The sequence below is a fragment of the Sus scrofa genome, chromosome 10 (genome assembly GCF_000003025.6).
Source record: "Sus scrofa isolate TJ Tabasco breed Duroc chromosome 10, Sscrofa11.1, whole genome shotgun sequence".
Classification (NCBI taxonomy): domain Eukaryota; kingdom Metazoa; phylum Chordata; class Mammalia; order Artiodactyla; family Suidae; genus Sus; species Sus scrofa.
In genome coordinates this window covers 62,528,024-62,816,381 of record NC_010452.4, presented here as the reverse complement: position 1 = coordinate 62,816,381, position 288,358 = coordinate 62,528,024, and positions in this window count along the sequence as shown.

Here is a 288,358-nt window from a genome sequence, read left to right as displayed (position 1 = left end):
AGAAAAATTTGGAAGCAACATCAGTGTTGAATGAAAGAAAACCATTCAATAAATTACAGTATCTTTACAGACCAGAATACGAAATCTCATTTTCCAATGAAACAGCACATGTATACAATAAAAGGTTAAGAGAAAAGAATTAGGTCCAAAATATGCAAGTACCTTGGATACTAATGACAAATATATATCAATATTTTAAGCGTCCCTCTCCTAAAGATGAGATCATGAGTGATTTTTGTTTTCCTGATTTCCGTTTTAATATATTCCAAATTTTTCACAATAATAAAAAACCCAAGTCTCTATAAATTATCTCACAAAGGCTTATTCTCAAAGGTCTCTAAGGAAAAGTACTTGATTATCTTCCTCAGAGCTCATTCCAAATGGCTTATGTTACTTTCAGTCCAACGGCGAGGAGGCAACAGGAAATTCCAGACTATCTTCAAATGCAAGATGAAGTGTCAAAGGGAGATCACACAGAAGATGAAATGGGCCTAAAATTGTTACTCTCTGAGCATCTAGTCCAAGTGCGGTTCAGGACCAGCATCGCTGGGCTCACCGAGGAGGCTGTTAGAAATGCTGGGACTCTGGTCCCGCCTTAAACCTACCAAATTAGAACCTGCGTTTTCACATGATCCCCAGGTGATTTGTGAAACACCAAGAATTACAGTCTGAGGCCACTGACGCAGTGAGAACGCTGGGTTATGGGACTTTTAGTTGGCCTGTTTTACACTGCCCTTGGGGGCAGGCACTGTAAGCCATGGTCATTTCGTTTTTCTATATCCGTCAACGAAGATTTAAAGAAAAAAAGTGTTGGTGATTATTTCTCAGCTCTTTTCTATGTTGAGAGCTATTCCCAATCAAATGTTCATAATTTTGGATTATACAGGTTAGGATGTCACTGGAGAAGAATCTTATTTGTCATTTAAAGTCTTCATTCCAAAGATGTCTTTTCTCTTCGTAATGCTACTACACTAAATTAAAAACTTAAGCAAAACGAAGCAACAAAATGGACTGCAAGATTTGTTTGCTTCTAAGCTACTGTGCTGGCTAGTTCCAGAGGCTGAAATTCCTGCACTGCTATCTTCATGATTTTGTTTGTACAGAAGCATGCCTTTCTTGTTTTTTTGTTTTGTTTTGTTTTTGCCTCAACCTGAACACAAGGTCAGATTATCCTGGCAGTTGGCATAATAGCTAATTATACCCCTGTTTGGCCAAGGATGTGGGTTGAAGAATAAATCAGGGTCTTGATGGTTCAGTTCATGCCACTCCTGGTTATTAGATGTGTGTCACTGAGCAAAATTCTGATCAAAGCCGGTGGCGAGGCAGCGAGGGGTCACGGAGCATGCCCAAGCCTAATTGCTGGGCTGCGTGCTAAAGGAAGTTTGTAATAAAAGGCCATTAACTACTAGCCTTTCCGATCAGTGAAGCAAAAATACAGAGAAATTATGTTTATCAACTGACAATTTCAAGGAAAAGCCTCAATGTAAATGTTTTTTCCCTCTCTCTACTCCTCACCTCAAAAAGAAAAAGAAAACCACAGGATATGCAATCCATCTATCATAAGTTAGACAGTATAGAACTCACAAAATTTACATTTTAGAGGGTAAGGAGAAGGGTATTATTTTCTCTGAATAGTTAAGATTTTCTTCCGTAAAGGATCTTATATGACTCATCTAATTTCTTTTACATATGAATTTCTGCAGGAAAAAAAAAATGTTGCTGTATAAAATGCATTTACTTTAGAAGAAATTAATTCTGTAAGTCAACTCCCACAAACCATTTATAACATGTAAAATGTCTCTAAAACAGCTCTCCCTGGCTCTCTCTCATCAACATTCTTTCCTCTTCTGATACACTTTCTATTTTGAAACCTCCCTCACCTGCAAACTGTTGGGAGGCAAAGGAGATAGAACCTTCGCTTCAGACAGTCTTGTATTAAATGTGAGGTCATTTTCTGTCTTCAGCTGCTGGGCTGCGGATGGAGCAATTCCAGATCTTGCAGCAGCCTATGAAATACTGGCTACCGTTTCGCCCTTAGACATCACTGAATAGTGGTCCAAGTCCTAACTGACTCATGGGCTAACCTTATTAAATAAATTACCCAAATTATAGTTGTTATTTTCCTCTCAATGCTTATTAGTGAATTATAATGGTGTTTGGGCAGTGGATTAAAATTACAGGTCCTCCACCTGAAACAGAAAAATTCAAAAGCACATATATATGACATTTTATTCTCAATTTTAGGGTTTCCTGGCCTGACCTCCAAAGGCTCTGCTATGACCTTCTAAAGGTTCACGAGCTACAGGTAAATGACCTCTCCACTAAAGGAAAGGAGAACCAGGGCTTGGGATCCTGGCACAAGTACCGGCAGACATGCTTTCCTGTTCATAGAGCTCCATTTTCAATGACCTAGTTTTTGAAACTACTATCATTTAAAAACAAATACTTAATTTACCCTGGTTTTTAAAATCTAGCTTAACATGGAGCCCCTATCCCCAGAGCAACATGCATCTTGGACACAGATACAATTACTAGCACCTAACGAAGCTGCCAATTTTGTTTTGACTGCAAACTTCATGTGATGTCACGGAGATGACTTATTATAGGGCATTTAACCAATGACAGCCATGTCCAAAAAGATAAGCACTGTTCAGTAGTGAAAGTAGTTTGATACAAATACATACACACACACTCTGTTGTAGAGCTGAAAATGCTTCTTAATTCCTTTCTGCATTTGTGTGTGTGTGTGTGTGTGTGTGTGTGTGTTATTAGTTTGAGGTACTTATGTGGCAATACCTACTGGTGGATGCACTGAAAGGTTATTTTCAAATTCAGAAAGAAGCTTGCATTCCTATCATGTGAGACTCTGCTGAAGGTAAGGCGCTTTCTAATGGATATATTGACTGGGTATTACTAAACTCACATATAAAAGGCACAGTAATTACATATAAAATGTAATTGCTTCAAAATAAGGGATGAATCAAACTAACCTTGCTGGTACTCCTCCTGCCCAGCCTTCAACTTTCTCTACGTTACTTCTTAGGACCACGCCTGTGGCATATGGAAATTCCTAGGCTAGAGGTCAAATCAGAGCTGCAACTGCTGGCCTATGCCATGGCCACAGCGACGCCAGATCTGAGCTGTCTGTGACCTACACCACAGCTCATGAAATGCTGGATCCTTAACCCACTGAGTGAAGTCAGGAATTGAACCTGCATCCTCCTGGATACTAGTCGGGTTCTTAACCTGCTGAGCCACCATGGGAACTCCCTTTCTACTCTTCTTTCCCAGTCTCAAATTTGAGAGAAAAAAAAGCATGAAAAAAAAAAGAAATAAGAAAATGATCTTATCTTTGGTCTTTGTCAAGTGTTTTACTCATCTCTATTAAGAATGTTATGTATATTTAAAATCTGTATAAACGAATGAGTCTCTTACTTTGATCCAGAAGGAATTTCCAGTGACTGTTTATAGAAGAAAGTAACAATATATTTTACAATTTAAGAGAAGACTTATCATGGATGCTTGTTAGACAATAATTTAAAAACCATTTTAAACATAACAACAAGAAGAATAACCCTTAGAGAGCTCTTCCTAAGAGCCACACACTCTTTTACTTTGTGTCTAGAGTACAACATGAAAAACTGTAACACAGACCAAAGATGGCACATTAGGATAGAAAGAGAGATTTGGGGGGTGAGAAGACCAGATCTGGCAGGGCTTTGTGAATCATGTCAAAGATGCAGAACTCCATCTGGAAAACTCTGCAAGTATTTTTAGCAGGGATGTGACTGGACAATGCAGGAGAAAAGAGCCACATACAAGGAAATGCGAAGCGACGCAGGTGCAAGGGCCATGGTTTGATGGTTTGAACTAAGACTGCAAACACAAAACAGAGCGATACACTGTGTGACTGCAGATTAGATGTGTATGTGGTTTTTTTTTTTTAAGTGGAATTTTTAAAAGGTGAAAAAGAAACACCTTAGAGAGAAGTAAGCACTGCCTCCTGATGAAGTTCATGTTTTTCCATTTATTTAGAAATGGTGCCTGACTACAAGAGTCTGTAACTCTGTTCAACATGAAAGGATATAAAACATAAGACTGATTTTAACAAATTAAAAATGGAAACCATTTTGGAAAAAAAAAGGAAAAAAATTGTCTAGGAACATAAAGCTTGAGACCGTAATTCCAACTGAAAACTACACTTAAGTTCAAATTGTCCAAAGGAAAAAAAATATATACTAATGGAGCAAGTTTTCCAAAAAATAACTACTCATTATGGTTATTCTGTGAAGCAGTGAGAAAATTTCTCTTTGAAATATTTTCACTATTGTGTTTAGATCTGGCTGCAAACCTCATTCTGCTCTTCTTCTGTAATAATATCAAATAGCATTTAGCCCCGCGTGCATGGGTGCCATGCGTGTGCAGGCTAGAGAACAAGGTTGGCTTAGATGATTTTCTCCTGTGACTAAGATAAGCAGCCCTAAGAAGGTTAACCCATCGTAATCCTCTTCTCTGTTTCTAACCAGGAGCTGAGAAGAGCTTTGGGAATGGCCATCCAACTCCACTTCTCTGAGCAACTGAGCAACTTCTCCTGCTCACAGCTGCTTGCTACAGGGCCCGCAAGACAGCAGATGGCCAAGAAAAAAAAAAAAAAAAAAAGGGTTGAGGTGAACTGAAAATGTATGAAAATACTTGAGGAAAATAATCCAATCCTTACAAATATTTACATTGCTTTGGCCTCAGGAATTGCAGGCTCTCTTCACAATAACTCAAGTTTTCCTATGATAGCTCAAACTCTGGTGTAACTGAAGTAAGTTTGCATTTTGCCTCTGCTGGCTACAAGCTGTGTGACCTCAGGCAAGTTCCTTAAACTGGTTAAATTCCACTTCCTCATCTATGAAACCTGAAAAATAGTATTAACTACCTCACAGAGTTACTGTTGGGATCAAATGCAAGCTGTTTAACTTAGCACTTCTCATTCAAGAAACAATCAATAGACACAACTTCAGTTATGGCTAATTGGAGGTTTGAGAGGTTTGATAAGTAAATGCTCAGGTCTATCACTGAGTCATCGTTGCTAGAGTGGACGAGCCATTTAAGAATGGAGACCAAAAATATTACAAAAATGCAAAATGTGAAAGATTATAATGAAATAAATCTCCATATAGAAGCAGACTCACTTTTTTATCTGTATAAGCATCAGAGGAGACAGAATAGGGAGTGAACTGATTCCCATATGATGGTGCCTCTTCTCTCTGACATTAAGAGGAAAGTTATCTTCTGAGACTAGTACGGAATTAGGCTCTAGAAGACTGGTGAAGACTCTTTAGGAAATATTTATGCTTTTAAAATTTCCTAATGGAGTATTTTTTCCCCCCTTATTCATAGGTTTCTCTTAGAAGGCAGAAGACTGAAGCTGTTGAAATGAAATGTAATGAGTTGACTTAATCTCTGAAAAGACTCTACCAAGGGTGCAAACTCGGAATGAATGTTCGGGTCAGGAGCACATGACCACTTTCAGGATTCTGTGTTGGGGTTTTTGGGCCCCCTGGGAGCAGCCTGTGACCCTGACTGAAGCAGTCTTGCAGCGGGGAGCACGACACAGTGTCTCCCAAAGATGAACAGAGTAAAAGTGCACAACTGCACAATTCCAGTAATGAACAAAGCACCAGTAAATCATTCAATGTTACTCCTAAATTTAAACCTGAATTTAAGTGTGATATGATGGGAATTATGCAACTTTTGTATAATTTACAAACACCATCCCACCCTCTAGTTTGGAAATAATTATTTGAAATGATGAAGTTGGTCAGAGACCATGTTCGCAAATGGACACACACTCAGTACTTTAAGTGCACACCTACATGGACTTGCCAGCAACCTGCTTTTTTTGGGAAACAAGACAAAAATGAAAAGGAACAGAATTTCTCTCCATATTCAATTCAAATCATTGACAGGAGGCTAAAATGGTTCATATTTTTCTGAAAACCACCAAAGTTTATCAGATTAAATTCTAGATACTCAGTTAAATTTGAATTTCAGATAAATAAAATAAGTATTTTAGTGTAAGAATGACCCATATATTTCATGGGACATACTTATACTAAAATACATGTTTGTTTTTTTAATCATAAATTCATATTCAAATGGGCATCCTATATCTTTATTTGCTAAATATGGTTATCCTAAAATCACCATTGCTCAGAGACAGAGTTTCATGAATACAGAACCAAAGCACCAGTACTAATACCTAACTGAATATTCTTCCGAAAGAAAAGTGCAACAGTTCGATCATCTCACTAATACAGGAAGCATCACAGTGATTTTCCATTCAAGAGATCCCACTCTGAGTAAAACACTGAATCAGAAAATTTTGAATTCCTAGTTTATTTCTGAAATTATTGCCAGTATCTATCTATCTATCGATACATCTCTCTATCTCTAACCTAAGACACCTGAGGAAATAGATTCTATCAAAGAGAGAATCACAGCATGCACAGCAGCAAACAGGATTATCTATTCAGATATTACATTGCGTTACAACTCAAGTCACCGTGATTAATTATGAGGAAGATTAGTTCTTTCTGTTTACCTGCCTTTCCACATGGTATATACTTGTTTTAAAGGGAGATTGATCTAGGAGTTTGTGTTTTTCTTTCTCTGCCTTGCCTCTCCTCATCAATACACACACACACATATACACACACACACACACACACAGTCACAGAGCTGGGAAACTTTGACTTGTTGGAAGATAGTGAGATGGATAGATAGATAGATAAATACACACATAGACAATAGGTTTGAAAGACTATGGCCTCAAGAGGTTGCAAATGCAGGGAATCCTATTTACAATCAGAGTCCTCATGGCTTGTCTGTGTCTTCTCTGCTCGCACCATGTGATGACAAGCGAAGTTTGTTTTTCTGCACTCTTTATTCTCATCATTCACGTCCTCTTTCTTTCCATCTGATGGAAATTATATTCCTTCTCTTAACACCTACCTCCCCTAAACCAAAGCATTCACCTTCCTCCCCAACTCAACACAAGCTCTCAGAAAAGGACACAAAACAGCACCTTCGCTCAAAGGTGTGAGTCGTTGACAAAGCTTAAAATGACCACTGATGTTCATACGTTCCCCCAACAGGCCTAACGAGAGAAAGGGACTAATTCAGAGAGAAGGCTTCTGGTAGAGGTGGAGGGGCGGGAAGGATGATGAGAAGGAAAAGTCTTCTAAGACTCTAGTCTCTCTCCTTACAACACCGATTCAGACCAAAGAGATGTCTGAGTAAAGACTTATGTCTAGATGCTTCTATTTTTGACCTGATTTATTGCTAATTACCATGGCAGAGGAATGAAGTGCCTGGTGACCAGGAAGTTACTTCTGATCCTCAACCTCCACATGCACCTGATGATGACAGAAGGTACCAGAGGGGCTTGAGACAGCCAGGCGCCCATGCATGCAGGGCATGCTGGGATGCACACAATTACTATGAGGGCCACAGAACTGGAAAAAAAAGAAACCTTTGATTTACAAAGGAGGAAATCTAGATTCAGAAACAATAAGTGACTTGTCTGAAGTCATACAACTAGTTAATGAAAGAAACACAAATAACATACAGATGTCCTCATTTTCACGTTTAGGTCTCGTTTTAAAGACTATCTCACACCTAACCTAAAAGTTTATTAAAAAGTACAGCTTCTTAAAAAATGACTTCTAAGAGAGTAAGGATAAGTAAAACTAAAAAAATATTTTTCGAGGAAATGAAATCCTTTTGAAGAATATTTTAAGTTGGTCAGAAATATAACTACTTTAACTGCTGCATTTAATTACAGATAATTTTACAATTGAAAGTTATCTTTGCTCTGAATAAATAATGACCAAACTTTGCTAATATAGATTAGGGCCCAGGCAATTGGACCTGTGTTTAAAGTAATGTCCAGATTTGTCATTAATTAAGCTGACATTATTACAAACACTTTTTTCTTTAATTTACTAATGATTAAGTACGGCATGTCGCTCAGAGCTCAGGAATGAAGAGCAGGTATGCTGCCTTATGATTACAGACCACAACTAGGAGCTAGCACGTGTGAGCCTAATTAGAAAATTTTGTAAAACACTTTGAAGATGAAAAGAGCTGTAAAATCCCAAAGAATATTGATATTTCCAGGCTCCATCCCAGTTCTGTCATCAACTTGCTGTGTGGTCTTAAGAAAAAAAAAAAAAGAAAAAAAAGCAATCACTAGTCACTGACTTTGAACACAAGGATGCAAAGAAAAGGATCTATTTTGCTTCAGTTGGCTTGTTTTTCATTTTTTATTTTCAAGATGAATTGAATAAGAACACCAAATAGAGGTGGAACAAGTTTGGTGCCTTAAAAAAATGTATGGTAGTTGGTTTCTTATTACATAATCATCTCTTTCTGAAAAATTCCGGTTAAGTTTCACCACAGTAGGAGAAATAATGTGTTGAAAACACACCTGAAAGTCAATTTCCAAAGCACTCGTGTGGCCTTTATTGTAATCCACAAGTGCTTGTTGGCATCTGGTTTAAGGGCACTTGAGGTTTTAATGTTTGAACAAAGACAGTGTGCTGATTACTACTGGTTTTAGTCAAAAGGTAAAATAGGGAGTTTCTCGGTGGTCTGGCTGTTACAGGATTTGGCTTTGTCATTGCTGCGGCTTGGGTCACTGCTATGGCTTGGGTTTGATCCCTGACCCAGGAACTTCTGTATGCTTACTCAAGGGAAAAAAAGGTAAAATTAAAAGGTTTTAAAAATGAGAATTGTTTCAGAGAAAGATGTTTTTTATTCTTAGACTTCCCAGTGACTGAAAAGAATTTAAATTCCTTAATATTGTTTAGACATCTCAAACATGTGAAGGGATTTTTGGTATTTTCTTTCTTTCTTTCTTTCTTCTTCTTCTTTTTTTTTTTTTTTGTCTTTTGTCCTTTTAGGGCCATACCCATGGCATATGGAGGTTCCCAGGCTAGGGATCTAATTGGAGCTGTAGCTGCCAGTCTACATCAGAGCCACAGCAATGCCAGATCTGAGCCGCATCTGCGACCTACACCACAGCTCACAGCAACGCCGGATTACCCTGACCCACTGAGAGAGGCCAGAGATCAAACCGTCAACCTCATGGTTTCCAGTCGGATTCGTTTCCACTGTGCCACGATGGGAACTCCTGATATTTTCTTAAATTACTTTTTTCTTATATTACTTGACTTTTTCTAATCCCCTAAGTTAGAGGGTCCGATATCCATATACAACAGAGAAAACTCACCTGCAACTCTTTTGTAGGTGACTTCCATTTTTTCAAGGAGACAATTCAGAAATCGATGTCAAGGGAACAAGTTACATAGATGCTTCTTTGGGAAATCAATGTCTCAAAGGTCATATCCTGTTGGTGGCAGGTCAACAGCATCAATGTATCAGCATCGTAACTCCTCAGCAAGTTGCAACACACACTCCAGACATTTATCCTCCAGGGCTAAAAACCTTCTTTAAAACTACAAGTGAAGAGCAATATTTCAGAGACAAGCATACTCCTGGGTTACAGTGAACCTAACACAGGAATTAAGAGATATGCAGTTTACAGGCTGCTCAGAAAGCAATTTTGCTTTCAGACCTGGTGTTCTTGAACACGCTGACTAGAAGAATCTCGGTGCACAAGTTGTAATCTTTCCAAGAGCAGTAGGTTCATATCAAAGACTCTTCAGTGAAGCAGGGAATTGTGGCAGTACTTCAAGGAGTGGGACTACAATTAGCTCTTACCTACAGATTGAAGCAATGCCCTGCGTGGTTGCTGCAGGCTTTGCTTGTGCTTCAGAGGTGACTGAATCTAAAGCACAGAACATGCAGAGATTATTACCTGCCAGGCTGCAAAGAGTGTGGGCAGAGAGAATTATGGAGTTGATGATAATAGGTATATGTGGCAATGGTTTTGGAAATATTTTATACAATATGATAAACCAAGGACTTTGCTCTCTATTAACAGAAATAAGGTCAGGACACCATCCTGGTGTTATTTTGGTGTGTGTGGTATTTTTGTGGTGTGTGCATGGGAGAGAGAGTCAGAGAGGCATGGTTCCGGCCACAAGGTGACTTTGTTATGAGTGGGTAGGAGGATGTCAATAAACATGACCCACTAGAGAATTCTCTTAGAGACTTTCCTTAGTACAAAGTGGTAACAGTGGCAGAAGATTTGGAGAGGGGTGGGGCAGGGGGGATTACAGAGCAATAAGATTCAGAACTTAAGCTGAGGATACTATTATCTAATACGAAATCTATTCCCACAGCTCTTAACTTCTTGGGGACAGGTGATAACAACAACAATGACAAAAATAGCATTGTTCTTCCACGAAGAGATTCCAATTTGATAAAGAGAGCTTTCCCAAACTCAGGCTAGGGACCGAACCTATTCTGAAAGGGACTAAACCTATTCGGAAAGCAAATCTGACTGCATATGATCAACTCACATTACTTTCTTGCTTGGTAAGAAATTAAAAATGCGAGCTGTTAGATATAAACAACTCTGTAACGTCACTTTTTCTATCTTCCATCGTATAGTTTTCAAGCCCCCAAACATCATCCAGTTCATTGCATGTGTCTCTTATTCCCTTTTCTTCCGATGCCTGGTCAGGAGTGAAAGGCAAATACGATGTAAAAGTTCTGAGGGCAGTCCATCCTGGTGACCAGTGGTTTTTGGTCATCCTTCTGTGTCCAAGCTTCTGTTTCTGGTCTTACAATTAGGAATTCCAGGTAAGGACATTCTCTACGTGAAAACATATGGATTTGCACATGTAGTTGAGAGCAAGTCGCTCGATGTAGTCATCTTGCTAGCATGTTTAGGAAAGTGGAAACAAAAATAAATACTATCTCAAAGAAGAAAAGAAAATGTAACCAAAAAGCCATCTTGCATTCTGAATGCTGTGTAGAGATAGTACATGTCTTCTGAACCAAAAATTCGGTGGCATGGACAGTCAGAATAGATCAAATGACTTAGAGACAACATGTTTTGAAAATCTTTTAAATTTGGAATCTGGGGTCACTGAATATTTAAAAAAGGGGAGCATTTTCTAGTGTCCTATTGAGTTTCTTTTTGCTGCAAACTTATGGGCTAATTTTACAAAAAACATTGAATGCCAAAGCTGGGAAAACTATTTCTTTTTCACTGTCATCTGGCTGCTTTTTGCAGTTCAACAACTGGCTGAAGCACCTGTCTTCATAGGGAACTCACTCTGCCTCCTACCACAAATTCATCACGAGACTGTCCATTCCCTTGGAAGGGTATTCTGACCCTAGCTGTGTCCATTGGGATTGGGCTTGGCTTCACAGTAACAGAAACCCAGCAATAGTGGGTTAAATTATATCAAAGCTTATTTATCTCTCACTCAAAAAAAAGGCCAGAAGAGGTAATGGTGAAAATACTTGCAGAGGAGTAAGCATTCTATAAGATAGCACTTAAAACACTTAAAAAAATAAAAAGAAGAAAAACAACCCATTTGAAGGTATCAGAAGGAGACCAAAGGCAGGCAGAAACTGGAAGGGATTCAGTCCTTAAAAGAGGGAAACCACATAGTGACAGCATCATGTTTACAGAATTTTTTCCATGAAGGTGCTCTCCAGTCCCTAAGCTGTAGAATCTAAAACTCAACCAGAAAGTGCAGTTGATTTGAGATGTTTAGAGGACAGAGCTCAGGACATTCATAATATCTGGAAATGAAGGGAGAGAGTCTTAGATAGAAGGAAACACAGAGGAGAGAAACTCCAAAATCTGCATTTAAATACTCAACAAATTTTTGGCTGGCACTCTACATTTGTAAGGGGAGTACAATGAGACCAATAGAGCACCAGTGGAAGGTTAAAAGAGCTAAGTAAAAATTTCAGCTCTTGCCCACATAGGGAAGATTGAGTTTAGAATTTAAGCCCTGCCAAGTTAGAATAGCTTGGTAACATCTCAAGAATTCATTGGAAGTCCAGAAGGGCTATGCCTAGGAATAAAGACTGTCTCTGTGCTAAGGGATTCATGTTGGAAGATGAGAGAAACCAATAGAGCTGCAACGGCAAAGTAAAATCACCCTTCAAAAGTCCATAATGATAAAGCAGAAATTTAATTGCCTGGTACATCAAAAATCAACACGCTTCTGAGGAATGTACAGTCTCTACAATTTAGAATTCTTAAAAAGTATAATCTACTATTTCCAAAATAAATTAAAATGATCAGGCATTTAAACAAACAGGAAAATACAAACAGAAAAAAAATCAGACTAAAAAGAAATAGACTCAAGACTGAGATGTTGGTTTTAGCATATAGGACTTAACAAGGAATTAAAGGAAAAATGGTGATAATGAATGAACAGATGGGGATTCCCACAGAAATAAACAGTGTGAAAAAGAATAGGGAGTTCCCGTCATGGCGCAGTGGTTAACGAATCCGACTAGGAACCATGAGGTTGCAGGTTCGCTCCCTGGCCTTGCTCAGTGGGTTAAGGATCCGGCATTGCCGTGAGCTGTGGTGTAGGTTGCAGACACGGCTCGGATCCCGCGTTGCACGGTGGCTACAGCTCCGATTGGACCCCTAGACTGGGAATCTCCATATGCCACGGGAGCAGCCCAAGAAATAGCAAAAAGACCAAAAAAAAAAAAAAAAAAAAAAAAAAAAAGAATAGGAGTTCCTGTTATGGCTCAGTGGAAATGAATCTGACTAGCATCCATGAGGATGCAGGTTCAATCCCTGGCCTTGCTCAGTGGGTTAAGAATCTGGTGTTGCTGTGAGCTGTGATATAGGCTGCAGACACAGCTTGGATCCCACATTGCTGTGGTTGTGGTGTAGGCCAGCACCTTCAGCTCCGATTCAACCCCTAGCCTGGGAACCTCCATATGCCATGGGCGCGGCCCCAAAAAAACAAAAAATAAAAACAAAAAAGGATAAAGTGAAAGTTCTAAAAGTGAAAGAGTACAGAATTTGGAAGGAAAAATTCATGGGCCCTAGGGAATTAATACAATCATCTCTACATTTGCTTCCATAGTCAAGATTCTAGGACTAAATGCGAACTGTGGCTTAGAAAGCTATGGTCACTCTATTGCTGAAATGCTTTAGTTTTCTAATGCTAGCCAAACTGACTATTTATTTATTAGGTCTAGATGGTTTGATACAACTTTCCTCACTAGACAAGTTTCTGAACAATCATATATAATATAAAATTGTATATTAACTTATGCATTAAAAAGCCCTTTGTTGACACTTTGTAACATTAGAACGTGACTACTTTGCTTGTCAGTAAACATCAAATTTTGCAAAATTTTGTCATCATACTCACAAGGAAATTTAAGGATATCTTCATATTTAGTAGTTCAGTATATTCATAAATAGAGTGTGAAATCAACCTATATTGAAGTTTTTATGTTTTGACAGGGCAATTAAAACTTTAGCACAAGCTGAATTTAAGAATGAGAATTTGCACATTTGAGTCAAATATTTAAAATCAGGCAGGATAGACATGGTGGGCAAAGGGAGGAGTTTTGTAAGCATTTACAGTAGGGAAATTAAAACCATTTTTGGTTTGGAAGTTTACACGTCATGTTTGTAAGCAGAAGTAGTATGGCCTTGCTTTTTTTCAGAGATGTACAAACTGAAATCTAATCATTAAGCAGCAGAGTACTCCTCAGTTTTGAAAATGTTATAGATGTAACTCTTTGCTTGTGGATATTGGTCATAGAGCAGGATCAAAAAAATAGAAGAAAACAGGTTGAGGCCTTAATCATAGCACCAATTATGCACTGAAATTAAAAAACCAGGATAACCATCACGTCGTTTAAACTAGAAATGAAACACTGCACTCCAAAGGATGATTGGAGGGGGTGTAAAAATCAAATAAATTAATATTTTCATCGTCTCTAAAAACAGGGGAATTAATAACAAGAGTCCAGATATTCTGACACTTTTAATTTTAATTCCAGTTTTGTTAATAACTAACTACATGACCCTGAGCAAGAACCTTAAGGTTTTTGCCCTTTTTTCTTTTCACCTACAAAAAGAGGCAAGCAGATTCATTAGATTATTTCATGGTTCTTTCAAGGTTCTATGGTTCCATGAATTTTCACTCCAAATAATACGTTTTCAAGGTTGTATTCTGGGTAAAGTTTAGGGCACACTTTCTTTTTGATGTATCTAAAAAAAAATGCAGTCAAGGAAGTTTCTAGTCACCATTCAAAGCAAAGAGGGCAGACTGGGTTCATTTTCCCCTCATGTTGCTTGCTGCCTGTAAACTCACAAAGCCTGAAGTGACTTCGCACAAATAAGAGAGTAGGTACTTAAAGTGAAGGCTCAAGATCCTTAGGCCACACAGAATTCAGGAGGTTAAGTTGATGCAAAAGAGTTCTGACTTGCATGCCGTTTTGCAGGGGGTGGGCCTGTGCCCAGGGCATGCAGAATTTCCCAGGCTAGGAATCAAACCTGCACCACAGCTGCAGTCCACGCCTCTGCAGCGACAACGCCAGATCTTTAACCCAGTGAGTCACCAGGGGATTCCCTCACCCTTTACTTTTAGGCTTCTCTTTCCTCTGTTTCTTTGCGGGAAAACCTTCAATCAGAAGCACAGGTAAAACTGACACCTAGGAGGTTTTAAAGGATGAAATTTTGAGTAAGTGATGATATGACATGTTTTATGAAATGCTGAGTCCCAACTACACAAGTAGGTTCTAACTCCAGCTATTACAGACACTGCAACCTTGGACTTTATTTACTTATCTATAAAACGAGGGACATGAATTAAATCTTTAGGTGTTTTCAACATTACAAAAGCTTTGCAGTTGTCAGTTTGGCAAATGTTTCTCTGTCATCATTTGAAGTTACAAAATCTGATCCAACTATCTAGTATTTTGTGAGCACCAAATAAAAGCATTCAATCATAAAGGCAACCAAAGTAAGAAAGACAACATTCTGCAAGGTTTGGGATAGTTCCCCTTAGATACAAATTTACCAAGCAAAGTGAGTATAATGTAGAATTTACTTTCTAATTAGCAATAACTAAGATATTAGCATTAATGTTTTATGGAAAGTACTTGATTCCTACTTTGGTGAGATAATTTTTATCACGTCAATGACATTTCTTTTCAAGGTGGGTACATTATGACAAAATAGACTGATTAATCTGGGAAACTAGGCTACCCACTGAGGTACAGTAAATTTTATGACAGTAAAACTATTAACATGACATTTTACACATCACCTTTTTTTTTGGAAGGCTCACGTTTTCATGGAGAGTTATTTTTTAAAAAAGAACTTATTAGGAGTTAATAGGTTATATTGGGTACTTTTGCAATATCTTTTTTGTTAAGCATTGGGTATGGATTGCCATCTCAAATAAGTTTGCTACCTTTCATAGGTATGGATACATAGAAAATAAACCTCATTTCCTTTAAAGACATTGGGACAGGATCTCTAGAGTAAACAACTGCATTCTTGCAATTAAATCCATTTTGAGCTGTTGTTGGTCATGGTGTTTTAACTTGAAGCCTTTTGCCTACCTTATGAGGAGTGACTCACTTGGATGCAATGCAGGAATCAACTGTGCCACTGCAAAATTAGGTTGTGGTAGTTCGTTCATGGGAAATCATTATGCAAGTTGAGAAAATGTAATTTTCAAGTGAGCAATTGTTTCTTGTTGGGTGGATATGAGTGTGTCTGGAGGTTGACTGGGATTTTCCATTTCATTACTTGGGCTTTTTCCAATATATGTATATATATATATTTAAATTCATCTTTAAAAAATAACTTGCCCTCTTCAAGCTCCGTTGCTCTACCTTGAGTCAAGAAAAAAAAAATTTTTTTCTAAGGATTGCAGTAACCTAAATGGACTAGACATTGCTCTTGCAGAACCTGAAAGATCTCCTTTCTCTAATGCTTAAAATGGTATAACCTCACCAAATATAGACAGAAGGCACAGTGTTTACTGGTTAGTTCATTGCCTTTATGACAGCAAATACGCTATTTTGAAGTAAGGTTGATTTCCAATTCGTGGGATGACGTATTTTAGGAGCCCTGACTTGCTTACTTTCTGGCCGAAAACAACTAAACATGCTCAAGAAATATTAAAAAAATTTTCAGTGTCTCAGTAACTTGGGGAGAAAGTGCACAATACTCCCTTCAAAAGATGAACACCGAAGATGGCATATGGCCTGCGGGCATAAGTAAATTTAAACTTTGGTTCTTATGGTTGTTTAGGGGCTTGAGGGACATCAGACAAAACCAAGGTCTCTTTCAATGAAGAAAACTTAAAGGGAGCACTCCTAAAACTGGCACTTAAAATACCTACTCTCAACTTAATGAACTATAGATACGCCTAATGATAAGCTTAACAGTCCTCTCACTGTGGATCTGAAGTGAAAAGTGGTATAACAAACCTTGGACTAGGAAAAAAAAAAATTCCTTAAGAATTAAGTGCTACAAGCCATCACTCACCACAGGTTTGCAACAGAAATCCATATTAATTAATTGGTCCAACAAAACAAAGTAAACAAACAAAAAATATCTTAAGTGGTTCTGGGCTTACAGTGTCCCGGGTCCCTTGAAGAAATAAGTGACCCACAACTTCATATCAAGCCTCAAAGAATTTCACAGATAAATTCCAAGAAGCATGAGCTCTATTTATAACATTTCTTTTTTAAACCCCCAAAGCAAGGTATGTGAGTGAGAGGCAACAGCAAAAACAAAGAGAAAAATATATACAGAAACATGCCAGAAGTTGTAATTATGAGTGGTAAGTATGAAACTTTTATACTGCCATAATGTAAACTAAACATATATAATAACAATTAAATAATAAAAATTGGCATTAGTAAAAAAAAAATTGAGTAAATAAAAAATGACCAAGCAGATTTTATAAAGATGTAAATAGAACTTTGAGAAATAAAAATATAATAATAGTTATAAAAATTGAATATAAATACTTGAATAAAGTCATTTGGGATGATTTTAGGAAAGAGAAAAATTAGTGTACAGGGAGTTAGAATTGAGGAAATTATTCAGAATGCAACCCTGAGAAAAAGTGGAAAATTTGAAAGAGATATGCTAATACAAGCTTTAATTGGTTTTCCAAAGGAGAGAGGGAGAGAGACACAGACGGAGACATAGAACAAGCAAACCCGGTAAAGGTAACAGTTGAGATAATAATGGTAGGGAATTTTCCAGAACTAATGGATGACACTGCCTATGGTAGAACTCCACGAACTCCAGTTGTGGAAAGAACTTTTTGCGTGTTTGTTTGTTTGGCTTCATTTTCAGCATGTGGATGTTTCCAGGCCAGGGACTGAACCTGTGCCAGAGCAGTGACCAGAGCTGCTGCAGTGACCACACTAGATCCTGAACCCACTGAACCACCAGCAGTATTTGTCAGAAACATTTTGGTGCATTTCCCTGGACAGTCTCAGCCTTGTGTACCTCCCTTCGCTCTTCACCCACTGCTGCAGCTGATAAGACACTGGGTGGACTCAGGTCAAGTTACTGACTGGAGAGCCAGTTACTCGCTTGGAAATACCAGCCCCTCAGCTTTTGGCTGTCATGGCATAGCCAGACTGCTCATGAAACCTCTGGCTCTCTCTGTGGCTTCTGACCTGTATGAGCCACTGTACTGTAGCAGGATGAGTGCTCTGGCCTCTTAAGCTCATTTCAAAGCAGTTGGATGATTTAAACTGTAAGTAGCGCAAACTTTGACCAATGAGATATAAGAAATAGGAGCTATCTGTACAGTTTGCTTCCTCCTCTCTAAGGCACTGCTCCAAGGCACTATTTTCCCCTCTAGCCAGTCTGGAGATGTCCTGAGTGCCTGAGCAGACATACCTGCTGAACTACTGGCTGTCTCACATTGCAACGTCGTGGGAATCTGATGCCAGAACGATGATGCATCATCTTGCATTGTTTGCTATCCTCTCCTGCCTCACTTTGTTTTTCCCTCACTCTTTTCATTCCAGGGTATTGTTTTCCAACTAAATTATGACTACTTAATATTTGTTTTAGGCTCAAGGCTCTTTAAAGAGTGCACTGGGGCAAAATACCATTATTCCTAAGTAAGAATACAAAATAAAAATGCATCCAGACACATCAAAGTTAAAACTCCAGACACCAAGACAAAGAAAAAATATTTTAAAAACAGCCAGAGAAAAAGGACAGATTAACTTGAGAAAACTGACAATTGCAGTAACAACGGCCTTCTCAAAAAAATTCAAGACAGAAGAAAGCAAATTCAATGTACAATGTTCTTAAAGGAAATAATTGAAAACTGAGGATATATTTCAAGAGAAAGAGCAAACTAATGCTTTTAAACAAATAAAAATTGAGAGCGATTGTCACAAACAAACCTACTACAGAAAATTCTAGTTTATTTCTGGCAGAAGGAAAGTGATCGCAAATAGGAGGTCTATGATAAAAACAGGAATAGAAAGCGAATTAGTTGAGAAATATACAGGTGAGTCTAGATAAACACTTTCTAAAACAACAATACTAATGTCATAAGGAGTAAAAATAAGTACATAAAACAGTACTGAAATACACAACAGCACAAGGAACATAAAGAATTAGAAAGGGTGTGGGTATTCAAAATTTTGGAAAGAAGGTAAAGATACTGATTAAAATTCTGCTTGGACACATTATGAACAGAGGAATATGGGTAAAAATGACTATACCTTTCTTGTCCAAAGTCCATGAGTAAGAAAGCAATACAATGACTTCTTTAAAATGCTGAAACAAAAGAAACAGTCAAGCAAGAATTATTTATCAAATGATTTAAAAATAATTGTAATTAAGGTTGAACATACCTGAAGCTGAGTAGTTTCATAAGCCTGTTTCCTGTATATAGGGTTTGGAGAATCTGATGATCTTGTTTTCATTTTGTCTTCTCTCTGTCCCTTTCAACACATGCTGGCAGAGTGTCTCTAGATGTATATATATACATATATAGAAGCCATATATTGAAGATTAAAGGGTCACTGTCAGAGTGTCTCTAGATGGCTCTGTGGAGGAGAGAAGAAGATCTTGTAACCTAATTACCAGCCCCCGATTGGAACTTTTGTGTTTCAACTATTAGATGTTTGGCTAATCAGGAATTAACTTAGTACAGTTTGCCACATGTACAGATTAAAGGGAAAAATCAAATGCATAGATAAAATTTCATAAAGTCTAATATTCAGTAGGATAAAACAAAACCAAAAGCATTGATATACAAAAAAGGAAAGCCATTTCCCACTTTCATAAATGGTATGTATACTCCCTCCTCCAAAAAAAGCAAAACAAAACTAGAACAAATATAATCATACTTCATGATAATAATGACCTAGAGAATGTAGTAATAAAAGAAAAGTAAGTAACAGATATAGGGTCTGAAAAGGATAAAATAAAAATGGCATTGTTTTCCAAATTGTAAAAAAAGTTAGAAGATTGATCACTGGAATTTGTAAAAGTCTTTGTGGTGACTAGATACAAAATTAATATACAAAAATCAATTACATTTCTACATGCCAAAAATAAGCAGAAAATATATTTGGTACTGTTCCTAAATACTTCAGATATTAAAATAATCTAGGAATAAATCTATCAGAATATTTTTGAAATACTTTTAAGATTTTACTGATAGAAATTGTGAAAAATCAAGTCTTAGAAGTCTGTTTTTCACAAAAGTTATAAGGTGGAAGTAATTTACCCTATGTATATCAAAACTTATTACAAAGCTCTTATAATTAAGACAGTATGGGAGCTCCCCTCGTGGCACAGTGGTTGACGAATCTGGGTAGGAACCATGAGGTTGCGGGTTCAATCCCCACCCTTGCTCAGTGGGTTAAGGATCTGGCGTTGCCATGAGCTGTGGTGTAGGTTGCAGACGTGGCTCGGATCCCGCGTTGCTGCGGCTCTGGCGTAGGCTGGCGGCTATAGCTCCGATTGGACCCCTAGCCTGGGAACCTCCATATGCCGTGGGAGCAGCCCAAGAAATGGCAAAAAGACCAAAAAAAAAAAAAAAAAAGACAGTATGATAATAAAATATAGATTAATTTAGCAAAATAACAAAATACAGGGCTCAGGTACACACTCATTTAAATGGAAACTTGATTTATGACAAAGCTGCCTTACAGATCAGTGTAGACCAAAAGCTATTTCATTAAACATGACTGGGACAATTGGTTATTGATACAAAACTAACAAATGAACAAACAAAACCAATGGATCCTACCTGGCACTTGATAAAAATTAATTTTAGAGAATAACAGAACAACACGTGAAAGGCAAAACTATAAAACTTTTATAAGAAAATATATTTGGATATATTTATGACTCTGAGGTAGGAAAAGATTTCTTACACAAGATGCAAAAGTGCAATTAATAAAAGAAAACAATGATAAATTTTAGCATGTACAAAGATAGTCTATATCAAAAGTTAATATAGAGTTAAAAAACAAGCCACCACATTGAAGACAATGTTTGCAACACCTAAATCAAAGGATTCGAATTTACAGATTGCAAATTAACTAGGCTGAGTGATACAGTCATTACAAAAATTGGACAAAAACTCCATCGGGCACTTCACTCATGCACAAAAAGGATAACTTCAAGAATGGCTAATTAATATAAAGGAAAAATTCAACCTACTTAGTCATCCAAGCAATGAAAATTAAAATAAAATGAATTAAAAAATTTAAAAGTCAATGTCAAATCCTCATGAAGATGTAGATCACTAGAACACTTCTGACCTAGGGATGAGCATGCAAACTGGGACAATCCTTTTGGAAAATCTTCTGACATTGTTAATAAACTTGAATATACTTATGATTTAGGACCTAGCAACGCTACTCTGAAGTTCACACCCAAGAAAAAAATTTTTTCATAAGTGTGCTAAAAGACACAAACAAAAAGGTTTGTGGTAGAATTTTTTGAACAGGAAAAAACTGAGGAATTCCCCGGTGGTCTAGGGGTTAAGGATTCTGCATTGCCACTGCTGTGGCTTGGGTTTGATTTCAGGCCTGGGAACTTCTGCATGCTGTGGGTGTACCAAAAGGAAAACTAGAAACAACTCAAACATCACATCAGTGGGAGAGAAACATAAACTGGAGTATAGTCACACAATGCAATACTTTATAGCAATGAAATTTGAAAAAATACACACACATATAACAACATGGGTGAATCTCAGAAACACAAAAAAAGAATGTCAAAGAAAAACATCAGAAAAGCCTGTTAAGAGAAACCCTTTCAGTTTAACAAAAGTTGGATCATATGCAAACCTACTAATACAGCTTTAGGGGATGTTGTCTGAAATGGCCCCGAAAGGACTGACAATCCCAGAGCCATATGGACTCATGGCATTTTGCCTTCACATTTTCCTTTTGATTTTGTAACTTCTTCCTGGAAAACAGATGCATTTCAATCTCTGTGCCTCATCTTGCTCTATCTACAACCAGTTATAACTGCAGTAGAAACCCTCTATAAATTCCCAACATAGCTCAGATGCAGGAGAACACAGAATTATGGAAGGGAGTCCAAGCAATGACTTTAGGGTCAAGTTCACAGTTCTGGGCTCCAAGATCAGACTTTCTCAAACTTGGCACCACTGACATTTGTGTCGGGATAATTCTTTGCTTTGGGGGACTGTTCTGTGCAAGTAGGACATGTAACAGCAGTATTTCTGGCCTCTACTCAACATACTAGACTCTAGACACTGTGAAATGTCCCCTGGCAGGTGGGGGATGGCAAAATTGCCCATGGCCGAGAACCACTGTTTTAGATGATACCTCTCAGCGCTACCCCTAGTGGAATACTATAGAAAAAAGGGCATTCTTTGAAACTTCTAGAACCGTGTACGGTGCAAGAAACACTGGTGTGGGGGAGACCTGTGCTAGCAAAGGTGTAACTTCTGCAGGATTCCAGGCCCTGGAGGGAGTCCAAGACACTGGACAGTCTTGAAGTACCGCACAGACGTTCACTTTGGTAAAGCCATCGCCTGAGAAGAAAAGTTTCTTGCGTGCACCTTTGAGACATTCAGAGCTCCCCTGTTTTCCTAGGATATCATACAGATCACCAAAACTGCATGGAACAGGATTCAGTATTAGGAATACTTTATCCTGCTCTCAGACTTATTTTTTTTATGTTTTTTATAAGGACCTAAGGATTGATGCTTCCTGATTCCAAATTCAAATGTCTCAACACCCTCATGGTATGTCTATTAGTTTTTCTTTCTCCCTCCCTTCCTTCTTTTCCATGAAATCCTCTTATAAACTGATATACATAAACCTCAATATAGAAAAGCTGAAACATACCTCATCTCCCCTAGTCATCCCCTCACAACTGACCTTGCAAAGCAGTCCCTAAAGTACCTTTGAAAAACATGTAGATCTCTCTGGTATCCCCTTTGAAAACACGACATGGGAAAATGAAACCTCAGGAGAAAATAATACATAGTAAGACACATATACACATTTTGAGAAATCTCAAGAATATTAAAAATGAGTGAGAGACATAGGGTTCTACTCAATCAGGAACCTGGAGAAGAGACACAGAGAGATAAATTTACTTATATACAAACCTAAGAAATCAGTGGAAGTAGAATTTTCAGTATTCTAGTATTTGATTTACATAACCTCTTATTCTTGGAATTAATTAGGGTGAGCTATTTAGTAGAGAAAGTCAATGTTGAGGGAAGAGTTTAGCACCAACATATCTGGTGTGGCTTGAGTCAGCCTCAGTTCTACGCCCTAAGAGAACCAACCACCTGTCTCAACTTCCTTGTCTCCAAACAGGGTCCAAAAGACATGTCCACCTTTGAGCTCGGTTTAGAAAATGACATGAGGTGACACATTTGAAAGTCACTTGGAAATTACTGTGCCAGAGAGGATAGACTAGAATAGGTGTGGTCTAATTCTCATTTTATCCACGCTAGAAACTCTTAGGGAAGGCAGTGGTTGAGTCTCTTTGCCTACATATTAAAAAGGGAGGTTCAGAGTTGCAGTGTCTTTAACAAGTACGAACACCTCTCTCAACATAAAGCACCAACTGAAGGTGAAAGCAGAGAGTATATTTTGCCATGACAGTAGCCCAGGTGTGAGCTGAGCTGTTATCGTTTCAGCTATGGCACTGATCTGCAATATCGTGACATGCCTGGGGTCTCTCTTTCTTTAGCTGGTGGAAACCAGCAGGGTTCTCTGAAAATAATTTATAAACCAATTGTGGCTGCTTTGAAACTAGGGCAACTGGTATCTTGGGCTCCATCTGTTTAGCACTTTAGACCTGGTCCTGATGTTACTGTTCAGGTATTAAAAATTGGCTCCCGGCCTTCCGGGCCTTCTGAATGTCAATGAATGCACACGGATGGCCTTGGGTCCTTAACCATAAATGTTAATGCTAAAAATGATGATTTTTTTTGGGGGGGTGACTAGATGCACTGAAATTGAAAACAGCAGGAAGGTATAAACAAGATACATTTACTTTTTTTTTCCCCTTTGAGACTGAGAAGTTTTGAAATGCAAATGAAAAAGATTAAGGCAATGTTACAGGTTGAAATGATAGAAACTTTCCTGAGTCTTGGAATAGTGCTTTAGTAAGATGAATCTGATCTTTTCTTAAAATAAGGCTCAAGGGAATTTAGAACTATATAAATACGCTTTAAAGAAAATTGCCTCTCAGATAGAAACTTCGATTTCAAATGGTTTCAGATGAAGCTGTTGAAAGATCACATTCTCCTTTTTTTAAAAACTTTGAAATTCAATGAATACTTCATTAAAGATTAGTAAATAGAGTGTTGATTTTTTTCTGTGGAATTCGAATATTGTTTGTACTGCCACTCTAAACATGTGAGAATATTGCTGGGAAATTTATGAACCTCCAGATGCAACAGACGTTATTGTACAGAAGACAATTTTTACTTCTCTATGTACCAAATACATCAAATAATACCTGCCATTCTGTTATCCATGCTCTGACAAACCGTTGATGGCTAAGAATTACACCACCATGACAATTCTTTAAAAAAGTAAGTGAAAAAAACCTATTTTATATGTTCACTTAATTTTTAATCTACTTTAAATAATTCTTTAATGTAGAAAAGCATAAGGAATTCTCTTATGGTCTGAGGTTCAACTACCAACTTTTATTTGAATTTAGGCAATAAGTCAATTTATTATTTTTTTAAGCTAGGGCTCTATCTTCATAAGATAATGCTGCTACACTTCAAACTGACAAAAAGAGCATGAAAAAGAGGATGAAAACTGAAAAGAGTATCTGATTTTTTCCAGTGTAACATTTCAAAGGATTTCAATTGCCCCTGAATATAATATCTGGTTTTTATTAATCCAAGCTAACAAAAAATAAATAAATGAAGTGGGGATGGCACCATAAACATGTAAGATTTAAGTCCCTTTTAGTTTGCTTTAACCATTTAACTGTGAGGTCATCTTGGGGCCAAAGTCAGGAAATTCCTCGCTAAATGCCTGCACAACATGCCTTCATTTGATGCAATTTTGAAGGTATTTTGTCAACAGTCACTGAAGATGAATTATTTTGCTTTTCAAACAAGTACATCCTACCACTCACCTTCCCCATTTGCTATAAAATTAACACGAATAATTTTCTTTTTCTTTTTTCCACTATATTATTGTCTCACTCAAATTTCTCTTCGTAATTTATTCATTGAAAGGCATTTTTTTTTTTCTGAAATGAGGTTCAATGTATTGTAAGTTGCAATGGAATAACTTGGTTACCTCCTCTTTAGAGGCTGAAATCAGTCATAATCATAATTTTTCCTGTCACTGACAGCATTCTCTTTTGGACTAAGCTTACCACACAGGTTTGTTTTCCCTTTAAAGTCAGATATATTTGCAGAAATTTGCAAATGCTTTCTATTTCTCAAACTAGTGAATAGATTTATCGCCAAAGAAAGCCTTAACTTTTTAGCAATTACATGTTAGCAATAATTCCCACCTTTATATAGAGTTCTTTGCTTTCCTAATCTTGGGTACACATTTTTTTAAGTCTCTTAAGTACATGTCCTCAGCCTGTATAGATGTTTTCCTCACATAATTCTGTACGATAAGATTCTAGCTTGGAAATTAGCATGGTGAATTAAAAATCCTGGGCTGCCAGCGCTGGCGAGGTCCTTAAACAGCATCTGGTACAGAGGCGGCAAAGTGAACACCAGATTAGGCAACTGTACACGTATGGAGTGTCTGGGAATAAGACAACAGGGAGGTCTCTGGGAATTCAGATGCAGTGGGCACTGTTCAAATTCAACCAAACAGCACATCTTTGTTGGCCAGTTCAGTCCACCAGCCACCAATCTAACACATTAGATTCCCGTCCAAGCTGATCATTCATCATGTGAGGAAATTTGGGTTGGAGGAGAAAAATGACATGTCCAAGGTCATACCATTACTGAGTGCCCAATGCTCAGATGTGTCTTTGTGCTCATACTGATGTGTGTCAGGCAGAGTAAAGTGCTGAAGTCTTTGGCCACATGCACTCATTGCATACTCATTCTTTCCTGTAGCACTGTGTGGGTGCTAGAGGAGACGGACCATTTCATTGTCTGAAATATAAAAAGGAATGAGGTAGAAAGCATCAGTCAATGAACGAAGCAGTCCTATACGTCTACTGGGATCTCTCTTCTGAGGGATGTAGACATATTCTTAGTTTTCCCATTTTCAAATGTAGTCATACATATAACCCTTTTACCCATTTAAATAAAAATCATTAAAGCATAAATGTTTCCAAATGGTTTCAGAGAGGATGAGGCTATTTTCCCATATAAATCAGGTGTGACGCATTGCACTAGGTAACATTTAGGAAATTTGAATTAATATACTATTTTCAGTGAAAAAAAATTGCATACACTTTTAGAAGCTCACAAAAATATGTAAAATAGGCTAACTCAATTGATTTTAAGTTATGTCAGTGAAGGTAACACCTTATGTCACTGAAGTCATTATATCTTAGACCATGCCTCAAGGATTAAACTAAAAATCTAAAGTCTTCACAAAATAGTGCTTATATATAATTTTATGTTATGATACACATCCTCTATATACATACTCATACAAATTTTGAAGCTGGGGGCACTGCTTTGCTTTTTTAAAACCTCCCAAATTCTTAATGTTGGAAAAATAAAATATCTAAAGGAAATGTCACAACTGTTAAATTTCTACGGAGGTTAGGAAAAAAAAAAAAAAAAAAAAAAAAGCTGTGATCACCTGGCAAGAAACTACTTAGAACATTCACTTTGATGAAACTTTATGAACCTGAAAGACTGGCTTCCTTACCTCAGTTTGCCTGTAAGTAAATCTCCGGGAATAAGACCAGAGATGAGGTTTTGTTGTAATGGATCCTAAGCTCTGATATGTTGTGAAACACAATCTATAATCAAATTTGCATACATAGCATAAGAGAAAAAAGACCAAGTTTTAAGTTGACACCATCCTTTACACGTTTGCACAGGCTAGAATGTGAAATATTCATAAGTTCACAATTAAATTAAGTTAAAAAAGCATGATTTCCAGAATGCACATTGCGAAACTCAGGTAGAGAATTCAGTATGTCAACATCAAACGGAAGTTGTTCTGGGTACACCTATATGTTTTATATTGTCACATAACTCTACATTCTAAGGTTGACTCCACCCCCCATCAACTCACTAAACAAAACACTTTAGCATAAAGTTGATTTATGGGAGCCCATATATCAGCTTGTACACGGGAGGTTCCTGAATTGAAGAAGAATCTCCAAGAGGCTGGATGTCAGCACATCTACACAGTTCTTATGGTAAGAATGTCACCACCCAACTGCCACGATCAATTGGTGCTTCACTTTTCTACACATTCCAAGGTCATTCCACCAAGCAGATTTTTCTCAGCATTGTGAATAAGCTTGGACAAACCTTGCGGCTGTTTCTCGTTACTTCTAAAATTTTAGACAAAATTGTGTGTGTGTGTGAGGGAGAGAGAGAGAGGGAGGGAGAGAGAGAGAAGGAGAGAGGCAGGCGCTTTACCTTCGAAATAGGAGGTAAAGCATCAGCATGGTGCCTGGTTTATAGCCAGAGCTCCATATTTTACAGTTAATACCACTACTGCTATTTCGGTATTGTCTTATTTCTAACAGTTGTGGATGATGGAAAAAAAGAGGCGCAGAGGGAACACACAGTGAAGGTCAAAATTGAAAATGCTCTTTTTGCTTATATAGTTCCATTTTCATAGAGTTTTCTTAAAGAGTATTTTGACCTGTTTTTTAAAGTTATCTTGCACATATAATGCAATAGCTGATATTCATATTCCTAAAACTTCTTATGCTAACTTTACAAATGAGTACAGTCTCACAATATCAGAATTGGAATAAGGCTTCCTACACTGAAATGAAAGTACGTTGTGGACAAGTACCAAACAGTATTTCATATTCTAACTTGGCTGTACTTTGCTACAAAATTTTCATACTCCTAGTAAAGTAGGGTTGGTAAACACAATGTAAACTAGTAAACAAATTTACAATTGTCAACATTTTTTTTTCTGCCAGTAAATAAACTACACTTAATTTGTAATAGATAAATGTAAAAGATACATTTACATAAACATGAAACATAAAACCCAGTATTCAGGTATAAATGTTGATGTATATTACCAAAATAATATAGGTTGTTAGCATTTTCTGTTTCACAACTGCCTGTTTTGTATTCTACTACCTTTCTAAATTAAAAGATATTTTTCAGTGTTGTTGTTTCCAATAGCCACACACCCAGTAGAAGTGTTTCTTAGTTGAAAGAAAAACAAAGTATATTTTTAGAAAAAAAATTTGTCTTTGTTTTATCAGAGTGGCCCAAATATATGTTCAGCACTAAATCCCAAAGTGATCAAATAAATCTCTCATTTACTAAAAATAGAAAGTTAAATCTTGCAAAATAACAAATGTATCACATAAAAGAAGATACAATTTGGTTTAACCATATAAAATACAAGGTGTACCTAGTACTTATCCTTCTCATACCCAATGTGTTAAATAAATAAGCATATATTTTGACCCCAGCCAGCTGACACTATGTGTCTGTAAATAAGTGTGTTGCAAAATCAGAGTGTTTACAAAGTTGCTCCTTCTTTACTTATCTGTTAGGAATCAAATTTAATGTTCTTGCTTCCCTAGATAACCGTGGAAACAACAAAGCCACTGAAAGGAATTTTAACTTCCTTTGCTGGTTGGAGGTGGTAGTGACCCCATCACTCCAGCAAGGGAAACTGGATGGCTCTCAAAACAGCTGTTTCCAGGAGGGGAAAAAAAAAAAAAGTCAGTTACTGCTGGGTAATTTCTCTTTTTGTATTTCTCATGTGTACTTTTTGAAAACTAAAGCATAGGCCTTAAAAGGGCTACGGGGATTTCTGCAGTCAGTGGCACGTCTATTTTGCAAAAAAAGTATAAGCCACAGGAAAACACAATGATTAATATTTATGAATAAGAACTGTGCTCACCTTTACCAGGTTTTATGTTGCAACCAAAGGTACATACCACGGAAAGTAGGTCTTTTTTTTATCTGTGAAATCCTTTATGTCGGTCTTAACATATTCAGAACTTCTCATAATCTGAGTAAAAATAGACTCTATCTATTCAAAGGAAGGGAATTTGCGATTTTTGCACAAATGCACTATATACCAGTGGGCCACATTGGAGTGGATGAATAGGAGGGAACAGAAACTCACAATGTACAAAAGAAGAAACAGAAGCAACAACAAAATCACCATGGATCTTTTCACAACATAGAAATGTTCCTTCTCTCCCGTGCCTTCCAGAATCATCCCTTAGTAGAAATTCTATTCCAAGCGTTAATTTAATATCTGACATTGGAAATAAAGCATTACTTATTGCCTTACGGAAATTGCTTTATTTGAAATTACAAGGTAAAATAGAAATTAAATTCTGTCTTGCTAAATTCTTAGTTCACGATATCACTGAAGGGTTTTTTTTTTTTTTTTTTTTTTAAACACTTTTGCAACCTGATCAGTTTGGGACCAAATTGTTGAAGCTGTTACAAATGAAACTTGATTTTTACATAACCTGTATCTTCATCAGCATATGATAATATGATGCATATGATGAAGAGATGAATAAATAAAGAGATAATACTGAATTTCACTTCTTTACTAGCAGTGAATAAATGAGGAGTGGATTGCCACATCTTGAAGATGGAAATTTGTTCCTAAACCTTCAGCTCCTGAACAATGGAAGCAGCCTATTTCCCAGGTATTTGGGCTTGAAAACTATTCCAGGCCCATCTACCTCTCAGCAGTCATGGGGAGGCAGGGTTCCCGTTCTCTCTGCCTCACTCCTGCGGGAAGAGATTGTGGAGCACTTCTTTGCTCAAGTGAATTTTTATTTCCAAGATAATGTGACTTCTGCCACAAGCAAACAGCTTGGGGATGACAAAACACATCCTCAGTATTTAGTGGACACTCAGAGCAGCCCTGACATTGAAGTTGAGAGTGAAAAATAGGAGAATGGTGAGTTCTGAATGATTCTGAATCCCTGCCTGTGGAAAATCCTCTTAGTTTGCTTCCTAGATGGTCTCAGATAGAGGAAACTCGGGCAAAAGAGGAGTTAACATTCTGTGTTCTCTGAGCAGCCCCGGGAAGTAGACTTAGGGAGAGTAACTTCTGTTTATTTTTGTGTGTCGGCATCATGAGTGTGACTGTGGATAATAACCCTGTTTGAATATCACTTTGAAAACTCACGTGTAAGTATGAAGTAGGATCGCATTAGTATGATGGAGGTTTTGGCAAATGTGCTGTAAACTATTATAAATAAGCGATCCTGCACAGGTAAACAAATAAATCTGCTTCCACAGGAAACTGCTCTATACATTTATTAAAGTGCCAACCCCTTATTACATTAAATTTCACTTCGGGAAGGTTTAAACTCTGAAACTTTGTTAGACCAGTCGCCCTTTGTGTCTTAGAAGGCCCCTCATTTACTTTCATGTCTTGCCTGTGAAAAACATCCCAGGCATATTAAAATCAGTTCTACATATTATACGTGATGTAATAATTATAATTTAGACATCAAAACCAACAAAAATTAAAAGGTATTAATCTTTTAAATTCCTATCTTTTTTTCCTATAGAGAAGTTATGTTTATTAGATTTGTTCCACAACCTTTTTTCTGAGAAATTTTATAATTGAACAGAAAGTAAATAAATGTATTTCTGTGTAGCTGCATATGTTTAGAGGAATTTCTCATAGTTAAATGGTGAAAGTATAAGGGAAGGCTATTTTCTTTTGTATTATGGATTCATGGTTTATACAAGTATATTTTAATTAAATATTAAGTAAACTATTACAATGTAGATTTCATATGCAATAATGTTTTGGAAAATACAATTGAGGGCAATTTTCCAATTGTTTTGGAAAATATAAATGATTGAATTGCTTTATTCTTACTACTTGTTAGAGATATTGGAGATGTTTATATTCCTTGATTAAAAGTTCTGATTCTCCTTTCATGAATAACATGAATTCCAACATTATTATCTTTTGAGTTTGATGTCTTTTTTTTCTTCCTACAATGAAATTTCATCAAAGGTAAAACTTGTAGGAAGCCAGTCTCAGGTAAGATTTCAAATTTTCTTTCTTCGTTTTTTCTTTTTTATCTTTTTAGGGCCACACCTATGGCATATGGAAGTTCCCAGGCTAGGGGTTGAATCAAAGCTGCAGCTGCCGGCCTACACCACAGCCACAGCAACACAGGATCCAAGCAGCGTCTTTGACCTACACCACAGCTCACGGCAACACTGGATCCTTAACCCACTAAGCGAGGCCAGGGATCAAACCCACAACCTCATGAATACTAGTTGGATTCATTACTACTGAGCCACAATGGGAACTCCTCTAATTTTTCTCTAAGCCAATTTTTTTTTTTTTTTTAAATGGGCACTGATGCTTGTTCTATTCCTTGCTGTGGGACTACAGCTTTAAAAATTTTTTTAATGATTTTTTTTAAAAGCAAAATTTAATCCTCCAACTAATAAAACCTCAGATTTTCTTACTGAGTGCTCACTATGTGACAGCTACTAAGCACCTTACACGGGCTGTCTCATTGAATCCTTATGCAAACTCAATTAGGCATTTGTTATGTTTATTTTCGTGATGAGGAAACTGAGGCACTGACAGTTTAAATAATGTGCCCAAAGTTAATGAATAGAATAATAATGCACAGGTAATGCATAGAAAAATATTTTAACCCATCTGTCTGACTCCAAAGTAAAAAGTTAAAGGAATGGTTCTATGTAGAATCATCTTAGAGACGTTCCTGGCTGCAGTTCTCCAATGAGATTATTTTAACAACCTTAAGTAATTAAGGATGAAATTATGAAATGATTTGGCATTTGTAGAACATCTGAAGGTAAAACAATGGATATTCATTAGCAAGGAAGAAAGTCTGTAAATTAATCTTTCCAAAAGATTTTTCTTCCAGTTATTAGTTCCTAGAAATAAGTATGATAATTAAAATTTCCCCCAAATGTATTTTAAATGAACACTGTTAACCCTTGGACAGCATGGGTTTGCACTGTCCACCCATATGCTATTTTTTAAAAAATTATAAACTAACTGTACGGTGCAGTTGGCCTCAGCCCTCTGCACAGAATGGAATCCGCATAAAACTTAGAGTTGGCCTTCTGTACCATGCAGCGCCCCTGTATCTGTGTAATACTGTAGTATTTACTATTGAAAATGCCATTGTATCTTTGCAGCTCAAATTGGTGTGGTTCAAAGGTCAACTGTACTCCATTGTCTGCTGTTGGTAGAATCTGCTGATGCAGAACCATGGATACAGAGAAACTGGGTATAATCGAGGGCCAACTCCACAGTTATACGTGGATTTTGAACTAAAGGAAGGGTCAGTGCCCTAATCCCCAAGTTGTTCAAGGGTCAACGGTCTCCTTTGTGATTACAGTAGAGATAGGAGCATAGTCCAGACTCTGGGGTATTTACAGACACAATAAACCTATACAAATATACTCAAGCCAGCCCAGGACATAAGCTAGTAAATAGCTAAAGTTAAACTCTGGTTCCTGAATTTGTTCGACTTTCTTGTAAGCATTACGTACCACTAAAAAGAAATAGCTGTAAGTTATAAAAATCCTTCAGAGGAAGATAGACTCATTTTAGCTGGTCTCCTTGCCCCAGTCGAGCTTCCCTTCAATTCATTCTCAAATTGTTTTCAGCCAAACTTCCTAACAACCTTTTACATCTTCATTTTGGATCTGTGATTTATTCTTAATTAATCAGAACCAAAAGTTTAAACTTACAAGGGGTATTAACATTCATTCTGCTGTCAGCACACTTTCCTAACCAAATCGTGCACCACATTACTACAAACTATCTAGTCCGACCCTTCTGTTTAGAGTTTCAAGTGCCATGTTCACTGTGCGTTCCATTCACCTGGGATAAACTCACTTCCTCGGTGCCTCCTGCAGGATTTATTTCAAGAGTTATCTCCCTTTGGAGGTTCTTGAACTGAATTAAGTGCCCTCTTCTGAACTTCCTTACTATTTAGAGCATATTTGTTATACAATGTAGTTTGCAGTATAACGAGTATTACTTCTGTGGCTCCTCTAGAATATTCTGTGATTTTTGAGAGCCAGGACTCTGTTCTGAGACTGACTGACTTATGAAAAATGTGCTCAACTACATGATTTTTCAAATACTTTATGTATGCCAAAGAAGTCCAGTAGCCACAAGATAGATTCTACTGAATTTAATATATGCTTTAAAGCAATTCTGATCACTTTACTTTTTGCCCTACCTTATATAATTTTATTTTTTCCTCCTACATTATCAACTATATTCATCATGTCATCATAATTAGATCCTCCGACCTTATTCACCTTATGACTGAAGGTTTAGACCCTTTCACGAAACCTCTCCCTATTTCCTCTCAACTAAAATAATGTAGCAATTGCTCACTGATTGGGTGAGAAATGGTTTTTGTAGGAATAGACAAAAATGCGAGAATTAAATTAATCCCTTGAAGGGATACAACTTAAATTTCTAAATTATTTATTATCTGTTCCTTTAAAAATATTTTTTACAAGTACAAAATAGTTTAAACAGTATACCATAAAAGTCTACATGATTCTGGAACAAAACCTAAAAATATATGACAGAAGTGATTGCATCTCATCTGTCACTTATTCTCTTCTCTTTTTAGGGGTAATGATTCGGGTTTAATTGAAAGGCAGAGTCCACTCAACTATGACCCAACTCCTCCATGTAAAAGCATTGCTTTCAGAGGCTGTTACAAACGGTCTTCATCTAAAATGAAGTGATTCATATTTTATTATGAAATTGAGGGATGCTTTGTTCTCTTGGTAAACACTGTGTTTTGGGGGGAATAACTCAAAAATTTTAGTGGTTAATGTTTAATCTATTAATTCTCTCAGCATGACAGCAGCACACAAGTTTTCAAGGGCTTCCTGAGTAGAAAATCTGGACCAATCTCTAGCTATATAATTTCATCAGCAGGAAGTGCCTTTCTGCAGACCTTACTGCTGGTCTGATAAAACCACTGATTCTGCTGCTGTTGATAAACTCCCTACATTAAAGTCTTCAACCTTCAACAATTTTCAATTCCAAGCAAAACCTAACAATTTTATTTTCTGTCTGCTTCTCATTTACCCAGAGTAATATGCTGTCCTTTCCCACAGCGTATCAGGTTAGCTCAGCTCACAGTGGTAAAAAAAGTCCCCCAAGTTCATTTTCCAGAACACTAGCTGCTTCACATCGACTGGATTGAAAGTCTTCTTCCCCCAAACTAATAATGAAGGTGCCTTTACATTTTCATCCAGGGTGTAAAGGAAAAACTCAGGCCGATGGCTAACTTATGGTTAAACTTTCTCTCTAGTCTGTGGATTTTTTAGAAAAAGCTACTCTGCAAAGCGCTCCTCCGACCTTTGAGCACAAGGGGCTGAAAACAAGAGAGAGAGGCACCCTAAACTTAGTATTCAGTGTTTTTGGTAGTAGGAGAGATCTAGAAGATAGATTCAGGTTTTGGGTAAAAGTCCTTAGTGATTTCTGTGTTAGTTTTGGGGTGGTTTTTTTTTTTTTTTTTTGAGCAGAAATTGTGGCCAGACTTTGCCAAGGAACGTATAAGTCAGTCAAGGCTTTCCAGTACAGATCTGCGAGCAGGCTGTGCTAGAAACCTGTCCACAGGCACGCCAAGCTAAGCCATCAGTCACCCCCGGGGACAGTGGGATACTAACATCAAGTGAGATCTGGGCTGGGATGCAGGAGGAAATTTTGACTTCTGAAATCAGATTCAGCTGGCGGCAGACCGCCAGCGCAAGCACGCTTCAAATGCAACACAAAACTGAGGCAGGGTGCACCCTTCAGAGGCACGGGAAATCCAGGACAACTGTGGGCGGCACAGGAGGGGATGAGGGTGAGCTTCCCTGGTTCCCCGTGGCCGTTTCTGTGGAGTAACGCAGCACAGGTAAGGACAACATGCAGTTCATTTAGCTTAGGTCGGAGTGTGCCTGGAGAGAAAATTTTGACATGGGTGAACATGGGAGGGGTAGTGATGGGGGTGAGAAAGTCCAGGACGTTTGTCCGAGACTCAGTGTCACAGGCTCATTGACACGCTGTGTGGTTCCCAGGGAACCCTGCTCTTCACTTAGAATGACTCTGGGCGGGGACATGCGCCTGTGTGACAACACAGCTGTTTGCCTCTACCTCCAAACCGAAAGCTCCTTTTGCAGTGGAGAACGTGGAAGAGGATATTTGGAACAGCATATGCTAGCTTTGTTTCTTGCATTTCAAGATGCGTGCTTTCAATACCACAGACAGGGCAGCTCCCCTTTACTTCAGAGTGAGAAAGGCTGATCAGCTCAGTCATCGGCTTAGATGCTCATAACAGCAGCATACATAAGCGGACTTTCTTAACGGTGTTCTTTCAAAGTCCCCTTCATAGTAAAGGTGGTTCTTCCAGCGAAGGCTGGGTGGGTGCAGAGAAGTCAGCACTTAGCTTGGTGAAGTTGTCAACCACCACTGGCCTTTCTTTATCAGCCTGGTGACTAATGCAGGACTCTACATGGCTTTCCATACACAGAAGGCACTTCCGCTGGAGTCAAAGCAATTTGCTAGAGCTTTCTTACTGCTGCAGATCATTCATTTTTAAAATTTTTTTCTATTTCAATATTCCTTTAGACTCTCAAGCCTTGTCAAGGTGCCAAGAAGAAGGAACAGGCAAGGATGGAAACAGTGTTTTAATAAATTACATAGAGAAAAATGATGTTATAATGACCAGAGTTGAAGAATTAAAACTGTATTACAATACAGTTGGTTAAACACAAACATGAGTGGTTTATTTTAGGGACTGATGTTTTATCCCCAAAACAATGTTTCATACCTGGGAAGCCCTAGAGATAAAAGCAATCAGGTGTCTAATAGTGGGGGTCTAAGCAACCTTTTATATATTCACTCATATCTTTTAGAAAATTGTCTTAGATTTAATTTTTTTGTTTATTAAATAAGGCTAATCATAGATGACTAGCTAATAAGGCTAATAATAGGGTCCCAGATTTTTACAAGGGAAAAGAGGTAAATGTATAAACTTTTATATCTTCAGAGAAAGTCTTTAAGACAATTAAAAAGAGGAGTTCCCTTCATAGCTCAGCAGTTAACGATCCTGACTAGGATCCATGAAGATGTGGGTTCGACCCCTGGCCTTGCTCGGTGGGTTAGGGATCTGACATTGCTGTGAGCTGTGGTGCAGGTCACAGACATGGCTTGGATCCCATGTTGCTATTGCTGTGGCTGGGGTATAGGCCAGCAGTTACAGGTCCGATTTGACCCCTAGCCTGGGAACCTCCATATGCCTTGGATGCGGCCCTAAAAAGACAAAAGATGAAAGACAAAAAAAAAAAAAAAAGTAAATTAAAAAGCTATTCTTTCTTTTAGTTGACTTATTGCACACAGGTAGCAGTAAAGGAAAAATATGGAAGAAGTATAAACTGTTACTCTTTCACCACTCCAACATACAAACTAGCTTCTTATCTTCACATCCCCTTCTTGTTCTTTGCCAATAAAAAAAAAAAATTCACTGCAGTGATTTTCCAAGTAACCTCGCACCTCCTATGGCAACTCGTCCATCGTCTCACCTAAAAGGTGACGTGGCAGAGCCACTCCTCACATGAGCTCCTGTAACTTCCGAAACATTAACTAGATGGCTCCTTCTTCGACACATCACCCCTCAATTTGTTTTTATTTGTTTACCCATATGCTTTACTACTATTAGGTAGCAAACAAATAAAGGCCAGAAACCTGAATCATTTAGGTATGCATAGTTCCTTCCAGGAGAATAAGACACAATTTTACTTTTCACAAAAAACCAACCTCCAAAGCAGAATGCTACACAGTGGACCCCCGAACCACAAGGGTTGGAACTCTGTGGGTCCACTTACATGGAGATTTTTTTCAAGAGACATAGAGCTGGTCCTCTGTATTTGCACATTTGTTTCAAAGCCAACTGTGCTTTGAAACGCTCAGATGTGGAACTGTGGATACAGAACACCAACTCTGGGCCTTGAGCACCCATGGATTTTGGTACACACGGGGGCTCCTGGGATCAATTCTCTATAGATACTCAGGGATGACTGTATTTTGAAAAAGTTACAGGATGGAGTGTACAGTGAATTTCCATTTTAGGGTCTATTCCTAAATTTCTCAAGGCATATTTATTACTTTTGAAGAATCTACCATTGTTTCCTGAAGACAAATTGTACTAACAGCCTCACCAAAATTCAGCAGCAAAACGTGATCAACTGCAAACTCATAATATGCGTTTGCTGGGTCCCAAAGAAAAAGAATGTAGCTAAGCCACCAGACCTAAAAATAAAAAGTGCAGTTCTCGTGAGACAATCCACACAGCAGCACCATGGTTCTCTTCTAGACAAGGAGGCCGCAGCAGTGAAGGAACCCAGCAAGGTATGCTCTCTTGTGGACAATAAACACATCCACAGAGAAACAGCTCCTCATTCCAGAGACAAAGAAATCGAGGACCAGAGGACTATATACATATATAACATGCCTAAAGAACTATATATATATATATAACATGCCTAAAGAAACACTTCTGAGGTGAGGTAGAGTGGAAAAAAGAAGTCAAATATCGGGATCATACATCACTGTTTTTCCAAACAATTCTATTTAAAATACATGTACATGATTTTATTAAAACAACTGGGACTTTACAAACTATATATATAACTATAACTATATATATAACTATAACTATATATATATATATATACACACACACACATATACACATAGCATTAATTTTCAAAAGTATAACAATAGACTTAAAACTTGGGTCACTCTCTTTCAAGAAGAAATGAGTATAAAAATGTAAAAATGCCAGGAAGGATTCAAGTTAGACATAGAAAGATTACTGGGAGGGAAAATTGGACTCCCGCTCAGAGAATTGGCTGAGTTCTTTAAAGAAAAGATGATTTTAAAATGTCTTTCTGGGTTAGTTTAAATGATTAAAGATGTGAAGCGTGGTGAAGGTGACAAATGGAGAAGATGACTTTTCAAGGCCTTTCCTGGGCAGATAAATTTAATCGTGAATATTTATATCAAATCATTTCATTGAAACGTAGATGACAGCCTCAGTGTCTATGTCTCCACCCAAGGACTGTTGTGTCTTTGAAACAAATGTCGCAACGATAATTTTTCAGAAATATTTATAACGAAAGGGTGAGTTCTTACATTCTGCACGGTATAGCATGCAAACAGAAACGATGCATTTTTCTTGTTTAAGGCCTGGGTAAAACAAATAATTCACAGCAATTATTTCAAACTATAAGCAATATAAATACAAGAAGCCTTACTAGCGTCATCAGAGGGTTTTACAATGCATCGAATGAAAATCATAATTTGACTGTTAGGAAGTCAGTTGCCCTTGCATTTTTTTTTCAAGTTCAGTTATTGTTGAGCTTACTCCAGTTATCTCCTTTTGCCAAGTACAGACAGCAAAATTTAAAGCCACAGCATATAGAAAAACAGATTTGAAGCTTAGCCAGGCCACTTTGGATATTTCCAGAAAAATAAATACAAACTTTATTTTAGTTGGTGGGGCAGGGGAGGCATGCATAAAACATAAGTAAACGCATTTTCATGACAAATATAACAGGCTGGCATAGAAACAGTCTCATGGATTTCAGAAGTTAGAAAGATGTGCCTCTGTCCCCCTTCCTTTTAGCTACTATGTTTTCTTTTAAAAGGAAGGGGTAAAATGAATGAAGAACACATTTCCTTAGAGTTCAAATGATGAACATCTAGAAAAATTAATGTAACTCTCATGTTTTCCTCAGGAATCACTTTGAGGCTAGAGTGGCAGCTTTGATGAACCTGAAATCTTAAGGTTCTTGGTCTAGTTAGAACCCTCTTCACACTGGACACTTTCGTCTACAGTGCTCGGGTCTGGACTAAAGGTGTCTGGGGAAGAATGGAGGAGCAGACAGACAAACCTAGAACACTGTCCCAATTTTCGGATAGAATTTCACTTAATACAATGGTGGTGCCAGTGCTGTGAAAAGGATGGCACAGTTCAAAATATGTTTACATAACATGGCTGCAAACCTTGGAGAGCTTGTAAATTCTTTCTCAAGAGAAGAGCTTCAGTCACTGAAAGCTCATTCATCCCAAGCCCTTCAAATTCTCAAATATCTCAGTTGCATCTTAAAAGCCAAGCACTGAGTAGGAGAAAATAAAATAGATGTAGATATTTCAAAGCTTTTATTTTCCCCTTGATTCTTAAAGACTGAAGTGGAGAGCTATTTAACAGAATATTTCGGATACTCTAAAATACATAGCTTTCAACTGCAAGCTATGACCCAATGCCATAGAGTTTGACTAAAGCCTTGCAAATGATATTTCTTTTCTTTTTCTTTTTTTCTTTCTTTCTTTTTTTTCTCCCTAGCTTTAGGAAAGACTTTGACTTCATCTGCATTTTGCCATTGAAGAAATTAAGACACACAGCCCTCAGGCTATTTAATTTACCCATAACCACGTAAAATAAGAATCCAGTCGTTGCTTTTTTCAAGTTCAGTGCTCTTCCTGCTACATAATACTACCTCCCTGTTTCACGAGAAGTTCAGATCTGGCCCAGAGTCATAAATATGAACATTTCTTGTTACCTAGATGTTCAACAAGCAATGTCAAATGAATTCTATTCTTCCTAGGTATTGATTGCATTCTGAAAATCATTCAATTGATAACAATTAGCAGTTTTAGATGAGTGGATGAGTATCCTAGAGTGAGGATGGAAGCTAATTAATGAGGAATTCTGGGAAGTCGTGTTCTTCCTTTCCTGTTGGATGGTTAGACACTAAACCTTGGGGTTGTCAAATGAGTAGCACCTTCGCATCAGTATTAAATTCACACACAAAGAAAATTAATTACAGGAAAGCTGTTTCAAACCCACTTTGTCAACTCTCTCGACAGGAAATTCTCACTTAGGCAGGAAAAGTCAAGAACCACGGTCTTAAAATATCCTTGTTTTTATAAGCTTGCTCTCATTCTTTTTTTTTTTTTTGCTTCTAAAAGAGAGATGGTGGTGTAGAGAAGAATTTATATATACATAAATTTATATTTAAATATATACATATATATTTTGGATGAAAGACATATATTTAAATATGTATATATATTTCGGATGAAAGACAAATACATCTGTCTTAAAGATTAAGGTTTAGTGAAACCACAGATCAGATCTTGAGCTAATTCCCAATATATCATCATCAAGTAATGTTCCCACTAACGCCAACTGTAAAAACTTGAAATGTGGAATTCGTACCCACATGATTGCTGGGCCCTGGAAAGAGTCATATGTTTCTTACTGTAGCAAATGGCCAGCAAAGCAGTACCAATGTCCTGAGAAGATGAAACATAATCATTAACTGAAGTCACCCTGGCTCATCTAACTTTCATTCGGAAGCTTCCACTATAAAATAATTCCACGTAACTCTTCCTTTTCAGATAAATATGTTGAGGCATTCTATTCTTAAACTCTAGGCACTAGAAAAAAGTTCCCCAGCTTGAGTAAATTATGGATTGTGAGAATTAAGTCAGTCTCCTGCATCTGGGCACTTTGGCAACTGTGGACAGGGTATCTGTGGCAGTAATTCCCAAGTCCCTTGCTTTGGATCCTCATCATTTTCTGGGAATAATGCCTTCGGGAGCCTCTACAATGACTCAATAATGCTTTTGGTGTTACACAGCTTACCCGACGTTGCGAGGAGGAAAGGAAATTCTCTTGCTCTTGCTCCTGGGAGTAAAGACATCATTCCTAGTTCTGTATGTGTCTGAGAAAAAGGGTATGCCATTATAAATTACTCTCAGATTTCAGAAACCCACCATCCACTCAGAATTTTGTCTAAGATGTGGTTGGAAAGATACCTCATTGGAAAATGTCCATGCACATTAGGTCTTAGCAGAACTGAATTGGCAATGCATGGACTTGACTGAGCATAAATCACATTTATTAATATCATAAGCTGTTACAGATAGCAAATGTTGTTTTTGACCTGAGATTAATAGTGTTAAGTCAGTGTATCACAGTATTCAACTATTTATGCCCCTCCAAACCTATTTAGATTTTGAAAGCAGTTCTTATTTAAAGTCACAATATTATCTAATAACTATGTTGATAAAGGGGAGGACTAGGAAGATTATAACAAATTAAGGGAGCCAGATTATATTTATAATTTTTGTAAGTTAAATTTTAAGGTCATACATGCATTCATGTTAACACGCATAAAAGAACAGATGTACAACTATAACTCATAGAACTAATGACATACTGGCTATATTTGCAGATGAATAATATTCATGTATATATAAAGTTAAAAATTAAAAATTGGTCAAAGAAGGTATTTTTCATATACTAATCTTTTGCTGATAAAGTATTATTCATTTGTAAAAGGAATTAACACATTTTCTTTTACCACCCAGCAATAAGCTACTTCACCAAACATTTACTGAGGGTGGAATCTGTGTAAGAACGGATTGGGACATAAAAATGAGTATTGAGGAAGGTCAGGCAGTGTGAAAGAAGGTAATTAGGAGAGTTTTAAAAGGGTGCAATGAGTTCCATTTTCCAGAATATGTCTCACTGGTGTGTAGAGAAATATCTTCCAGCATAGCACATATAAAAATGAAAGATAAAATATAGGAAACATCTTTTTTCATAGCATGAATGAAGACTAAGGAAGTAAGGGAGATAATTAGAGATAAGAAGAGAAAATAATTCTTCAGAGATAAAGTAGTGTTGGGGTTGTCTCTGAAAGATGTGCCAATTCAGAAGTTGGCTTGTGGTTAAGTTTTGATGGGTCATGTGTGTGGAGAACAGGAAAGAGAGCTTGTGTCCCAGTTAGGTGAGAGTCCAAATTCACCTTTCCATTAAGTAAGAACGTGAAGCATGTGAGAAGCTCACAGGTTGAGAAGCTCAATTTTCTGAAGAAAAAAGACTCTATTAAAGAAGAGCTACATGTGTTGACTGCTGCCCTGGCAAGAGCAGAAATATATTTTCCCTGACCACACTTATAGCTGTGGATGGAATTCACAATATTTGCATGACCCACAAAATAAGAAGCTGAAATTTTAATTTGGTCATGCCAGGTTGAAAACATCCCAAAGGGCCTGGAAGAAGTAAACACAAATGCTTTCCAACTGGGCCTTGAATAACTTCTACTGATAAAGTTCCAAGGAAATTATCTCCTATTGGAAAATTATAAAAATAAGATTTATGAGTGTCTGTAGGAACAATCTAGCTGTCAGATTTGCAAGTATTTCAAGTATTGAAATGGTAAAGTATGTAAATATTTTGTGTAGCTTGCTAAATTTAAATAAAAGAAGAGTTTGAAAACAAAGCATCATAAATGAGAAACCTAAACATTTTCCAAACATATTTGAAAAGTATCAAATTGAATAAATGGATATGAAAAATACAGTAAAATACATTTAAAAACTGTGAATGGATTTCTGTTTCCTAGAATAAGGAAGACTAGGTTGTTTGGAGAAACTCTGTCCTGAAAATAATTTAAAATGCCCAGATGAAAACATTTAAAAAATCTTAAAATCTATGTAGTAATAAATTACCAGGTGAAAATCTAGGGGAATCTAGGGAGATAGAATACTCAAGCTGCCTTACTCCTTAAATCACCTGATAATTTTGGAAAAGACAAATTTCACTTCAGATAGACATTATAGATGATGAATGAATAAGGTAAAGCCCAAAGCAAGTAAGAGATTCTTGTCATATTAAGCAGGAACTTCTAAGACACTAGGGAAGAATTTTTTTTTTCTTAGATAATGGCTAATAATTTTCTATAAACAGAGCAACAAGCCACAATTAAAAAGTCAAACAAATCCATATATGCATATGTATACACATGTATACACAAATAGTTACATAAATAAAAAATATATGACAAATATGTACCATTAAGTAAATAAAAGAAATTCTCACCTAGACATAGCATTGTGAAACTGCATCCAGGATCATGGGTAGGAAACAAATTACCTTCAAAGAATAACAGTCAAAGGAGCAGCTTACTTCTCATGGCAATATTAAGGCCAAAAGATAATGGAATAGTACACCCAAAGTCCTGAAAGAAAATAAATTTAGCTTAGATTTCTATACCCAGCTGAACTATCTTTCAAGAACAAGCATGAAATAAAGGCAAGAGGGAAAGTGGAAGCTGCCAAGCCTCTTGAAGCCTAGACCTGGGACTGGCACAGTATTATTTCTGCTATATGCTGTTGACCAAAACACAAGGCCAGCCCAGACTCTAGCAGAGGGAAAACACCCAATATGATTGCAGCATATTTGAAAACAGGTAAAGACACCATTGGTGATAGCCATTTTCAGAGACTATCTTCCACAATACAAAGATTGTTTTGTATCAGGATCATTATACCATTTACAAATAACACAAGAAAAAGATGAGGAAAATACATAAAAAAACTAAACCTAAGCCAAATACCAATTAACAGTAGAGTAACAAAATATTGCCTGTATTCTATGAATGAAATACTACAGAGTAGTAAAAATAAACAAAGTAAAGCTATACCCAATAGTATGAATTCATTTAAAATACAATATTTAACAACGAAGCCAAATATAAAGGAACACATGATGTTATCTGCCATTTATATGCAGTTCAAAAATGATCTAATTAAACTATATATTTGTTTATAAAAATGCTGAAACTATTAAAAATTCATGAGAATGACCAAATAAAATTACAGAATAGTGCAGGAGAAGCGGGGGAAGAGAGAAAGAGGGGGGTGGATTTCTATTCCTTAATTCGCATTGTGGGCATATTTCATGTATTATTATTATTATTCAAAATTGCATGTATGTTTAATCTGTTCTATTGTATATATCACATATTTCACAGTGAAGGAAAAAGGTAAAAGTAAATATGAAACCACCATGTTTTGGGTGGACATGGGGAATAAAGAAACAGTTTTGGTGAGAGTGGAACTATGTATCATCACATTTCAGAACAATTTGTCAATATTTAGTATAGTTGACCTTGCAAATTGACTATGACTCCAAAGTTTATCAGAAAAATCTCTCACTCAGGTGCCAAAGGGGGCATATGCAATGGTGTTTATTGCAGTATTGTTTATTAAGCTAAGATCTTAATTATAAGGGAAATGAATTTTTAAAATTGATAGTCATACAATTATGTATCATAGTAAAAATTATTACCCTAGAGTTAATACCACAATATAGATAAAAATGGGGAACCAAAATTTAAGTAGTAAAAAATTCCAGAATGCTATGGAGAGTATGCTATCAATTTAGTAATTTTTAAAACACATGAAACAGTTCTACATAATGCTTACAGATAGGTATTAATTAAAATACAAAATAATACACACCAACTTTATAATGATGGTTAGTTCTTTGAAAACTCCTGTCTCAGAGATATCAAATTGCATTCTCCAGGTTACATAGAATTTTTATTTCAATGTCAGCCATCTTTAAACTAGAATAGCTGTAAAATCAGGGGATGAAGTATTAAGAAGATACAGATAACTAAGGAGTTGGGAAGCACTGTTTATAGGATGTGGGAGATATTCAAGAAAGGGGAGCAAAAGCACATATTGCAAAGCTTACTATATTTTTGTATAATGTTTTATTCCTTCCCAAGCAGTTGAACATATACTATTTACTAGTGTGTAAAGATGGTCAGGCAGGAAGTATTTCTCTCATGTTACCTTTGGGAACCTGACGTCCCCCAAAGTTATATGACTTACCCAAGGTAACACAACTAGTTAGCCATATAGTTCAGGGTAGAATTCCTTTCTCCTTAGAACTGCAGTGGTATCTGATGACCTTCTCTCTCCCCCTTGGCTGGCCTATCTTTCAACTCAAAGAGAAGATCACATATGTTTTATCTACCACAGTTTATTTTTATGTTCAGGAAAACTTTGAATAGAAAGAAAATAGGGTCATACATTCCAGTGATATCAGCATGTAGCGAAGGAAGTTCATAAATCAAGTTGACAGCTTGGGAAGGAGTAAAACAGGGCTGCATTTCCTGGGATGGTGATAATACCCATGAAGAATGCTGTGGAGTGGTGGGGACAACATTACAGCACACCTGTAAAGTGCCACGTAAAAAAGCAGAAGCTGTCTGATCTTCCTTATTCCAGGGGAAAGCCCACTCTACATACCTTTGCTTAAAGCCTAGGTGTCCTGAGACGATAATCCTCTCTTAAAATGCAACCCCCGTCCATCTCTCTCTCAGAGATGAAGCACTTGGTCTCATGTGGCTGAAGTTTTATAATTATATTCATTGTGATTTAATAACTACCCTAGTAGTGCTTATGGTTATGGGGGAGATATGTTCTTTGAAAATCCTATTGAGTTTAAGGCTAGTCTGAGAAGTAAACAGGTTATATGGGTTTTTAACTTTGTGAGATACATGTTCTGCATTCAACTAGACAGTTGAAGATGCCAAAGGGACTGTTGTTATAGGAGGCTTTATAGAATGGATGCTAGCATAAAAGTAATCAGAGGAGAAGAGGATGATCCACATAATATCAGCAATCTTAAAAATCCCACTGCAGATAGCCTTTGTCATCAAACATATACAGAGTATGAAGAGAACTAGGTAACAACTCAAGGAAGCTCCTCTTCTACTTCAGTGGTTCCTCCTCCGAAGCCTGGGTCTCATTTTTATCAAGAAGTCATTCAAGAATGAGGGAAAGGAATGATGAAGTGGGTGGGCAGGGTGAGAAAATAAGTAGGATGTTTTGGGAATTCTCAATTGGTCTGAGAGTAGCAGTTTTTCAGTTAAGAGTTATATTTTAAAATTCAATATACTAGAGTCAGATCTTAACTTTTCTGTATATATGTTATCTGGCATTTTATGATTTGATCTTCCTGGGTCTCTACAAATTCATCTGTAAAATGGGAACAGTAAGAGTATTTACCTTGTAGAGCTTCTGCAAAATTTAAGAGCATGATACAGGTATCAAATGGCAAGGTGCCTGGTACTTAGGAAGTATCAAATCATTATTAACTATTCATTCATCTTTTAAAGAAAATATGTCATTATAAAGCCTGATTTTATGGGGAGACCCACTCACTTCATTACAAAATGACTCCTCTTTGTCCTTCCTCTCCCATTCGTAGGATACTTATCCACCATTAATCCTTAAAGAGACCCTGCCTGGTTGTGTGAATGATCTCTATTGAGTGCAAGAATAATTTGAATCTTAAACAAAAGTGCAAAACATCAGTTAATGTTGAAAACATTTCTTTCTTTAGGTCCTCTGGCCATCTGAGGAAATGTTTTACGATCAAATGAAGAGAGGGGCGTGAACCAGTAGCAACCGTAGAACTTTGAAGCTCAATACTTCTGAGACTTGGCCTATTCCCACAATGCCTGATCACACCCTTACACCCTAATGGGACCACACCTTTCTTTGCCACATGGAAAATTTTCATTGTGAAATGTCCCCATTGCTTAAACATAAGGGCTTTCTTCTTGAGAAACTCACATATTTAATTGCATCTTGTGCACCAACAATTTTGAGAAGATGATCTAGATGCCTTTTACTTTAGTTTCTCCTCACCATCTACTCATCCTAGTACTTCTCCAGTTTGTGGTGGTTAATAAAGCTTGATAAGATTATTTAAGGAATCAAGAATATTGCTATTTGAAGAAAAGAAGTGATGAATATATGTATATACACACACAGATACATACACATACATACACACACATATATGTATATACATACACAAACACGCACACGCACACACACACACACACACACATGAAAAGGTATTAACCAGAGTTGACCACTCTGGCCATGGATCAGAAGATTCTTTGAAAGTCTGAAAGACTCACAAAATAGGAATTTTGAGGGGGTTGTTCAGCTTGTGTGACAGACATGCTCTTTTAAAACTGGGGTTAACTATTCTTTCTGTAAAGACTACTCATTTATTCAGGAGTGACTGCTTGAATGACAGGTTAAAGATGCCATCAGTTCTTTGGCATTCCCCTCAGGAGGAGTTCGTTTTAACTCTTCTCTTGAATCTGTGACACCTGTTGTGATTCTCTTGTAATCAATAGACTGAGGTGGGAGAGATGCTGTGTGACTTCAGGCTGGGTTAGAAGATGCCACATGGCTTATGCTATGGCCCCTGGGCTATTCCCCCTCAGAAGCTGGCTGCCATGCTTCAGGAAGCCAAAGCTGTATGGAGAACTCAGGCTTGTGGCTCTAGGTGAGCTCCTAGTCAGTGACTAGCTTCAGCTGCCAGACAAGTGAGTACAGGTAATCCTTGAACAATAAGGATTTGAACTGTGTGGGTCTACTTATACATAGATTTTTTTCAATAGTAAATACCATAGCACTACATGACCTGTGGTTGGTTAAATCCATGGATGTAGAATCGTGGATATGGAGGACCAGCATTTATGGTGGGCCACCTGTAAATTACATGTGGATTTTCAACTGCAAAGAGGGCCAGCACCCCTAACTTCCCCCAATCTCGTTTTTGTTTTTGTTGTTCATATTGATTTTAAGCACACTTACTACATGCTAGGGACTACTGTAGGAACTGGGTTCCAGTGAATAAGACACACATATTAGATAGGTCTGTGGCAGGAAAGAGAGCCCTCTGCAGATTGTTCAATGACAGAGACTTAAAGGACAGTTTAGAGAGGTGAGCAGGTTTAAGAGAGGACACTGAGGGCCCTGGACTGGCAACAAAGGGAAGTGTTACTGCCCAAGGTTTAAAGGGGGAGAGGGAGGGAAGAGTGGTCAGAGAGCCTTGAAAATGGAATTGAGGAGGATGTGCTGCCTTGAAGAAGCAGTGGTTGACAGGACCAAGGCCAAAAGTGTGGTGGGAATGGAGCTGAAATGTATTTCAGGGACTCAGGTGAGCCAGCTGGGCACACAGCAGAGCTGAAAGGAGTGGAGAATGGGTGTGGTGCACCAATGGAGAATTAAAGGGCATGATGGGAGACACAACGAGGTAAATGGGTCATTACTATAGAATATAGTACTTGCAAGATAAAGAATATCTCAGAATGATGTGTAGCAGCACAGAAAAGACATCTCAAAATGGGCATGCAAAAAGGCTTCACTGAAGAAATAGTGCTTGGTATAGTATCTGTACTGTGACTGATACTCAGGCAGATAAAGGTAGGGAATTAGGGTATTCTGGGCAGTGAGAAATCTGTGGTCTTTCATAGGAATTATATACCTATCCACCCAAAAAATGTCATTAAAAATATATTCAGTGTAAAACCCTGTGGTGGGCACTAGGGATTTAAGACATGGTTTCTTTTCTCAAAGAATTTGCATCATTCTTATATTCAAGAGTGAAAGAAATAGAAAATGGAATTAATGACATTTATTTTTATTACAGTTTAATACTTGTTCGACCCACCATGTTTTACACCAGGATTTCCCAAATACGTTCTAGAACATTAGTTCTTAGACTAGTAACGTTTCTCAAAAAACAGGTTTTATAATTAGATACATTTTAAAGAGGTTGGGTTAAATACAGTTAAACAGCATATTTATCATTGGATTTCTCCGAGTCTTTATGATGTATTTGTGCATCTAAGAGAATACATATATCTTAGAGAATTCCACAGAATTCACTTTCCCAAACTCAGCTGAACACAGAATTATTTACTAAGAAGCATCTTTAGGGCTTAGCATTCTGAAGAATGTACTTATTAAGATGTGGCAGATATCTTTTAAAACTAATAAAGTTATCCAATTACAAAATGATTTAAATAAATATAAAAACCTCAATATTTAAAGGATGTGAATAAAAGGGCTTAATCTCTCAATTCATATTTTCTGCTTATGTGACATACGAGTCATTCATTTTTACTTCTGGGCATCTTGCCATTTTCAATTTTATTTTAAAAGGTTTTACATTCTAAACTTCAAGAATTGGGAGATCAGAAGTTCCTCTTGTGGCTTAGTGGTAACGAGCCTGACTAGTATCCATGAGGATGTGGGTTTGATCCCCGGCCTCACTCAGTGGGTTAAGTATCTGGCGTTGCTGTGAGCTGTGGCGTAGGTCGCAGACGAGGCTCAGATTCTGCGTTGCTGTGGCTGTGCTGCAGGCTGGCAGCTGCAGCTCCCATTCGACCGCTAGCCTGGGAACCTCCATATGCTGCAGGTGGGGCCCTAAAAAGCAAAAAAATAAAAGTGAAAAATAAATTTAAAAAAAGAACTGCGAGATAGACCCAAAATACGAAGCATAGTATTTTTTCCATCTGTATTTTCTGTATCTTTCTTAATAGCAGTTACCATCCTAACAGAAAGAAGTGTTAAAAAGTTCTAAGATTTAACTTTTTCTTCTCCTACTGCTGTGTATATATTTTCAAGTTTTAAGATAACCAGGAGTGTCAACCATTGTTTCTTGTTTCGCAGAATCATAAAAATTCAGCATGTGTTGAGCTCAACTCTAATGTCTTGTAAAAGAGCACAAGGATCAGAATGCAATGAGCAGAAATACCAACACTAGAAGATCAAGCCTATTTGGTAAATTTAACAAACTCTCAAAATAGGTCTTACTCTGTAATGTGTAGATTTTGCATTTGATAAAGTGCAATATTTAAAGTAAAACACTTTAAATATTTGATGCCGTTTTCTGTTTGATACACTGAGCTATCTGCTGCTCTTAATTTCCTTGACACTGGGGAATGGCTCAGGCATTGAAATAATAAACATATTTCTGCTGTTAAGATTCAGCACAAATAGCCTGATGGACCAAGACATACTAAATTTTATATGAAATTTTGTGTTTGTCCCCACAATGATTGGGATACAAATGTTTATGGATTTATACAAATAGTATATTGAAAGAAACACAGAGAGGGATGTATGAAGACACAGTCACATAAATTGCCACCCTGCGCTGTTTGTGTTGTCTTTTTAAATGAGATCACAAGACGACAAAAAAAAAAAAAAAAAAAATGCCATCAACTCAAGAAAGAGCTCAGGAAAAATGACCCCGGTCCTAGGCTTGGCTCTATCAGCAACTTGCTATTCAAGTTTTATCTATGTCATTTGGATTTAGTGTCTTTTATACAAAAAAAAGAAAAAAAAAAAAAAAGGCAGTGGTGGTGGTGGTGGAGGAGGAGGACTAATTTTCCTTACACAGAGTCTCAGGAGGCAAATTCCTAGCTTATTATAAAATCTTTCAAATGGCAAGTGCTTCTCCACAAATGTGCATCTTCATTCATTTTTATGTAAAACAGATCACATCAAAAGAGACAATTATTCCTTGAAACTAGATGTTGCTTTCCTGATCACCTCTAAATTGAAATCCCCGTGTGTGTGTGTGTGTGTGTGTGTGTGTGTGTGTGTGTGTGTGTGTAGACGGTGGAGGGAAGATTAAAGAATCATAGTTCTATTGGGGGTGCTAATTTAATCAAGAGAATTATCACTGAATCTGTGCTTCAAAACCATTCTAGAGCACCAAAAACTCATGCAGCAAACCTTATGAAACAATGAATTTGCATTCTGTTGGCCTCCCATGCACAGCTTAATTTTGTCAGCTATTGATTGGTGTGAAGAGCTCTGATAAAGTACATGATTTGATTACAACGCTGGAAAAGAGCAATGAGATCTGCAAAAGATCAGAAGAATGGGAAATCCCTCAATGATGCTGTGACTTCATCGCCATACACATCTCGTCAGCAGTGCAAAACGACCTTTAACGAACGAGAGTAGTGTAGGATGGATTCTAGTTTCTTTGATTATTTTCTTCTTGTTTGAATTATGAGAGCACAATAGCCACGGTGTAAAAGTTGGATCAGTGAAGTTCCCCCATAGGATCTTGGTCCCTCTCTAAATGATGATCTGTACGATTATTCAGAGTCTGAAGCCCCTTTGTAAAGCGCTCTATGAAACAGTGTAGTTAAGTCAGAACTCCAATTTGTTTCAAGGGAAACATGAAACCTCAGTCAAAATCAGTCTTTTAGGGCAATTTCAAACCGATGCTATAAGAGGTAGACATGCTATTTTTTTCTGATAATTCATCGAGTTTTAGTTCCTGAATTGCAAGTAAGCTGATAACGTGGGGGAATATTCATTCTTCTAGAAAATCTGAATTGCTTGCTTTTGGACTTTTTTTAAGTTTTGTTTTTAAAACTTGTTATTTAAAATGTGACATACACACAGAAAAATGGGCAAATCATAAGGGTACATAAGCTCAATTCATTTTCATAGAGTGAATGTGCCTGTGTGACTTGCACTCAGATAAGGAAATAGAACATTATATGAATTCCAGAAGGCTCCAAGGCTACCCCTGCTCCTTCTGAGTAACTATTCCCATCAAAGAATAATCATTATCTAATTTTTGCTACTGTATATTCATGTTTAACTCTGTGTACATGAGTTATGTAGTGCACATCTTTTATCTCTAGCTTCTTGGCTTAATACTGTGTGATTAATCCCTGCTGCATTCATTCTCACTGTTGGACCAACCAGTCAGCTCTCTGTATCAACAGGTTCCATGTCTACAGATTCAACCAAACACTGATCAAAAATGCTTGAAAACAGAGCGTTCTCTTGTGCCGCAGCAGGTTAAGGATCTGGCGTTGTCACTTGCAGAAGCTCTGATTGCTGCTGTGGTACTGGTTCAATCCCTGGCCCAGGAACTTCCACATGCCACAGGCACAGCCAAAAACCAAAACCAAAACAAAACAACAATAAAAATATTTGAGAACAAAGATTCCATCAAGTTTCAAAAAGTGAAACGTAAATTTGCCACACAGGTCAGCAACTATGTATTTACATTGTCTTTACTGCTGTGAACATAGCGTTTACATTGTAGTAGGTATTGTAAGTAACCTAGAGATGATTTAAAGTATAGGAGAGGATGTGCATAGATTACATGCAAATGCTATGCCATTACATAAGAGACTTGAGCATCTGTGGAATTTAGTGTCCGTGGAAGGTCCTGGAACCAACCCCTATGAATATCAAAGAATGGCGGTACCACAATTCATTTATTCATTCTATTGATAATGGACATTGGTTTGTTTCTGATTATTGGCTACTACTACTAATACCACTACAAACATTCTTGAACTTGTCTTTTGGTGAATATGTATGTATTATGTTTGGGCACATCCTTGGGATGGGAATTTCTGGAACAGGGTCTAGTGAATGTTCTACTGTAGTAGCAACGTAAATGTCCATTTAGAGAGGGATGGAGAAAGACGACATGGAACATATAAACAATGGGATATTACTCAGCCATAAAAAGAATGAAATAATGCCATTTTCAGAACATGGATGGACCTAGAAATTATTATACTAAGTGAAGTTAGATAGTAAAAGACAAGTATCGTAAGATATCACTTATATGTGGGATTTAAAAAAGGATACAAATGAACTTATTTGCAGAACAGAAACATACTCACAGACTTTGAAAAACTTATGATTACCAAAGGGGATAGGTGGTGGGGTTGGGGGGGATGGACTGGGGGTTTGGGACTGGTGTAGGCACACTGAGGTCTAGGGAATGACTGGCCAGTGGGAACCTGCTATATAGCACAGAGAACTCTATCCAATGTTCTGGAATAATTTATGTGGGAAAAGCATCTGAAAAAGAATGGATGTGTGTATACATGTAACTGAATCACTTCATTGTACAGCAGAAATTATCACAGCTTTGTAAATCAACTATACTTCAATAAAACTTGAAAAAATGAAAAAAAAAACATTAAAAAAAGAAAACTGACACACACACACACACACACACACACACACACACACACACACACACACAACAGGCTGATTTTTCTTCTTGGAACCTAGAAAGATGACAGATATATCTTGTGTAGACTCAAGCGCAGGAGCTAAACAGATATAAAGCAAAGAGCAGGTCTTGCTTTATTGCAGGCTTGAGTCTATGCTTTCCCTTCCTCCAACCTGAGGAGCGTGGCATTCTCCTCAGCATCATAGACCAGCATTTATCACACTGTTCTAAAAACAGGGTGCTTTTCTGCAGTCACTGAGTGTTCTGCCTTATAGCACAATTCAGGGCTGCTGGAAGATAGCTTTTGGCTGTACCTAAATTTGATATTTGAAACCCCCACTGCTCCTATTTATATATTTTCACTGTTGAAAGTTAAGCTTGACAAATATCAAGGGGTCTCTTGCTGGAAGCCCCGCCCAGCTTTGTGGACAGAGCAAGAGTACAGGGTGGACCTCAATGAACCCAGTTTCCTTGAAATGTTCCCAAAGAATCGTAATAGGAGTGCCATCAAAAATTGAAATTGCAACTCCTCATTTCATACTAGACACAGAAGAAGAATTTCAATTTACATGAGAAAAACAAAGTGCGGAGGGTAAACTTCTGCCATCCAATATATAAACGTATGTGATGAAGTCTAGGGCTTGATCAGAAAAGAATACAAAGCAAAAGGATTTCTATACACTGATCCTTTCCAAAATGAAGATTACGTGCTGCTAGAAGGCAGATTTTGATGTAACTGAATTTGGTCCAATCTAAAGTCTATATGGATGTAAATTAAATTGCTAGAAAACATAACATTTTATAATCACCTGGAAAGATGTCAAAACATAACAATATGTGAAACCACTTTCTCTGTATGAGGCATATAGCTCATGTCTGGTCTCTTTGTGAACCCATGCTTGTAAGATACAGCTTGCATAATTTATTGTATCTTATTTATGAACTATAAAGCTCTGTTCCACGGCCTCAGGTAAGAAATAATTTATCAATCTTTGAAAGCTCTTCTGGCGACTTTTTTTTTTTTTCTCTTTTTAGGGCCACACCTGCAGCATATGGAGGTTCCCAGGCTAGGGGTCGAATCAGAGCTGTAGCTTCCGGCCTACACCACAGCCACAGCAACACTGGATCCTGAACCCAGCGAATGAGGCCAGGGATAGAACCCATCCTCATGGATAATAGTCGGGTTCGTTAACCACTGAGCCATGACAGGAACTCCATTCTGGTGACTTTCTAAAGTCAGATGGTAGAATGTGCAGTGTACCATACATAGTTTCTCGATAACAATGGTGTACTATCAAATGATCATGAGGAAAATACAGACATGCGATTGTAAGACTTTACAGTGTGATGGAAAGACAGCCTTCTCTATTTGGTAAAAAGGATTTTTATTGGTTATAAAAATACCCTCTGCACGTAGAGGGATTTCTTTAGCAGAGAGGTACAACGATGTTATTTGTATTCCTCCTTCAATAATACTGGATTTAACCGACTTAACATTTACTTGATTTATATTCCTACCTAACTCTTCTAAGGGCATATGCTGCAACTTGACTTATATTGATTTCTTAATTTATTGCCTTGTTTAAATTGCCTGGAAAAAAGAAAAAGATCATTTTTTTACATTTGAAAATTTCAGAGAAGAAAATATTAAAAAAAAAACCCAAAACCAGGGGGACGATTTATCATTTGATATCCCCATGGTTATGAACAATTGAGTGCACGGTCACATTTAATTTGACCGCATGAGAGAAAACATTTCTTCTAAGATAAAATCCATTTGATTTTCTAAATCAAAGGCAGGGAAGATTCTACATACAGAGCAGTAGTACAAGTAGCTTGTGGGTATTACTGCACAGAGCTTTTAAAATCTGAACCTATTTAATTTATGGGTAGGTATTTTTAAATTTGCTATTATTTAAAGACAATTACAGTCCTTAAACACAGCACATGTATTTTGTTTCTATAAATAAGACCATGTTTATCAAAAACAGGTTAAATAACTCAAGATTGGCAATTGAGGCCTGTTGAATAATTCACTGTTATTTGAAATCCATAAAAATTAAATATGAGACAAGCCACTATTCCTTGTGCTTTAAAAAAGTGACAAAAAGTAAATCTACTGTCATCAGCATATTAAACTGGTTAAAATCTCATAGTTCCTGGACATAAAAGGTGGTAAATATTCAGTTAATGGAAGCCCTTGGTTTACTCATTAACCCATAAAATTCGCAGTGCGAGTAATATTCACATTTACTGCCATAATGCTAAAATTTTCTAAATTCACCTAAAGAAATGATTATAATAAGAATCTTTCATTGAGCATCTATTAAATAGCAAATTCTGTGAGAATATATATATATATACACACACATATATGTATTTGTGTATGTGTGGGTGTGGACATATACATACACACACAATCCATGAAAATGCTGTTGATTTTCAGGAAGAATTTGAGAGTTATACTAATTGCTTTTTCTTTGGCCATGCCCCTGGCATGCAGCAGCTCCCAGGCCAGGGATCAAACCCATGCCACAGCAGTGACAAAGCCGGATCCTTTAACCAACAGGTCAGCAGGGAACTCTGAGAGTTATATTAACCCCTACTCATAGCATAAGTAAGAACTAAACCATATGCATGTTCTAAGATATTCTTTCGTTCTTATCTTTAGTTTTACATATACTAATACTGATAGTTACCACTTATTTAATATCTTTATGTTAAGCACTGTACTTGGCATCCTATATACTTGATTAATAATACTCACATTACGCTTATCTCTCTAACAGTATTTCAAACCAGGTGCCTATTCTGTGCCGAGATGTTTGTTAATTTGGTTACGGATTATATGCTGGCCATAGAGAATAAAACGCGCCAACACAAACCAGGGAAGGCTTCTCTGAGGAGCTGACACTGGAGCACAGAACTGAAGGCACTGAGACAATGCGTTGTGAGACGATCTGGGGAATGTCATTCTGTGCAAAGCCTGGGAATGGCAAGGAGCTGGGGGCACTTTTAAACCAATATCAAGAAGGCTGGGCTACAGATGACCCAAGGGAATGGCACGCGCCATACCTAGCTAGGCTGCTGGAGCCCTGGGAAGGCATCTGACTTACTCTGAATGTGATGGTGGTCCATCGGAGAGCTTTAACCTGAAAGAGTGACCTGATCCAGTCAGCAGTTAAAAGCCCCTCTGCGTGGCTCTGTGGAAACCCGCATGTAGAGAGCAGGGAGCAGGGCGGTCAGGGCATGTGCCCAGGTGAGTGAGGGATGACTGTGATTCGGACCAGGGAGGTCGGTCTCCAAGAAGGTGAGAAATGATTGCATTCTGCATATATGTGTGCACCCATCGAGTTGCAACAGCAAACTGATGGAGCATCCAACCTGGATAATTCAAGGGAGAGCTGTTAACGATGAGCTCATTTACAGAGGTGCAGGTTTGGGGGCACCCCAACCCCCCTGTGATGTACCTTCACCTTCTGCACACCTTTGTAAGGTACCATGTATATTAAGTTCTTTCCAGATTACACAATTTGAGTAAAATTCTCTTTTCTGCCAGACTCCAGCAAAAGCCTGGTACCTTACACGTTCACTAACTATTTGATGAATAAATGACTGACTGACTGAAGAACGAATGAATCTGTAGAAGAGCTGTGGTAAGGATAAAACATATATAATTCGCCCAGTATTTGCAGTTGCTCGAAGTCTTTTATTTTGTTATTGTCAAAATAACTTTCCCAGAGTTGTCATTCATTGCCTCCTAAAATTGATCAAGCACCATGGAATCCCTGGGACAGTTAAATACACAATCCTGCCCTCAGGTAACTTCCACTCCTCAAGGGTCTCGTGAGACACGATTACTATATTTATTCTCATAGGATTTTGTGTCAAAGGGTCTGGGTACAGAGGGTGAGAATTTCCCACAGCTTTGGGCAGCTGTTGGGGGTATTCTCAGGAAGGATTTGAAGAGGTGAGATCCATGGTGGTCCTGAAACACAAGAGTTTAACTGTTCCGTCAGAGGAGTACATTGCCAGGCTGCTAGGAGACAGGTGGGGAGCCAGACAGAGAGACCTCCGGGGGCGAACGGCATGTGCAGAAGTAGGGAGGTGAGATGATGCGCTCTTCCTGGGAGGCTAGTTCGTTGGTTTTGGCTGGGGCTTTTGGCTAGAGCGATGGGGATAGGCTGAGAAACATGGTCACCTGGTTAAGGACCCCGTGGTCTTCATGAAACATCTGCACTTGATCTGTCTGTATTAAGCAGCCATTACAAGATCGTAAGCAGAGAAACAGCAAGTGAACATACGCTGCTAGGACAAAATCATATTGGGGTGAAGTAAGATGTTAGGCAATTGTTGTAGTTGCCCAGATGAGAAATGATGAAGCTCTAAACTGAGCCTTTGTGATGGGAAGGGAGCCAAAAAGAAAGAAAAAGTTCACGAACGGGATCAACGGGCCTTCCTTGCTGACTAGTTGAGGGAAATGGAGATACCTCTGAATCTAATTAAAGTAACTGAGCGCGAACCCTGAATCATTCCCCAGTCCTTAGCACAGTCAGTAAATACTTCACCCTTAAAATACCACTGTATTTGTGAATGAACATGGCTTTGAAATTGGCGGATTGTAGGAAGTTATATGAATAGCTTGTGAAGAATTTGTTAAGAGTGGTTGGTTCTATGCGATTGCTCTTAAATCACACTGAGTCCTCTCAGCTCATCCTAAGATTAGCCCTGGGAAGGCCTCGGCTAGATTAAAATAATGACAGTTGGAAGACAATTCCATTTGTGTTACGTCTGAGAAGGCTTCGGCTCCATTCTCACTTGGTGGTTTTAAAAACTAATTTGTATAGAGCTATTGAAATGAATGGCTCCTTTTGCCATCTGCACCAAGCAACCTTTGCGTGGAAACAGTGGGATGCGGAGCAGGTGCTGGACAGTCAGGTTCTCCTGGTGAGACTTCTGTGCTTACCAGTCATCCATCTGCTGGATGATGTGTTCCTGCAAGGAGCCTTACTGAGAGCTCCGTTTCTCTCACAAATGTGTTCCTTTAGGTTGAAGTATGCAAAACATCCGTTTTTCATTTTCCGGAGTGGTGGTGGGGAAACTGGACAGTTGTTCCCTCCAAATCCCCCCAAAGTTTCTGAGGTGTAAAATAGCTTTTCAGTTCGGAGAATTCGATAGATGAAATCTACCATTCTAGGTATGTTTCTCAGATGACTTCACCGAGTGTCTTTTCAGTCCTCCAGAACCTGGAGGGGCTTGAGGACACCACGGAGGTGCAAGGTGCCTTTGTCTCTGACTTTGCTGTTGCTGCTCTAATTCTTAGGCGGGGAAAATCATCTAGATAATGCTCACCTAGATCTTCGTTTTGTGGTTTGGTGACTGCATGGATGTGACATAGAGATAAAAATATTAGACTGAATTTTAAGGATGCTTGTGAACAATAATTACCCACTTCCTTGTGACTTTTAAAAAAAAAATGACTGCTTTTTCAAGATCGAGGGTTTTTACACCATCATTTCAACAGGTTCTTGAAAGTATCTCGTCTGCAGTGGATTTTAAAACAAGCTATGAATAACTATAAACATATATTTACAACTTGCAAGCACACATTTATATTCTAATCCTTCAGAGCTGAGCAGATCCTCCAGTTCGCTGGAGGATTTTGGTGATCTTCTGGAAAAAACGAACTGTGACAGTGATCTCTACCCATGCGAAGACATTCAAAGTTGATTCACTCTTCTGATTCTATTGTTCTCATAGGTTTTCATAGTGATACTATGTAGGCGGGGTTTTAGTTTTTAGTGGATTTTTTTTTTTTCATTTTTCAACTCTGCTTTCTTCCCATGCCCCACCCTGCTTCCATATGCCACCTCCCAATACTGGCTCTCTCAAATTCTGCCTACACCACAACCACAGCAACGTGGGATCCAAGCCGCGTCTGCAACTTACACCACAGCTCATGGCAATGCTGGATCCTAAACCCACTGAGTGAGGCCAGGGATCAAACCCTCAACATGGTTCCTAGTTGGATTCATTTCCGCTGCACCATGATGGGAACCTCAACAAGAAGATATTTTTAAAAGAAGCATGTTTAACATCTAAGGATGAAAAATAAAATACGTTAAATGCAAAGAAAACTGGATGGGATTACTAGCAGTTAGACACTGCTGAAGAAATTAGCTTCCACACAAAACATGTTATCCAAAATGTTCACACCATTCACAATAGCCAAGAAATGAAAACAACCTAAATGTCCATCAATAGATGAATGGTTTAAGAAAATGTGGTACATATACACAATGGAATACTACTCAGCCATAAAAAAGAACAAAATCATGCCATTTGCAGCAACATGGATGGAACTAGAGATTCTCATACTAAGTCAAGTAAGTCAGAAAGAGAAGGACAAATACCCATATGATAGCACTTATATGTTGAATCTAGTATATGGCAGAAATTAACCTAGCTACAGAAAACAAACAAACTCATGGGCATGGAGAACAGACTTGTGGTTGCCAAAGAAGGGAGAGGGAGTGGTGTGGACTGGGAATTCAAGGTTGGTAGATGCAAACCATTGCATTTTGAGTAGATAAGCAATGAGGTCCTACTGTATAGCACAGTGAACTCTATCCCATCACTTTTGATGGAATGTGGTGAAGAATAATGTGAGAAAAAGAAGGTAGCTATATGTGTAAATGGGTCATTTTGCTGTAAAGCAGAAATTATCAGAACATTGTAAGTGAATTATAACAAAAATTTTAAAAAGAAATATTAAAAAAAGTGCTCACACCAGTCAGAACGGCCATCATTAACAAGTCAACAAATAACAAATGCTGGAGAGGGTGTGGAGAAAAGGGAACCCTCCTACACTGTTGGTGGGAATGTAAATTGGTACAACCACTATGGAGAATAGTATGGAGGTTCCTTAAACAACTAAATATAGAATTACCATATGACCCGGCAATCCCACTCCTGGGCACATATCTGTATGATATATTCATTCAAAAAGATACCTGCACCCATATGTTCATTGCAGCACTATTCACAATAGCCAAGACATGGAAACAACCTAACTGTCCATCTACAGATGAGTGGATAAAAAGTTGTGGTACATATACACAATGGAATGTTACTTAGCCATAAAAAAAGGACAAAATAATGCCATTTTCAGTAATGTGGATGGGACAGAGATTCTCATACTAAGTGAAGTAAGTCAGAAAGAGAAAGACAAATACCATATGATATCACTTATATGTGGAATCTAAAATATGGCACAGGTGATCCTATTTACAAAACAGAAACAGGTCAGAAACAGGTCTGGAGAGCAGACTTGTGGTTGTTGGGGGAGGGGGAAGGGAGTGGGATGACAGGGAGTTTGGGGTTGGTGGATGCAGACTGTAACATCTGTAATAGCTAGGCAATGGGCTCCTAGTGTATTGCACAGGGAACTTTGCTGTACAACAGAAATTGAAGAAACATTGTAAATCAAGTATACTTTAATAAACAAAGAACCCCCCCCCCCGAAAAAAAAGGAAAAACATGCACTATAGGAAGACAAAAAGACTGACCAATAAAGACTGAAAAAGAACTCAACAGTGTCTTGGAGCAGCATCAAGTAGCTCAAACATACATAACTGGAGTCTTAAAAGAAGAGGAAAGATACACGGGGAGAGAAAAACTATTTGAAGAATTTTTTTTCAAAATTAAAAAAACCTCTACATCCAAACACAAAGGAAGCTCAATGAACTCTAAGCAGAATTAAAATAAACTGTACCAAGATATATTATGACCAAATTGTTCGAAACCAGTGATAAAGAGAATATTTTAAATTAGAAGGGGAAGAAATGCTGCCCTGTTAGTTTTCCACTGCTGTGTGACAAGTCACCACAAACTAAGAGCCTAGAACAACCCCAGTGATTATATCTTAGGGGCCAACTTCATTCTTTCTCAGCCTAAAATCTCTTTGGCTTCCTCTGCCAATACTCACTTGGGAAAACGCGTCACTTTCGAAGGCCTCCCATGACTACATTAGATCTACCCAGGTCATTTCCTTCCTCATCAACTCAAAGTCAACTGATTGGTAACTCCAAGTACACCTGAAAAATCGCTTTTGCGACATCGTGTAATGTACGCATTAGAGTGACATATCTATGTGTTGTTCACAGCTCTGGAGATGAAGGCAGGAAATCTTGGGGAACTGTCTTAGAGTTACAAAAAGTAAAACACATATTGAGATGGTTAGGCGACAAAAAAGGGATTGAGTGCCTGACGCATGGGGACTGTGGAGCCTCTGGTTCCTCGCATGGGCTGCAGTGAGTAGGACATACAGACAAGGCCACCAGTTAAAACCAGACATGCCACTTAAGCTAAAAGAGGCTCTGGGTGGAAGGAGAGATAGGGTGGAGTAAGATGTGGTTTGGCAGATGTCAGATAGATAAGCGCCGGGAGAGGCGGAACAGGAGAGCTAAAGAAATGGCAATACAAATAGAAGTTTCTATGGCGGTTTCCAGCACCACCAGATGAAAAATTCCGCAAGAATTATCCATCTCTTTGCCTAGTGCAGAACCTGGTGCACGGAAGGCATGTCATAAATACTTTTGTAATAAAATCAAGTAATGGATCTGGATTGGCAGCAAGATGGAACACACAACGATGAGAATCATGATAAGCAGTCAGGAAGGCAGGCAGGTCAGACCCATCTGAAGATCCATTATCCAGTTCAGGACTGCTTCTTCGGAGGGCAATGGTCAGAGGAGATGGCAGGGAAGGAATCAAAGCAATGTCTCACTGGGCACTGTGCCAGTAAGTTTTAGATTCCTCAACTCATTCGATCTTCACATCAACTGGGACACAGAAACATTATTTTACACTCATTTTGTAGTTGAGGACACTAAGTTTCGAGCGGCATCAGTAAGTAAATTGTCCAAGGGCTCATATTTATCAGTCAAAGGAGCTGGGATTCATGCTGCCTAAACTCCAAACTGCCTTCCACCCCACGACCGTGAGCTGGCTCCAGGCAAGGCAAGCCCCAGCCCCAGGCAGCCATCAGCTGGTGAGCGGCTAACCATCTAATGATATCAGACTTCTCATTTGGTCAAAAAATGTTTACTGCACATTTGCGTCAGGCACTTTTCTGAGGGCTGCTGGTTAACATTTTCCCATCAGGGGCAAATCAAAGGGCAGTGAGAGAGAACAATCTTCTTTCCTAGTAAGGGCATTCGAATTATGTGTTGTTAGGGAGAGACTTCTTTTCCCTTCATGCGCATTCATTTTATCCTGGTTTCTTCTGGATCACAGCTGCTGGGAACACCGAGTATTATTAGCATTTGAAGCAGTCCTTCTCACCATATGAGGGGCACTAGCTCATTCTGCAGACATGCTGCTCTCCAAAAGCACCTGGGGGAGGCTGAGAGGTGGAGAATGCTGGCAGGATGGGGGGCGGGGGGCCTGGGTCACACAGAGACACTCACGCTGGCCTTGGAGTTCAGGGGGGCGGGCAGATATGCCTTCTCCCAATGGACAGAGAACCTGCTTTGCCACAGCGAGATGGTCGCACTGTGAACACCTCAGCTGGAACCATTCCGCTGGGGAAAGGGAGGCAAGACTGAGACTTTAATGACCAGAGAAAGGTCACAACTACTGAGTCTTCTGCATTTCACAAAACTGTCTAGATTTTGGTAGTTGTAGGGGGACACATTTCACAAAGAGGAAGCTCATGCTGAGGAGACCTGAAATGGAAAGGTGGTTGCCCAGGGGGAGGCCGTCAGAGGGAGAAGTGAGAAAAGAGGATGGTTGGGCTGTGACACAAAGGACATCTGGAGCAGGACCTCAGAATAGCCAGGAGAGACCCTCAAAATATAGTCCTTTCATGTACTTTGATGGTTAGAAATTCTCTCAGAAATGAATGGGAATCTTGATACACACTCCGGATCACTGCCATGGCCGCTGGACATTGTCCCCACACATTCTCGCATGTTCATGGAAAAATGGAAAGAGAGTCCACAAAAATGAAGGGTTTTGAGTACATCAGTCTACCTACTAGGTGTTTACTGAGGTTAGGCACCATCCTTCCCCTTGGCTTTCCATCAGACCCAGCCACACACTGGAGGCTGAGGTTGGTGGGGACGTTGCTGCGTTTCTCTTTCAGCAAGACTATCTCTAATGAAATGCACTTTTATGAGTTGGCATGAGCATCGACTAACCCCAAATATATACAACAGGTGGAAGCCACAGCAGTCAGAACTGACTTATGGCGCAGAACATCCGCTTAGCTCTTTTCACTGTTGACTTATGATGGATGGCAACAGACTGATAGGGTTCTGGATGGGACAAGCAGCTGCTTGCAACATGGAACCTGCATCCATCATACACATATTAATTGACTTATTAATATGACTTACACAGTTTTTTTCCCTTCTGCTTGCTGTGTTGAGGCTTGCTGTGACTAACAGAAATTAAAATGTTTTGTTTTAGAAAGCTGGGAAGAAATGGCTTTAAGCACAAAAGAGCCATCTGGAAAACTTTAAGCAAATGGTGATTCCTATCTCTTTAGTTTTTAAATAAGTAAGGCCCGGTATTTCTTCCCTTGTCTCCCAAATGTAGTTTAAAACACGAGATACAAAGGCTGGCATCATCTGGATTGACATAGTTTTCTTTCTCACTGTTTCTAAGCAAAACAGGGTGTTGGGCTCTCGTAAGTTATGTAATAAATATGCTATCGTTCTTACAGAATTCCCTCCTAAGCGATACAGGTTCCTGCTTATTCAGCCCATGTGATATATTTAGCTTGTGGTAGGCCATCTGAGTCACACAGGCATAGCACAAGACAGGGTTCTTACCCTGAAATTCTTATGACGTAGTTAGAGAGCGAGAGAAACGCAAGAAACAAGCACAAAGCCAGTGAAAGAACAGAGTGATAAATTGTGCAAAGGGATGAAGGAGGGCAATTACATGGGAGCCCTGTGAACAGGACAGTGTATTCTCTGTGAAGAGATTTGACAAGAACGTGAGACCGTCACACTGTGGCAATAATAATGAGACCCTTGAACTTAAGCTAAATATGGGAATAAGTGAGCTGTGAAAAGTTAAATACAAGGCAAAAAAACCCCCACAAGCCCTTTCCGTGCTTTTTGAAAAATAGTTATTTAGCATCCTTTGGATGCAAAAGAACAAAAGAGAAAAGTGGAGTAAACAGACATTGTCTGTGAAAACTTGAGTTTCTTCACATATCAGGGTGGTGGTTATCCCGGCATTACTAATCATATGCTAGCCTAGATACTTGAAGACATGTTCAGTTTTATCGAAATGGTGTGCATTTTATAAGTTGGTTTTAGAATTTTTTTAGTGATGGGAGACTAAAAATAGCATTAAACTTTAGACTCTCTAAAATCACCCAAACGTGTAACACTTTTGCTTTGCTTGAATAAGAGTGAGATATGGATTTGTGTTTCATATCCACATTTGTGACTCTTCTCCATCAACGCTAAGGTCTTTATCAGTATAAAATAATAATCACACAACTCCCTATATGTTTTGTCTGTCGACCCCAAATTCATCTGTCCATCTACCCACCCCTTTGACAGCTATTTACCCCTTGAGTCATTATGCAGTGAGGATATACTCAGATTAACTGAATTCTGATTAACTGGTTAAATGCCTTGGTTTGGGCTGGAACTAGAACAGGGAAGCAAGACTGAGGTTCTGCTGCTCTTCTAGGGTCACTTGGAAGGTTCCCTGTAAAGGAAATGGATACTCATTTCACATGTATCTCTAGTACACACATCTCATAGTAAGTCCACTTTGATGTGAGTGGCTGTTAGGCATTTTCCATCCTATTAAAATTTGGAGGAATAAACCAAACACATTTTGTGTTAAGGTGAGAATGTATATTCCATTAATCCATAGAAGAGTGACTCACGAGAAATGGGTTGGGAGGATTGTATTTATTTCAATATGTAACTTGAATTAGTATACTAGGAAGGTAGAATTTAGATGACAACAAAACCAATAAGAATCTAAACCAGCTAAGAGGAAAAAATCCATCCCCATCCCTCCTGACTTAGCTGTAACCTGGGTCCATGTGTTGAGCCTGGGCACAGTCTAGCTTAAGAAAGGTCTTTTCAGCTCAGAAATGATTGCAAGGGTATATGAATGGGCTATAACTGATTTGTTGCAACTTAATTTAAGAAATTGGGGGAAATTATGTATATTGGATGCAAAACAGCATTTGATTTGACAAAAATGCACTTGCTTAAGGTTATTTTAATAGTTATCTTCATTTTTTAGTAATTATTATGAGGACAAGGCTAATTAGCTGTTTTGGATATTCAAGCAAAACTTGGATTGGGACAGACACAAAATAAAACACAATCTTTTGTTAGGCCTAAGGTATAACCACTTGGCTTCCGTGATACAGTGGCATGAGTTGTGACGAAGAACAGTGAGAAAACATTGCATAATCTTCTCTACAATTCCCTTGGAATAGTTTACATACAGACCAAATGCCTAGTCAACTTTTTTTCAATATCCATTAATGTAAAAAAATTAGTTAGGATGAGTCCAGTTATTGAACTATATGGAAACCAAGGGCTGCTGCCATTGCCGTATTCCAACCTAGAATGTTAAGAAGACTTTAATAGGATGTCCAGCCTAAATCTCACACTTTGCATTAATAACAGTTTCTGGGCTTAAGAATTTAAATCATTCCAAAGACATGACAGTAAAAGGTTCATCATGAGTGTGAGGGCTTTTCTTTTCAGGGGCAATTATTCACCCTGTGTGGTGTGGGGTTATGAAGGAAAGATGCATCAGCCACTGCGGGGGAGAAACCTGAATACTGGGCAGTCTGAGTTGTTACAATTTGTAGTGAAATTCGGGAGACAGTTTTCACTTTTTGACAATTTTCCTAGGTATTTTGTAACATCTGACCATATCAATCTCATCTTAAAAAATAAAAAAGCATGTCAAATCCAGTCTTAAATTTGATAGAAAAACTATGTTAGAGCATCAAGCGAATATCAAGCATGTGCATTCTAAACCTAAGTATGATTCCTTGTCTTTGTATTGTACTGTACATTCAGGTAAAGAAAATATCTTTCATATTGTTTGTCTATATATTTATTCATTCATTGTCTACATATCAGGTCTCCCATCATTTATAATATAGGTGATAATATGTCCCTTATAAGGTACATAATCTACAGGAATTAAGAAAAATGAGAAGTTCTGGGCTGGAAAAGTAATGGTTACTCTCAAAATGTTCAGGGCAGAGGTGTTATTTGAGCTTGTATCTGAGAGCTCTAATGAGAATGGAAATAAATATGACAGATGGAATTCTTGGATCCTTGAATATCCCGCATTCTTGTCCTAGTCCTACCACTTAGCTGGGTGATTTTATGCACGTCACCTTAATTCTCTGTATTTAAAACTCTTCATCCAATAAATGTTAACAATTATAGTTTTTATTTCTTGACACCAGTGGCCATAGCAACTCTACAAGAAGGTATTATTGAGTTGCAGTTTAAATGTTAGGACATGGGAATTTACAAAGGTTAAATAATTTCTCCAAATTTACAAAGATGATTTATGGATTCAAGGCCTGCTCTGATGGATTTTAACTCTGCTTTGTTTCTCTTTCCACCACACTTTGCTTGTTCTCCTAATAGTACCATGGGGATTAAAGACAACTATAAAATGCTACGGAAATGTGATGTGTGCACATATTGCTGTGAAGATGACTATGAAGACAATTATTTTGTAGCAGCATAGCAGGGAAGGGTGCATTTCAGCCAGTGTAAGTCAAATTGCAGAGACCTAACTTAATTTAGCATCTATTAATTATTATTATAGTGTTCTTCCAGTAAAGCCATTAAATAACTAAACTACGTTTAATTTCCATCTTTTTTTGGCATGGACTTTATAATTTAGCAACTTGTTTACTGTCAACTTGTTTACTGTCAACTGTCTTGCGTCTCAAGGAATTTCTGGAATTAATCCTTTTGTTTATCAACAATGTTCATGCATCTTCTTGGAAAACCTTATTTCATGTACCCTGACTCCCACCACCAAATTCCTTCTAGTTAGTTATTTCTTTAGCTAATGAAGTTCCAGTTAACTTTGAAAGATGCTCTGTCCCCTGAGCTGTGCAGAGGCTGGTGTGTGTCTGAATGCAGAGCAGGCTGCTAATAGCACAATGTTTACCTACTCTGCTGAATCTCAAATCAATCACGAAAGAGTCCAGAAGGAAAGCCAAGTGTAAACATTTCTGAAAGGTACTGGTTGCTACCATTTGTTTTTGAAAAGGTATTCAAAATTCTAGTTTAGTTTCTGCTAGAGTTTGGGAGAAAAACACTGATTTGTTATTCTGGGGTATTATGCATAGTATTCTTAAATATGAATGTTCTTCTTGAACTATAAGATTTCAGAAATACCAGAATTGTGATTTTTATGTTTCCATAACTTTTCCAGGGTTTGTTTGGCTTAATTCTAAATGGCCCATTGAAAATAGGTAAAATGATTGCTTTGGTCAGTGGCCTAAATATACCATGCTTTTTTGTACAAGTAGGTTGCATTGCTGGGGGAAAAAAAATGCATTTAGTGATGTCTGCTTAGGGTGGAAACAGCCTTTTGTCACTTTAAGTGAATTCCATTAATGATCTAGTCGGTGGATTGGTTGAAGGCAGGGACAATGTTTATTGCAAGTTCAACTCTCCTTGATCGATTGTAGATGTAGGACAAACCTAGGAACTATCAAATCAGGGAACCGAGTGGTAGGTTCTCTAAACCTGCATTCCATACCTGGCCTACAGTTGGCCTTGCCTTGAATTATGACAAAGATGTACCACATGCTCAGGAATGAATTTGATTCCTATTTAACAACAATTACCCAGACACCTTTTCGTCTAAACATTCCCTTGAAAATGGACTTCTGGGTTAGTTTCCCCGTTGGTAGGAGCATGGAGACCACCTAGGAAGCTCTTTCACTAGGACCTGACTCATAATGCTGATTAATGGAGACCCTGCATATTTTCTAGTAATACAAATAGCATGGAGCATTTTTATAGCAAAATTATATTTCTGTCATCATTGAATTCAGAAAAAACAATTGCTTTCAAATAAAGAAATTCTGCTATTTCCTTAAAGCAATCTGAAAAATTGCATTGAAGTGTTTTTTTTTAACCCTATGTTCTTAGCTAGTAGTTGTGGTAGAAAATTTCTGTTTTTAAGGAAACAAAAATTGCCTTTTCTAAAGAAAGGATCAGTCTTTTTCTGTGTTTCTCATAATCTATGCTATAAATTCATCCAGAACTTACATAAAATAGTGATACTTAAAGAGGGTCAATGTTCTGGATTTTTCTTCCTTACAGCTTTCTCTGTCTCTCTCTCATTTTTTTTTTTTTTTTTGTCTTTTTAGGGCTGCACCTGCGGCATATGGAAGTTCCCAGGCTAGAGTTCTAATCAGAGCTGTTGCCACCGGCCTACACCACAGCCACAGCAATGCCAGGTCCGAGCCGTGTCTGTGACCTACACCACAGTTCATGGCAACGCTGGATCCTTATCCCACTGAGTGAGGAACCTCATGGTTCCTAGTCAGATTTGCGTCTGCTGCACCACGATGGGAACTCCTCTCTCTCTCATTTTAAAGACCAAAAGTTATAAATAAAATTAAGGCCAAGTATAAAATAAATCAGGTTATTAGCAGTTTGTTTTTAAGGATAGGATATTAACAACTAGTTGTATTCTTTGTAAAAGATGAACAAAATATTTAATGAATAATAATTTCTTTTATTATATAATATTTAAAAGATAGTTTTACTCTTTGTAGAATTTGGTATTGTTTATTAATCTACACTGTTAATATACAGAATGATCTTCCTAACGATTTAAGGGAATCATCTGGCATAACCTTGTAATTTTTAAAATAATTTCATTAGGGATAGTTGATTTACAACATGGTGTTATTTTCAGGTGTACAGCAATATGAATCAATTATAGCTATACATGTATCCATTCCTTTGGAGATTCCTTTTCCCATATAGGTCACTATACAGCACTGAGTAGACTCCCCTGTGCTACAGAGTAGGTCCTCTTACCCATCTTTTCCATATATAGTAGTGTGTATATATCCATCTGGAACTCCCATTTTATACCTCCCAAGGTTTTCCCTTTGGTAAGCAGACATTTGGTTTTGAAATCTTTGAGTCCGACTCTGTTTTGTTAACTAGTTGCCCTGTATCATTCTTCATTAGATTCCACATATGAGCGATCTCATGATATTTGCCTTTCTCTATCTGACTTATTTCAGTTAGTATGATAATTTCTAGGTCCATTCATGGTTGCTGCAAATGGCATCATTTCACTCCTTTTTACGGCCAAGTAATAAATATTCCATTGTCTGTGTATATATATCTTTATCCATTCATCTGTCAATGGACATTCAGATTGTTTCCAAGTCTTAGATGTTGTAAATACTGCTACAATGAGCCCTGGGGTGCATATATCTTTTCAAATTATGGTTTTCTCCAGATGTATGCCCATGAGTGGGATTGCTGGATCATATGGTTACTCTATATTTTGCTTTGTTTTTGCTTTGTTTTGTTTTTTACGGCCACACTGGTGGCTTACGCAAATTCCTGGGCCAAAGACTGAATCTGAGCTGCAATTGTGACCTATGCTGTTGCAGCTGCAGCAACACCAGATCCTTTAACCCACTGAGCCAGGCCAGGGATCGAACTTGCACCTCTGCGGCAACCCAAACGACTGCAGTCAGATTCTTAACCTGCTGCACCTAGGTTCCTAGGGAAACGCCTAGGTTTAACTTTTTATGAAATCTCCTTACTATTTTCCACAGTGGCTGCACCAATGTACATTCCTTCCAACGGGTAGGAGGGTTCCCTTTTCTCCACAACCTTTCCAGCATTTATTGTTTGTAGATGTTTTGATGATGGCCATTCTGACTGGTGTGCGAGGATACCTCATTATTGCTGTGATTTTCATTTCTCTAATCCTAGTGATATTGAGCATCTTTTCCTGTGCTTCTTAGCCATGTGTCTGTCTTCTCTGGAGAAATGTCGACGTAGATTTCAACTTTATTGAGGAGAAACCCCTCAAAGTTGTTGTCTGCCCAGTGTGACCTGGGAACAGAGAAGATACTGTGGCTCATTACCTCGGACATCCCATGTATAATTTCTGGGTGGTTATTAGTCTGCCTTCTCTTGTATTTGAAGAATCCTATGGCTTTGTTATATTACTAATAAGTAATACAAATTACCTCTTAAGAAGAGTAGATCCTTTGCCCTTTACCCTTCAATTATTTTAATTAAACAGAGGCTCATCATTTAGCTATTTGGATGTAGCTTTTGTTCATAAACACCCAGTTCTAAAGAATTATGGTGTAAAACAGCTAACGTGAGAGATGTAGGCTGACTCTCTGCCATACATTGAATAATCTTTCCTCTAACCCTTTACTATTAAGTTTGCATTACTGAGTTTGCTGGGGAAAGTATATTCAAGGAGAAAAATCTGACTTCTGGATTTCATATAAATTTTCCCTTTTCCAACTGCTCTTGAAGCACAATGATATTTTTGATTAAGTTTCTTAATTTTCAGCGAATAAATTCGTCACTGGGCAATTTATAACATTACTACTTCCTCAGGTGACTGAACTTTGGGATACAGATGCACCATTGTTCTGGCCAAGGTAATTGTTTGAAAAGCTGGGGAAAACATTTGCAGATGAGTACATTTTGGGAAACTCTGTGTAACATGCAAGTATAAATAAGCTTCCTATGCATGACTCACTGCCATATCTTTGCAGACAGACCGAGGAGAGGAAATAAAAACTCTGCATTTTGGTAATTCTTTTCCTGCAGAACAACTTGTTAATACACAGAAAGGCATTTCAAATTTTGATTTAAATGGGAATAGGTTAAATCAAATGAATAATTGGAGTGCCATGTTCACATATTAACAGGTATAGACTATTTGATACTCTACAAAATAGTTCCTAATATTTAAGCTGGTGAAGCCAATGTTAGTTGTCTGTCAGTCAGGTATGTGCTATTAAATGGAATTGACTAGAGCATAAACTGAGGTGGCGAAAGCTCAAGATTTGATTGACAGACACATTTATCATGATGCTGGTCAAAGATAATGATCAATCCACTCTGTTTGCTGAGGTCCACATCTTACTTCTTGTGCAAATGAAGGAGAGTGCTTTCTTTGTAGTTATCCTTTAATTCTCACACAGATATGTTTATTCATGTCATTCATAGATTTAATATGAAATTAAATTTTTTTTTCTGGACTTCATGTTCCTATCATTATTTTTTAAAATACCTGAGGGCTAAATCAATCTATCCTCCAACATCTAATTTGCTAGACAAATATGCAGAATATAAGGTACATATATTTAGTGCTTTTAACTTTAGTTATTCCGTCATAGGTATTAATTCATATAAGGGTCCAATAAAATTTCACTGAAGGGTATGAAAGATATTTCAGTACTCAAGGCCCACTTGTTTAAGGCAATATTTAATTCATGCTGTTTACCAGATTGTATAATATCTGCTAATTATCGACCACTCTACATAATTAAGTGCAAGGCAATTTAAAAAGAAGAGCAAACCTAAGAAAGATACTTTTCCTACTGCCGCATCTCTATAATGTGCTGAAGCTAATGCATGAAAACGAGCAATATTTCTGTATCTATTGAACACGACTGTGGGAAAATGCCCTTTCCCTTCTCTTTAAACTAGAAGACAAAATTTAAAGAGATGCCAATCCAGAAGATCACATTCTCTCTTTGAAAAAAAAAAAAAAGAAAGAAAGGAAGAAAGGTTGATGAGGCTGTTGCTTGCGTCCACAATTCAAAGAACTGAATATGCAGAAAAGAGCTGAGAAGGAGGTTTCATATCTAGGAAGACAGCAATTGCAAGTCTAGGTAAATAGTTTGTTTTGCAATACCTAAACAGTTTTCTAATATTTTCTTCACAAAATTGTTTGACTCAGTCATTGCAAAGTATCTTGAAATTAATTACTATGGGACTCCTTCCCAGCTTGACTCAGTTGAAACCTGCAGGTGTATCGCTCAGCAAAGATCTTGCTCTCTCGTCCCTTTTTTCCTCCGTTCTTGTTATTCGAGTCCCCAATTTGAAATGCACCATTACCACCCAATAACTATTTAGCAGTATACAATCACACAATTGTGTGAAGAGACAAACATGATGAAGGACACCAGGGAAATAGGATCCTTTATCCAGGGCACCTACCCTGCAGTGGAATGATTGAGAGTTCTGTAGCTTTTGTAACAGAGTATCCTCTCAACAATTACCTTCAACTAATGGTATGCTAACCTGAACAGGAAATCAAGTCTTGGGATGAATAGACCCATTGGTCCAAGCGACAGAGAACCCAGCACAGTTTTCAAATAGTTTCAAAAGAGCCAATGTTCTCGTTATATAATTATAGCTTCACTAAATTAAGGAATATTGATATGCTCTCCGATTTGACATGACTGCTTTTTCACTTCAGGGTCCATGATGTATCTGATTGCTCACATACACGAAGTGAGGTATCTAGCATTTACTGTCTCATTCCGGGACTCTCCTGTTTCCTGGCTCGCACTGTGTTTATAAGCTAATATAAAACTTAGGGCGACTATTTATGAAACACTGCCGTATAAAAATTATTTTAAGATCTTTGAAATCACCTTCTGTGGCTGCTTCTAGAAGCACTGTTTTAGCTAACTCTTAGAAAGGGATTCAAGGAAATGGCAGTGTTAAGTTATGAAGGTTAAGGGCTCAAGGAATTCATACCTAAGACATTATTTTTTGGTTAGTATTTTGTCACATTTAGCCTTCAGAAGGATGTTCCTTCTTGGCTCTTCAGGTGAGACAATTTCCTTTTCTTTAGATCAGTAGTTCAGATCTTCTGCTCACCCTGCCTGCAGAGCATGTATTGCTATGCTTTGTGAAGCAAAATGGGATTGCTGGACCGAATGACCCAGACAGAGAACTCTCACAGCATTTTCCCAATAAATTAGGATGCTCAAATTGGAAAAGCCCTGAAAAACAGTCATTCTTAGAAAACGCCCCTGTCTTGAAACACAATTCATAATACAACTGAAAAAAATTCTCTCAAAAATTAGAATTCAGAAAGCTTTTTCAATTCTAGTAGATATATTTTGAAGAAAATTCAAAAGTTGTTTTGAGGCCTTGTTGTTTTAGTATTTTTCTCCAGTCACTTGAGCTTTCATGTGGGAATGTCACTAACTCAAAGGCAGATACATGAGATGAGAGACACTCTATTATGAAGAGTGGAAACAGCATGAAATCTGAGCAATTGTGGATCATGTTATAGGCAGTGAGCTGGTTGAATCTTATGCTACTAAACATAATTTCCTAAAACCTGCTAACATCTCACATATCCAAAAATAAAATAGATAGTAATATTTCATATAAACATTCTGTGGAATGCCATTGCAGCTATTAAAAGAGAAGTGAGTCAAGAGCAATGTACACCGAAGAATATTCATAATGTATTATGGAAAGTGAGTTATGATATACTACATAAATTATCATTCATGTGAAAAATAAGCACTATCTATGTACTTTTGTATCTGTTTACTCAGGCCTAGGAGAAGGTGTGGGGGGACAGAAGGAGATTTTTAACCTTAGTATTTCATTGGCTGTGCCAAGATAGCATTTCAGCATTTTGAAAAGTAATTAAAAAAAAAGAATTTTAAAAAACTGTTACATTTTTAAATTTTCTTTGAAACATTTATGTGAAAATGTTTTATTGAGAGACTGCCTCTTATTTTATGGGACTATTAAGTCTGACTGCAGGTTTCTCCCTCACATCTTTACCACTGTTCCTCCATCTATCTAAAGGAATGCTAACACATAACTCAGGTGCCTGATGTAGTGATGACTATTATCATGACTGCCAGCCAGTATCCTAGAGTAAATTCATGAGTTGGTGTGCCTGTTTAAACTCTAAATAACTAATGATTGCAGTTAAAATATTTTTAATGAAGAAATAGGAAATGCCATAACCTGGTGATTAAAATGTTAAATATTTTCCTGGACTACAAGTGGAAATGAAATACAAAACAATGAGTGTGGCTGGAGCCAAGGCTTACCAGACTGGTTCTCTGTACTCTAGTGTTCTGTACCTCTTTTAGGTACCACTGCCATGGGATGATGAAAACTAAGAGGACTATGAAAGAAAGAGGATACTTATTTTCTGGATTTAAAGCTAGTGTTAAGGGCTGTTACTTGCTTAAAGGAAACTGAGAAATCTTGCAGCCAGTTTATGTAGATAATGTGGGTTGTAGGTCTAGGAAGACAGAAGAACACAAATAGATGCCTCCCACAAGAAACTCAACTTAGTTACTTGATTGTGATGAAAATAAATTTGAAAATAACAATTAAAAGAGATGAAAAATCTGATATTGTGGGGGAGCTAAACAATGCATGACTCTGTTACCCATGAGTTTTAAAGGAAACCTCAACAAAATTTATAGAAATATTTTTTAAATAAATGATTAGGAATGTACCATTTAACAAAGCTTATTAAATGTAGTTAAAGTTAGCCTTAGAGGTAATTAAATCATAAGCTGATTTTTAAAATTGAAAATAAATTTGACTAAGTAGAACAATTTGCCAGATTAAATATTCAAAAAAAACTATAAAAATTAAAAAATAAGGGTAGAAGTAAAGTGGTAAGAAAAGTCATGCCAGAGTGCATCAAGCAAATCAAACTTTTTTGAATTAAATATACGTTAGAAATAAATATATATACTATGTTCATAGCGAGAAAACAAAAATCACAAAGATGGATATTCCAATTGAATTAACCTGTGGTTCTAATGAAAATGCTGACAGAGTTTCATGACATTTAATAAGGTATATAAAATTCATATAATGAATGGTTAGGACATCCTGAAAGGAAAAGAAAAAAAATTAAGTATAACTTATCCTCCTGAATATCAAGACCTGCTCTAATACTGTGATAAATAAAAGGAGTTAATGTTGAAATAGGAACAGGCAAACAAGTAGAAACACCTAGAAATAAACCTAGGTCTATGTAGAAAATTCACATAGAATTAATGCAGAATTACCAATGGATTACTGATGTCTATTTATACTCTTGTTTGTTCTGAGGACTCCTTAATGAGGTGGGAAAAATTATGGACGACCACCCATGGTATCTTCCATATTTTGAAAAGATGTGACTGGAAAGAATGACCAGGATGGAAAAACCTCTGGAAAGAATGACCAGGATGGAAATTTCCCTTTAGACCAAGAACACATCTTGGAGGATGTGAACATGCTTTCTTATCTCTGGAAAGCCTAGTTGTTATTTGCAAATAGTGCAACGTAAAAGAAAGACAAGGGAGCCAAGATGCATTGCTCTCTTCACAATGCATTTCCTCTAAAGAACAGCAACTTTTTTCCCATGCTGATGTTTGGCTGAAATTCCTTTTCCTATTCATTGAAATCAGTGGTCCTACAGCTTAGAAAGTCTCCCTTTTCCTAACTCTCCCTTTTCCTATTCATTGAAATCAGTGGTCCTATATCTTAGAAAGAATTCACTCTGGGTCAAAAGACTAAGAGTGACTGAATAATGTTCTCCCAAATGATGTCCTTTCTTTTCAGTGGGAGATTCTGGGACTTGTTAGAAATGATGAGATTGAGAAAACCAGAACTAGAGCTAATATTTCTAACTCCTCGTTGGCACTCTCTTTCTTTACTTTAGCCCAAATACCTAATAAATTACAAGTGTTGCCTGAATAGAAATTAATCTTGAATTGGTTGAGGAATTGAAATATATGAAAACATCTTTCTAAAGCAGTGAAACTAGACAAAAATAACAATAAAAAGTAAAATAAATGCTGCTTCAAAAAACAGAAAACTTGTTTCTGAAACTAAATGATGTTTAATTAATTTTTTTAATGTCTCGCTCAGTCCATGGGACTTATGATCAATAAATTTTATATAATTTCTACCCCCATAGGCTTCCCTTGTTTAAACTAGAGATTACACTTTCAAGGCCCTTTTAATAAAGCTCTTAAAAATACAGTTTAGTGACTAAGATCTTTTTTGGGCTGCTGTGAAGAGAGAAGATCCTTCAGTACTAAGAGACTCTCAAGACAGCTAAGCCTGGGAACTGATGGATTAGATCATTAGGTAAAATGCCTCTATAAGTAAGATTTGCCAAGTTTCTAATGTTACTAATCTTTAGTGTACCATAAAAATCGCTGTGGATTTACGTGGAGCAATTATTTTGAGTACAAGGAAGAAAACCTCATTACTCAGAGTTATTACTAATAATCACCATCATTAAGATTACTGGCAAGAGGGCAGTTATATGGCAAGTTATACTAGGTTAGTACCAGAGGCAGAAGACAGAAAAACCCTACCCTGTGGGCCTACTTGCAGAGACAGTCTGTAGTAATGAGCTGTCTGTTAAGACGGTCCAGAGAGCTGTTATAAGTCTCTTCAAAGAGGTGGATCTCCCATGAACTACAGTTTCTCTATTTAAGCACCTCTCAAGTTCAACTAACTGTAAATGCAATTGCTGCCTTTCTTGTTGTTTTTCAGTGATGTGAAATTTCAACCAAACATCAGCATGGGAAAAAGTTGCTAGTTCTTTATAGGAAATGCATTGTGAAGACAGCAAATACAACTCTGAAAATAGCTTCACTCACAAGCACATGGACTAGTCTGTTTTCCAGAAAACTGGGTTCCAAGTAAATTTTGTTGCTTACAAACATATGAATCCAAAGTTCTTCTTGAGAAAGGGCAATGACTCAAAAACAGTGTAGTTGAATTGCGCTTAAATTGAGATAGGATTATACTGTGAAGTGACAGGACAATGTCTGTCTCTATCCTGCCTCTTGGTAATTGGTGGAGTCGATTCCCACTATAATTTTTTTGAAAAGTATATTTTGCTATGGATTCAACTATAAGTTTCATGCATTAGAGATTCAAAATTCTGTTTTATCATTACGGTGAATTTTAAAAAGTCCTTGTTTAAACTGGATTTTAAAATGTAGGATTTGAAACACTGGCTTGAACCTTATGACTGACATGTCAGAAGACTTCAGTTTTAACATCTTAGAATGTACATGATCAGATGAAAGAAAAGAAATGTACTTACAAACACGAAGATGTTCAAGTGAGATTAAAACCACCAAAGGCTAGAGTGTACTCTGTGCACGATAACCATCTTTGTAAGAATCCCAAGAAAAGAAATGCCTACGTCAGAAAGATGGGTTTGATAAAATATAAATATGAGGCAAAACCAATTTGTGGGTTAATTTCAAAGAATTGTACTGTGAACTGAAAATTATCTAAAATCTCTCACTTATTTGGTAATACATTTAGAAATATCGATGACATAGAATTTCTTATTAAAATCATATGCAACCCAGGCTTATATATGTATTTTTTTAATTAAAATTTTTTTTTGGTTTTGCTAAGGGCTAAGATGCTTAGGTTCCCTTCTGTTTAGATTGACATTCTTAGAAAACTAACCAGATAACTACCAATAAAAGATGTCTGCCACGTAAAAGCGTTTTTTTTTTTTTTTCTTCTAGAAAGACATTTAACGAGACTAGTATCACAGAATTTGAGATGAGAAATGCTTATTACATTTTCCTCCCCTGATAAAATACTCAGAGATTCTCACTGGCTTTTTAAAAACTTTTAACCCGTGGACTTCAATTAGTCTAATGTATTTCTCATGATTTACAGACTGGTTTATCAGATGCTTTACTGACTTTTACTGGTTCATCAGAGTGTTTTTTGGTTATTGTACAATTTATATTATTTGAAAATACTCATTTAGAATTCTGTCTCAAAAGAGACACAGTATATAGTATTTTAGAAGCTGCACTGTTGGAGATCTGTGATTGAATTCCAGTTCTGTAATTTTACTAGTCAAATAATTGGTTTAATACTACTATTCTCATAAGTTTGGTTAAAGGATGAGTTGAGATCATGCACATAAGGTCCTTGACAGGTAATACCCACAATTATTTCCATCAATTACTAGAATCAATAGAAGAATGACTTTCCTCATTGCAACAGTCTAAGGGGGGACCAGGGAGGCTTTCCAGCTATGTGTCAGGATTTACCTGTTTGCAGGTGTGCCATGATGTTGATCTGCTCAGCTTCCTCTGCACTTGGATTGGGGCATCTGGAGCCTTGGATGAACTCTGCTTTCCACAAGGTGGGAAGACAAAAGTTTAAGAATCATGATATTTAGGGTCAATTTTACCGTAAATATTATGATTCTTAAACTTTTATCTTTGTCTCAAAGTGAATGGAAGTTACTGGCTAAGGAACCACAGAAGATAAGATTCTACATTTAAAAAGAAGGGAGAAAATAGGGAGAGAAATAGCCACTACTTGAGAATTATTCATGGATTCAGATGAGTTCAGTATGAACTCCTAGGTGTTTTGATTTCCCTTACTACATTAGTCAGCTCCTAGTTTTCTGGTTTAATAGTCCGTTTTAGTAAAACGTGAAACAAGACCTAAATGAACACCCTTATTTGGGTAAGTCTCTGTTACACACTGCTTCACTCGCGTCTTTTCATATTTATTTCATGAGATGGCTTCAAAATCTTAGGAATGGCAAGCTGAGATTTTCAATATTTTGGATGGTAAAATGGAAGCATTATTTAATCTAACTCCTACTTTGACCTATGGAGTGTTTTTCATCAAGAATCTTAGAAATATTGTGAAAATTTTCCTTTGAGTATTTCAAAAATTTTACTAAGGCATGTAGACCTCAAAGTTCTAGGAAAGGAGAAAATATCTAGAGTTCTAACGTCTGCTCTGCATTCCACGCGGATCACAACCACCTAGACCTGGGCGGTTTGGGGAGAGGAGACGGAAACAGCGACACAGTGCATTTAAAACACTTCAGCGTAAAGCTCCTGCTAAGCTCGGTTCCCTTGCACAGGCGTCTAGGGCAGATACACACCAAAGGCCGAAGGAAAAACCTCTGAGAAAAGAAAATCTGAAAATTTGAAAATTCTATATGTTACCTTTTTTTAAAAAAATAATGGTGAGGTGCTGTCACTTTTGGCAGATTGTCAATGAGTAAAATGGATGTTCCTGTGAAGGAGCATTAGAAAAATACCTGAACTATAAATTTATTAGAGGACATGGATCAGAAAAGCAATTTACCATTGCTTTTTTTTTTAAATAATGTTAGAGATTTTGAAAATATGGATCATTTACATAATTTCTTTTATCATTATTTCATTCGATAGGTCTTTCCATAGTCTCAATATATTCTCTTTCTTCAGCCCCACTTTAATTTTTGATTGTTTTTTAGTAAAACATATATTAAAAACATTGGAATTAAAACTTTTCCACGGGAACAGCAGGGCACAGCCTTTAGCACTCGGAGGTCCATAAAATGATGTCTCTGGAGTTAAGATGAACTTCTCTATTCTTTGAGGTTATTTTATTTATCTTATGTCACTATCAGGTATGAAATATATAGTTGCTAAAGATACAAATTAGAAAGCAAATTATAATTGTATTCACAATAGTGTGGGACGTTTAAATTATGCAGAAACATAATTCTAGAAAATTATGCTAGAAGGAATTTGCACTGTTGTTGTTCCTGTCACCCGAATAAAACTTCACATTGGAATAGGTTGTATCACCTATTTTCATTCTGTTCAGCTTATGTTTATACTCTAATTGGGAATTTTAGGGATAAAGAGGTTTTTCAGGTCTGTGGTCTGTGCTAATACTCAATGCTCTTTACATATGACCAAAGCAAATCATTTTAAGATAATTAAGGCATTTTTAAAAGTGGAAATGGAAAATCGCCAGCCTCTCCCTTACAATACATAAGAATTGATTGGAAGACCTTTCTCAGTCATTTGCTTTCTCTTCTTTTGCCAAAATAGTTGCAACTATTACCCTCTCCTCACTGTCCTTGTTTCTAACCCTTCATTTTTCACTTCAGTGATCCTTTAGATCTTCTCAAATTTCCCTACATCTAGAAATTGCTTCCTCATGAAAAAGGACTAAAGGCATTACCTTGGCATAGCAACTCTCATAATTATTGTTTACTTTTATATTTTACTACTTGACTATTAAAAAAATAATTATCTCATTTACAGATTCAGAAAAAATATAGATCTTTCTGCTCTTGCCTTAATATTCCTTAAATTCCTTAATAGTCCTTAAATCACCTTGGACTCATTTCTCGTTCCTAATGGTTTTGCTGCCCATATCTTCAATTATTTAAATATCCATCTATGTTTCTGAAAATTCATAGGAAGGACAAGAGGGAGGAATAAAACTGGGTATTTCCCCCCGTTAGTTCCTCTTATTAAGAATGACTAAAGTATTTAAGTTGATACTTGCTGTGTTCAGAATAAATGATAGTTGCTTCAAATTCCTGTACTATAGTTAAAGCAGACACGTTTAGTTTCTCATTAGGAGATTATTTAAGATTGTTTATCTTGTATGTAGAGTTGTTAAAATAAAGTCACTCAGTGATTAAATTGTGCAATAGCTTAAGGATTAAGGATCTAATAGCTTTTTTAGGTAATGATGGATGCTTCATTACGGTGTACTTGCTTAATACATGCCAGTTTATAATGTTCTATCTAAACCGCTCCTGTTTGTGACCTGTGCATTATGTAACAAACTTCTAAATAATTCCCATTTGTCCATTAATATCCTAGGTTAACAACTTCCATAATATCCTATTTCATCACTGGAAAGTTGTTTACCTCCTGAAGGCAAGTTTCCTCATTTATAAAATGAAGATAATAATACAGACCTGAGAGTTGTTGTGAAGCTTAATTTAAGCAGGAGGCATTTGTAAAATTCTCACTAGATGAAAAGCAGACATAGGCAATAATAAAAGTTGGCTGTTAGGTTGCTAAAGGAGACAAAAGAGGAGAACACGGAGAGGGAGGGAGGGAGGGAGGGAGAGAGAGAGAGAGGATTGCAAGTGCTTAGCTGTGCCTTTGGTCTTTACCAGGCTTTCTCTTTAGGAGGGTACCCCTCATTCAGATCCCAATTCTTTTCCCCAAACTGTGCTCTCTCTTCTTATTATCTGGCCTTGGATGAGAGGAAGCGGTCTGGGATAGAGGAGGAGGTTTATTAGAGGACAATTCAGAATGAGTACAGTTTCAAACGAGACTTGGCAGTGATATAATTTTTAAAAGATGTGATAAGACAGGCAGCACTTAGCACATGTCCAGGGCAGGGTGATGGCGGATAAGACGTGTGATGGTGATATATTCCATGAGATTGGTCCTTCATAGCCCTTTCAGTTGTTTGTTTGTTTTTTTTTTTTTCCTGTATTGTGGGTCAAGACCCATTAGTGGGACATGAAATCAGTTTAGTGGATATAATCAGAACTTTTTCTTTTCAGCAAAGGTAAGCAGAACAGAAAACATCTCATGGTTAATTTTTTGTTCTAGTTATGTGTGTGTATGTTTCATTTACCGCAGGTTGTAAAAAAAAAAAAAAATCAAAAGAAAAATAGCAGAACATTCTTAGTTTCACTACTTTGGGCAATACCAGGCCTTAAAAATATAAAACTACAGAACAACATTTTGGTTGAAATACAACTCTTGAAGCTTTTAAAAATTCAGTTTGTATAAACCACACTCCAACACTGACTAGTATTTGTTTAAATGTCTCCTTGTGGTCCTATTTAGGTTTCCACTGACTGCCTCTGAAAGCAGGGATGTTATATTCTTATGAAAGTAGGACCTCTAATAATTCAATTAAATGTGAAATAAAACACTGTGATTCTTCCTCCAGTCCCATGCTCCAAAAATAAAAAGACTTCCCCCCCCACAATATAACATGTAGGACCAGAAAATTAGGTAGATTAAGCTTGGTAAGCTGACAGCTACGGTCCAAGATGAGCACCTTGGATAGCTCCATAATAAGCTCATGGCTTTGGCCAAACGAAACTAATGCTATTTTTCCTAAAGTTAACCTAGACCCACTGGATCTAGGAAGTTCGCAAAGTAGACAGCAGAAGAGACATTGTGCTATTTAGCCTTTAACTCTCTTTTCTCCAATTGGAGATTTCTCTCATCTCTTTGCCATAGGCCAGATAATTTTAGGTTCTTTCTGTGTAGGAAAGTTACTTTTGTTTCATTCTGTAGTCGCTTCACATTGTGGTTTATGATATAGACTTTATGACCTGAGTCTTCCAGCACTTAGTATTTCAAATGATGAAAAGGGCTTTTGGAATGCAAACGTGTCTTTTTCCCCCTTGAGTCAATGTTTTCCTGATCTATCCCTCACCTGATCTATCCCTCCACCAGGTGGATTAGTTACTAAGAATTGTAACCTTCTGGAAACAGGAACAGCAATACCTCAACCATCAAGTTATTTTGCAGATTAAAACCAAGGTAACATGCGTGAAGTTCTTAGCAGAATTCCTGACCACAGTAAACTCTCCATAAAGATTGGTAATGAACTTTGACACAATCAGCACTTCTGAGGAGCATCCACAAGCAAGAGGACAACTGGACTAGTTTGGAAACAATATGAAGCTCAAAGTTTGCATCCCAGAAAAATGCAGTAAATTCTTGGCATTTGAAATTATACATTTTGAATTTCTGAAAAGTAAGTGTGGCATGTAATGAGCTGCAGTTTTGCATAGCTGTGAATCGGGAAGTACTAGTTATGGGACTCTGCAAGAGAGAATCATTAGGTACCTAATTAGATTCGCACTGAGTGATGTTCAACATCAGTGCCTCAACACTGCTTTCTGTCTTTGAAGCTCTATCACCTTTGGTACTTTGGAGACTCATCAAAGCTCTCCAGGTATAGCCTTCAGGTCACTGGTCTAGTATAGTCATGTTAGTTGTTCATTTTTTAACCTCTGCTCTACTTTGTGAAACAGACAATTTTCTCCTCTTTGACTCAGTTTAGCAAGATCATAATAGAAACAAAGGGAGGTACTTGCTTTATTACAGAGCTAATTGGTAACAGAAAAAATGCATTAAGATACCTGGATATAATGTTTAAAATAATTTAAAAGAAATTATTATTATATTAATATATTGCTATAACAATGTTCTTTGATTATGCTTAACTTAATTAGTACTCTTGAGGGTATCTTAAATATACATTTATAAGACATGGTTATAGTCTGCCAAAGTCTGTTTCCTTTATCTTCTTATCCATTGCATTTTTGCTAATTAAACTTGTATGGAATATTCATTACCTACATATAAAAATAATCATCATACCAAATATTCAATTATAATATAAGGGTTCTTGAATTATGACAGATTTAAAACATCTTTGCACCTATCCTTACGACCTGTAATTACTTAATCCTATCTGTGACTATAGGCTGATTTCAATACAGAAGCCATAAATATTAATTTCTTTATTCTCCAAAATTTAATTTTCCTCCATATTCCATGCTATCAAATCAAAAGGAAGAGATGCTACTTATACTTTTTTTTGTCTTTTTAGGGCTGCACCTGCATCATATGGAAGTTTCCAGGCTGGGGGTCAAATTGGAGCTGTAGCTGCCGGCCTACGCCATGACCACAGAAACAAGGGATCTGAGCTGAGTCTGTGACCTACACCACAGGTCACGGCAACAGTGGACCTTTAACCCACTGACTGAGGCCAGGGATCAAACCCAAATCCCCACGGATACTAGTCGGGTTCGTTACCACTGAGTCCATGATGGGAGCTCCATTATACTCTAGATTCTAGTCACCAAATTGGAATTTCCCATATCGCATATTAGTGCATCATCAATACAGCTGGTCACTAAAAAAGAAATTGGATAATAATTTACAAAAGGAAGGTGGCATGAGTCAAGATGTAAGAATGAAATCTGAGCATGGGGGGGGGGTAACCTGATTTTGTGTCACCTACCATTCTTGGAAACTGTCCAGTTATTCGGGATTGTGGAAATATTCCCAGCTTGCTTTGCTTAGGGAGTTTGGTGTTTTGACAATCTTACTCGAATTCCATGTTTTAAAATTTTAATTGAGAAATGTAGCATAGGAGGTCCCACTGTGGCTCAGCGGGTTAAGAACCCGACATAGTGTCCATGAGGATGTGGATTCGATCGCTGGCCTTGCTCAGTGGGTTAAGGATCCAACACTGCTGCAAGCTGTGGCACAGGTCATAGGTTGCAGATGAGGCTCAAATCCCAGCGTTGCTAAGGCTGTGGCGTAGGTCTCAGCTGCAGCTCTGATTTGATTCCTACCCTGGGAACTTCCATATGCCACAGGTAAAGCTGTAAAAAAAAAAAATGTAGCACAATACGGAAAGGTATATAACATTTATGTGTAGAGTTTAAAGAAGACTGTAAAACAAACCTATGCATGCACCATCCAGACTGAGAACTGGAACACTGCCGATGCCTTAGAAATCTCTGCTTTTCCACCTTGGCGAACTCCCAGTGTCCAAAGTACCACCTGCCTGCATGGTGTGCTGGCTATTCCCTTGATTTTCTTTAAAAATTTACTATCTACTTTTATAGACTCAAAATATATCTTTATTTTTGAAAAAAGTGAGTAGTAGTACAAATCTCGGTGTATCTTTAAAGATAATATTAACTTTATTAGATGACAACTCTCAGAATAAAACTCCATACAATTTGGTTTCAGCTGTTTTTGTTTGTTTGTTTGTTTGCTTTTAGGGCCGCACCTGCAGCATATGGAGGTTACCAGGCTAGGGGTCTAATTGGAGCTACAGTTGCCGGCCTACACCACAGCCACAGCACGTGTCCATCATGTGTCCACCTCGTGTCCAGCACATGTACACCTTGTGCCTACCGCGTGTACACTACACATCCCACTATATGCCCGTCATGTGTCCATCATGTGTCCAACTCGTGTCTATTGGTGTCACCTCATGTCCACCATGTGTCTATCACATGTCCACCATGCGCCCATTACATTTCCACATCATGTCCAGATCTGAGCCACATCTGCTACCTACACCACAGCTCATGGCAACACTGGATCGTTAACCCACTGAGTGAGCCCAGGGATTGAACCCTCAACCTCATGGATACTAGTCAGGTTTATGAATGGATTTCAACATCCTATCTCATTTTGAACCAATGGCTGCAGTTCCAAAAGCTTTAGCCTCACTGTCTCGGCCCCACCACAGGCCACAAAACTTGAGCTCCTATTTACTGAAACATCTCCTTTCCATTTCTGACTCCTGGAAATTTCCTTTCTTGCTTTCAAACCAATTTATTTATTTTAAATATCACTGTATATATTTATATTTATTCCAAGTAATATTTTTTCATAAAACTTTATTGTGCATGCATTTGGAACAGGAAAAGGGTTTCTACGTGTGCGTGATTTATCACTTTGTCTAAGAACTGATGACATTACTTTTTCAAGCTACATACCTCCTCTGAGAAAGAGCTCAAACCAGAATCCTGTTCATTTATCTCTACTTCTCTATATTCCATTGCCTCATGACTTTGAAAAACACTGACCAAAATTTTGCTAAAACTGAAGTTCAAGAAAGTCATGGCATTCCCCTGATAAGCCATTCTAGCAATGTCATCTAAAAATGAGATCAGTATAATTTGTTTTCAGTGAATTTATGCAAGTTCCTAATGGTCACAGTTTGGGGCTGTCTTTAGGTATTTAGTTCTCCCTAGAGAACTTTTAGATAAACTTAGATCATGTCTACATTGGCAAAGCAGAGTTATCTAATAAATTCAGTACAAAATGTGGTTGTAGAATTGTCCAAATTGACTTTCTAGGCTGTCCAGATGATTGCTCAAGCCTCTGAATTATTGACAGTTTAGATGAGAGTTTATGATAATGGCATATTTTATTGCCTATTTCTGAGAGATTAAAGTACTGACTTTACTGCATAGATACGCATCAGATATTATCTCTTTTGATGACCTTAGAGGCCAGTTCTGACCAACATGAATTGATCACAAGTTTCAAGGAATAAAGGAAAGATTAGGAAAAGGAAATATTTTCTATTATTTCCTAAAATAGTGCAGAAATACTTATGAACATGATTTTCTCAGTATGTTTTTCTAAGGGATTGCAATATTGCAATATCAACCTCTTTTTATACTGTAAACTAGTGGGAAACTTGCAATGCTAACAATAAAAAATACATTTTCAATAAAAACTATCCTTACAATAGAAAACGTGCTTTTTATACTTATAATAAAAAATATACTTTCTCTCGTGGGCTATGTCATCCCCATTCAATAGTCATTGTTCATGGGTCCTGTATCTCTTTGATTACATAGGATTTTGCAAGTCTGGGAGAAACAGAATACTTAATGCAAGTAGAAATGACTGGTGTATTTCATTCATATTTCTAATATAGACATATAATTAGATTTGTGCAGATAGAGTCCGTGTAGCTTTAACAAGGACAGAAATGCAGAAGCCCTTTATCTGCTCCTGCACGTTCCTACAAATATCCCCTCCACTCAAGATTCCTGGGTAACCAAATAGCATTATCAACCATGTCAGTTTCTTTCCATGGACACGTAACATTGCAAGTTCCTGCAAAATGTCTTCCAGTCCATCTCCCTTTGTACATTGCTGAAGGATCATTTTTAAGTGCTGTGAGGTTTTGATTTCGAAAAGCCATTTGCCAAGACGAAATCTGTTTTGATCTTCAACCAAGCAATGGAGGAGCCAGCCTCCACCTACGGTTCCTCACCTCCAGGTGGGTGCCAACCCCTTCCAGAACTCGCTGTGGAGGCTCTTGGAGAGAACCTGCCTCTGCCTGCTTGTGCGCCCTGGGTCCCACCAGCCAGGAGGATGCCAAGAAAGAAGACAGTAATCTCCCGTCCAAAAGAGGTTCTGGGCCATTCACACAGCGGCAATGCAATTCCAGCTATTTTAGCTTTACTTCCAATTCTCCAATTTTCAAAAGTTGCTTTGCTTAAGACTTCATAATGTGTGTCTGAATGTAAGAGTTCCTAAGGCAGTTCCTCTAAGGAGACTTCTAATACAAAAGTTTGGTTGAACTCAGACAAGGTGAAGCAAGGATACAAATGAACATGCCTCTCTTTTATTTCCAAATACCATCAGAATGTGATTCTGCCCAGTTCAACTATGTTAAAGGTTCAACTTATTTTCTAAGCTAAAATAAGCATTCTTCCCAAAATATTTATCTCTACTTCATTCTGGGAAACATGTATTTCTGTTTTGGCTAAAAGATCTTGTGTTATAATTTCTTGCACAGTTCAAAAAGATTTCCATCCTCTTACCATACAGCTCAAGCAGAAGCAAATTTGTTTCTTCTAAGTCTTATGGTCTTTGATAAAGCCAAGGTGCCTAACATTTTCCCCTGCTCCTGACATGTTTACTGTTTTGTTTGCCTGCTTACCATGTACTATCCTCTTCTCTAGAGAGACTGGTACCAAACTGGTTTGGTTTGGGAATAATATCATTTGTTAATAATGTGTTTAAGTTTTTCTCACATGATTTAAGAACGTAATTATAACATATCATCTAGGGGTAATAAAAATGTACAATACACATTAAGTAAAGTTTTATTCAAGCCTTTAGCAGCCTTGAATTCCTTCCAGGTCTTTTTAGGGGAAATTTTCACCCCCAGGGGTTGGGGAACTTGGCATGGAACATCCATTAAGTGTAACAAGGGCTTGATTCCCAGTGAACAGCAATGAGAGCTTGCCTTTCAAAAATTCCCTTTGATTTCACTTCAACAGATGGAAAAAAAAAATCTCTGCTTTGTGATTTAGTCTTCAGTTTACGATTGAACAGGAAATAGACTCCATGCCCCATAAGGTACCTGGTATTCATCAATTATTTCGTCCTTATACGACAATGTTGTTTTCCCCACACTTCGTATTCCCCATAGAAAAAGCCCATTGGTGTCATAGGTATTTTATGGATTAAACAAAAAGGTGACAAATGTTTCTTTTTAGCAAATGATGGACAAGTCTTCCGAGTCCTCAGTGCTCCTGCCCTCTGACTGGATGTTCATTTCCCTCCGCAGAGGTTAAAGGGTGCAGTGATGGGGACTGCAGGTTACAACAAGGGAATTCCTGGTTTTTACCAAAGCACGCTAAGTTCATTTGGGGCAGGAACATTGTGCTGTCAGGCCTGTTCTTCGCATTTCTGCCACAAGCCTAAATGCCTATGAAGCGATCCTTCTGATACAAATATTTTCATCTAATTTTACAAAAAGAAAGGGTTAAAGTGGTTGCTGGAAACATCACTGATCGTAATGAAATCTGGAAGCAACTTTATCCAAAGGGAACGTTCAGGGAAGGACCTTCCTTGGTTCTTTTATGGTGTCCTCAAAACATCCTACCTTTCTACAGGCAATTTTAAGAGTTTTAATTTTATCTGATTGAGCTCTCAAACAAAACTAAGTGATCTCAGGATTAGGGATATGATATAACTGATGCCTAGGAACTTTGAAAATGAGTAACATTTTTTTTTTACGTACAAAGCATAATAGTCTTTTTTGACTGGGGTAGTTTGAGAGTTTGCCAAAAGTGCTGCATCTATCTGGAAATGGAAAAATCTAGAAGAGAAAGCCTTAACAAAGAAAAGGAGCCAAATAGAGTCTTTCTTTTCCTTCCCTTCATATCATTTCTTGTCAAGCTTCCATTTTTTTTTCTTGAGGAAAGAATACTTACCCAGTTGAAAGTTTAAGAAAATGAATTCACATAGTAATACTTATTTATTTATTTATTTTTTTACAGGAAGAGGACATTAAGAAATCTTTTGCCGGTAATGAAGATGTTTACCTTGAGAGCATGCATATGTCAGCTCATCAAAATGTATGCGCTAAATCTGTGCAACTTTTGCATATTAACTATATGGCAAATGTACTACATCCTTTGCTGCATCGTTACAAGGGACAAGGGAGGAGCTCATGGAAGTGCTTTATAAAGCCTGAACACACGGCTATCAGCTAGTGCCTAAGTCTTCACAGGCTGTGGATCATAAGGCTTCAGAGAATTCCTAAATCTAGTCCAATTCACATAAATTACAGACACAGCGATGGGCCCCAACAGATGAGTGTCCTGCCCGAATTCACAGAGCTATGCAAAGATATCGATATTGGATTACATATCTCAGCCATGCTATAATTCCTCTTCACAACATGCTGAGGTTAAGTTACATAAAGTCCCTCAGTCAGAAAAGGCAGAACTGGGGTTCTAGCTCAGGATCATTTAAATCCAAAGTGCTTCTTCCTGCTTTAAGGGGCCTGCTATTGAGGGCACTGCAATCAGGTAAGGTGGGGCCAAATTTTATGCTCAAAAGTTCCGGAGCCTTGGAAAGATTTTAAGCAGGGAGCAGCACAATACATTAGCTCTCCTTGGTGACACAAAGGAGGATGGTTTTGAGGGCAACCAGGATAAAGATTTGGAGACCGGTGAGGAGTTTGTCATTGTAATGAAGGCAGGAGGTTATAAGGGTTGTTAGTTGTCTGAATGGGGAAGGTGAGATTTGAAAACTATATGAAAGCAAACATCTCTGTAAATATGACCAATTTGGTGTAGGTGGCAAGGGAGAAGGAATGATAAGATTTTCATTAGATGGGAAGGGGGTTTATCAAGGTGCAGTCAAATGCAAGAGGGGAGCAAGAAACAATTTAGGAGGAATGGTGTGGATTTCCAAGGAACAATGTGGATTTTGAAAATGTGATGGTGAAATTTCAGGGCTACTCAAGTGAAACTGGATATTCACTTGGATTTTCAAGAGCATTTGGCAGTTGTGTGTGAATCTAGAACCAAGCAAGGGGTCTAGAACGGAAAGATGAACTTGGAAATCACCAGCTATCTATGGGCAGTTGAAACCAGGAGAGTGGAGGACACAGGATGATGGTGCCCTGGAAACATTATCTATTCAAAACAAAGAAGCATGAGACAGTGGCCAGGAGAGGTAAGGGGATGCTCCCATGTGGTCTTTCAGGGTCTCTGCTTCATTTCAGCCCAGCCCAGGGGAGTTTAAAATGTCGATGTGGAGTCTTAAACTCAGGTTTAATAAATTGGAATCTCTCTTAAGAGAGTGTTCCAGGTCCTGAATTTTAAACGAACACTCCAGGTGGGAACTAGTGTCCTGGCAGTTGTAAACCAGATTTTTATTTGTGAACAGAGCATTTTAGCTGGCTCTATGTACAGAACTTCTGGACATGGAAGGAAGAGGTGATGTCTATAGAGTTGTAGGCTCTGAGGGATCCTTTTCTCAGATTTAGGAGCCTTATCAGATTCAACACAGGCCACTAGGGTAGCAGTGCTCTTTGTTCTCCACCATCAGCTAAAAGCTACTACCCTCATTCTGAGCTCACTCTTAAGTTGTGGTCAGCAGGAGATGGAATTCACTTATGACAAAGCAAGGAGTTAGAGAGTGGATTTTATAGCCACTACAGCAAAAGGGATAAAGAAGATTCAGGGTGTCATGGCAGCGCTGTGGGATCCGGTTCCCTCAATCAGCATCATATCCTTGCTCTGTGACCTGGGCAATCACTTAATCTCTATGAGCCTCTCTTTCCTCATCTGTAAGTGGGGATAATGGTACTTGCCTCATTGTCTTCTTGTGAGGACTAAATGAAATTGTGTATCTAAGGCATCTAGTCTGCAAGAAGCTCTAATAATAAAAGGTAAACTATTATTACTTCTTCTACAGTAGGTCCAGAGGCTCATAAACTCCCCGTGGGTACTTCACTGAGGTAGTGCCAAGGGCTCTGAAATCTTTTCAGGACCTCAGCTCCCAGTGAAGGATTATGATCTGGGCAAAGATGATTGCACTATTTCTCTTTCTTACACTTATTTTCCTAGAAGATATTTCTCAAGGAAGATGAGAGCCTTTGTAATTTTCAACCTTTAAAAATCAATTATACCTGAGTTATTTTTGCATTTATGAAGAGCTCCAAATTAATTTCTACTGAATTTTCTTTTCTGTGATCAATGGGGAGGTCAGCTAGTAGAAAATATGATATTCTAACAATGTTGTGTATGGCCTCTCAGAGTTCTAATTGCCTTAATTCTCTATAATTCTATTCTGATAACTAGCATCTTTTCATACAGTCTTGAACAATTCAGCTTCTTAATATATGCATGAATGACAAAATGTTAATATGCATTTCATGTCACAGGGTTTACAGGTTATAATTTGGCACAGAGAAAAGCCTTAAAATCCAGAAGCTCTGGACCCGAATCTTCTCCGTTCCCACAAGACATAAAGAGATAAAACCTCACAACAGAGGTAGGATCATGATTTTCCTCTCTCATTCATTATAAATAGTATCTCTGCCCTGGCCTTTAGATTTCCCTGTACACCTTAGGAAAGAGTCGGGAGATAGGTTTGAACCAGCATCTAGAGGCAAATGATGCCACATTCCATTACCTGAGTCGCTATCTCCCCAATAGCTTTTTTTTCCCTTCACTCTCTCTCTCTCTTTTTTTTTCCCCAAAAGAGTACATCTTTGGAAATTGAGAATATTCAGTGAACAGAACTCATAAATCAAATCATTATCATTAATAATCAAAGAGAGACGTTGTAAGAAATAGCAAATTAATCACAACTGGCAGGTGAAGCTACTTCCAGCATGTGCTTTCTGCATACTAAAGGGAATAGAATTTTCCTCAGTGGGTTTTTATTTTTTTTATTATTTTCTTAGTGAGCACTGAACTTTTTGGCTGACTAGGAACTACATCTGAACCCAAGTTTTCATACTATCAATGTGACTGATTCTGTTTAACAGAACTTCATTTTTAGAACCACTTGGATCCATAATAAGATATGTGATGATTTAATGTACTTAGTAAATACTGACATTGTGTATGTCAAATTGAAGGTGTTTTTCTAGAGAAGAAAACCAACCCATTGTATTACAAGTTTGGATTCAGACTTACTTTTGATGTCCTGCTTCTTGAGTGTTAATTCTTTTCTTTCTTTTTTTGGGGGTAGGTGGGTCTTTATTACCTGATAGGCTATAATCTTAGTTTAAATGCCTTTTGGAGGAAAAAGGAAGAAAATGTAGAATATCTTCTACTATTGTAATAGCTTCCATAATCATGAATAGTGATTATGACTTGAATTTTGAGAACACCTTATTTCTTCCCCCCCCCCCCGGGGGGGGGGGCGGGCGCTTAACCCTTATCATGTTTGCCTTTTTGGCTTTCCTGCGAAGGGAAGAGATACTTCCTTTTATAGGGAGAAAATGAGTCAAGAAGAGTGTGCCCATGCCACATGGCAATTGTGGGTTCCAATTTAGGGTAGAACTCATATTTCCTGACCCAGAACTAGGCAGTGCCGTCAGAAATTTCAGTTTTGACTAACATCTGAAAAGCTTTGTAATATTTTAAAAAATAGTAGAAAATAAATACTAATTTCTGCATTATATTTTTACTTCTATGTTTAATTAAAATGCACAGAGTGGATAACAATGCATTCAAGATTTTAGAAGGTACAGAAATATACTAAACTCTAGAGAGGAAAGCAAACAAAATCTGTGGGGATTAGGAGGAAATAGAAATAAAAGGCAAAGTATATTTGAAGATTGAGAAACATAATATTTCAGAAAAGCCCATGTGGTTACGAGACTCTGTGCTTTCACCAGGCATAACTTAACTAAGAAATGAAGGGGCAAACAGAAAGACTGTCATTTTCTTTTACCCAGAATCATCTTTCCATTCCAGACTGTTACCAATTACCTTAGCTCAATTCAATAATCCTCATCAGTACTCTAGGAGTTTAACTAGAAAGCAACATTAAGGACCTAAGTGCTGGGGGTTTGTGCAAGTAGAATTCTCAAAATCTTTTCAGCAGATTCCTGAATTATTCAAGAGTGTCAGTATCTATTTCTTTCATATCACCTATATACAGATATTTTCTTCCATTTGAAAGCATCTCTATTTGGTAAAAAAGCAAACTTAAAATGCTTCTGTGATGTCTGTTATATTGAAGGCAGACTGGGAAAGAGGTTTAGAAATGGATACATTCATTCACTTTCTTTAACATTATACATTATACATGTTGGTTACTACTTCCTGACTATTTTCTGGATTTTTTTTTTTTTTTTTAGTTTCTTTCAGTGGCACAATTTGTTCTTGACATTCTTTCTCTATTAACCTTTTACAGGGAAGTCATTCAACATGATAACGTTGTTTCTTAGGCCTGATGGCCCTTCACTGGGGATGGAGCCTTCTCTGGAGAATGTTGACACCCCGGAAGTTCCAAAGGTAGTTTGAAGGGATAAAAGCTCAAGTCTCTAATGATGTAGGGAATAGGTTTCTCAAAAATGTAATCACTTTTTTAATCTGAATAGAATATTATATCAATTTAGTGTGAGAAAGACATTTGCTCCTTTAGGGAAGAACCGTGCTACTATAACAATTCAAAACAAACAAATTCAGAACTTTAAGAAGAGAAGTTGCATAGGAAGTATGGTGCAAATTTGTCCTTTTTGTTTGTGTTGCAGTATCTGAGACAACCTGTTAGATACAGCAATGTCCCTCTCGTGTTGGGTCCAGAACGTGCGAGAAACGAGAGGGGAATACACTTGGTTCTCCACAGTCTTCCCACTGGATCCTCCAAAGCGTTCCATTTAAACTTGTTTAACCCTGAAGAATTGCTTATGTGGTTTGAAACCAGGGGGAAATCATTTCCAGATTCTTGATACAGGGGCAAATAGTTGTAACTTCCAATGATCACATAGGAAGCTTTCTTGACTGTTGATATGTTTATTTTCATCATTCCTGATGTGTGATTAAGGAAACGGGTTATTAAGAAATCACTAAATGGAGTTCCTGTTGTGGCTCAGTGGGTTACAAACCTGATGAGTAACCCTGAGGATGCGGGTTCAATTCCTGGCCTCACTCAGTGGGTTAAGGATTGGCGCTGCTATGGCTGTGGTGTAGGCTGGCAGCTGTAGCTCCAATTTGACTCCTAGCCTGGAAACTTCCATAATGCTGCAGGTGTGGCCAAAGAAAGAAAGAAAGAAAGAAAAAAGAAAGAAAGAAAAAAGCAAGCAAGCAAGCACTAAATAAGATTGCAAATCATGGATAAGCAAGAAGTAAAACAGATTCTCTGGCACTATTAATACAAATTATCCTTCCTCCTTCTTTTCCTTTCTTTTCTTTCCCATTCAGGCATATCCTAAAGTTTTGTTTTCTGTTGCTCACACAGGGCTTCAGCAGAAAGTTAGGCTTTTGCAGCTTATTACTTGGGATTTGACTGCATGGATGTTAAAAGTGCCCGAGCAATAATGCACATTAGGTTATTCAATAACGCAAGGAATGTAAAGTGATTTCATATCTCCTTGAATCAGGAACATTAATTAAGCATATGATGAGAATGCAACATTCTATTTACCAGTGCAAGAGGCTGCCAAGATCTTTCTGACTTTAATAATTGCACATGCTGTTGCAGGAGGAAAAAATTAATTTAGTTATTAAATTGGAGGGTGCTTTTTTCCTATCATGGATAAGCTGGAAAGCAGCCAGGCCATAACATTAATGTTATGAGGGTTACGATCTGGAATACTTTTCCAAAAGCTTGCTCCACCTTTAGCTAAAGAAAAGCATACAAATATGTTATTCCCATCCACCCCCCAGTTCCTCAGTATCTACTCAATAGTTTGTGATATCCTATATGGGAAGAAAGAATGGATATAGTTATATGTATAACTGACTCACTTTGCTGTGAACTGGAAATGAATACAACATTCATTGTAAGTCAACTATATCCCAATATATTAAAAAAATTATAAAGTGTGCAACCTACCTGCAAAAAAGAAAAGCCTAAAAATAAAGGTGTTGGAATGGTACATAAAGCATGTTTCTCATGAATGCTGATCACAAAACAATTAGGTTTTTTTTGTTTTTTGTTTTTCCTCTCATCACAATGAGTAGCAGTGGCATGGTGCATGACCTTCCCTCAAGGCACAGATATTGACTAGAGATAGTGCCTGGTGCATCAGTCACCTATCAAGTACTATCAGTCACCTATTTCATGTACCTGTCATGTGTTGATCATGTGTTTATCATATCTCTCAGCTACATATGTATCTGTCATCTATCTTATCTATCACCTATCATTTAATTCAGTTTTCTATAATCTGTTATTTTTATCAATCATCTATTTCACGTATCTGTCAAGTATCATCACTCATCTATCACCTGTTGATCATGTATCAGTCCTGTGTCAATCACATGTCTATCATGTGCCTATCAGTGTCTATCACCTATTTAAGCTACCTTTGTACCTGTCATCTACCTTGTGTCATCCATCATTTAACTCATCAATTTATCATCTATTATCCATCACATGTCCATCACTTGTCCATTTTCTGTCCACCATATGTCTACTATGTGTTGATCACATGTCCAGTATGTGTCCATATCATGTCCAGTATGGGTTCATCATTTGTCCATGACACGTCCATCTCATGCCCAGCATGTGTCCATCACGTGTCCATAATGTGTCCATCTTGTGTCTAGCACTTACCCACCATGTGTCCACTACCTGTCCACCACGTGTCCACCTCGTATTCATCATGTGTCCAGCTCATTTCCAGCACATGTCCACCTTGTGTCCATAATGTGTCCAATTCACGTCCATCTTGTTTAGATCACGTGTCCAGTATATGTCCATATCATGTCCAGAATATGTCCATCAGTTTTCCATCTCATGTCCATCTCATTTAGGTCATGTGTCCTCCACGTGTCCACCTCATGTTCACCATGTGTCAATCACATATCCACCAATGTCTATCTTGTGTCCACGACTTGTTGATCACATGTGCACAAGAGTCCAGTAATTGTCCATCTCATGTCCAGCATGTGTCCATCATGTGTTCCACCTCATGTCCACCTTGTGTTGGTCACATGTACATAATGTGCCCATTACATGTCCATATTATGTCCAGTGTGTGTCCATCACTTGTCTATCTCGTGTCCACTACATATCCATCATGTGTCCACCACGTGTACATGTCGCATCCATCACATGTCCAGCACATGTCTACCTCTTGTCCACTGAGTGTACACTACATGTCCAGCACCTGTCCACCTCATGTTCACTATATGTTGATCACATGTCCATCTCGTGTCCAGCATGTGTCCACCTCGTGTCCACTATGTGTTGATCACATGTCCACCATGTGTACATTACATGTCCAAGTTGTGTCCATCAATTGCCCATCTTGTGTCCACTGTATGTCCAGCATGGGTCCATCATGTGTCCACCTCATGTCCAGCACATGTACACCTCGTGTCCAGCACATGTACACCTCATGTCTATTGCATGTACACTACATATGCACTGTATCTCCATCATATGTCCATCATGTGTCCAACTCGTGTGCATCATGTGTCACCTCATGTCCACTATGTGTCTATCACATGTCCACCATGTGCCCATTATGTTTCCACATCATGTCCAGTGTGTGTCCATCACTTGTCCATCTCATTTAGATCACATGTCCATCTTATGTCCACCATGTGTTGATCACATGTCCGCCACATGTCCATATCACGTCCACATGTCTATCATCTATCTCATCTATGTGTACATCTATCATCTATTATAGCATGTCATCCATCATTTAACTTATCAATTCATCTGTCATCTTTATCTATTATCAATAGATGAAATACATCTATTTCATGTGTCTGTCACATGCCCATCACCTGTCGATCACATTTTGATCATGTGTCCATCATGTGTCGATCATGTATCCATTTCCTATTGATCTTATGTCCACTATGTGTCCATCAAGTGTCCACCACGTGTCTATTACCTATCTCATCTATGTATGTATCTATCATACATATCTTATCATCATCCATAACTTAACTCATCATCTATTTCATCTATCATCAATCACCTATTTCATTTTTTGATCATGTGTCTATCACATTTATCACATGTCTATTATGTCTATTTCCTACCTCAGCTACCTATGTATCTGTCATCTATCTTATCTGTCGTCCATCATTTAACTCATCAATTTCTCTATCATCTATTTTTATCTATCATCAATCATCTGTTTCAAGTATCTGTCACATGTCAATCACAAGTCTATCACATGTATCTATCACATGTTTCTTAGATTTAAGTTTGAAATGTTGATACAGTGTCCAGTCAGCTGTCTAGAACTCAGAAGAAAGATAGGAGCTGTGGACACCAAACTGAAGCTCCAGGAACAGATAAGATTATCTCCTTCTCCAGAAGGACTGCAACTGAAAAGGAACAAAGGCTCAAGATGGAGCACTAGGATGTGCCAACCTTCAGAGACTTGATAGGGGAGTAACTGGCAGAGAACGCTGAGAAAGAGTGGTCAGGAAGAGACCTGGGAAAGCGTGACATCTGGGAAGGGATGGAGAGAGAGGGTTTTGGGAGGAGGGGCATGGTGGGGAGCTCTGGAGAGGTGAAACAAGATGAACGCTGAAAAGGTCCCATCATAATCTACTTTGGCCTTCAGAAATCTCGTCTTACCTGTCTGCATCCCCAGCATCTAACCCTTAGCATATAGCAAGAGGCATAACATGATAGGCACTAGGTAAATGCTTGCTAAATGATTAAATGAAAGAGGTAGTATCAAAAGAGGGCAGCATCACGAGTCTATCAATAATTAAAATCCATTGTGGCTCTTTGAAGTGAATTTCTATAGAAGTTGAAGATGACTTTTGCCTCAATTACTAATAAACTGATAGAATGCTTTGCGAATTTCAGCTATGACTTCAAGAGTGCAACTGTGTAGTTTTTGACCAGCAGGTGTATTACCTCAGTCTTACAAAAGAATGGTTTTGAAGGAGAAGGAGAATTTGCGTGCGTGTGTCGTATTAGTTTCATTTAGCGAAAAACGGCATCCAAATAACTAACTTAGTTCTACTTAAGTTTGAAATTGTAGAAATTCAGTGGGAACAGAGCAGGTCTTCATAAACGTGTAACATTTTGGGGGGCGCAGGTCTGTGTGCGGAGGAATGAAGGTGGAAAAGACTGAGGGGATGTCTTCCCGTGAGACCTGCTGGCCTCCTCTTCTTCACATGTTTTTCTCTCTGGCCGAAATATTTTTCCTGTTCTGCTCCTTTCCTTCTCTACCCTCAGTGTTCAAATTCCACTTGCAAGGATTACCCCAAGGGCCTCTCCTGATCGGCTCCACCTGAAAAGATTTTTCTTTTTATTGCTTGCCATCCTTTTCCTCCTCCTCATTCTCATCCTTTCCTTATCCTCTCATTGGCTGAACTCAGTTCAATTTGTGGCCCTTTGCAGGCCTCAAATTCTATACATATATGCTCTATGTTTATGTGTACCTCACCTTTTATCGCCTGCTAAACTCCTTGAGGGTGAAGTTTCTAATCCTCTCCAATCTCTGCAACCCTAACTGTTAATTACAGTCATTTTGTCACATTGATTTTTAACCATTGCTCATTGTCTTCATTTGGAAGGGCGAGAAAAGTGGGGTGGAAGCCTAACTACCAGGCCCAGCAATTTACTAGCTATATGGATCTTTTGGCAAGTCACTTAATGATCCTGGGCCTCAGTGCTTTCACTGTAAAGAGTATTTGTCCTTACCTTTATGTTACCAATACTGCATTGTTTGATATGGTATGCTTGTTTTTATTTGGTTCATTCAAAGTACAGTGTTTTCCCTGAGATGTCTAGAAGTTTTAATAGAAATGGAACAGAAAATATTTTAATAGAAAAATAGTTTAATAGAACCAGAAGACAAGAACTGTAATTTGGGGAGAAGAGGGTATATTCTTTGTATATTCTTTGTTACAAAAATTTTGTTTTATATTCAATATTGAGTGTGATTTTTCTCGATTTTCTTTGTATTAAGCAAATTTGAACACAACTAATTAAGTATATATGATAATGCATGCTGAATTAATAGGTATGCAATAAGCAGTAATATATGCACACATTAATATCCATGAAATATTATGTATGGAATCTAATTGGCTTTTTTAAAGAAAATATGGTGTTCAGAGCTTCATTGCAAATGATTTTCCAGAGCCAATGCATCTGACATTGTCCATGGTCTATTAAATGTTAAACAACATTATCTCAGATGGAAGTATCTCCAGGGCCTCCATTATCTCCAGGTCCTCAACTTCACTGGAATATCCGTCTCTACCTTCTGCTGAATTTCAAAGGAACTAAAAACCAAACAAAACAAAACCAGAAGCAAAAGCAAAACCAAAACCAAACCTGAAGCTAAAATTTCCACATTGCCTTCTCTCAACATACATCTCCATACCTGCATCTAAAGAACTGGATAGAAAGAAGGTTCACAGTGCTTTCGAGGGGAACCCTGAGTGTCAGTAATACTAAGCACTTAATACATACACAACTTTAAAAAATCCAGACCCTGGGGCCAATAATTGAAGGTAGCAATTCCAAATAAGTTTGTTGGGATTACGTGTATGAGAAGAGAATCACTGCTTTGAGCTCGAGGGGGATACTGTTGTATTCAATAAAAATGGACTACCACCATTCTGATATCTTGGCTAGTCATGGAACAGAGCAGAGAGTCAAGAAATTGATTCATCCAAATAGGGACAACTGATTTTTGGCAATGGTGTAAGGTCAATTTAGTGAAGGAAGAATAGGCTTTCAATAAATGGCACTGGAAAAATGGATATCCATGTGCAAATAAATAAATAAAAGGAGTGAACTTCAATCCATACCTTGTACCATATATAACATGTCAACTATGAGTCTATAATTCCTCCAAACAAAAACCCCATTCCATCAGCCCTTTACCAGAGATGAGGAAATGTTTACACAGAGAGTAGCAATCGTACCATCTTGGAGCAAAATGGAGAGAGATTATTGGATGAAGGAAATTGAGAAGTTGGAGAGCTTGGGAGAAGTGAAGAAATACATGTTGTCAGAAACTGGATAGTGTTGATGGGCAGTTTTGTAAAGATGGTACATACTTGGGCTGGTGAGTTGCTGGCATTGCTTGCAATCAGACAAGACCCAGAGAATATGTACACCCAATACTTGAGAAGGAGTAGGGATCAAATTAGTAAGTCTCTATTAACGAATATAGCCAGCATCAGAATACAATACACAGAGTGACTCTTACCATGCAGTAGAAACACACAATTTATCAGGCAGGTAAAATTTACTTAAAACACTGAAGATCAGATAGACTTACAGTTCAGCTGTCCTAAAAGCTGATGATAATTCATCAACTTCTTATAACTGGGACAGAAAAGAATGACAAATTTTGTTAAAACTGGTCATTGAGAAGCCAAATCCAACTCACAAAATCCAATAATTAAAATTCATTTGCTGTTTTAAAAAGCCCTCTGGTTTCAGAGTCTGTTTATACACACTTTACACACAATTCTCATCAACATGGCAAACCATCTGCATCTTAGAATCAAGAAATTAAAGCTCAGAAATATACTTCTAAGGGTATTTACATTGACAAAAGCAAGTGATAGCTGACATCTTAGTTCAAGGGAAGGGAAATAATTATTTTAAAAAACAACAGCAGAAACAGTCACTAAGAATGAAAGTCTTTTGGGTCTTTTAGTGAAAATGTTAAATTCTATTTAGAAGTCTTTAATTTTAGAATATCAAGAAATACATTATCTATTTTAAAATCAAAAATGTTTTCTTAAACATTGCTTATAAGGGGCAAACTATTATTTGAGAAAACTCTTTATTCTGAAAAATAATTCTCAAAGCTCTAGACAGCTAGGATTTTATTTTATACCATTTATTTTCTTATGCGATCCATTGTTTCCTTTTGTGAAGATAAATGTTAATCTAAAATACTTAAACTTATACAAGAAATAGCTTCAAGCACAGGAGGGAATTTTTTTTTTTTCCTTTGCTAGTGATTTTAAGTTGATTTTTGTTTAATTCCTTATCACTGTTTTAGCATTTTTAGCATTTTCAAATGGGTACTAAATCTAAATATTTTGAGGATTGAATATTATTCTAAATTCAGTATCTTACGTACTTACTTTAATCAATTCCCTAATCAATAAGATCCATGTTAAGCATTTTTTATGTACGAAGTATCATGTCAGTCACTGGACATAATTAAAGTTGACTTAATTCTGTTCTTAGACCAAAAGACCTACACTGAAAGACAAGACAAAGCCGTAAAATCCATGGAGCGATAACTAAGGAAAAATAGGTGGTTCAGGAATGGAATAGACAATATAGGCTGGAGGAATCACAAAGAAATAACTATATTCAGACACAGAACTCAAAATACATCAACCCACCCATCTCTAGCCAATCACTACCCTTCTCCCATATAAATCCCATTTCAAATGTACATGTGGAAATCAAGGAATTCCGCATGCTGTAAGGTCCTTTTCAGGTTGAGGACCTGTGGGTCTATGAGATCATTAACGCTATGATCATGGGCAAGAGCTTTGTTTAGATGTATGGCATGGAAAATACATTTCAAATTTTTTAAAAAGGCTGCTACTCCACTGTTGATAATAGAGTCTGTTTCTTGAGGTTGGAAACAAAACACCAAAATATTGACAAAGTGCTGGAAAGAAGTTTGGCTTATAATAAATTTAGGGGCAACATATCAAGTATGTTGCAAAATCCCATATCTAAAAATATTTCTCTTCTTCCCTCCCCTCCCCTGCCCTCTCTGCTCCTCTCCCATTGAGGTGCTCAATCAATATCTCTTAAATTACGTTAAGAGGATCTTTATGCCAACAGAGAGAACATTAACAGATGAGAAAATGCAACAGAATATCAACTGTGGTCGAAGATAAAAAAAAATTTTAAGTAACTATTGTCAAGAAAAGTACAGTTGCACTTTGATTTATGGGAGACACATAAAATGAAATGTGGAAGGTTGTTTGTAAAATCAAAGGCCATTTAAAATTTAGTAGTGTTCTGGAAAAATAAATTAATCCTTTTGGAAATGCTGTTTAAAATTGCTTAAAATGAAGTAATAACTGCCTTCTTTACCTTTAAATTTTTTTAAGGAAAATCTGGATTTCAAAATATCAGATTTATTTAGAGAACTAATTTGAAAAGTTAAAACCAGTTATTACCCCCATACATCAAGTCTGGAACATGTCGTTCTAGTCAACAGGCTTCCAGAAAAGTAGCAGGGCTGAAAAAAAATCCCAAACTGCACAATTTAAGTGGTCACAGGACTGTAAGTTTCCCCCATCTATAAACTGCATGGTAATAATAAACACATGTGACAGAGCATCATCTGAATGGTGTGGAAGAAAAAGGAAGGTACAAGGTGACAGGTACGAGGTATCTTTTATGATTGATCGGGGTCTTAGTATAGATCTGATTTTAATCAAGGCAGTAGATATTTAACTCAAAATTAATTTTTTAACATATTTATGACATTATTCTTAAAACCTAAAAGATACCACCAGAGGGGCTGCCTTCTTTGGGGGCATGCTGGTTTTGTAAAGAGAATATGAAAAGTCGTGGAATGGATCACGGAATTCTTCCCCCACTAAAATCCCAACTACCCAAGTAACCATGATGCTTCCTGATTCCCTCATCTGTAAAATGAGATGTCTAAGAAGGACTATTGGAAGGATTCAAAGCTATGAGACATGACCCTTAAAGACATCCTTGAAATCTCTTTACCACCCAATTGAAAAGCTCCCACTAAAGGGACAAAGTTATCCAGTCTCATGCTAACTTCTATAATCTCAGAGATAGTGATGGAGAAACTGCCTCTTATATTTCCACACATATTTTTTTCCCCCTCATCGACCAGGGGTTGAAGAAAAATTACAAAATGCTCCATTTCCTATCTTCTTACTTGCCTTTTGTTTTGCCACCTATGCCCCGGAAAATTACTGGCTTGAAGGGCTATTCAATTCTTATTATCACAGGGACCAGTCCAGTGTTATAATGGAGTTTTGGTTTGGTCCAGTTTGATTTTGGCAAGAATTTCTTGACTGGCCATAAACTTTTATGAGTTCTATGAATCTAGTATGTCAGCCCAATATTTTGACAAATGATCCCTAAGTTATAAACTTGGAAATGTGTGTGAAATAACCTAATGATAAGACAATTTGATAACTGCCAGAAAAAATGCGGTTTTAGTCTCAGTTCTGTCTGAGCAAGTCTCAGTGATTCTGGTTGTATTGTCCTCAATAGAAATCCTGGATGAATTGGTAACTGAATAGTTTAAAGGATCTGTAGTTTTAAAAGGCTAGGAGCATATAAGAAACACTGTAGAAGGGACTTATTTAATTAATAAAACAAAAAAGTATTTGGAAAGTTATGGCTTGCTCAAATTACCAGTATGAACCCAGAACTTTCCTTTTATATGTAAATAAACAAATAGCAAGCAGGGTTATGTTCTCCTGACATTTATATTGCTTTTAGGAACATAAGGGAAAGTATCCTTTTTGAAATTTCAATATTATTCAGATCTGTTGACATTAAATTAATAATAACTATGCTGCCTTGTATAACTCATTATGTTAGCACTGTATTAAGACAGTGTTTAGGGAGTTCCCGCCATGGCTCAGCAGAAATGAATCTGACTAACATCCATGAGGACACAGGTTCAATCCCTGGCCTTGCTCAGTGAGTTAAGGATCCAGTGTTGCCGTGAGCTGTGGTATAGATTGCAGACATGGCTTGGATCTGGCATTGCCATGGCTGTGTCACAGGCCAGCAGCTACAGCTCCAATTTGACCCCTAGCTTGGGAACCTCCACATGTCACAGGTGTGACCTTAAAAAGACCAAAAAAAAAAAAAAATAGTGTTTAAAAGTAAATCAGCATAGGCATAGTAGCTGAGCCAAATAGCCTGATGTTTTCTACTAGGAAATAATCACTTATTAAGTATTCATAGCTTTGTTCCCATGTTCACTGGGTAGTGAGTTTCTTTTCTCCCCCCAGAGCTCTCTAGAAGTTGCATTGAAGGTATGATCATCAATTGTCTTTCATAACGAAGTGTTGGAAATGGTCACCTCTGCAATAATTTAGGGCCTCTGAGCAGTTACTGGCAGACCCACCAAGACTGATTTCATGTTGTTTCCATGAGAGTGACATAAGATTGACATTTCAGTGAGACTGGCACATCTATGCTATCAGAGAAATGTTCTAGCAGACAGAAACTCTGCATAATTATTTCTCTTGACTGTGCTCATGTCAGAAAATTAGTAAGGTCTTTTTTTTAATGTTTTAATTTATATTTTCAAAATTTTCTGTTTATTATTTTAATGACATTATTTGAAAAAAAATCAGAATTTCAAATGCTTTCTCCTGGCTTTACTGAGGTATAATTATTCTACCAAAACCTGCATATAATTCATGTACAAAGATCTGATGAATTTGGACATATGTATGTATTTGTGTCACCATCTCCACAATCCAGGTAACAAATATATCCCAAAAGTAACATTGCCACAAGGGAGCAAACTGACTATGGGACACCTGGCCCCCAGTGTGAGGTCCCCTGAAAATAAACTTGACCAAATGTCCTTATAAAACTAGAATCATCACTTAGATACATTACGATTTTTATTCTCTTCAATTGACAGAGTAGGAGTAGTAGTGAGAATTTCTGATTTCAATTCCTGCCCTTTCCAATACTAGCTCTATAATCCTAGGAAGAAGTTAACTTCTCAGTTACCAAATGTATAAATTGACAATTACAGCTATAACATGAGATGTATTTGGAAATCAAATGTTATAGATGACATACGATTGCACTGTAAGTACTCTAAAGGCAAGCTAAAAATGGAAGGTATTATTATTTTCCCTGGCTGGTTTCTTCTCATAGTTAAATGAAGGCCTTGCTGAATCATTGCCTTGCTGAAATTTGCTCGTTTAATATTCTGTGACTATCATACTTAGGTACATAAGTGACATTGTACGCACTACTTTTGTAATGATCTGCACTTTGCATAGCAGACATGGCTTGCCTCCATTAGCACCAAATGGAAGCAACTCTAACTTGAACTTCAGAAGCTGAGGAAGGTAGAGGGCTAGTGAAACTAAAATGCATCTCCTTATCTTATCACTGTTGCCATAAAAACAAACAAAAAACAAAGTGAGGAGATAGTACAAAAGGAATAAGAGAGGGAACTACATCTATAAATTGTGGAGAAATTCAGCTTTCTAGCCCATGCATTCTAAATTCTCACCATGAGGCAGGAATAACACCACCTTATATAGGGCTGAAGAACAGCTGGATTAGTTCTGCCTAGAAAACTAGTTCGGGGGCAAGAGCTCCACTGCTTTTCGGAGGTTCCAAGTAGACAACGGCCATACTGCAAATCAGAGAAAGAGTCTCTGAACAAAGGTTCAGCCTCTGAGAAGCTCTCCGTTGGCAAAGGGGATTGTACAAAGCAGTGTGGGCCGTAAATTCACAGGACTGGTCTACTGAGATTCACAATAGAAACCAACAAAAAATAATCATCGACATTTGGGAAAGGTAGTCTAAAAGATCCTATTTTAAGTGTGATTTTGAAAGGTACTTTTGGTAATCTCAACATGATTTAGGAAAACTTGGGGGAGAAGGCTTTGGTATTTCTTTCCCCATCCCCAAGGTTGTTTGTTTTTCACATGAGAAAACACACCATCCCTTCTGGTTTGTCCTGAGAACAAATTACTCTAAAAATGGCTTGGAGAATATGAGAGATTGCTTATCTTACTATATTTAATGGAATAATACAAAACTGCAGGTGTTGACTGCTTAATAGGGAAAAGATCTTCTGCCATCATGTGGAATGTTGGAGAATCTTCCCTTGTTTGATGTTTTTGTTCCTTTGCCGGCTTTTCCATGAAAGACACTGAATCTCCTGACGGAAGGGTAATTATTATTACCACAAATAAAATGTTTGAAAATCAGGAAGTAAACAAAATGAAGGGATTTCAGAAAGCTAAGACTTGATAATGCTGTTTCCACCTCTCCCATAAGACAGAGTTAAAGGAAAAAGAAATCTTCCAACTTAGAAAAAAAGTCACAAACTGGAGATGCAAAATATCTTTTGTCTAGTCTCTATTTCGTTGGTTTTTTTTTTTTTAAATTGGGGAAATATTTGCTAGTCTGTCTCAGTTGAATGAATGGCGACACTTTATCTTGTTCCTTTCTTGGGATATTATTTTGTATTATTTATAAGTATCTTTTTTTGCAGTATCTTTCAGTGTTACTCGTATCTTTTTTCCAGCATTTCTCTTCTCAGCATAGTTATTACATACACCTCTTCAGTTTCCTCCCCCAGATCTCTTTTTTTTTATCTCGACAATTCTTTTCAGGGAGGGGGACTGACCCACTTCTCTCTAATAAAGGTTAGAGACATCAGCTAGCTTGGAATAGCCTTCTGCCGATAAATGATAATGCTTGATTCTACCTGCCACACAGGGGCCAGTTTCAAAGGAAATTTTTGACCAGGCTGCCATTCAAGCTTAATTTATATTCTCGAAAGAGCCTTTACCAGATGCCACGTATTTCTTGTTGAAATGATTCATCATATTCCACAGGTAATGCAATCACCTCTTATGTGAGAAGAGCCGTGAGAGCAACGCAGTAAGGAAAGGAACAGCTTTAAATGAAAAGGAGAATGGGTCCGAATTATCCCGTATTATGGGGTGAAAAAAATGATGTCAGCAGCAGGAAAGACATTGTTAAGAATTGCTGCTGACTTTGCAAGTACCATTTTAAAAATGAAAACTCCACTTTTTCATGGAGGAATATATCTATATGTAGTTGGACATATATGGCAGATGCAATTTTCCACTCCTTCATCTAATTTTCCACATAGATTCATCTCTCTTTCCTCCTTCAGATACCTTAAGGAAAACCCACTTTTCCCCTGAATTACAGAATCCTAGGAATGAAGGAGTTAAACCTGTTTCTTTAAGTGATGGGAAAGTTGTTTCCTGCAAATGTACCCAGTAGCCTGGGAGAAATGTTCTGCTAGATTAGGCTGATTGAAAACCTCCGCTGATAAAGAAGGAAATGAAGAAGTAGTACCTGGAACCGCTTCCCTCATCCTCTCTGGAAGACTGTGCTCAATCCATCATTTTAAACTATTGCTCACAACTCTCATTTTCAACAACGTCTTCTCCAACTGAATTATATATGCTCCACATTATAAACACCCAGTTCCTTTACCCTCTTTAAATATATGCACTTGATTTTAAGTACAACAGTGGACGTGGATTTGTATGTTTGCGTGTGTGTGTGCATGTGGGTGTGCAAGTGTGCACGCACATATTTTCCTGTGGAGGCAACTATAACCAAACTTACGACGGTGAGGCGATGGGAAGAGAGCATGCTTACTCAGTCTTCATTCCGCTTACCTTACTGTCTATCTCTATGTGTTCCATACACTTAGGCACTGGCCCACAGAAACCCTGTTGTGATAACGAATTACCAAGGATTTTTCAAGCTGTTAGAAATTTAGGACGAACAGACATGTAGCAATTGGTTGGGGAGCGTGTGGAGAGCTCTTCTTGGTGGCATATTTTACGGAGTCAAGTTCAATGTCTCTTACACAACGAGTGCAGAAGGATAACAACTCAACAAATCGTAGGGGACTTTCCCTCCCCACTTAGAGGTCTCACAGTTATTTGTCCATCATTTGATCACCAGGCGTGGGAGGAATCAATGCGTGTTTGGAATATACCCTGTTGCTTCAGCTCTTATTAATGATTTTTATCTGGAATCTTTCGTTATAAGCTGAGTTTCTGGGAGTCAAGGGTGAGATCCTCTCTATTTTGAGTTATGGGGCTGGAGCGTTCAGTAAAGTGTTCTGTCCATGGGAGATACTCGCTGTGTGTTTATCACAAGGACCGTGTGATAAAGGGCTAAGGAAAAATGCCCGTGTGCAGCAAAATTGCTTGAGCAAAGGGGAGAAGGACCAAACAAGAGAAATATAAGAAATAAAAAGAAATGATAGAGGAAAGGGCAAATTGTTGATATTTGTTGTCATTGCTATCACAGGGAGACCTATTTAAATAGAAGGGTACAGATAGGGATTTGGTATCAAGTCAATTTACTCTGTGCTCCAAAGTCATTCTTTGATAGTGAAATATGTGAAGTCACCCTCGACTTTTGATGTATGGCTTTCTGACACGAACTGATAGAGCCAGAGGACAGAGGTCTTACCATCTGCTTTCTCTTAGTTACCTGTGAACACAGTGATCCTGTCCACTAGTAATCAGTGCTCATTACGATGACAATGCCTGTTTGTCCTGGATTCTCGGCGGTTGTTGGTGTGGTCCCTGGACAGTTTTAAGTTTTCTCAGTTCAAACACTGGCACGCTGTCAGTGCATACCCTTTTAGGCAAAGCAGTGACTTTACATTTCTGCCCCATAAATCAGAACAAATACCTTGGGGTACTCAGGATACAAAATTATCCTTCCTGGAAATTATAGCAATTACCTAGCACTAACGAAAATAGGGACTTCATCTTTTATAACATTATCAAACTTTAAACATTATCAATCTTTAAACTTTCAATGATCTCAGTGAGTCATTTTGTGATGTGAACAAAAATAAATCCTCACTGTCACACCCTCCACACACAGACACACACAATACATTCATACAACCCAAAACATTAACCTGAGTTATTTGTAGATTTTTTTTCAGATGAAAAAAAAAAAAAGCATAGAAACCACATGAGTCTCAGTGAGACAACTGTCATTATCCTGACAGGAACAAGTGACAATGACAGCAGTTTTAAATGGTGTGTTAGGAGGAATTTAAATAAATAAACTTGGAAACTATTTCGAAAGACAATAAAGAAAAATTTAATTATAAAATGTAACATAATCTATGTGGATGTCCTTTTGTGATACTCAGTACCTACTACTCTTTGGTTGTGTTCTTCTGCTAAGACCTGCTAGGGCAATTACTGGGATTTTCAGATGTGACACTGATGACAGAGATCTGACCAACTTTTCTTATATAAGAAATATACTCTGCTGGGTTTTTACTTTTTCAAATGCAATGTAGAAAATTCCTATTGTTTTCCATATGGCTATCTACCTAGTTCAGAGAATTTGTGTCTCAGTTCAGCAAACAAGCACAATAATAACACACACACACGCACACACACACACACACACACACACACACACACACACCCTCTGGGAAGAACTGGGCCTGCATGAAAGAGAAATAGAAATAAAGTACAAAAAGTTTACGGTGCTGCCATTTGTATTTCAATGTCATACAGACTATAAAGACTATGATTTTACTCATTATTAGTTCTGAAGAAGAGACACAGAAAGCCAAATTCATCACAAATAAAATTTTCTTCCTAGTATTCTCTAGACATTAATTTGACAAGTAAAATCACCTAGGCCCTGAGGCAAAGGTTTTCTAGTTTAAAGCAATACAAAATCTGGACTATTTCAACTGTGATGAGAGTATGGAGCATAAACATTTACCAACGGACGGTCACAGCTCCAGCAACTGAACCTGCTGTTGAGCTCAGGTGCTGCAGCTCCTCTGCATGTCTAATCTGCCATCTCCTGAAGATTAAATACAGAGCCCAATAAGAAGCATGTTTATTTGGTGGTACAAAATGCCTCTGGGCTATTCCCAGTTTTCACCACTAAGGTCTAAATGGTTTTGAAGACTTCAGATTGCATTGCTGTGGCAAAGTTCAAAGGCAAAGTAAGAATTACACAGTGATCTGGAAGAAGTACAGGAATGTTCTAAAATTTATGTTGTAGCAAGTCCTTGGCAATGTGCAATGGTGTGTGTATTTTTGGAGTGAACGCTAAACAGGTGTTTTGAGAACACTGTGTGCTTCAGCTCAGAATTGGTAAGTAACTGTAGCCAAGTAGCATAGATAATTTGAATTCTGAGTGATCTTTTTAAAATAAAGATTATGACTGTCATGCAGAAACAAATGATTATCTTGGAGCTTGCATTCAGACAGTTGTCTTTACAAAAATAAAGAAAATAAATGTCAAAGCCCCCGTGAGAGAGGAGATACTGATGTGCTGAGTCACTTACTTTTACACATTAATTTGTATTAATTAATTTTAAATAAGGATTTGTTAGGTTCTTGGAGAGTCAGGATGAATAAGACCAAAGGATTCACAATCAAACAGGGAAGAGGGATTTGTACACCAACAGCTACTATAACAGAACTTGTCTAAGGAGCATGGAGAGGCAAAAAGGGAGCCACTGACTCTGCCTAGAAAGGCTGTAATGAAATGGGCTCATCAGGGAAAGCTGTGTTTTGAATGAATTAGTTTATTTTTGAGTATTCTATACATAGATACAGATAGAGCTATATATGCTAGGGCTATTCTGTACCTACATTTATACCTATTGTTTAGGGTTCAATCAGAAAAGCAGAACCAGTAGGAGACAAACATCAAGAGATTTATTACACTACTGTAAATAAAATAAGCCAGACACCAAAGGAGAAATACCGTGTGTTTACAATTATATGTAATACTTTGAAGAGTCAAATCCCTAGAGTCACAGTGTAGAATAGAGATTAGTAGGGATGGGGTAGAGGAAAATGGGGAGTTACTGTTTGTTTAATGGGTACAAAGGTTCTGTTTGAGATGATGAAAAAGTTATGGAGAAAGATGGTGGTTATGGTCAAATTCATCTTTTTTTTTTTTGTATTTGTTTTTGTTTTGGCACAAGAATTGTTCCAATACCATTTGTTGAGAAACTGTGTTTCTTCACTCAATTGCCTTGACATGGCTGTGAAAAATAAGCTGTCCTTACATGTATGGGTCTAGTTTTGGGCTCTGTTCCACACTCCACACTCTGTTCCCTGATCTAGCAGTCTGTTTTAAAACCGGTACAACATCTTGATTACTGGAACTTTAAAATAGGTTTTGAAATTCAGTATTGGTATTTCTCCAACTTTATTCATATTCAAAGTTGCTTTGCCTCTTCTAGGTCATTTCCATATGAATTTTAGAATTAGCTTGTCAATTTCTATTTAAAAAAGAACCTTCTGGGTTTTAAATTAGGTTTGTATTGAATTTATAGATCAATTTGTTGAGAATTAAATCTAAAGAATATTCGGTTTTCTGGCATATGAATAGAATGTTTGGCTTTTAATATGTTAGTGTTCCTCAATGTTATGCAACAATGTTTTATTGTTTTTAGTACATGGGCATTTCACATCTTCTGTCAGATTTATTCCCAAGGATTTCATATATTTTTATTATTTTCTAAATTGTATTCTCTCTCTCTCTCTTTTGTTTTTGTTTTGTTTTGTTTTGTTTTGCTTTTTAGGGCTGCACCTGCAGCACATGGATGTTCCCAGCCTAGGGGTCGAATTGGAGCTGCAGCTGCTGGCCTACACCACAGCCACAGCAACATAGGGTCCAAGCCATGTCTGTGGCCTACACCACAGCTCACAGCAATGCTGGATCCTTAACCCACTGAGCGAGGCCAGGGATCGAACCTGCATCCTCATGGATACTAGTCAGGTCTGTTACTGCTAAGCCATGAAGGGAATACCCTAAATTGTATTTTTAATATGTCAAATTCTGACTTCTGGTTTCAGCTCTGATAAGTAAAGAGCTTGAAAGCTGCCATTCTCTTTCTTACAAGAAGAAAAAGCTGAATGAACTGAAAGTCAAGGGCATTTCTTAGACCCATCAGAGAATTGAAGTCTCAGAGCGAATTGATTCTTGGAAATATGGAGTAACAGGTGCTTCTACAGTGTTACAGTGGACATCTGTTTATTTGTAGTGGAAGCCACTGCAGCCATATGATAATAGGAACAATTAATAATTTTGACAAATTGCTAGCAGTTAAATATGAATTAACTTGAGAGTAATAAGCCATTAGGGCTACAGTCTTGGAGAGGTGGAACCACACATTTGCGAGTTTTAACCTCTAGGAACCCGTAAACCCCACCAGGTTTTGATAATGACAATCTATGCCCAAGGCTTTGGTGGGGGAATGGAAGAGTAACTGTGAAATATGCTCCATAACTCATGGAGACCCCCAGGATCCTCCTGGGTTTCCTATTTGTTTAAGAAGCTCTATCAAGGCTTTAAACTGAAGCAGCCATAATGCTCATTTTGCTTGTTTCCAGTCTCTTATTGATCACTGCATGAGGTCCAGTGCCTTGAAAACCATCATTTCACATATTTGTCCCTTTTTAAAGTTGTTTCCAGTTGAGGGTAAAACTATTGTAGGTATTCCATCTTGGTAATAATTAGAAATCTTAAGTTCACATTTAATGAGAGCTATTCAGAAATGTCTTTCAATTGCTATTTTATACCTATACGTGCTCAGCTACTTTTTTTTTCTTTTTGTGGCTATACCTGTGACATATGGAAATTCTGGTGCTAGGGGATGAGTTGGAGCTGCACCTGAAGCATACACCAGAGCCACGGCAACACCTGATCCTTAACCCACTAAGCAAGGCCAGGGAGTGAACCTACATCCCACAGCGACAATGTTGGGTCCTTAAACCACTGAGCCACAGCAATATCTCCTGCTCAGCTCTTTATAGCAGAGTCTGTAGTAACACAAGAGAAAACAATTTGTGAAATTTGTCATTTATTCCCAGTTACACTTATGTCAGTGATTAGTCATTGGTTACATTTCGTTTGTACTATTTTTTGCTTGTTATTTGTATATAGCTCCCATCAACAAATCTTTGTTCCATAAAGCCTGGATTAGGAGAAATGCTAAGGAGATGTATCTGATCCATGTGAACCAATCTAACATTTATAACCACTGTTGCCTCATCCTTGTAACCTTATCTGAACTCTGATGTTATTTAGTGTGTATAACTTACATAATATTTATAATAATATATTGAGATTATCTAATCACCTTTCAATTTCCCTAACTAGACTTTAAACTCATGAAGGGTGGTGATATTTTAACCCTTGGTGTCTAGCCTAATGCCTGAGAGTCAGGAAGCCCTTAATGCATTTTTTAACTAAACTGAATTTTTCTAGGTCCTAAGTGAGTATATTAGGTTAGTGTACTTCCCATTTCAAATGTAAAAGGTTCACCTTTTACATAAAGAATCAAAACCTGTTTCAAATTGTCTCCTCTCTTATGCCAAAGAATGGAAAATTTCCAAAATATAAATCTTCAGTTATATCATTTGACATTAAAACTACTTTTCTGTGCAGCTTCTATTTTGGTTTCTAATTGGTATTCGCTTGATTTATAAATCCCTGTGGCATCATTCTTCTTAGAAAGGCATTTTGTCTATCTAAATTAAATCTCATCCACTTGATTTTCCTTTACATCGTAAACTCTCAAGATCCATCTGCAATTTTTCTGTTTTTAGCTTCCTAGTCTTGAGTATGTAATCTCCTCATTTGCAATCATCCCTAGGGTTTACTCAAATTATTTTTTCCTTCTCTTTAAGTTAACATATTAGAAGGGTATTGACCGTAGGATTAGTTACCTTTTGAAATCTCCCCTTAATTTTTGGGTCATTCTTAACTGTTACCATCAGTATTCACTATTTTCAACACTGAAGCATCCCTGATATGCTTCATGTCTACAACAAAATGAAATGTTCTTTGCTTATTTGAATTCAGAAAGAAGGTGATTAAGTCAGCCTATGTTTGACTGGATCATCACCAGAGATGACCCTGTTATCCAGATAGTTTACGTAGGGCTCATAATGTTCCCCTGTTGTAACAACAATTTCTTAGTTGCTATGAAATCATGATACTCTTCTGTAAGTTTAATTTGTTAATCAATTTTTTTTCCATGTGGCGGAGGAAAAGAAGTATATTTGCTAATAAAGTATGCTCTGGAAGAGAAAGCAACTGGCTCCCATGGGACAAAGATTTGTTGATGGGATAATGTGTGGTTGAAACTATCCACAAAATTACAAATAATAGGCAAATATAAAGAATTATTACTAGTCATGCTCACTCTTAGCTTCCAGCCCAAGTCTCTAACTGGAGAAAAGTACCTCAAGCTTTTCTTTTCCATGCGGACCACCCAGCAAATAAAAATTATATTAATGATATATTATTGTAATGATATAATAACATACTATGTGATAAGGAAGAGTGTACATGCTATTGAGAAGCTTGTTTGCACATGCACATTTATTCACATTCCTGTTGCAGTAACAATTCAGTTCAGCAGATATTGACTGAACTATGTCAGTCCCCGTGGTGGACACTGTGACTGAGATATATAAATATATGGTCCCTGTATTTGTGGAAAGTACAGTCTGTTGGGGGCAGACAGATAATATTTGTAAATAATATGATGTGATGATACATTTTCCTCGTTTAAAAGATTTTTCTCAGTAGTCATAACCTAATGTGTGAACACTAACCAAATGCTAAATCCTCTCACAGGCCCTGTGCACGGATCAAAAAAAGTTAAGTTATTCGAGGAAAAGGAAATGATTTAGGTATGGAACTTGGATATATATATAAATAAGAGTATTAGAGAAGTAATAAATGAAGGCAAAATCATCTCTTTTTCTTATTCTTAACTGAACTAAAAGATAATTGCTTAAGTTACAGCACTAACAAAATGTTGTGTGATTGTAGCACATAGAGTAGTGAAATGAATACCATAACGGACAAGGATGTGGAATTTGGAAGTCGTATAGAGACGCTACGCCTAAAACAAGACAGTGTTACTTGAAGATGTACTTAGATAAAATTGTAAATTGTAGCTCTAGAACACTCACTAAATTTTTAAAGTATATTTTATGTAATAAGAAAAGAGAGCGAATGGAATTACATAAAATGTTCAGTTAAATCAGAGAAGACAGAGAAAGAGGGGAAAAAAGAAACAAACAAAAAAAATGCAACATGTAGAAAACAGGCGCAGACATGGTAGATAATATTAATCCAGCCGTATTAATGACTTTAAATATGAAGAGTCTAAATACACCAATTAGAAGACAAAGATTGTCAGAATGAATAAACCAAAACAAACAAACAAAAAATAAGATCCACCAGCCTTAAATAAACCTAAGGTTAAAAGTAAAAGTAAGGAGAGAGAAATATCATGGCAACACTAATAAAAAGAAAGCTGGAAAAGCTGTATTAATTGTAGGTAAAGCAAATTTAAGAATAACAAAGATAATCAGGAATAACATGCGAGATTACAAAGTGATAAAGGTGTCAATTTTCAAAATTGGCACAACATTGTAAATTATACTGTAGAAATAATTTTAAAAAGCACATTTCTAAATAACTCATGGATCATGAGAAGTAGTCTCAAGAGAGAGTAAAATTATATTTTGAACTAAATAAAAATGAAAACAATTTATCAGAAATTTTGGAAGGAAATGTCAGTAGTGCTTAGAGGGGAAATTACAGCATGAAATATTTAGAGAAGAAAAGAAAAATTTTAAAAATCAATAAATTTAGCTTTTATTTGAGGACACTAGAGGAAAAAAGAGCCACTTAGGCCTAAAGCAAGGAGAATAAAATATATAATAAAAATAGAGCAGAAAGCAATGAAATTAAAAACAAAATAATAGAGAAAATCAAAGAAACCAGAAATTATTTGAAAATATTGCTTTAAATATGATCTTTTGAAAAAAAACTTGATATATCCCTGATGTATAGCTAACCAAACTAACCAAGAAAATAGATCAATATCTCTCATAAATATAGATGCAAATCCTCAATAATATATTAGCAAATTGAATCTAATAATGTAAAAAACCACATACTATGATCAATTAGAATATATTTCAAGTATATTTAATCAGTGTAAAACCAGTGTCATCTATCATACCAGCTGATTAAAAAATTAAAATTATATTATTATATCATTTGCTGCTGAAAAACCATTTGATGAAATTCAAAATACCTTCATAAACACTCTTACAAAACAAGGAATAAAGTGGAGTGGAACTTTCTCATTTTGAAAGTTACATTTGCAAAATTTTAAGAGTTGCTGAAATTCATGGTGAGATGTTTTTCCCATAAGACAGAAAAAAAAAAAAAAACTAAGGATGTTCTATCTCACACCTTCTAAGCAATATTGTACTGGAAGTCTAAACTACTGCAATAAGACAAGAAAAAATAATAAAAGGTATGTAAAACATAAAGAAAGAAATAAAATTGTGTTTATTCACACATGATATTATTGTCTACATAAACAAATCTCAGAGGAGTTCCCTTTTGGTATAGTGGGTTAAGGATTAGGCATTGTCACTGCAGTGGATTGGGTCACTATTGTGTCTCAGGTTTGATCCCTTGCCCAGGAACTTCCACATGCTATAGGCCCAGCTAAAAACAAACAAACAAACAAACAAAACAAACTTCAAAGAATCTACAAAAGATTATTGGAATTAATGTCATACAGGAAGTTTAAAGGATAAAGGTTTAATCAACTAATTTCCTACGTACCAGAAATAAAAATCGAAAAATATCATTTACAATAGCACCAAAAAGTACAAACCTAATAGGATGTGTACTGAATCTACATTCAGAAAACTACAAAACACAGATGACAAAAGTCTAGATAAATGGAAATTCCATGTTCATGAATTAGAAGACTTGGTATTGTTAAGATATCAATTCTTTCCAATTTGATCTATACATTCAACACAATTTCAGTAAAAATCTCAGCAAACTATTTAGATGTCAACAGGCTAACTCTAAAGTTTATATTAAAAGGCCAAAGTCTCAAGAGAGTCAGCATAATCTGAAGAAAAGTTAAAAGACTCACGTTACTTAACTTCAACACATGCTATAAACCTACATTAATCAGACAGTGTGGGATTGGTGAAAGAATAGACATACAGATCAATGGACTTGAATAGCGTGCCCATAAATAGACCTACAGAAACACTGTCAAATGACCTTTGAGAAAGAGTAAAAGCCATTCACTAGAGAAAGGATAATATTTTCAGCAAATGGTGTTACAACAATTAAATATTCATATATAAATGAAGGAACCTAGATACACATTTTATACTTTTCAAACCTAGAACATATCACAGATTTAGGTGTAAAATGCAAAACTATAAAACTTCTAGAAGGAAATATAGGAGAAAATCTGTGTGATCTTGGGTTTGGTGATGAGTTTTTAGATATGACAGAAAAACCACAATCTGTGAAAGAAAAAAAAAAAGGTAAATTTGACACTTAAAATTAGAGACTTCTGTAAGACTCATATCTGATGAAGGACTTGTATCCAAAATAAACAAAGAACTCTTAAAACTCAACAATTAGAAAACAAACAACCAATTAGAATGTGTAAAAGATATGAAGACACCTCACCAAAAAGACATGCAGATGGTAAACAAGCATAAGAAATTATATTCAATGTAATTTGCCCTCAGAGAAATGCATATTATAACAACGACATACTACTGCACGACTGCTAGAATGGCTAACACTTCCGCCCTCAATGTCAACACTAATTGCTGGCAATGATGCAGAGCAACAGGAAGTTTCATGTCTTGCTTGTGGGAATACAAAGGGGGTAAAACCATGTTGGAAGAGAGTTTGACAATTTTCAACAAAGCTAAACATAGTATTACCATATGATCTAGCAATTCTGTTCCTAGGTATTTACTCAGCTGATTAGAAAACTTAGGTCCACACAAAAACATGCCTGCAAATGTTTGTAACATCTTTGTTCATAACTGCCAAAACTGGAGGCAACCAAAATATCCTTTAATATATGACTGGGTAAACAAACTGATGTACATCTGATGAATCTAAAAGCATATCACTAAATGAAAGAAGCCAGCTCATGTAATTATATTTATATGATATTCTGGGAATGGCAGAACTACAGGTACAGGACAGGTCAATGGTTTCCAGGAGTTCTAGGGTAGGTAGGTTGCCTAGGTGATATACAGTGAATATCAAGAGTGGTGAAACTATTTTGTATGATATTGCAATGGCTAATAATGACACTGCATGTTTGTTAAAATTTAAAGAATGTTACAACAAAAAGAGAGAAGCATAATGTATGCCAATTTAAGAATTCATTGAGATCCCAGGATTAAGTGCAGAATGTAAGAAGAACTCCTAACTGTATTAGAAATGTAGGAAACAACCTCACTGAAGTGGGGCGGGGGGCAGTGCTGACCTTAGCAACTTTTGGAATAAGTGGAATTTGTAGAACCAAGAGCAAAAGGAACTGTACACAAGTCCTGCGCTTTAGTGGATAAAGGTCTTCCTGGGGGGCATAGATGAACAATTCTGAAACCACCATATGCATATAGCAAACGAACAATTAAATAACAGAGTGGTGTTGGGGGGAAGCCAAGCATCTCATTCTTGGACTGTGAGATTACAAATTAGCAAGAGGGGGAAGAAGTGTAGAATAATTCATGTGATGGAATAATCCATGAATTAGAATTGTGGCCATCAGTATGAATATATATTTAGCTTAAAATATATGCAGATGCTTACATATAGGAAATGTATATGTGTATATGATATATATATATACGCATACTTATATACACAGACATACACACATACAGGGGTTAGCATACATACATACATTTTCTTGTTCTGACAGTTGGGCTATCTTAGAAGCAGTAACACTCCAGGAGCAACAAGCATTTTTAGTGCCTAGATCCTTGCATCTAATTCTGTTCTCCAATAAGAACTAGGGCTGGACTGAGAAATGGCTGATTTCACAGGACTGGAGCATAAAATACACAGATAAGCCTAGAACCTTTGTAGTGCCACAAAGTTGAAACTGCTGTAAAAATCCCACCGTGATGAGGAATCTTGAGAAACTGTCACAACCAGAGGAGGTTATGGAAAGACGATGACAAAATGCTACCTGGCATCTTGGATGAGATTGTGGAAGAGTAAAGGAGCATTAGGTAAAAACTAAGGAAATCTGAATAAACTACAGATTTTAATGGATGTGAATTTGTCAATACCGTTTCATTAAATGTGACTAAGGTAGCATACTAATGTAGGAAATTGATAAGAGAAGAGACTTGGTGTGTGGCGTACAGGAACTCTGAACTATCTTCACAATTTTTCAATAAAGTGAAAGTTATTTTAAAATAAGTTTAACAAAAATTTCAAAATAATAATTATAAAAATTGTAGGGGGAATAAGAATATCTAATCTAATGGAATCCAACAGAATGAGATAGAATAAAGAGTGAAATGGAAGCTCTGATCTTGTACTGGAAGAAAAATTTCTCAGACAAATAGGAGATAAATAGAAAAACAGGGTAAAGTTATGATGGCTAGATTAATGGATTCCATTTATCTGTCTGTCTGTCTGTCTATCTATCTATCTGTCTATCTATCTATCTATCTATCTATCTATCTATCTACATGGCCTCAATATTGATAGACTCTCATGCAAATAAACTTAGAAATGGGAACTGGGTTGAGGATTTGGTATGAGTGTTGTCATTTTGTAACAGAGGAAACAGAGTGAAACAGAGGAAAGAGAGTTAAACTATTAAGGAAAAAAAATAAAAGCAAGGGTTCCTTGCATTTGTGTGGTCAGTTAAGATGACAGATCATTAATCTGTGGCCTCATCCACTGCGTTTCATGCTTTAATCTAGGGGATTTTGTTTCACTCCAAGAGTAATAACACAAATTGTACAAATGGTCCAGAAAGAAAATATCCCATGCAGGTAGTTGGCCAAGCAAGGGCACAATGCAGCTACAGAGGGTGGGGAAATGTGCTCAGGTGATCAACCCTGGGGTCTGGGTTCAGTGAGTAAGAAAATTACAGAATCAGGGAATGAAAGACTCCAGAAAAACAAAAAGGAAAGGCAATGTGGCTACGAGGTAAAATTCAGATGCATCACATGTAAAGATGTCAGAGAGGATGTAGCAGGGAGAAATACATTTACACTCAATGGCAAAAGCCATAGGGTAGCATAAAAGGAACATCAGAAAGAGCTGTGCTCCTGTTAAAAATAATAGAATTGTTCTATGCTTGGTTAACAAAGATAACCAGATGTCCCCTTGTGCTTATAAAGATCAAACTCTAATACTTTCTACAGGATACATGCCAGGTCTGATTACAGCTCCTTGAAGGCTTTACGGTGAAATATGTATCTTCACTCTTCATTTATTGAGCAATAAAAAGATCCGTGGTTTAAGAAAAACACCCAGAAGGAAATTTCCAGGATCAGCAGCCATTTCCCGGATCTACTACTAAATTCCTTTCAAAGTCCTTGCGTCGGTGAATTTTTTTCTGCTCCAGATTACTCATAGATTAAATAATTTTGGTATAAGAAATATTAGGAGAATTAGTGATATGATTTGTAAATTGGTTTTTAATTCAGTATTTTCTGAATACTTGTTACTAGAAGGCAAAATTGTAATTTACTTTCATTGAGTCACCTCCTCATCGATTTTGTGCTTTCTGAGTGAAATAAGTGCTCTAAACCTCAGTTTTCTAATATTTCAAATGAGCATAAGAGCAATACATGCTTCACTGGACTGTAATGAAGGTTTGCATGAGATGATGCATGGGAACGCTTTGCTCTTTGCCTGACACATGGAAAGCATTCAAGAATATTAGTTGTGGAGTTCCTGTTGTGGTGCAGCGGAAATGAATCCGACTAGTAATCATGAGGTTGTGGGTTCGATTCCTGGCCTCGCTCAGTGGGTTAAGGATCCGGCGTTGCCGTGAGCTGTGGTGTGGGTTGCAGACGTGGCTTGGATCTTGCATTGCTGTGGCTGTGAAGCAGGCCGACAGCTGTAGCTCTGATTCAACCCCTAGCCTGGGAACCTCCATATGCTGCAGGTGCAACCCCAAAAAGCAAGAAAAATAAAAAAAAATTAAAAAATTTAAAAAAAGAAAGAAAAGAAAAAAAAAGAAAACATAGAGTATTAGCTGTGATCTTTATGACAGTGATAATGGTGATCAAGATGATGGTTTTGTTGCTAAATCTTCCATATTTTCTGGATTCAAAGATTGACAACCAGTGGGAAGGACCTTTCAGCTCTGAGGATCTTTACTTAATCATTGTCTTATGCCCTCGCTTCCTTTCTAAATAAAATCTAAAATCCTCATCCCCGTAGTCAGGGGTCACCCAGCCTTCTACCCACTGCCAATCTCTTATTCCCTATCTGTAATCTGCTTACCTAGTATGTTTCCTATGTCCCAAACAACTTTCTGCTTTTCTCAGTCCATCTACCCACCCTGCTGCATGAGACCCATTTACTTTAACAATTTATACACATTCACATTTTTCAGGACCTCATATCTACTAGGCATCATACTGGGGGCTTTTACACACTTAAATTTTTCCAATACCCATGCATGGCTGGTGTCACCGTGCCTATTTTATAAACACAAAAACTGAAGATCTCAACAATCTGCAAAGGTAACACAGCTGGCTAGCATGTAAAGAGCTGAGGAAACAAACTGAGTGCTTTTTCTACAAGGGTATATACTGTCACCCAAACTTATGATTAGAAAGGATTTCATCTATTAACTTATTAATTCTAATTACATTGTTGTCTCTCTATTTTAAATGTATTTAAATAGATTTATGTTAAGTCTTGCCTCTCTGGTAGATTTTAATCTCTTTGTGGTAAGATTTCTTTTCCTCCAGTGATTCTACTATTCCATTAATTTTTGCCAATGGCATCAACACATGTTGTTGCTAGAACCAGTGAACTGTTTCCAGCATTTATCAGACCTTCCCTGTCAAAAGGCATTTCTTCTTGAAATATAATTTTTTTCTTGTTTTGTTCACATCATCTCCTATCTCACTGTTACCTCTGTGGCTTCTCTGACAGTCCTTATTCCACTGTTCATACTTTGTGTGTAAACACTTCTAGATTGATTTGAGGCCATTCTTCCCTCTGCCCTACACACTCTTTCCTAGGACATCTCATTCATCTTTATGACAATTTATTTCCCATAACTTGGTGACAGGCAGTTATAAACTTCTGAGATCCGTATGCCCAGCTACATGTCAGATACATCCACTCGGATGTTCCACAGGTATGTAGATTGGCATATGCAAACCTGAACTTACCATCCTCCTCCTGGCTAACTACAAGACATACTTTTCTCAGATGTTCAACATTATTAATTATTAGAGAAATGCAAATAAAAACTACAGTGAGGTACTACTTCACACTGGTCAGAGTGCCATCTCTAATAAGTCTACAAATAACAAATGCTGGAGCAGGTCTGGAAAAAAGGAAACCCTCCTTCAGTGTTGGTGAAAGTGTAAACTGGTACAACTACTATGGAAAACAGTACAGAGGTTCCTCGGTAAACTAAAGATAGGACAACCACATGATTCAGCAAGCTCATCCCTGGACATACATCCGGACAAAACTCTAATTCAAAAAGATACATGCACCCTTATGTTATAGCAGCACTATTCACAATAGCCAAGACATGGCAACAACATAAATGCCCATCGGCAGATGAATGGATTAAGATGTGGCATATATACACAATGGAATACCACTCAGCCATTAAAGGAATGAAATAATGGCATGTGCAGCAACATGAGTGGACCTGGAGATTCTCATACTAAGTGAAGTGAGTCAAAAAAAAAAAAGGACAAATACCATATGATATCACTTCTATGTGGAATCTAAAGTATGGCACAAATGAACCTATCTACAAAACAGAAACAGACTCACAGGCATAGAGGACAAACCTGTGGTTGCCAAGGGGGCGGGGAAAGAAGTGAGATGGACTGGGAGTCTGGGGTTTAGCAGATGCAAACTACTGCATTTAGAATGAAGAAATTAAGAGACAATGGGGTCCTACTGTGTGGCATAGGGAACTTATCCAATCTTCTGGGATAGACCATGATGGAAAATGATATTAAAAAAAGAATGTTAAAAATTTTTTTCTCTTTTTTTTCCATTTCAATGAATAGCACTACTGCTAAACCAAACATGTTCATATGACCTTCTAAACACACAGAGAACCTAGTAACTCCTAACCCACCCATATAACAAAGACAGCTCTGTGACTAGTTTTCCTAACCCCATTTTTGTCTGATTTCTACTCAGTGATAAACTATTGTCTAAATGTTAAAAGTGGAAGCACTTCCTAGGTTTGGTAAACATTTCTACTTTCTTTCTTTCTTTTTTTTTTTTTTATGGCCACATCTGAGGCATATGGAAGTTCCTGGGCCAGGGATTGAATCAGAGCAGCAGCTGTGACCTGAGCTTCTGTGTTTGGATTCTTAACCCCCTGCACCACAGAAGGAACTCCCATTTCTACTTCTTTTTTTAGCTCTTAACCACATTGTGAAAATGTGTTCACTTTTCTTTGTCCCCTCTGATGTATAAACCCTGTAATAAAAAAGCCTGTGTGTCTTATTCCCAATTTTATTCTTCACAGCTTGGTACAGCTCATTGAACACTTGATCAAAATCAGAAAAATAGATGAAATATATTCGATGATTGCATAGAAATAGGATACAAAGTTTCCTAATTATACGTTTTAAGAATGCTTATTTTTTTTTTGTATTTTTAGGGCTGCACCTGCAGCATATGGAGGTTCACAGGCTAGGGGTCTAATCAGAGCTACAGCTGCCAGCCTATGCCAGAGCCACAGTAACATGGGATCCAAGTCACGTCTGCGACCTACACCACAGCTCACAGCAATGCTGGATCCTTAACCCACTGAGTGAGGCCAGGGATCGAACCCACAACCTCATGGTTCCTAGTCAGATTTGTTTCCCCTGACGGGAACTCCCAAGAATGCTGAAATATTTTTATTCAAGACATTTTTTTTTTTGGTCTTTTTGCTATTTCTTGGGCCGCTCCTGCGGCATATGGAAGTTCCCAGGCCAGGGGTCGAATCGGAGCTGTAGCCACTGGCCTACGCCACAGCCACAGCAACCCTGGATCCAAGCCACGTCTGCAACCTACACCACAGCTCACGGCAACGCCGGATCATTAAACCACTGAGCAAGGGCAGGGATCGAACCCGCAACCTCATGGTTCCTAGTTGGATTTGTTAACCACTGCGCCACGACGGGAACTCCCCAAGACATTTTTTTTTAATGGAATTAGAATGGCAACATTCAAAAATCACTGCTCCCTAGTATAAGATTTGCAGATGCGTATTTACCAAAGGGAAACCTGAATAAAATATTGAGAGGAATTAATGTATTAATGTGCTAGAGAAGGGTGGGGCTGGGTTCAATTTCTGTTCTACTGTCAGTGGTGGGAATGTTCCATCTAATAAAATACATGAGCACATTCATTCACGGAGCATCTATCCATTCTACGTTCTGGGTACTGGGCCTGGGGTGGGGTGTTCTCCAAGGCTTCAGTCTTGGAGACTGTGGAAGGTACATGCTTTAATCCAATAATTTCATTTCAATCTATCATTGAGTTTATTATGATACTTCAGACTAATTTAAAATTTGGCTTCCTACCATCATTCATTAAGTCATTCAATAAGATTTAAATGAGCCCCAATGGTACCTTAAGAGTCTACCATCAAACTATAAAGTCATTACATTGTGATCGGTTCTATGACAGAACTATGATAGCAGATAACCTTCTGTACCATCTGCTCAAGAAGGTTTACCTGAGAAGATGTTTTAGAGAAATTTTCAAGGACTAGCAGGAATCAATCAAATGGAGGAAGTGTACTCTAGGTAAGCAGAAGTCATAGCAGATACAAGGGCACAGCTGAAAAACCACAGAAAGAAGGGCATATTTGGAACCTGCAAACATGATGCTTCGAGGAGGAGTAAGAAAGAAAGGAAGACGATGCAGTTGGAGAGGTAGGTAAGGTCCAATCTGGCTGATTCCTGTAGCCTGCAGTAGTTAACAGTCCTTGTCCACAGTACTTAGGAATATAAATTCAAGGCATTTGGTGTAACCTGGTATCAGAGAGCTAATTATTGACTCTCATCGTTACATATTAGAGTCACCGCAGATCACAAGCTCAGGAAGAAGCATAAAGTCATCAAAGGCAGTCAAGTGAATCTGGCAAAATGAAAGTGATTGTTATAGTATTTTTGGATTCAGTTCAGCCTTTGAATCTTTTACATCTGTGCTTCCAACCGATTCATTTTAGAATTGGTTCTGAGAACAAATTACGGAATTTCCGTAGTTCAAGGACTTGTTGCTAAAGTGGAAAGGAGTCAATTTTGAAGAGTGATCTATTGCATTTGGTGTGTTGATAACTTCCTCTAACTATAAATGATATAGAAAAAAAAGCAACTTCATGTTTCCTATCCACAAATAAATATTAGGAAGTAAAGCATTTATCATTTCCTTTGAATATCAACAGTTTTGCATTTGCATTATCTTGCTTTCTTTCAAATAGACTACAAACCTGATATTGTTTAGTTCATCAACTTTATGTTAGCATTTCTCAGAATGTTCTCCATTCATTTTATAGAATGGGGAAGCAAATAAATTCAAATTCTCAAGTCAGGATTTAGAACGTAAGGTCAAAGAATTCTGCCAAACACACAATCCTAAGGAAATTTCCTTCTCACTTTTTTTTTTTTTTTTTTTTGGCTTTCAGTACAATTCATGTGCAATATTATTAATGGCAATAATTGTTATATGAGGGCCTCAATTCAGTGTTGTACTATCCAAACTCACCGGGTTAATTTGTTTGTTTACCACCCTCAGCACTCTACGGGTAGGACTATTTGGAGACTAACATTTAAAGGAGGAATCCACCTTCACATTGGGGAACTTTCCACTGGCAAAGCATTCCTTGAGTGTCCTTGCTTTGACCTCTGCCCTCTTTGTACATGATGCCTCTTGAACAGAGGGAGACACCATGGGAGCTTCCCAGTGATCTCAGCCCCGCCCAGAATGTTCCATGGTATGAAACTCCCACCACCTGAGCTGCCTTATCACTCTCACTGTGGTGTATCATCTATCCTCTGTGAACTCGAGAGAACTGACACAGGGTCTACACCCAAACGATGAGCCTTCCTTTCTGGGTCAAATAGTCTGTTTGGGGCCCATATGAGCCATGTGTCTCCTTACTTTATTTTTTCCCCTCAGCTTTGCTGAGGTACAATTGACAAATAAAATTGTATATATATTTAAGGCATACAACATGACAGTTTGATATATGTAGATATTACTTAATAATTACCTCAATCAAATCAATTAACTCATTCATCACCTCACATTTATCTTTTGTGCACATGTTTGTGGTAATAACACTTTAGAACATACTTTCTTAGAAGGTTTCAAGTACACAACACAGTAGTATTAACTACAGTTATCGGGCTGTACATGAGATCTCCATAAACTGTTTATCTTGTAACTGAAAGGCTGGACCCTTTGGCCAGCATCTCTCTATTTCCCACACTCCTAGCTAACTAACAAGAACCATTTTATTTTTTGTTTCCATGAGTTCTCCACATTTTACTTTTTCTGATTCTTTAAGTGAGACCATATAGTATTTGTCTTTCTCCATTTGGTTTATTTCACTTAAATGTCCTCCAGGTTCATCCAAGGTGTTGTAAATGATAGAATTTCCTTCTCTCTCTCTCTCTTTATTCTTTTTATAGCTGCACCTGGAGCACATGGAAGTTCTCAGGCTAGGGGTTGAGGCCTATGTCACAGGCACAGCAACACCCGATCTGAGTTGTATCTGTAACCTATGCTGCAGGTTGTGGCAACGCCAGATCCTTAATCCACTGAGTGAGGCCAGGGATGAACCTGCATCCTCAGAGAGACAACATTGGGTCCTTAACCCACTGAGCCATAACGGGAACTCCTCCTTCTTTTTTATACATTAAAAAGGGTGTCTTATTGAAAGAACCCATCCTAACAAGTGTCAGGTGTGATGTAATAACCCATTGTGCTTTTGGTTTTCATTTTCCTGATGATTAATGGCTTTGAACACCACTTCATATATGTTTTGGCCATCTGTATGTCTTCTTTGGAAAAATGTCTATTCAGTTCTTTGCCCATTTTAAATAGGATTATTTTGTGAGTTGCTGGCTGTCTCTTTGATGTAACTGTCATGGTTACTGTAACTTCAGATGAGGAAAATACGGGAAGAAGAACAGCGTTGTTTGAAGTACCACGATACAGGAGCATTTTTTAGGTGCTTCATGCGCATTAGTTCCTTTAACTTTCACAGCAATCTTACACTTAATACCATTCTTGTTTTTCAGATGTTGAGACTGATTCCTAGAAGCTTTAAATAAGTAGCTTAAGGTTATGTAGACAGTAAACAGAAAAGGCAAGATTTTAATCCAGATTGTTCTGACTTCTAAGTCTGTGGTTTATCCAGCCATCTTATTACCTCTCATATCATCCCACGTCATTCACTGAGCCTTCAGGGATGACATCATTTGACATCTGCCTTTCACGCAGCGGACACTTGACTATTGAGAAATACCGATGGGGGGTGACTGCTTTTAGTGTATGTTGTATTGATTAAATATGTGACGTATTTTGTGCACAAGTAGCCTTTTTTCTTTTTCTTCTTGTCTTCTTTTTTCTATCATCAGTCTTGCAAATAACCTCACAGAAATCTGTATTTTTTTTCAAGTAATTATTTATGCTGAATTACTCTTGTCCCTATGGTCATTTCTTCATTTCCTTAATAAATATTTTTAAAAAGAATAGGTAGGCATTCTGCTACAAATCAGAATGAGGTTGGAGATATAAAGATATTTATGAGTTGAGTATTTATCCATGAAAGAATATATGTTTTCTGAGGGCAAAGATATTCAAATGCATAAACAAAAAAGGATTAAGTGCCCTTGTAACAGAACCAGAGTTTAGGAAAGTGATTTTTTTGCATCATTCTTATATTTCAGGAGAGTGAGTCATTTATAGATGCATATTAATAGTCTGAAAATTTTGGTCTGTGCATGAAAACCTGATTTTTTTTTTTATAGTCAAGGCATGCTGAGTGTTTTTCACTTCTTTTTCACCTCCTTCCACTTTTTTTTTTAAACAGGGGGAAACTTACTATTTGTTCACATTCAACAAGTATATTCATATCTCTGGCATTTGAAATCTGAATACAATGTCATTAATTTCGAGACCATTTGTGGTCATAGATGTCCACTTTGTCGCAAGACTTCTTTACCTATGATCTCCAGCCAAGGGGGTCCTGCCATCAGGCCCTTCACTGGTCCTCCGTCTCTGTATCAAGATATTCCTTGCTTCTTTAGCATCCAAAGAGGCCACCCTCCAAAGCTAGTTAAACAGAAGTTTCTGGTGCTAGGTCCGACTTTACTATTGACTAGCTGTATGAAATTTGGCTACCTGACCTCTTCAGACCTCAATTTCCTGAGCAATTAATAACAAATTGGAAATTCCATTCTTCGTTCTGGGTTGTTCCACCTAGGAATTTTCACTAGCTTCTCTCTGAGTTGCATAAAAGTTTAAACATGTGGCTGTTTTGAAATTCATCAAAACCTAAAATCTTAAGCATATCGACCATTTACGATGGGGCAGAATGCCTGCTGAATCTTCACTCTGTAGGGAATTAGGAAAGCACATCAAGGGCTTGCTTTCGGGGGACCTCTTGGTGCATCGCTCAACTTCTTGGGCTCAGTTTTCATCCCTTTTAAATAAAGAGAACAGACTGGAAGGCTTCCAAATCTTCAGAATTCAGATGCTTTGAGACACAATATCAGAGGCTACTACCTCCTGCCTGAATTGATCACTTCATTTAGTGTAGAACAGATAAAAGCAAACTTTCACTTTAATTTTCAGACAATTGAATGAGAATTTAGTTTGGAATAAGGAATAAAAGGTGAACATTTCTGTTACTGTTTTCTCAATTGATTCTCATTATTTTCTTGATATTGTCTATATCTGAAATAGGTAAGTCATATTGATATTAGGATATTTAAACAAATTGGAACTCTGCAAATCCACATGGAACAAAGAGATCATCACGGAATTATACTCATTCCCTTCAAAAGCATTTCCTTTAATCCAGTTTGTTATACCTATAAGTGCTTTCTTATTTTGACAAGAGAGTTTTGGGAAGCAGCAAAATGTCAGAGTACAGCCGACCATGACTAGACCTTTCTTCAAACGACACTAAGTCCTACTCAGTGTCTTACAGATGTTTCGACACTGACTTCAACCTAAACAAGACTAAATTCTCTTTCAGGGAAAGCATTTTTCACAAACGTGAATGTGGTTGGGAATTGGTTTATGACTTTTTCAGCATTAACAGTCTGTATAGGTTTCCTAAGAGCAATTTCAATAATTTAGTGAATAGGATGGACTAAACTAGTGGTGCTATTTCAGAGCATGGTTAAAAGAAGGCTGGGATGCTTATATATAGTGTTCCTGATGAGAAATTCATAATATTTTCCAATACATTGCAGAGTTATGTTTAAGAAAGATACTGTAAATCAACAAAAAAGGGGGTGGGTTAGTTAGAGTAATTTCCATGCACCACTACCCAAATTGGTAAAGCTTTATCACAAGCAATCACACTAATGGGTTAGAAGAGAGGCTATCCTCATCCTAAGTACACATGTGCAGAGCTACACTTTCACTGAGTCTCACATCCATGTCTGTGATCACCTTACACAGATGTAAATCAGTAAGGGAAGATATTCTCAAGCAGCAAAACCACCTCGTAGATCCAGAAGTGACAGCGAGGTCTTTTCATGCTCCCTCTTCATTTTGCATTCTTCTCTTCTTATTCCCATCTCTCATCTGGCCCTGGTCCCTGTCTATGAAGGCTGTACTGCTGCAACCCTATCCACATTCCAGAGGCCTCATATTCTCCCCTTGTCAAAACCCACCTCAAAGAAAGTCTCTGAAAATACTTTTTTTTTTTTTTCAGGGATATACAGCAATTTAAAGTATTGCCATGCCCAGGAGATTTGCATTTTAACAGGAACCAAATGCTTGGGGCTAAGAAACGAAACTCTTACCGTGTAATTTCAGGCATCAGTAAGCAGATGGTACATTTATTTGGGTGGCCTGAGGGATTTTCCTGAGCTTCTGGAACTAGGTGAGTCTTCTCCGATTCAGTCTATGCAGAATTTTTCCAGACGTTGCTAATATTACCATCATCTGCATCACTTTTTTGACTGTAACATGTCTCTAAGTTCAGAAACTCATTCTCCAGTAACATTTATGAAAACCTGAAATGTCCTGGACAATACAACTCAAGTTCCCATGTTACCTATCCAACATTTCTCCTCACCAGAGTTACTCAGTATTTCAGCGCTCATTGATGGGTTTCTATGTAATTTCTCTACCTCTCCTTACATGGAAGAATCAAGGTTGGGCAGATTGGAAGAGGAAGAGCAGGAATAAGCAACCAACAATATGGCCAAACAATGCATGATGTGGATACCCCTACTTTGATCCTTCAGACTGATAGGTACCATTCATTAGTTTAGATCATGTCACCTATAGTGACAGATTCTTTAAATCAAATAGTCGTCTTAATCTACCACTGCCCTGTTCCTTGAATAATGGTAACTTTGAGTCATACTCCCTAGAGTTAAACTGATAACACCAAGGCTGCTTTTAGGAGATCTTTGATTTCATGCCAAAACACAGAATACCACAGGACACACCAGTGAAGTACCAAAAAGAAAAAAAGGAGAGAAAAGCAACGTCAAGGGCACTACCTCAAAATGAGGAGAAGCCTAACTGGCTGGACTGCTATTGCTAATTTGATCATTGGGACTATGGTCCTGGTTCTGTGGCCCTCATCAGTTCTACTATGCACGGATCAGAATCAATGTGATTAAAATTGCCAAAATGAAGGAATGGTGCACCTGATACAGACATTCTTGCAATGACCATAGGCTATTCACCATTGCCACAACTTTTCTAAGTTAAAAAATCTTGTATCTTAAGATTACCCTAGGCTTTGTAGCTTCTGAGTACTCTGTTGTAACGGGTTTTACAAAATAGATACCAGTTTTATCTCTTGAAAAGCTACCTTCATTGTGTTACATTGTTCCTGGAAAATCTGTTACAAAAACTAATTCCTAAAAGATAAAGGCAGACTCTTTAGTGTATTTCTCAGAACTCTGAAGTCTCAGTCCACCTGCCTTTTCAACTTCATGTCTCATGAATCTCCTGTATTAATCCTCCATTCTACCCTAGGTATTTACTCATTCTTCTCCAAATTCCCCTAGAATTTTCTCACTTCACTGTCTCACTGCTTACTCAATTACTGAGATTTCTTCCTACTCATATCTTTTAATTTTTCAATAGGTTAAGTCAGGTCATACCTCTTCTAGGAAGCCTTCTCAGACTACCTAACTCAAATACTTCCTCTTCTTTGGAACTGGTAACTATTGTTTCATCTATTATTCAGATGATAACTAATCAAGTACTGTCTTGTGATACCACATTCATTTTGTTTAGAACTTTTTGCCTTTCCTTATAATTATGTCTGGTAATTTACATGTCCTGTCCCCACAGTTAAAGAGGGATTCATAAAAAGAGATGTTCAAGAAATATTTTTTGATAAAGAGATAATTCATTAAAAATGGCCAGACTGAAGCCATTCATTTTGGGGAAGTAGGAAATACTTTATTATTAGAATGTGCTGAATTTTTTATGCTAGTACTTCCACAGATCTATAAGTTTGTTCTCTCCAATTTAATGCAAGAGACCTCTACTCTCAGCACAACTGTATCTTCAAAAATCTTTTGTTATAGAGAAAATTCATAGTAAATTTTGAACTTGCATATTTTCCTTAGTCTCATTAGAGTAGGCATTTAATTGGCTTTATGGGAATAACTGGGGCCTGTGTTTGTAAGTTGAACTTTCTAGGTTTTTCTTTTTAATCTGTAAAAATGGGGAACAATTAGAATGTCTTCCTTAGACGGTTATATAATTTAACAGTTTAACAGTGGCTCTCAGGGTGGTTATTGTAACCCCCAGGAGATATGTGGCAATGCCTGGAGATATACCATGCCTCGCACACAGGGAAAGGAGACTGGTACTGGCATCTAGTGCATAGAGAACAGAGACACTGCTAAACACCTCACAGTGCACAGGACAGTCCCTCCAAACAAAGAATTATCAAACCCAAAACATCAATAGTGCCAAGGTTGAGAAACCTTGATATAGATCAAGAATTTGGATATATGTTTAGATAATTTATTGAATAAATTACAGTCAGTACTTGCGAATTAAGCCAACTATCTCTGACGAATTAAAAATTTCTTTTGTCATTCCGTTGTGGTTGATCTTGGTCTATTTCTCATACCTGTGGTAAGAAACAGGTAGTTCATGAGGCCTGGCTAGATAGATTTGACTAGATAAACTCTTCATTATTTTGTATATGATAGATAAGATATGACTAGAGAAACCCTTCATTATTTTGTATATGATAGATAAGATTTATTGCACAGCTGTTAACCTATAATGTATGAGTCACAGGTCTGCTATTATTATGGTAGAAGCTTTAGCTTATGTAGACCCCAATAATTTACAAGTATTTACAATATTTTTCCCTAAAGACAGTCAGTCATAATTGTTATGAGAGAGTCCATTACAGACTGAGAGCCAAATGAGATGAGCAAACTGGCACAGTCCAGCCAGAAACAGTAAAGTGTTGATAAATAGTTACTCAACTAATATCACCAGCAGTATTCAAAGATACAGTTTGAAATAAGCACTCCACAAACAGTAGCTTACACAGAGATATAAATGGAATTTTATTTTATTTTTTGTCTTTTTGCCTTTTCTAGGGCCGCTCCCGTGGCACATGGAGGTTCCCAGGCTAGGGGTCGAATTGGAGCTGTAGCCACTGGCCTACGCCTGAGCCACAGCAACACGGGATCCGAGCAGCGTCTGCGACCCGAACCACAGCTCACGGCAACGCCGGATCCCCAACCCACTGAGCAAGGCCAGGGATCGAACCCGCAACCTCATGGTTCCTAGTCTGATTCGTTAACCACTGCGCCATGATGGGAACTCCCTAAATGGAATTTCAAGTTAATGTGCTGAGTAACTAAAAGATATCCCACATCTTCCTTCCTATCTGTGGTCACATGGTGAGTTCCTATTCATCTTACGAGTCTTTACACAGGATTTATGTCTCTAAAAGTGACCCCAGATATCTCTCTGCTATTCTTGGGCTCTTGGTATAATTAAAAGGTCCTTTCCTAATTCCATAACCTCCTGGTATTTCTCTCTTTTCACTCTTAATTATATTATATTTACAGTTTTAATTTAATTGTACTTAATCCTTAGTATTTATTTTCCTGTGTCTTTCTCCCAGCCCCCAACTTCTCAGCCTCATCCCCAAAAGACTATGGGCCCCCCCCAGGCAGAGGCTCAGACTTCTTTATAATTGGAGTTTAAGCATCTTGCAAAAAGTAGGTGTGTTATTTATCATATCATTGAATAAATAGATATGATGTACTGAATTCTTATTTCTAGGAAATAATGCTGCATTCCAAAATAGATTAACTTCTGGTAATATGTTAAAAAGATCTCTTCTTTCTTCAGGGACTCAATGAGGATGTGACATCTAGATATTACTCAAGTTTCTTATGATGTAATGAGGACTTTAATTCATCTCTAAAATAAAACTTATACAAGGGCAAAGCCTGTCAAAGACTTTGATTTCCCTCATTGCTTTTCTTGTTCACTTAATTGCCGGTCCTTGAAGGACTGAGGGTCATCCAGAATTCCTCAGTGATCCCTGCATGACAGAAGGTCAGGACAGCTGGAGGCAAAGAGAGAAGGCTTAGGTGGACCTCAGATATCTTCTCTCTTTTATTACAGCAGATGTAAACAGACTGGTTAAAAATCTAACAGAATAAAATGACCATGAATTGATTATAAACCTTGCCCAAAACTTGGAAAGATTTATGAGTAATTCATTATGGTACAAAAGATACAGTAATAACGGGAGTTCCCTCCATGGCTCAGCAGTTAACGAACCCGACTAAGATCCATGAGGATGCAGCTTCCACCCCTGGCCTCGCTTAGCTGAGGATCTGGCGTTGCTGTGGCTGTGGTGTAGGCCAGCAGCTGAAGCTCCGATTTGACCCCTGGCCTGGGAGCTTCCATGTGCCACAGGTACAGCCCTAAAAAGCAAACACATATATGCATATTTAATACCATATGATGTATGTAATAATTACTGTGTATGATATATAATTCTCATGCACGTAGTTGGGATGTGTGTGCTTTTGGATATGTACGGATTAAGCTTGCAGATTTAGGAAACAAACACCTAGGATTCCATTTTCCACTGTGCCACTCACCACTGGTACATTTTCCAAGCTTTTTACCCCTCTGTGCCTTTGACTGCTCATCTGCAAAATGCACGTTTAACACAGTATCTGCCTCATACTGTTACTGTGAAGATTAAAATACAAAGCACGATTTCACTATTATTAACATTATTAAATACCAGCTGCTTGGTAGTCAAACAATTCACTTCCTAATCTGATACATATGGTATATCCCATCTTAGGTGGGTGGTTATAGTTTCCTTCTAATTTTTTCCAAATAATATTGCTGCAGAAAATTCCGTTCCTTATGCTTCTTGTCTCTCTTCTTGTAGAATCAGGCAATTTGGCAGTCCAATCATTAGAAAGTTGTTCTCCATCTTTAATGCCCTGAGTCACCACGTGCTCTCTGGCTTTTCCTAAGTGTTTTGAGGTCTCTGTAATGTTTTGGAAATAGAAAACCAAATGATGGAGCTCACAGATTAGGAGAGAGCCTGAGAGATGAGGACAGACAAAAAAAGGAGGTATTCTCTCTCAAACAGCAGTTTACCGCCTTGATAAATACGGTGTCTCTGTGGACATTTTTCTCCTTCGCCTCCTTTCTCCATTATCTGGCTAGTGCAGCTGAGTTGTTGCAAAGCTGCTGTATCTGTCTCTTACTTTTACTCCACCCTTTCCTTTTGTCCCCTGGAAAACACGACTTTCTTGGACTGACAACTGAATCAAGTTCTTTCTGAAATTCAGGATTAAAGGCAGTTGCTTTTATAAAACCTGTCTGTGATCATCACCCCTGAAAGGTTTTTTTTTTTTCCCTAATCTGTTAAGAAAATAGGGAGGAAGAAAAGCAAAATTTAAGAGGGAAGGAAGGAGGGAGTGGGAAAGAGAGAATGAATCTGTGATGAGAATCTGAAGCAGGAATAGAGGAAGATTGATTGCCTGACTCAGTGATGAGCCAAGGTGAGTAAAACTTCACTGGTAGCTTAGTGTTTCAACACAGAGGGCGGTTAACTCTTTCAGGTTAGCAGGGTGATTGGTTATGCTTCTTGCTTTCTAAGAAGGATGCAAGAATTAAGACTATTACGATCCAGAATCTAGCGATTCATAGGTCCACAAATGTATGTGTAATGTAGACTAAATCCTGCATGAATTCTGGTATCCTGATAGGCATTTAAGATAGAAAAAGCTATGGAAGACAACCTCTATACTTAAGTAATTTGAAAGCATGCTAGATGGGTGACATGACCACCACTTAATAAAAGATGCCCAAGTATGTGGCATGTATAGTAAATGCTTTTGAAAGTCAAAATAAGAAGAGTGAGCTTAACGTGTGTCAGCACCATCAAAGACCACACACTGGAATTGCGAAGTGTTCTCACGCCTTCTTTAAGCAGCTGTTTATTGATCATCTGCTATACAGGAGGCATGGTGTCATAGACTTCGCTTATGAGATGAGGTACATGACGTGCTCAGCAGAGTCCTAGTGATGATGACAATGACAACGCTCATCATTTCCAGGACAGCCAACCTTGTGCAGTGATTAGAGAATGGAATTTGGACCTAGACGGTCTGGTTCAAAGCCTGATTCCACCACTTTCTAGCTACATGACCTTGGGGGAATTATTAACCTCACTGTATCTCATTTTATACATATGTAAAATGAAAAAAGTTATACTTCGTGCCTCCTAGAATTTTAATGAAGATTACAATTTTGAACTTTATGAAGATGTAGAATAGCACTTTCCTCATATTAATCACTTTTACAGTATGTACTGAATAAATTATCTTACCAGGTTCTGAGTCCCATAAGAGTGGAGGACCATATAGCTTTTGTTATATGCCCTGCACTTATGAGAAATCAAAAATTAGTTGCTGGATGATAATAATAATTAGTATTATGTATATTATTTTGCACTAATTATTATAAATCTTTTTGACTGAGCATACATCAATGTTGCAAGTTTGGCCTGAGCAATATTCTAGCTAAATTATCTACATGTACAATCATTGTTCTGAATGGATGTACAAGAAATAAGATAAAAAAATCAATGCCCTTCTGTATTACACTAAATGCAATTTGCTATTTTTTGGGAATTTGGCAAAAACCATGACATGCACATACTTGTACATGTCTAGAAATCAATTTAAATGATTGTGAATACTGAACGGATAATTTTTAAAAATAAAGATAATATCCGGTTCATGTATTTACTTTTTACCAATTAACTGAAATTTTGTCTTGTCACCTATAACAAATGACCATTGATCTTACAAGACCGTCTCAATATGGAGGCTTTAAATAAAGGCGATTTATGACCAATTTAGTGTGTGCACTTTACAGAAAATGGTGTCTACAGTGTGTCCTTTATTTGCGGTAAGGAATGTATTTTTTCCATTCTTGTTTGAATTATCCCTCAATCACCACTGGTCTCAATTACTTCCGATTATGCACAGAGAGTTGAGAGGATGGTGGACGGGACGCAGAGATGTACGCGGTCCTTTCCTCTGCTTGAGGATAACACGTCCTCAAGATTGAGGACACGATAGGAACCACAGTCACACAGCACTTACCAACTTTCGCAATCAAACTAATCCTTCTTAGCAAAGGAAGAAAATATAAAACACGAACTGCTACTGGATAGAGAGAGCTCGGGCCAAGGGATGAACAGGCCATAAAGACATCTGTGTGTCCTATTGATCTGGCTACCTATTTACTTTTGGAATTAGAGGAATAAGAGTATTGGCTTCGAGAAGAAGTTCTGGTCTCTGTCCTACTTTATACTGTAGTATAAATGGAAAACAACATAGTAAGACATCCTTCGGGAAACAGGTAAACATTGTCAAACCCCAAGAGCCGCTCCACGTGTTTGGTCACCAATACAGGCCCTGTTGACAGCAGTTTCTGAGGCATCACAAGTTTTCAATTATCAGTAGGATGTTTCAAGTCTTTTTCATGAAGATTTCCAAAACTCGAGCCGTTCAACAAATAGGTACGTAGACTGACCAACTGTTTACACCTTGCCCTATCTGCCTGAGCAGCCTCTTTCTCTATCTCTTCTTTATTTATACGAACCATTTAAGAGAAAGATGAAGGTAACATTGGGCCTTTTATCCCGAAATAAATACAATTATCCTTCCTAAAAATAAGAACACCCTCTAATTCAACCACTGAACAATTATTAAAAACAGAAAATATAACATCGATGAGTTTAATTTTAGTCACTTGATCAGGGTGCTCTCTACCAGCTTCCTCATTTTTTTATTCCTATTTCCCCACTGCAGTTAAGCAGCAATTTTTGAGGCGATACTTGAGACGATGTAAATACCCTCTTTTTCATTAAAATTTAACCTACAGGTTTTAGCAGCCATTGATGATTTTCTAACACCATCATTTTTCTCCTAAATTATTTGTTGATAAGTACGATTCCAAAGAGATATTTTCAAATGGTGAGCTACAGCTATGTATAATTTCTTTAAAAAAGGAAATCACACTAAAATAAATGGATGCATAGTCAATGGCCACAGAGATTAGAAAATGGAGTTTAATTTTAACGCTGGGACACTTTCTTTTTCAGGATTAAGATCCTTCCTCTGCAACTATGGCACCAAACTATGAACCAGCTGGGTCTGGTTAGCCCTGATTCATTGCGTAAGCATGAGTAAATTCCTAAGTCATTTGGATATTGATTTCTCTTTCTTTAAAACCAGTATAATAATAGTAGGCATTCTTTACTTTAGAACAATGTTGTAAGTAAAAAAGAAGAGAGTGTTAGTACAATAAATATTTGAGGTCTTTGATGAATTTATAAAGCTCATATCACATTATTAACCTTATTAGATCTATAAATAGTTTTCCTGTTTCTGAGGGTACTGTATCCTCAAAATCTCATTCTATATTTGGCACCGGTGCCAACTCCCATGACCTAATTTTGGAACGTGTAAGAGCTCTTGCCAAGAGACCCTGACACAAAGGCAGCATACTTCAGCATCCAGTCTTCCTTACTCACACTTTCTCTTTAAAAACATTTCTGATTGATGCTCAAGGCATCTATTTCACAATCTTAATTTCAATTTGCCTCACCCTTAGGTGGGACTCTTTCCTGCTGATTTCGCAAAAGTCCAACTTTTCCTATTTGCAACTAGATTAGAAAGGGTATTGAGACTGTGACAGTGAAACTGACTGAGTGACTTCCCACTGGGATGAACTCAGCTCAGACTCTAAGTTCTGTCCACAAAAAGCAAAGCTTGCTATCAACTCAGAAAGCAAAAGCACGGTCTGTCCAAGGGGATCTTCTCAGCAGAGTTCTCCACAGAGAAGGCACACAGAGCACAGGTGCTGGGTACCATGGAGCCCTTCTGCAGAGCCCTCGAATCTAGTGGGAGAAGGAGCCTGCTGCAAAGACTCTGGGAAAACAGCTCGTCAGCACCCCCCAGATTTAACTTGTGAAATCAGCTTGTTTCCAGTGATGATCCTTTATAAAACATTAAAGTGACGTGATTTTCTCACCTAAATATAGACATGCACCCCTTAGTCAAGCTTGATTAATCTTCTTAACCCTTCTGTAATGGGGACTGCTTAGAGTCAACTGCAGGATGATTCTCGCAATTGGCTCTCGCCTCAGCAGGAAGCATCTAAGAAGCTTCATGACTAAGCCAGAGATTGTTTGAGGTGCTCCAGTAGCCTGTTTATGTTATGGAGCTGAATCACCTGGCTTTATTCTTGTTTGGCCATAACTACCTGGCTCCCTGACTCCCTCCTGGCTCTGGACCTAATCAATTATGCCTTACTTATAGACAGACTTGATCTCAATAATCGTATTCATCTTAACCTTCCCTTGACGATATGAGCTCTGGTTTCTCCTGTTTGTGTGGCCCACTGTCCCAGGACAGCAGAGCAGAAATGTGCTGTATGTATGTCCAAAGAAGCCAGAATTGGACACATCAGAAAGCATTAGGATCATTATTGGCTGGTTGTTATCAGCCCCTTCCACCAGAGTTCAGTGGATATCTCTGGAAGAGATATTTAGCCACACCTGTAAAAGCAGGTATGACTCCTTTGCTGGGCCTTTTATCAGTATTATACGCATAATGAACAAATTCTACACAGTTTCTGTTTATGAAAGAGCTGATGACTCAAATGATCAAGTCTGTTCAGTTTCTAATTAAATTCTGTGGAAACCCCAAACCCAGGTGATAATATCATGCCTTAGCCTAAATAGTGATTTTTTTTTTTCACATTAGGAAAAACATCATAAATGAGGATGGGATCGTTCTAACAAAAATGAATCAGACCATCCTAATTTTCGACCAGTTTTTGCTCTTAATGATTTTAAATACTGAAAAAGGAAGAAGAAAAAATGCATTTGACTTTAAGGTTGTCACTATCAGTGTTTCCACTATAATTCACTGTTGATATTGTGCTGAGTGATTTGGGCATGTCACTTAACCCCATGTGTCCTTAACTCAAAAGAGTTGAAGAATGCGGTGAAATAATGCCTTCGGTGCTTTTCTAAAATGAATTCACATTCTTTTTTTGGGGGGGGTACTTAAATTTCTCCGTTGTATCCTTGAATTCGACCACATGCTTGGAGATGGCTCATGTTGATTGTGCATAAGATACATATTAGGCTACGTATGTATTTCCAAAGTTAAGTGGCCAAATTGTGCTTTTAAGGTACTGGCCCAAGGGCTTCAGCCATAACATGACACCAATGCAGACTAAGGAGTTTCTTTTGAGTGATTTTAACATACTTGGTATACTTTTTTCAAGTATAGTCACTGTTGAAATCCTCTGATGTTCTCATCTAGTTGTATGGAAGTATTAAAAGCACCCATTTGATTCATTGGGTTTTTATTTTAGGTGGAAAGTTTCAGAGTATTCCTTATAACTAAGGTAGCTTTTAAGAAACTTCTGTAAATAAAGGTTAACTGCATTTTTCTTCATGATAATAAATGCACTTTAACTGCCAAAGCTGTAGCTCAAGAGTGCAATGTGAAGTTGTGCCCAATTTCAGGAAGATTTCAGGACTTCTGATGTGTTGAGGACAAACTGCCCAATTTGAACATTTTATTCTGAATGGTTTTGTAACACTGGCCACTCTTCAGCAAGAAGTGAATTTTGAAGTTTTCATGCCACGTCTCTCCTGCTTCCTCGTTTATCAACCATCAGAACACCACACACACACACACACACACACACACACACACACACACACCCTTCAATAAGAATTCCAGAAAAGATTATCTTTCCAAAATGTAACCATTTTGACATTTTGAAAATTTTCTGAACCAAACAAAACGCAGTTGAACACCTGAAGTTTTCAGAGGGATTTAAAGAAATATATTCTAGTTATTCCAACACAGTTTAATAAAAGAGATAAGAGATGACCTAAAGATTGTTTCCAAGAGAAAGACAAATCAGACAAAAATGACAGGCTTTTTACATGCCAGATATTTTGTAGATCAGAAACTCAGCATAGGATGCAGTTAATTATAAAGGAAGAAAGGGTAAGATACTTACTTATATCTGTGTATCTATATATACACACATATGTATGTGGCCATTGTGTTTCCCTTTATCAAATACTCTGTGGGTCCTCTTCTAGGAATAATACATACTTTACTTTTCTCCAGTTAACATTTAAAATATGTATTTTATATTTTGCTAAAAGACATATGCTGAAGTATAAAGACGATGTGCCCATTCTCAATGAAAATGCAATCATTTCATTCTAATGCAGGATCTAGCTACACAATCTCACCACATTTCATTTGCTTTGAAAAATATATACTGTGTATACTCTCCAGAAGGCAACTGCTTCTCCCCAAAACATGTTCTACTTCTTTTAAAGCCTCTGGTAAAATTTTTATCTAAGCCATCACATTTAGCAATTTGTAACTGATCTAATCTCTCCACAAAATCCTTGCTTACTGAAATTGCATCCAGCCGTTCCTCCCTATAAACCTTTCCATTCACATAAAACTGAATGACAACCTATGTCTCTCCTCCTTTTTATGTCCATCTCTTGCTGCTTTCCTTTTACCCCAAAAGAAACAAAAATTGATAAACTTAATCAGAAATCATGAATCATGTCAGCAGTTACCAGTGGTAAAATTATGAAATAATCATTTAACATTAACATCATTAAAAAGAGCCACAATATGAGCAATCATTAGATGGAATTTAATTAATTACAATGTTCTTTTTTTACATGTCCTCAAAAGGAATATTACAGTTTTTAAAGATTTATGGCTAGATGCTGTTGTGTGAAGAAGACTTTCCTTTTATTCATTCATTTTAAAAAATCACTCATTCATTTCCCAAATATTTACTGTCTTCTATGCACTGTATTGTAGGTATGAAGTGTATAGCAATGAACAAAAAAATAGGCATATACTAAACAATTGTTTAATTAAATATATTGTCTCAATAATGAACTATAAAATAGAGTGACACAAACATTGGTTACACAAGCCTATTTTGAATAAACAATCCCATTTGGGTAAACACTTTTTCTTATCTTCTGTAATAATTTCTAGCATTGTATTTGACACAGATTAGGTGTTCAACTAATGTGTGTTTAATGATGAAATCTCTGTTGATACAAAGATGAAATCTTTGATCTTTTAGATTACCAAATTCCACCTATTATGGTTTCTTGAGTCCTATATTAAGCTTAGGACAAAGATCGTTATCCAATTATATGGCAAATTCTGGCCAGTACTTAAACTAATTCCTGACAATAGAAGTGTTTGGGAGGTTTATCCACATCGTGGGTGACTTGCATTCTCTGAATTTTATGACTATACCTGAACTTTTACCAGACTCCATAAATGTCTGCATTAATGTGCAGAAACTATAACAGTTGTGAAATTAAGACCAGAGAACCTAGGTGGTTCTTTATTAAATGAGGTAAACTGATTAAATTAGGAGAAGTGTAATATCTCTCAGTAAGACAGGAGAGATGTTTACATGAAGTCCTTCCAGGCCCTGAACAATTTGGCTCAGATATTTAAAAAAATGAGGTATTATCTGAAGGATAAGAGTAGGAATTCCCGCCTTTTTTGTATCCTATAGCACTTGATTTAGACAGGGCATTTTTATGGCCACCTATGGAACAAGTGGTTGACTGATCAATTGACTAAGTTATTTCTCCTGAAAGAATAAACAGGAGTTCTGAAAAGGGTGAAGAGCAAGTCCCACTTTGAGATTTCCAGACATGATGTGCAATGCCGTAACTTCGGGGGAGTCTGTTTTCCTTAGAAGAGGTACACGGTGTGTCTCCCCCAGCTCCCCGTTTCGTTTCTCACTTTGCTTTACTTGAGAAAGCCTGTCATCCAGGTAGGAGGAAGATGGCTTCCTTCTGCTTACATTTTTTTTTCCGACGCTGCATCTCCTTCAGAACACAGCTTAACTGAAGGGTGGATGTCTTTTGTTAGACTCTGAATGTTGGGTGGAGGTTTTATTCGCATTCCTCTTGCTCCAAAGTTCAAGTTTTTCTGAATTAACATATTCCCTTAGTCCCCTACCCAGCCCTCTGGGTGACTGATTGTTCTAAGGTGCTGGCTTGGTGAGCTCTTATAGTTGTGATAGCTTTCTAAGGCTTCCAAACAACTTTTCAAATCATTTAAAAATATATTTAATTTTTAATTTAAAATTAAAATAGTTTTAATTTAAAAATATATGTCATTTCTGTTTTCAGTCAAAGGATTGGCATGGATAATCTAACCTCGTCTAGTCAGAAACAGAAATTGGAACTATCAATAGTTTTTCTTTTCTTTTTTTGTCTTTTTATGGCCACACCCATGGCATATGGAAGTTCCCAGACTAGGGGTAAAATCGAAGCTGCAGCTGCTGGCCTACACCACAGCCACAGCAATGCCAGATAGAGCTGCATCTGCAAACTACACCACCACTTACAGCAATGCTGGATCTTTAACCCATGGAGTAAGACCAGGGATCGAACCTGTGTCCTCATGGATACTAGTCACGTTCGTTACTGCTTAGCCACAATAAGAACTCCTCAATAGCTTTTCTTAATGGATTTCTTTTGGACTGCACTTTCCTGCCATAGCTAATGTGACAATTACCACAGGATTCCTTAAGAAGGGAAATTCTACCCTGGAACTGGCTCATGCCTTAGAATTTCTGTATCCTGAATTCTTACAAAATGCATCACAAACTATACTATGCAAATATGCATATAGGCTACATTTTCATAGTTAATATGCTAATATTTATAATCAGTAACAAAATATAGTTATTAGCTTATACAGAGAATGTACTACAATATTCTGCTATCACATTAACAAAGGTTTTATTCTTTTGTTAACAGTATGTCTTCTCTGTGATATACAGTGAGCTTTTGAACAAATTAATCCCAGAACATCGACTAAACTTTGTGTGTATAAACAGAGTCTTCTCTATGTGATTCTGCCGCACTCTTTCCCTAATATTTCCACTCAGTGCCATTTTCCACTCAGAAGTAGCAGCATCTTTAAGTTATCTGCATTGTCCCAAAATTATCGAGTATAATGACACCATTATCCAGACAAAGTACGATGCCGATCAATCCCTGTCCTCCAAGATAAAGGCCATTTAATTGCATTTGTTTATTAAACCCATATTTATTGGATGCCGAATATGAGTCAGGTGCAGTGACAGACATTGAGAAGTTGACTAAATACAGAAGATTTGGTCTACAGTTAGACTCTTTTATCTCCAAGGGAGTCTCTTTTCTAACATTTTTGAGAAAAACTCTGCTGTGGAGCAGCTAGTGTGTTACCTACAGCATGATTTCCCTTTCAGATGATGCTCCCTAATAATTTCCCAACAATGACAGCATGAAGGCAGCTGAGTCAGTTATCTTGCCTTCTCTTTTAAATGATTCATGGAGATAATTATCTAAACAGGAAAATATGGCATAGCTTATATTTCATTTCTTCATATTAAAGCTTTCTTAAGAATACTTCTACTTAAATGAAGCCACCAGTATTAATGTTTTTTGGAACAGATTTAATCAAACAACAGTTGAGTGACCCCTCCCTCAGTAGCATCATATTTCATGTTCCTCTTTGCTCTTCAGCCTGAAAATTTTTATTTCAATGTAATGTGTCACGTGTATCCGCTGAGATACAAACAGATGTTACTATGCACAATATTTAGAACATTAAGAATGAGATCCATTTTATTCCTGCATATATTGAAAAGTCTGAGTTGAAAAACAATAGGTTGTGTAAGGAAACCAGGACATAGTAGAGACTTGAATACAGCAGCGCTCTTCTACCTCATTATCCTATAGGCTCGAACTTCCCCATCATTAAAATACGTAAGAACAATGTGGTAGGAGCTGAGTATATGAGTGTTCCTTAATCAAGTACGTTCTTTCAAATCTACTCTGGAATTTCTTTCTACACTGAATTTTCAGGCTGGCTTATGCATGAAAAGGATATATTTTGAAACACCATGCTTGTTTCCACCCCAAAAGAGTCCTCATTTTTATCAAGTAATGACATAATTTCATATTGTTTTAGAAATGGAATGAGCAAAATTTTAGATGTAATTATCATTCTTAAAATTTCCTACATAAACCCAAATGTAGAATTAAGAAATATAAACTTTTATAAATCCTATCACCATAGGAAATCCCTCAAATTATAATGTGGATCTCTTCTGATCATAACATTAAGTTTGAAACTTAACATTTCTACTTTATTTCTCATATCAGAAACACCTTTCAAAAGCATTAACTAATTAATCACGTTAGATAACAATTCTGTGATGAACTGAGCATCACATTGAACCATTTGCTGCAGAATATCAAGATAGTCTATGTATATATGTCACTTTTGAGGTAATAATTATAGCTATGTGCAGTAAAGTATTTATTACCTTATCTAATTAATACACATTTTGGCATGTCAGGGTTTGTGGGTAATTATAGTTCTCTATTGCGGTAATAATTTGTATGATTTATGAAGCCTATGAAACAACACTGTGAGCCAAAAAGCTGTCTGGAGTAATTACAGTCAAGCAGCCTGATCAACAGGTACACCCAGCCAAGAGAACGCAGCCCCGAGGAAAAGAGCCTCAAACAAACAGAAGCAATGGGAGCTGCTCACTTCTCAGCTGCTTTTCTCACCTGAAAAAAATAAAATGGCCCACCCACTGTTTTCAGCTGTACTAACAAAGAACTGCTTGCTTAAGTCTACCTGGTTATTTTCCAAACGTTTAGGAGCTGATGTGGAGGACTTCACCAAAGAGGTAAATATTAGCATCACAGACCACATACATTTGCGATTATTTCAGGAAAGACCCGATGCAGACACATCCAATTTGTCTTAAGAACGCCAGAGCATTCAGTGGCGACCGAAAAGTCTTCGCTAGATCAGGATGAACCCCTACTCCAACTAGAAACAGAACCCTCCCCACCTCTCAACTCTTGCCAATCCTAAGTTCTGAGTCTCATTTCCTTCTGGAACCAAGATACTTGGACAAACTGTCCCAGGAGGAATTGAGAGTGCAGCTTGTTTCCCAAGGAACTTTGCTCACATTCGGGAGGTGCCTGTCACAGAAAGCTGATGCTTGCAGACGAGCTCAACCATCAGCCTCCACACTTACACAGTCACGGACAGGCAGTCGGCGGATTTCTGCGGAAAATAATGCAGGTTATTCTTTATGAGACATGACTTCTTCTTTTGCTAAGTTTATTTTGACCTTCCCCTCGGTCACTCTCTTTTGCTCCATGTTAATGCCCTCAAGGTAGGTGATGTTTTAATTGGCATTCGGCGTGTATACTCAACCAGGAGATCCTATCTTCCATCAAGAAGCAACGGGTACATTTCTGCGAACCGTTCTCAACATGTGGGAAGTTCTTAAATTGGTTCCCTCTTTCTCAGGGAGACTCATACATTTATATCCCGTAGGAGCATGTTGCATCTTTAGTTATTAACTCCAGGTAGAGTCAGGTTCTAACTATTTTTTTCCTTCAAACTCAAAGACTAAAAGGTAATGTCAGATAATAAGGACTGCTGAAAGCAATGTCACAGGGAGTTCCCTTTAAAAATCAAAGTGAAATTGTAGAGTAAGTAACCCACCACATAACAGATACTTTTCCATAAGTTGGGATGTTATCCTACACAGAATAGCAAGTGCTCTAGGAGTGGTCTGGGCTGGAAATTGGAGATTCCTCCTGACCACATAGCAGCCACCTGCACTGGCCTCACCTTTCTCAGGCATGTGTTTTATGGTGAATCAAGGCAAAGAGAGGGAAGATAAGATAGAACAAGACTTCAGATAGAACTGGAGCTCTGAGAACATACCACACTCCGTCCCTAACTTACTTTTTGGTTTGAACTGGCAAGGCTCCTCTGACAGTATCTGAAATGAACACTCCCTTCTTGTGACTTTCAAAAATATACCTTCAGGGGAAAAAATGGAATAATCGAAAGAAAAACCACAACAGGGAAAATTTCTTCATTCCAAACAGACTTTTTTTTTTTTGGTAGGAAGTGTGATTTTTTTTAGGAAGACTATATTAAAGAATGCCTTAGATCTTTCGGTTCTGAAGCTACATCTAGGCTAATTCTCGTGGCCCAGACAAAACAGAGTTCAAATCAAATGATGGCTCTAGAAAGAGAAACTATCTGTGCTTTTAAGTACTTCTAAATAGAATCTGGTATTTGAGGAATGACGTCCAGTCTGGGAAAGGGCCTGACATGGTAGCAGCACCCACAATTATTAGTCCTCTCCCCGCACGTCCTCCAGCGTGCACGCCCTTCTCCCTCTCCCACCTCATGCAGTGCACACAGGCACACTACACGTCACTTCCTAGGAAAGACAAGGAGGTTGAAACCCCTCCAGGAAAACAGACAAAAAAGGCAAAATAAGGTTCGATTAATAACTGCAAAGATTTACCAGGTTAAAGATCAGAATGAAATCAAAAGTTATGTCAGCTTACAAGGGGAGATAAGTACAGAGTAAAACCACATCATTAATTCTTGTGATTATAACGTTATCTACCTGTTCATCATGGATTAGGCAAACCAGTGCGTTAAAACTGATGTAGGAATTACATATGTGTAGCATGCATATATACACACATAGAAACATCCTGCTATATATATTTATATGTTTTTAATTATAGGTGAGCTGTAACATATGTAGTTCTTAATAAAGGTTATACCTTAAAGATAGCTTTATGTCTTCAAAGACTTCTGTTGTCATTTCTGGGTAATCATTCATTTTGTTTTTTGCAACCATAAGCTTATTGGTTAGTTTCTTATTCCTTTAGTATTTGCCATTTGCCAACTATTGATGTTTTTATTTAAGGGTTTTATTTTATAAGTATGTTAATTAAGAGCATGCATGGTATTCTTTTTTTAAAGTTCTGGTTTTGCTTTAAAAACTGGTTTATTACCCAAAACACTTTAAAAATATAAAAACAGGAGTTCCCGTCGTGGCGCAGTGGTTAACGAATCCGACTAGGAACCAGGAGGTTGCGGGTTCGGTCCCTGCCCTTGCTCAGTGGGTTAACGATCTGGCGTTGCTGTGAGCTGTGGTGTAGGTTGCAGACGTGGCTCGGATCCTGCGTTGCTGTGGCTCTGGCGTAGGCGGGTGGCTACAGCTCCGATTTGACCCCTAGCCTGGGAACCTCCATATGCTGCAGGAGCAGCCCAAGAAATAGCAAAAAAGACCAACTAAAAATGTGGACACTATTGATGTTATCTTTCAGAATATTTTAAGTGTAGACCAGTTTCATTCACATTATTTCCCCCCTGCCATTAGTTTCTTGTTCCATTGCAACATCCAGTGGTGTCGTTATACGCAGTAGCTATTGCCAAGGGCCTAACTCAGAGCTGAGCATGAGCACAGTCTGGGCCTCTCGTCTCTAGTCAACAGGGTTCTGTTGTTTCTCACTAAACAGCAGTTCACACAAAGGTGTTGCTAGAATCGGACTCCTGGCTCTTTCTAGGAAGTGTCTTCTTGCACCTCAAGAGTCAAAAGCTCTATCTCACTTTGTTTTGCCCTCCATAAGCTTCTTTTGCAGGGAGCAGAAATACAGACAGACATCAGGTGTACCTTTTGGAATTTTTCTTCACTTTGCTAGAGAATCATTTTCTGAAGTGTGGCTTCCTTGCTTTGAAGACGCAAGACTTTTGACATTCAGTATTATCATTGCTCACTTTCTGGCAGTGCCTCCAAAAGAAACAAGACAGAGGAGAAGACAGACAACTTGAACTGGACTCCTGCCAGTCGACAAGCCTGCTCTGCAAGTGGGAGGACTCATTCCCACAGTGGTACAGCTCGGCTCCCCTTGGAATTTCTTGATCTGACATCTTCTACCAGGGGACCAGAGGTTGGGGCCTGTGATAGGCTCTGATCTGAGTCTTTCCAAATTGCAGTACACCTATGACCACCTATAGCTATTATCCCAGGGTGTTTCAGGGGTTTGCTTGGAAATTCTTCCTGGGGTAGGTTCTCTACTTCCTGACCATAGAGGTGAGACATCTAGATTACAAGGCATTAAACATAACCAGTAACGCCAGTTCTTTAAAACTCTTACTCAGGGACTGTGTCTTTAGTTTATTGTGATATTTCTAACACTAAACAGTGACCAGGATAGGAGGAATTCAATGTATATGTACTGAATGTACTAGTTAAAATACTCATAAAGTACGAAATAACTTTCAAATTGTGGAACTGTATCTCAAATTCCTACCTGCTATGAAATTTTTGAGTATCGACTTACTATCCACAAATTCTTGACTTACTCTTACCAAACAATCAAGACACTAGGGAAATGTGAGTCTGTTCAATGTCGTGTTTCTCCAACATTCACTTTAATAAATAATTTTCCTTTGTAGTGTTAATTCATGTATCAAAAAACTGTTGAATATTCATGATAGATTATTTTAACAGAAACACTTTTTAAAAATAATGGCTAATAAAAATAAACTTTGGGAGAGAAATAAAAAACTCTCAGTTTACCTCAACATGATACAGTTAAATTCATCTGATAATCTCCATATATTGTTAATTTACCAAATTAAATTATTAAATTCTGACATGCTGTGTTTGCTTCCAAAATTCATTCACACAGTGTTTCCATGTAATTTAATACTGGAGGAAGCCTGAGCATACAGGGTGGACAATCTGAAGAGTTAAAACACTTGTTCCTCAATCATTTGAATTTACTCCATCAACCTTTTGTTGGTGAAGTTAAAAAAAAAAAACAAACATGTGGTTAATTGAAAAGCATTTTTTACCCTCTTTAGTGCCCACAGACAAGGAACATTAGAAGTTGGACATTGTTAACCTTGGAAAAACACTTCAAAATAAAATATTTTAAATGTGAAGATTTAGATTTTTAAATTTTAGTTTATTTTTTGTAATATTACCGTTTTAATGAAAAGATATTTCCAGAAATAAGTAACCAAAAATATTTTATCAAACAACATATGTCCCTATTTAGAAAACAAATGAGTAATACAATCCTTAGCAAGCAACCAAACACATCCAAAACAGACAGAATTTAGCAATTCAATTTTCCAAAATACTGTTTTCACCTATGTCTATCAGTTTGGTACTCATAAAATATATGCCTAAATCAGCAGATTCTATGTAGATATCATAACTTAAAAAAACCTTAATTTGTCTACCACATATCTAGCAGTCTCACAATATTCCAGCAACTAAATAAGGTTCAAAAAGCTTCCTTTATCTTCTGACCAAACAACCCAAAGAACATAAACTACAGCCTAGATAATCATTTAGGTCAAAAAAATTTCTATCCTATGCTTGTATATGTATACAATATGGATATGTAAGAAATCCCTACAAATCGCCTGAAAACAACTGTATTTTTAGATGCTTCTGAAAAAACATGGTAGTATCTTAGAAACGGTACAACCACCTTGGAAAACAGTTTGGCTATATCTTAAAAATATATAAACATATAAGCCAGCCATTTCAGTCCAGTTATTAACTCACAGGAAATGAAAACATGGGTCCAAACAAAGAGATGCACTGACATAGTCACAGCAGCTGTGTTTGTAGTAGCCCAAATTGGAAACAACGCCCACAAGTTCACCCACAAGTGAATGCTATGGTATATCTAGACAGTAGAAAGCTACTTAGCAATAGAAAGGAATGAACTATTGACATATAAAACAACAAGGAAGAACCTTAAAATAACGAGACTGCATGAAAGAACATGGCAACTAATCTATAATGACAGAGAGCGCATCAGTGGTTGCCCGGGGAGGAAGGGGAGAGAGTGGAGGGAGAGTGGATTACAAAGGGGAATGAAGGAAGTTTTGGGGTGATACTCACTCTATCTTGATTTGGACAGCGATTTTATGGAGGTACACATATGTCAGGACATTGAATTGTTACGCTTTAAACACGGAAATTTGATACAAATAAACTTATCCGTAGAACAGAAACAAACTCACAGACTTCGAAAAACATATGGTTACCACAGAGGACAGGTTGGGGGGGTGCAGATGGACTGGGAGTTTGGGATTGGCATATGCACACTGAGGTGTATGGACTGACTGGCCAAAGGGAACCTGCTGTATAGCACAGAGAACTCTACCCAATATTCTGTAATAATCTGTATGGGAAAACAATCTGAAAGAGAATGGATGTGTGTACATGTACAACAATCACTTTGCTATATAGCAGAAATTATCACAACACTGTAAATCAACTATACTCCAATAAAACTTTTAAAATGGAAAAAAAATGGAAATTCATCTTATGTCAATTATACTTTAATAAAACTTTTTGGCAAAGGTAGGCGGAAAAGAAAATATATGCCACATAAATCCCCTTATCCATAAGTGAGTTTTTAAGAAATAGAGTTTAGAAGACCCATCATTACTATGACCAGGGAGAGTTTTATGTCTTTCTCAAATACCAAAATTCTCTGGAGATTTCCCATTCTTGCCTCTCCCCCCATAGCCTGGTGGGAGGCAGAAGTCAGTAATATAACTGCTTGACCATATTGTTATCTTATATATGGAAGGAAGTACTTCTTAGGGGACATTTATAAGGGTAATATGATTTCCAGGCTACCATGAGTGCCCTAGAATATGTCCTTAGCCTCCATATTTATGAATAAAAGGAGCTAATTGCAGTATTGATAGGATGAAAATAAGAAATTCACTTCTTATTTAAGTTGTGATGAATTACTTCTTACCTCATGGCTTGGGGTTCCACCTTCTAGTATTGGCAGTATTTTCATCTGTCTTATGTTCATTCATTTATTCATTCATTCAGCAAATATTCTAAGTGCCTATTATGTACCAGGCCCTACTCTAGAAGCTGGGATACATGAAGCCCTTCTTCTAGTAAGATATTGCATAATTATTCCAATACAGACTTTGGGGACTGGTTAATCACGCAATTTCCATTTCACATAAAAATGATTCCTCATCGACTCTTTTCCAGGCACTGTAGTCAGGATGCAAAAAAGGACTAGATTTTCTCTAGCTTAATGGAGATAATTTAACAAGAGAGATCCACTTTAGATAAGCAAGTACAAGTGTGATGAATGTTCTATAGCAAGTACAAGATGCTGTGGGAATACAGCAAAGTAACTTCCCTGATCTTTGAGGTCAAGGCAATGCAGGCCAGTAGACAGAATCTACATAGCTTGAAGGGTGAAGCCAATACTTGCGTGATAGCTAGTTCCAGAACTAACCCATATTTTTAACCCTTGCCAATTTTGTTCTCTTTGGTTCAGTTGCCTGTAATGTTTGTGAACATTTCTTCTAGAGCCAGGGGATGCCAGGTTGCTTGTAACAGTGAGCACATGTTACTTAAAGTGCCTAGTTTCATACCAGTTTGTCCCTATTATTGGTTTGTAAAGATAATAATAGTAATGGGTAGAATAAATGATATTCAAAAGTCTTGGTCAAGGGTCTCACCAACAAGTCAATTGCAATTGTCCTTCTGAATAATTTTGAACATATTAAATTACCTTGGATAGAGAGCTTATTGCATACATTTTCAAGAACATGTCACCATATGTATAAGCTATGGCAATTTTCTACTCAAAAGAGAACTTAGTCATATTATTCCATCAACTTACAGTGATAAAAAATATGTGTTTAATGACTTTTTTTTTTTTTTTTTAGGGCCACACTGGTGACATATGGAGGTTCCTAGGCTAGGGGTTGAATTGGAGCTGCAGCTGCTGGCCTACACCACAGCCACAGCAATGTGAGATCCAAGCCATGTCTGCAACTTACACCACAGCTCACGGCAACACTGGATCCTTAACCCACTGAACGAGGCCAGGGATTGAGCCCACAACCTCAAGGTTATTAGTCGGATTCGTTTCCACTGCACCACAATGGGAACTCCTAATGAATATTATTGACAACTTAGTGTCTTTGAGCCTATGACAATTTTGTGTCTTTGTAAAATTAAAACACTTGCATTTCAAGCAAAAGTCTGCTTATTCCTGAAATACCTTGGAATTGCATCATTTGTCTTCTTTTTACTAGAGAAAATTATACTTTGAAATCTTTAGTTATCATGTTTCTGGCCCTAGATAGCATTATTTTTTGTATCTTATATAGAAAGAATTTAAATTTCTCTAAAGAAGAGACAGCTTAAATCTTGTAATGAGAAATGACATTTAAATAGCTCTTGGTATACTATAGTTCTAAAGGGAACATTTAAAACAAAGAAATATGAACTTGATTTACAAATGGAGACAAATATTAATAATAATGTCTTAACATTTATTAATTTTTACTATCTTCCAGGCATCATTTTAGGATATTCTAGTTATTAATGCATGTAATCCTCATAGCAAACTTATAAGTCATTATCCATTTTACAGATGAGGAATCTGAGGCTCTGGTTATTACTCTAGGTAACAGCTAATAAGTTGAGAAGCCATGATTTGAACCTGTATTCATTCTGGTTCCAGAGTCCATGCTCTTAACTTCTGAGCAAAATGATGACTTTAAGCCTTTCCTTATTACAAGTGGTAGGAGCACTGCTATGGTGGCTGAGGTCAAGTAATTTACTGCTTAGCAAGCAACAAGAATAGAGGCTCTCCCCAACAAATAGGAGACGACAGCTCCTTTAAACATGATCTTCTAATATCTCAGGAGTATTTTCAGATGGGACCCACTGGGTTCACACTGATGGGTTAGATTTTTAAAATTACAATGCATTTTGTTTAGAAGACGGATTAAAGTATTTGCCAAAATGATTTGTGTTGACAAAATGGCTTAGTACATTTGGCAGATTTATTCTGGAGAATGGAATAAATTAAGGTGTCTAGCAAAAGATGTGCTACAGCCACTGAAACAATTTCAAGTATTTCAGAAACTCTATTTTTATTCACTTTGCAAAATGTGCTTAGTTGAACTGCCAGTCCCTGTTACATTTCCATTTCTAAGCAATTAATTAAAATCCCAAATCAGTTTTTTCTTGATCATGCCAGCAGGAGTCGGTTACCATGGAAATAGGAAGATCAGTAGTATTTGGAGGAGAGAGAAAAAAATGGCTTGCATTGGTCTTTTCTTTTGGAAACCTAAGTGCCGGTCTAGAGTAGCTTGTTGGCTCGGTAATAGGAAGATCCGCTCCCCCAGTAGCAAGTGTGGCAGCGACAATTGGAAATTACTGACAGTCTGAGGATTACATTTCGCCCCCAGGGATATCATTTGGCCAGTTGAGAAAGTCATTAACTCAGCTTTTGCATGTCTTCCATCTATAGGTTAAACCCCAAATGTAATTGATTACAGAGTATTCTGTTGGAGCTAAGCAGGATTTCAAATCAATAATTGGTTATATTTTGCGAAGACCCATGGAAAACTATTTATGATGATTTTTTTTCATATGCTAGGCCAGTGTGTCTTAGATTGAAAGCTCCTTTCCAGACAATAGTGCAAACTGAAAATGACCATGATTGAAACTATACTTTTTTACACTTTGAAAAAATGGAAGCTTCTGGGATATTATCTTTGGGTAGTTAATTAAAATCGAATTCAGGAGTTCTCGTCGTGGCGCAGTGGTTAACGAATCTGACTAGGAACCAGGAGGTTGCGGGTTTGGTCCCTGCCCTGGCTCAGTGGGTTGACGATCTGGCGTTGCCGTGAGCTGTGGTGTAGGTTGCAGACGCGGCTTGGATCCTGCATTGCTGTGGCTCTGGAGCGGGCCGGTGGCTGCAGCTCTGATTAGACCCCTAGCCTGGGAACCTCCATATGCTGCAGGAGCAGCCCAAGAAATGGCAAAAAGACAAAAAAATAAAAAAATAAAATAAAATCGAATTCAGTAGTGCTGACTTATTAAAGATGGTGCTTCAAGAAGGAAATTATAAAGGATCATACCAAAACACCTGCATTAAAACAAATCAGAGCAATCCTGAAAAAATATAAACCTTGTTAAAGACATGATTTTAAAGAGGTGGGTGATAATTACGACAATAACTTTCAATATTTATTAATGGTTATGTGCCAAGCACTGTTCCAAGTAGTTGAGAAGTATCATTTCAATGTTTCTCAGTGACACCATGAGGAAGACCCTAATATTCATAGAGGTTGTTTTATTTTATTAGAATTTATCCGAGGGAAAAGATTCCATATCCTCCTCTCTAAACTGTCTATGAAATCAGAAGATGGGTAACAACTTTGGGCTATGCTAAGGTTATACAGGTCCTGTAATGAAAATTTATATTTGTCTGCTGGCTAATGTTTCTTTGAAAATCTTTAGGAACAATTCAGATGTTAAAACAAAGAGGGAGCCAATCAAGATTTCATGTAGCGCTCTAGCATGAAACCCCGGGGTAAAAATTAGTCTAAATCATCCAGGAGACGCTCCAGTCCATATATAATGATAACTAGGAAGATGGGAATTTTTCAGTAAAGTCTTTCCATATTGCTGTGGGCAGTCAAAACAATGTTGCCATTTATGGGTATTAAATACCATTTACATTTTCCTTATAATAAAGTCCTCAGGGCATAGAGTTACTGTTGTGGCTCAGAAGTTAATGAACCCAACTAGCATCCATGAGGATGCGGGTTTGATCCCTGGCCTTGCTCAGCAGGTTAAGGATCCAGCATTGCTGTGAGCTGTGGTGTAGGTCACAGACACAGCTTGGATCTGGCATTGCTGTGGCTGTGGTGTAGGCCAGCAGCTACAGCGCCAATTAGACCCTTAGCCTGGGATCCTGCATATGCTGTGGGTGTGGCCCTAAAAAGACAAAACAATAAAAATAAAATAAATACAAAGTCCTCAGGGCATATCTACATGTCTTATGCCTACATGTATTTTATAGTGATAATTCTTTAAGATGAGTGGTAATCTTTTTAGTTGATCTTTGGAAGAAAATAACATAGCCACAGTTCCCTTTTATTTACTATACGATAAATAGAAAGGTGAGGTACCCCTGGCAGCACAAGCCATATGGGTGTCTAGAATTTGGGTGCCACATCACACATGATACACTATACATGCTTATGATATACAGGATATATAATATATCTCTCCATCTACATGCCAGCTAGGCAGTAGACAGTGTTTCAAATACACGTGCACAGTAGGAAAGGTGATTTAATATCCTAACACCATGCCTGCCAATCTAAGCTCTCCCTATAAAATGGCCTGGAAATCTGAGTCAATATTTTTTTTCAGGCCGCATTTCACTATCTCTTGCCTGTGGGGTCTTGGTTTAGACTTCCTTCTGTACCTTTTAAAATCCTACATATTTATCAATTGCACTCTAAAGACTATTCCACTACTCAGGAAGGAGAAATCCTAGAAGAATCAGACCCATCTATTGATTTCAAGGGACATAAAATCTTATCACATTCTCTATAGCACAGAATATAGTGATCTGAATGCCTTGGCAACGTAGGAATGCTTGTTGTTACACTCATCTCATAATGAAGGTCCCATAAGCTATAGTCAAAGGTAAACAGAATGTATAAACTAACATCTATTAATTTTATTTGCAACCATCCACTGAGCACGTTGTGTTCCAGACATAACACTAGGTATTGGGGAATGCAAAGATATATAAGTTATTAAAATGAAAGGCAATAAACCATTTGATCACACTGAGATCTCTATGCAGTTTGGAAGCCCAAACAAGCCAATAAGAAAGCCACACGAAGGGAGAGAGACGGGTCTGTCAAGGTCCCAGCTTTTCTAGCCATCCAGCTGTGGCACCAGACATATGAGCAGAGTAGCCAAAATCTTCGTCCACCTGAGATGGGCCCTGAGATGCCTCCAAGCCCAGTTGTGATCTCTACACCCAGGCAAGAACCTCTCGGTTGACTCGGGTCAGCACACCAGACAGCATGAAAGAATAATAAATTACTGTTTTAAGCAATCAAGTGTTGGGTAATTTGTTGTATAGAAATAGATCATTGGAACACTTTGCTGATGCTGTGCAATCTTAGACAAGTTAAGTTCCCTTTATTGATAAATTGACTTTATTGATAAAATAGAGACAGTCATTGTAATACACCTCCAAGGGTTGTGTCTGGCCTTCAACATTAGTTCCTATGATCCTTCCCAGTATATTATCCACCAGCCATCTATGGCTACTGGACATGTGAAATACGGCTGGTGCCAATTGAGGATGTGATATGTATAAATTACACAATGAATTTGAAATACTTGGTAAAAAAAGGTAAAATATCTTGCTAATATTTTAAAACTGTTTACATGTGAAAATGAAAATATTTTAAATATACTGGGTTAAATGCAATATTTTATTAAAATTAATTTATTTTAGCTTTTTAAAATGTTCTTTATCAAAACATTTAAAGTTATCTACGTGGCCTGCATTTGCGGCTCTCATTGTATTTCTATTGGATAGCATTCTGCAATATCAAAATCATAAAGGCAGAACTTTATTCACTGATATAACATCAATGCCTCTAAAAGGGTCTGGCAAATGGAATATGTGGAATAAGCATTTATTGAATAAATAAATAATGCCTGCCTGCAACCAAATTAGATTTTTCTCATATTAGTGATACCTTCCTAACCTTTACATAGTTTTGTGTGGTGAACCCATATTGAATCTACTCATAAGTAATCCATGAGTATTTAATAATTATAAGGATTTTTCTTGACTGAGAATGTCAGATTGTTTGTTAAAGATTTTTAGGGTCTTAAATATACTACCATATGACCCAGCAATCCCACTCTTGGACATATATCTGGACAAAATTTCCTTGAAAAAGATACATACACTTGTATGTTCATTGCAGCACTATTCACAATAGCCAAGACATGGAAACAACCTAAATGTCCATTGACAGACGAATGGTTTAAGAAGATGTGGTGTATATACACAATGGAATATGACTCAGCCATAAGAGAACAAAATAATGTCATTTGCATCAACATGGATGGAACTAGACTCTCATCCTGAGTGAAGTAAGTCAGAAAGAGAAAGACAAATACCAAATGATATCATTTATATCTGGAATCTAATATACAACATAAATGAAACTTTCCACAGAAAAGAAACTCATGGATATGGAGAACAGAGTTGTGGTTGCCAAGGGAGAAGGAGGGAGTGGGATGGATTGGGGATGTGGGGTTAGTAGATGCAAACTATTGCCTTTGGAATGGATAAGCAATGAGATCCTGCTGTATAGTACTGGGAACTCTATCTAGTGCCTTGTGATGGAGCATGATAGAAGATAATGTGAGAAAAAGAATATATGTGTAACTGTGTCACTTTGCTGTATAGCAGGAAACTGACAGGGCACTGTAAACCCACTATAATGGAAAAAAAATAATTAAAAAAACAAATAAAGCAATGCTAATATCCATCTTTAAAAAAATTATTTTTAGGGTCTTCCAATAAACTTTCACTGAAATGTGTTAAGGTAAGTCTGCCTTCACCTATGCAAGGACATATAAAAAATGCAAGAATTTGTGAAAATTCGTAGTCAGTTTGCTTCATTTAGGAAAACTGTTGAATTAAGGCATCATATTTGCATTCTTTTGGAAGATCTTTGATGTTAACTCAAATGGAGATAAATGGGGTCAAATGTCTGTGAAATAAACTTGAGTGGTATTTGGTGTGTACTACATGGGTTTCTTTTTTTTTTTTCTTTTTGGCTGTGCCCCCAGTATGCGAAAAGTTCCAGGGCCAGGGATTGAACCTATGCCACAGCAGTGACTCGAGCCATTGCAGTAATGCCAAATCCTTAACCTACTGCACCACAAGAGAACGCCCTACATGGTTTCTGTGCATCCCTGCAGCCCAGTGACTGCACAGCCTCCAGGCTGAGGGAGCATGATATTTCCAGTGAAAAATGGGAATGAGCTTCTCGTTATCTATTTATGTATCTCTTATGTCCTTTGTAAATGAAACAAATTTTTACTGCATCCACGATATCAAATTAGCTTAAACAGCAACATTTCCCATTCCCCCTCCCTTTTTTTTCTTCTTCCTTTTTGCAGCAACTGGGAGCAGGTAGCAGAACTGTGTTATAGGAATAACTAAACCACCCAGATCTGGGAGGACAGAAATAAAGGTATCTCCAGAGCCTTTAGGAACTAGAATCACATCTTTAAATTTTACCATCCTGACCATCTCTCCAGCTGTTTCCTCAGCTGATCTGTGTCTGCTTTATCCTTTCAGGAAAATTTCCTATGAGGCACGAATACACACCAGCTCCACAGGGAACAGGGCTTCCCAAATGCCCCTTCAGAGAAAGGTTGTGCTTCTACATGCAGCTTGAAATTCCCTGGGAAATAACCTAGCTTGGGTTATTTATCCAGTGCTGGGTTATCACTGTGGGCAGAGACATAGTTCCCACTATAAGGACAGCATTTGAAAGCCCAGGGGAGACACAGGTTTTGTTTTTGTTTTTGTATTTAATGGGGGGATATTTAGAGAAAGACACAGGAACTGGTTAGACAAAACACAAGTCCACTGTAGTACGTAGTAACCAACAAATTACTGGATTTCAAATTTTAGAGTACATATTGTTGATACATGAATTCTTCCCATATTAACCATTTAATAGTGGAAAAGTGGCTGTGCTTCTTTGACAGGGAATCATTATTTTTATTTGAAAGTGTACATTTTAATATCCTATTTAATTTTGGATATTTACCAATGAGGAAGGGAGGCAAGGATGTTTTCTGTTCCTGACACAGGGTTTAGCAGGGCAGGAATAATGTTATCTATTAATGAGCAGAGATGTTAGCTGAAGAGGTCTGGCTACATTCCAGTTTGGTTAATTAAATCCTACCTGCTTAAATTCTGTCTTTATTTTCAAATGAATATTCACTGTTATTTCTCATTCAAAAAACTATTTGATGTTATGAGTTTAGAACAACTACCTTATTTGTGAGGTAAAGAATTTCAGGTTACTCTGAGTTCAAAATACCCTAGCTCTAGTCCAATATTATGTATTTTTACATTAACTTTGAGATAACTTTTCTTAGGCTATAATAGTGGAACTGTATATTTCTCCAGTGATACTGTAACCTTTTAAAATCTTTTTCTGTTTCTCTTGGTGTTGGCAAATTATCAAACACCACACCCGATGCAACCAAACTTGATCTGACCCATTACATGCGGTACTTTTAATCCAACAATACTTGGATGAATGAGTAATATCTAAAATGAGCATGTTGCAAGTTGAGAAAGGACAAATCAAAATTAAATTACCCTTAATTAGTCATTACTATGTGATAACTTATTTCATGAAATCCACCACACAATATGTCAAATCAAAGATTTTGCAGTTGAAGTCCTACTGTATAGCACAGGGAACTATACTCAATCTCATGACAGAACATGATGGAAAATAATATGATAAAAAGACGGTGTGTGTGTGTGTGTGTAACTGGGTCATTCTGCTGTACAGCAGAAATTGATACAGCATTGTAAATCAAATCTACTTTAATTTAAAATTTTTTTAAAAAAGCTCAGGCAACTCCCAGTCCTAAAATGCAAGGATTTTCAAGATATATATCTAAGTAATAAAAAAGTATGGAAAAGTAAATAGATAGATAAATAAATAAATAAATAAAATTTTAAAAATAATTTTGCAGTTTAAAGGGAAGACACACATTATGACTCTTTTTTCTTTTTTTGTGAACACTGGCCCTAGCCTCAAGAGGTTTTTAGGTGTATGATACAATATTGTTAACTATAGGTACAATGTTGCAGAGGACAGCTCTAGGACACATTCATCTTGTGTAACTGAAACGTTCTACCTCTTGATTAGAACCTCCCCACCTCCCCTCCTCTAGCCCCTGGCAAATAGCATTCTACTCTCTGTTTCTATGACTTTGATTACTTTAGAGTCCTCGCATAAGCAGACTCATACAGTATTTGTCTCACTGTGACTGGACTACTTCGCTGAGCATAAGGTCCTCCATGTCCATTCATGTTGTCACGGATGGCAGAATTTCCTGATTTTTTTTTGAGGCTGAATAATACTCTATTGCATGCATGTGGCGGAAAGGATGGCGATGGGATGGGGGCTTGGGGAGGTGTCTATAAGCTCACTTTGGTGCAGGCTTTGTTTAAAATCTCTATGAGGTAATCAGTATGAGATATCGAGTAGGCAATGACATGACAGAGGATTTGTTCTGGGATAAGACAGAACTGAGCAAGAGATTTTCTCAAAGTGAAAACGAACAATTCAATAGTGTCTACAAAAACATTCCTTTTCTGAAATCAGAGAGGAAGACAGTGAGTCAGAGTAATAGAGAAATCAAATACCATGATCTTATTCAGGTTACATAGAGAATACAATCAATAATAAGATCATAGATAGAGAGATGGAAAGAGAGGCACACAGATAAATCTATAGATTGGGACTTGAGCGGAATGCCAGACATTCTAGTACCATCCTGCCTCAGTGTCCTTGGGGGATTCGTTCCTGGACCCTCTGTGGATACCAGAATCCAAAAATAGGTAAGTCCCTTACATATAACCGCTGGTACACTTAGCTCTTCCTATCTTCAGATTCCATATCCCAGGATTCAACCAAAAGATTTTCTAGCTGCAGTGAGTGCAGTGAGTTGAATTTGTGGATTTGGAGCCCACAGATAGCAGAGGACCTGCTGTATAGTTCTTGCATTTATAGTCTGTGTGAGAATCTTACATTTCAGTTAGATTAGGATGCAGTATGCATCCAAGATCTTTAAAATTTATCTTCTCCTTCCTTCTCTATTTATTACAGGATGAAATTTAATGGATTCTGGAGTGGGAAGTTTTCATTCCAATAACTGAATTACTTCTTCCTTCACCAAATTTTACCACTTTGGAATAACAACAAAGAAATCTGGATAAGTGACAGCTAAAATAAACTTCTAAGTACTTTTTATGCATTCTTAGTGGCCAAATAAAATATTTATCCAAAAATATGTCTATGTGTATATATGCACATACAAATATATACACACACACATATACACGTCCATGGACATAGCCTTTGCTTCTCCTCTAAGTATTAACAAACAACAAAGGGCTTTCTAACAAGAGGGACACTTTACAATGTTTCTAAGTAATGTCTCCACCTGTCACTACAGTATACTTAATACCTGCTAGGATAAGCAATTACCCAGGTGAGTGTTATGTACTACAGAGGGTTACAGGAATTTGCAAGAGTTATATCATGGGAAAACCATAATGTCAGAATTAGTGAGAATGTCTTTCTATTCTGAATTTGAACTATGGTAGATGTACATGAATAACTTGCTTATCTCCACCTAAATCCCCCTCTTAAATGTATCCTGTGCCAGCAGGATCCACAAAGCCAGAAGGGATTTTAATATGGGGTGATAAGCTTAAAATTTGTCATACTTTGTGTTACACTTTGAATATAGACTTCTTTTTCTTTTTTTACTTACAAGACATTGCAATTATTGCAAAATATTTCTCATTCTATTTTGAATTTCAGTAGCTAATCAATTAGAAGCTAACAAGTGGACTCTAGATGATTGGCACATAAGACATTTCAGTTTATATTCCACAGAACCCTATCTAGGCCAATGCATTGCTTTGCTAAGGCTGCCATAATAAAATAGCACAGACTGAGTGGTTTAAACAACAGAACTTTTCTGTCTCACAGTTCTGGAGGCTGCGAGTCTCAGAGTTAAGGTATCAGCAGAGCTGGTTCCATCTGAGGCTGTTCCAGGCCTCTCTTTGGTTTCTGGATGGCATTCTTCTCCCTGCGTTTCTTTCCATTATCTTCTTTGTGTGCCCTAATTTCCCGTTTTTATGAGGACACCGGTCATGTTAGATTAGAGTCCACTTGAACGACTTCATTTTAACATATCTCTGTAATGAAGCTGTCCCCAAATAAGGTCACATTTTGAGGGGGGTTAAGATGTCAACATATGACTTGTAGGGAGCACAATCCAATCCATAACAGCCAGAGACTGTTATGAAAATAAAACAAATCTATGTAGGTGTATACAGGTGTAGGCACATGGGTATGGGCGTGTGTGTGTGTGTGTGTGTGTGTGTGTGTGTGTGTGTGTGCATGCTTTCATTTCGCTTGAGTAGATATCCAGGAGTGAAATTTCGAGGTTGATATAACTACATGACTAAATTTTTAAGAAACTCCTGAATTGTTTTTGAAATTTTAATTCCCGCTTAAAAATGATAAGGATGCAGGTCTTTCTACACCCTTGCAAACACTTGGTATTGTCCTCCTGAAGTCTCACTTACCATTTTTTCTTGTGTGGAGAGTGTCCTTGAGGTCATATTTTATTTTCTTCTAGAAGTTTTATAGGTTTAGCCCTTACATTTAGGCCTGTGATCCACATTCCAGACAGACAACGTTATGTAGGTGTGAGGTAGGGAGGAAGTTTTTTTTTTTTTTTTTTAACGTATAAATCCAGTTCTTTCAGCACCATTTATGGAGAATTTATTCCCCTACCCCCACCTCAACACTACGCTGCTTTGGAACCCACTTAGAAGATCAAGTAGTTGGTGTTTGGATTAAACCAACTTTGCATTTCCAGAAGGAACTCCACTTAGTAATGGTGTAATCCTTTATGTAGACTATTTGTTGGATTTGGTTTGGTGATCTTTTGCTAAGAATTCTTGTTATCTATTTCCATGAAGGAAATATGGTTCTTTTCTTTGTGACGTCTGACATAGGTACCATTACTTACAGCTTCCTTAGTAGCGACCTTAGAATGGTGTGAGAAATGCTCCCTCTTCCTCTATTTTTTGAGTTTGTATAGAATTGATGTTATTTCTTATCTAAATATTTGGTAGAATTCAACATCAGAGTCATGTGTACCTGAGCTTTGTTTTATGGAAAATTTATAAATTACGAATTCAAGTTCTTTGTTTGTCTAAGTCTTTTCAGATTTTAAAATTTCTTTTTCAGTAGTTTTTCTAATTTTAGTCTTTCAAAGAATGTGTCTATTTCACCTATGCTGTCCAATATGTTGACGTACAATTGCTATGAATATTCTCTTACACTCTTTTAATTTTTCTATGTTTGGTAGCGATGTGCCCTCTTTCAGTCTTAACTTTGGTAATGTGTATCTTCTCCATTTTTTTCCTTTTGTTAGTCTAGGTAAATGCTTATAAATTTATCGATCTTTTAAAATAACTGAATTTTGGTTTAATTGATGTTCCTAATTTTTTTCTTTTAATATCTTATTAATTTCTGCTCTGACTTTACTATTTTCTTCCTTCTGAATGATTTGGGTTTAAATTTATTTTTTTTTAACTCTTATGGTTAAACCTTAGATTAATGATTTGGGACATTTCTTCTTTTATTTTAATGCAAGTGTTAGGAGAAATAAATTTTCCTCTAAGCACTGTCTTTACTGCACCCATAAATTTTTTTTTTGTCTTTTTGCCTTTTCTAGGGCCGCTCCCGCGGCATATGGAAATTCCCAGGCTAGGGGTCGAATTGGAGCTGTAGCCACCAGCCTACGCCAGAGCCACAGCAATGCGGGATCCAAGCCGCGTCTGCGACCAGATCACGGCAATGCTGGATCCCCAACCCACTGAGCAAGGCCAGGGATTGAACCCGCAACCTCATGGTTCCTAGTCAGATTCCATTAACCACTGCGCCACGACGGGAACTCCAGCGTCCATAAATTTTGACATGTTATTTTCTCTAAATTTATTTCAAAATTATTTTTATTTGGAATTTATTATTTTTATCAGTGGATTATTTAGAGGTGTGTTGACTAATTTACAAATACTTCAGAGATTTCCCAATTTTCCTTCTATTGCAGACTTCTAATTAAACTCCAATGTTGTCTCTGTATTCTTGTTATTTCTCTGCTATCCATGTGTGTGAGCTTACCTAGCCCTTTTAGATCAGAGATCAAATAAGCTAGGATTATTAGAAGCAACACATTTTAATAGAATTTGAGAATATAATAAAGGGGAAAAAGCTATCTATTTGAATAGACAGAGATTGTATGGCATTACAAAATACATGACTGAATAAGTGAATAAATTAAACTTAGTCCATAACAAGTCAATAAATACATTTATACTCTTGGAGTACCATGGTTAAAACACATAATAATTTAGAAATTGCAAATATTTCAGAAGGTAAAAGCTTTGACACAGTTAAAGATGCTCATAATAAAGGGAACTTATATATCCAACTATCGTTACCAGTCACACATTCAAATTTGAAAAAAAATCTACTGATGTGCAAATGATGGAACTGCTTACGTAGTACAGAGAGGGGGTCTGAACTATACTTATATTAGTTCAATTACTACGACACTAGTCCATTGATTCAGTAACTCCACAGACACATGAATTCTGGACTTCAAGACGATTACAAGAGTGCTTCCCAATCTATTAAGAAAATGTAGTAGTTGACAATGCCAGCACTGACTGGATCTCAAGGTTCTGATTATTATTATTTTTAATTCCCGTGAATTATTAAGAATCAATTGTTAAAGTTGATCTATCCCTTCCCCTTTATCTAGTTATATTTCAACAATGAAGCTATTGAGAACTTTTGTAATGTGAATTATGTCAGGAGTCTGGAACAAAATAAATTTGCCCTTAATACTTCTATTATTTTTAAAATAGAAAATCCTACTGGTCTCTCGTACGAAACATGGTGCATAACAATTATTTGATATTTTGTTTATTTTAAAAATTTAGAAATATTATTTGAATATTACAGGAAATTTCCATCAATTTTTACACAGCAATTTTACTCACTCCTAGGTTGTAGTTGATGCTTACCGCTAAAGAAAGAATTATGCAGAGGAGTTCCCGTCGTGGCTCAGTGGTTAACGAATCTGACTAGGAACCATGAGGTTGCGGGTTCAATCCCTGGCCTTGCTCAGTGGGTTAAGGATCTGGCGTTGCTATGAGCTGTGGTATAGGTCGCAGACGTGGCTCGGATCCCATGATGCTGTGGCTCTGGCATAGGCCGGTGGCTACAGCTCCAATTAGACCCCTAGCCTGGATATGCCGCGGGAGTGGCCTTAGAAATGGCAAAAAAAGACAACAAAAAAAAAAAGAAAGAAAGAATTATGCAGAATGAAACTTAATTTCTACAGAAGTATAGTCAGGTGTTTTGGCAATTTGTAACAGAAATTTTCCAACAGTTAGTGTAAGCCATTTGAGGAGAGATTGAGATACACCCATGATGTGAAAGCAGGCATGCTAGAAACTAAAACTATTTTCGCTCACTGTCACATTCAAATAGACATGCTCTGGGGAAAGAGGCATTATTGTGTCTTCAGGCTGGAAAAAGAAAGAGTCAAAGGTACTTCTAGAGCTAGCTCAGTCTGAAATTTTCTATTCTGGTGAGATCGGTGTGGGAGAGTTGAAGGGACAGAAGAAACGGTGGAATCAGAGAGTAGGAAACGACGCTGTGCCACATCTTGTCCAGCAGTCACAAGAGTGGGGAGACTGGAAGGTTCCTTGCTCAAGTGCATATGTGTCTCAGATTGTGATGAGGGGGGGTCCTGATGCCCAGAAGAATGTATTTTCCTATTGTTTTCGGATGAAGTTCTAATCATTTTGATTTGCAGCAGTAGCTTGTTCCTTTCCTGGGACCAATGTATAGCAAAGAGTGGCACAGAACACTGCCATTATTTACAAAGCCATTTCCATTATTTACCCTTGTTGTGCTCAACTTTACAAAGGAGTTGTCCCTGTATTTTCAGACTGGAAAGACCAGATGCCCCCACACGCTACTAATGAGGAGCTGCAGATAGTCAGTGTCGTCTTCATCTTCGGATCAACTCTCCTCATGAGAAGCTATTTGCAGGGAGGTGAAGAGTCTGAATACGTATCAAAGAAAGAAATGTAAGCTTTGTCTAGGAAAGAACAGACAGTGAATGCTTTGAAATAATGATTTCCAACTATTTTCTGGGCTAAAATGGGAAAAATGAATTAACATGTTCTGTGTAATCTGCAGAGAACAGAAATAGGGGAAAAGGTAAGGCAGCCTTTGACTTGTAAGAAATTCTTGACAATTAACAGTTGTTCAGAAATGAAATCCAGCCATGTTGTCTGGTCTCATTTAAATTCACGATCATGAACGCCAAGAGAGTCATTTAACACAGTAACGGTGTTCTAAGTCCCTGGGTTAATCATTCCCTCATTCTCCAACTGTCTTCTTTCAATTCTTCCTCTCTCCAAACACCTAACACCTCCTCTCATCTTCAGTCTCCTTTAGGATCCTTGTTTTTCACTTTTCTGAGAAAACTGAAGCAGTTAGAAGAGAACTTTCAGAGCCCCACCACCATGTATACCCAGGCACTTTGCACGTTTGTCTGTTACCAGAGATTGCTATCCTTGTTTCTGGTCAAAGCCAACACCTCTCCTCCGGAATGACTGAACTCCATTTCCTAGAAAAGAACATCGCTCAGCAACCTTTCCCTCTTCTACATGCATTTTTTTTTTTTTGTCTTTAGGGTGTAATTTCCATTATAATACAAAAATACTGTTATCTCTTCTATCTCTTCCATCAACAAAATACCTCATTTTATGTTCTTGCCTCCTTTGTCAACGATTAATTGACGATAGGTGTCTGGGTTTAATTCTGGGTTCTCTATTCTGTTCCATTGGTCTGTAGGTCTGTTTTGGTACCAGTACCACACTGTTTTGATGACTGTGGCTTTGTAATACTGCCTGAAATCTGGGAGAGTTATGCCTCCTGCTTGGTTCTTGCAACAAAACTCCTATTGTCAAGGTCCAGTGATCTCCTCACTGCTAAGTGCAATGACCGATTCTTTGTTCACACCTTTCTGGAACCACCAGCAGCATTTGCACAGTACATCATTTCCTCCTCGCTGATGCACTTTCTTTTTTTTTATTTTTATTTTTTATTTATTTTATTTTATTTTATTTTTTTGTCTTTTTTCCATTTCTTGGGCCTCTTCCACGGCATATGGAGGTTCCCAGGCTAGGGGTCGAATCGGAGCTGTAGCCACTGGCCTACGCCAGAGCCACAGCAACGCGGGATCCGAGCCACGTCTGCAACCTACACCACAGCTCACAGCAATGCCGGATCGTTAACCCACTGAGCAAGGGCAGGGATCGAACCCGCAACCTCATGGTTCCTAGTTGGATTCGTTAACCACTGCGCCAAGACGGGAACTCCTCTTTGTGTGTGTCCAGGTTTCTACATGCACCTGGTTTTTCCTCCTCTCTGGTCATCCCCTTCAGTTTCTCCTCCGGTCTTCTTAATTTTGGAATGCCCTGCCGTCCCACCCTGAGACCCCAGATTCCTGTCTCCCTTATTTGACAGTTTATGCAGTATCTTTACTTGGACGTCTCATAGTCGTCTGAGACTTAACATGTCCAAAACTGAATTCCTGATTTTCGTACATAAACCCTCTTTCCCAGGTACCTCTGTGTCAGCTGAAGGCCATATTTTCTTTGAGATGTTCAAATCCAAACTCTGGGAATTGTCTTTGACAGCTCTCTCTCTCTCCCTTGCATTGCACATCCAATCAATCTGAAAGGCCTCCTCAAAATACATCCAAAACACCCACTTCTCATGGCTCACTGATATTACTCTGGTTTCAGTCCCTATATCACTGTACCTGGATTTCTCAGCAACAACTCTCTAATTCGTCACTATTGGATAGACCACAGTGTTTCCTCAACAATCCAGCCAGAGTGGGGCTGTGAGCAGGGAGAACAGTTGCTGTCAGTCCCATGCTCAGAGCACTGCAGTGGTTTCCAATTCTAGCGTAAAAGGAAAAATTACTTCGATATTGCTTAAAGCCTAATGTTTAAGTCCTCATTCTCTTCTGACGCCCGGTTTATCATCATCCGCCTTACACACTGAACTCTAAGCACGCTTTGCGCACCGTACTCTACACACACTAGTCTTCCTTCTTGGTCTCAACCAGAGGCAGATTCTTGCCTCAGGAGGTTTGCACTGGCTGTCCCTTTGTATAAATGTTCTTTCCTCAGTCTCTGTGGCTAACTCTCTTTTCCTTCAACTCATTATTCAAAGCTCACATGCTCAAAAAATTCTACTGTGACTCCATTTTTAAAATCACCGTCTATCCCTCTTATGGATTCTCCCTAATACATTCACACACACACATAGATAGATAGATAGGCAGATAGATAGATAGATAGATAGATAGATAGATAGAAAGAATTCCATTGTCTATTATCTACTAACATGGCCTGAAACAGACCTATTAGCTTTATTTTTTATTGTCTGTTCTATATGTATCCTCAACCACCTCCTGCCAAATGTAAGCCCTTGGATGTAGGAATAACTGTTTCATTGGTTTATTTCAGGCACCTAGAATAGTAATACATAAATAAATTGAATGAATGAAAGAATGAATATAGAGAATCATATCATCATTACTAAAAGGAGCCAAACAAATTTTCAGAAATAATGCTATGAAATTAGACTACATAAATCTTAAAGTTTTTCTGTGAGTTGAAGTATTTCTATTGGGAAGTATAGAAGTATTTTGAAATATGAATCAACAAAGTAAGTATTATTTTAAAGATAATTCTTGCTATCATCATCCTCTTACCAGGTAAGTGGATATTTATATACTCAGCTTTTTTAAAGAGTATGATATTCTGTTTCTAGGAAAATGGAGTAAGTATATTTTTCCCTATTCCTTTCATTAGGTAACATGAAAATATCTGGACTTTATATATAAAATGAACATAAGAATACTCTGAAAGGTAGAGAAAAGAAGGAAGATTGGCTAAGGGCTTAAGGTATAAAGAATAATGTAGTGATAAATTTCCTGGGTTTTCTTTTGCCTTAAAAATAACGAAGGGAGTTCCCATCGTGGCGCAGTGGATGACAAATCCGACTAGGAACCATGAGGTTGTGGGTTCGATCCCTGGCCTTGCTCAGTGGGTTAAGAATCCGGTGTTGTCATGAGCTGTGGTGTAGGTGGCAGACGTGGCTTGGATCCTGTATTGCTGTGGCTGTGGTGTAGGCCAGTGGCTACAGCTCCGATTCGACCCCTAGTCTGGGAACCTCCATATCCATGGGAGCGGCTCTAGAAAAGGCAGAAAGACGAAAAAAAAAAAAAAAGTCAAAGAAGCCAGAAACCTAAAATACCAATAGCTACAGGTGAAAATTCTCCAAGAAAATTCTCTCTATATCCACAGGACTAGCAATAGGGTGGCCTAGCAAGAGAAAAACGTTTAGACAATAACTGCTCTCCTCCAGACAAACACCATAGGGAAAAAACCCTCCCCCTACCCCAAGAGCAGACACTGAGTAGGAAGCCTAGAAGTCCACCCTGGCCAGAATGTAATGAGTAACCCTAAGTCACTTGCTGGGGTGTAGTCAGAGAATGACAAATAGGGATCTGCATCTTTTATCTCTAAAATGTGGTAATAATCCCCTACCTTAAGTCAGTGGAGTCCTGTGTAGGGCAAAGTAGAAATACACTTCTATCAAACAGAAGGGTTTTAGTGGAGGCCTGATGGCCTACTCTGCCCAGCAGTTTATGAAGTGTCAACCCAGACTGGATTTATACCATAGCTGCTAGTAATTACGCAGTCCCCCTTCCTTACCTAGATGAAGTGATGTCAAAGGAAACTAGCAGAAACTGAAGCCTTAAATAAATTCTGGACCCTCATTACATGATATGATAAGTCCTCAGATTTCAATCAAAAGTTATGCATCATACCAAGAGCCAAAGAGATTTATTTCTTTTTTCTTCTTTATTTTTAGGGCCACACCCACGGCATATGGAAGTTTCCAGTCTAGGGGTCAAATTGGAGCTATAGCTGCCAGCCACAGCCACAGCAATTCCAGATCCAAGCCATGTCTGTGACCTATACCACAGTTCATGGCAATGCTGCATCCTTTACCCACTGAGCAGGGCCAGGGAAGGAACCCATGTTCTCATGGATATAGTGAGGTTCATTACCACTGAGCCACAACAGGAACTCTAAGAACCAAGGAGGTTTCAAATGGAGTCAAAGAAGACAAGCAATAGGTACGAATATAAAATGACAAAGATGTTAGAATTATCTGCAAAAGATGTTAAAGCAGCAATCATAAAAATGCTTCAATGAGCAACTGCAAACATATTTGAAACAAAAGATCATTTCAGAAAAGAAACAGGATGTTTTTGCAGTGAACTGAAAGAATAAACAACTAAAGAGAAATTTTGTCAAATACAATAAACAAAATAAAACACTCAAGAGAAGGGTTCAGCAGCAGGTTCAAGGGGAAGAGGAAAAAATGAGTCAACTAGAAGATAGAATAAGAAAAATTACCAAAATAAACAACAGAGAGAAAATAGGCTGAAAAGATTTGAGAAATCCTCCGGGTCCTGTGGGACTGCATGTAACAAAAGATCTACTGGAGCCCTGGAAAGAGAGGATAAAGGGCAAGGACGAAAACACACTTGAAGAGTAACAGCTGAAAATTTCTCACTTTTTGGCAAGAGACACAAGACCAGATATTTAAGAAGATGTTGAGCAAACCCTAAACAAGATAAACTCAAAGAAATCCACCACAAGAAACATCATAGTCAAAGATTTTCAAACTACAAAGAAAAACTCTTCTAAGTGGCAAGAGAAACAGTATCTTATCTATGAAGGAAAAACAATTTAAATGACAGTGAATTTCTCATGAGAAACCATGGAGACCACAGGAAAGTGATGTAACATTTTTCAAGTATTGAAAGGAAGGACCAAGTTAGAATCCTATACTCCCCAATGTTATCCTTCAGGAATGAATGTGAGAGCAAGGCTTTCTCAGATGAAGGAAAAAATAAGATAAAGCATTACCAGAAACTTAGCCTAGAATGGCTAAAGCTAGTTCCCTAAACAGAAAAAAAAAAAAAATAATAATAATAAAAAAATAGAGTCTTGGGACCTCAGGAAGGGAGAAAAGAACATAGTAAGCAAATTATGGATAAACACAACAAACCTCTCTTCAGTTTTCTAAATAATATTTAACTACTGAAGTAAAAATTATAACAGTGATCTGGTTCTAAATGTAGAAAAATATCTAAGGCAATTCTACCAAAAACAGTGTAGGGTAAGAAAGAAGATATACAGGGAGGTAAATTTTCTACATTTTATTGCTAAAATTATGACCCGATAAGTGAACACACTATAAATAAATCCAGATGGAATCCTCCCTCCTTCCCTTCCATCCTTCATTTCTTCTTTTATTCTTTTCTTCATTCTCTCATTTATCTTTCTTCCTTCCTTTTTTCTTTGCTTTTCTTTCCTTCCCTCCGCTTCTTTCCCTCCCTCCCTTTGTATCCTGGTGTCATTTCCCCTTCTTTTTATTCCTCTTACATTTCTAATACTATCACTGATTTTTAGATTTATTATTGCATTTGGATCAGAAGTTGCTGAATGTGATTTTTCTACTTTTTTCGCAAATTGAAAATGACCTACATTCTCCTAATACATAGCCGATTTTTGTATGTGCAGTATGGGTCAATTATTATTATAATGATTTCAAAACAACAATGTTCTCTTATTTATTCTATGTTTGTTAGCTGGCATTGTATCATAGAAGATAACGCTTTTGTCTCTCTTATTTGGTGCATGTGTATATGTATATGTGTACCTGTGTTTGTCTACTTATTATCAGCTTGGGCTCTTGGGTTCTGATTTTACTAAACAGTTCACAACTTATTGTCATGTTTATACTCAAATTTCCTAGATTTGACCAATAGGAGCCCTTTTAGACTGACTTGTTGTTTTGTTTAGTTTTTATTTGAGCATTTTTTTTTTATGTTTTGGCACAACAAAATGCTTTAGAATCATCCTATAGTTTTCTTCTCCCTGCTCTGAAATGTGCCATCTCTGTAAGTTTCCTGTTGTGAAAAGTGGTATATGATAATTCAATAATCTCAAATGAAACTCTGCTATGAAAAAAATGGCAAATTTTCCCTTCTACAATAATTCTCTCTGACTTTCTCTTCCCTTCTATAATATTATTTAGATATTTCTAGCTCAACTCTCTAGCTCAACCATGCCTATATCTATCTACCACCCATACATTTAGTTTGTCAAGGTGGGAGTATTTATACAGTGTTTTCTAAAATAATTCCAATGGACATTTAGACAGATTCAGTGGTGATAACCAAAGTTTTAACATAGTGTCTCTATTTTCCTCTTTATTGACTGCATTTTATCAATATGTAAGTCTTTTTCTTCCCATTTAAACAGTGGAGCGATATGATTTTTCTCTATTTCAAGAAGTATATTTTTGCTGCTCAGTGAAGACTATACTGTAGGAAAGTAATAGGAACGTTAAGCAGACCAGCCATCCAGGAAGTTGCTGCACTAGTTCAAAAGGGATGGCAATAATGATTTTTGACTAGAGTTAGACTCAGTGGAGAAGAAACTTGGTTTGTGGATACATTTTTCTAGTAAACTTGAAAGTGGATGATGGAGTTCCTGTCGTGGCTCAGTGGTTAACGAATCCGACTAGGAACCATGAGGTTGTGGGTTCGATCCCTGGCCTTGCTCAGTGGTTAACGATCCGGCATTGCCGGGAGCTGTGGTGTAGGTTGCAGACGTGGCTCGGATCCTGCGTTGCTGTGGCTCTGGCGTAGGCCGGTGGCTACAGCTCCGATTCAACCCCCTAGCCTGGGAACCTCCATATGCCGCAGGTGTGGCCCGAGAAAAGGCAAAGAGACAAAAAAAAAAAAAAAAAGAAAGTGGATGGAAGGATTGGGGAAGAGAAGTAAATAAGGGACAAAAGGAGAAATCAACATTATCTCCCAGGTTTTACTTGAGCAACCAGGTCAAGAGGATGTCACTCCATTAACAGTACAGAAACCCCACTGCAGCACGTCGGATGTGTGAGGACTATTGGGCCTTCCCATGTACAAGAGGTACACGCGGTTGATCTTGGTAGAATTGAGGGAGATTAATTCTGGACACCAAAAACAGGACAATGCTATTGAAATACATGGGATTTGGTGAGATGCTCTAAATTGAAGTGCAGTCCAAGGAGGGAAGAGGGTCCAGAATCTAGACACATGTCACAAGAGCAAACTAGAATTGTAAAACTTTACCTAAAACCAATAAAGGAAGGGATGCGTATTTCTTTACAAAGGTATTGGACCTTTGGATGGACCTTTAAAACACTGATTTTTTTTTTTTTTCTTTTTAGGGCCACACCTGAGCCATACGGAAGTTCCCTGGCTAGGGGTCGAATTGGAGCTGCAGCTATAGCCCAAATCACGGCCACAGAAATGCCAGATGCAAGCCACATCTGCAACCAGTGCTGCGGCTTGCTGCATCACCAGATACTTAACACAGTGAGTGAGGTCAGGGATGGAGCCTGCATCCTCATGGATACTAGTTGAATTCTTAACTACTGAGCCATCACAGGAACTCCAAAAAAACAATGAATTTTTATTTTTTTAATTAAATATTGTTTTTCTCAAAATTCAATTTCTATATAATTTTCATGGCTACATTTAGATTAAAGTGAGGCTTTTACTTAGGACTTAATGTGGACTAATAAAGAGTTATTTTAGAATCCTCCCCATTATCTGTTCTCTTAAATGCTCAACTGTAATTTTGCATTTTCCATTGCATCTCATACTATATGATTTTACACCCAGGATTTCAAATGGGGGAAACTGACAAGTCCACATACTCTTTGATTTCAGTCAATATGTAAACCAGTAAATTATATGAAATATAATAGACATTTTAAGGGATTTTGTACTTTACCTAAAAAACAAACAAACAAAGCCAGTAATGCTGAGTAAAAAATATTTTCATTCAATGCTATATTTGGACATATGAATAATGATGTCTTTAAAAATACACCAAAGCTTCTGTAGATGGAGAATAAAGCAAGGAGAGTGTTTGCCTCATTTAAAGACGAGGCTGATGGAGATGGTCTGTTAATCCCCAAATTGAAATTGACCTTGATCTGAATAGCGCCAACCAGTTCAGCTGAAACTCAGGATGGAGGAAAATATCATGTGTTTATTGTATTAGAAATGGTTTTTTTTCCTGATAATTAACATAAGCCTAAAAACTGAATCCTGAATAATAACTGGGTAGGAATAACTTCACACTCACTCTTAATCTATGAGAGTAAGAAAATAACAGCAATAATGGACCAATAGCATAGTTGGCCAGAACAAAACAAATCACTCCACTGACTCTGTTGTGCAACATTCAGATTTTTTTTTTTTTTTTTTGACTCAAGCACACGAACTGTGGGAGATCTATGCTTGTACAACCACATGACCTTTCACACACTCTCCCTCTTTGGGGTTCATTGATTTAGGCATATAACTCTGTGGTTTTTATCTCTGCCAAAGTTCCATCTGATCTGAGCTATCAGATTTCATATTTCATAACTGCAGCCAAAAAAAAAATCTTTCATGGAGATACAGAAAATTTGAAACAAAGGTTTTTGTTATCAGAAAGATACTAACAAGAGGAATAAAATTTCTCTTTCTAGATTCAATCTAGATACAACATGCATCATGTAACCTCAGGCACATATTTAAAACAGAATTGCAGACATGGTGATGAGCTGTGATGTACAGCTGTTTGGGAGGCAAAGGAAAGACCTTGTTTTCACTAGTAAAATACAGCATCTGAGGTTGATTCTCTGATTTCCTACGTGTGAGGAACAGCAGTAAAACTGAAAAGCTTAGGGTAAGTTTAGCTCCCAGGCACCTATTTCCAAATTATGATTAGACAGTCTACTATGTATCCAGATAAAGCCAGTCTTTGGCATTTGTAAAAGACAAGGGTAAATTCACAAGTTGCATTAAGACTGCCCTGTCCCTGTGCCAAAATTCACCAACAGGCCTGCCCCTGGACCACGTTTAGAATTTTGAAAACCATGCATGCATTCTATTCTATTAGACATACTCTAATATGAATGCATGGGCACATTTTTCAGCGAGACAGCTACACGCGCTTGATGAAAAGAACCATGAGTAAGAATGTGTGTGGGGCGGGTAGGGGGCTGGGTTGCTTTGCCATACAGCGGAAACTGAAGCAACATCGTAAATCAACTCTACTTTAATATGCCATGTCATTTCATGCTAATAAAGTATAATAAAATAACAGGTTTGAGAAGGATTCACAGTCCCTCTTAGCCTATTGACGTCTCCAAAAAGTCTTCATTAAAACGCACACTACTTTTGGAGTTCCCGTTGTGGCTCAGTGGTTAAGGAATCTGACTAGGAACCATGAGGTTGCAGGTTCGATCCCTGGCCTCGCTCAGTGGGTTAAGGATCCGGCGTTGCCGTGAGCTGTGGTGTAGGTTGCAGACGCGGCTCGGATCCTGCGTTGCTGTGGCTCTGGCGTAGGCTGGCGGCTACAGCTCCGATTCAACCCCTAGCCTGGGAACCTCCATATGCTGGGGGAGCAGCCCAAGAAATGGCAAAAAGGCAAAAAAAATAAAACCCAAAAAATTCATACTACTTTTAATAAAACTATAATTTACTGAAAGTGTTTGACTGCGTTTGACCATGCAACTTTTTTGCACAGAAAATCCTACTAATGGAAAAATATTCCTATCTAGAAAGAACAATTTTATCAAATAATATTCTTCCACAAACAATGACCTAAGGTACATTTCACCTCAGAACAAAACAAAATCAGGCCACTAAAGCTAACCAGAGGGAAAAAACGATCAGCATTTGGAGTTAATAGATGCAAACTATTGCATTTGGAGTGGATAAGCAATGAGATCCCGCTGTAGAGCACTGGGAACTATATTTAGTTACTTGTGATGGAACTCAATGGAGGATAATGTAAGAAAAATAATGTATACATAAATATATGTGTGTGTGTGTGTGTGTGTGTGTGTGTGTGTGTGTGTGTGACTGGGTCACTTTGTTGTACAGTAGAAAGTTGACAGAATACGTAAACCAACTATAATGGAAAAAATAAAAATCATTAAAAAATATTTGGGTCATTCCAGAAAGGACACAGTTTTGTTTTCATTTTAAAATATCAGGGTGCATCTCCTCTTACATAAGCAGTACATTACTACTCTTAGATTAATTATCCTAGAATTAAATTAGTGATCAGAAATTTATGGATTAACCACTTACCATTCACACATTTTTCTCATTTATTAAATGGCTTTTCTTTCAAATTGATTTAAGTAAAACTATGAGAAATTGTTTTGTAAAGTTTTTCTTCATCACTGGTACTAAAAAGTTTTAGATACCACATGTTACCCATATGCTCAAATGCCCTGTGCCATCTGTTGATTATTTACTATTCTTTCTAGCAAAAGAAGACTGCCCCTGGACTTCCTCTGTGAACTGAAAAGGTACAACATTGAACTTGGTATTTATACGGCATTTAGTGACATTATAAAATATACCTGGCTATTGGATCCTTAGAATATTTAATTTCCAATGAAAGCATGAACACTAAAATGTCAATCTGGAAGACATTTTGAAAAAGCTGTTTATTTTTATTTAAGCCTCATCATGATATAAAAGGCAGTGATTCTCAGAGAATCTCTATTTTTTCCACAATAAAAGAACAATAGGAGTTCCTGTCATGGCTCAGTGGTTAATGAACCCACTAGAATCCATGAGGATGTGGGTTTGATCTTTGGCCTTGCTCAGTAGGTCTCGGATCCCGCATTGCTGTGGCTGTGGTGTAGGACGGCAGCTACGGGCTCCAATTCGACCCCTAGCCTGGGAAACTCCATATGCCGCCGGTGCGGCCCTAAAAAGACAAAAAGGAGCAAAAAAAAAGTTAGTTAAAAAGGATGATAATGATTATGAACTTATTTCTTTAACTCAAGTTGAAGCTGACTATAGAAAATTGCCATGTGAAGAAGACAAATATTAGCTACTCAATCTAGAGAAAACTAGCCATATATTCACTGGCTTAAACTCAGGCCAATCAAGGTGATAATTTTATAAACTGAATAGTTTCAGCACTGATGAATCCTAATAATTATTTTCAGCTTCACTGTCAATATTTTCTTCCCCATGTCTAGCTTAGTCTTTGCCACATCAATATTCTTGCCTTTGACCGCCATGTCATTCACAAAACTACACAGAAACAGACGAATTCCCTCCAAGGTCCTTATGGTAGCTTATACCTTTTTCACTTAGTTTTTCACTCATGCTACCCACAGTTTACTACATTTTTGCCTTCAGTATAACAGGATGTTTCAGAATTTCCATATTTTAAGCTAGCCTTCACTGTGTCATGGAAGAGTTGGTATTTCCACTGAAATGCAGCTCTAGAAATTATTTCTCTGCTCTTTAAAAGAATTCAGTCTTTATTAAAGGCAATAATACTTAACCAATTTGTTGACTATTTATTTTGATCCCTTAATAACTCAACAGTATCAACGTTTTGCTCGAGTTTAAGTTGCCAGAAGATAAATGCTATATTGGCTTAGCTTTTATTAAAGACTTTTGTAATGCCATATCATGTCAGGTGGTTCATAATGACATTTCCAGATTACATATAGGTAATATCAGATATTGGCTAGATGCTTTAAAATAGGAGGTAAACACTACTGTATATACAAATATGAGAGGCTGGAAAAACACGAACACATCCAAGCTCAGAGGTCACCAATTAAGTTTGACTGTATCACATTTGTAGGCTCCTAGGTTAAGATGCCATCTTGATAGTCAGATAGGTGGTGTAGTAACATGGAAAATACTTAAATATATTAAAATAGTTGCTCTTTGTTGAGTACCTACTGTGCAACAGGAACTTAATATAAATCGTTTCTTCGTTTTGTATGTACTTTTATCATGCTCATATTACAGACGAGGAAAAAGAGACTCACACAACCTAGGGAACTTTCCCACTATTACATAACATGGACATTGACACTGGGGCCCTCTGACTTTTACGTCCATTAGCTTTCAATGCACTACCCAATACTAACACTACTGAGACACTTAGAAGGCAAAATATGCTAGTGTGTTGATGCATGGAAATTGACAAGGTTTAGGAAACAGTTCAAGATTTGATGTGCTAGCAAGCAGAATTACCAAGTATTTCCTTTTTTCCCCCCATAATTTTATTACTTTTTTTCCTGCCATACCTAATTAATGGCAAAAAAATGTAGAAGTGAAAAAGAACCAGGATAAGTTCAACTGAGACACCCATTCCTTTTACATGAAAGGACCTGGATTAATTAGACGAACTTTGCATAAATTAATTTTTTTAGGAGAAGTATATAAAACCTGCCCTGGACTAAGTAGGCAAAGGCTTGTTAAAAGAAGCAAACTTCTTCATGACGACCTAAAAAGAGAACTGATAGGAAATGAGACGAACCTCAAAAGGCTCGTATTATTATGTTTTTAATAATGAAGGCATTAGCACTGCAATTGTTAGAATTTTATCTGTTCTATCTTGAAATAAGGATCTAGATAGTGTGCAGTAATTAAAGACTGACTTTGATTTAGATAATCCATTTTAATTGCATTTTTAATTGTAGTGAAAATTTCATGAAGTACCAACTGAAAATGCTGATGTGGAAAGATTAACTAATCAAGATCATGCCATTATACGTGAATTACTAGAAAGGGACCATGAGAAGTCAGTGTGAAATACATCTCTCAACTAACACACAAGTCCCTGTAATCTCATCTCACCTCCTGGAACAATGTATAACAAATTAAAACGGGTTCACGAAATGTCATACAATCTGGCAGCAAGATTCTAATTGATGAAGAAATGGCTTTTTAATGATTCCTTAACAACCACAGAAAATTTCAATTACTGGGAATCATGACAAAAACTCTACCTTCAGGAGACAAAATAATTTTTACCAGTTTTCTTTAACTGACTAAGAGGTCCCACTGGACACTTTCTGACCTATTCACACTCAATTCTGTTCAGTTTGCTAAGGAGGATGAGTAGGTGAGTTGTTACTGTGGATTTTTTTTAAAAAATGTTATGTTCAAAATTAGAAAAAAAAAAAATAACTTGAGCAGTTAACAGACTTGCTTGCCCTGAATCACCATTTTTCCACTTACAGAGTCTTACCCACTATTGCTGCCCTCATGAATTCAGAGATCAATGTTAGTCTTGAAATGAGTTTAGACATATGAAATTTAGTTTCATTCATGCCCCATCATCACTTTGACTTCTCTATTTGCCAATTTCCATTGCAATACTTACCACACTGTATTTTTAAAATACAAATTTATTTTCAGTCTCTCCCTCTGGAAAGGAAACACAGTATGTGTTCAATACATACTCTGATGTTGGAAAAATTATTATAATTTTCTCCTATTTTGATTAATATTCTTGATGTTGTAATATTCTTGATCTCCTGAGCTTAATAGTTCTATATGTCTCTCATGAAAGTGTACATACACATATATTAATTATGGCTAATACATATATATATTGTCCTCGCTTTGGATATTCTAAATATATCAAAATATATCTGGCTTTATGCCTAATCTATATTCGACAAATGTATTAATGATATTTTAGACCTTTACATTTACAATTAAATTTCTTCAGAATCATGATAGCATTAAACCTACGGAGGCAAATGATCCTACTCCAAAAACCATAAGATGCTGATGAAAGAATATGAAGAAAATACAAACAGATGGATACATATATCATGTCCTTGGACTGGAGGAATCACTATTGTTAAAATGACTTTACTACCCAAAATAATCTACAGACTTAATGCAATCCCTATTAAATTACCAATGGGATTTTTCACAAAACTACAGCAATTTTTTTTAGGTTTTCATGGAAACAAAACAAAACAAAACAAATAGCCAAAACAATCTTGAGAGAAAATAATGGAGCTGAAAGAATCAAACTCCCTGACTTCAGATTACACTGCAAAGCTACAGTAATCAAAACAGTATGGTATTGGCAAAGAACCATACATATACATCAGTGTAACAGGATAGAAAGTCCAGAAATAAACCTACACGCTTATAGTCAATTAATCTATAGCAAATGGGGGCAAGAATATACAATGGAGAAAAGATGGAGTCTTCAATAAGTGGTGCTGGGAAAACTGGACAGCTACATGTAAAAGAATGAAATTAGAATATTCTCTAACACCATACACAAAATAAACTCAAAATGGATTAAAGACCTAAGTGTAAGACTGGATATTATAAAGTTCCTTGAAAACATAGGCAGAACACTCTGACATAAATCACAATAATATTTGTCTAGATCCATCTCCTAGAATAACAGAAATAAAAACAAAAATAAACAAATGGGGAGTTCCTATTGTGGCTCAGCAGGTTAAGGACCTGACATTATCTCTGTGAGGATGTGGGTCCAATCCCTGACCTGCTCAGTGGGTTAAGGATCCATCATTGTCACAAACTGCAGCCTATGTTTCAGATGCAGCTCAGGTCTGGTGTTTCTGAGGCTGTGGCATAGGCCTTAGCTGCAGCTCCAATTTGACCCCTGGCCTGGGAACTTCCATATGCCACAGCTACAGCCCTAAAAAGAATAAAAAAATGGGACCTAATTAAACTTAAAAGCTTTTTCACAGCAAAGGAAACTACAAACAAAACAAAAAGGCAACCTATGGACTGGTAGAAAATATCTGCAAAAAACAGGAGTATCAAGTGATTTATTCCCTGAATAAACAAATAGTTCAATCAGCTTAACATCAAAAACACTCAAACAACCAAATTGAAAAATTGGCAGAAAACCTAAATAGACATTTCTCCAAAGAAGACATACAGGTGGCTAACAGGCACAAGCAAATCAAAACTATCACCTCAAACTAGTCAGAAGGGCCATCATTAAAAAGCCTATAAAAAAATAAATGTTGGATAGGGTGTGGAGAAAAAGGAACCCTCCTACACTGTTGGTTGGAACGTAAACTGGTGTGACCACAATAGAAAATGGAGTTATCATATGATCCAGCAATCCTACTCCTGGGCATTCATCTGGAGAAAACTCTAATTCAAAAAGATACATGTATCCCAATGTTCACAGCATCACTATTTACAACAGCCAAGATGTGGAAGCAATCTAAACATCCAAGGACAGATGAATGGATAAAGAAGATGTGGTATGTATATATAAAGGAATATTACTCAGCCAGAAAATGAATGAAATAATGCCATTTGCAGTAACATGAATGGACCTAGAGATTGTTATCCTGAGTGAAGTAAGAGAGAAAAAGACAAATATCATATAATATCATTTTATGTGGAATCAAAAAAAAATGACACAAATGAACTTATTTACAAAAAGAGACTCACAGACACAGAAAACAAACTTATAGTTACCAAAGGGGATAAGCTTTGGGGTTATGGAGATGAATTAGGAATTTGAGATTAGCAGATAAACACTGCTATATAAAAAAATAAACAAGGACCTACTGTGTAGCTCAGAGGACTATACTCAATATCTCATAATAACCTATAATGGAAAAGAATTGGAAAAGTAATATACATAGCTGAACCACTTTGTTGTACATAGTTTTGTACAACACAAAACTGTAAATTAACTGTGCTTAAATTAATGTTTTAAAATTCAAGATTTCAGTAAAATAAGAATGGTCATCAAGTAAATTGTGAAGGTTGCTAGAGAGAATAAGCAAAGTATTTGGAAAGAAGATATAATTAAACAGATAATTAAAAAGAACTATATATAATTCAGTTATATATAGTTATAATAAATAAATATAAATAAACAAGTTAGCTTGTTTCCTCTTAGAGCAGTTTTTGCTGCATCCCATAGGTTTTCAAAGCTGGTTCTCTGAAAAGATCAACAAAATTGATAAACCCTTAGCCAGACTTATCAAGCAAAAAAGATAGAGGATGCAAATTAATAAAATTAGAAATGAAAAAGGAGAAGTAACAACGGACATCACAGAAATACAAAGTATCATAAGAGACTACTATACACAACTATACACCAATAAAATGGAAAACCTAGAAGAAATGGACAATTTCTAGAAGAGTACCATCTTCCAAGACTAAACCAAGATGAAATAGAAAAGATGAATGAACCCATCACAAGAAGTGAAATTGAAACTGTGATTAAAAAACTTCCAACAAACAAAAGTCCAGGACCAGATTGCTTCACAGGTGAATTCTATCAAACATTTAGAGAAGAGTTAACACCTATCCTTCTGAAACTATTTCAAAAAATTGCAGAGGAAGGGATACTCCCAAACTCATTCTATGAGGCCATCATCACCCTGATACCAAAACCAGACAAAGATATCACAAAAAAAGAAAACTACAGGCCAATTTCACTGATGAACATCGATGCAAAAATCCTCAACAAAATACCAGCAAACCGCATCCAACAATACATTAAAAGGATTGTACATCATGATCAAGTGGGATTTCTCCCAGGGATGCAAGAGTTCTTCAATATCTGCAAATCCATCAGTGTGATACACCACATTAACAAACTGAAGAATAAAAACCATATGATCCTCTCAATAGATGCAGAAAAAGCCTTTGACAAAATCCAACACCCATTTCTGATAAAAACCCTTCAGAAAGTGGGCATAATGGGAACCTACCTCAACATGATAAAGGCCACATATGACAAACCCACAGCTAACATCATTCTCAATGGTGAAAAGCTGAAAGAATTTCTGCTGAGAACAGAAATAAGACAAGGATATTCACTCTCGCCACTACCCTTCAACATAGTTTTGGAAGTCCTAGCTATAGCAATCAGAGAAGTAAAAGAAATAAAAGGAATCCAAATTGGAAAGGAAGAAGTAAAACTATCACTATTTGCAGATGACATGATACTATACCTAGAGAATCCTAAAGACTCTAACAGAAAACAGTTAGAGCTCATCCACGAATTTGGCAAAGTCACAGGATACAAAATTAATACACAGAAATCAATGGCATTTCTATACGCTAACAATGAAAGATCAGAAATAGAAGTTAGAGAAGCAATCCCATTTACTATCACATCCAAAAGGATAAAATACCTAGGAGTAAACCTACCTAAAGAAACAAAAGACCTGAACTCTGAAAACTGTAAGACACTGATGAAAGAAATCGAAGACGACACAAATAGATGGAAAGATATACCATGCTCATGAATTGGAAGAGTTAATATTATCAAAATGACTATACTACCTAAGGCAATATCCAGACTCAATGCAATCTCTCTCAAATTACTGAGGACATTTTTCACAGAACTTGAATAAAATATGTTAAAGTTTCTTTGGAAGCACAAAAGACCCAGACTAGCCAAAGACATCTTGAAAAAGAAAAATGGAGCTGGAGGAATCAGGCTCCTGGACTTCAGACTATCCTACAAAGCAACAATCATCAAAACCGTATGGTACTGCCACAAAGACAGAAATATAGATCAGTGGAACAGGATAGAAAGCCCAGAATTAAACTCACGCACCTACAGCCAACTAATCTATGACAAAGGAGGCAAGAATATACAATGGAGAAAGGACAGCTTGTTCAATAAGTGGTGCTGGGAAAACTGGACAGCCACATAGAAAAGAATGAAATTAGAACATTCCCTAACACCATAAACAAAAATCAACTCCAAATGGATTAAAGACCTAATATAAGACCAGACACTATAAAACTCTTGGAGGAAAACATAGGCCAAACACTATCTGACAGAAGCAACAACAACATCTTCTCAGATCACCTCTTAAGACTATGGACAATAAATACAAAAATAAACAAATGGGACCTAATCAAACTTAAAAGTTTCTGCACAGCAAAGGAAACCCTAAACAAAATGAAAAGACAACCCACAGAATGGGAGAAAATCTTTGCAAATTAATCGACTGACAAGGGATTAATATCCAAAATTTATAAGCACCTTTTGCAGCTCCATACTGAAAAAACAAACAACCCCATCAAAAAAGAAGATCTAAACAGACAGTACTCCAAAGAAGACATACAGATGGCCAAAAAACACATGAAAAGATGTTCAACATCACTACTTATGAGAGAAATGCAAATCAAAACCACTCTGAGGTACCACCTTACACCAGCCAGAATGGTCATCATCAAAAAGTCTACAAACAATAAGTGCTGGAGAGGGTGTGGAGAAAAAGGAACACTGTTGGTGGGATTGTAAATTGGTGCAACCACTGTGGAAAGCAGTATGGAGATTCCTCAGAAAACTAAACATAGAACTCCCATTTGATCCAGCAATCCCACTCCTGGGCATCTATCCGGAGAAAACCATGACTCGCAGAGACACATGTACTCTGATGTTCACTGCAGCACTATTTGCAATAGCCAAGACATGGAAACAACCTAAATGTCCATCGACAGAGGAGTGGATCAAGAAGAGGTGGTACATATACACAATGGAATATTACTCAGCCATTAAAAGGAATGAAATACCAGCATTTTTAGCAACATGGATGGAACTAGAAATTATCATGCTAAGTGAAGTCAGCCATACAATAAGACACCAACATCAAATGCTTTCACTAACATGTGGAATCTGAAAAAGGACAGACTGAACTTTTTTGCAGAACAGATGCTGACTCACAGACAATGAAAAAGTTAGGTCTCTGGAGGAGACAGTTTCGGGGGTTGGGGGATGTGCCTGGGCTGTGGGATGGAAATCCTGTGAAATTGGATTGTGATGATCATTACACAACTATAGATGTGATAAATTCATTTGAGTAATAAAAAAAGAACTATAATTCAGATAACATTTGATAAAAGTTACTGGATTGTCCGAAATTCTGTGATTCTGCTGAAGTTAAAATCATATTTTTAACTATTTCATATCTGTTTCCTTTCAAAAATAGATCATTAAACATGGAAAAACCATATATTCAGCCATAAAAATTGGATTATAGGAAAACAAGTGCAAAATATCAATGGATGTTTAAGAAATTATTTCTCTAATATTCAAATTTTTTTCTATTAACATACTCAGCATTATAAATAAAAATTAAGAAGACTGCTCACATATTTCTATTCAAATATTTAGTAATTATTATGTCTTCAACTCTGGGTTTTATACAGAGTTGAGCAAAGTTCCTCAAACTTTAGTGAGCTTAAGATCCAAAGGAGATTGTTAAAACTATGTATCCCTTTTCTCCACCCATAGAAGATCTGCAATGATACTCAACAATGTAGAAAATAATAATATAACTTATAACAATCATATAGTAACACAGAGGAAGTAACTGTCATTTAAAGTCACAGACAACTCTAATTTCAATTACTTCGCTCATCACCAAATTGAACATAATTAAAATTTCCTCAAAACGCATTGGTTAAGATTAGTTTCTAGCCAACATTGTCAGATTGACAGCAAAGCTCTTCTATCTGCTACTCAATGAGTTCATATTCACAAAGGCTCTACTGGCTATTGCTTTTAGAGGGTGGTGTGTGGGGTGGGGGTGAGGCGGCTATTCATGAGCCCAGATTAGCCCTTTATGAGGTCATGGAAGGCATTAGAAAATAATCTAAATGATAATTATCTTAAATTTCCAAAAATAGGTCTACAACTTCAGAGTTGAAGGAAGGTTACTTACTAATGTAGGAAATGTGGAAGCACAAAAAAAAAAAAAAAAAGTAAACAAGTAAGACTTTTGTTACACTTGTTACATTTTCACATGAAGAGTGTATCAGTCTTGAGGAGTTCAGTGTAGTACAGATGAGTGATTTTGATGAAAGATGATGGTATGTGAGCAGGTATTCATTTTCCCTCTCACAAAAACTGCAAGAAATGACAAGAAAAGGAAAAACTGCTACAATCTTTATTAATATTGAAACTACGTAAGATATCCATATACTGCACATTTAAATTTTAAGCAGTATCTCTTATAGATTGTATAAAGTAAGGCTACTTTCTTCTTTATTTCAATAAATATTTACTGAGCATTTATTGAGTGCATGCAGAATAAATTCATCCACACGCCAGAGATTTTCTAAGGAATGTCTGCTATCCTTTGTATAAAGTCATCTTACTTCAGTAAATATTTGTTGAACATTTATTATGTGCAAGCAGAAATTTAGCACCCTCAGAAAGTGGTTATTGTCAGTGGAAATAAATGGAGATATCTTTGTAGTCCTTATTAATATCTTCTATTATGGAGGAGTGAAGGCTGCCATTGGGCTTGGGTCCGGAAAAGAAGGCTCTTTCCACTTAGATTTTGTTCCCTGCTACAGAAGGTATTGTTTAGAATTTCTTTGTTTGGCTAGAAGTTTTAAGAAAAACCAGACCAAAACAAAAAGCTGCCATATAGCTTTTACTGTCTCTGATTAGGTGGCTCACCACGACCCAAGGGGAACTTTCCTGAATTGAGGAAATGGAGAAACTTCAAAAATCCTATACTGAGATGAGGAAATTTTATGACTTCTCAGGCAGTAGCACTAGAAAAGTCCTCCAACACGTACATGTACACCTGTAGGGATCTTTATTTTCTAAAAATAGTGTCAGTGTACTCATGGTTGTCTGCATCTTGGCTTCCCTTGCTAAAATACATTGTACAAATCTACCTATGGCTTCACTACAACCCCGCCTCCTCAGTTTTGACAAACTGATTCCAAAATGCAGATGGAAGAGCAAAGAACCAAAAATAGCCTAGATACCTAACAACGGAAAATTGTGCTATTTACTATCAAGGCTTATTATAAAGTTGTATCATTTTAAGGGCAATGCTATCAAGAAAAAGACAAAAAAATTAGATACTGAAACAACACAGAACACAGAAAGAGGTAGATAGATAGATAGATAGATCGATAGATCGATAGATAGATAGATAAGGCATATGGCAGGGATGGCATTATAGATTAATAGTGAAAATATGAACTATACAATATATGGTTTGAGGAAAAATAATTTTCCACTGGGGGGAAATGTATTCTCTATCTGACATCATACAATATATTATTATACTATATTGTACAGTATACAGTATTTTTAAAGCATAATACAAAATAAGAAACTATAAAGGATATATTGATAGGTTTAATTCCATAAAATTTTTAAATCTTTTGTTTGGAGAGTCCGTCGTGGCTCAGTGGTTAATGAATCCGACTAGGAACCAGGAGGTTGTGGGTTCGATCCCTGGCCTTGTTCAGTGGGTTAAGGATCTGGAGTTGCTGTGAGCTGTGGTGTAGGTCGCAGACGCGGCTCGGATCCCCACGTTGCTGTGGTTCTGGCACAGGCCGGTGGCTGCAGCTCTGATTGGACCCCTAGCCTGGGAACCTCCATATGCCGCAGGAGCGGACCAAGAAATGGCAAAAAGACAAAAAGACAAAAAAAAAAATTAAATCTTTTGTTCAAAGATGTCAGAGCATAAAAAGGAAGTTGCAAACTGGTGGAAAATACTTTGATCTCACAATACTAACAACTAACCAGAACGTTTAGTAAACCACAGTAAGCGATAGGAGATAAAAAAGCTAGTAGAAAAATGATAAAATACTTAAGTACACATTTCTTGAAAAAGAAGTGGAAGTGATCAATAAACTGAGATAAAGTATCAGCGTCCTGGTAATCTGAAAAATGCAAATGAAGATGACAATGAGATGCCATTTCACTCCCACTAGACTTCCAGAATCAAAGTTTGACAATATCAAGTGTCAGTAAAGATGTGGAGTAATAGGGACATTTATAAAATATTTATACTGGCAGAAAACTGCAAACGACCGAAATGTACCAAAACAGTATGTGATAAATAAACTATGATATAGCTAAGAAAGAGAATTCTGCGTAGGCATTAATACTGAGCCACAGCTCCAGGATATATGCATGACTTTAGAGTCACAATGTTGAATGGAGAAGCAGCCTATAGCTAACTCTTTATAAGAGGTCACATCATTGGTCTTAGTCAGCTCAGCTTGCCATAACAAAATCCCACAAACTAGTCTAAACAACACAATTTGTCTTCTCAAAATTCTGGAGGTTGGGAAGTCAAAGATCAAGGTGCCAGCTACATGGGCTTCTGTTAAAGACACTCTTCCTGACTTATAAACAGACTGCTATATGCATGTGCTGTGTCCTCACATGGCAGAGAGAGTTTTCCCTCTTCTAAGGCTACTGTCCTACTGGATTAAGGACCTAAGTTTACAACCTCATTTTATCTTAACTATCTCCCAAAGACACTCTACCTAGAGTCACACCGGGGGGGGGGGTAGGACCTCGGTATATGACTTTGGGGACACAATTTAGTCTACAGCATCGTCTTCACGAAGTTTAAATATAAACAAAGTGAATTAATATATTTTGTGGATATATATATGTATATATATATGTGTGTGTGTATATATATATATACATACATATATATTTATTTATTTTTTTAGTGGTCATAAAGAAAACAACAGAGCAAGGAAAAAAGAAATGCAAAATTCCTTGGTGATGTGGGGGATAGGGTCAGGAAGAAGCCTACACATTGATTAAATGGTATTGGTGATGCTCTATTTCTTAACGAGGTAACTGATGTTGATTTGGTTATTATAATCACCAGTCTTTTGTTTCTTAATAAAAACAGAAAAAATATAGATTATTCTCATTGGGGTAAATAATTCATTTGTAAAGTGTATTTGAAATCACATGAGCAGAAAAATTTTATTATCATACATGCTAAATCCATGACCTTAGTTTTTTTCTGGATGATGGAATTCTGAGTGATTTTAAAAAATTATCTAATTTTTCTATTTTTTTCTAAAATACATGTCTCTGTTAAACAGAGGTTAAAACTAGATAAAGGTGAAATGAGTTCCCTATGCTAAAGACCAAACAGCAATCAGAAAACAGGTTTCAGTGCCATCTTTTTCAGGGAAGTTCCACCTGAGGTATGATAGCAGCAGAAGAAGGGTGAGTGGCACTGCCCAAAACTGCAAGTGGTAGGGACTATGGGCTTCTTTGCCAAGACTCTTCCCAAGCATCTAAAGAAAAATGAATATTTTCGCTAAGTAGCTCAGTTATTAGATGGGAAGTTTCGGGAGTTCTGGCTGAGGGTATTTCTTCATTTTGAGGCGTGACTGCTGCTTGAGTACCTGTCAGATTAAAGAACTAGCTTCCTAGGTTGGGTTTTTATTTACTGCCATTATTAATGATCCAAAGGCTGGAGTAAACACAGAGCCAGTTAAGCCGGGAGGGATTGCTAACACCTGGGAAAACAAAAGAACAGAAATTTCAGTACTGTTGCTCCACTTCTGAGTAAAAGCTCAATTTAAAAATCAGTCATTAAAATTTTACAACTGTCAACTCCATGTATTTATTTTATTTTTGTAAAGGCATAGAACTCTTTCAACCAATGCTGTTTTGCTTTTCAAAGATTACAGGGGAAAAAAGTTCTCTTTATTTATAACTTTCCTCTAAGGAAAGGGCATCAAAGCATCTTACAAATGTATATGGAGGGTGATGATGCATTGCTTACTAGGGGCAACTTTTCAACCTCAATGAAACACATTCTATTTAATTGCATTGCTGGAAGGCTGCTTCTAACTTTGAAGTCTCAGTAGCTTGTGAGGCAACCTGGGGGACAGACACAAGCGAGCATATAAAAGGACTATGAGTTTACAAGAGACTTGCTTTTATCCCCATCAAGGATGGAGCAGGTCTGCAGAAGTTTCCAGCAGTGAGGCATCAGAGAGGGCAGTGCTGACCTTCTCGGGAACGGGGAGTCCTGCCTACCCCGTGTGCGAGGAGAGAGCTGCTGGGTGGAAAGACGGTGTGACACATAGTGCGTTTGTGCTTTTACAGCTAATGGTCATGTAATTTATAGCCAAGAAACCGCAAAACCTGTCAGGACCAGGAAGGACATGTTGCAGAAGGTAAAGCAAAACAAAGCACTTGCAACTGCATGCTAGATTCTGAACTCAAGCGCATGGCAGTTTGAAATGTGGAAGTGAGCATGATCTTGAGAATGTCTCTGTGGTGGCAGGCAAGAGGAAGCAAAGATTAAAGCACATGTGCAAGAACCCCTGTGGCTGCAGAGAGAACCCAGTTTTCAAGACTACACATACGGAAGACAGATGGACACCCACCCTTGGATAAAAAGGCAAAACCCTGTAAGAACTGAATCAGAAAGGACAACACTCAGAATAAAATGAAACTCGAAAATGTGAAAGGGTCAACCCAAAGCAGTTATTTTAAAACATGCTGACTGAGGGAAGAACTGTAAGAAGTTTGCAAAAGTACAATTATTTTATTCCCATTTTTGCTTTTTTCTCCATCGGAAGATAATAGGTATGTAATCTGAAGAGGCAGAAACAACTTTTACAAGAAAGACATTTTTAGCTGAGACAATGCTAAGTGTGTATGACCATTTCATTGTTGCTCCTGACATCAAGACAGACAGCATTCCCCAGCCACACATGTAGTTCCGAGCAATTCAAGATGGTGAAAGTGCTGCATGCAAGGGTCTGAGTCTGGACCCCAAAAATCTTCTGTATGATTCTGGGTTTGCCTTTCCTTTATTCTCTTGACCATGAGTTAGAGGCAAAGAACCCAAGAGAAACTTTAAGATATCAAGAACTCCAAAGAACCACTGGATGGAAGAAGTTGGATCCCCAAGTCACCTTTTGCTGGAAAGACCCCAACAGAGTTGCCTACCTGGAAGCATTCACATTAGAATAAAGTAGTAGCTGTTAGCCTACTCTTTATTACTACTAGGTTAAAATCTCAAATAATAAAAATGCTTTCCTTTTAACAAAATTTAGCACATTTTAAAAACTTACAAATGAATTTGCAAAGTAATCTTTAAGAAAAAATGGGCAATGTAAAAAGTACTAAAAAGCTAGAAATCGGCTAACAAAATTTTACAAGAAAAAAAGACAAACTGGTAAGCTATATGTCAATTTCAGGCAAATAAGGTACAATGAATTATGGAATAGATAACTTGTAAGTGGATAAAAGGAAATTATTCATTATCAAGTAGTCAGCTTTTTTTTTTTTTTTTTTTTTTGGTCTTTTTGCTATTTCTTTGGGCCGCTTCTGCGGCATTTGGAGGTTCCCAGGCTAGGGGTCTAATCGGAGCTGTAGCCACCGGCCTACGCCAGAGCCACAGCAACGCGGGATCCGAGCCGCATCTGCAACCTACACCACAGCTCACGGCAACGCCGGATCGTTAACCCACTGGGCAAGGGCAGGGACCGAACCCTCAACCTCATGGTTCCTAGTCGGATTCGTTAACCACTGCGCCACGACGGGAACTCCAAGTAGTCAGCTTTGATTCACCAAAAGCAAGACATACTATACTTAATCATTTTCCTGTTTGAAAATTGTTTACAGGCCAGTAATTAAGGGATTTGAATGTAGGATCTTCTTGTGGATGATTAAGTTCATGAAGTGAAAGTACTCAAAATATGTTGTCTAAAATACTATAACTAATGATTAAAATTCAATTTGATATGTAATCAGTACCCTTAAAACTATTTGGCTTTTATTTTAAGGAGACATACAAAAAATTGATTCAATTATGCCTAGCATGTGCATAATTAATTATAAGTTACAAAACATTATTATGTGTGTTTCCTCTTTTGATTTTATAACAAGGAACTGATGAGGATGTTGATGTTGCGAAGGGCAAGGTCACTTATTGAGGCCACGTAGTATACTGCAGCTGGGCTCAACCCAGATTGCCTGACCCTAAGCAAAGGTCTCCAGTTACTACACCACTGTGCCTCTTGTCTAAAGACAACACCAAAAATGTTTTATTTAAACTTTAATGCTAAGTAGTCACAAAACAAACACGTTACTACAAGATTACTAGCACACAGTATCAGAAGTTAATCTCTAATGTGATACTCTGTTAAACTGAAAGTTTGTTTCCCCCCCAAATTCATCATGTGACGAATATCACTCCCTATCATGTGATGGTATTAGAAGGTATGACCTTTAGGAGAAAATTAGGATTAGATGAGGTCATGAGGATGGGGCCCTCATGAATGGGATTAGGGCCCTTAAAAGGGTCACAAGAGAGCTTTTCACCACGTGATGATGCAAAGAGGAGGTCGCGGTTTGCAACCTGGAAGAGGGTCCTCAGGAAAACTCAACCACGCTGGCATTCCAATATTGAACGCCCAGCCTCTGAGCCTGAGAAATAAACTTCTGTTGTTTATAACCTACTTAGTTGGTGTTTTTATTCCAGCAGCCCAAGCCAATACAAGCTAAGACGTGCTTCATATGATACAGAAGTGAGGTGGGTTTGTTGTATTCCATTTATGATAGGTAGATTCCATTTATATGAAAGTGTCCACAACATACATGGCTGGGTTACCTTCAAGAGTCAAATGCTAATAGTGACATGCACAACAAGAATGAACTATTGCCAGAAATCCTACCATCATAATTCTTTCTACCTTGGAGGCACTTATCATCTCTAATCCACCTCCGCAGTTGACCACGATAGAGAAGGAAGGGCATTTTATGGAAATGCTTGTTAAATAAGGTGTGAACATGGAAGGCATGGAAGTGTACTCTGTCATCAAACCTTCTTCACAATTGACATCAGCACAGTCTATTTTTAAAAGAGCATATTTAAAAAGCATAAAACTGTTTGCCCCACTTTTATCCTTTTAAAAAGTTGCTAAAATTGTGAGTGAAGGGGAGAGTAGCAGGTGGAGATTTCTGAGAAGTAAGGATCAGGCCAAATCAAATGCTGGCTTTTAAATGATGAGAATGATGAGAAGTCACTGAGGTGTTTTTAACAGAGGAATGGTGTGATCTGTTTTACAGCAGGCCACTTCGGCTGCTCTGTTGAAACTAACCTGAAAAGGACAGGATTGGAAGCAGAGAGACCAGCAGTCTCCTTACCGAAATAAGTCCAGCAAGAAACACCAGAAGTCTGAGCCAGCCTATTAGTGGTGGAAATGGCCACGCTGCAGGTGTATTCTGAAGGCAGAGCCACCAAGATTTACTGACTGAGTCTGGGTGAGAGAGAGAGAATCATCAGTACCTCCAAAGCGTCTGGCCAGAACAACCAGAAGAATAGAGCTACCTTATACTGAAACAACTAGGATTAAGTTTAACGTGTTTACTGGACATCTAAGAGACAATATCAACAGGCAATGGGATTTTAACGCTGAAGTTTAGGGTAGAGATCTGGGCTGGAAGTCTAATTTTAATGTTCACCATGAAACAGAAGGTGCTTAAAACCACGGATCTAGAGGAGACGTGGAGAGGAAAAACTACAGATAGAAAAGAAAAGATGCCTGAGGACTGAACTTTGGAGTACTAAGAAGTTGAAAGGTTCAAGAGATGAGAAGAAACCAACAAAAGAAACTGACAAAGATTAGTTAGAGAGCTGGAAAAATTTCCAGGTAACAAATTTAAAAGTACTTGTTCCAAACTGGGGGATTTTAAAATACAATAAGCTTAAAGAATCGTTAAAAGAGTACAGCTCATAAGAAGTGAATAGAAAGGATTTTCAGGAATGCTTTACAGCGCATCTATAATGGAGAAACAAACCTTGAAGTCCATGCTGTTCTCATTACATTGGGGCAGCCCAGAATGTTGCGGAAGTGAAGAAGAGCCTGGAGATGGGGAGATAAGTGCTGAAGGGTAGTCAAAGGGACAACTAGTGACCTTGACTTGTTCCCTGGGCAACAGGGAGCCATGAGAGGAGAGAAGAGCCATTCAAACCAAGGGTGGAGGCTAAAACAAAAGTGCTTCCTGTATGTATGACTTAGATTAGATTTCTATGTGGATCTTCTTAAAATTATGGACACTTTATCCCAGGAGAATAAAAATGTATATTCACTGACAAACAGTTTTATTTACAATTACAGAGGCTACCTAGGGTCGAGAGTGACCAGGGACTCTGAGTTGATGACACCTGGATTTTAAAGTGCTTGTCAACTCCACCTTCTACAAGAAAGGAGATTCATCAGAGAATTAAGAGTTTCTTGCTTTGGGTTCAGAGCGACGGTGCCCAGCTCCTTTTTTGGAACACGGGATTCTCACTGGCAGAGCTTAGTATCCAACGGCTAATAAAGAGACAACAATCATCCTGGGTGCCAGTGCCAATGGAACATTTTCCTAAAAACAATTAAATCAAGTTTTAGTTGTCAACTGCTAAAGTAGCTTGAGGCAGTGTCAGTTACATGGCCTCATATAATGTCTCCAGTGTTGCAGAAACAACTATTTTCTCTCTGCAGTAGAAGAAGAAAGGTTGGGTTTATTTTTTTCCCCTTCTCTTCCCTGAGCAAATCCCCATAACAAATAAAGTTACACTTCAAGACCGGATTACTCAGACTATTGGCTTTGCATGCCAATGTTTACTTTAAGTAAAAATGATACTTCTGAGAATTCAAATAATATGTTTAAGTATTTCCAGGCTATAGTTCTGCTTGCATTTGTCTTGGCACCAGCTCACCGTGAATGTGTCAGCTGTAAGAAAGATGACTCTTCAGTCATAGCCGAATGTCTTCATCCAGTGTCTCACATGTGCTCAATGTATTTCTATGGATGTTTCAACTATTGTCATTTGATGAAAAGTTTACTACCCCACTGACGACACAGTTTCCTGATAGGATACTGTCATCTTTTCTAGAAAGAGTCTCATTTTGTTCAAAAAAAGAACAATTTAGAGAAAGACGTTATTTTAAAAATCTCCTAAAATAAAGTAGGTGCTACAAAATTTATCATGATGGAAATAATCACCACTCAACTAACTCTCCCAAAAGACCTCAGCCCTGCTCTTGTCCTCAGCTTAAATAAGATCACTTTATAAATGTCAGTAATTGGCCATAATCCTAAAGATTACACTAAAGTGATTTTAAAGAACTCAGCACTTTTTTTCTTTTCTCACTTGCTCTCTTTCTCTCTCTCTGATACTCTGTGTTCCATAAAGCATGTTATCAGATGACTAGAACGGTTCACATTTCCTGGGATATCTATTGTTTGTTCTGAGGTGATGATTATCCATCTGAGAGAATACATTATAGACCCTACATCTATAATCTAAGAAAATACAACTTTTTAAAGGGGAGAGCCCAGTAACAGATAACTTATCTTTATATTACTGTAAGCTCAATGGCTTTTTTTTATTCTAAAGATACTTTTATTTCAGGCACTGTGGCGAGAACAGTGTGGGAGATATTTTAGGATAATCAAAGGTGAACATCTTTAACTTCACTCATTTACCTCTTTACCTAGGAATGAATCATGCTAAGATTCTCTGTGACAGCAGCTATGGCTTAAATGATGCATAGTGGCTGTTCTCTTACCTGGCAAGATTTCCAGCTATATAATCTGCGAGAAAAATTGACCTTGGATACTATACAATGGATCCAAGGAGGAGAAGGGAACTATGATTTCAGACATGATTATTTTTCAGCCTTTCTTGAAATAATAACTGACTATTTTTCCAAGAAAATTTCTTAACTCTAAAATGCTCTGAGAGATTTCCCTAGGGGCTGGGAAATTCATTTTATGTTGAAAATTCCACCTGGGTATGCCTAGTTCTCCTTATTTGGCCTGCAGTTGATACTGAGGACAACTATATACTGTTCCTTTGAGATAAATGTTTATAAACGTTAGGGACCCACTATTTTGTTTACATATGCATAGAGAATTCCAAGAATTAAAACTTCCTAAAAAAAACCAATATTATAAAGACAGTAGGTCGGTGACTGCCTAGGGCTCAGGGTAAGAGTAGAGAATGACTGTAAAGGGTCGTGCGCAATGTTACAAGGTTATAGAAGTGTTCAAACATAGGACACACTGATGGTTGCACAACTGTATAAATTTACTAAAAATCATCAAACTGTATACTTACCAACAGCTGAAGGTTATGATATATATTATTTAATTAACCTGCATATAAATATATGAAATATATATACAGAATGAAATATGATACAAATAATATGTATACATGTTAAGTTTGAATTTCATGAAAAGTTATGAGGTGTCATAACTGCAAAACTTTAAATTAATTCTATAAATTCTGAAAAATGTAACAGCTTTTTCTTCAGTAGAATTCAGCTGCATTTATGTAACCCTACCCACTCTTAAAGAATATTCTGTTTGGGAGTTCCCGTTGGGGTTTAGCACATTAAGAGCCCGACACACTGTCAGTGAGGAGATCCATGGCCTCGCTCATGGGTTAAGGATCCAGCGTTGCCACAAGCTGTGGCATAGGTCACAGATGCAGCTCAGATCTGGTGTTGTGGCTGTGGCTGTGGCAGTTGCAGCACTGATTTGACCCTGATCCTGGGAACTTCTTATTGCTGCAGGTGTGCCCTTTAAAAAAAAAAGAATATTCTGTTTCATGGTTGTTCATAAGTTATGCATTCAAAAGGCAAAGCATTTCTTGGGACAAGAAAATAAACTTGGATTGATTTATTGGGAAAACTTCAAAACCAGTGAAGATTACTTGTTTATGGTCAAAGAACATCTTTCCTTTCTTGAGTTTAAACTTCTACTTGTGTGGCTTATATCTATTGATATTTACCACATTAGAGCTTAAAATTGAAACAAAATATATATTCATTCACTCATTTTCAAATAATAATAATTCAATTATATCATAACTTAAATATTAAATAATATATTTGTTACACAGATTAACCATATCCCCCCTGAAATAGTGAGAAGTGTGGCATTACTTTATATCTTGCAAACTTCTTTAATGTCCAGCTTAATGAGGATGGTTAAATTATTGCATTTGTTTCTACATTCAGTCCATTGGGATACGTTATTTTGGTCGAAATGTAAGAAGGTAATTCAACCTCAGAAAGACATGTAACTGAAAAAGGGAGAAATATTTTAATAGATAACTTTTCAGATATTTGTGGATATTCTTCTTTGAACCAATATCCAAACTAAATAAGCAGTAGTTTCTTCAAAACTAGTACCAATGAGGAGTATGAAATCACAGCTAAGATCCTTTGATCTCTCTCACACTTTTGAGTGGATCTTTATGTGATTTTACAAAATCAAGCCTTGAGTCATCTGGAAAATATTTTCACTGAGTTATGTAGATCTTCCAAATCCTAACACACATCAAAAAAACCACATTAATTATTATTATAAACAATTTCATGAGAAAATTCTTTAACAACTTGAGTTTTGTCAAGCTCATTGTAGCTGATACAATTCTCCGAAATTCTAAGTTTTAGAGGGAAGCTCAAATTTTATCACTGGCAACAAATGCTGTTTCCTTGAAGTAACAGATTTCCTTAAAGGAACAGATTTCCTTTTCTGATTTTTTGAAAAAATGTCTGCCAAACCATAATTTGTCTATCAGTCACTCTTTCAAGGGCACATGGTTTTCCCTTAAAAATGCAGCTTATTTAGGTCACAACTCAGACAATTACACAAAATGTTTTTCTCAATATTACTATCCTATTTCACATGCAGTGGTGCTTTATTCATTCTTCCCATTTTGTTACACGCAATATTAAAAAGATGTACTCAAGAGTAGATATTTCATAAAATTAATACTCTGCACTGCTCTATCCAGGATAATCTTAAGTTAATATTATGTCTTATGGGACAGCTGAACTTGAGGACTCTGCAAGTGTCTCAGAGGCACCTAGATTTCAGAGGATCATACTTTTAGAACCACTGGCTTAGACATTAGTTTAAAAACGTTCTTCCGTATACCCCGAGTATAAACAGTATATCCAAAAAATCCTATACTCAGACAGTCCTATGGTGTGGAATTCAACTTTTTTTTTTTTAATTTAAATGTGACTATATTCCTTTTAAAATGTGGAAAGATGTGAATGCGATAAATACTTTTCTGGGATTAAAAAGCCTATCAAAGGCATGTAAACAAACTATTTACTTATCCGAGCAGAGGAACTAAACACTTTGTGCTGGTCTTATTCTGTCCTAACTAATGAATAAAAGGAAAAGTTGGCAAAGTTAATTAACGCTTTATTAAAGAACAAAAAAGACATAATCACAGTTTGAGGAATGACTTGACCCTGAGATTAAGCAACGTCATTAATCGGTTATCTTGTGAAGAAGTCAGGGAGAGTCCTGACAAGGTGACCAGGATTCGGCGATGACCAGTTATACTGCACTCAGGAGCTTTAAGAGAAGGAAGAAACATATAAAGGAAGAGGAAGATAAGAAAATTGGATAGGTAATTATGCGAACGTCTTAAGTAAGGGTCATGTGATTTCCAGAAGGTTAAAAGGCAAAGCGTGTAATCAAAATGGCTGAAACAATAGTTAACCCTAAATGTATTGTCACTTTTCAAACTGACATCAAAGAAAATTTAAAAGGCTGATAGTGGTTGTAAGAAGATAATTAGAAGGAGAGCCACAGACTACATTAAAAGTAGTCAGATAGCAGTGCTAATTAAAAATGTATACAATCTAGGAATACAAATGCCACAAAATAAGAACTAAGATTAAACCAATGCAAAGAATTTAGAAAATTTAACATCAGTCATGACGAACAGAATTTGAATTTCCTGTATAAGTCAACATGAATAGAATTTAAAATCTTTGGGGGTAGATTTCTTAAGTTGGCAACTTTTTTTTTTTAAGTACAATTTTTTAAGCTTCTAACATTGATTACCCTTTTAGTATGAGTTGGTTTTGATGATTGTTTAATGTGTGCCCAGCTCTGTGCTGTATAACTATACAGAAGACTGGGAGATATTTTTGTACTATGTAATACTAGCATAAAACCAGATTTACTATTTGAGGTTATAAAATGATGAACTGAAAGCACCATCATCCTGTTTATTAAACCATAGTGCTACTTCTTTGCAAAACCAATAATGTAAAAGCAAACATGCTTGGGGCATTTTAGTAATTAAATCCTTTGGGAAAAGGTCCAAAAGGAATGGTATTTGTTCCAAAAGAGCAAACTGCTGCATGGTGAACCCATGTATCTTTCTGAGCACTTTTTAAGTCTGTAAAAGTAGAAGTTTAATGAATTGATAGTTTAGCTTACCTCAAAGTAGGGGAATTAACCAGTCCTTTTCAAAAAGTGCAAAGCACATCACAGAGAAGCAGAATTGGGAGATTTTATATGCTGGGGCAATGATTCTCTAAGGACACTGGAAATGTCAAAATGTAATTCTGTGTGTATTTAAAGTAATGAACATGTTTGGGGGATTTCTCTTTTTTTGGTATAAATTTCTTACCTTTATGTTAAAATTTTCACATCCAATTCCATTTATGAATCAACTGATTTTTTATACTCTTCTATTACTCTATTAATATAAAACAAGAATTTATTTATTTATTTTGTCTTTTTTGCCATTTCTTGGGCTGCTCCTGCGGCATACGGAGGTTCCCAGGCTAGGGGTCGAATCGGAGCTATAGCCGCTGGTCTATGCCAGAGCCACAGCAATGGAGAATCTGAGCTGCGTCTGCGACCTACACCACAGCTCATGGCAACGCCACTGGATCCTTAACCCACTGAGCAAGGCCAGGGATCGAACCTGCAACCTCATGGTTCCTAGTTGGATTTGTTAACCACTGAGCCACAGCGGTAACTCCTAAAACAAGAATTTAATTCCATTTTTTAAAATAATTTATACATTGATTTCATGTCTTAATGAAATAATTTATACATTCATTCTCTTAAATGTCATAATTCAAAATTGTAGGAAATTTAAAGAAAGGATGGTTGGAAAGAGTGTCCCTTAAAAAATACTATTTTCATACTTTTGATAATTATTTTGATTTCCAAAATAAACTTTTGGAAAATATTTGCATGTATCCCACAAATCTCCTTAATTTCAAGAGTTTACTAGATCATGATAAATCCACTGTGTTTTTTTTATGTTGATAGCATGGATACAAGAAATTAATTTTCAAATATAAGACATATTTTTAGAATAATGTACACTTGAAGCTATTATTTCTTGGTAATACTGAACTATGTTATCGGGTATAGGTTTCTACAGGAGACTGTATCATTTATTCTAAAAAAGTTTTAAAGATACTCATCAATTATTAGGTTTAAAAATGTAAGTTAAGGGAGAGGATGGTGAGAGGGATGGAGTAGGAGGTTGGGGTTGGCAGATGCAAACTTTAATACACAGAGAGGATAAACAAGCTCCTGCTGTATAGTGCAGACAACTATACACAACGCCCTATGATGAACCATAATAGAAGCAATTTAAAAAAAGAATGTATATATATTATAACTGAATCACTTTGCTGTTAGCAGAAATTATCACTGCACTGTAAATCAACTGTACTTCAATGAAAATATAAGGTAAAAAGAAAATACAGCTCTTCGTATATTTTAAAGGTCGTATATTAGGAATGTAAAAAGCTAGGCTTAAATATATGAAGTATTGGGGGTTTTCCCTGTAATATTTGAATTACAATCGGAATTGGGCTACAGAGAAAGCATAGACGCCCAGAGATAACGACAAGAGTAATACCACTGGCTTTCCCAACTGTCAATTCTCATCCCTTCTTCATCCTCAAACATCAATACCATCTTCTAAACGTGATTCATGTCATTTATTTCAATATTGTAATGTCTGCTTCAGGGGATGAAGAAGACTACGATGTGTATGGACCTAAATTCTGGGAGGAGAAATGGTTCCTTGGTTTTAAATGCTATGAAGACGAATAAGGAGAGAGTTTAATAGTCTATCAGGTGAAGATGTGCAATTTTAACACAGAGGACTAAAAGAAGACATTTCTGGAAGGGAACAAGGAAGTGAAAGAGATAGGGATATGCCCTGTGGCTAACTTCTTCACTCTGTAACACTTACGACTTTCCCTTCGCAGACCTTTCAGATTAAATAAGGCTGGTTCCCATAGAAACATTCTGTCTCTGATTTCACAGCCTACAGCACACAAATAACTCATCTTTCAGGAGACCAGGGTGACAGCTCCGGAGAGCTCAAGGACAAGTACGAGGCTGCGGACGCACACCTGGACTAGGAGAAATTACGGACCCCTATGGTAGAGACAATGGCTTTTGACTCACTTTGAATCAGAGAAGTAATATGATCACTACTTAACATAATCAATTGAGTTTTCCTAGGAGGTGATGAGAATGTGCAACTCGTGGAACTTTTTAAGAGTTAAGATCCCTCATCCAACGTGCCTGATGTCCTGTTGGTCGATGTGGTACCAGGCCGTGTGGGGTGAATTCTGCAGTCAGCTCCCTGAGCCCCAGGTCCTGCATCCGCGGCTCTGTAACTGTGGGATCTCCCACAGGCTGCCAACACTTCCTAGGCTTTTGTTTAATTATTTGCACAACATGGTAAGGGGAATATGTTCCTTGTAAATTTGTTAAGAGAATTAAATAGGGCTATTCATGTCAAATGATTTAGGACACTCTCCTGCCCAAATCTTAAGGACGTGACACATTTCACCTATTTTTAAGAGTTTTTGCCACATCTATTTAAATTGTAAAATGGTACATGCTCTTAGGCTTACCTTGGAAAGCAGAAGAAAACATATTGTCCTGTCTTTAATAATTTTAACAATATTAATGATGCTTCATATAGTTGAAATATTTTTCCTGTGTTTTCATAACCTTATTTGTTTTCATATATACATAGATAGCATTTAATGATAGAATTCAGTATCTGCTTTTTCTCACTCCTTAAAATATAAGGATTTCCTGTTTTATATATAAAGAGTATTTCATAATATTGCATCATGTTTAGTGCTGTTTATCGATGGAACTCCTCTTCCTCAGTAATGTGATGTACTATTTTGAAATATTAAGATTTGGGACTTCCTGTCGTACCTCAGCAGTAACGAGTCCGACTAGTATCCACGAGGACGTGGGTTTGATCCCCGGCCCCCTTCAGTGGGTTAAGGACCTGGCATTGTCTGCTGTAAGCTGTGGTGTAGATGTGGATCTGGCATTGCTGTGGCTGCGGTGCACGCCAGCAGCTCCAGCTCTGATTTGACCCCTAGCTTGAGAACTTCTGTATGCTGCAGGTGCAGTCCTAAAAAGAAAAAAAAATTAAGTTATATGGACACCAGTGCATACGTAGGTGTGTGCACTTGGCTTCCTATTTGATTCCACTGATTGACCTCATTACTCTTGCAAGAAAATCTTACTATTTTAGTGACCACAGCTTTAGGGTCTTTACTAACATTTCATACTAATAAAATGTATCGCTGGTATTTATAAAACGTGACTTAGCTATTTTTGAAACTTTTTTTCTTCCAGAGGATTCATAAAAAAATTTATTTAAGTTCCGTAAACAAAAGTTAAAACCAATAAACAAAGAAATAATTTATGGAATTTTACTCCAGATTTATATTAACATCCATTCATTTGTGGGTTTTTTTTTGTGTGTGTGTGTGTCTTTTCTAGAGCCGCTCCCGAGGCATATGGAGGTTCCCAGGCTAGGGGTCGAATTGGAGCTGTAGCCACCAGCCTACACCACAGCCACAGCAATGTGGGATCCAAGTTGCACCTAAAACCTACACCACAGCTCACGGCAATGCCGGATCCTTAACCCACTGAGCAAGGCCAGGGATCAAACCCACAACCTCATGGTTCCTAGTCGGATTCGTTAACCACTGCGCCATGACAGGAACTCTGGAAATGTTTGATTATATTGAGTATTACCATCCAGAAACAATGTATATGTTATTTATTAAAATCTCTTTTTAGTCCTCCCTGTAAGGATTTTGGTAGGGTTTTCTCTTTATTTATATCATTTCCCTTTTTATAGATAAAAAATAAATAAATATTGTGTGGAGGAATTTGATTGTGTTTATCTTATAACTACAATCTCTTGAACATTTATTTGTAGTTGCTAACTGGTTATTTTTGGTGTACAGAACTGCTGAGGATTTTTATAAGATGTGTCGTCACTAAACTCTTTAGTTAATTTTTCATGTTTTTATTTGTATATTTAGTATCTTTCACTTCCCACTTAATATTTTCATTATTCTTCAAGATAATATGTTTAAATATATTTAAAAAATACGTCAGTTGCTTTTTTCAGCTGTCTGTGTAGGCAACCCTATTCAACAGTCAAGAGTCCTCTACCTTTTGTCCGTGGCAATGCTGGGCTCCCTTTTTCCCCTGGGCTCTTCTGTGTAGATCCCCTCTGTAAACTGAATTCCAGCTAGAAAGTGTCTGGTGGCATGGGGGTGGGGCCTGGAGGTGTGAAGCCAAAAGAGAATGCCAGGGCAAAGGTCCCGCTTCCTCTCTACTTCCAATGACGCCGGGACAGTGCCCCGTTCCATCTGTGACTCCCCTCCTGCCTGGCAGCGCCACCATAGCCCCAGTGTCCCTGGGGAAATGCTGGGCTTCCCCGGTGCCTCTAACACAGCCTTCTTCTATCATTCCATCCTGTGCCTGTTTGCTTTTAGATTTCCCGTTGCCCAGCTCAAAATCCCTCCGTTTACAACTCCAAGCGGATTCTGTTTTATGATTGGATCCTGGCTGATCCATTACTCACTCATCCCACAATTCTGCATTTATTCTTCCTTTGAAACAGTTACAGAAAATAATGTTTCCCAACAACTGTCATAGAAAACTGGAGATTTAGCATAATGACCTAAAACAATGTCTACAACAGCCCTATCAGGTGCAACAGTGGAGACCTCGGTGAAAGGGGTCACCAATGGGAGTTTTCTTGCAATGTCAGCATCTTTCCAAGAGTGCCACTTAATGCGATGTCAAAGAAATGTATGTTTCTGGATCTCAGAAAATTCAACACAACAGTTTTACATTTTCTATGGAACTGAAAGGTTGTTACTTAAAAATGGGAATGTTAATATCGTCGCTGGTAAATTTACTTTTGTCAATGCTATATTGATAGTCTTCACAAGAGGCTGTAAGATGGAAGGCCCCATTCACTGATGCAATTTTCTAACGTTGCTTGGCGCCAAAGACCTAGTCTGCTAAATTTTTTTATAACAAAAAAAATTTAAAAAAATTAGGTGTACAATTATAGATCTTTCCCGATTTCCAGAATGAGAGTTGCTAAGCTTCTGCATGTATGAATTATTCTATTTGCAAAACGCCACTCCACAGACCAGACTATAAACTTCATCATAGGGGGGTGAGGGATGGACTGAGATTTGGGACAGGCATATGCACACTATTGCATATGGAATGGATGGTACACAGGGACCTGTTACATAGCACAGGAAGCTCTACCTAATATTCTGTGATCACTTATATGGGAAAAGAATCTGAAAAAAAGAGTAGATTATGAGTATATGTATAACTGAATCACTTGTTGTACAGCAGGTATCATTACAACTTTGTATATCAACCATATTTCAATAGAGTTTTTAAAATATGAACAGAGTGGTCAGTTTTGCTCTGCATCATGACTCTTTCCCATTCTGCACAACCATATGACATAATCATAAACTGTATATTTTCAGCAGGAAGTTTCAGAAAGGATCTTATTTTGTTAGTTAAAACACATGCACACACACAAAGCAAAACAAATTAAACAAGAGCACCTGAGTCTCCCTGAAATGCAGTGGGTGCTTTCTTAACGGCTGGCACAAAGCCGGCACCTGCAGAATGAGCAGAGTACGAGGTCCCTGAATGAGGAGGAGACACAGACACTTAGTAGGCTTCCCACCATCACCTTTTTTTTTACTTCTGAATTTATCTTAGTCCCTTCCCACTCTCTTAAGAAACTTCAGAGCCAATTCAAGAATTAACTCTTAATAAACTGAATGACTCATTTCCAACAAGTGGGTACCACCTTTCAGATGACTACAGTAAAAATTAAGAGTTTTATAACAATACATTAAGGTCATCCTTTTTTGATTTATGTTCATCCAAGCTTGGGAGGGTGCACATGAAACAACCTGGTTGTTGATATCTTGTTCCTTTGTTTTGTTTTAAACACCACAATCTTTGGAATCCTCCACATTTTGCAGAAGTTCCAACTTACGTGTCGTACAAGTGCACTGGAAATGCAGCAGAGGATAGACTGGCACCAAAACGCACAGTTTCTTGTTATCTTCCTCTGTGTTCTCCCTTCAATGAACCTCCCCATTTTCTATCGGTTCAGCTGAGACCTACTGTTGCCTTAACAAGGCCTAACGAGGCGACATAAAAGAATGTGGATCCAGCACACGGCAGCGTCCATCAACAGAGGACATTGCGAGTTTCCTCATCCATAAAACAGAGTTAATTAAACCGGCACCCTTCCTAATCACAAGGGCGCATTCTGAATGAACAGAATCATATTTTAAAAAGCACATTGGGTTTCGTAAAGAAAGGATCTGCATAAATAAAAGCTATTATCACTATTAGTGGGTGGATTTATTATTGAAACCACACCTGCATCACTTTTTTTTTTTTTTTTGCATAATCCAGCTTTCACACTGCCCTCTGCATTGCTTAGCTTTGATGCTGCAGAGTTGCGCAACACATCCTAAGGACGCTACATGAGGCTTCAGGCAAGTCTACAGAAAAACAAGAATGAGTGATTTTATACTGGATGTGTTTCAGCCACCCAATTCAAAATAAATTATGCTCTCATGCATTCTGTCTTTGCTTCTGGCCCAAATGGCTTTTACTTTATATACAAATGAACTATTTTTGAAAAGAGATTAGTTTCATACTTAAGATCACACTGTCCGACCCTTGGTGGTCGATTTTTCACCTGTAGGAAGCATCTGTTACCCTTTTTTTAGAAGACTGGCTTCAGAATACATATTTGAATGGAGCTAAAAGTGGACTAACCTTCGTGAATTAGTAAAAGCAGGTTAGTCAATAATAATGCTTCCGTGAAAATATATATTATGATGCACGTGAAGGCTTTTTTGGCATCACCAAATTTGCTGAGAAATTTGTTCTATAAATTGAATCCATTATCAAAAATGCTTTCTGAATCAGCCTTTAAAATTCCCATTTAATTTTCTGAACAACTTTAATTAAAATCTTCTGAATTCCTAGTGTGTTTCTCTTTCAATTTATGGAGAAAATTCTTTAGACTAAACCCTCAGGATTACAAGCCTATAACAACCATTTATAATCATAGGGCTTGAGATAAATGTCACCATTTTAAAGTGATCTCATCTCTAATACAATGTTTTAAGCTGACAAAAAAATGGAAATGGTTCCAATCGGGAAAATAATATTTCATAGAAGCTATGACTTATTCTTCTCCCCAACAGTGTTAATCAGATTTCATTTATTTTTATAGCATGCTGGCATTAGCATCACCCTCAAGACACAGCCCCCTTTCTCTTTGTCCTTGGATAAGTTATCTGCTGCATTAGGATAACTTTCTTTCTCAAGATAAATGTTTCCTGATAAAACAATATTATTAACCTGTAGCAATTGCGATGTGAAATAAATGCAGTTGTCAAGTCAAATCTGAAGTGAGGGAAGAACTGTGACAGATTAAAAAACTGCAGTATTGTTCTCTACTTCTCCCGAGTTCATTTATCTTCCTGGCTATGTCTGTGATTGAATGGTAGAGACGGCACTTGCAAGGAGGAGCCAATGATAAAAGATATCACCTGTTCTCGGATGCTTCAGGGGTACCAATAACCCTGCACTCCAAGTCATCCTGGTCACTCACCTTCATCAACCAAGAGGTAAGTTGATTCACGAGGCCAATGGTGTCTTTCTCAACAAAAGGGGGTGAACGTGTTTTGTGTGGTTCTAACTCTTCTTCACAGGGATTGAACACCACTCGGTGACCAGACGATTCTGAGCAGCCCCCAGAGGAGATCTCTAAATGTCTCTAAGTAGATACCCTTCCTTGCTTTCCTGGTAATCAGTGTTTTGCCTTCCCCAGAACCCATCTCATCACAACATCACATCACTGTCGCAAGCTAATCACAGGCACGGACTGTGCTAATTGCATAAGCTCATCAAATTCTCACAACAAACTCAGAAGATAGGTATGGATACCACCTGCATTTTACAATGACGTGTGGAAAGACAAAGTGGCTTGCCCACAGTCATACAGCTAGTAGGTAGGGTTCAAACTTGAGACCATCTGACACCACAGATCTAATTCATTAACTCTTGGACTTGGTGCCACTAGCTCGTCTGCATGTCTTGCTTTCATCAGTTTGTGAATTCCTAGGAAAGAAGGACTATATTCCTTATTTGCTTTTCGTTTTATTCTGTTTTTCATCCCTAGCACTTAGCATGGTAACCAGGGCATCTGAGTTATACAGTAAGAGTAAGCTGGAAGAATATGAGGGTGGGTATCAAAGGCATAGAATAATGCCTAGTTTTTACTGCTGGCAATACTGCTCAACTTCCAGAAACTTGATGAAAAGAAGCATATCTAACATAAAATAAGTGTAGCTACCTGGGTGTTGGGGAGCAGGAACAGGATCTAGACAGGATGCAGTGAGGCTGTCTCTGGCTTAGGGAGCATGTTCTCTTATTCAGAGCAGACCAAAGGATGGTAAATAGCAATGCCCTACTTATGTAAGTATTCTCACTTTTCTTGACTAAGAAGACAACGACTTCAAACAAGAAAAGAGGTGGGGCTGACAAGGGACAAAGGAGAGAGAAGCCAAGTTTGTACATGCAGAAGCAAAGCAGCATTGTGATCTACGAACACTGTACCTTCTGAAAACGTGTCCATAATTGGAGTCATTTCTTATTCACTGGATGCAACATGGATTATGTCATGAGAGAACTGCAACGTTACCATGACTTAGGCTTAATTGGTACTTTCAGGCTATTTCAGTATTAACACACGGAATATAAATAACTCCACAGTTATTAGAAATAGTACTATTTACCATTAAATACAATTGCTCCAGAAGTAGAGAAACCACTGTAAGACAGACCACATAACCAGAGGGAAAAAATGGTTATGCGACTGAGGCTAGAGATCAGCCAAGTGCTGTCAAAGGTTGTGAAAAATAATTCTGACTTTACTTACCAATCCTCATAAACTAGACATTCCCCGGATCTGACATGTCCACTGTATAATCTACCTAAAGAAAACCGTCCCGGGAGGAGGCTGGCCCAGCGCATCGGCTTCCCTCTTCAGAACGTTACTGTAACATGCTTCTTTCTTCTAAAGCCTCGCCATGATTGCTCTCTCCCTTGAAGAGTGAGAAATGCTGCTCTCACACTGAGAACAGTATTAAACAAAGGTGGGGACAGTCTCTCTCAGTTCCGAAAGCCTGCATGTATTTCTGACATTGCGTTGTATTTCATTTATTGTACGTGCACGTTGGAGATTGTCAGATATACACCTCCATTATACATCATCAGGTGTATACGTCTCTCTAGGCAAAAGAAAAAGACAAAGGGCTCCGAGGGTCTTTTCAACTCTCACAGCATATGTTTCTTTTCTTTTCCTGAGGGTCTTTAGTATAAATACTTTTTGTATGACAGATTTGTTAGTCACTGTAAAATTAATGAGGCGCTGAAGTTCCAGCGAGCTATAGGTCGCCACAACTGTGACCCAGCAATGGATACCATCATTCTGCTTGATTTCACGCACAACTGTATTGTTTCTTTTTAACTTACTACCTTTGTTCAATGTAATTCATTTACCTACTCCTAATATCAAGAGGAATATGTTTTCTCTTGATACCAGGAATAGATGTGTTTTCTGTGACAAACAAACAAACAAAAATCTCAGCAAGGTCTACTACTCCAAACCCAGCTTCCACGTGGTTTGAAATGGGCAGCATGCTGGGGATCCTTTGCAATTATTCGAATGCTTCTTAAGGTCTTGGATAAGCATGACTAAAATAAGTGTGTTCCCTGTCACAGGGACTTCATAAGCACCTGTGTAGGTTACTCAGACTCCTAGATGCCTAGACAGGCCTAACTTTGGACACAAACTTAGAGATTTTTTTTTGAAGAGTTAATGGATTGCCTTCCAAGTCAGAAGTGAGCCTTCTCACTGGCCTACAGGACAAGCTAACAGGAATTCCAAGCTTTGTCTCAGTCCACGGTGACACGCATGCTCACATCTGTGGATCTAACCTATTTCCTCCTCATTCCGGTCCATAATCAGGACACAGCCATGGCTGACAGTCTGAGGAGACAGGTTTGAAATGCGACCATTTTCAGAAATTGAAGCAGAAGCTGCACAGTTAAGAATCACCATGGTTGTTGGGGCTGGGCTTTTGACCTAAGACACTGGCAGTTAAGGATAGCTGAAGAAGGAGTTCCCATCACAGCTCAGTGGTTAACGAACCTGACTAGTATCAAGGATGCGGGTTCGACCCCGGGCCTTGCTCAGTGGGTTAAGGATCCATTGTTGCCATGATCTGTTGTGTAGGTAGCAGATGCAGCTCAGATCTCCCGTTGCTGTGACTGTGGTGTAGGCTGGCAGCTGCAGCTCCAACTAGACCCCTAGCCTGGGAACCTCCATATGCTGCTGGTGTAGCCCTAAAAAGAGAAAAAAAAAAAAAAAAAGCTGAAGAAGCTACCACAGGAGCCTTCCTTGGCTGCTCAGGGGAGGAGCAGGCGGCGTAACTGCTCTCTGCTTCTTCCTCACAGGATCTCCTTCTGCTTCTTGCGCCTTCTTACGCTGTCACTGACTCCCTTGCCTGTGCCTCAATTCTCCCTGTTCTTACCACCGGTCATAGTGGTTCCTTATGAATTCCACGGGTGCACCTTGTTCACTTAAGACTTCCCTGTCTCAAAATACTGTGGATATGAGTTGGGCAGTTTTCTATACTGACAATATGCCTCTCCGTGTGAGAAAGCACGGAGAGAGTCTAGTTCCCTAGAGGGGTAGCATCTTCTGAGCTGAAAAATGTACGACTCCTGAGATTAATGGTGACATTTACCCAAAAAGTCTGTCAACATTTCCAAACACTTGGTCAAGCCCTCAGCAGCTCCAAGAGCCTCACATCTCCCCAAGTGGGTTTTATCTTATACATGCGACATTTGTGTGTGTTTTCTGTGTTGAGGTGGGTGGGTTTTGTGGTATAAGTGTTTATAATGAGCTAAGCATAGGGAGAAGAAGGTCTGCTGTTACTTCTAAACTTTGTACAAACGCTGTTTTCATAATATAGTACGGCAACTTTAAAAATAATTTTGTACAGTCTACCAAACGGTAGGATTTTATCCCAGGTCCTTACATTATGCTCAGCCCACAGTACGTACCCAGTAATCATTTAACAGTTATCTCCAGGAGGTACCTCCTAAAATATTTCTGGAACGGCAGACTTTAAAATAATATAATTAGCAAACACCACAAAAATAAGGGAATGTATTTTTGACATACTGTCCTTTTTTTTTTTTTTTTGAGTGTGTGTGTTTGCTGGTAGATTCACTTGAGACAGGAAAAGAATAGCATCCTGGGTGTCTGCTGCTGGCATTTGACTTCGGTCTTTGTCTTCTACTTGTGCGGCAGAATTTATTTCTACCCACATACTGCCATTTCAACACGGCAAGCTTTACGGCAGCTCCTACAATTTTAGTGGATTTGGAATTTATTTGAACATTATTGGAATATAGTCTTCATACCTTATTTTCAAAACAAAAGTACTACATTAAGCTATCAAGTGGGGATAAAATGTTGTAACATAATTATTCCTAAGCAATGTGATTTTATGTTATGCTGAACTAAGTTAGAGTATATATGTGTGTGTATATATGTATGGTATAAATATAAAAATATATACTATTATTTACTTCAAATATACATATTATAGTTATATACATATATACACACACATAAATTTATTGTGTATACACACACACACACACATATACATATAAAAATGAACACCCAGATTTAAGGAGATATATTTTAGAGTTGAAAATTATGATAATAATGAGATATGCCAAATGATAAAAAAAATTAGTTGAAAATTATGTCTTTTGGCTCAAAGAAATATAGAGCATGAAAATAAAATTTTCTATAAGAAACTGCAAGTCAAGTAGAAGAATCAAACATATAACAGGGAGAAGTGTTGCATCCTATGCTCTTCCAAAGCAAACAAAATCAAAACAGCTTGATCTGGACCTTCTTCAGGACTCTTCTTCCCATGGACTCTTCTTCAGGTAAATTTGCTTTGATTTCCCCTAAAACAACTTTAAATTCTAGTCCAACACGCTAGGAAAATAAACCAAAGTAGGAAGGAGCACATGAGAATATAAATCCTCTGATGTATTTTCCCTCCTGAAAGCAAGAAGCTAAGACACTCACTTAGCATACACTTAGAATGCCAAGGAATGGTTTACCTTTCAGTTAATCCCTGGGATTGGATGTCTCAGCTAAAATTAGATTATTTATTTCCAAATTAATAGGAGGTTGAATTGGTTGACTTGGGGGTTGGTGATTTATGCCTTTTGATTTTTTTAAAAAAGTACTGTACAGGTTGCCTTTCTTCTTGCATGCTCTTGCTCTCCTTTATTTGCAATTAACATTAGAATTTGCTCATAAATGCAGAAAACGTCCTATACCCATTTACATCTTTATTCATTTTATTAGTAGATAATCCACTCTACCACTCCTCTAAATCCATTCTCTCATTTGAGCAGGTGAAAGGCTGGTCTACTTGTTGGCATCATAGAGGAGCACATGTTGCAATAATTCTCCTTTCTCCACAGAAGGAAATTGTCTAAGGAAAACAGGGTGTATAAGAAGTGACAGGAACAAGAAGGTGACTTTTGCCCAGATAAAGGGGCTCTTTCTGGGGGACAACAACGACATGTGTTCAGTAAGATCCCACCCTTGCTGCTCTGCCCAGTTCTGTTTTCCTGGTAGTGCTGAGGCAGATGCAGTTTCCCATCTGCCGGTTTGTACAGAGTTTGTTCTCTTGAGTCAAACGGTGGAGGAGGGAAGTGAGATGCGAAGAAAGAGGACTAAAGCTAATGTTTCTTTCTGTAGATCTGGGCAACTGATATACTCTTTTTCCGTCTTTTCCCTTTTGAATACATTTATTATATAATTTTTGAAAATCCTAAAAAAAAAACCAAAAAAAACCTTTCAACCCAGACGTAATTGGAAATAGAAACCCTGTTGTTTTGGTGAATATTCTTTATGTCCTGCTGGTGTGCTGTGTTTCTCCCACGTCTGCCTTAAACTAGAGAAAAAGTCATCTTCTGGAGAGGTTTCAGGTATTGCTCCCTTCACAAGCCAGCTGCTTGTGAGCTGGGCTTTTAGGTTTAATTGGACAGACATTACTGACTAATATGCTGGCTTTCAAATTAACCACATCCATGAGTCATAGCAAGCATTTTGGTCACTTAACTAAATAAATGAGCTATATGAGCTAAATTAATGAGCTTCTGTAACCAGAATATCTTGTCTTTTATTTTCTCTTCTTTTCCTCTTTCTCTCCCTCTTTCTCTTTTTTCCCTTTTCTATTTGAAATAATGGCATGATAGTGCCATACAACAATAAACAGGATTTAATAGCACTAGGATGTTTTTTCTAGATTATCGAGTAAGAATTTAAATGTCTGTTTGCAGGGTAGATTATCTAAATCAACCAATCTCTGACATAAAAACTTATGCAGAAAGTGCTCAGAGATTAGCTTTTCTCACAAGTACTAACACGAGTCTTATTAAGCAGGCACTTTTATGAGAATTCAGAATCTAAGTGCTTTTTCTTTAGGTCGAGTCACCACAAAAAAAAAAAAAAAAAAAAAAAAACAAAAAAAAAGCAGACTTTAGTGTGGTATTTCCCTCTTGTAGTTCTCATTATAACCTTGACTTCCTCTCATTAACCTTATAGGATAACAAAATGTACAATTGTCAAAAAACAAATGAAATAAGCTGTTTTGAATCTCAGATAAGACAAAATTGGGTCACTACTTCTGAATCAAAGTTTAGTGTCACTCCATTAAATTACAGCCCGTTGAAGCTCCCTGCCCCTGCGAATACCCCCCAAATCCCCAATCCCACACCCATCCCTTCTCAGGTTTGTCTACAAGGCATGAGTACCAACAGGATCAACTATATCCCAAAGCATATTTTAGTACTACCCCTATTCAACATATGTGCTTTGCGCTAGATGAAGTCAAGAATGATTAAGATAATATGTAAATGATCTGGTTATGGTTTTCTTTGGCTGGCAGAGGCAAATACCTATTTTAAATGGTTACAGGTTCCTCTTGAGAATAAAAACCAGTACGGGACAGTGAAACTCCCAGGTAACATTCTCCAAGGGCCTTTGTCCATCGTGACGTTTAAAGGGACTCAATTTGACAGTTCATGCCTAGACAGATCCCATGAAAGCAAAGCCAGCACAACAATTTCCCCAGAAAAAGTGCCCTTTATTAATACCACCAGGCAGTAGACAAGCTGTCACCAACGGAGTCATTATAATGCCCCAGACAGAGTATCCTGATAACTCTGTTTTATTCCATTGGAGTCACTCTGTGCCACTTCTTGATTGAGTGTCTCCCTGGAGTTTAGAAAAAGAACTTATTCATATTACCTCTGTAAACTCAATACCTGGACATATCGCCTGACACCAACAGTAGAAAATGCAAATGACAACACTTTGCACTTTATACAGAATGTCCCAGGAAAGACTGTTACAGTGGCCCATGAACCAGGACTATCTTTTCTGAGGGTCGAGAAAGGCATTGAGAAGTAAGGTGACAGTGTCTCTTAGTCTTAGACTTAAAGGAAGAGGTGAGCAAGAAAAATAAGAGCATCGAGGTGCTGCCTGCCAAATGGGCGTGATCTTTACAAAACTCTTCTTAAAAAAAAGATAGAAAACATGAAAAGCGGATTTCTGATTAGGCAGAGATGGTATCTTTTTCTCTAAAATGACAGAGTAATTTGCCTTAAAAAAAATGTTCAAAAGCCAAACATCCAAATATTTGGGGGGGGGTGCATGAGTCTGGTCTTCAATTCCTATCCAGTTTATGTTCATTGGGGATCTCGTTTAACCTCCAACCCTGCATTGAGCGACAGTGAGCTGGACTGCCCTGTGCCTCTCGTCAGACCAAAGCCCCTCTGTTCAAGTTTTTACACCGTCAGTGACATGGTGGTTTATAAATTGCCTCATTCTTCAACAGCTGTGTAGAAAGGTTCTCTGAGAAATTATGCTTCATCCATGAAGCACAGAACTGATACAAGATGGAACAGAGAAGACTAATGGCAATATTTAAAGATTAAAACCAGTAACAAGGAAATTGTTTAGGAATAGTTTCCCCAGATTTCTGTTGTTTTAGGGGTTTGGGATTTGCTTATATAAATGAACGTATTGAATTTTTTTTTTTTAAAGCTCAGCTTGATAGATACATTAAAAGAGGAAGCCTCTGCAGACTTTTGAAATTGAGAAAAGTAGTTAAAACACTACTACGCTGGCCCCAAAATGGAATGGTCAAGAATTCTCCTCTCAAAGGCTAACTGTCAGTCTCTTCTCTGGATCATACTGTTTGCTACCCTGGGGTAAGCAGTACAAGCTTCTGGTTCTGCTCTTCTCTGCTAAGTGATCATCAGTGTAGTTTCCCCTTGGCTCCCAAGTATCAGCTCTGACAAGCTTTTCCTTGCTTCTTGTTCAGTTCTTACACTTTTCAAGTTACATGGTTTTGCTATAAAATAAAATGTCTGTTGGATTTCTCAGGAAAGTTAGAGTTGAAGGAATCAGAATCCTGCATCAAAAACACCTCCCTTCCCCTTCAGTGCCTTTTCCCAAAGGGAAATATATTTCATACATGTGACCTGCAGTTTTTTCAGACTCTCCTTTTGCTCTGATAGGACAGGATTCAGATAATTCTCTGTGTCTGAGCAGAAAGGATGTGAAACAAGCAGTTGCTTTATGTGAACAATAATCTTTGTTCGCTAAGGTCCTAGATGCCAGGTCTATAGAAGGAACATAGTGGGGATTCTTTAGGACTGTGGCACCGTTCCTTAGGATTGATGGATTTGCACATTTCCCTCTTGTGAAAGGCAAAAGAGAACATAATAGAGAAAGAGAGAGGGGGAGAGTTATGCCCATTGAGCTGAACAATTTCCGCTATCGTGTGTGCACACACTGCAGTCAGCGGAGACAGCCTGTCTATGTTCAGTCCTAACCAAGTCATCAGAAAGAAGATAGGAAACACCTTCTATAAACAAAAATGGATAATGATTCTGTATACTGTAGATCAAATGGAGAAAGGAAGGCTCAGATTAGACATTTTTGACTAAAAGAGAGGGACTGTAGATATACCATAAGTATATAAAATAAACATGGTATTTTTTTTGCATTTTCCTATTCATTTTTTCCTATGCTTCAGAAAAAGAGATTCACTGGGGAACTTTTTTGGTATAGTATTAAACAAAGAATGAGACTATAACAGATAAAGAGTGTCTCACCTCCAACTCCTTAGTAATAAATGACTAGACAGTTTTACAAAATGATGATACTGCAGGCACATTTAATAGAATACGGCGAACGTGTTGACCACCTGGTTTTACAAGGGAAGAGACTATAAAGCAAAGAGGTCACCCTCAGTGAAAGCCATGATCAAGGGAGTGAGCAGATTTGATTAACCACCCTCGGCCAGAGGGAATCTTCTCTCGGTTAAAGACAGCTGGACACACTATTATTGCTGCTTTTCTTTTTTGTTACTTCTCACCTACAGTTTGTGAAGAGCTAATCTGTGATTTTCATCAGAGCCAGAACAGTGTCACCAACCAACAGTAATGATCACAGATTTACAGAATCATAATATAATACTATTGTTGGTAAATTCACCAAAACCTTTACAGTGCCATTTAATTCCCACGACATCTTGGGAGGTAAGACTTGCTGTCCATATTGTATAGAAAAACAGAAAACAAAGGCTCAGAGAAGTTACGTCATATTTGCAATTTCAGATCGAGGTCTGTCCCATTATGCCATGTTATCACATCATCGTCTTCCACTTTTTTATTTTCCTTTTTTCTGGAAGTGTATAAACATGTCTCCTAATTTTTAATTTAATTGAAACCTTCTTAAAATGAACCTAATCTCTAGCATGGTAGGGCTGTGAACCTTAAGTTAATCAAGGAATGGGAAAGGAAGAAGAGAGAGCTAAAGTCTGAGAAGACAGGTTAGGAATTCACCATTGCTGGGCGAGGGGCACGATGCTGGTGTAGAATTTCTTGAGTTGATTGTGTTATTTTTAGGACAATTGGCTTGAGTCAACAGCTCCAGGAGTTCTTCTATGAAAAACGGGGCAGCTGTGAGTTGGTTGAATATTTAGAAACTATTAAAACTCAAACCAAAATATTTCTATCTCCATTATACCTATGTGACTGACATTTAGGAGTTAGCTACTCCTAACATTTAAAACACATAATTCTCTTAGAAAGTTGTTTTTAACACTTTACATATTTAGTATTTTGTGCCAATAAAATAATGAAATCACTCTTCTCTATCTACCTAGTCATGGACAATATTTCCAATTTATATTTGAAAGCCATTTGGCGATTAAACATGGAAACTAATTTCTTCTTCCTACCCATATTTTGGTAGAATGGTAATGTATAACAGAGCACTTTTGATATTGAAAGCTGCTGCATGTGGATTTACATGGCTTTAGCTTTCATGTTAATCACCACATCCTCTTTACATCTAAAAATAGCTCCTGTCTTTCCAAATGGGTACCAAGCACTGTAATTTCTTAGAATTTGTTTTTCCCCCGATTTACATTTGAAGCCACCCACCCATTTTTAGTCTTTTCAGGGCTTGACGGTGGTATTCTGCAGAAATGTTCATTCACCTTCCCTAGGTACCAAAGTTCCATCACTCCCATTGCAGAGTGGCTTTGATGTGTACGTGAGTGAGAGGGCAAAGGAACCAGAGTCAGAAGAGGTTCGAAGGTGTGGGGTATGACATTAATTTGCACTTTGAATAATCATCTCAGGATATGTATACAGGATGTCAGCATATCTGCTTCAAGCGTCGGGGGGAAAAAACCCTGCCGTCAGTCAACACATTGGTCTACACTGTTTTAACCAACGGACTTGGATTTTTTTTTTCTCCACTTATTATTGCTTTGTATAAAATAGAGACAAGTCAGCATAAATGTAGTGTATAACTTTCCCATAAACCTCAATATGTACAAGTTTTAACAATGTGCTCATAATGAAAAACATGTATCATTAATAAACATTTTGATATTTGTTTTTATTCCTTAGCATATTTACTTGGCTTTCCTAAAATAAATCATTTGGGAGTAATTTTAATGATATTCCTATTTCAATAACTTCTGGTTTGAATTAGAGTGTTTGTTTGAAACACTTCCAATCGAAAACCTATTCATTTTGGTCAAATAAATCTACCTACACTTAAAGAGTTGAAAAAACTTACATTAGCACTTTCAAAATAGTTAGAAAGGAGATAACATAACTTGTAGAAAATGTTTGATTATATTCTATAAGTAATGCAAATGAAAGTAAGAGAGTTGATCACAAGCATTTTATAACTATAGAATATTTAGAGTTTAAATTCTCTTGAATTAGATAAAAATAAGACCAACATAGATCTATTTAAATGACTAAGTTTTTTATCGTTTAAGACAATTCTCTACCATTGCTCCTTAGACAGAGCGCAACTGATAACCTGTTGATGGCTTTGACTATCGTATCCTTTGGGTAAGAATGGGAAGAGGTATCTGTTACGGTTGGATTGTATCCCCCCCAAATTTCACATGAAGTCATAACCTCCAAGGCCTCAGGATGCAACCTTATTTTGAAACAGAATTACTGCAGACGTAATTTGTTAAGATGAGGTCATACTCCCTAGAGCTGGGTGGACCCCTAATGCAATATTACTGGTATGTAAAGAAGAAAGGGACATTCGGACACAGATATGCCCACAGGGAGAACACCACAGGAAGAGGAAGGCAGAGACCAGATCTACAACTTCTTTTTTTTTTTTTTAACTTTTTTTTTTTTTTTTTTTGGTCTTTTTGCCATTTCTTAGGCCGCTCCCGCGGCATATGGAGGTTCCCAGGCTAGGGGTCCAATCGGAGCTGTAGCCGCTGCCCTACGCTAGAGCCACAGCAACATGGGATCCGAGCCGCGTCTGCGACCTACACCCCAGCTCACGGCAATGCCGGATCCTTAACCCACTGAGTGAAGACAGGGATCGAACCCGCAACCTCATGGTTCCTAGTCGGATTCGTTAACCACTGCGCCACCACGGGAACTCCTGCATCTACAACTTAAAGGATGCCAAAAACTGCCAGCAAATGGCCAGAAGCTAGGGGAAGAGGTATGGGGACAGATTCTCCCCTCACGGTTCACAGGAGGAACACCTTCATCTCAGGCTTCCAGTTTCTGGAGGCACGAGGCCATACACTTCTGTTGTTGCAGCCACCCGGTTTGTGGCACTTTGTCAAAGAAACCTTAGGAAACTAATATAGGACCCAACTTGAGAGGACTCATTCTCTTCCCTTTCAGAAAGAAAGTCTTACTCTGGTATTCTATGTAATTATTGGCAGCCCTTTCATCATATATCAGAAAGTTACACACACATTTAACATACATACACACACACACACACACATAGATAGAGAAAGAGAGAGAGATGGGGGGGATAGAGAGAGAGAAAATTAGGTGAACTAGAATGTTTAATTAAAACTTTGTTTCTGCCCAAGGGTCCTGATCTGCACAGGGTCGTGGATCCTGATTTGCGGCATCGACCTTGTAACTCAAACCTTAAGCACTAACAGTGTCCTCCACACTTTCACATATGAGTTGAGCCTCAGTTTCCTCATTTGAAAAGAGCGAATTACATTACTATTGTCCACTTCACTGTATATATTGAACTTTATGTAAAAACCTTTTTGAAATTAAAATTATTTGACTATTTGATTTAGTAGGGTGATGGAACACACGGTCGATCTTCAGCATTATCACTATCAAAGTGTTATTGCTTTCAGAAAGTTGTATGTGTAGTATACACATTTTTTTAATGTCATTTTTAAAAAATGTTGTCATAGGAACTAACATCTATCAATGTCTCCTTAGTCTTCTTAAAAGATAAGCACTTGTTTGAATTAAGCAAGGGTCAACTGACACTTGGAAAAAGAAAAGTTATCTTTTTGTTTGTCTGAGAAAACATTTCTCCTTCATTATTTTTCATTAGGCGTCTGACCCTGAGGTAATCACAGATTCATATAGCCAAAAGAAATAATACAGAGAACGCCCATGTACCATTTATCCAGTTTCTGCCCAGTGGCAACATCTCTGAAAACCATGGCACAATCACAACCAGCATCCTGACATTGGTATCGTCCAGGTACAGAAAGTTTCCATCCCGAGAGCATCTTTCTTGGTGCCCTTTTGTCACTCACCCACCTTCCCTCCTGTCCCTACCACCTCCTTTTAACCCATAGTAACCACTATCTGTTCTCCATTCCTGTAATTTTCTCTTTTCAAGAATGGCACACACACATGGAATTACATAGTACATAACCTCTTGAAATTGGCTTGGTTCACTCAGCCTAACTTTCTAGAGATTCATTCAGGTTGCTGTGTGCATCAGTAGTTTGCTTATTTTTATTGCTCAGTCATAATCCATGGTGGGTTGTGCCAGGATTTGTTTAACTGCTCGCTCATTGAGGGATATGGATTACTTCCAGTTTGGGGCTATTACAAATAACGTTACCATGAATATCTATGTACAGGTTTTTTAGGAGGGCACTAAAGTTTCTATTTCTTTGGGATAAATGCGCAGTGTGGCAGTCGTATGTTTCACTGTTTAAGAAACTGCCAAACTATCGGCCATTAGGGAAATGCAAATTAAAATCAGAGCAAGCCTCACTACCCACCCATCAGAATGACTGAAACAGTGACAATGCCAAATGTGGAGAAGAAGCCAGAGAACACATATGGCATATGGCTCCTACGTTGCTTGTGGGAAAACGGTTTGAAAAGTTATTTTTGGAGTTCCCATCGTGGCACAGAGGAAACGAATCCGACTAGGAACCATGAGGTTGCAGGTTCGATCCCTGTCTTCACTCAGTGGGTTAAGGATCCAGCATTGCTGTTGCTGTGAGCTGTGTTGTAGGTTGCATACGCGGCTCAGATCTGGCGTTGCTGTGGCTCTGACGTAGGCCGGCAGCAACAGCTCCGATTAGACCCCTAGCCTGGGAATCTCCAAATGCTTCGGATGCGGCCCTAAAAGGACAAAAGACAAAAAAAAAAAATAAAATAAAATAAAATAAAATAAAGGAAGAAAAGAAAAGTTATCTTTTTATCTATAATTTCTGTTGTCACGTGTTCTCCATTTTAGATTTGCCTCCTGCATGCCATTCGGAATCTACCTGGGTAAACTGGCTGCAACTAAAAATGCACATCAGAGTTGATGGCAATGTCCTACAGTCAACCCTCATTACTCATGGATTCCAGATTTGCAAGGTTGCCTACCTGCTATGAATCATTTGCAACCTCCCCTCAAAGCGAAAGTCATAGAGCTTTCATGGTCACTCAAGAACAGGTGTAGAGGAGCAAATAATTTGAGTCACTGGATGCGCATGTTTCCAGCTGTGGCGGAGGGAGGTGACATTCTGCCTTCTTGTTTCAGCTCTCATGTTGTAAACATGTGTTTTTGTATGAATTCTATTTGGGCCACATTTTTCTCAATGTTGTCTTTTTTGGGTTATTTCGCCATCCAAAATGGACTCTAAATGTGACGCTGAAGTGCTGTCCAATGCTCCCAAGGACAAGAAGGCTGTGATGTGCCTTATAGAGGAAATTCATGTGTTAGGTCAGCTTGTGCAGGCAGGAGTTACAATGATGTTGGCCATGAGTCCAATGTTAATAAACTAGCAATACATGTTAATTGAGGTGTCTTTAACAGAAATCCACATCAATCAAGGTTATGTATTGGTGAAAATGCAACCAGAGGCTCGAAGGAACCTAATCCTGCATTTCCCTAGGGAGCGATGGTTCAGTATTTTCTACTTCGTTGTTCCTGGAGACTTTACAAAATGTTACTACCACAAATGACAAGAATTGACTGTATCTGACTATAGGAAGGAGGTACAATTATGTAACAACAACAAAAACCTCTCACTCAACCAAAATATGCCTTTCCCCAAAAATATTCTCTGGTAGGTGCTTTCCCTGTGGAAGTTCTTTGGTAGTATTGTGGTAAGTGTGGGTGCCAGGCTGGGGGTGTGCAATGGTTCAGAGGAAAAGAAAGAAGTGAAAATCAAACGAGCTGCTCCCTCTGTTCTCAAGGAGACGGAGGAGTTGGGAGTAGGTGTTAATGTTAATTGGCTGAATTGACTGCCTGCCCTGTGTCAGAACTTCCTTCCCCCAGGACATGGAATCTCAGGTGCGTCCATAGCCAGGTTGACGGCCGTTTCACAGATACATAACCTGAGGCTCAGATTGGATAACTTGCCCATGATCAAATAGCCAGGACAGGGCAGAGCTGAGATTCTGCCTGACAACAGAGCTTAAATGCTTTTCAATACAAGGTGGCTCTTCCAGGTTATGGCATAGGAGTCAGTAGAGATGCTTGCTTAGAAAATTAAATTCTTCTGATTCAGAAGTTTTGAGGTGGAAATCAGAAACCTACTTTTCAACTGTTCTTTACCATACTTAAAAAACATCCACAAAACTATTTGAGGTATTTCTATGAAGCAGCAAAGAGTATGAAAACAAGAAAGTTAAATAGAAAAGCAAGTTGAAACGAGTGCAGGTGAATCAAAAATGTGTTCTTTTTTTCCTGATGCTAGTAACACTATCTCCCACAACACAGCTAATTTTACGGAACAGTATGATTCCAGGGAACACCAAGCAGAATGTTTAATTTTGCTCTGGTTACTCACTCCCCGAGCTCGTCACCTTCTTCTCCATCAGGTCGATGTGGAGCGGCCTGACATTCCCCTTTGGGGGGAAAGTACTAGTGCACATCTACATACACGTTTCTGTGCAACCACTATTAGTACCGTATCTAGTCCTCAAACTAGCATGATTCGAATGATAAATTATATTGTCACTTTAATTAGAAGTGAGATGAGTGACATTCGAAGATTGAATCTTTCTTTTTTTGTTTTTCTTTTTTTAAGAGCTGCACCTGCGGCATATAGAGGTTCCTGAGCTAGGGTTGGAACAGGAGCTGCAGCTGCTGGCCAGCGCCACAGCCACAGCAACACTGGATCCGAGCTGTATCTGTGACCTGCGCCACAGCCACAGCAACACTGGATCCGAGCTGTATCTGTGACCTACACCACAGCCAGTGGCAACACCAGATCTTTAACCCCCTGAGCGAGGCAGGGATCAAACCCACATCATCACCAACACTACTTCGGGTTCTTAACCCACTGAGCCACAATGGGAATTCCTTGAATTTTTGGTCTACAATGAAATAGAAAAACGCATCTAGGGGAATTATAGTTAATATTCATGCAGTCTTATATCAATGAATCTTATAGACTCATTTACTTATTTGCTTACTTCGTGAGTAAATAAGTAAATGAGTTAATTTGCTTACTTCGTGAGTAAATAATTGGTATATTATTAAGAGCAGAGGTCCCTTAGCTGTCGGTACTTTTTCTTTTTGCTTTCCAGAAGCAATGGCTAGGTATCTCTCTTCAACGTGTGTTGTTCTCCAAAATTTTGGTGAATCTAGGTGTGAGAGAGGAGGTATACCTATAAGCTAAGATGATATCTCTGATGCAACAGACGTAAAAGCACAGTCCAATGTCTTTGGGGCACCTTGACTCCAGGAGGGAAGTACTACTGACTAAGTCAAGAGTCTAGGCTGGGACACTAGGAGAATGAAGCCTTCTTCACGCCCCTCTTAGAAGTGAGGGGAGTTCCTGGCAGTATTCCCATCTGAGTCAAGGGGCTCATAGTGACCCCCTTGGGTGCAGATGCCCTCAGAACTTCCCCCAGGATACCCAGGGGATCTCCAGGGCAGAAGGATGTAAAGTGGAGACAGAAATGCCCGAGGCCAGGACCAGTTTCTGCACCTATGGTCTCTGAAGGTCAGAGCTGAGAGTCCCAATTTCCAGCCATGAGATAGAAAGAGAGCTTCTGGCAGCTCTGCTGTGCTTCCAACAAACCTTAGTCTGTAGTTAATTGTTCCAAACAGCATGGTGATTAAAATGGTTTATGCTACTGAAATGAAAAAGCAGACATTTATCCTGCAATGTAATTCCAGGACTAGACTGTGAAATTGGGAGAACACTTTTCTTTCTATTGATGTTGGTAAGGTAAAAATATATACGTACATTTTTTCCGATGATATTGAAAAGTGTATCATATAAACTACTTTAAGAATTGATAATGGGACGAAAAGCAAATGACCTTATAATGATAACTGCCAAAAACATAGAGAATTACTTCAAACTACCATTACATCTAAAAGAGAAGCACATATTTTCATCTGCTTATGTTCTGAAAAGGAATTCCTATAAAGTAGATAATATAGAAATTTGAGTTAATTTTTTACTCCATTCCAGTCAGTAAATTGGTAACTTGTTTTGATGATACTTAAAGGCAGGAAACCGAAAATAAAGGTAGGGAACAACGACTGAAAATGCATGTATTAATTCATCACTTTTAGAATCATTTGTGGCTTTGCATTTTTATAAAGCCTAGAGGTTAATGAAAAATAATCTTCTGTTTCCTGGGAAATTTGATCTATATACCAAAAAGTCTACATGTTTGACTCTTTAATTGCATATTTTCCAAAACTCCAGTTAATACCTTCACAAGTATTAAAGAAAGACTGATGTTACATCAATAAAGTATGTGTAATAGATGAGTTCCAAAACTGCCTTCATCTTTTTCATCTTCAAATGCAGCATTTGGCCCATTGGCCTAGACACCCAAATACCTATCCCTGCTCATTTTATAATCACCAATACGCACCAGTTCCCGTAAGTGGACTCAGGCAGAACTGTGGATCCCTATTACTTTATGCTTAAACAAGTGTTTAAAAAATCGTGTTTATCAGCTTATGAGTTTAATCATTGCCTGTGAAATGGCTAGAGCAAATTTTAAAATTTTGATTATGCAGAGTAGGTAATTGAGCTTTAAAGATTTCAGATCAATTGACTAGAAACACTATTAGTAAGTACTAAGTGTCACTAAGTAGTTCTCAGTTCAGGTTTTTTTTAAGGAAATGTAGCTTTTCTATCTCTAGGGCATAGCTTCTTTCTCCCCCAAACAGATGCTCTTTGTTCCTTTGTCAAATCTCCTTCCTTACCCTTCTCTGTGTTCTTGCCTCTTCTTGGTGTCCCACTCTGCTGGAATAACCCATCTTTCTCATTTGGGGTGGGAGAAAAACATTACTGAGCCATAAAGTCTTAAATGCTATATCATTTGTGGTATAGCTCACATCTTTTAAAGAAGGCACTTAAGACAACACCCCCCGCCCTGCCCCCAACAAAGGCAATGAGATTGAGCCCATCCTGAATGGCTACCACCAAACTGCCTTAATCCGTTCAGGTGGCTGTTCAATTTGATCTGTTGGAAATGACTCACATTTCCAATGTCTAGGTCATATTGGAGCAAGGTCCTAAAACATGGTTTGGTTAAAATTCTCATAACCTTCAACCTTCCCAACATTGTTGATGAAGTAATGACATTTTCTCATGTGAGGAAAGAAGAGGATGCGAGGAAAAGAGATTAATAAAGCTCTTTATAACTTTGTTCTTGTAGAAAATAAGGTTGTCCATCTGAAAGCCAAGGTACCTTTTGCTTTTTGACTGCATTTTTGATGACACTCTAAGGGTTGGGGGTATACCAGTGCCTTTCAATTAGATTTAGTGTGATTAAGTCTATGGAGGTAATTCAGACATGACTGTTTGCATTGAATCCAACTTACAGCAGTAGGAGGGAAGAAAATTGGATGGATTCTAGAAGTATTTAGGGGATAGAAATCTCAAGATTTCATGATGTAGGTGATGCCCAGAACAAGAAATCCTCCTCCCTCCATCCCTCAAATAATTCTTCTGCCAGGTCTCCAAGTGGGGAACTGGGTAGATGGGTAAAAGCATTAGCAGGGTTAGAAACCTGGAAAGGAGAAAAAGATATTATTGCAGGGCGCTGATGATAGTGGTGGGGGTGTGGGCAGCAGTGACAACAGAAGTAAAAGATTTCTAATCATGGACATGCTAAATTTGAGCACCCCATTGGAGAAGGGCACCAAGCAGTTGGATATTTTGCTCTAAATAACAGGAAAGAAACAAGGACAGTGGATGGGCTTGGCAATGTTTCTGTTTGAAAGTTGATATATTAAAGGAAATGAAGTACATATCAAAGCTCTTCTAGACCTCGAGCTCACACTTTTTTGTCTGTTTTGTTAGCCATCTGAGTCTCTGAAATAGTTATTTAAAACATGTAAACCTTAATGTACGTATTATTATTATTATTATCATTACCATTATTATTTCGGTCTTTTGTCTTTCTAGGGCCTCACCCACGGCATATAGAGGTTCCCAGGCTAGGGGTCCAATCGGAGCTATAGCTGCTGACCTACACCAGAGCCACAGCCATGTGCGATCCGAGCCGCGTTTGCGACCTACACCACAGCTCACGGCAACGCCAGATCCTTAACCCACTGAGCAAGGCCAAGGATAGAACCCACATCCTCATGGATGCTAGTCAGGTTCGTTAACCACTAAGCCACGACGTACATTAAGGGAACTCCTTAATGTACTTTTTAAACAAAAGATTCAGACAAAAATTTTTAGCTGAATATAATAGGTTAAAACCACACCCCAAGTATAAACATTTGATTTTTTTTTTCTTACCCTGGGCAAAATATAATGATCTATTTTCAAATAATGTGTATGCATGTGTGTATGTGTGTGGGGAGGTATTGGGTTTTATAAGCATATTTTAAAAGCTCAAAGGGCTTAAAGACATCAAATGCTCTTCAAAAACAACAACGTAGTGATTGAAGTGTAAATGAATCATGAAATATATGGATTAAATACGCCTGGATTTATTACATATAATTAAAAATTTAAGACTTGCTTTGGGCAAAGTATGACTGGGGCTTTCTACTGAACCCCAAACACCCGGAAACACTGAAACACTGAAACACCAAGTCTTTCCAAGTTTGAAAGGACTAAGATTTCCACAGATCACATTACCTATTTTCCTTCAGAAAGTATTAACCCTTCAATTAAAGGTATAAAATGCCATCACTGGGAAGAAAATTCCTTGAAAATTCAAATAAAAGTGGGCTTGCTGACAGACAGAATATTAAAATTTTAAAAACGTGTTTGAGAAGAATTGGATTTGTTTGACAGGATCTGGGTATAAAGTGAACTAGACAAGCAGTAGCCACAGACTACATCTATTTGGTTGGGTAAATGTTAGGCTCGGGACTGTGAAGATAAGACATTAATAGCAGATGTAGCAAATAAAATACAATGTAGGGATTTAAGCTGATTACGAACTCAGTGTAAGTCTATAATATAATAGTGCTGCCATGTAAACGTTATCTCAGATTGAATAACACAGTAAAGTGGACTCTTGACTCCATGCCCATCAAATCAGGCCTTAGTATTATGTCCACCTCACACTTTATGACTTTGTCTGAGGGAGATTAATGTCAGCCATGAATGGACTCCAAACGACTCCTCGTTCAGGAAAGATTAAGCAAGTTCAAGAAGACAGTGCCAGGGGAAGATCACCTGAAAAACAACTGGAGGGGACACCCTGTGAAGGGGCAAGATGTTGATTCCCTCAAAGAACTTTTCATTGATTAGAGTTATCAACACTGAGGTAAAAATATTACCTGTGATTCAGACAATAGTAATTTACTCCAATCAGAGGTCTTCAAGTCAGCAAACTGGGTTGTTGTAAATATGATTGGTTATCGTCTAGAAATAAGAAGCTCTCTGTACAACTGCAGAGAGTGTTTTGACTTAAGTGACTTTCCAGGAATTCTTTAGCTGCCTCCAAAGGACATGGCCTCTCCTCACGGCCCATATTTTATTCACAAGTTGTGATAAATTTGGGGCTCTTGTCTGAGAAATTGGCAAGACACGACTGAATGCATCTCAGGATAATATTTGCAAAGGTCTGCTGTATTTCTCCAAAGACTCAACTTGCATCTTTCATTATTTTTAGACAATCTCTCTCTTACTTCTGCAATTTACTGCTGGGCCACAGAGTCTGTTGACTTGAATTGTGAGACATGTTGAACAACCAATGGATTTGTACTCGGGGCTTAGAGATACAAGAACTCCTTAGATCCCCTTGGAGAACATGTTTTTACAGTTCACACCCCCAAGTTCTCATGGGTTGCAACAGCACTTTGAGTATACGGCATTTGTGGTAGCTAATACATCATCTGACATAGGCATTAATGTCAATATAAGCCATGCTAAACCTGGACTATCTGTCATTTTGTTAGAAATATCTCCTGCTGAGATTTTGCTAAAAGGAGTTGCTGTGTCCTGAGCCATTCACATTTTTTTTTTTTTCCAGATATAACTCTGCCTTCTGGTCAAGTGCTTGAAATAAGCCAGCCAATCAACCAATAATTGGATTATACAACATATATTCAAGGCAAGGGTGAGGGGAGTGACAGAGAAAAATGACCATTTTTCGACGTGTTAGACACTTTCTATTTGATCCAGATCATAATACTAAGGGACAGGAATTGTGTGTCTTGATCCCCATTTTACAGATAGAGAAAATGATCTGGACAGAAATTAAGCAGACAACACAGCACTCCAGGGGGAAACTGCACACATGTTCTGTTTGCCACGCTAGAACCAGAGTGTACTCGAACATTTAATGCATACTTCAGTATTACTTTATTTCCAACAATTTGTTCCAAAATCTACTAAAAAGAAAGGGAAAAAGGACTTGTGTAGCTCAATTTTGTGTTAAGACTTTGTATAATTCTCAGCTTTATCTAGAGATCCTGAAGTGAGTAAATGAATATATAACTGAAAAAGCATTTCGTATGTGTAGTTAAATACCCTGGGGAGAATACCAAATTCTACAGTTGCATGGAAAAAAATTTTAGGTGAAATTTTCTATAGTAAGACCCCTGACAATTATATAATATCTCTAATGACAGTTATTCCTTAGACTCTGGTGTGAAACCCTTAAAAAAAAATAGTGTGTATGAGTGTGTATGTATATGAGAGAGAAAATAAACGTGTTTGTGTGTGTGTGTCTGTGTGTGTGTGTGTGTGTGTGTGTGCGTGTGTGTGCGCGCCTCAGGGGAAACTTAGGGGATTCTTCTGTTTTGTTTCCTATGTGATGAATCACAAACAGTCCTGATCACAAAGTATCTCTTTAAATTCCAATTATAATCTTTTTGTTTTAATGAAGACCTGATTCATATTTCAAATTAATAGTCAAATTGGTATTTTTGGAGACAGATGGTACAACAATCCTTTTAAGACATCTAGGAAGCACTATTCTTATTGGAACTCTCTTAAAGATAAAGGATAAAGAACAGACAATTATAGCAAATACACATCCCCTTTCTTCTTTAGAGAGGCAGAAATAAATCATTTTATTTTTTTCTTTTTGTTTCACTTATTTCTTTTCTTGCCTTCTTTCTTCTTTTTTTTTTTTTTTTTTTTTTTTTTTGTCTTTTCAGGGCCAAACCCATGGCACAAGGAGGTTCCCAGGTTAGGGGTCGAATCAGAGCTATAGCCATGGGCCTACACCACAGCCATAGCAATGCGGGATCCAAGTCACATCTGAGACCTACACCAGAGCTCATGGCAACGCCAGATCCTTAACCCAATGAGCGAGGCCGGGGATCAAACCTGCGGTCCTCATGGATGCTAGTGAGATTCATTTCTTCTGAGCCACAACGGGAACACCCTCTTTTTAAAATTATTATTATAGTTGATTTGCAATGTTCTGTCAATTTCTGCTGTACAGCAAAGTGCCCCAGTTATATAAATATATACATTTTTCCCTCACATTATCCTTCATCATGTTCCATCAAAAAAGATTTGATATAGTTCCCTGTGCTGTACAGTAGGACCTCACTGCTTGCCCACTCCAAACGCAGTAGTTTGCATCTACTAACCCCAAACTCCCAGTCCATCCCACTCCCTCCCCCTCCGCCTTGGCAGTGTGTGTTATTTTTAACCACCTAAGCATTTCAAAGGAACCCAAAGGAAGGATAACTGCAACACAGAGAAACCTTGGCCAGTGGAAAGTGAGGAGGAGAAGGCCTCCAGCAAACTGGAAAGTGAAATCCTGCTCTCAAGGCAACTGCTACCCAAATTACGGTGCAATCTGTTCGGTTCCCACAAACACCTTTTCCTTGACAAAATATTTACCATGTGAAGTCTTTTCTTACTCAACAGCCACTGGCCTGTCTTGTTTTTGGACACATATTATTTCTGAGTCACTCTGACTCTTTTGCCTCACCGGTGAGAGGAGCACTGGGGTATCTCCAGGTTCTGTGTAATGAATACAAGGTTTACAGAGACGTAAGCCTTGCATCTCCTTCATCCCCCACATAGCTGTGCTCAAACAAAATGTGTAATTCTGTTGCCAAATAACCTGTCAAAATATGTAGAAGACAGTGTGAGACATAAGCAGTTAAATGTTACCAAATATCATGAAGAATTTGCAGTCAATGACAGGATTCCAGTGGTTTTGTTTTACTTAAAAATCAATGGCTGTAGAAGTTCAGAGCAATGCAGTAAGCTTATTTTAAGCAGCAACTGAACTGTAGCTACATTGTGCAGTAGTCGTCACCGGTTGGAATAATGTCCTGGGCCCCCACAGGCCCATTAATGTCCACTGGACAGGCAACCAAACAACTTAAACTACTGTGTAAGAATTACTTTTGCTGATCTACGATTATGAAAACATTAATTTGCTTTCCAAAGAAATATCTTTACATATGGCTACACTGTCAGCTGATTTGATTCTCTGTTCTTATAAACGAGTGATATGTGCTTTGCTCTTTATTTTTCTATTTCTCTAGCATATTCTATCTACCTACCAATGTATTTATCTATTTATCCATTTACTTCTTCACTCCTAAACGCATCTGATGATTCTTGAGAAAATAAAATTAAACTGATACAGCAATTATATTGTTAAAAAATAGAGAAAGAATGATAAAAAAAACACATTTTTTCCCAGAAAAGAAGTTATTAAAATAAATGTGTGTCATGAAATCTATATTATAGCTGAAGATCATGGTCATTCACTAAAGTTACATGTTTGGCAGGATAATATTATACTATTATAATTATATTTAAAAGCTTTTCTCCTACAGAGCTCTATTAAAACTCCTCGTGATTTCTTACAACTTTATCACTGACTTGGTGATTTAATGACATGTGGGCACTTTGAATAGAATCCCATGACTTCTGATGATGTTTATACACCTACTGAGATTGCATCAAGAGCACAATATATGAGAACGTGAAATATTTTTGCAGCACAGTGCTATGCCTTATTGTTAAATTACGTCTAGTTTTCTACAAATATCCTTTATACTGGGCAGCCCAGGCTATTAGAATATTCAGAGATTATATAGAACACATAGGTATTCTGCATTTCTGCTTTCAGATAGGAAGCAGATTTTATTACATGAGAGGCATACAGGTCCTTGCTATTTCTTGGTTGAAAAAGGCCAGGTTGGTTAAGAAAGAGATCATAACTTGGATAAAAGCTTGAAAAACCCCCTTTCACAAGAGTACACACAAGCACATCCCCCGAGACTATGTTCTTATACCTCCAACTGTGTTTGGTACCGCATCTCACCCTCAGTGACGGAGTTTGGTCCCAGCAGGGCAACAGCTAGCATGCAGGGCTTGGTGTGGGGGTGGGAGGGGGCTGGCAATGACAAAGTCCTAGGGAAAAGCCTCTTGCCCTGAACTCTTCTTCCACTTGGTGTCTAATGTGAGATATTCTCCCAAGGCCTTTAAATCTACAGTTAAAACTAAGGGTGAAAGTACAAAATGGCCCAGAGGAAGCATTAGGTACTTGCAATTCACATAGAGAGGCAAACGGCCCTTGAGAACAGGGAGCCTCTCTTGAGAGGCAGCGGGCTAAGGAGCAAAGAGTCGAGCTTTTAGAGTCAAGCGTGAGGACCGACAGTCCCCCTTGCCACTTCTGTTCGGTCTCTCTCTGTCCAATTTTCAGCTTCCTTGTCTGTCAAATAGTGATAATAATACTAGGGCTTTTTAGAAGCTCAAGGATATGAAAACAGTTGTGAATTCTAAGAGCTAAATTAGTTTTATTTAATTCCACCATTTCTAATACTGATTTGAGAGAGTTCTTCAGGATACCAGGGTCCTACAAAAGTGGGCAAGGGAGGAGACGTCAAGAGAGGGCGGGGCAGAAAGAGACAAATGGAGGAGCAGAGCTATCTTTCTAGGTGGTTTCATGTCTTCATGATTTTCCCCATGTGCTTGAACTGCTAGATTGCCACAAGAAATTCCCCACAAGCATTAGCAAATGGCAACATCTATCAAATGCTGACACCAGAACGCAGTAATATCCAGCTATATTTGAACAGACAAAGAGCAGACAAACAAGACTAAAGGGCAGTGAGCACCAGCATCTATGAAATGATTCAGAAGTCATCAACATTCGATCCCATAATATCTGCAAAATTTCCTTTCGTTAGTTTATAGCGTGCTTCTAATTTGGGAGCAGAGAACATGATCTGTGCTCTAGAGAGAAGTGGGCTTCAGTTCAGCTCAAATTCCTAAACTGCAGCTCAGCCCAATCCATCCTAATAAAAAAAGAGTGAATATGTTTAGGGCACAGTGCTTAGAGTTTAGCAAGACGCAAACGATGCATCATAAAAGGATATACTGTAGGACCAAAATATTTTAGTGACATAGAACATTAAAAGTGAAAAATATGATTGCCTTAAATAATGCATAGATGTGGTTTAGAATGAGTTGCTTTTAAATCTTGATTAGTTTTGAACATAAACACTGCACTCTAAAAACCACAGGCAGTCCGTAAAAAATTGGGGGATAATCTTTAAATGTGTTGTCAATGCCACAATTTATTTAAAATTGGAAAGCACCTCTTAATAGTGAAAAAAAAATTAAAAATAAGATTGCTTTCAATATTACTATTAGGATAGTTAAACTGAATACTTTTATTCTACTCTATATAGAGAGAATACATTTCTTAAAAGTTAAACTCTACTAAGATTAATAAGAACTGACACCTATTATTAAATAATCATATTATATTTAAAGATTTATTGCCAGTCAAGCTCACTGAAAAGTCAACTCCATGAGAACAGAAAATACATCTTGTTCCCTGAAGAATCCCCATTTTAGAGAATATGGACTAACAAAATACCAAATTGTTACTGTGTGAACCAATGCCATGTATTCCATTTGTAGGTCAGACACTGGAGGAGATCTTGGAGTCCAGGGAAAAAGTTTTCTAATAATTTAATCCCAAATAAAAAAAGCTGCAAATATTACATATTTACTATGATCATAAACTACTTAATGGTAAAAACTTTATGGGAAATACTTCAAAATACTAATAATCAGTTGTTTATGGGGAAAGAAATACAATATTATTTCCCACTCCCACTCAGCCACAACTTGACACTTTCCAAATTTTCCTCAGTGAACACATTATTTTCATCATAAAGCAGTTTTTTTAAAAACATCCTTTCGCTTTGCAAAATAACTAGCTATGTGAATAACTGTGGGTACTGACTGTCAAAAAAAGGGCAGTTCGAAGACATGGGAATTGGGGTGAGGGCAGCAGAATGGACCTTTCCGTGTTGCGCTGCAAGCAGACTGAAATACAGCTAATAGAAACAGAACTTTAACCGGCTCACGGTAGCTGTCAGCTATGCCTGTCTCAAAGGTGGTAAGTTGCCGTAGCCAAGAACAGCCTTGGGTGCTTGGCTTTCTGGATTTGCATCTTCCTTCTCCCTCTCCCTTGCCTTGTGAGCCTGGAGCCCACAGATTCAGGCCTGTTTCAGTAACCTAAACTGAAGTTACTTAAATGATTTCAGTTTCTTCATCTGTGAAATGGGGGCACTATTAGTACTTGTTTCCAATGGGGGGGTTACTAAGTTAGTATTTGTTAAAGCATTTAGAATACAGCCTGGCAACGTGTTAAATGCTGTGCAAGGGTAAGCGCTTATTATGAACTATTATTCACTCTATAGAAGGCACCACAACAAAACAAAGAGATGTATTTGTCTCCATCTTTGTCTTTTAACTTCACCTAACCCCCTTCCTGTCTACAGCAACCCTTCCCCTCCCTTCTTCTTGTTTTGCTCAGTGCTGTGTCAGGTCTGGGACACCAAATACTCTGCATAGATGGCTACCGAGTCTGTATTCTTCCAGCAATATATTTATGAATCACTGAAGCCCCACACGCCGAGGCCACCCACAAGTCCCAGATGCAATGACCTGTGAAGGTGTTATGGTAAGATGTGCAGATTCTTTGCTGTATATAGTTTTCACTGTGTGAGTGCTCTACTCACAACTACTCAGAATAGCATTTCAGGTTTTTTTGGCACCAGAGTAATAAGACACAGAAAAATGGGCTATTGCCTCAGAATGTCCCATAAAATAATCTTTTTTTAAAAAAATATATATCTTCTATAACCAACAATATTCTTTTGGGTGGTAGCAGGTGGGATTCTAGTATCAAGAAGGCATGGGACACCATTTTCAATATGCAGACCAATATCGAACCCACCACAACCTGAGATCCTGTAAGATTTCTCAGGCTCAGAAAAGAGAGACAATGCGTTAATTCCCAAGTCTTTATTAAATCATTTAATATTAATTGCAAAGAAAGCATGCTACTGTTCTTTGAAGTAATACTCCAAATTCTTATCAAGATGTCAGAGTTCTCCTTCTCAGTGGAAAGTCAGAGCAGAAGGGAAACACAAGCTCCTATGCTCACAAGCTCCTTCACCTATTCCTCCAGTGAAATTTCTTTATCTTTTAGTTTAAAAAGAAATGATGCGGGAGTTCCTGTTGTGGCCCAGTGGTAACAAACCCAACTAGTATCCATGAGGATGTGGGTCCAATCCCTGGCCTCGCTCAGTGGGTGGAGGATCCTGCGTTGCCATGAGCTGTGGTGTAGGTCGCAGACGTGGCTCAGATCTGGTGTTGCTGTGCTGGTGGTGTACGCCGCCAGCTACAGCTCTGATTCTACCCCTAACATGGGAACTTCCATATGCCATGGGTTAGGCCCTTACAAAAATCAAAAAAAAAAAAAAAAATACAGGAAAGTGACACAGATCCAACCTAATCAAATTACCCACTATTTGTGGTCACTGAAAATCGTGGACATCATAGCCATTTTCTCCAACATCCAGGCAGATAAAGGGAATCTGCTGATTGGCTTCAGTGAATCTCAGGTTAAGACCAATGCACTGGCCAGGACAATGATAACCAAGGGCTGGTGTCTGAATATGTGATTCATCAATGCTTACGGATGACCGTCCCGGGGACCTTTCCTTCCTCTCTCATTTTCAAGACGGAAAAAGGGATTAATGAGATCCTGCTGTGTAGCACTGGGAACTATGTCCGGTCCCTTATGATGGAGCCTGATAATGTGAGAAAATAGAGTGTACATGTATGTGTGACTGGGTCACCGTGCTGGACAGTAGGAAAAACAACAACATCAACCTGGAGTCCGCATTGTGGTGCCGCAGAAACAAATCCGACTGGGAACCATGAGGTTTCGGGTTCAATCCCCGCCCCGCTCAGTGGGTTAAGCATCTGGGTCGCCATGATCTGTAGCGTAGGTCGCAGACGTGGCTGGGATCTGGTGTTGCTGTGGCTGTAGTGTAGGTTGGCAGCTGTAGCTCTGATTAGACCCCCTAGCCTGGAAACTTCCATATGCCGTGGGTGCGGCCCTAAAAAGTAAAACAAAACAAAACAAAACAAAAAAAACCTAAAAATATAGCTACCATGTGATCCAGCAATTCCATTCCGGAGTATACACCTAGAAAAGATAAAAGCTCTAATTCAAAAAGATACCTGTACTCTAATGTTTATAGTGGCGCTATTAACAGTAGCCAAGACATGGAAGCAACCCAAGTGTCCACGGACAGATACACAGAAAAAAAAGATGTAGAATATATACATATATCAGCCACACAAAGAAATAATGCCATTGCACCAACATGTTTGGACCTAGAGATTATCATACTAAGTTAGCTAAGAGAAAATGACAAATATCATATGATATCACTTTTATGTGGAATATAAACAAATGACATGAGTGAATTTATTTACAAGACATAGAAAACAAACTTATGATTACTAAAGGGGAAAAAGGGAGGGAAAAGCTGGGAATTGAGGATAAACAAATACAGTATATGTAAAATAAACAACAAGGACCTATCTACTGTACAGCACAGGATGCTATATCAATACCTTGTACTAGACAATAACAGAAAAGAATCTGCAGAAGTATATAAATAACTGAATCACTTTGGTATATACGCCTGAAACAATACCTAACCTGAAAAAAAGAAAAGAGAACAGGCCCCAGTCCTGAGCAAGACATCAAGCTTCAAGGATAGAAAAAGTCTAATCAGAGTAATCACAGTCTCAGTTCTCTAGAAACTTAAGTAGTATTCTAAAACAAAAGCTCATTTTAGGATGAGGACATAAAGAAAATAAAGCGACCCCAACAACTGAATTTTAGGAAACTTCCACCTGGGTAACTAACTATTGGGGAGGCTGATAGTGGACCTGTGGCAAACCAACCAATTTTGTGAGATTATCTGTATTTACTCATCTTGAACGTAGTTTAAGTCCTCAGACTTCCTGACACTTAGAGAAGAGGATTATGTAATTGACACAGTTCACTTTACATTGCGTGTGATTCTGAATGAGGTTGAAGAGAAAAAAAATCAAGAGTAAAGCAACGAGCAAAGCACTGAACTCCAGGACATCTTTTTGGAGAATCCTTTCTGTCTCTATGAGTCTGCTTCCCAAAGTAGTAACCACATTTCTTTTTTCTTTTTTAAATCAGTCAGTGAAACAACTTGCCTCTCTGACTTTCCTGCTGCATATACTATATTTTGAAGGCCAGTTACTCTCTGCTGTTGTACCTGCATTTTGTAAAGAGACATTAAGAATGTGGATCCTCACTAGTTAGAAGTTGAAAAAACCTCATTTCCTTCATTGGAAAGGACCTAGTCTGGGAGGCTGTGTGTGTTGGTATTGCTTATGGAAGTACGATTCATTTCTGTTTCAGGCTTTAAAAGTATTGCTTTCTCAAGATCAGGAATTTTATTCATTTTATTCTTTCTTTATTCAAGGAAGCATATCTGAGCCTCTACTTAGCTGCCAGTTTTTTTGGTTTTGTTTTTCCAGTTTATTCTACTGCCCTGAAAGGGAAGTTTAAAAAGTCGTGGCATTTCACTACGCAGCCCTCAAAGTGAGAGGGGAAAGGCACAGACAGCATTGCTTTACAACAATCTGAAGCGTGTTTCCACTTCCTGCCATACAGCGGTACGATCGAGAACGTGTGCCTTGGTTCTCAGCTTTATTTTGCTTTAAATCATACCCAGAGGGTGGCTACTCAATAACTTTTTCCCCCTCTTTGAAATCAGTGCTGTTTTGATATTGAAGCACATCTAGTCTCTTCATGGCTCTGGTGATTGTAGTCTTCAAACGAACCCATCTTGGTCCTACAGTTTTGCATAGAGGTCTCTCAGGAAACATGAAGAAAATTCAAATGCCTACTGATAATTATAATCATCAGAATACTTCTGTGACTACAGTGATGTTTGGAAAGCCTGTTTGGTTAGACATAAATCCCAGTGGAGGAGTCCCCGTCGTTGCACAGTGGTTAACGAATCCAACTAGGGACCATGAGGTTTCGGGTTCAATCCCTGGCCTTGCTCAGTGGGTTAAGAATCCAGCATTGCTGTGAGTTGTGGTGTAGGTCGCAGACGCGGCTCGGATCCCACATTGCTGTGGCTCTGGCATTAGGCCGGCGGCTACAGCTCCGAATGGACCCCTAGCCTGGGAACCTCCATATGCCGTGGGAGCCGCCCTAAAAAAGGCAAAAAGACAAAAAAAAAAAATCCCAGTGCTATAAGGGGAACCTCATGTTTATGTGAGACCTTTAAATAGTTCCACTTCTAATAATTACTCAGATACCTCTTAGCTTAAAAAAATCACAGCAACATTCTATGCTTATATTTTCCAAAAATAAAATATGCCAGATGCTTGAACATTCTATTACTTGAATTATCGTCGTTAAGATTCAAACACAGGAATGTTCGCTTAAGCTCTGATAGTCTCTGGATCTTTGAACTATTGGTATGGTTGCTAAATTTAGTACCATTTAAACTAAGGCATCAGAATGTTTATTCATTTAAAACAAAAATTACTTCTGAAGAGCACATTACGTGCAAGTCACTTAAGTGCTTCAAAGATAATAAAACAATTTTTATTCACAAATAAAAATTTGTGGATGATTATAGCGGGAAGAGGGATAAGGCAAGTCCTCCGACAATGGAAATTCAAAATATACTATTAAGTAATCACGAGAGAGGTAGGATCAATGCTCTGAAGTGTCGAGTGTGAGAGAAATTCTGGACAATAAGTAAAATTTTCTCATTACTTTATAGTATGTTTATGAATTGTGAGACTGTAATTTTAAAATAGCTTTGAAAATATCTTCACGTAAACTGAATATGTTAAAATGAGCTTAAATTCAAATAACTGATCTATTACACCAAAGTTTCTGCAGTACTAGTTTTTATTTATATATATATATATATAGAGAGAGAGAGAGAGAGAGAGAGAGAGAGAGATACATATTTGGGGATGTATATATACTATTTTATATATATATATAAATATATATACATATTTGGGGATGTGAAATAATACAAATAATACATTATGTCATTATGTTACTACTTATCTAGTTTGAAAGTAACCAAAAAATCTCAAACAAATATGTCCCCCGGGTATGATTTAGTATTAAAAAATTAAAAAGAGAGAAAAATAGAGAAACTGGTATGAAGATGGATTTTTCTAAAATACATTTCAGCATTTGAGAAATCATATACTAGATTTTCAGCCAAAATCTTGGATGTTTTATTCATATTATATTCAATCTTCTCCTTCACTCTTTAATAAATTATTTGGTTAAATGGCTTTTTTGATCATGTTATTTAGAATGCCATTTAATTTTAATTTAGTGGATGTTTTCATAATTGTATCAGTATTTGGGAAGAAATTTACCTTCAAGGGTCAATAGTAGTCTCTATTATTTAATCTCCTTTTAGCAACTATAATTTCATTTTGACATACTTTTTTAGCACATTATTTTTTAGGAGATAAGTAGAGTCTGGCAACTGAATCCCATCTGCAACTTATCCCCTTGATTAAAAGAGGAGTCAATCGTTTTAAGAGAGCACATCTGTTTTGAACTCCAAAAAGGTAAAGAAAATATTATATTTAAAAGTAGCAGCCAGTCCATAAGGCTGATATGATCATACATTAGGTTCTGAAACTGCTGCCAAGCACCATAAATGTTTTATTTTCCAAGGACCTGGGTGGAATACCAGACATATTCTAATAATCCTATGAAAAGGAGGGAAGGAAGGAAGGGACAGAGGCGGGAGGGGGGGGGGAAGGAAAGAAGGAAGGAAAGCAGGAAGGAGGGAGGAAGAACATAATTAAAGGGAATAGGCAGAATGTCTATATTTTTCCTTCCCAACATTAGTGCATATTTTTATATTTCAACCACCTTTATATATGTGACCTTAAAAAGTCACTAGATATTTTTAGGAGTTGGTTTGTTTAAATATAGCAATTTCACATGGTCTCTATAATCTCTTCAAAGCATAGAAGTCTGGTACTGCATAGTTTTATATCAAGTGAATGCTACCTTGATTATCTATCTATCTATCTATAGATACATCTATCTATTTATTTATTTATTTTGCTATACCCATGGCATGCAGAAGTTCCCCAGCCAGGGATCAAACCCACACCATAGCAGTGACCTGAGTCACAGCAATGACAATACTGAATCCTTAACCACTAGGCTACCAGGGAATTCCAGACATTGATTATTAAACCAACAATCTTAGAATTGGAGTTTGTACAAAAGCCTAAGAAACCACATGGTCACAATCCATCATTAAAATTTTGGTAATAAGAATGTCATGCTGTATTCAGATACTTGAGTAACTGATGATTCATAAAGGATATGTCAAAAGAAATATATCTCATGTGTGTTGAGGATCTTGCTGTAGGGGCAACAGGATATTTTACAAAATATTACATACATAAGATTTTGCAAGAGAAAAAAAATGAACAAAATAGTCTTACTATGAGTCCTGATTTTAACTTACATTGAAATTATTTGATGCTCACATACATATAGTAGCCTAAAATCTCAGTACACTGTCATGTTTCCAAAAGTGCAGGAATTGGGTATAATATAGATAAAACTCAGAAGGCTCACTACAGTTAAAACTTTTCACAGCCAGGATTTTAAATGGATTTAGTAGTCAACTACTTAGGCTGGGCCATAGTCAGTTTTAGGGTTTTCACTGTTAGCCAGTGTATTTTTCTTCACCTTATTAATCATCCCAACTGGAATTTCAATGTTATCAAATAAATCAGTAAATACACAGACACAATTCCAACTTTTTGCTAAGAATAACAGTTTAAATACATTACATATTTTCTAGAATATTATCTTTCTGGATTTTTTTACAGTGGTGCCTGCACAGAAAAATGCACTTGTTTTCTAAAGTATGAACACTAAGAATGCACTAGAGATTTATACCACACTTATGAGAAGTAGGTTGTTGGTGTCTTTTTCAATGCCACACTTTTTCAATATTCATTTTCCCAGTTTACATTGTTCTTATGTTTCCCTCAGGCTTCCCACTGTTAATATTCTAATGCATCTTTTTTGATATTTTGAAGTATGTCTTTCTCTATTAAACTTTTCACGTTAAAGCAGGACTTTTTAATCTGGCCCTAGAGTGATAGTTTTTAGCCCCAGAGGCCAGTCATTGACTCAGTGACTTATTTAGGGTCAAGCAAACGGGTAATTATTATTTCATCCTACATAAAACAATACATGTGAACCACCTAGAAGAGACGTAACAGATTTTATAAACTTGGCACGGTCTATCAAAAAAGGTGACATACATTACAATACATACTAGATTCAAAATTACTAAACCCTATCCCACTGAAAGGTTTGCTCTTAGATATTTGCAATCATCTGTTATTTTTTCTCACATTATTAATTTAAACCATTTCCCCCTAAGATTTAACTTTTTTATTCTTTCCTTTAGGTAAACAAGTATTTATTCTAAAATTCCAGCCATTTTTATAATATCTAATTGTAAAATAAGTGAGAAAGGAGAACCAAAAAATGCCTTATTCTTCATCATCCTTTGTGTAAATTTATTTACTTCCTTTGGGAAGTAAATAAATTCAGAATAGCTGAATTTATTTACTTCCCAATATTTACACAGCTTAACTTTGAGTAGACTCACACCATACACAAGGTTGGCAGAAACTTAAAAGCTGCCAAGAACACGGAATAAGAATTAAAGTTAACTTGAGACCTTACCACAAACATTTTGATTTGCTATCAGTGACACAAACCTCTGAAACAGCCATTAGCCTTTCAGTTAAAATGCAGCCTCACATATACTTGCACCTGTCTATCATCTATTTCTTTTAATCACAAGAAATGTAGTTACCATTTGTAAAACAGAATTCTTAGATGATGTGTTTGACCACTCACCAAAGTATCTAAGTGACCTTTTTAAAAAAAAGTAGACATTGCAGTTTTAACTAATAGTGTTGAAAGGATAAGAAATCTTCTTTTAAAATGGAAGATATCCCAGTCATCCTTGGTTCTTATCATTTAACAGATGCAACCATGCCATACAGAGTGTCAAGTTGAGATTTCCCCATGTAAATGACCTCGTTTCAGAAGTTGGTGGGCAAAGTTATTATGGGGAGAGTGTATCACCCCCATACACCCATCTCAGTCTACATAGTTTAAATATAGAATTTTTAGCTAAATACTCAAGGTTTTTGTTTAGCCAGACATTTTAATTTAATCTTAGAAAATACTTCTGAAAAATTAAAATTTCCCTCTATCTTCAATTTTGCATTCATCTTTAACACTTGAATTGCTGATTTGCTTAAGGAAGAATATTCTTCTTATTTAAGGTTATAGATTTGGGCTCAATGCTCTTATGCAAGTGAAACTATTGCTACTAACAGCCCCAAAGACTATCATAACATTTATTAATTTAATTGTTGCTCTTTGACTAGAACAGTTTTTCCATTCTTTTCTGTTATCAGCAGTAGATGAATATGTTTTTGAGATTTGTTCCCAGAACAAAAATGAGGTGATTTAACTTTGGCCAAGAAGTCAAGTATTTTGAAGAGGAAGATGTAGAAGTCAAAAGTCTTCAACTAAACCAACTCTCTGGGGACACAGCCTCTGTTTAATATACTAGTAGAGTTCACTGGTTCTTCTGAATTTCTATGAGAGATCTGTGGGCAGAACTCAACCAGGAAATGGTTGCCTCCAAACTTAGAAAATACCATGGGACCACAGTCGACAGTTTCCACTATGTCATTCTGCTGACCCTTGAGCTCTGCTTTTATCCTCCCTAAATGAATCACCCCACTGTGGTTTTAATTAAGAAAAATCATGTGGGGTGTGCAGAGATCTGGGAAGAATCGAACCCAAATGCATAGCTATAAAGATATTTTTCTGCATAATATCACTGTCAAATATTTAAAATTATCTTTAGGACAGCAGATAATTGTTTCCTACAGATGCCTTCATTAAAAATCCAAAAATGTTCATTTATTAATTTTATCAGAAGTATTAATTTACTCTATGTAATCATCACTCTACCTAAAGTCCCTTAATCACTTGAAAAAATACTTTCACTTCTTTTGAAGCTCCGTTTTTCCTTTTCTGGGTACTGTGGTGGAAATCAAATGGAGCTGATATTTTCTTAGAATAATTAGCAGTTTTAAAAACTGTGTTTTGTAACTATAACAACTTAACCTGACTCAAAGTTTAAACTGATGTGTCTACAAAGTAAATTTGTTGCATTTCCAATGGTGCAGGAAATTTTAAGGGCTTGAACATATGTTGGACAAAATGTTTACTTTTAGGCAGTTTGTTAAGTATAGTAAGGAATATTCATAGAGGAATTTAGGTAAATGGGACGTACTTTAGTCGTGTAGTAATAACAACTGAGTGAACCTAGGACACCTAGAAAAATTGAAAGTACTTTGCTCAAGAACAGGGAAGAGAGGGGAATGGACGTACGGTAGAAAGTACACTGTTAGAGGGGACTGCAAACAGGTGATGCTGGTTTAAATGAATTTAATTGATTCTAGGAGCTAACCTCTGAGTCTACATCTTAACCATTCCTATAATAAGTTAGGCATTGTTAAATGGTCTTAGGTCAATGTAATTGATTAACAGAAGCAAAAGCAAAGATTTTATTTGGGGGGCTTAGTGTTTTCAAGAAAGTTTTTCATCATTTAGGCAAGTGATTTTGAGAAATGACTTTCACTTTTCCAATGATTTTTATAAGAATATCAGCTGCAGAAAATACAGACCACAACTATGTTTAAAACTTACATGTACAAATTAATTTTTTTTTCTTTTTTTTCTTCTCTAAATGTCTACCTGAGGTCAGTAGAAATTGACTTCTGGTCTCAAATTCAGACTGAGATACAGTAAAGATGTGAGAATAACTGGGGCTTTTTATTAACCCAATAGGTAAAAAAAAATTCCTATTTTATACTAATGAAGACTGAATCAATTTGAAATGCTTATTACTGGACCATTAATTAATCATATATTCAATTCATCTTTCTGTCAAGTACTTTCTGCAGAACAACGTTAGAGGCTGGGGACAAAATGGAGAGAACAGTGACACTGTAGCATCAAAAGCATGTTTATAATTCAGTGGCTTCTACATTCATGAGTCTGACTGGAACAGGACATGCTATTTCTGGTAAAGGGTGGTGAGAAGTACAGAACTGCGCAGACTCATGGAGATCACTTATTGCAGACTTCCACTTTATAGTCAAGGAGAGCGGATCCGAAAAGGGGCGTCCGTCCAGAGGTTACGGAGCTCATTGATAACGCGCTTGTTGGTTCCCAGAGCCCAGTCCCTTTACATGTCCATGATGTTCAAGTATTTCTACACAAGGGAATATACAGGCATCTGATTCTAACCCATAATTCATTTGAAGTCTTTTAAATGATGTGTTTGTCTCATCAAATACTTCTACTTCAAAAGGTTAAAAGATTAAAAATAATGAGGCATCATTTCACGGCAGTTATTGTCTATTTTAGAGAATCACAGTGGCACAGACAGTAGTCATGTGGATTTGTTGAACTGCAAATTTGGACCTTTTAAGGCAGAGAATGGCAAAAGTGGCAAAGAAGCGAAAAAACTCTACCAGCCAGCAAGCAATTGTGGGAGCAGTAGAGGCAGCCCTGAATGAAGACCTGAGGGGATGGGGCCCAAAATGTGTGCAGGGAAAACAGCAGCATCGCAGGGCCAGCCTCCTAGAGACGAGGGCAGTGCAGCCCATCAGCTCATCTAAGGAGCAGATTCACCAGATGTAAAGCCCTTTTGGGGGAACAACCAGTCCAGCCCACTTAGGGCATCAATTAGCTTTTAGTATTTTCATCACACTGTATAACATACCAAGAGCTTCATCTACATGATCTCACAGCATAGAGGATTCTCACAGCACTTTTTTCTGTTTCTGAAAATCTAAATTAAACCAAACACAATAATTTAAGAAGAAATCACCTTGTAAATAAACTCTACTTCAATAAAACTTTAAAAACTGGAAAGAAAGGAAAATATGGAAGTTAACCTGATGTCAAAAATAAAGGCATGTAAGGAGGTAATCTTTCATGGAGGTTTGTTTCTGCATAATTATCTTAATCGAATCATATTATGGATATAGTGTTACAATATGACCACCTCTACGACTCTAATAGCTAACAGCCAAACTGGCTAAATGCAGGAATGAAAAAGTTTTGATAGTACTCACGCTGTGAATTTTATGTGCTAACAGGATGAATATACGCGTAAACATCAAAAAAGAAGAAATCGACTTTGGCAGTAATCTGCAGTAGTATTTCCTTACTGTACCCATCTTTCCCACCACTTCTTAGAAAAAGGAATTAAACAAGACTCTGCATTTAGAATTACAACTCTTCTCATCTTTGCAAATATTATGAGAAGGATGCAGAAAATGCCTCATTGGCATATCTGGTTTCTTGGACAACCCCATTAGCGTCCTGGGACCACAAACTCATTTTCCTTATATGGATGATATTTCTGCCATTGTAACACCAAATATACGAAGCAAGACCATACTACTAAATGCATATTCTCAGAGTGAACTGCATGCAGTTTTAACCTTATCTGGTTTGCTAATTTATGATTTCCCTTAATGAACATCTTTCACATTTTTGAAGAATTCCACAAAAGAAGGAAAAGAGGCAATTCTACTACCATCTCAGTTTTGCGAAAATACTATTTTGAATTGGATAGCAGATTAAGAATTAGAATTTCCAAAACTATAATTTCAGTGGAGAAAATACTTGCTCAAGTTTAAAAGTACTGCATATAGTACTTACACTCCCCTGTCAGGGGCCTGGAGAGTTGATATTCTGAGTCCTCTTGATGAGCAACGAAGGGTTGTTTCATTAAGTGCAAAGATACCATTCTTAATTTTAAAACTGTGGGCAGAAACAGAAGCCCAGGGCTCATTTTTCCACTCCCAATTCTAGAGTCTTGGACACCGAAGGCTAACGGTGTTCTCTTTGAGAAAGCATATTATTTTTTACTCACAGCTAAAACATTAAAATATCTTAGCTGATCAGTGAGCTGAGATTAAAAGGTTTCTTTTTTGAATCATCAGATTGAGGTGTTATAAGGGTGGGAACTTGTAGGGCTTGCTCAGAGGAGTTTGCTAAGGTGCTCAGCTCCCAGGATTTAAACAAAACAAAACAAAAAGCTGGTGTACCATCTTGATGTGAAACAGTTCTTTGTAAATTCTAGTCATGGGACAGGAGGAAAACAACCACAACTGGTTTAGGATTCTCTCCGCTGAAAACTGGGACAAAAGCTGCAATGTGCCCCTCTGGAATTGATTACTTTCTCAGCGTGGTCAGTAGCTGAGAACTTAGTCTCACCAGCTCAAGGTGGTTTAGGTCGTGTGCCCTCCTGACCAGGTCAGGAAAAGCAAAAAGGAATAGCTCTAAGGGAGGGTCTGGGGAGGCAGTTAAGTTTCCAGGATCTTCTCAGCTTTTCTCTTAATGCATAAATGGGTGAGCACAATACATCTCCATTCTCTTATACATATAATGTGGGCAGGTGAGGATGAGTTGATAGAACCCCTCTTCTCCTTTTCAGTACCTCATTCTTTTTTACCCAGGAAGAGGGAGAAGTGGCTGTCAGCTATAGGTGTACCCAGTGCATATCTTTAGAGAGTGGAAAGAGATCCGCATGTAAGAAGACTTGCTTAAAGTAACAGAGTAGAAAATAATTTCTGACATACCAAAACATGCTTCAAAGTTAAGCACCATATGGGTACTCACCATTTTTTCCATATATATTATTGTCTTTTCCTTCTTTTCTTTTTTTCTTTTTAAATCTCCCCTCCCTCCCTCCCCATTTTTTTCCTGATTAGCTCATTGGAAATATAGTAAGTGACCTTTTTTTTTTTTTTTCTTCCTGTAGAGAAACGTGACTGCACCAGATTTACATAATGATTTCTCAAGGGAAAAATGTGTATTTTGACAGTAAAGAGGATGGAGGGTGCTTTCAAAAATATATATATTCATTTATTCTACAGCACTGAGAGACAAGCAGGGAAGATCTGTTATTTCTAAAGACAATTAAACTAAGATCTATGGGAAGATGATACGGTGTGTTATGTTTATCAGGCCAGAAACTGCAGAACCATGTAGCATCTGTATCTAACTACAGCCACACACTACCCTAATAATGACACCTTGTGCCACTCAGTACCCCCACTTTAAGTATGTCATGGGCCTGTAGAAACAGAAGATCGGCATCAGACCTTTTAATAACTAGGATTTGTATACTGTGGTTCAGGTTTGTTACTTTAACGACAGGAATTTGGCATCAGAGGGGTGTTAAGTAGACTCTTTAAATTTTAAAAACTTCTCGCCATACCTGCTACGGATGCAAATCGCTTGCTCATTACGTTCCATCTGCTTTTAAAAATAAGTTTACTAAAGCAAAAGCCTTCTGTGGCAATAAGACAGCTTACCTTGCCAAGCTTGACATTTCTATAACGAAATCAATATTTCAACAGCCTCCAACTATAAATCTGATGTTGATTTGAATTCAAGAGAGTAATGAATGATCCAATTAGAAAACAAACAAAAAAAGTAAAAAAAATATAATTAGAGTGTTTATTCTTCCTTGATGATAAGAAGTCCTTGACAAGACAGAATGCTGTTCCCAGCAAGCCTCTTTCTATAGGTGTAATTGATCTTGGAAGTTAAAGGTTTGCTTGCATTGTTAACATTGGGAGTTAAATATATGGCTTTGATAGAGCTGTTAAGTGGCAGCTTACCTACTCCACAGTTTATTATTCTTTTGTGTCTGAAATATGCCAAAATGTTCTGCTAGGTAAGATACACTGACAAATGAGCATGGACATGGTAACAAAATACTCAGCATAGTCCCAATCCTACAGTAAGGCCTATTTATAGTCTGTTGAGCAAATAATAAATGCTGTTCCACTTCTTCTTACTTATTTCTTTGGGAGTTAAGCACTTGATAAATATTTAGATCCATCCACATGCTCTATTCTATTGAAAATGTATCCATTCAATTCCATCCATCCATTCACTCATTCAATTATGCACTTAAGCAATGTTTATTATAAATAAATGCCATCAAAACTTTGTGGAACATGCAAAGATGTGACAGGAATTGACCATGATTCCAAAGGCTTAGTCTATTAAGAACTGGATATACATTTATAGTATTGAGCCATCTAAACTCACTAAGGGTAAAATGATAAATATTTGGGACAGGTGCACTTGTACATCCATCCTTTCCTACTGGCTAAGCCAGAAATTCTTATGGAAAAGCTGAGCTCAGTCAAATTTTATCATGCTGAGAAAGCAACAACTCTTACTCACAGATGTGGAGCAAAGCATCAGACAGGAATGGATCCTGAGTGTTCAAGACACAGTTTTGCCTCTTAGTTTGCCTGAGATATTAGGAATATGAGATGATATTATTGTTAGAGGTCTTAAATGCTAAGTTAAAGATTTTTATCCCCCAGGCGCTGGGGTTTTGAGTAGAGGTTCTGAACTTTGCATTAGAAAGTTTGCTCTTAAGTTCCCATTGTGGCGAAACAGAAACAGATCCAACCAGTATCCATGAGGATGTGGGTTCCATCCCTGGCCTCACTCAGTAGGTCGGGGATCCAGCATTACCATGAGCTGTGGTGTAGAAGGCAGACGCGGCTCGGATCCCACATTGCTGTGGCTGTGGCATGGGCTGTCAGCTGCAGCTCCGATTCAACACCTCGACTGGGAATGTCCATATGCCACAGGTGCGGCCCTAAAAAAAAAAAAGAAGAAGAAAGAAAGAAAAAGAAAAGAAAAGGAAGTTTGCTCAAGAAGCAATGTGTTGAGACCAACTAGAGCTGGGGGTGTTTGAAACAGGGAAGAGGGCAAAATTAAGGTCAAGGGGTTGAAAGGCCTGAGCTGTCAAAGACGTAGAAAAGGCACCAAAGAGGTAGATGGAGCAAATAAGTTTTGAGTTAGAATTAAAATGACCCTTAGTTCCTCAATGACACATTTGATTTTCACCTAATTCTCTGGACCATACAAGGTGCTATACACATTTATATGCATAAAGGATGTCAGATAGATAGACAGATGTTAGATTATAGACAGATGATAGGTAAGATAGACAGATGGATAGATAGGGATACATATATACATAATACACCAGGTTGTATTCTCATGGGGCTCAAAATAGTATCTTTTTTTTTTTTTTTCTTTTTAGAGCCACACCGGTGGCATATGGAGGTTCCTAGGCTAGGGGTTTAATTGGAACTGCAGCTGCTGGCCTACACCACAGCCACAGCAATGCCAGATCCAAACTATGTCTGCAACCTACACCATAGCTCACGACAATACTGGTTCCTTAACCCACCAAGTGAGGCCAGGGATCAAACCCACATCCTCCTCACGGATACTGGTGGGATTTGTTTCTGCTGAGCCGCAGCAGGAACTCCCAAAATTGTATCTTTATTTTGCCTGTAGTCTAGCAAGTAAACAATAAAAGAAAATGTCAAAGATTCACCTCAGGTTTCAAACCAGAGTGAGAAAAGTGATTTCCAACAGCCTAGTGGTCAAGCTCACAGGCTTTCGAGGAAGAACCACCTAGGCTGAAGTCCCAGCTCTGTCTCTCACTAGCTGGGTCAGTTTGGAGCAGCTTCCTCTTAACCTTTCTTTAAGTTTCTGTTTCCCTTTCTGTACATCAAGAACCATAATGTACTCTTTACTATTTGTGGTAAGACTTAAATGAGCAAATGCACGTAAAGTGCTTATAACAGGAGCTGCTTCATGAGTAATTTAAAAAGTAAAATTAGTGGCAGAATTGGATCCATAGCCAATAAATATTCAGAATGTGGATCCCAAAAAGAGAAAAGATTATGACCTGGAGTGCTGTATGCAGAGATGCTAGTTGAGTAGGAAGTGAAAGCCTTTCAAAGAGGCACCTACAATGAGGATCCTCAAGAAATATCTGAATTTAAGAGGTAGGAGGAGGAGGCATCTGAAAACAAATGAAGGCATTGGTAAATATGAAAGACATGTCTTTTTCATTTTCTTCTTTGATTAAATTAAAAACATTTGCTCTAAGAAAAAAATATGCAGACTTGAATTTCAGGGGCTTCCTATTTAACTTAATCACAATTCGAATGGGCTTTCTTAAGAATCGTGACTGATAGGAACATTTTATATTTTTCTAAACTTAGGGGTTTCTACTTAATGATGGCTGTTGGGGGCGGGGAGCTACCACGTGCTTGATGAGCTCCTCCCTGGAGCCTTGTGAGAGAACCTAAGTTTATCAGTTTAGCAATTCAACAAAATGCCTCTTGGAAAGAGTTCAAGATTTTCTAGGTGACACCTGCCTTTCCTATCCTGATTTTTCATTTGTGAAAACTTATATCTGTGGATAGCTGCTACTAAAGCTGTGACAAGATGTGACTGGTAAATAGAAGTGTTTGGATGATCTAATAATGTGATTTCTCCTCATTAAAGTTGAATCAGGGTTTGAGAACTATTTCAGTACAATAATTTTGGACCCTAAGTGGCATCAAAAGCAAAGTAGGCAAGCCTTCAAATTAAAGTTCTTAGCACATGAGGTCCAGAGATCAAGCTGGGTTTAATTAATAAACCTCTCAATATATAACTAGGACATGTATCTTAAGAATTCAAATTGCTCAAACCATAGAGTTGCAATTCATCTCAATTTTGTATGCTAAAATTGTTTATTCTTTTCTTTCCAAACATGAACCATAGAATCTGGTGTTTGCAGTAATAAAGATAGCAGGTACCTACTTTAGGAGTGTATTAACCATAGGACCTGCATAAATAACCACACCCAATTTTCTCTTTTTCTTAAATACAGTCACTTATGAGAGACAACAAAACATGGGACATGAAGAAAATTAACTAAGATGATAGAGCAGCAACTCCAGGCACACACAATAGTTTAAGCTTTTACCCTATGTAGTTATAAGAGACACATCAGTCATGTTAGGGGCATATTATTCTTGAGTCAGAGCTTCTGAGTTAAAGAAAACAGTAACATGACTTTTAAGTAAGTGCTATGATATAAGAAATGTGATATATGGCTAAGAGATGGGATTTCACTCTCAGTTAATTCTAATGTTTATGAGCCTTTTGTTGCTTTTAAAGAGACATAAAGACATGGTAGTAGAAACAGCTGTATTATCTCAATTTCTGCAGTGTCCTTTTTTTATTATTACTATTCTTTCTACACAAAATGAAATGAATTGAGAGCTAAAATAAAGTATGCAGCTTGAAAGGGACCTCAAAGGAAAAATGAGGCAAATAAAATATTTTCTTGAGGAATTAAGCTCCTGAAATATTCTGAATTATTGAAGCAAGTTTTCCTCTCTTCGTGGCCAAGTCAAAGTCAATTCATTTAATGCAATCCCTCTAAAGAAGAATGACTTCAAAAGAATACCCACAGGTAATGCCCACTTTTTAAAGGGGTGTTTATTATTACCAATGTTGGAAATCCAGAGGACTTTTTATTTATTCATTTATTTATTTATTGCTCTCAAGGCCACACCTGTAGCACATGGAAGTTCCCAGGTTAGGGGTCAAATCAGGGCTGCAGCTTCTGGCCTATGTATGCCACAGCAACACAGGACTAGGGCTGCGTCTGCAATCTACACCACAGCTTATTGCAATGCCAGATCATGAATGCACTGAGCGAGACCAGGGATCAAACCTGCATCCTCATGGATACTAGTCAGGTTTCTTACGCCAAGTCATATTAGGAACTCCTATCTCTTTTCTTTCAATCATACGTAGGACCACAATAAGACCACTGGTTAAAACGATACATTAGAATGATCCATAAATATTGTTTCTATCTCAATGCCAGGGTACGCTGCTTATAACTGAGTAGCAAAGCATTTATTTCACAGAATACTGTCCCAAAGATCTGATCCTGATCACTGTGGGGCTAGCTAAAAGAAAGAACAGATGTTGCACTGAATTAAGTCAGGACTGCCTGGTCATTTGGACCTGTAAGTGATATTTGAAATCATATGAATTTGGGTTCAAATCTAGTCCTTTGCATTCTTAGCAGCTACTTGATCCTTGAGCTGTAGCTGATCCTTCAGGGAGCTATGACAATCAAATGAGGTGGTATCTCTGGCACCCCACACAGTATATAGCACCCAAAGTAATGCATGTAGGAGAAGTTGGTTTTATAATCTCTCTCTTTCTTTGTTTAGGATTCCGCTTCATGGAGTATTAGCAAGGGACAGTTGTACTTGGTTTATTTCTACAAAAACATCCATGCATGAACTAAAGAGTCTATTATTGACTCAACAGTTGTCATAATAGGACCATGAAGTAGATTTTCTATGGTTAAAAACACTGGTTTTAAAACTATGGAAAGTCATAAATGAGTCATGGCAACCTTTTGACAAAAGCACAGATTATACAGAAATGCGTGATTCATTTGTGTTTTCCTTAAACTTTTACCTGGGTAAGAGAGGAGGTTGTATGATTTGCACTTCTCCTTCTAGGATTATTAATTTTAACCCTGAAATTTACATTCACAGTAAAGACTGACACTTGCCGCAAAATAAACTGAGAGGAAAAATCTTTTTACAGTTTTCCTCATTTACACAATTTCTGTAAAAATAATAAATGTTGTCATCTGAAGAAAGATCAATAACAAATAATACAATTATCTACAGTAATAAAAGGCTGCAGCCCATTTGACAGAATATATGTATATAAAGGATATTTTAGAAGAAAAATCATCCTCTCATTCCCAAATCCTCTCTCTTCAATAAGCATAAAAGAAATTAGCTTCAATAGTTGTGAGTTTTATTCAAAAAAAATGGTAAAATGTTTACTGTTTCTAGCTTTTTCCCTTCATTTTTTGAAATACTACAATATACAAACTGGGGCATGTATCACCTCTCACTTGCCTGAATAGATTTATAGGATAAATGCCTATAAGCATGATTGCTGAGTCATTAGACAGTAACTATAAATATTAAAAGATAAGGCAAATTTCTCTTAAGAGCCGCACTAATTTATGTTGCCTCCAAAGGCATACAAGCATAAACATTTCACCACATTCTTACCAGCACTAGATATTATCAACCATTTTAAAGTTTGCCAATCTGATAAGTAAAAATGGCATTTTGTTGCTTTAATTTATAATTCTTTAATCATTAGTTAGGTTTAACCTTTTCTTGTAGAATTATTAACCATTTGTGTTTCCTTTTTTTTTGAGTTTTACCTGCTCAAGAAAGTTAGCATTTTCATGATCCAATTTCACAATTATGTGCCTTTGTATTTTGATTTATACTATACTATTTCAATCATCCAGATATTTAGTCAGAAAGTATAAGCACCTATTATGTGTCTGGCACTGTAAAAGTTTCTGTATTTACTGCAGTAATTAATTCATAATTAATAAATCTTCATTAATGAATACATATTTTCTCTCAATATATAATTCAAAATAATATTACAAGTAAGTATTTGATTATAAATGTGACAAGTGGAGCAAAAGAAAATTATGATATATTATGCATATGGATTATAGGGGACTAACTTGCATCATATTTAGGAATATTTGCATAAACATAATCATCATGCATAATTTAAAGAAAATATTTTGAGAAATAAAAAATAATAAATGCTACAATGAAAATGTCTTAAGAAATTCATTTATCCTTATGAAAACACCTCCAACCACATTTTTAAATTTAGTTTTGAAAAAAAAAACTCTTAAAAATGTGCAAACTATGGACTATTAATTTTTTTCCTGAGCCATGACTTCTCTAATAAGCAGTAAAGAGTTGGTAGGAGGGCTGAAATTTGCATTAAATGGAGAGAGATGAAAGTTTATACTTCGGGATATTAGGGAAAATAATGGAGGAAGAAGTTACTATAAGAGAAATAAACCTTGGATGGACAAGGAAAAATCCATACCCCTTTACTAGCTCTTCTTTGTAATTAAAAACCCACATTTGCAGATATTTTATTGATAAATTAAATGGCTCAGTAGTATAGTGTCTTAACTGATTGAGTTAACCAAACCAGAAAATAGAATACCAATCAGCTTTAGAATTATGAGCAGTTCTGTATACACTGAGTATAGTTTCATTAAACATAAAAAAGAGGAGGAAATATTTTATTATCACAGAACACCAGTGGAACGAAATTTGTAATATATTACCTGAACTCTATGAACTAGTCAATATCTGACCATTTTAATCTAGAAAAAGTACAATTTTATATGGTTCAAGTTCATAGGTAATACATGTACAGCAAACACAAGTGCTTTCCCTATTTATTCACTCACAGAGGTGAGTGAAAATGTCTACAGGTTTGTGATACTTCTCACATGCCTATTTCTGCTGTTTACACATGTGAGGAGAATGAGAGATTTTAAAAAAGGAAGAGAGGAAGGAACCAGATTAAAATGCAAATACTTTAGAAAGTATATATTAAAACACATATAAATAACATTAATATATATAAATGTATATCTGCATTTTTAAAATTTTTGTCTTAAAAGTGCTACATAGTTTAAATTGTCATTAACTTAGAAACTGCCTTTTCCTTTTATGTTTCCATATATTGCTTAGAGTGCTCCCTGGTAATGGAAACTAAAGAATAATTTAATATTGTTATTCACTTATGATTTATTTTTATTGGAATAGGAGTAGAAAGTTGTTGAAGACCATCAACCAGAGAATGTTCCAAAGAAAAATATTACCTCTACAAGATTAGATACAGTAGAATCTTTTAGTCCATGAAATCATAGATCTCCATTATGCACAAATTACAGACCTTTCAGAACTGTGTAACACAAACCAGCCACTAAGACTTACTTTGTACCACGGACTATCTTAGATCCTATGGGATGAGACAAAGTTCTTGCTTTAATAAATTTTAACTAGTAATTAAAAAAGCTTAATAGTTTCCAATGTTATTTCCTCATTGTAGTAGTTCCAAAGAGATCTTCTCTTTCCTGTTCTGGTGTAATTTAGTGTAGCATGGCTTCTCCATCAGACAAATAAAATAGGTAGATATCAATAAAGATTTACTGAGCCTTGTAGGCACATGAAAAGATGCTCAACATAGTTAATTATTAGAGAAATGCAAATCAGAACTGCAATGAGGTACCGCCTAAAACCAGTCAGAATGTCCATCTACCGATAACAAATGCTGGAGAGGGTATGGAGGAAAGGAAACCCTCCTACAATGTTGGTGGGAATGTAAGTTGGTGCAACTACTATAGAAAACAGCATGGAGATTCCTCAGAAAACTAAAAATAGAACTACCACATAAGCCAGCAATCTCATCCCTGGGTATATATCCAGACAAAACTATAATTCAAAAAGATACATGTGGAGTTCCTGTTGTGGCTCAGTGGTTAACGTATCTGACTAGGAACCATGAGGTTGCAGGTTCGATCCCTGGTCTTGCTCAGTGGGTTAGGGATCCAGCATTGCCATGAGCTGTGGTGTAGGTCGCAGGCATGGCTCAGATCTGGCGTTGCTGTGGCTGTGGTGTAGGCCAGTGGCTACAGCTCCAATTAGACCCCTAGCCTGGGAACCTCCATATGCTATGGGTGTGGCCGTAGAAAAAGACAAAAAGACAAAAAAAAAAAAGAATACATGTACCCCTATGTTCACAGTAGCACTATTCACAATAGCCAAGACATGGCAACAACTTAAGTGCCCCTCGACAGATGAGTGGACTAAGACAATGTGGTACATACACATAATGGAATACTACTCAGCCAAAAAAAAGAATGAAGTGATGCCATTTGCAGCATCATGGGTGAAAACTAGAGATTCTCCTACTAAGTAAAGTAAGACAGAAAGAGAAAGACAAATACCATGATATCATTTATATGCAAAATCTAAAATATAGCACAAATGAACCTATCTATAAAACAGAAACAGACTCACAAACATAGAGAAAAACTTGTGGTTGCCAGGGGCAGAAGGGAGGGAGTGGGCAGTGCTAGAAACTTGGAGTTGGTAGATGCAAATTATTACATTTAGAATGGATAAACAATAAGGTCCTACTGTGTATCATAGAGAACTACATCCAATCTCCTGAGACAGAACATAGTGGAAAATAATATAAAAAGTATGTATATATATATATGTATGAGTGAGTCATTTTGCTATACAACAGAAATTGGCACAACATTGTAAATCAACTATAAACAAACAAACGATTTACTGAACCTTATGCCATAGTCAGGACATGAAAGACCAGACCTAGAGTAGAAATATAGACAATGATCTAAATAATAAAATTTAGGGTCAGGAAAAAATCTGCCAGAAGTTTTGAGTTCACTGAGATTCAAATATTTTTAAAATGTATCAAATTTAATTGTATCAAATTTGTTTTTATAGCATATTTCAACATACTGATTTTTCAATAAATGTATGTTTCGATTTTAAGTTTAACTTCTTCAGAGAGCTAATTTGTTACATAACTCGTTACAAAAATCAGTTACTTTATTATAAAATTACTATAAAACTTATTACCTGAACTACTTGGATTACCAATTTTTTCTTTGAGTGTCAATAACTGAACTAATGACTACTATAAAATCTGTCCAGAAACTGCGCAATAAGATGACAAGAATGTCTGAGGATAGAGTAGAGTGATGGTGTCACAGAGAATGTTTTTTCCCTCCAGGGCACTTTACAGGAGCCTAATAAAAGCTTTATTTACCAATGTTCCATTGTGTCTTAACCACATTAGGAAGGTACACATTCTAAACCCAGGGAAAGTTTTAGAAACATCACATAAGCAAACGAAAGGACATGTAAAAATACATTTTACCTCTTAAAAACCTTTTCAACTTCACATGAGTTAACATTTTCTATATCTGACCGTAATTACAGAATATGCATATCTCTGGGCAGTCAGAACAAAGCCACTTACTTTGGAAGAAAGAAATGCGACATGAAGTAAGAGAGATTTAGGAATTAGTTAGATCTCAGTATTACTTTGGGCTCTGCCACTTACTGACTCTTAACTTTAGATAAGATAATGACCTTTACAAACACATTGAAACTCTCTGAGCCTAAGTTCCTCCTATGTAAAATGGGATACTTTGTACTTACCTTACCAGGTTGTTCTGAGAATTAAACCAACGTGTGTTAAGGGCTTAGAAAGGAATCAACTTCGCATGTGATTACCTATTTTTTTTTTTTTTCTCACCCAAAGTAGAGTTTGTTTATCTTTCTAACAGATTTTTGTTGTTGTTGTTGAAGTTCATGGGGAGCAGGTACAGTCAACCGTTTCTCCAGGTAAGAATTGGCTTCATGTAATTCTTAGAAATAATTATATTATAGAACTTACCTAAGAATCCGTGGACATATTTTTTCCTCTTAGTATGTGAACCTCTCAGACAAAATCCCATCCCCCGTCCATGTCAGTCCAGATTTTCATGCTCTCATTTTGAAGTGTTTACTTCCATGCTCTATGATAATACACAAGAAGTTCTCAATGAAACCAGGCTCAGAAAAGCTGAAAGGCAACTTCTTAATAAGTGCCAACATCTTCTTTCGCCTTCAGTTTTTCAAAGATACAAAAGTATCAAGATCGCTTAGTAAATGACTATAAGTGACTCATTTACAAGGAACTGTATAATTGAAAGTCATAGTAATATTGAATAAGCTTGAGTCTTTTACTTTCCAGTTCATTAGTTATAATGCTGTATTATTCTTACTTAAACTGTGCTTACTATATTACTGTAAAATCATAAGTTACAAAATGAGAGAAATAAGCATAAACTCCATGACTGCACAGGGGTGATATCAGAGCTAAAATGAACTAAAGCTCATAAAATAGAGGTTCTAATTCTATCCCTGCTACAAACTAGTTTTGTGGATTTTTTTTTGCTTTGAAAGAGATTTTAAAATTCCCCCACCACGCAATCCAAAGTATATTTTTGACAAATATCAGCAAGTTAGAAGAAATTTTATAGAAAGTTTATAGAAAGACAACAGATATGACCAGTCACCATAGGAAGTTTATGAAAAATTTAAGAATCAAATGAAAGTGTCCTTTTCTCATAGTTTAGTTTTCTTTCCACAAAACCAAAATGCTTTCCTGAAATAATTGCTAAATACATGAGACTAATTACATTTACCTTCATAAAATGTTTAATTTCATGTATCGTTTTCTTTGTTATAGACTGAAGAAGAGTAAGGAACAAGAAATAATACCCAGAATTAAATGATGATGGATTATAAAATGATGTTAAATGCTTATCTACTGGTAGGGTGGAATCAAAACCAAAAATCTCCTTATTTATAACTCCCAAGACAGAATCATTGATCAGAGAAACCACCAGTAATATTGTCAAAAGGCTATGTGTGTTTTCTCTAAACAATCAAATGTGGCAATTAAAATAATATGTTTTTCTGTATAGACCACTGACTTTGGGTATGTTCGTGTGACCTTCCTGGATTTAGTTCCAATATTCAAAAATTTCACACTAGACTATGTAAACTATGAGTTTCCTTACATTTTTAACACTCTATAATTTAATCCACAACTATGAAAACTATAATTATGAATATTATAGTTAATTTTTATGAATATAGCTATGCCATTAATTCCTTGAGCAATGGCAGTTACTCTATATTAAAACTGAAAATTACACTATATTTATACTTGCATTATGAAATATTTCAAATAGAATAGTATTAGAAAATACTATTAAAAAAATCTGTTACTCTACCACATAGCTTTAAAATGCTTCAATGCTTAATAACTGTCCTATTTTATTCAAAGTAAAACACACACACACACACACACACACACACACACACACACACACACACATATAGAGTAAGTTGGGACTCCTGACATCAGAGAACTCTATACAGAGGTTATTTTGGGGTTATATATACATTACTCTTGCCATATATTTTAATATTACCATAACCCATGCATTAGACAGAATATTTATATTAATTTTTTTATAATTTACATATAAATATTTTATTAGTTTTTGGTTTATCAGTAATAACTAAATTAAAAAACAATAAAATATTTTATAAAATAGTATTACATTATTATTTAAAAATGTTTTTGAGATATTCTTCATTCATACAGTAGCTCTAGTTCATCCATTTTAATTGCTGTGTTATTTTCTTATGTTAAAACATGAGAGTCTGTCTATCTATTCTCTTCTTGATGGACAAGTACATAAGGTACTGATAAACCGACTCACTGAACAAGGGGGAAAAAAAGATAAAAACTGATTTGGAGCACTTCCCAAGTAGCACATCAAAACTACTTTCAATCTGCCAATGATTTAACAACTGGCTCACAGAATTTCTGAATATTTATCAATTGGTTTTCTGGGGTGAGCTATTACATTACCTATCCCCCCCCTTTTTTCTTTTGTAATGGCTGCATCAAACTGACCAATTTGCAGATATTGAACCATCCTCACAGGCCTGGCATAAATCTCACTTGATCATGGTGTATGAGCCTTTTAATTTACTGCTGAATTCAGTTTGATAATATTTTGTTGAGGATTTCTGCTTCTATTTTATCAGGGATATTGACCTGCAATTTTCTGTGTGTGTGTGTGTGTGTGTGCATGCACACGCATGTGTATGATCCTTGTCTGGTTTTGATATCATGGTAATGTTGGCTTTTTCAAATATGTTTGGAAAAGTTCCCTCTCTTCCAAAGAGGTCCCCCTTCTCTAAAATTTGAGAATTTTTGGTACTAATTCTTCTAATGTTTGGTAGAATTTACCAGTGAAGCTATCTGGTCCTGGAATTTTGGTTTATGAGGAAGTTTTTGATTAGTGATTCAATCTCTTTATTAATAATCAGTCTATTCAGATTTTCTAATCCTTCGTAATTCATAACTTACATATTTTTATAAGTTGTATGTTTCTATGAATCAATTCATTTCTTCTAGGTTTTCCGGTTTGTTGACATATAATTCTTCATAACAGTCCTTATGATTTTTTGTATTTATGTCCTCATTTCATCTATATTGTAGCATACTGCATATTTTTCTTCCTTTTTAAGGCTAAATGAAACTCCGTTGTATGTATACACCACATTTTGCTTATTATTCATCTGTCAAAGGACACAGGTTGTTTCCGCTATTACAAACAGAATTACCATGGATATAGATGTACAAATCTCTCTTCAAGATGTTACTTTCAATTATTTTGGGTGTATACCCACATGTAGAATTCCTGGATCATATGATAACACTATTTTTAAATTTTTTGGAGACAATATGCTCTTTTGAAACTTGTGAGTATGATAATTTTTAAACACTTTTTTTTGCCACACCTGCAGCATATGGAGGATCTCAGGCTAGGGGTCAAATGGGAGCTACAGTTACCAACCTACACCACAGCCACAGCAACGCGGGATCCGAGCCGTGTCTGCAACCTACACCACAGCTCATGGCAACGCCAGATCCTTAACCCACTGAGCGAGGCCAGAGATCGACCCTGCAACTTCATGGTTCCTAGTCATATTCTTTTCTGCTGCGCCACGACAGGAACTCCTTAAACACATTTTGTCTTTATGCTTACAGTGGCTGCTATTATTTCCTTGTTCTAGAAACTACTTCTTCAGTTTTAACTATCCAAATTGAATTTGTATTTCAAGGTCCTACTCAAAATTGACTTTCTTTACAATCCTATTTTTCCTTATCTTAAACCTATCACCCATAATATATGTTGGTCTGAACTAATTTATTCCTCCTCTTAGCCCATTGGCACTTCATGCTTTCATGGCATTTCTTATTTTTAATGTGTGTCTCCTCTGACATTTGAGGAGTGGGCCAAATGCCATGTTATCATCTGGTTTGAGGCTGACAGAAGGTCTGAACAATGACTGAATTCAGTAAGTGCTTGGGTACCTTGATTTTAATAAGAATAATATTAAGTACCTACAATAGTTCTAGGCATACAGCAGGTACTCGATAATGTCAATTTCCTTGCCACCTAGATCTCAAGTGATCAGATGAAGTGTCTAAACCGATTGTGGGCAATAATTCCCAAGTGTCATATGAGCTTTAATATACTTTTCCAAAACACTGATGTTGATTTCTCACTTTGTTAAAGTCTCATCAATAATTGTAATAGATAATAAATAGAGGGGAGGCCTTCACAGTCACTGGAACAGTGTAAATCTTTTTATGCACTGTATTTTTAAACAAATGCACTTTTGTATTCATTATTATAAATTTTGTTAAATTTAATTTCTGAAATATGTATTTTAACATAATTTTGTTTTTTCTCTCATTCATACAGAAAATCTGAAAAAAAAATGTAAAGCTGTAATATTCCCAAACTGTGTTTTGTAGAAGTCTTCATCAAGTTGTTATTGGGTATTTAGAAACACAAGCGGATACAATTCAGGAAACAACAATGAAATCAATTGTTATCCAAGTTTTTGGGATTTTTTTTGAACACCTGTTAATACTTATCATCATTAGGAATGCACTTTGGAAAGTATTATTGTAAGAAAATGAATTTTAATCACTATATAATAAATGCACTTTAATATAAAAGAAGAATGTGAAGAGTTTCTACTGGCACAACAATTTAACAGAATGCAAGGAACATGAATAAACTGGATAATACTCATAAAAAAAAGCCCTGTATCATTTTCTGTCTGCTTTTGGTGTGACTATAAACCCCTTGCAGAAGAATCCTTCATCCAAATCAGACACAGCTTTCTAGGTGTATAACATTTAAACACCACATCTGTATTTATTTAATGGGATCATAAGACTTTAAAAATTTAAATGTGTATATTCTCTAAAAGCAGTGGTGAGGGGGGGCAAAGAAGAAGAAAATGGTGGAAAAAAATTTTTTTTGAGCCACCCCCATGGCATATGGAAGTTCCTTGGCCAGGGATAGAGCCCTAGCCAGCGTTACAACGTACCACAGCTGCAGCAATGCTGCATGCTAAACATACTGCACCACAGCAGAACTCCCGAAAAATTTTCAATAAAAAGTGGTCACACCGATAGAGAGAGATCCCCACCTCTGAGGAAAGTGCTCATGTCAGCCTGTCCCCTTTAATTTGAGTGATGATTTTCATGCTGTTTTCTAAAATCACACTAAGCTGAACAATAAAAATGAGTTTTAGTACCTTAATATGGGAAATAGAATTTCTGTTATTTATCTCTTTAAATAAAATAACCTAAAACAATGAGAAATATTCATCATTTCCTTTGTCCCTGGAATCTATCTAAGGAATGATTCCATTAGTCACAGTGGGTAGAACAACAATAAATGAATATCTCCTTGGAGGTTTTACTGCATAATTTACAAAAGCAGGCAATAATTTATTATCTCCTAGAGATTACTGTCAAAGGACCCAGAGGAATTCATCCACTGCATCTTTATTCAATATGTATGGCAATTATGGCATTTTTATTACTAAATAAAATATTTCCATTAAATCCTTTTGCAGCAATCTTCTGGGACTTTTAAATGATCTTTTTTGGATCTTTGATTAAACTATGGTCTCGTTTCATCAGTTCTAACTTTTCTTATTATTATTGTTCATTAGGTTCTTAAAGTAGATTTTTAGGACCCAAACATCTAAGTTTTTCAATACTGATTAGTGTTCTATTTAGAAGTCAGAACTTGCTTTAGAAAATATTTTTTTAAAAGTATGCTGTGTTTATCAAGAGAAATATTGAAAGGGTAGGTGAGCAGGGACAAAAAGAGGGGAGGAGAAAGGGAGACAGAAATACTTTTCCTAACAGTATCTTCCAGGAAAGTCATGAGTAGTGTGAGGGCTCATCTCAGGAAGCCAACAGGTAACTATTCAGAAATACTGTGAGCCCACTGTTAAACCACTAGCAGCCTGAAATCAGTCCTGGTGTCCTACTCAGTAAGTTCTACATATTAAGGATGCTTCTGTTTGTTTTTTGACCAGGATACCTACTGGACCATGAACATATTAACTTATGTCTGAAAATGTACAACAGTGTATTAAAGGTTCAGAGAAGTATTAGAGCTTTTAAAAAAGCAGTTCATTCATTAGACCAAATAGTTTCCACATTTGTGAAGAGGATATACTTCTTACTGAAATAAAAGGCAGTATTTATGGTGGTTTAAGAATTCAGGAGTTCCTGCTATGGCTTACTGGTAATGAACCCAACTAGTATCCATGAGGACATGGGTTTGATTCCTGGCCTTGCTCAGTGGGTGAGCTGTGATATAGGTTGCAGATGCAGCTCAGATCCCACATTGCTATGGTTGTGGCATAGGCTGGCAGCTGCATCTGCGATTCAACCCCTAGCTTGGGAACCTCCATATGCCACAGGCGTTGCTCAAAAAAAAGAAAAAAAAATTAAAAAATAAAAAAGAAGAAGAATCCAGCCTCTGGAGTCAGACTATATTGGTTCAATGCCTTGTTCTGCCATTTGCTAGGTTCTTAATGGTACAATTATTTAACTGATCTGTCGACTAACATTCCTCAATTGTAAAATTCCATTAAGTATTCAAAGTTACAGATAAAGTATGTAAGGTTACATGCTTCATAAGCCTGTTTTGAAGGTGGGGTGATTTAATATTAAAAATAGAACAATACCTGGAACATAACAAATTCTCAATAGATATGAAGTTCTGTTTTCTTTTAAGCAAATAGTGCTCTCCAGAACTTATTTGAAAACATTCCTTGACAATGTAAAATAATCTATAGGGTGATAAACTATGAGTCCTCTGATTGATTTTGAACCAATTCTGAAGCTATTTCACTTTTAATACAATACACTGAAAGCAATTTAGGCATATGTTCTACAATTCCTCAGTCAGTTTCTATTATAAGAAGAAAACAATTAAAATATGTTTCAATAGAATAGCTTAGCCAAGACATGGAAGCAACCTAAATGTCCATTGACAGAGGAAAGGATAAAGAAGATGTAATATATATATATATATATATATATATATATATATATATATACACATATATACATATACACAATAGAATATTACTTGGCCATAAAAAAGAGTGAAATAATGCCATTTGCAGCAACATGGAGAGACCTAGAAAGTATCATACTAAGTGAAGTTAGACAGTAAAGGACAAACATTATCTGATATCATTTATATGTGGAATCTAAAAATAAAAGGATACAAATGAACTTAGCTAGATCTATCAAGAAAGGGAGAGAGAATACAATATCAGGAATGATAATGAGGGCATCATTACAGATCATACAGCTATTATGATTAGACAAATAAACAAATTCACTGATAAGCATGTCATCCCCAAAGACAAGGATTACAAAATCTGAATAGTGTTATATTTATTCAATAAATTAAATTCATAGATAAAAATCTTTTTATAAAGAAATCTAGTCCCAAATGTCTTGACTGGTGAATTTCATCAGTAATAAGTATTACCTGTTCTACACAAACTTTTGCATAATAGAGAAGAATAATTCCTCAACTCATTCCATGAGGCCAGAATTACTGATTCCAAACCTCACATTGTCTCAACTAGAAAATAATCCCAGACCAATAGCACTCATGAGTGTAGATGCAAAGATACCTAACACAACACTGGAAATTCTATTTTTTTTATGGCTGCACCTGAGGCATATGGAAGTCCCCAGGTTAAGGGTCAAATCAGAGTTGCAACCACAAGCCTGTGCCACCAGCCATGGCAAACCTATGCTGCAGCTGGTGGCAACTCCAGATCCTTAACCCACTGTGCGAGGCGAGGGACCAAACCCGCATCCTTATGGACACTATGTTGGGTTCTTAACCCACTGAGCCACAATGGGAACTCCAATACCAGCAATTTGAATCTAGCAATGTATAAAGAAGGTAACCCACCATCAAAAAAGATGCTCATTTCTTTGCTTTCTTTCTTTTTTTTTTCTTTTTTTTTGGTCTTTTGGCCTTTTTCAGGGCTGCTCCTGCAGCATGTGGAGGTTTCCAGGCTAGGGGTCTAATCGGAGCTGTAGCCTCCAGCCTACGCCAGAGCCACAGCAAGGCAGGGTCCGAGCCACGTCTGCGACCTACACCACAGCTCACGGCAACGTAGGGTCCTTAACACACTGAGCAAGACCAAGGATCAAACCTGCAACCTCATGGTTCCTGGTTGGATTCATTAACCACTGAGCCACGACAGGAACTCCAAGGTGCTCATTTCTTGAACACAAGGTTAAATATCACTTATAACTGGAATCTAATATCCAGCACAAATGAACATCTCCTCAGAAAAGAAAATCATGGACTTGGAGAAGAGACTTGTGGCTGCCTGATGGGAGGGGGAGGGAGTGGGAGGGATCGGGAGCTTGGGCTTATCAGACACAACTTAGAATAGATTTACAAGGAGATCCTGCTGAATAGCATTGAGAACTATGTCTAGATACTCATGTTGCAACAGAAGAAAGGGTGGGGGAAAAATGTAATTGTAATGTATACATGTAAGGATAACCTGACTCCCTTGCTGTACAGTGGGGAAAAAAAAAATATATCAATCAATATAATTCATCATACTAATTGAAGTTTTTGTATTGGTCTTTTTTTTTAAGAATGATACAGCTTTTAAAGTATATCCGTATTTTCATGGCAAGCCACATGTGAAAGTGTGTGGCAACTGACTGAACAAGCACTGGCCCTTTTAAAATTAACTCTACCTAAGTATTCAGCTGTTTATGTAACACAAACATCTTGCTCCGTTCCCATTACTAACTAGAAATCAGATGAACATTATTTTAATGTTATGTAATATGTTTGTCTAAAGTCCTTAGGCATATGTACCCAAACTATCTGCTATTGAGTTTTTTTAGGTCACATTGCCACATGAGAAAGGTGGTGAATTCAACCTACTATGCCAGGTTCAGAAGCTTCAAGTGGAAAAACCCTACAAGTTGAGGCAGTTTTGTCACAGTTATCCAAGGCTGCAGAACCTACAGGGCTGGAGCAGGTGATTGTGAAACCCAAAGCAGCTGGTGGCAGGAAGAGGCTAAGCTGTGTGAGAGCATCTGGCTAATGAATTGCCAAACACTGAGCCAGGGCTAGGTACTGATCTACTTACTCAGTAAGGTGCAACTGCAAAATATGTCTCTCAGTCTCCCTTTAGAACTGAACTCCCAAGGATCCTCCAGCTCCCAAGCCTTCTCAAACTAGGTGGTCTCTGACTGACCTGAGTTAGTCGTTGGAGTCTACAGGTGGAAACAAAGTAACCACATCACTTACTTTTCTCTGTTGTTTTTACTTGCGTAATATACACACAACTTGCAGATGACTTATACGTACGTGCAAGGTGTGTTTAATTAAATTCGTTACTCACAGGGAAATATATATACATGAGAGAGGCTTCAAATATATTCACACTTTTTAAGTTATGACTTCCAAGTGAACATCATTTTCATTACGTTAAAAAATAAGAATAGCCACTCTTACAAGTACACTAAAGTAATTGATAATCAATATGCTTAGTACATAATACTAGATTAATTAATTATTTAGTATTTATTTTACCAAGAAACCTATGTTTTACTGGTGGTCAGATGACCAAACTGTGGATCTTATATTTAGATGAGGAGTGAAAAGAGCAAAGAGCTTGCTTAGACGACCTTGGTTTGTTCAACACAACTGGCTGAAACTGGCTACTGCACACTGGGAACTAAAAAGTCTCACTGCCACAGAGATGCCTAGGTGTTACTTTTCCTTCCTTCCCTGTTTTTTTCTTTCTTTTCTTTTCTTTTTTATAAGCATTATGAGTGTGGAGTCTCTTTCTATTGTGAATTCACTCATCTATGACTTTCCTAACGAATCATTGCTCTGTGGGAAAATGCATGTTTACAGGACACTTTATGCCCTCTATTTCTCTGCTGCTAAACTCTCCCCGGGATAAAACCTACTTTATATTTGTACTACATCAGTATGCTAGAACTGTCATAACAAAGTACTACGGACCAGGTGACTTAAACTGTTTTCTCGCAGTTCTGGAGGCTGGAAGTCTGAGATCAAAGTGTCAGCAGGGTTGGTTTCTTTCAAAACCCCTCTCCTTGGCTTGCAAATGGCTGTCTTCATGTTCACATGGCATTCTTCCTCTACATGTATCTTTGTCTAAACTTCCTCTTCTTATAAGGATATTTATCATATTGAATTAAAGCCCACCTTAATGACCTCATATTAACAAAACTACTTTTCTAAAGACCCTGTCTCCAAATACAGTCCTGGGGGTTAGGACTTCAATCTATGAATTGGATGGAATAAAATTCAGCCCATAACACACACAGCCCATGGTCCAAATGGTGTGAGTACCCATGTCCCCTTCCCCCAATGGCAAACAATATCCCAGTGGAATATCATGTTCTTATCTTTGATATTTCTGTTCTTTCTTATGCAATATCATGTCACTTTTATATATAATTTTACTTCACATATATCTCCAAAACTTGCTTGCAAAATCATTGAAGGAAGAATCTATGTTGAAAACTACTGGGTACACAACAAGTATTGATTTATATACAATGATATCTGAAAAGACTATGGGCTAGCAAATTATTTTTCCCATTCTTGCACTAGAGTTATAAAAAGCATATATTTTTTGAATCTAACAATTTTATTTTGATCAAAAAATGGATAATAATTTGAAATCATCCTTTCAATGCTAAGACATACTTTTAAACAAGTAGGTTAATACATTCTTCTCTGACTCATCCCTATTACCTGATATGCTGTAAGTTATGGGCTTTGCCAAAGACTGGCATACAAAGGAGCAAACTGAAAATTTATCATTTTCCAGTGTGGTAAGATTCATTTTTTCATTCAATAAGGATTTATTGCTTGGCTATGATGTGCTATGTATAGGGCTTGGTGCTGGTAATACCTTAGTGAACAAGACACAGATATGCTACAGAATAGTAACTGAGTTGAGATTTTTTACATCTCAACCACTTCAGTGCATATTAGCATATGAATGAACTATACAACTTATTTTCAGTCACAGTTTTGGTCTAGTCTTTGATATTCTCCCTCTATCATGGGAAATAGCTTTTCTTTCATAAGCAGAAGAGGAGCAGGATGAAATAGAGAGCTCTGCTACTCCTTGGCCAATTTCTTTATAAAATTACATTTGAAAATATCTATTTAATTGGTCCCTCCAAGGCCTGTAAGCTGAAAATTTATGGGCTCTTACATGGTGACAGGTGAAAAGTGGTCCAAGTGATTTTTGAAAGGTTCCTACCAAAATAAATGAGTTTTACCAGTGATATCTCCATAAGGTCTGCTGACAGGTAAGGATTCAGAAACTCAGGGATTTACATTCCATTATACTTAGGATGCCCTATTAAAAGAGGACTATATGATGCACTCTGGACCAATTACAATTTTCCATGGCATTTTCTAACTGGAAATAGAAATTCTATCCTTCTCATGGTGGATTCTCTGGAATGGGATGCTTGAGAGCTGTGTAGTCATGCAGAGAGTAGCACTTCTGAAATCAGCAATGATGGGAGATTAATTCCACACAGAGACCCTGGATTACACTTGCTATACAAAGTTACACAATCTGACTTCTTGTCACAACCTTCAGGGTTGTTTCTCTGGTCTAAGCTACCCTCTCTTTTCACCTGCTACTAATGGCTTTCCTTTCTTCTACCTTTATCCTTTTAAAGTACTTTCCTAATAAATTATCTAAAATGATCTCTTTCTTAAAGCCTAAGAGGCAATATATTTCTGCTCAGCTCAAAACTCTCCAATGCTGTCCATTTTACACAAGTAAAAAGAGAAGTCTTGAATAGGGATACTGAGGCCCTACTCTATTTGTTCCCAGTACCTAGAGTGAAAAGATTGCAGAGGAGAGCAGCAGAAAATGAAGACAGTGAGGTAAAGGGGACAGATCGAGCAGGGCTTTGCTTTTCTGCAAACACACAAACTACATTTCTCCTTAGTTATTCCTCAGCGTACTGTGTTTTTATCCCACATATCCACATATTATTTTAAGTCTTTGCTCAAATGTTGTTTTCAGCAATCTCTGACCTGACTGTCCCATTTAAAATTCAGTAACTTGGGGGTTCCCGTTGTGGCGCAGTGGTTAAAGAATCTAACTAGGAACCATGAGGTTGCGGGTTCGATCCCTGGCCTTGCTCACTGGGTTGGGGATCCGGCGTTGCTGTGAACTGTGGTGTAGGTCGCAGATGCAGCTTGGATCCCACGTTGCTGTGGCTGTGGTGGAGGCCAGCGGCCACAGCTCCGATTCGACCCCTAGCCTGGGAACCTCCATATGCCATGGGAGCGGCTCAAGAAAAGGCAAAAAGACAAAATAATAATAATAATAATAATAATATAAAATAAAATTCAGTAACTTTCTGGTACTTCTTATCCCCCTTCCCTACTTATTTCCCTTTACACCAGATTAAATTACTTTCTTATGTCCTTATGTACATTCTTAATATACTTCTATTGTATTAACTATCTATATCATCTAGAACACAAGTTCCTATCCCCAGTATCTAGGCCAGTACTTGGTAGGAAGGTCATAACATTAAATATATAGTTATTCTAAGAGTGAGTGAAAATGATGAGCAGAGCTCTGGATTGTGTAACTACCAAATCCAAATTTACTACTACTAAATCTCTCTGGATTTAGAGAACTACCAGTTAAGCTTTGCAACAGTACTCAGCCAGAGGTCTACTTTCACCTTTGCCACTTGACTGTCAGAAGTTCAGTATAAATGGGTATGAGGTCAAAGAGACATTAGCATAAAATCAAAAAGTTCGTAAAGTTAGAATTGCAACTTTGGGTTGAGTCTTGGATGGGCTATTTCAGATGGAAAGCATGATTTAAAATACATTATATATTTTCACTAAATGAATCAAGGTTAAAATACGTTTTATAAATTTCTAAAGTAGAAATTAAATTCCATATCAAGTTCCACTGACACACAGTTGTTGTGAAATATATATTGGAGTCTTCTGAGGACATCAAAAGATAGTGAATGACAGTCTTCCTTGGATAAGTTCCAGGAACTGCCTTGCATACAGATCATTCAGGGATTTTTGAAAATGTAGGTTTAACTCTGGGGCTTGCAATGACCTAGGCTTTGTAATCACAACTATAGATATCCTAGATTTTTTGCCTGTATTTATGCACCATTTGCTACTTTGAGCATTAGACTTCTTCATCTATATCTTTGCCATGAATGGCACACAACATAAGCACCTCAGAGAGGCCCCCATTTCGGGAATTCATTAATCCCTAAGTTACTACGTAAATAACATCATCAGTTCCATCCTGAGTGCCAATGCTGCACATAAGACTGGAGAACTATGTGATGGCAACTGTCATGTGATTTTTATTACACTGGGATAATTAGACCATCCCTCATTCCTAAAGCCAAGTAACAACGTATAAATTAAACCACATTTTATGGCTGTAGGATTGAGAAAAAAACAAAAACAAGAAAGTTTTTCTCAAACATGCATTTTGGGAATTTCTTTCGTGTGACATTAAATTATCACTTGTGTGTTCTGCATTCTGATGTCATCTTCTTCACCTTAAGGGTTACATTTCATCACAGGAGCTTAAACTGCCCTGTAGGCAAAGTCTACTATAAAAAAAGAAGCAAGAGAGAACACATAAAAGCAAACACAGTTTAATGTCCTAATTAACAGTCAAAAATATAATAAAAAACTTGATACATGGAGTTCCCACTGTGGCACAGTGGGTTAAGCCATGGCGAGGGCCACTGTAGAGGCACAGATTCAATCCCTGACATTGCTGCAGCTGTGGTATAAGTCACAGTGGTGGCTTGGATTAGATCCCTGGCCTGGGAACTTCCATATATCATGAGTGTGGCCATTTAAAAAAACTAATAAGTGAGTGAACGCAGCATCATTTTTGCTCGATAATTTTAATTTTAGTTACTCAAAACCAAAAGTGAGCAGAATCTATATAAATAAAGGCTTGAAATCTAGGATACACTAATTACTAAAGCAGAGTTTGGTTTTGCTTTGTTGTCTATTCTCATTTACCTCCTTGGGTTCAGAGTACAGAATCTCTAACACACTTAAAGATTATTCAGTCATAATGCATCAAGCAATTATTAAGTCCCACTAAGTCCCATGGGCTGTTTCTAAGCACAATTCTCTTAGTACCCATTTGTTGGTATTCCAATAAAATAATCTGTGTAGTGTGCTTTTCCTGGCACTGTTGGGTCTAATGGGAGCCTGTTTAGCCTTAAATGTCACCACTGTTATTGCAAAGCCACAAAAGTTCGTCCTGGCCCACGTGACCAGGGCTTAATAGAGAAGAGTCAACTAAGTGAAAATCAGAATGTGTGTTTAAATAGAGAAACCTGGTGAAGGCTTGAAATGTATTTAGTCTACCAACAGTCTTCTTTATGTTTTTATTTGGGTTCTGTGGGACTGGGTTTCTGTGTGGGAGCTTTGATGCTTTCACTGTAGGGAAATACATGTGTTTTCTTTGGCAAATTTTAAATAGAGCCATAGAATGGCTCAAATACTATAGGAGAACTGTGCAATGAATTCTATGTAAACATAACAATTCATATATACATATATATAATTTCCTATATATAACGGTGCAATTAACTGCTTGTCTTTTCCAGAAGTTTGTGGACATGTAGTAAATGTTGGGGATAATTTTGATTATGAGTGCACACTGGCTAAAGGTAATATGAATTCAGAGTGATGTCTCAAAAGCACAAACTAAGAACAGTTTATCTAAGGAAAAGGAAGGAAATTGTGGGTACCCTGGTCCTGGTCTTTGAGACTGTTCTCTGCGTGGGTACAGGGGTAGGGATGGCCATTTACAGAAAGAGCTGAAATCTTAGAGAAGATCCACATCTGACTCATCCACGGGACGGCTGCACTTTTTTCCTCAGTAAGATATCAAGCCTTCGACATTGACAAGGACTGCGCCTGCTAACTTCAATCCGCATGTCTTTCCAACCCTTTTTTTCTTCAACTTTTTCTAAATTTCTCTTCTCTTCATTGTATCTTTTTGTCTTTTTTTTTTTTATTAATTATTATTTATTGAGCCGCTCCCGCGGCATATGGAGGTTCCCAGGCCAGGGGTCCAATTGGAGCTACAGCCGCCGGCCTACGCCAGAGCCACAACAACGCAGGATCCGAGCTGTGTCTGCAACCTACACCACAGCTCACGGCCACGCTGGATCGTTAACCCACTGAGCAAGGCCAGGGATCGAACCCGCAACCTCATGGTTGCTAGTCGGATTCGTCAACCACTGCCCCACAACGGGAACTCCCTCTTCACTGTATCTTTTACAGATACCAATGTATTTAGATTTAAGTTTTAAAAAAGGTTGTTTTTTGATTCTATATTTTATTTCACTCTAATTTCAAGATCAGTGTGATATAGATTTTCAAATTTAGTGAATAGGTGCAAATCCACATTTTCTCCTATTAAAAAATAAAAAAAAAACCCACTCTACTACTTGAAAAAAATAAAAAAGGAAACAAACGCAAACATAACATGCTACAGCTTCCCTTTAGCATTAAGATAAAACCAAACTCCCTTAAAACGGTAAATCTCTCTCCCCTGGCCTTTCCTCTCGCACCACCATCTTCCTTAGCCTTATTCCTGTCACACTGCACTTCCTTCAATGCAGAATGACTGAGAAAGTCCAGGCCTTCACCTCCGCTATTGCCTAGTTCTGGAGAATTTATAAGCAATTGCTTTCATCATGTGTCCCAAAGCTAAGATATTGATTTTGCTTACATTGGCAGTCTGGAATGAATCCTAAAAATTTACTAGCTGAGCGGTATAGCTTATGTCCCCTACAACTATAGTTATCGTTGATGTCTTAATGATTTTATTTTGTCCAAGACTAATAGTATTTGGAGGAGATACGTCCTTTCTTTCTTTCTCTCTCTCTCTCTCTTTCTTTCTTTCAGCTGGAATCGTATCATACGGAAGTTCCCAGGCTAGGAGTCACATCGGAGCTGCAGGTGCTGACCTGCACCACGGCCACAGCAGTGCCAGTTCCAAGCTGTTTCTGCGACCTACACCACAGATCACCACAATGCCATCTCCTTAACCCACTGAGCAGGACCAGGGATCAAACCTGCATTCTCATGGAGTTTAGTCAGGTTCCTTGCTTTTGAGCCATGATGGGAACTCCCCTTTTAACATAACTATTCAATATATTTCCTTTAAGCTCTTATCTTTTCACACTGCATTATTATTTTATCTAGAAACAGGCACAATAATTTTGATTATATCTATCAAAATTACATATATGCTGACCTTTTAATCCAGCTATTTCATTTCTTGGGATTTGACTAATGTAAGTTTTGGAATGTACATAATTTGGTTTATTATAAGGCTATTTGTTTCATTATTAAGATAATAAGAGATTAGTAACAAAATACATGTCCATCGGTAAGGTACTGGTTAAATAAAGTATGATACAGTTATATCTAAAGCTGGACTGAACTTACTTACAAAAAAGAAACAGACTCACAGACTTCAGAAACAAACTTATGGCTGTCAAAGGGGAAAAGCAGGGGGGAGGGATGGATTGGGAGTTTGGGATTGGCACGTGCACACTACTGGATATGGGATGGATGGTCAAGAGGGACCAGCTGTAGAGCACAGGGACCTCTACTCAATATTCTGTGATAACCTATGTTGGAGAAGAATCTGAAAAAGAATGGACACGTGTATATATATAACTGAATCACTTTGCTGTACAGCAGAAATTAACACAACACTGTGAATCAACTACACTTCAATAAAGTTTTTTAAATGTAAAAACAAACAAAAAGAATGAGGAAACCATATTCTGGCATGGAACATATTCTAAGATGTATCACTAAGTAAAAACAACAAGGTACAAAAGAATACATATAAAATGTGAGAAGAAATGAATATACTGCTTAGGCTATTTCTATTGTCTGGACATAGACTGCTTCTGAAATAATCACAAGAAACTTCCAGGAGTTGTAATCTCCAGGGAAAGGAGATAAGAGCATTTAAAACAACAACAACAAAAAAAAAACCCTAAAACTTTCCATGTATACAATTTAGAACATTCTGAATTTTAAACCATGTAAATCTATTACCTGTTCCTAAATAATTAAAATTTCAATTAAAAAAGAGGGGTGTTTCCAGGCGAAGATTAAATGTGTGAATCTACCTTTGCTTCCTCTTCAAATCCCAATATAACAAGAATTTTCGTTCTCTCCTGCTGCTGTGACAAATGATCACAAATTCAGTTGCTCACAGCATAAATTATCTTTCAGTCTGTCTGTCAGATCCTAGCACAGGTCTCACTGGGCTAAAATCAAAGTGTCAGCGGGGCTGTGTCCTTGGTGGAGGCTCAGGCGAGTCTGCTTTTCCTTTGCTCTTCCAGCTTCTAGATTCCGCCCACAGTTCCTGGCTCCTGGCATCCTTCCTTCACTTTCAAAGCCAACAGCACTGCATCTTTCTGATGGTTCTTCTAAATTCACATCTCTCTAACTACAGTTTGGAAAGGTTCTCTGCTTCCAAAGAATCACGGGATTAGTTGGTGCCAACCTGAATAATCCAGGATAACTGCCTATCACAAGGCTGTTAACTTTAATCAACTGTGCAACCTTTCTGTCATGTAGCACAGTCACAGGTTCTGGGGACTGAGGCATGGAGACCTTTGAGGGGTCGGGGGAGGGAGGGGGAAGGGATTATTCTGTCTACAGCTGACAGTAATTTTTATTAGTTTTTAATGATACAAACCCACAGGAATGAGGAGACTTGGAAAGGGATTTTGGAAACTGGAATACACATAGAAGTCAGGTAAAGACCTAGAAGTCTAGAAGCCTAAAAGACCGAAAAAAAAAAAAAATTCTATGCATGCAGGAGGGGAAACTGAGAACTAAGCATTGTTGTATCTCAGAATCTTCCAATGTCCTAAATAATACGGTGCTGCTTACCTCCGGAAGTGGGAATGAAGCAAGAAGAACTTTCCATAACAAGGATTCTTTGAAAGCATTTAAGAAGCCTGTACATTCCCCAGGTCTTCTCCACCACTATGTGAAGTGAAGCTGAAAATCACATCCTCTCCCATGAGGGAAAGACAAGATAAATAAAACCAATGGTCTTGAGACAAAGGACAGGAGGCCCAGGTAAGGGCGGAGATGTCCTACTGATATAGGGTAACATGTTAGATCTGAGGACCATGCCCGCTTCCCCCCAGTTCTCTTATCCCTCTGGGCTCCTAATACACTTGTAGCCAGAAATGGCTGCAGATTCAAAGAGCCATCCATGGAGAATGGAACCCGCCCAAGGGAGACAAACCCAAGGATACTGATATCAGAGGCTGTGCAACTAAACATCCCAGCCAGTGTCCCCGAGAGCAAAGTTTACTGCAAATCCTACCCCTATATGCTTAGGGCACCTTCCAATGATAAGTTAAGCCTCCTCACTATTAATTATGGTATGAGGTAATATAGAAATACTAGTTTTCTGAAGAAAGCCCCCAAGTTGAAACTAGAGGCAATAGTAAGTAAACAGAAAACAGGACCTTGGAGAAAACAGAAACTATGATGGGATATAAAATCTTAGAAAACAGTTATTTTTAAGAAGGACATGATATAGCCATAAAACAACAAAATGCCACATAAAGGTAACTTCTAATTAACAAGAAAAGAAAACAACTCTTCTAGTAGACATGGAAAACTCCAACTCACTGAAATGGTTTAAAGATGGAGAAAGCAGAGCAAAATATAAAACAGTGAATAAACAGATAAATAATGCTTAAAAATATTAAATGACTAATCTGGGAGGTATACAGCATCTGAACAAAAGGAGTTTAAAATTAAATGTTTAACTTGAAGAAAATTTAAAAATTAAAACCAAAATGAGCCACAAGTAACAAATATATAGTTATTTTGCAATAAGAGACTAAATTTTGTTATTCACACAACTGTAAGGCAAACACGAAAAACTTCCCTTTGATAGTAGACAAAATGTCACTTGAAGGTTAGCCTGTAACAAATACAAAATTTAACATTATTGTAATTTAGACAACCTAAAAGCATGAGATAAACATTAGATGGGGAGAAATACGAAAAATTTTTAATAATAAATGAAGGCAAGATAAAATATTTGTAAATCTAACAATCTCTTATGAGAGCAAGGGGCAAAAATAATTAACGGATTGCTGATTTTGGAAGACTAATTGCAAGAAATTTATACCACAGCAGAATTTAGGTTTCACATTGGTGGAGAAATAAAAAAAGTTGATGGAAATAAACACTTGGAGTAGTTTATAGAAAATATATTTATAGGTCGTCCTTTAAGGAACTGAGTTTTTAAAAAGTAATTCATTCTATTTCACAAGAAAAATAAATAAATTGAAGCAGAGTTGGAATTAGAAGTGTGAAGAATATACGAGAAGGAAATTGGAAGACCAACAATGGAAAATTTTTATTTAATAAAGATCAGTTTCTAATATACACAATATTTTTAAGAAAGTGATGTAGAGGATTTCAATTAAAATGGCCTTTCAGATAATGCCTTGGTCTGTTTATCAAATACTTCAGTTCCTTCCCCCTTTAGTTGTTTATTTAAAGCATAGGTATTCATTTAGAATTATAAATCTGATATAATATAAAAATGCCAATTCTTAAATAATGCATGCAATTTCCAAAGAAAGAACCTCATTTGCTTATTAACAGAAAATATTGGAAATAAAATTTTTACAGGAAAGTAAATTGACAACGCCTCAGAATGAGTTCTGTACCATTTCCCGGAGAGAAAGTTATGAATTTTTTAGCAAGAGCTAGCCATTGCTTGGCAGAGAACTGGTTATCTGTTTGGGCACTTGCATTCTCATAATTCATCACCCATAGAACAGCTGAGGTATACTTGTAAACATAAAAATCTGATCACTGCCTGCTTCACACTTTTGACGGCTTACCCACACACAGAATTGTTGCTCGTTATATGGCTACACACTATGTTTCATAATCCTTTCACCTGTTGGTGGAGACTTGGGTTGTATACATTTTTGATTCTTATTCATAAGTCTTCTATGAATGTTTGTTTGATCGCATCTGCATGGACATGGTCTCTAGAGTAAACACTTCGGAGTGAAACGACCAAGTCATACGTAAGTATGTTAAAACATTTTAAAAATGGCTCAACTGTTTTCCAAAGTGTTTGCAGCATTCTGCATTCCACTTATAGGGTAGAAAAGTTCCTGTTCCTCCTCATTCTTGTCAACATTTGGGATGATTAATATTTTAAATTTAAGACTTTCTAGTTATGTAGCTAAACCTCACTGTTTTATCTAACATTTCTCCTGTGACTTACAATATTCAGCATCTTTTCCTGTGCTTCCTTGTAACCTCTGTATTTTATTTGGTGAAGTATCTGTCCCAATGTTAGCCCATTTATTTAATTATTTTCTTATTATTGAGATTCGACCTTCTTTAAATATTACAAATGCAAGTCTTATATCGTACATGTGCTTTGTAAATATGTGCTCCTAGTCTGTGGCTTGTTTCTATTATCTTAACATTATCCCTCAAAGAGCCAAAGGTTTTAATTTAGGTTGTCTAATATATCAGTTAGATTATGCATTGTAAATTGTATTTAAGAAACCGCTTTAATCATAAGAACCAAAAGATTTTTTTATGTTTCAGTCTAGATACTTTCAAATTTAGGTTTTAAATTTAGAGCTGTGATCTTTTTATGAGTTTATTTTTGTATGGTATGTAAAATATGCATCCAATATCTTTCTTAGTCTTTATGCTATTGCCAAACAATGTACTATATACATGGTTTAAACCTTTCAACATATTTTATTATTTATTAAAACAATTGCATTTTAAATAGATTTCAGTAATATGAAAAATAGTTTACACAGTAATCCATATATACATACCACTCACAATTATCGACATTTTGGGGGTAGGGTATGAATGCTTGTAGGTCCATAATTCCATGTGACACAATTTTCTTCTTCCTGAGAGACTCTCTCTCAATTTTCTTCTATTGTGAGGCTGCTGGTGATGAGTTATTTCAGCATTTATATATACGAAAAAGGTTTTACTTAGCCTTTGTTTTTGAAAAATATTTTTACTGTGTATTACAGAATTGCCGGTTGACCTTTTTTTAGTAATGATCTTCCATTGTCTTTTTGCTTACACTATTTCCAATGAAAAAATGCTGTATTCGTTTTGATTCTTCTGCATTTTGTTGTTGTTTTTTTCCCTCTGAAACATCTTAAGTTTTCTCTTCATCACTGTTTTGAGTAGTCTGAGTGTGATAAATGCCTGATGTAGCTCTCTTCATTTTTCTTTTTTGTTTTGTTTTTTGGGTGGTTGAATTTGGGGGTTCTATGGATTTAGAGTTTTCATTGAATTAGGAAAAATTTGAGAATTATTTATTTGAATATTTTTCTGCTTATTTCCATTCAAGAATTCCAATTACATGTGTATTAGTCCATACAATTTTTCCAAAGTCCACAGATGCATTTTAATTTTAAAAAGTTATTTTTCTTTTTTCTGGTCTAGTTTCTATTACATGTCTTCAAGTTCACCAATATTTTCTTGTGTATTAAGTTCCATTAATACCATCTAGTATAGTTTTCATCTCTAGGAGTTTGGTTAGCATTTACATTGTGAATTTTACCTTGTTGGATGCTTTATATTTTTATGTTTCTGTGAATACTTATTAGCTTGCTTTGGGATGTAATTCAGCTACAGTTGTTTTAACAATGTGTCCCTTTGGATCTCGACTTTTGATTTGTTAGGTGGGATTGGGGCTTTTGTAGTGTATGTTTAATTATTCTTTACTGCTGGGGTGAGAACTTTATCAGCCTTGCCTTCCCAATGCCTTTGAATTATGAAATGTTCAGTCTGATGAGATAGATTCTATTCCCAGTTCTGCATGTGCTCCAGGGACTGTTCCTTCTAAACCCTTTTTCCTTCTGGCCATAATAGTTTCTTGGCCCTACGTGCTGACAAGTACTCTGAAGATATTTGAATGGGACTCTGGAGAGACCCTAGTCTGCTCTTTCTGTGAAGCTCTCTTTTCTTCAATATGCTGCCTCACAAACTAATCAACATATTCTCACTGGACATTCAACTCTGTCTCCTCAGCTTGGGGACCTGGCAAGGCTCTGCCTCAGTTCTCTCTCTGACACAGTCTGGAAACACTCTTAAGATAGGAAACTGGGGCTCAGCTCATTAGTTTTCTATTCTTTAAGGGTTATTGTTCTTTTCAGCTGACATATTTGTTTCATGTATTCTGTGTGGTTATTAGTTTAAGAGAGGAGGATGAAACCAACCCCTGTTTCTCAGCTTTGGCTGGAAACAGAAATATGGATATATGTTATTTGTCCTTTTGAGCATGTCTTCAACACATCAGTTTTATTTTAGAAAATTGCTTCTGCCCTACATTTATTCTGTAAGGCCCAGATTGGGTTCTTTATCCCTTTTCCAACTGAACAAAAAGAGCTACCTATACAGATAAAAAAATTTACCATGTTCACAGTGGATACAGATGCCAATATACAAAAACCTAACCCTATTTTAAAAGCATGTATGCAAACACACTAGAAGTAAAGGAATACTTCTCAGGATGACAATTTTAAAATAACACAGGATATATCTATACACATGCGGACTTTCTAGAATAGTTTTGCGTGTTGGTAAGGATGTAAGTCTGACTGGAGAAGTTTAAAAAGAATGGCAAGGGTAGGGAGTTCCCATCTTGGTGCAGCAGAAACGAATCCGACTAGGAACCATGAGGTTGTGGGTTAGATCCCTGGCTTCGCTCAGTGGATTAATGATCTGGCATTGCTGTGAGCTGTGGTGTGGGTCGCAGACGCGGCTCGGATCTGGCATTGCTGTGGCTGTGCATAGGCCAGTGGCTACAGCTCCGGTTAGATCCCTAGCCTGGGAACCTCCATTGCTGTGAGTGCAGCCCTAGAAAAGGCAAAAAACCCCCAAAAACAAAAAAGACCAAAAAAAAAAAAAAAGGAATGGCAAGGGTAGACAGAGACAACTATTATAGAAACCTGATTCAAAAAGTTTTGCTGTGAACACAGGGAGATAAATGGGAATTTAGCTAGAGAGAAATCTGGGCTTGGAAAGGATCTTTAAGGACAGACGTTAATAAAGTATATATATGTCATGAGGAGGATAATGAGGTCTAGACTAGAAGCTTCAGAGTCCATTAATGCATAGTCTCAGTGAGGTAAAAGTAGTAGTGCTACACAGACTAAGTGGCTGGAAGAATAGCAGGTGTTGGTCAGATTTGACGAAGCTTTGAATCAAGATTTCAAAAGCTGTGCTTACAGTGTAGGAGTTCCCTGGTGGCCTAGTGGTTAAGGATTTGGCGTTGTTACACTGTGGCTTGGATTCAGTCCTGGCTTGAGAACTTCTGCGTACTGCAGGCATGGACCAAAAAAACAAACAAAAAGTCATGCTTACAAAACCAAGTGCAGAATTATGGAAGTTGGATTGACAAGGATTATTAGAGTGGAGGGGCCCATGTTTTGATGGATTATCTATGAATAGGTTGAAATGAGCAGAATGGTAATGGAGATTAAAACGAGAAACAAGACCATGAACTCTAGGGCTCAACATATCAGTAAATGGTTCAAAGTGGCTGGGTAGTTGGTAATAACAGCGACAACAAAGGAGGGAGAGATGTAATCATATAGCATAACAGACTATTTTTAAGAAAAGATTAAAAAATATAATTTATAAGTGTAAATGAGGAACCCTTGCCCAATCTCCGGCCCATGATAAAGCATGAGAATGAGAATCTGAATTTCCTGGAAGACGTGGGAGTCTACAGATGGCTGAGTAAGCTTTTTGAAAAAGTCATGGAAAGAGTCTTTCTAACAGGCTTATAGAGAAAAGTCAGGCGGCAGTTTAAAATGGAAATTTCGAGGCCCCTTTGCCCTTCTTCTAATGTGCAGTTAACAAATGTTTCTCTCCAGTTTTGATTTATCTCTTGAACTACTCCCTTGGGATGGTTAGTAGCCTGCAGCTGACGTCCTGTCCAGGTCTCCTTTACCAGGCCAGTGCATCCGCACCCCACAGGTCGTGAGTGGTAGCTTCTGGTTAACAGAGTAGTTACATCCTTCTCTAGGGACTGGTCTCAGCTGCTGGGAACCAGCAAGCTCTGGAGGTTAAGCATCTCCCAAAAGACAGTGTGAAGTCAATGATTGACTAATATGGCCACTGGTTTCAAGATAGGACCTACTATGGGGCATAGGTCATGCTTCAAAGTTCCTAATGGATCCTGCTGAGACTCAACTCCAGCAAAGCCACATCCTTGCTCTCTGGTTTCTCATTCCCTATTATTTCTCTCTCACTTTCTTAGAGATTTCTCCAGAAATTGCTTCCTCAATAAAGCATTTTTATTAAGATTCTCCATCTTACTATGGAATCTAAAAAGAGGACACAATAACCTTCTTTGCAGAACAGATACTGACTCATTGAGTTTGAAAAACGTATGGTCTCCAAACGAGACAGGTTGTGGGGTGGGGAGATGAGCTGGGGGTTTGGCATGGAAATGCTCTAAAATTAGGTTGTGATGATCATCGTACAACTCTTAAGTGTAATAAAATTCATTAAAAAAAAGAAAAAAAAAAGATTTTCCATCTCAGACTCTGCCTCCAGAGAACACAATCTAAATAACGTGGGTGTTTTAACTTACTATTTCCAAAGTGAAATTCTTGCTTTTTCCATCCTCTGACTGAAAACTTTCTCTTTTGCCAATTTTTCCTTTCTGAGAACAAAGGGACTGAAATCAACTTGGGTAGCCAGGCAAAAATAGGAGAGTCCACCTTGACTGCTCTGTTTCTAGTCCATTAGCAAGTTTTACTGATATAATCAAATTCCACACAAATTTTCTCCTAGTCCTACACGTGCTGATGGCTCAGACACTGAAAAGTGCTGGGCTTTTTCGAGTGGGTTCCTAACACCTGTGCTTCACCTCCTGCTCACCAAAATCCACTGTCCTCAGCACTATCATTTCTAATCCATACACAGTAACAGCTCCATACATTCCTAAACGTACAAGTCTGAAGTAATAAATAAAAGTATTGCTAGCACTTTAAAAATTATCAATATAATTCTTGTGTTCAACTAATTGTGTTCCCCTTACCTCGACCCCAATTATATCAAATATTTCTGATGCATAAATTAAATATTTATCTCTAAAGAGCAATAAATATTGTAGACCTTAATTAAAGCAGAGTTTTTATGTACGAAAGATTAAATCTCATTTCTCTAAATCTTAAAAAAAAAAATGGAATATAGCCAATCATATTAAAAGGTAGGTAAATTAACCTCTGTGTGTGTGTGTGTGTGTGTGTGTGTAAATCTAGTTGGAAATCAAACTGCATTATAAACACAACACTGCACATTATTATTAATATTTGTTATAGAGTTCATTATTCTTATAATTCTATTTCAGTTCATACATACATATACTAGTGAATAACATTTTGCACAAAATTTATTTTCAATTTTTTCATTTCAATGAGTATCCTTTTCACATCTTATCTCAATATAACCTTAGAGAATACAATGCCAAGCAATTTGTTTCCTTTGAAAAAATCTCAATTTATGCATTTTGCCACAACAGTTTTTCATATAAAAATCTTGTATGCTAGAGAATTACATAGTTGAGTGTATTAAAGTAAAATCATCAAAATTCTTGCAATACACGAATGAAACTTTGGTGGAAATGGATCAGACAACTGAAACATATTTACAAGATAGCCATGCCACATTTAAAACATAGACGTCTCAATAGCAGATGAAATGTTAAGTCAGAGGGCAGGCTCTGTTTTTCTTCCTATTGCTTTGTGTGGGGTCATTTAATCATGGTTCTAATCACTGTGATCAAAAATGTACATGACATACCAAAAAGACTGCATTAATCCTTCTAGACTCAGTATCAGATAATGAGCTAAATAAAAAAGCCCTTCCAGCTACCTCCTGTGGTGAACATTCGTTGTGCTGTGTTTATTAAATAGCTCCTTTAACAAAAGCACGCTCTTAGTTTTATTAAATCTATTTCTAAGTAGCATCTCTGTTTTGACTTCATCTTTTGTCCGTGGCTGTTTCTAGGTGAAGAGCACAGAGGAGGCACCTCTGACTTAGAGGAGAAACTTTGGTCTACAAAAAACAAGGGCTACATTTATCAGTTATTTTCACTGAAGGGGTAGATGCGCACTTGTTTTATCTCAACTCAAGCAGAGGCTTTTCCTTCCTATAACACACATACGTCTTAACAAAGCCACAAACTAGTTCCAGGATAAAACGACTCGTTGTAATTTTTCTAGATACTACATATTTCTCTATGTATCTCAATTTAAATTTCATATACTTTCTTTTTCTTATCCTGATTTGCTTACCAGTTTTATTCATCACACCTATAATCATAAGAGATAGATGTTTTTGGGGAACTTTTGTGAGCCACAGTAGAAAATAAATGCATTTCATGCTATAAAATTTGGTTGTGATGATCACTGTACAACTACAAATGTAATAAAACTCATTGAGTAATTATAAAAAAAGAAAATAAATGCATTTCAACTTAGCTATCAGTTTGTTTTTCTGGGAATGGTATTTTCTCAACATTAGAATTTGGAATCTCTTTTTGCTTTATTATAGTGAAATAGGATTACTAAATATCATCTTCCTAACTAGTCACACCCAAACACCCTTTAATTTTATACTTGACGATAAAAATAAAGTACTTCCTTTTTAAACAGCTTGTTATGGAACAAGTATTTTTCATGCAGCAAAAGAGCCATATGGGAAAAAAAATTAAAATAACAGTGTTGACAGGAATTATCAACCTAAAGGAATTCTCTAATGAAGGAGCAACCATGGAATTTCTAAAATCAAAGGTCATTTTTTTTCCATTTAAAGTTTTTTCTTCCCTTTTTTTCTTTTTTTTCTTTTTTGGTTGCCCAATGATATATGGAGTTTCTGGGCCAGGGATCAGATCCAAACTGCATTTATGATCTAAGCCACAGCTGTAGCAATACAGGATTCTTAAATCACTGTGCCAGGCCTGGGATCAAATCTGCAGCCTCCCAGGGCTCTAGAAATGCCTCTCATCCCCTTGTGCCACAGCAGGAACAAGTAATTGATATTGAAATGGCTATTTACTCAGAACACTGTAGCATACATTTGTTATAAAATGAGACATGTAGCCATAGCCTACTGAAGTATAAGACTTAGGCACTCAAAAGAACAAACTAATGCCATTTGCAGCAACATGGATGCAATAGAGATTCTCCTACTAACTGAAGAAAGTGAGAAAGAGAAAGACAATTACCATATGATATCACTAAATGTGGAATCCAAAATGTGGCACAAACGAACCTTTCTACAGAATAGAAACAGACACACAAGAACAGACTTGTGGTTGCCAATGGGGAAGGGGAGGGATTGGGATGGACTGGGATTTGAGGGTTAGTAGATGCAAACTATCTTACATTTAGAATGGATAAGCAATGAGGTCCTACAGTATAGCACAGGGAACTATGTCCAGTCTCTTTTGATAGAACATGATGGAAGATAATGAGAAAAGCAAAGTGACCCAGATACACAGCATAAATTTACACAGCATTGTAAATCAACTACAATAAAAATACCAAAAACAAGACTTAGGCATTCAAGCATAGCATTAAAATCTAGAGATAAATTCCTCCCTGGTCCTACTGTTCTTAATTTTCCCCCAGTTTTGTTCAGATGCTCTCTTTCCTGAGAGTAATCTTTTCTCTGCTAATGTAGTATTCTGTCAAATAGAAGTTCAATTAATAACCGTGAGTATTTTGATAGTGGGGGGGATGAGTTTTGAAGTAAAGACATACTTTGCTAAAAGAAATTATTGTATAAAGCTAATTGCAATTAAAAACCTTCATAAACCCAAATTTGGCAGTCGCAGCATCCAAATAAAATCATATTATCTTTAAGTGGAAAAATAACTTAGAAATTATTTGCACAACCAAGAAAGGAGCATCCCCTGAGGGGGTTCATATATTACTGTTTATTACATGGGCAAGATTCCATGAACTGCAACTGAGCAGGTAATGTTTGTAGAAAAGAGAAGATAACCAGTAGTCATTAAGCACTTAGGGTTTAGAAATTAAACATTCCACACCATGACGGGAAAGGAAACATTGAGTGACATGTATTACAAACACCTGGCCATTTTCTTTCCTCAGAAAATGCTTGTTTTTATGTAATATTGTAAAGACAAAAATGGCAACTTGGGAAATGGCATTTTTCAAGGGTATTTGTCATTGGAAAGCACTCTCCATGACTCCAGCCATTATCAACTTTTAAAAATAAATAGTGGCTTGCAGTACTGACTTGGCACAATAGGATTGACAGAGAAAATGCAGTGTTTTGGATGTCTGGAGCCATGGACAAGAGCAGAGCTCATCTTGTGCCTGTTAGAAAGTATTAGCAGCCACCCACCGTGCTCACCAGGACCCCCTCCTATGCCGGTAAACCACTGAAACCTAGCCTTGCCTTCTGGAGTCATGGACCCAAATACTTTAATACAAACATTTTCAATTGAGTTTCAGGTCATAACCTGTAAATATGCTGACTACCCACTATAAAAATGAAAGTAATTTATTTGCTAATGGAGAATGGTAGGTATTGGAACATTTAGATTAGATTAGAAAGAACTTCTATAGTTCCTTCATTGCATTTTCATACACACAGGCCCTGCCAGGAATAGAACTTCCGAATGTAGAAAACAATATTAGAGGCTTACAGGGAGAATTTAGATTCACTTCAATAAATAAATATTTTGACTCTATTTACAAAAAAAAATGTGTTAAAATTCTGGACGCAGGGTTTTAAAATTCAGTTTCTATACCTTATGAAATAATGGGTTAATTTATTTATAAATACTTTGTTTAACTAGACCAACTTAATGACCATATGCATGTAGTGGCTGTAGATTCCTCCTTCTTAATCTAAAATTTTATGCATTATCCAGAAAATTCTAGAGCCTCAATATCCCAGCTTATTTCCCATAACTTTCACCAACCACATTTTTTTTAATGGGGAGAAAAGGGAGCCATAGGAATTAACAGAACTATAAAATGGGAAGCAGGTGGTAAAATGGACTTTAGGTGTGGAGGATTTAGCGAGGAGACCTGGAATACTGGTGATTTTCAAATGTTATTTTTAGCAAAAACCTCTGGGAAATCAACTGCTTCCAATAGTTTATTAGAAATTACTTTGATTGCAATAAGCTTTTAGCAGTGACACAGGTGAATTTTTAAAGCCTGGAAAATGATATGGATGTCACCAATTCTCCAATACAGACTAACAGCCTCTCCTAGTCAGGTCAGCCCATACTAGTTAACAGCAAATACGTCAAGTTTCTCTCGATCACAAAAGCCATGAGGCTTATCTTTGTTGCCATGCTTTTAGGAGCATCACTTTTTTAAATGGTCTTTTCACAATGTAATCTGTGACCTACATAGAAAATATGTTCTTTCGAAGGCCATATTTACATTTTGACCATGAGTCAACTCAACATTCTAAATCAGAAGCAAACAGCAGAATTACATGGCACAGACATTTACCATATCTGCAAGGAAGAGTGAAGACAAATTTGTGAAGCATAACTAACTTTTAAAACCTTATTGTATGTATAATTTATGACTGGGCACACAGAGTTTGGAAGGGGACACACATGCAGATTTGTTTTTCTATAGATTTAGTATCTAATATCCATTCCCTTGAAGAGATGAAATAGTTTTCACTAACCTGACCACAGGTGTTCTATATTCGAGTTCTTTTCCAGCACTAATTAGATACACTGACCTTAGAACATCTATACTGAATATCTGGGTCATAATTTTCTGATCTTAATAATTAGATATACGTCTAGGCTATTTCCAGGGTCCCTTCTGGTGTAATGAAGACTATCAATTATTTGAGAATATTATAAAGACTCATAACTCAGGGGGAAACTAGAAGCATTTCCTGAGCATTAGATTTTCTCCTATTACACTGAGGGATGTTCTACATGCTTTAGAAGACAGAGAAACTCACTATTTTCTTTCTAGAACAAAACACTGTGCTTTGCATATAATGAGCACTTAGTATATAGTTATTAAGTGAATTAAGTGTCCATATTATAACTGACGTAATAAAAAAAGCTGCCTGTGATAGACATTGGCTAATTTGAACATTCAATCATAGATTTAGAGCACATCAAAGAGCCTAAACTTTGTTTTGAATTAAAGATTAAAATGAGCATGTAAGTCAGACTATACTAATTTATACATTGATGATTTCATACAGGAAACAGAGTATTTAGCAAAGAATTAAAAAAAACTTAATTTAAAAAAATTCTGATCATCCAAAGGTAAACTAATAGTTAATGAAATAAGTGGCACGCAGCCTATAGAAATATTTGAAAACATACATATTTAGCCGTACATCCTTCTGCCAGATAAACATTTGTTTTCCTTCATAGATGAAAATTATCAGTGTCCAAACAAGTACATGCAACTTAAACATGTGGGTTGATATACCTCCAGAAATCACATTGTTCACTTATTAAAACACTTGTTTATTTGTAATTTTTGTCTCCCTATCATAGTTACAGCCTCTATAAAACAGATGTAGAAGTTAAGAAAAGGATTTAGCATATTTATGTTTTACTGATGATCAAAAGACTTTAAGTTCCTGAAAGAAACTTGCAAAATCTTCCTCCTTCACTTAAGGTAAGGAAACTTACCTACAATATTTATTTGTTTTTCCAGGATGGCAGAATTAATTAATGGCAGAGTCAGTACCAAAAAATCACTCTGATTTTGACTCTGTGTGTGGGTGTGGAGACTTACATACTCCTTGTGTTCGTGTCAGGTACCTAACACCCACCAGGCACAATTCTAACCACTTGGAATATATTCATGCACAAAAAAAAAAAAAAGAAAAAAAATCACAAACTTCTCAGAGACCTTATATTTTACAGGAAGAGACAGAAAATGAATACATTTATAAGTAAAAACAAGCAAATTAATTTGGTATGTTAAAAATTGAAGGATAAAAACAGAGCACAGTCAGGCACTGGGAACCAAGATGAAGGGAGAAGGAAGATTTTTACATTGCATGTCTTGGTTGTCCAAATTCAGAAAGTGACATTGGCGTAAAGGCATACATGGCCAAGGGGAGGATGACAGCTACAGAAATCTAGGGGAAAACATTCCATGGAGAAGGAATAGCTGAGAAAAAATCCCTACCTAGGGCAAGGGCTTGCTTGATGTGATCAAGAAGCTCTGCATGGCCAGTGTGGAGTGAAGGGGTGGAGAGAAGGAGAAGAGATGAGAGACTTAAGGCAGGATAGCTCACATAGGACCTGAGAGGCCATTGCACCTGCTCAAGCCTTCACTCTAAGCTACTGCAGGGCTTTGAGCACAAGAGGGACCTAATCATGACTTTTGGATAAAGACAGGAATTGAAAAATGTTTTCCCCACAGGGCTAGAGCGTACATATTTAGGCTTTGTGGTCCGTGTGATCTCTGTTGGAAGTACGTGGCTCTGCCGTTATTAATGAAAAGAACTATAAACAACACATAAAGAAATGAGGGTGCCTGTGTTCTAATAAGACTTTACTTACAAAAAGAGAAGTCAGGCCAGAGTTGCCTCCTCACTCTGGCTGTGTTATTGGGAAAGGACTCAGGGAAGAAACAGTGGAAACCAGGGGGCCATTTTTGTGTGTTTGGTTTGGTTTTATGTTTACAAGTAATCTGTGAGAGGACGATGTGTGTGTGTTTCCCTGTGTATCATCTAATGCATTTCTGATTAAGTCCTCATACTTCCAGAGGGGCTTTTAATGGCAGAAGTGAAGGAGAGAAAAAGGAGAGTAGAGAGGAGGAGAGGGAACAGGAAAGCATGCTTTCACAGAATTTCTTTGTATGCCAAGTAAATGAGAATAAAACACTGGGGACACCCTGGAATCTTAGTAGTTTAACTTAAAAAGTTGCTTTGCACTGTGATAAGTAGGTGGCTTGGATATGTGTAATTGTTTTTACGGTTAAATTTTTTTTAAATTATTTCCCCAATACAATTTTTTTTCCTACTGTACAGCATGGTGACCCAGTTACACATACATGTATACATTCTATTTTCTCACATTATCATGCTCTATCATAAGTGACTAGACATAGTTCCCAGTGCTACACAGCAGGATTTCATTACTAATCCACTCCAAAGGCAATAATCTGCATCTATTAACCCCAAGTACCCCATCCATTACACTCCCTCCCTCTCCACCCCCCAGCAACCACAAGTCTATTCTCCCAAGTCCATGATTTTCCTTTCTGTGGAAAGGTTCATTTGTGTTTTATATTAGATTCCAGATGTAAGTGATATCATATGGTATTTGTCTTTCTCTTTCTGACTTACTTCACTCAGGATGAGAGTTTCTAGTTCCATCCATGTTGCTGCAAATGGCATTATTTCATTCTTTTTTTATGGCTGAGTAGTATTTCATTGTGTATATATACCACATCTTCCGAATCCAATCATCTGATGATGGACATTTGGGTTGTTTCCATGTCTTGGCTATCGTGAATAGAGCTGGAATGAACATGCGGGTGCATGTGTCTTTTTTAAGGAAAGCTTTGTCCGGATATATGCCCAAGAGTGGGATTGTTGGGTCATATGGTAGTTCCATGTATAGATTTCTAAGGTACCTCCATACTGTTCTCCATAGTGGTTGTACCAGCTTATGTTCCCACCAACAGTGCAGGAAGGTTCCTTTTTTTCCACACCCCCTCCAGCATGTGTTATTTGTGGACTTATTAATGATGGCTACTCTGACTGGTGTGAAGTGGTATCTCATAGTTGTTTTGATGTGCATTTCTCTAATAATCAGTGATGTGGAACATTTTTTCAAGTGCTTGTTGGCCATCTGTACATCTTCCTCTGAAAAATGTCTATTCAGGTCCTTTGCCCATTTTTCAATTGGGTTGTTAGCTTTTTTGCTGTTGAGCTGTATAAGCTGCTTGTATTTTCTAGGGATTAAGCCCTTGTCAGTTGCATCATTTGAAACTATTTTCTCCCATTCTGTAAGTTGTCTTTTTGTTTTCTTTT